At 31.7% G+C, this 226,976-nt stretch overlaps 9 protein-coding genes and 2 long non-coding RNA genes across 19 annotated transcripts; 6 read left to right on the top strand and 5 right to left on the bottom strand.

Annotated features, from left to right (window-relative positions):
• Positions 1-2,041: 2,041 nt before the first annotated feature.
• On the bottom strand, positions 2,042-16,133 carry LOC134714880 (uncharacterized). 4 transcript variants are annotated; one of them, XM_063576536.1, is made up of 3 exons: positions 15,975-16,133; positions 2,988-4,499; positions 2,042-2,621 (listed from the first exon to the last, which is right to left on the bottom strand). In XM_063576536.1, the coding sequence occupies exons 1-3, from the start codon at positions 15,975-15,977 to the stop codon at positions 2,235-2,237; spliced, it is 1,902 nt and encodes a 633-aa protein (XP_063432606.1). In that variant the 5' UTR covers positions 15,978-16,133; the 3' UTR covers positions 2,042-2,234. The 4 variants fall into 4 exon arrangements, with proteins under 4 accessions (XP_063432606.1, XP_063432607.1, XP_063432605.1 ...); XM_063576537.1 differs by lacking the exon at positions 15,975-16,133 and adding an exon at positions 15,380-15,507; XM_063576535.1 differs by lacking the exon at positions 15,975-16,133 and adding an exon at positions 14,714-14,746.
• A 7,756-nt stretch (positions 16,134-23,889) lies between these two features.
• LOC134713804 (M-phase inducer phosphatase-like) lies at positions 23,890-24,839 on the bottom strand. Its single transcript, XM_063575085.1, has one exon. It carries the CDS (start codon positions 24,777-24,779, stop codon positions 24,000-24,002), a length of 780 nt encoding a protein of 259 aa, XP_063431155.1. The 5' UTR covers positions 24,780-24,839; the 3' UTR covers positions 23,890-23,999.
• A 7,484-nt stretch (positions 24,840-32,323) lies between these two features.
• LOC134714876 (schlafen family member 9-like) lies at positions 32,324-45,184 on the bottom strand. Of its 5 annotated transcripts, none has more exons than XM_063576529.1 (9): positions 45,067-45,184; positions 43,760-43,865; positions 41,108-41,171; positions 39,965-40,659; positions 39,300-39,418; positions 38,292-38,442; positions 37,639-37,752; positions 35,262-36,000; positions 32,328-33,977 (listed from the first exon to the last, which is right to left on the bottom strand). In XM_063576529.1, exons 2-9 carry the CDS (start codon positions 43,761-43,763, stop codon positions 33,143-33,145), a joined length of 2,721 nt encoding a protein of 906 aa, XP_063432599.1. In that variant the 5' UTR covers positions 43,764-43,865; positions 45,067-45,184; the 3' UTR covers positions 32,328-33,142. The 5 variants fall into 5 exon arrangements, with proteins under 5 accessions (XP_063432600.1, XP_063432599.1, XP_063432597.1 ...); XM_063576527.1 differs by having other exon boundaries at positions 43,760-43,869; positions 45,086-45,176; XM_063576528.1 differs by having other exon boundaries at positions 45,086-45,170.
• Positions 45,185-59,577: 14,393 nt separating this feature from the next.
• LOC134716490 (sodium-dependent phosphate transport protein 2B-like) lies at positions 59,578-64,539 on the top strand. Its single transcript, XM_063579495.1, has 7 exons — positions 59,578-59,714; positions 60,001-60,172; positions 60,477-60,605; positions 60,872-61,015; positions 61,579-61,889; positions 63,010-63,079; positions 63,575-64,539. Exons 1-7 carry the CDS (start codon positions 59,670-59,672, stop codon positions 64,444-64,446), a joined length of 1,743 nt encoding a protein of 580 aa, XP_063435565.1. The 5' UTR covers positions 59,578-59,669; the 3' UTR covers positions 64,447-64,539.
• An 8,011-nt stretch (positions 64,540-72,550) lies between these two features.
• LOC134713803 (tissue factor pathway inhibitor 2-like) lies at positions 72,551-77,272 on the top strand. Of its 2 annotated transcripts, none has more exons than XR_010106389.1 (3): positions 72,551-73,048; positions 74,785-74,873; positions 77,047-77,272. XR_010106389.1 is itself a non-coding variant. In XM_063575084.1 (3 exons), the coding sequence occupies exons 1-3, from the start codon at positions 73,016-73,018 to the stop codon at positions 77,226-77,228; spliced, it is 243 nt and encodes an 80-aa protein (XP_063431154.1). In that variant the 5' UTR covers positions 72,558-73,015; the 3' UTR covers positions 77,229-77,272. The 2 variants fall into 2 exon arrangements, 1 of the variants encoding a protein (XP_063431154.1); XM_063575084.1 differs by having other exon boundaries at positions 72,558-73,048; positions 74,785-74,812.
• A 10,754-nt stretch (positions 77,273-88,026) lies between these two features.
• Positions 88,027-96,437, top strand: LOC134716489 (low-density lipoprotein receptor-like). The gene is made up of 7 exons (XM_063579494.1): positions 88,027-88,130; positions 90,560-90,660; positions 91,068-91,229; positions 91,498-91,623; positions 93,378-93,497; positions 94,868-94,907; positions 96,434-96,437. Exons 2-7 carry the CDS (start codon positions 90,567-90,569, stop codon positions 96,435-96,437), a joined length of 546 nt encoding a protein of 181 aa, XP_063435564.1. The 5' UTR covers positions 88,027-88,130; positions 90,560-90,566.
• A 1,567-nt stretch (positions 96,438-98,004) lies between these two features.
• LOC134716488 (low-density lipoprotein receptor-like) lies at positions 98,005-103,375 on the top strand. The gene is made up of 5 exons (XM_063579492.1): positions 98,005-98,110; positions 100,282-100,407; positions 101,380-101,505; positions 102,496-102,618; positions 103,113-103,375. Exons 1-5 carry the CDS (start codon positions 98,005-98,007, stop codon positions 103,235-103,237), a joined length of 606 nt encoding a protein of 201 aa, XP_063435562.1. The 3' UTR covers positions 103,238-103,375.
• An 8,527-nt stretch (positions 103,376-111,902) lies between these two features.
• LOC134714875 (low-density lipoprotein receptor-related protein-like) lies at positions 111,903-128,639 on the top strand. The gene is made up of 11 exons (XM_063576525.1): positions 111,903-111,978; positions 112,281-112,331; positions 116,474-116,574; positions 116,971-117,132; positions 117,385-117,510; positions 118,756-118,875; positions 121,174-121,299; positions 123,652-123,777; positions 126,053-126,178; positions 127,725-127,847; positions 128,355-128,639. The coding sequence occupies exons 3-11, from the start codon at positions 116,481-116,483 to the stop codon at positions 128,477-128,479; spliced, it is 1,128 nt and encodes a 375-aa protein (XP_063432595.1). The 5' UTR covers positions 111,903-111,978; positions 112,281-112,331; positions 116,474-116,480; the 3' UTR covers positions 128,480-128,639.
• A 6,691-nt stretch (positions 128,640-135,330) lies between these two features.
• On the top strand, positions 135,331-153,925 carry LOC134714874 (very low-density lipoprotein receptor-like). Its single transcript, XM_063576524.1, has 10 exons — positions 135,331-135,384; positions 137,539-137,642; positions 138,029-138,190; positions 138,461-138,586; positions 139,933-140,052; positions 141,336-141,461; positions 148,319-148,444; positions 150,939-151,064; positions 153,159-153,281; positions 153,687-153,925. Exons 2-10 carry the CDS (start codon positions 137,546-137,548, stop codon positions 153,809-153,811), a joined length of 1,131 nt encoding a protein of 376 aa, XP_063432594.1. The 5' UTR covers positions 135,331-135,384; positions 137,539-137,545; the 3' UTR covers positions 153,812-153,925.
• Positions 153,926-161,001: 7,076 nt separating this feature from the next.
• Positions 161,002-163,368, bottom strand: LOC134713802 (uncharacterized). Its single transcript, XR_010106388.1, has 3 exons — positions 163,282-163,368; positions 161,938-162,012; positions 161,002-161,017 (listed from the first exon to the last, which is right to left on the bottom strand). It is a non-coding gene; the product is annotated as an uncharacterized LOC134713802 (long non-coding RNA).
• A 25,299-nt stretch (positions 163,369-188,667) lies between these two features.
• Positions 188,668-189,837, bottom strand: LOC134713801 (uncharacterized). The gene is made up of 2 exons (XR_010106387.1): positions 189,733-189,837; positions 188,668-189,028 (listed from the first exon to the last, which is right to left on the bottom strand). It is a non-coding gene; the product is annotated as an uncharacterized LOC134713801 (long non-coding RNA).
• Positions 189,838-226,976: the final 37,139 nt, after the last annotated feature.

Raw genomic sequence — 226,976 nt, 5'->3', positions numbered from 1 at the left:
TCTCTTACTGTTAATAGCATCTGTATACAAATCCGTTGGATGTTGGACGTGTAATAATTGATATCTTAGGCTGAGGTACATAGGACTGGCCTACTATTGTATTGGCTTTGAACTAGTTGTCAGTTACTGTGAGTACGGTTCTTTCAGATCTGCATTCCGTTTTTTTTTATATTGTAGTGAGGGTGTGAGCTAGGGATGTATAAATACTTTGTCACGTACTATCTGTGTTTATTGTTATATGTTTTTTTCTGCTTTGTATCCATCTGATAAGCTAAGTCATTTCAAAGGAATTTTACAGTTTGCTTTTATGTTGTACTGTTACACAATTTCCAAAGTTGTAAGTTGGGTTGATACCTTCACACATGCCAAACCACTATGTGTCACATTCTATATGTCAATGTCCCAATTCAGGAGCCTGTAAATGGGTGGTCGTCGTTTTTTTCTTGATTGTTTTTCATATTCTTTTTTTTGGTGCCGTCACATCACTGCCCCTAGGTAGAAAATCGAGGTTGTGTCGCCTTCACTCATTTTAAACCATTTTTAAAAGAAACTCTATGTGTCTGTCCCAGGGACGTACATTAGTTATATAACACGTTATTGTGTATGCCAACTTCAGGAGCCTGTATTTCATTGTTGTCGTTTGTTCATGTCGGTCATATTTGTTTTTTCGTACAATTGTTTTCGTATTTACCATGCCGTATTTTTCATGTTGGGGACTTTGAAAGGTACGACCCTTGTTTTATTCAAAAATCCAATTTGCTTTCACTTTGACAGCCTCTTGTTATATTATGATGTTAAACATATCTTTGGTAAATGCCTTGAAGGTAATCAAACCTCATCTTCTAACTTTCATATTATGCGGTTTTATACTGCACTCGTTCTAAGTTGAGCAGTCAAAATGCGTTGACTGTATAGTTCTATGTCATATAATTACATTAGATGTAAGTTTCATTATAATACGTTATTCTGATTGGCTAACATGTTATTCCGTAAACAATTGCATCAGACAATAACATTTATCATGCATGATGACACGAGGTCCCACAAAAAGGTGCACAGGTGAATTAAATAAAACTGGATAAAAATTCGTGTTTTTATGATTTTAGCTAAAAAAAAATGTAATTATAAGTATTGAATTATACTTCTTTTTGAAACTTTATAGGGTTGTAAAAGCGTTGACCGTGCGTACATTTTTAGAATGAAGCGCTTCCGCGCTTCATACAAAATGTACTTCGGTCAACGCTTTTACCACCCAATAAATTTACAAAAAGAAGCATTCAATTCTTAAATACAGTCACTGACCCGATATCACTTTTCCTCATGAATCTTTAAATAGAAGTTGCCGAAATAATATTTAATTATTCATACGACCTCTTCAATCTGTTTTTGTTTCCATTGCATACAACGATGCGTGGAACGACTTAACCTTGGTTTTTTTTGTTGTAATTATTGAAAAACATATTTCATTGTTAATGTTTTTTGTTTGCAACCTATAAATCATTATGTTTATGCTTATGGTTGATATTTTAGTCCATACTCAAACGATTTCGCTCACCACCGATTGTGGGTATCAACGGGTAAATGTACATTTCATTGTGTTCCATATTTCTCCGCGAGCATGATATGAGGCCTATTTAAAGGGTATTTCCCATAATATTTGAATCAAATAAATAACCTTAACGCATTAGACAACAATTGAAAATGTTTTTTAGATTGCAGAATAAAGACAATAATAGTGCATTGACTTGACATGTCAACGATATAAGGATGAGGCTTAGAAACGGGGAAATGCGAGGCTGTCTATGAATATATTTTTGGTAATTAAGTTATTGGCAATAATACAGCTCCCTTTTTGTTATCTTGTTTTATGCATTTACAACACTGTCAATCCCTCAAAGATTTTTTTTTATCTCGTTTCAGAATGAATGTGAAGTACTAGATGAGATGGTATTGCGTTACTTCAACCACAAATCAACGATTAGATGATTACAACTGGATGTACTTGAAGATGGTGCTTCACTTTCTTCTTATAACAAAAAGATCAGAAAAAACTTTATTGCTGAACAGGTATCATTGTCTAATGACATTAATTGCAGTTGTATATATAACGGAAGACAGAAATAACAAAAAAATAAACAACTGTAAAAAACAACTATTTAAATTTACAGATTGAAAGCTGTTAACCACAAAAAACACTGATCTTAAGTTTTGTTCAGGTAAATGTATGAAAATAACTATTTACTTCTTATTTTACACCATTTAGCAAAATGACTTGATCTGTTTGTGAAGGTGTTGAAGTTTTGTTCACGGAGTCGTGATTTAGCTCTTCTAACTACTTCTTCTGGTGAATAGACATCACATTCGGTATAATCGTGAACGAATATGTTTTGATCTGCAAGTTTGAAAATAAATTCTTCCTCTACTATGGTCCTAGTTCCGAGAATGCCAGCATAGTTGTAATGTACCACCGAACATGTTATGGTTTCTGGATATTCTACCTTGACAACCACAGCTTCGTGAGACAGGCTACAATATGTGAAATCAATAACATCTCCAGGAGAAATATTTGTTATCTCTGTTGTTCTCTTATATGGCAGTGACTTTAGCACAGTTTTCCCCGTCTGAAAAAAAGAACAAAAAACCCATTCTCAGCAAGGGTATTTATTTAGACAACCTTTATATAAAAATCATAAAAATTTCAATAGGAAATTTACGTTTTCTATCGATAAATGTATTCGCCCTTTGATTCCAAAACCTGGTAATTAAAAATATTTCGGGCTTGTATCTTGTAAAGATTTTGATGTACCATTACGCCATTGTTTTTTTTTAAATAAAACCGGGCTTAAAATGCATTTAAAGTATTATTTTATTTACGAATTGTCTTAACTTACTCATTAACAGATTTTAAATTGTTTGTCTTTAATATATATTCTCTACAGTAAACCTTCAATAACTACATTAAAATATTAACATTTTGTGTATCTTACCTTGCAGTGTCTTGACATATGACTAGATCTGTAAGAAAAAGTAGAGAAATTTTGATCCCCACATCTTTCTAAGGCTCTCTTCACTACCTCTTGTGAATGAAAGGGGTTTTCCTGTCTGAAATCGTACACGTAAACATAATCTTTTTTCAAATCAAAGAAAAAATCTTCTTTGACAACAGTGCGAGTGCCAAAGAAACCTGGATAGTTAAAATGTACAAGAGTTAATTTTACTTTGTGCACGTCGTTGGTGTTGTAAGGGGAAACTCTTGCTACAACACCTTCATGGTTTAGACCAATATAAGGAAAGGTAATGACATCTCCATTGTGAACCATATTACACCGTTTCACCACTGGTTTTGGAATCTTTGAGGCTGGTTGTATCAGGGGCATAATTGTGTCCATAACAAATGAAGAAACAAACGGTAATGCAACAGCAATAGCCGAACTTACAGCGAAATAGAACCAGGACACATGGAACATCACTGATATACCGATACTTATCAAACAAAATATAAGTGATATCGTCATTTTTCTGTGTTCTTTTTCGTAGCATTTTAAACACATCAACCCTTTCTGTAACTTGTCCTTTAAAATTGCCATTCTATCAACCATGGAAAGCAAACTAGCTATAACAGCTATATGAGCAAACCCTCTTATAAATGGTTTTATATTTTGGCAAACTTTTATTGCACCTTTAAGCAATAGCTTTAATAACCATGAAATACTAGATTTCACGTAATTCGCAACTGACGATACTTGGTTACTAAATTTTGAACCAACCGCAATTTCATTTGATTTTTCTTCGCAATTATTTCCAAAGAAATTGTATGATTCAGCATGTTTGTCCTGTTCAAATTTGTCGGCCATATTGTTTGCCCTTTCTACGATCTTCTCAGATGTAAATGGACGAGACGGGTACCTTACAACGTCAATCTCTTCCATCTCTATATCAAATTCTTTTGTCTCTCGTACTACCGTAAACTCTCGTTTAATATCTTTCTGAAAATGAATCAACGTAATTTTCCTGACTCTTTGATTCCGCCCAGCCTCCACGTCAGTAACGATGGCATGGTGGTTATACACATTCACACCAACGAATTTTCTATGAAATCTAATGTGATCTCCAGGACGGATCTGTGTTATCCGTCGAACTTTTTCATACGTCAGACATTCTTCACAGGTAGCTCCTAGTGTTTCAATAAACTCGTCTACATCGCTATTACATTGTCCAAGATTTGTAATGTCAGAAATATTGACCTGTTCAAATTCTTGCAAAAGTTCATCATTGTCTAGGACTTCATTCGTTAAACTGTCTAATTCTGATTGAGAAAAATGAATACCATTCCGTATTTGTTCGTCAACAAATAGATTTTGTTGCTCTGTTTGGAGTATACGACGCAACTCGGTGTCTCTGCCTTCGAAATGAGATAGCAAATTTGTAAATGAGGAACTTTCATTTTCATCTTGTGGAAATGTATTTCCTGTTGGCAATACTTGGCGAAGCGATGTCATCTATAAAGAATAAAAGAGGTGTTATAGTGTTACAGTTAAAAAAAACATGGATAGATGAGATCATAGGTAATCATGAACAAAGGGTTTTCTAATTAGAGTTTGGGTTGAATGACAGGTGAAAATAAGACTGAAAAATGTACCCGAATTACATTGTCTGTACAGTAGTATTATTTAGCATAGCATGTTAAAATGTGTAACTGACATTTAAGTTAATGCAGTAATGTAATTCCTTTGAAATTATTTTAAAGTTTTTTTTATTACACAACAAATAACTTTTATAGAAAATACAAGTTATTTGTTATATATTCGTTTTGGTAGATGTCGAAGAAAATCAAAGTACTGAAATACTGAACATCGGATGACCGCAAGTTACATTGTCTGTGCAGTAGTATTATTTAGCATAGCATGTTAAAATGTGCAACTGACATTAAGTTAATGTAATGTAATTCATTTGAAATTATTTTAAAGTTTTTTTATTACACAACAAATAACTTTTATAGAAAATACAAGTTATTTGTTATATATTCGTTTTGGTAGATGTCGAAGAAAATCAAAGTACTGAAATACTGAACATCGGATGACCGCAAGTTATTGTGGATGGTCAAATTAAAAGCACATGTCATAGAATAGGATCACATCTCTATACCGAAACTGGTAGCGTGCATGTGCTTGTAGGTAATGTGTTGACGTTACGTTATGTATCATTTTAGTAACGTCATTGAAATATGTATGGCAACGTAACCATGTGAAAAAACAACGTCTCGGCGCTGAAAGGGTTAATGTACAGAAACATTTTTTTTAGACAAGTTCGTGCGTGGATAATGAATAAATGAAAGTTAATTCAACAGCACCGTTATCACCTTTTTATTGTAGTGATACACATCAGTATACCTGAGATTATTATACTAATACAATTATAGTCCCAGAGTATAAACTGTTTGTTTTTGTTTTAAACGATATTAATATTCATCCATTTGTATATCATTCTAATCTACTATTCTAATAATAATGCAGTGCAAGTGCATGGTGGACACTCTTCTATAAAACAATTGATTTTTCTAAAAGATTGGATATGAGAAGCCATTCATATTTTCCCGCAATAACAACAGAGTTACCGTACCGGTCCTTCCTGGGAGTGTCGCTAAACGTTATCGTAAACGACTTGAGACATTCTTCCGCAAGCTTTAAATCAATTTTTCGGTTCGTCTGCATAGATAGTATCAATGATTTTTTACGTTTATATTCATTAAATAAAATAGTAAAACAAGTTAAAAAGTTAACAGTTCCATTCTATCGATTTCATCCTTCCATTGGGACTCTTCAGGATAACTGATGTAGTGTCGCTATAGGCGACGTCGTCAAAGAGGTTTATGACGTTCCGTCATTGTTCGACGTTATTTTAAATAATTCTCTGGATTTAAGGTGGTACCCAACACTTTCACTAAAATTAATTTGGCTAGTTTAATTTTCATAAAATTTTGACAAAGTATTTACTTTGATCCTTTTACAAAAATATAAAAAAATCAAAAAATTTGAACCAAGCGTTTTATCAGAAAAATTACACTGGTTATATAGCAGTTTGACAAACATTAATTTTGATCATTGAGAAGCTTGATATTCCTTTAACAACACAACGTAATTAAAACGTTTAGCTGATTTTACAGAGTTATCTCCCTTTAGTGTTAGGTACCACCTTAATTTCGATCGGAACGTTGTTATGAAATAACGTTCGATCTCTTTCCTATATGCTTCATCCCGTCTACATTTAAAAATAGGCATTATTTGAAAATGCTTTTTACCACAAGTGTCAAGATGTGCACTTATTGGCGAATTTCTGTATTGTGGGTGTTTTATTTGTTCTTTGTGAACTCGCACCCGTTCACAGAGACTATTCCCGGTCTGTCCAATATAATTTTCGAGACAACCAGGACATGTGACGCAATAAATAAGATTTGTTGTCTTACAAGTCATATTGGCGTTCACATGAAATTTTTTGCCATCTTTAAATGATTTCATTTTACCCGTTTCTAAATATTTTGTATCTTGACCGCAAACACCGCATCTTGAATCTCTGCAAGACTTTATTTCAAAGTTTCTAACCTTCGGTTCGAACCGAGCTCTGGTTAAGTGTTTCTTTAAGTTTTAGAAAAGGGTAAAATGAAATCATTTAAAGATGGCAAAAAATTTCATGTGAACGCCAATATGACTTGTAAGACAACAAATCTTATTTATATATTGGTAGTGTAGAAATGATGTGTGCCCCGATGAGGCTATAATTTTTACATTCTAGCAAATATTGTTTGCTGCTCTCAACTTGCCCACAAATACAGAGGCTGGAAAGAACAATATTTTTCTGGAAGAGGTGTCCATTTAAGCAACTGCAATTCAACCGGAGTCTGGCGAGAAGTATTTTGCCTTTTCTTAGCATCTCGATTTATGTAATTTTTAGGAAAGAATTTTGATAAAAGAGTTCTACAGTTCATATTTTGGACATTAGATGCACTTCTATTATTATAGCTATAGACTTAATATAGTTGTTGAGGTACGAGACTACAAAGATAATTAGGAGCTTGATCATGAAACATTTCGTGAAATTTAATAATGTTATGTCTGGATCTTCTTTCACTCAGAGATACCCAACCAGTATCATTATAAAGATTAGATTTAGAGCAAAGCTAAGTGGCAAATCACAGGTTTGAACGTAGTTTTCAATTTAGACTCGTGTATATTTTTTCTTTTGAACTTGTATCATATTTAACCTCCGGTTGATATGATCCGTTCATCCTATAATGACTCTTAAAATTAAAGAGTCTATCTAAAAATGAGGGTACTTTTTCTAAAAATGAGGGTACTTTTTATATGGCCTTCCAAATACCGTTTCGATCCCTAACACCACTGAAGAGACATTTATTGTCGAAATCCGGATCTGGTGTACTAAAAAAATATTGACACCTTACGTTTGTGGCATAACATCGTGGCCACAAGTATTTTTTTTCTGTTTAGTATTAAATTTATATTAAGATCCATTTTGTTACATCTTGTGATCAATTTTATTTGGCAATCGCCAATGGCAGTCAGCAGGGTTAAAGAACAATAGTTGTTCGACATGTAAGTCAAATGCGTTTTGTTTAAATATACTTTTTCACTTTTTGGTCTTTTGGAAAATGTTGTTTGTGATGTTTTTAGACCCTTCTACAACGAAATTTGTTTTCCATGCACACGTGTAAAAATTGCGGTTTTTATCCAACGCAATCATAGGTTTGAACTTAGTTTTCAATTTAGACTCGTTTATATATATACATAAATTGAGAATGGAAATGGGGAATGTGTCAAAGAGACAACAACCCCACCATTGAAAAAAACAACAGCAGAAGGTAACCAACAGGTCTTCAATGTAGCGAGAAATTCCCGCACCCGGAGGCGTCCTTCAGCTGGCCCCTAAACAAATATATACTAGTTCAGTGATAATGAACGCCATACTAATTTCCAAATTGTACACAAGAAACTAAAATTTAAAAATACAAGACTAACAAAGACCAGAGGCTCCTGACTTGGGACAGGCGCAAAAATGCGGCGGGGTTAAACATGTTTATGAGATCTCAACCATCCCCCTACACATATAGCCAATGTAGAAAAGTAAATGCATAACAATACGCACATTTAAAATTTAATTCAAGAGAAGTCCGAGTCTGATGTCAGAAGATGTATATATATATATCTAACGACAAAACATTTCCATATTATTAATTTCAGTAAAAAATAGTTTTTAGGAGTATCCATTGAAAAAATGAATTTAAAACAAGCGATAAGTAATGTTAGTTTGCACTAGATAATATCCTATCGGTTAAATACTCAAAAAACTAATTTGCATAATGGAAATTTAGGCGATAGCAATACATTGGAATGACCTCAAGGTCATCTCGAAGTAAAACATCATATCTCTGTACCTTAAAGTAAGGCTAAAGAACATATATATAAACAGTGCAGGCGATTTGGTGTCACGATATCACAGTAGCATGGGTTCGAATCCCGGCGAGGGAAGAACCAAAAATTTGCGAAAGCAAATTTACAGATCTAACATTGTTGGGTTGATGTTTAGACGAGTTGTATATATATATATATATATACAACTAGTCTAAACATCAAAGAACCAAAAATTTGCGAAAGCAAATTTACAGATCTAACATTGTTGGGTTGATGTTTAGACGAGTTGTATATATATATATATATATACAACCTGGGCTCTCAAAAAAGAGCTTTCGGTGGCCATATGTTACCTTTCCACGTCAGTTTTAATCTAGCGGCGTACTACAGTACATGATATATAAGGCATGCAGATGTTATTGTTACAGATCAGACTCAGACGTACTTATGTATATATATATATAAGGGAAGAACCAAAAAATTTGCGAAAGCAAATTTACAGATCTAACATTGTTGGGTTGATGTTTAGACGAGTTGTATATATATATATATACATCTTCATGCCTTATATATCATGTACTGTAGTACGCCGCTAGATTAAAACTGACGAGGAAAGGTAACATATGCCCACCGAAAGCTCTTTTTTTGAGAGCCCAGGTGGTCGTGTGGTCTAGCGGGACGGCTGCAGTGCAGGCGATTTGGTGTCACGATATCACAGTAGCATGGGTTCGAATCCCGGCGAGGGAAGAACCAAAAATTTGCGAAAGCAAATTTACAGATCTAACATTGTTGGGTTGATGTTTAGACGAGTTATATATATATATATATATATATATACGAGTCTAAATTGAAAACTACGTTCAAACCTATGACTGCGTTGGATAAAAACCGCAATTTTTATACGTGTGCATGTCAAACAAATTTCGTTGTAGAAGGGTCTAAAAACAGCACAAACAACATTTTCCAAAAGACCAAAAGAGTGAAAAAGTATATTTAAACAAAACGCATTTGACTAACAGGTCGAACAACTGATGTTCTTTAACCCTGCTGACTGCCATTGGCGATTGCCAAATAAAATTGATCACAAGATGTTACAAAATGGATCTCAATATATATATATATATATATATATAAGTACGTCTGAGTCAGTGACAACCCTACAACAGATGTATCCATCGGATCGCCATCAATGATGGTGATACATGGCTGTGTACATAATGTATATACAACTCGTCTAAACATCAACCCAACAATGTTAGATCTGTAAATTTGCTTTCGCAAATTTTTGGTTCTTCCCTCGCCGGGATTCGAACCCATGCTACTGTGATATCGTGACACCAAATCGCCTGCACTGCAGCCGTCCCGCTAGACCACACGACCACCTGAGAGCCCAGGTGGTCGTGTGGTCTAGCGGGACGGCTGCAGTGCAGGCGATTTGGTGTCACGATATCACAGTAGCATGGGTTCGAATCCCGGCGAGGGAAGAACCAAAAATTTGCGAAAGCAAATTTACAGATCTAACATTGTTGGGTTGATGTTTAGACGAGTTGTATATATATATATATATATAGAAAAACAGATGCTCCACAGGGCGCAGCTTTATACGACCGCAGAGGTTGAACCCTGAACAGTTGGGGCAAGTATGGACACAAATTTCAAGCTAGATTCAGCTCTAAGTTTGGATAGTGATTAAATAGTTGACACAGCATAGGTTTCTGACACAGAATGAGTGTGTTCTAATGAACTTAAAAAAAATGCCTTTGAGCAATTCACTATGCTGTTGAATATTAATCCTCTCAAAAAAATGTTTGAAGACATTTTCTTTTTATTTATGAAATCTGAAATGAGAAAAATTAACAAATAATATTTTTTCTGTTGACATCCCCCTTTCACTTTTTCCAAAACTGATCTCAATTCAAATTTCTAATGGAGTTTGCAACAAGCCTATTCGTTTATATACATCATAAAATATTAAAATGTAAAAAAGTGGTTTTAATCACTGAATGGTAAACGCGTAAAGATTGTTTTAATTAGTCAGTTGGTAGTAAAAGTGAATATACATTGTATACTGTAAACGGTTAGCTCTCGCCGCGATATAGCCTTTTTGTGCTAATGCGGCGTAAAGCAACCAACAATCAATCAATCAATATACTGTAAACGGATTCAACTACTATTCTGGATAAAGAAAGATAACTCCAATTTCAAAGAAAATTTCATAAAAACTGCAATTGAAAATTTCTTGCTATTGCGCAAAATTGTACAATTAGATATTTCTTGCTATTGCGCAATACTGTTCAATTGAAGATTTCTTGCTACTGCACACTACTGTGGGTGCTATAAACAGTTTCGTATAAAAAACTAGGGGTTATTCCCCGACTAAAAATAGACTTGAAGGGAAGTCCCTTTTTATCAACATAATTGGTAAAAAAGTATCATGTTTTTTATATTTGATTGTAAAAATAAGTTAATTAGCTTCAATTAAAACAGGTTGAATGATTAAAATAATTTTTAAAAATTAGATTAAATACACATGTTTTAAGGGGAGACAAACTGTAAACATCCTGTTTTTTTGGCAGTGAAAAGTGCAAAACTTATTTGCACCCGCTGTAGCTCTTTTCGGAGCAGGCGAACGTAGCCTGAAGCATAAATTTTTAGAAAGACCAGGTAAAAACCTATGAAATTCATACAGTTTTAAATATGAAAAATGTGCATGTATCATGTCTGCATGGGTGTGCACATGGCCTGATTTCATGTTTTTTATGCATAGATTAGGCAATGTTTTTCCCATTTTCACTGGATAAAACTTTTTGGTACTATTAAAAGTACAATTTATTTTTATTTCATTATAAACTAGAGAAAATTCTGATTCTAATGATATCTAGTTTTATACAAGTATCTCCATTAACATTAACACCACTAAGGGTCAATTATAGATGGTCCCTCAAAATATGACGTCATAGAAAAAAACTGTTGATTGCACCCTTAAAGGGACAAACATATAATATAGTGAGGTTTTCACATAGAAATGTGTTAGTGAATGGACTAAAACAATTCTGAAAAATATTGTATGGCATGTGTACATTAATTCTAAAGCATCAGTTTGGTATATTTAATGCAAATATTACAGATTTGTACATAGCAACCAGATATAAGAAAACCAGACTCTGTTCAAATTTTGAAGTTTTTCAGCTTATTTCGACGTCATGATACTTTTATTAATTCTCTCCTATATATGGAACCAAAAGTTGCACATGCAAAGTGTTGATTTTTTCTTCTTTGGCCTGTACTACTGATTAGTGTAACATGGATTTTTTTTCATTAATTTATATTTTTTGTACTTTTTATAGTTAAAAGGCTCCAAGTATCATATATAAGAAATACACTATTTCAATATTTTTCTCAACTCAGCTACAACTTAGTTCATATAATAATAGGGACAAAATATGTTTAAAGTAACTTTATTTATGCTTATTTTACAGTTTTTATTCTATTTATTCAAAAGAAACCCAATTTTATGTTTTTTCTTTTTAAATAAACTGATGACAATAGGATACAGGAAATGTTTGGAATATGCCAGTTAAACTATTTGCCACTGGCCAAAATACCACAACTATGCGACATATAAAATTAGCTGTAGTTTCACCATTCGGGGTCACAATCCTTAAAGTAAGACATCATTTTAATCGGTATTGTGTACAGATTCATAAAAGCTGAGAAGTTTTTATATATCGCATACAAGGTTTTGCTTAAGGGTGCTATAAACAGTTTCGTATAAAAAACTAGGGGTTATTCCCCGACTAAAAATAGACTTGAAGGGAAGTCCCTTTTTATCAACATAATTGGTAAAAAAGTATCATGTTTTTTATATTTGATTGTAAAAATAAGTTAATTAGCTTCAATTAAAACAGGTTGAATGATTAAAATAATTTTTAAAAATTAGATTAAATACACATGTTTTAAGGGGAGACAAACTGTAAACATCCTGTTTTTTTGGCAGTGAAAAGTGCAAAACTTATTTGCACCCGCTGTAGCTCTTTTCGGAGCAGGCGAACGTAGCCTGAAGCATAAATTTTTAGAAAGACCAGGTAAAAACCTATGAAATTCATACAGTTTTAAATATGAAAAATGTGCATGTATCATGTCTGCATGGGTGTGCACATGGCCTGATTTCATGTTTTTTATGCATAGATTAGGCAATGTTTTTCCCATTTTCACTGGATAAAACTTTTTGGTACTATTAAAAGTACAATTTATTTTTATTTCATTATAAACTAGAGAAAATTCTGATTCTAATGATATCTAGTTTTATACAAGTATCTCCATTAACATTAACACCACTAAGGGTCAATTATAGATGGTCCCTCAAAATATGACGTCATAGAAAAAAACTGTTGATTGCACCCTGTGCAATTGAAGATTTTTTGCTATTGCGCAATACTGTGCAATTGAAAATTATTTGCTATTGCACAATACTGTGCAATTGAAAATTTCTTGCTATTGCACAATACTTATTATAATAATTTTTGACCCCGATTTGCACCAACTTGAAAACTGGGCCCATAATCAAAAATCTAAGTACATGTTTAGATTCAGCAAACAAAAGAACCCCATCATGATTCAATTTTTGTTAAAATCAAGCCGAGTTTAATTTTGGACCCTTTGGACCTTAATGTAGACCAATTTGAAAACAGGACCAAAAATTAAGAATCTGAATACACGGTTAGAATTGGCATATCAAAGAACCCCAATAATTTATTTTTTGATGAAATCAAACAAAGTTTAATTTTGGCCCCTTATTCGTTGGGACCAAAACTCTAAAAATCAATCAAAACCTTCCTTTTGTGGTCATAAACCTTGTGTTAAAATTTCAAAGATTTCTATTAACTTACACTGAAGTTATTGTGCAAAAACCAAGAAAAATGCTTATTTGGGATCTGTTTTGGCCCCTAATTACTTAACTGTTAGAACTACAACTCCCAAAATCAATCTCAACCTTCCTTTTCTGGTCATTGACCTCATGTTAAAATTTCATAGATTCCTGTTTGCTTATACTTAAGCTATTGTGCGAAAACCAAGAAAAATGCTTATTTGGGCCCTTTTTGGTCCCTAGTTCCTAATATGTTGGGAAGAAAAACATCCAAAATCAATCCCAACTTTCCTTTTAAGGTCATAAACCTTGTGTTTAGATTTCATAGATTTCTTTTTACTTCTACTAAAGTTAGGGTGCGAAAACCATGTCTACGGACGACGACGCCGCCAACGTGATACCAATATACGACCAAAAATATTCCCATGTTTGCGGTTGTATAAAAATTTGTGACAAGTTTTGTATGACGTTACTCACGATGTTGCGTCTCAAATGGTAACGCCAAATGTTTCCGTTTTACGGCGATTAATGATTAGTGGAGATATTTTTTGTCTTTCGCTTGCAATTTTTGTTTTGCACATCAATATGGATACTTCTTTTAATGTTTGGTTGTACTGAACACTGTTTTGAAGAACACACACACCCCTGCTAAAGTTAAAACTCGTATAGTCTGTTACGTCTGACACGCATATTTTTGAAGTTTTGTCAATATGTTGTCCTTATTTTAGACTAAATAAATGTTTAACATGATAAAACAATTTGTAGTAATTTTTAATTACAGCTATGAGCTGATAGACCAGTTAGAAAACGTGTTGCATCCAAAATTAAATTGTATAAGTTTGAAAATTGTTATAACCGTTTATCTATTGAGACCAGCATAGGGCTTGGAGTTGTTAGACAGGAAGGTACTGTGTGTGGTGTGCTAAACTGTCGAGAGATAGGTGCTGAATTTCACAATATTGCTCTAACAGAAGTAGAAAGTTTTTCTTAAACCTTACCATGTTAGCCGAGTAATTGTTTTGAAATTCGGCAGTTTATTTGCTCCAACACATATTCGGATATTGAAAAATTAGTGTAAATCAATCCGAACTATACTAGTACATACAGAAATATGTTCTCCGGGTTGGTCATCAATCTCTCATTTTTGTATGTTCTTTATTTTACAAACTTTTCATGAATAGAAAGGCAGTCAGAAAGCCCCATCTTATTTTTTTTTTATTATTCCGCCACCGATAAAAAATCTGAACAAAAATCGTTCGAACCATTTGGTTGAATGATTGAGTATTGTTATGGTTCATCATAACCTGTTGGCTCATAGGGTTGTGTTTACATCACACATTTTACTCGGAGTACAGATACACCTGTGCACCTTTAAAATTGTTTTTACAAAAAAATCAAGAACAGACTTTATATTCAAAAACACCTCGTGCTGACAATCTCCCATGCAGAGTTGTCGGTCCTTGCTCTCTCTCATTCCTTGCTCTCTCTCAATGAGAGAGAGCAAGGACCGACAACTCTGCATGGGAGATTGCTCGTGCTGAGTCACTAAAGTCGAGCACACCACATAAGGTGTACTTGAATTGGTCCATATTAATAAAAAAAAAATACCGATATATTTGCACTGCATGCAATAATTTAGTGAATAATCCTCTGTTTACAAAGCACCGAATTGTCAAATACGGATTTAGGGGGGGATGGGGGCCCGGGCCTCCCCTTTTTGGGAAACAAATTGGTTGCTAATATAAGGAATCACTGAAGCGTGATTGGAGCGGACCCCCTCTTAGGTCAGTCAGTGGGCCCCCACTTATGAAAATTTCTGGATCCGCCACTGAAATAGAGTACAAGGGGAAAGGCTGTGGATTTTCTGTAGAAATTCCATGTTAAGTATTGACACAACAAAAAGGGTACAAAATCCTAACAGTACATTAAGCAAATATTTACATATACTGATAACACTATACACATATACATAATTACTACTGTGTACTAGAACGACAAATGAATCCTTGTTTTAACATGGACGCTCATAATATTCAAGTGTTCGGAAGGACATAGACAATTAAATGAGATACATATAGATATTGTTTACCGGTCAGCAAGTGAATACTTTATCATGTTCCCGAGTCTGTGTCATCTGAGGTCAGAGCACAGGCACTTGTTTCTTCTATTTATATGGATAGTCGACCTTCGTATAGATAGAAACAAGTGCCTGTGGGTCAGAGGGTCATTAGTTGTGTGGGAATTTAAAATTCTATTTTACTCTTTATGTTAGTTGCGTGATGATGTAGTTGTCACTTAATTATAATAATTTAAATGTAAATATGCCTAATTTTACCCTCCGTTAGTGGTAAAAGGGTTTATAATTAACCATGTTAACAAATTTAAACAATAAATATAATTCATTTTTGTTTCGTTTATCCATTCTTTACCTGTTTAATGGACAAACAGTCAACTTTCGTCAAAACACACTCATGCAAATAAATTTAAGGTATGCAGCATTTCTTTTTAACGACATTAGTAACACAGAGCCGGTGTACTTTCAAGAGCTCTGAGAGGCACCAATATTATACGTTGTGTTATAAAAGGTTTCAAGAGAAAACGAAAGTAGATATGTATATATAAATTTTGTTTTCCTCTTTATTTTTAATACTATGTTTTTAGAAAATTGATTCAGAATGACTTACCATTGGATCTCAAGAAATAAATAAAAAAATCCAATGCGTCAAAATGAAATGTTTGCTCTAGAATAACATGTGTACCATCCAACACATCGCAGGAATAATCCAAGTTAACTGTTTAGTTTACTGATGTGTTCCTCCTATATAAGGAGCACTTCCGAAGGATGAGTTTATAAACAATTTGAACCCCACACTGATCTTAAATTGTGTTGTCCTTATCATTATAATAAACTTCGTTTGTTAATTATTATACAATGCTTTTGGTAATAGCTTTTCACAAATATCCTTCACTTATAATTCTCACTTTGATGATCTTTGATATTAATTATGTATTTTCTATATTGATCTTAATATGTGATAGTCCATTAAAGCGTTTGTTTTAGTCACACTCACGGGCACTTGTTTCTATCCATACGAAGGTCGACTATCCATATAAAAAGAAGCACTTGTTTCTATCCATACGAAGGTCGACTATCCATATAAATAGAAGAAGGTGGCTAACGAATTTTTTTTTAGGTCACGACAGTCTCTGCTTGGGACGCTTTTTCTACCCTTCAACTTAATGCTAAAAATCCCTACCTTATATGAATTGATTCAGTGAATATTTTTCTTTAACACTAAACTATTTTCATAATCCCTACAGTGTTTCTCTTCACGGCAATCTACTCTCAATTCACTAAACCATGTCCAAAAGTTCAACTTCCATCTTTCCAATGCTATTGGCAGCAGTCCTTTTGCGCCAATGAGTGTTTTTCAGGGGTATCATTTGCGCCAAATTTTATTTGTTGATGACTCAGGGCTTTGTTCCCACCATGCATATGGGCCTTAATATTATTATCAACTATCATTAACTAAATAAGCTTAGATTATATCTATAAGTTTGCTTTTTGTAACTTTTGTGTAGATATTCGTTTTACCTTTATCATGTTACTTTTGATATTGCTTTGTAATGATGTAGCTGAAAACCCCGGCCCCTATGAAAACGAAATTTCGATATTTCATTTGAATGCCAGAAGTGTCCGAACAAAAGTTGAATACATTGAAACTCTAGCCTTAGGCTCTTCTATAGTTTGTATCACAGAAAGTCATCTTGATGAAAATGTTTCTAGTGAAGATATACATATGGATGGGTACCATAAGGAATTATATAGAAATGATCGAAACTGTTTTGGCGGGGGTGTTTTGGTTTATGTATCTGAAATACTAAAAACTAAGAGACGATTCGATTTAGAATTCGAAAACGGTGAACTTATATGGCTAGAGATTGATTTTCCTCAACACAAAATTTTACTTTGTGCTGTTTATCGATCACCAGGTTCAAGTCATCCCTTCTGGCAAAATTTTAAACATTCAATTGAACAAGCATATAATTATACAACTAAGATTATAATTACAGGTGATTTAAATGTTGACTTATTTACTGAACACAATCATGTTTTAAATGATTTAATGAATATTTTTTGTTTACAAAATATTGTAAAAGAAGCGACCAGATTTGATCACAGATCTGGGAGAGCTACTTTATTAGATCCAATTTTAATTTCTGAAGATTGTTGTGCTACCTTTACTGAAGTTGTTGATATAAATAGACAAATGAGTGACCATAATGCTACAAAAGTATATTTAAGAATTCCGAATTTTAGCGAAAAAAATTTTACACGAACTATTTGGTTGTATAAACATGCAGATTTTACTAGATTTAATCATGATATTCAGAATTTTGATTGGCAAACTACTTTGACTGCTTTTGGAGACGACATAGACGGAATGGCAGTTTTTTTCACAGATAAATATTTAGAAATTGCTAGAAATTCTATACCTACTAAAACTGTCACTATTCGATCATCAGATAAACCGTGGTTTAACTCGGAAATTCGAAAAGAGATTAGACTACGTGATAGACTTCATAAAAAATTACGGAAATTTAGAACCGTACAAAATACTAAAAAATTTAAAGTTCAACGTAACAAAGTAAATAACATGATTATTCATGCAAAAGAACAGTTTTACTTAAACGCTAATGGTCTTTTGGACGAAAAGTCAAACAAAAACCCGAAAGCATTCTGGTCTCTCGTTAAAAAAGTTATGGGTAAATGTCGTTCTACGTCGATTCCTCCGTTGATAAATCCAAATACTAACGAAATTTCTGTTGGTGAAAAAGAAAAAGCAGATTTGCTTAACTCATATTTTTGTAATATTTCTACATCTTCGGATGATGGAGTTACACCTCCAGATTTACCACTTCGCACCCAACATAGCTTAGATATTGATGAAATAACGGAGGATGAGATTAAAGACATACTCAAATCTTTGGAAATTGGTAAAGCATCCGGTGAAGATTGTATTAGTCATCAAATGCTGAAATATACTGCTAATAGTGTGTGTGTACCTTTATCATTTATATTTAATTGTTCAATGAGAACCTCCAAATTTCCAAGTTGCTGGAAAGATGCTAATGTTTTAGCTTTTTTCAAAAAGGGGGATAAATCGATGGTTTCAAACTATCGTCCTATTGCATTGTTAAGTTGTGTGGGTAAAGTTTTTGAAAGAATAGTTTATAAACATATTTTTAATTTCATTTTTGAACACAAGCTATTGTATAAATTCCAGTCAGGTTTCGTTCCTGGTCATTCAACATTTCATCAAATGATTGAGATTTATCACAGAATTTGTTTAGCTATGGAAGATAAAGAAATTATGTGTATGATTTTTTGTGATATATCAAAGGCTTTTGACCGACTTTGGCATAAAGGTCTATTAGAAAAAATCAAAACTTATGGCATAAAAGGCAACTTATTGGGTTGGATTGAAAATTATTTGAGTAATAGGAGACAGAAAGTACTTCTAAAAAAATTCAGAATCTGCATTTGGAACATTAAAAGCAGGTGTGCCCCAAGGCTCAGTACTTGGACCTTTATTATTTCTGATGTTTATAAATGACATAGCAGATGAAATTCAGTGTTTAGTTAGACTTTTTGCCGATGATAGTTCACTCATGTATTCTTCGAATAATGCTTTGGATATAGAAAGGAGATTAAATGAGGATCTACAAACATTAAATGATTGGTCAAAACAATGGCTTGTAGATTTTAATCCTCAGAAAACAGAATATATGGTTTTTAATTTCCGTAAGGATTCACAGCCTATTTATTTGAAATTTAATGGAGAATTGATTAAAAAGGTTGATGACCATAAACATTTGGGTGTTACTTTTTCTTATAATTGTAAGTGGTCAGTACATATAGATAACATTTGCTGTAGTGCCACTAAACAAATTTTTGTTCTGAGAAAATTGAAATATATTCTTAACAGAAACAATCTTAATAAGATATATCTTGCAAACATACTTCCACTTTTAGAATATGCATGTGAGCTATGGGATGGATGTTGTGTTAGAGATTCTGAAAAAATTGAGCGCTTGCAGTTTGAGGCAGCCAGAATTATTACTGGACTTCCGCAATTTGCAAGTATAGAATCCCTACTTTTTGAAACTGGATGGGAAACTTTGAGTTCTAGAAGAAATAGACGTAAATTATGTTTATTTCATAAAATACACAACAATAATGTTCCAGAATATCTTATGGATTGTATCTCGGATTATACAGATGATAATTATTATAATACTAGAAACCGTTCTCACTATAGAGTACCAAGATGTAGATTGGACATATTTTCTAAATCTTTTTTCCCTTCTTCAATTCGAGCATGGAATTTATTACCATTAGATATTAGATCCATACAATCATTTCCAAATTTCAAAAACACGATCCGGAGAAATGATATTTCTTTTTTGGTACCTAAATATTATTTCTTTGGAAACAGGATAGAAAATATACTACATACAAAATTACGACACAGATGTAGTCCTTTAAAAGCTGATTTATACAGAGTTAATTTAGTAAATGACCCCAGTTGTGAATGTGGGTGTCCATTAGAAGATTCGATTCATTTTTTCTTAGAATGTCCACTCTACATAAACTTTAGAAATCAGCACTTTAAAAACATTCAACACTTAGCTGATATATCTATACAACATATTTTATTTGGAACAGACGAAATTACTGTTGAACAAAACACAATCCTTTTCAGAAATGTACATAGTTATATACGCCATACAAAAAGATTCTTTGATTAATATTGCTGTATCTTAAAATGTACTCGTATCCAACTGTTATACTGTTTAAACATAATATAAAATTGTATATATTTTTCATATTGTACTGAAATATTTAATTGCTGTCATCTTGAAATTTTGTATATTGTACTTATATGGAGAGGATTATCTTAAGTTGTTATAACTTGTATCCAATCCTATTGTATATTTAGACAATAAAATATGTTTAAACTAACTATTTTATGGATTTCATCCTTCAATTAATGTTTGTGTTTTTGAACAATAAATAGAAGTAAAAATCTACTACATACATTAAATTGGGAAGTACCCATGCAGTAGCAGTACGAAAAACAAATGTTTTAGAAAAGGAAACATGTGCCGTGTTACACTGCCGGTTCCAGGTCCGAATAAAGTAGTTAGGGAAATATTTTTTTCTTTTAATTGGCGCAATCGTATGTTTTAATTTTTAACTGGCGCAATCGTATGTTTTAATTTTTAACTGGCGCAATCGTATGTTTTGATTTTTGCGCAAATGATACCATCTAATTTAAAAACACATGGCGCAAAAGTAGCATTTGAGAAAAAAAGTTGTGGCGCAAAAGGACGTATTTTTGGCGCAAACGGATCTTTCCCTATCTATTCACCTGTATTTACCTGTAATTTACCTGTAAAAAATCGGCGCAAATGAAAAAAAAATCGGCGCAAATGAAAGAAAAAATCGGCGAAAATGAAATGCAGATCGGCGCAAATGCAAAACGCCGAGTAAATACCAATAACTGTAAAATGAATTAACATACAGAGTTATTGCTGGAGGCATTATTGTAGTTTTTGTTATGTTTTTTGAACTAACAAAATTGCAACATGAAAGCAATGTTCACAAGCAATTTGATTTATTTATTACTTCTAGTATTGGTTTCTGTCAAATGGATGTCTTAGCAACATACATCTGCATGCGTTGCAGGTAAACCAATTGTTTTACATTGGTCAATCTTTGCTTGCTATATATAGATATTTACTTCTGCGTCATTTGGTCTCAAGTTGTTCATAAATATCCCACTGTCAATCATATCACATCTTTTTATTTTTTATGTTTTAAATGTAGATATGTGAAATTTCGGTCACAAATCAGATATGAATTAAAAAAAAATGCTTTGTAGTAGACCGACATTGTGAGCACATTAAAAATCTGACTCGCCATGTCGGTCTTCTACAAAGCAGGGCTTATATTTATATCACATTAATTTGTTCCTCCAGACAGTCCTGATATGGATGTAATTTTTTTTTATCGCTGGCTGTTGAAAACCAACCCATCTTCATATATCAAGATAATTAAAAAGAGTGCACACGATGAAATGTCTCGTCTTCGGTATTATGTTGATAGGCCTAAATATAAAGCCTCAGTACAAATGTCACACAAACTTAACATTCAACCAAGAAAACTAAAACAAACCACGAATGAGGTCAGGGTAAGATTAACCCTGCCAGACAGACAATGACATGTACAACTATCATTTCTTCCATACAACAAATATAGATGACCTTTAGCTTATAGTCTAAGAAAAACAGACACACAGACCAAAACACAAAAACTTAACACTGAGCAATAAACCGTGAACATGAGGTCACGGTCAAATCAAACCCTGCGCGACTGACATATAGATCATAAGATATTTCCATACGCTAAATATAGTTGCATATATAATATAAAATTTAAAAAAAAAATCAAAAACTTAACTTTAATCACTGAACCATGTAAATGAGGTCAGGGTCAGATGACACCTGCTAGCTTGACATGTATACCTTACAATCATTCCATAAACCAACTATAGTAGACCTATTGCATACAGTATAAGAAAAACAGACCAAAACATAAAAATTTAACTGTAACCACTGAACCATAAAAATAAGGTCAAGGTCAGATGACACCTGCTAGTTGAACACGTACAACTTACAGTCCTTCAATACACTGAATATAGTAGACCTATTGCTTATAGTATCTGAACTATGGACTTGCCTACCAAACCTTGTTCACTGATCCATGAAATGAGGTCGAAGTAAAGTGAAAACTATCTGACGGGCATGAGGACCTTGCAAGGTACGCACATACCAATTATAGATATCATATTACTTATAATAAGAGAGAATTTAACATTACAACAAATCTGAATTTTTTTCTCAAGTAGTCAGTATACCATACAAATGAGGTCAATGACATTAAACACGTGACTGACGGAAACCTCGTAACATGAGGCATCTACATACAAAGTATGGAGCATCCAGGTCTTCCACCTTTTAAAATATAAAACTTTTAATAAGTTCGCTAAGGCTGCCGTCGTCGCCGTCGCCGGACCACAATCCCTATGTCGAGCTTTCTGCGTCAATAGTCGTAGGATCGACAAAGATTAAAATAAATGTTGTGAATATATTGAATTTGTACATCACTTTTAATGAGATTGTAAAGAGACAAATCGATATTCTTGCTTGTTATCGTGACTTTTTGTCAGAAGATACCCTTTTATGCAAAAAATCTTTAAAAGAGAGGCATAAGATACCAAAGAAATATTCAACTTCATAAGACAAAGACAAGCTGACAGCTTATCGAAATAACGAGCAAAGGACAACAAGACCACAATAAGAACAAACCCACATAGATATAGACTGAGCAACACGAACCCCATCAAAAATCAAAGGAGATCTCAGATGCTTAGGAAGGATAAGCAGATCGTGCTCCACATATGGTACCGACTTGTCGATCATGTAAGTACATGTTCGATGATTATTCTCATATGAAGATGTTCTATATAGGAGAATGAAATATTCAAGTATAATTTATTATTTTCACATTCTTTCATACTTTTAACGATGTATAACGTTGAATATAAATGTCACGGCATGGTTAGAATCGTCCTTTACGACAGACAAAACGAAGCTGATCTAAAAGGTACACCAACTACTTGTCACTATTCATCATGTACTATGTTACAACCCTAGATATAGCAAAACAGGTCTGGAACTAACAAAAGCTAGGTTATTTATATCCTAGTTGGTCGATTGGTCTAGGTCTCTGGCAACAGTTCAAGCAGTAAAGTCACAAAGCAAGGGCTCGAATCACGCTGATTAAATCGCGCTGAGGGTAGAATACAAATTTCCTGACATTGTTGGGATAAATTTGAAATTAAGTATACATATAAGTTATGATGTTAGCCCTGGTAATCCAAATTGGGCCGTTGGAACGTGTCCGAGGGTTAAGTTGTCTCCATGTTTAGATGTAAAAATCTGGAAAACTTCAAGCTAGACTAACAAATAATGTCAGACAGATTGAACACGTAATGAAACACATAACTACGAATTTCATTCAATAAAAAACTTTAATAAAGAAAACATAAAAACAAAACATTAACAGGAAACAAAAAGAGATCAATAGCTACTATTAACTAAATGATATCACAGCCAGCAATGTATCACAACTAGTTTATATCACAGTTTATCATATATGTCAGGGTTAGTTTATATCACAGTTACTTTATATCACAGCTAATTAATATCACAGCCACTTTATCACAGTAACTTTGTATCACAGTTACTTTGTATCACAGTTACTTTGTATCACAACTACTTTGTATCACAACTACTTTGTATCACAGTTACTTTATATCACAGTTACTTTATATCACAGTTGCTTTATATCACAGTTGCTTTATATCACAGTTACTTTATATCACAGTTGCTTTATATCACAGTTACTTTATATCACAGTTGCTTTATATCACAGTTACTTTATATCACAGTTGCTTTGTATCACAGTTACTTTATATCACAGTTACCTTGTATCACAGTTACTTTATATCACAGTTACCTTGTATCACAGTTACTTTATATCAGAGTAGCACTATTGTTATACAATATGAAAGTTCATATTACAGGCGTATGGATCTTTTTGCATGTCGTCGTTTTTCTCCAGCAGTCCAAGACTTTGATTTTGACCGGAAATGACGTAAATCGGACGAATGTTCAGAATGGATCATCGGTTTATAACTAATAGGATCGCAATACATTGACTTTTCGTTAAAAAAGGATTTATACCCTTCATCCAGTAAATATAATTCTGGGTAGTTTAAAGCAGGATAGTTTTCTTTATTTAATTCCCGATCTTTACTTCTCAAGAAACGCATCATCTTAGGGCCTCGTTCTGATGAAAACTCACAATGAAAAACAAGAATTTGCTTCTCTATCGTTCGCTGTTGAAGAAGTTCCAAGATGGATGCATGTGAATACCTGTTTTCGGCACCTTCGATGTGACCTCCTTCGAATTCATACGGGTATCTGCAGTCAATGATTCGACAACTATTGATGACGTTTTTGTAGCGACCATCAATGACATCAGAAAGTGTCTGTGGTGAGATGCTATTCAGATCTTGATGTTTTCCTGCGACCGTCGGGAGCGAGTAGGTTCTACTGCAATTAGCAATCAAGTTATCATTCAGTGTAAGTTTGTTGACAGCAGTCTTCAAATCTCTACACGGTTTGTTAATTTTTTCGACGGCAGATGCTGATTTGACGAAATCAGTTTGGTGACATTTTCTGAACGACATAACATTGTCTGCATTTGGTTTTGTTGATTCTAATCCAAATGAATCCATACTATCAATCATCTGGATACATTCACCATCGTCCCGAAATAGTTGTTTAGGGAGCATTTTTATTGTTACTTGTTACTTGACAACAGTTGTGGTTGAATTTGACTCGCTGAGGTAAAGCACGAATATTTATGGAGAACGGATATTCTGACAAATCATAATTTTACAGAATCGTGTTCACTTCATTACTCGATCATTTCAGGACTAATCACTCCTTGTCGTTTGACCTTAGCTTTGACTTCTGATTAACCTTGTCAAAGATGAAAGCGTGGCTAATCATAGTTTGTCAAGATCCTTAATTAATGTATAAGACAATTAAGTGAAAGGTTCAACCAAAATGAAAATTTTAAATGAAATGCCTGAAATATGGTCAGTTGATTAACGATTCTTTTGTTAATTGATAAAAGATTTTCCCAGTTGTGATGTAATTAAATAATTCTGGTTTAATAACACTAACAAAATGAATTAAAAAAAAATTAAACAAGTAATCAAAGATAGCATTACAAAAAATAAAGGGGAAAAAATACGCTACTATAAAAATAAAACCGTTTTTAAATTTTTGATTAAATTTTTTTTGTAATCTTGTTTTCCATAACGTTTTTTTTTTAAATATGCATTGCTACATGTGTACTTTAGTAACAACTTTTTAAATAAGTTAACGTTCAACTCCCTCCCATTTACAATATTTTCAACCATTCTAGATTTCAATGATAAAACTTTCGTATATGTAAGAATATTAAGTAAACCCTGGAACTCTTTCATTGTTATACAAAGAAATATTTGTCCTATACTTGAAAAGTGTGAGCTAATATAATAATTAGTTATTTTAATTCTGGTAAAAAAAAAAACTTTGATGAAAAAACTAAGAATCAACGTTATTTTCTTTTATAAAAGTTAACAGTTATGGTTGTGAAGTTCACTTTCTTTCGTTTTTGCGTGTTTGATAATTAATGTTTTTTTTTATATGAAGTCAAAATCTAGTATTCATATACATTGATTTTTTTACTCCATAAATAATGGTCATTGTGTCAGAATTTTGACTTTTTTTAAAATTTCAATTAACCATTTTTAAAGTAATGAGAAAAATAAATGGGACTTTATCTATATAGTTTTTGATAAGATAATTTGAATAGTTTTTGATAAGATAACTTATATATTTTTTGATAAGATATCTTATATATTTTTGATAAGATATCTTATATACTTTATAAGATATATCATATAGTTTGGTTTTTGTATCGCCTTGACGGAGTTGATAAGCGAGACATAGGTATGTTGTTTCCGGCGTCGGTGCCGACGCAGATTAATAAATTTAGATAAATTTATTAATACTTTAGAAGATGAAAGTAAAATTTTGATAAACTGGTTCTCAATAAATAAAATGAAAGCTTATCCAGAAAAATGTCAAGCAATAGCTGTAAGCAAAACAAGATGCTCCGCAGGGCGCAGCTTTATACACATTTTCTTGTTGTAAACAAGATTTACGCCGGACTATCGACGAAATTTACAATACGACTAACACAGTTAAAAAACAAACAAACAATTTTTGTTCAAATGTTTGGTTGAAATGTTTAAGCCCAACAAGGGGAGTGAGGGTTCCAAAATAAACAAAGTCTACTAAAGAGAAAGGACAACGAATTTATGAATGACGGTCGACAAATGGAGACATAAAGGCCACACTCCGAGCAGTCAGGTTGCAGTCGGGCCTCAAAAAAAGTATTCAATATATCAGTTCGGCGAAACAAATATTCTGGTCAGATAAAGGATTATTCATCATGTTCATTTTATGCTAAATAATTTTAAATGTTTGTAATTTTTGTTTCTAATAGCAAATAAGTGGACAAATTATTGTTTTCAATCCAGATATATTCGACCAAAAATTTTGATTAAGCGCCGCCGCCCCTCCCAGTTTGAGAAAAAAAAATGGTTGCGTTAACTTGCTTATATAGGGAATCACTGAAGTGTGAAAAAATCGGGCCCCCTCTTAGGCAGCCAGTGGGTCCCCACTTATGAAAATTTCTAGATCCGCCACTGTTTTCGTAGATAAATAATATTGCTGTGGAACATTCACGAGAGTGTAATAGAGTATTACTTTCTGTTTGGTGGAATTATGAAATAGAAGTCCGTACGTTCATGCTCAATCCTTTGTCGCTTTGAAGGTGTCATGCTTGTCACCCTCAGCATAAGCGAGTGCTACTGTAATCTGAATTTCAAAATTAACTGAATGACGGTTTTTTTTTCGACGCACTGGTTAACTCCGCGATAGCGAATCACATGACTTTGACATAACCAATAATATTTCAGTAAATACGATCAAAACTGATCTTTATCAGCTAAGAATTGTCGCATAAAAACAAAATACACGGGAAATGGCAAAGGAGAAGGTCCGGTAAGGACTGGTTTTGGCCTCAAATTTCAGGTTCATCTGACGAAAGATTTTGACCACTTTTTAAACACTTAAGTGTCTATTTCACTTGATTCAATTAGTTTATGTGAACGATTTTAACTGATTAAGTCATTACAAACCACCCGATTCAAGCTAAAATATGAAAGATCTACCAAATATGCCAAAAAATGTCACTTTATAGATGTTTTTTGTCAAAAATGAAAGTGGCCGCATCCGTGTTCATCCACAACCTTTAGATATGTTATGTTTTATCATAAAATACAACTTACATTTCAATATAAAGGATGAACACGAATGCGGCCACTTTCGTTTTACACGGAAACTGTCTAAAATTTAACTAAAATGCTAGAATTTTGAAGATTTCAGTAATTTAGCATGACTTAATGGTGCTTCAACCCGATATAGTGCATTGTATTGTCAAAAACAGCCCGTTTTTATGTAGCAATTCTTCTATCCAATAAATAACTAAAAATCTATAATTGAACAATTTTGTAAAACTGCTATATTTTGGGGCCAAAAAGGGGTCTTACCAGACCTACTCCACGAAGTCTAAGTCTGATAAATCATTTTTACATAAAAAAAAAAAGACCAAGTAAAAGGGGGAGGGGGCATACGCCCTTTACGAGCCCCTTTGGATCCGCCACTTTAGTATGGACACAAAATTCAAGCTTGATATAGCTCTAAATTTGGATTGTGATTAAATAGTTGAGCCAAGACTTAAAACTAAAAAAACTTTAATTTTTTTAAATTGGACTAATTTTACCCATATAAATATGGTCCAATATCCAAAATCTAAATACATTGTTAGATTCAGCATATCATAGAACCCCAAGAATTACATTTTTGATGTCAAATAAAGTTCAATTTTAGACCCTTTAGACCTCAATGTGGACCAATTTGATAACCAGGCCTAAATATTAAAAATCTAAAAACATTGTTAGATTCAGCATATTGAAGAACCTTAAATATCATTTTTTGTTGAAATCAAACAAAGTTAAATTTTTTTCCCTTTGGACCTTAATGTAGACCAATTTGAAAACTGGACTATACTGTGCAATTGAATATTTCTTGCCATTGCGCAAAACTGTGCAATTGAAAATTCATTGCTATTGCTCAATATTGTGCAATTAGATATTTCTTGCTAACGGCAATACTGTGCAATCGAAGATTCTTGCTTTTGCGGAATACTACAGCAATTGAAAATTTTTGCTATTGCACAATACTTATTATAATAATTTTGGAATCCGATTTGGACCAACATGAAAACTGGGCCCATAATAAAAAATCTAAGACCCCGTTCACACTAGGACATTTTTATCGATTTAAACTAGACCGGTTCTCTTTAGATCGGCTTAAGGGCTTATGTGAACGCATTGAATCGATCTTCAATCGGTCTAAACTAAAACACCAAAAGAGGTAGTTTAGTTTAAATCGATCTAAAGTAAACCGATCTTAAACCGATCTTACTTTAGATGTGAACGCATAGATCGGTTTAAACTAGTACGATTGAATCGAAAATAACGTATGCGCATGTGTAGCGGCAAAACTATCTCAGAGGTTCGTTGTTTAACCCGTATTTATCTGTTAAAAGACCTTTATAACAAACTGAAAATATGTTGTATTCGCCGTAGCATAGATTTGCGAAATCTGTGTCTCCTTTTCTTCTGTTGATTATTTTTCTTTGTAGGAACCGCAGTATTTCCGGCGTCGTGTTGTAACTTCGTTGCTACAGTTATTTTTTTTCAATATTTAACGGAAAACTGCAATAACACCAGTATCAAAATTTTAACTTGTGATTCAAGAGAAACAATAACTGTATCCATTTTTCCCCAAGTATGTGTATCAGTGAATCATCACATGAATTTAACAAATCATTTCTATTCTTTTTGATTGTAGTGTGAACGCAGTGGTTCAGATTAGACCGATAGAGATCGTTATGATTAAATAAGATGTGAACGCTAACTGGCTTTTATTTATATCGATTCAGATTAGATCGATAAAAAAAAATGCTAGTGTGAACGGGGTCTCAGTACATGTTTAGATTCAGCAGATCAAAGAACCCCAAGAATTCTTTTTTGTTAAAATCATTTTAAGTTTAATTTTGGACCCTTTGGACCTATTGAGACCAATTTGAATACAGGACCAAAAATTAAGAATTTGAAATATCAATGAACCCCAATAATTCATTTTTTGATGAAATCAAACAAAGTTTAATTTTGCCCCTAATTCGTTGGGACCAAAACTCCCAACATTCCTTTTGTAGTTATAAACCTTGTGTTAAAATTTCATAGCTTTCTATTAACTTCTACTAAAGTTATTCTGCAATAAACAAGAAAAATGCTTCATTGGGACCTGTTTTTGGCCCCTAATTCCTTAACTGTTGGGACTCAAACTCATAAAATCAATATCAACCTTCCTTTTGTGGTCATATACCTTATGTTAAAATTTCATAGATTTCTGTTTACTTGTACTAAAATAAAAGTTATTGTGCGAAAACCAAGAAAAATGCTTATATTGGCCCTTTTTGGCCCTTAATTCCTAAACTGTTGGGACCAAAACACCCCAAATCAATCCAAACCTTCCTTTAATGGTCATAAACCTTGTGTTTAAATTTCATAGATTTCTATTTACTTTTACTAAAGTTAGAGTGCGAAAAACAAATGTCTTCGGATGTCAACGACGACGACAACGTGATACCAATATACGACCAAATTTTTTTCCAATTTTTGCGGACGTATAAAAACTGAAAAGAAAAACTTAAAATTTAAACTAGAAGGTATGAAATAGAATGTGAAGATAACGATACGAAAGCATATTGGGGACGCAGTAAAAATATAATTGGCAGTGAACTTTTTTCAAGTCGAGATTTGACATCTAAAATCTTTAAATTTCGACTTTACCTCGAAATTTTAACTTTTCTAATCTCGAAATTTTGACTCTCTAAAATCTTGGTTCGACGTTTCCTCGGTATTTATACGTTTGCAATTTTCACATTCACAGTCATTTATATCAGCAAGCGGAAAACCATATACATCATAAACTTGCATGCATATTTTTATCTTCTTAATCATTTTAAAGAGGTAACTTTAGAAAGAAAATCTTGTTTTTGCGGAAGAATAAATGGAAATGTTTCACGTACAAATATACATTTCAAGTCTGAACTTCATATAACGTGCATCAAAGACAACCCTGTTATTCCGCCATACTTTTATTCAACAGTCTAATACATAAAGACAAGGGTTAATAGTAGTGTCATAAGAATATCAACTTTTAGAGTTTAATCAATGTTCCAGAAAAAAAGAACCAACATTTCAAAATTTCAAATCTAGAAAACTGAGCAGCTCATGAATCGTCCTGAATATGTATATTGATATCTATATTTGCCACTTGATTAATCATTGTTTAAACTTCAAACAAGGCAAAGCCAGTGACTTGCTATTGGGAAACCAAATAGGCCTTTGAAATCAATTCATTTTGGCTTTAGATAACTTTTAAAATGTTTATATCATTGAAAAAGCTCCAAATTATCCAAAATTGGTTATCCTATTACTCATAATAAGTGAGAAATCCACATGACAAAAAAATCATTAAAATTTTGTTTCAAGCAGTTGCTAAACCATGAACATGAGGTCAAGGACTGGACATGTGACATCTGGACACTTCTTATCCTAAGTATATAATGTATGTAGCATCTAGGTCTTTTACCTTCTGAAACATAAGTGGTAATCCTCATGTCTTGCATAGTGCAACTATTGTGGCTGGGGAGACCAGACCAAAAAACCAAGCATGCAGAATGAAGAACCTAATATTCTGAACTAAAGCCTCCTTAACATCAAATACCGAGCATACAGAATGAAGAACCTAATATTCTGAACTAAAGCCTCCTTAACATCAAATACCGAGCATGCAGAATGAAGAACCTAATATTCTGAACTAAAGCCTACTTAACATCAAATACCGAGCGTACAGAATGGGATAATAATTTTTTTCTAAGTTCAAGTGAAAGACTGAAAGTCCCTTTAACCCTAACTGTAACATTCTTGACTTACAAATGTTGGATTTGAGTTCTTGAAGATGTTATGTTTAGAAAAGAGACTTGGACCCATGAAATAATAAATTATCATTTTATTTAAGGACATATGTAAGACTAAATATCAACTATTATATAGAGGCATGCAAAATGCAGTATCAAAATATTATACACTCAGGATAAGGATAACACTGAATACCAAGTTTGTAGAAGGAAGGACTTTAATCAGGAAAATAAATGACCAACTACTAAATATTTTACTTTTTGATCTCAAGCATCAGGGAAAATATGTTAATTGTTGAAACATGCATCTGAAGCAGTGAAATTGGCTCTGTTGTTTGTATTCAGATATCGCAGATCAAATTTATTCGTTCATTGTGTAATCATACGTTTTTTTATTGAGTTAAGTCTGCCAATTGATATTTTATCATGTGTTTTTCTATGTTGTGATGTTATGCTATTGTTTCAGAAAAAGGGAGAAGGTTTGGATCCATTAAAACGTTTAATCCCGCTGCAAATGTTTGCACCTGTCCTAAGTCAGGAATCTGATGTACAGTAGTTATCGTTTGTTTATGTAATATATACGTGTTTCTCGTTTCTCGTTTTGTTTATTTTGTTTATATAGATTAGACCGTTGGTTTTCCCGTTTGAATGGTTTTACACTAGTAATTTTGGGGCCCTTTATAGCTTGTTGTTCGGTGTGAGCCAAGGCTCCGTGTTGAAGGCCGTACTTTAACCTATAATGGTTTATTTTTTAAATTGTTATTTGGATGGAGAGTTGTCTCATTGGCACTCACACCACATCTTCCTATATCTATCTGTTATAATTATTAGACAGAACAATACATATTAACAGGGCAAACAATTCGAATGGGTTGCATGCTAATTGCAATTTCATTAAACAATCTGTCTAAATGGAAGAAAAATAGGACAACTATATATTTTTATGTTATCTACAGAGTAATTAAATATGCCATAGCTAAAATTATTAGAGTATATACCTCAAGCATGGGGAAATGGCCTTCCCTTAGAACAAACACATCAGAGTTTTAAATTTTTTTATTGTCAAGTATTGCATAAAAGCATTTTTTTACCATTAAAAGTGTCTCTGCTTATAAAAATATAGCATAAAAAAGGGAGACAAAATGCCAAGAAACAGTTCATTTTTTTTTTTATAAAAACACGATAAAAAGATATTAAAAAAATATATATATATACTGTATAAAAAGATATGGTTGAGCAGAAAAATATATACACATGTGTAAATATGTCTCTTGGTTGAGCAATTAAAAATAAACTACATGTCATTTAAAATGCCAAATTTCTGTTCCTGATTGCAAGACAACTGTAATCAGCTTTATACTGCAAGTACATGTGTTTATTTTATATAGTAACATATAGATATATTTTGTAAAATGTATATTTCATCATGGAACACTTTCTCCACAATCATCTTACAATGTTGTAATGTTTCAAAACATTTTATCAGTCAAATATCACAGGAAAAAGGTGTTTGGTCTTAAACTAGCCAAGACACTGGTTTAAAATCGTATAAATACAGAAATAAAAATTGAAGCAAAAGGACAAGCCACAGCATGACCAACAGATAAAAAAAATTAACAATCAAATTATCCCAGTGTGGACAATTGTTTTTGCATGAGCTTATTTTGTTAATGATATTTGACGGGGTTCTTGTTGCTCAGTCACTAGTTTTCTATGCAATGTTTTGTGGATTTGTTTGTCTTTGTTATTGTTATTTGCTCCTTGCTGTCAAGTTTTTCTTCAATCTAAGAATCATCCAAGAGGTATGAATGTCCCTTTGGTATTTCCTGCTCTTTTTAAAATAGACTTTATTTTCAAAATAATCAAAGAAGGACACCTTTCATATTCAGCTCTGCAGTTAAAATAATTTTAATCCTTTCTGCACCTCAATATGAGCGCAAAACAGAGCAATTCGGTTCATTCTTTGTGACTAGTATGTTAAAACTAAGGTTTTGATTTACCTGTTTCAGATAATTTTAGATCATCTGAGGTGGTTATGATAACTAGATTATCTTTAGCTCTTGTAGCTAGACTGAGTAAGAACTTCTGTAAACTAGCATGTTCCTCATTTACATGGGGATTAACCCCTATAACAGCAAGTTTATCAAGACCACTAAAGCGATGAACCGTGTCAACTAAAACACCCTCCTTCATTTGAGCCTCTTTTTGAATATCTTGCACTGTATGTTCTATTTCTTGCTTGTCTTTATTTTTCCCCACTAATATTGCAACATCTCCAATCTCGGTACCATTCTCCATCAACTGATTCAACACTTTGGATATCGCTTTCTCAATGTTTTCTTGTTTACATTTGATAATTTCTACTTCATGGCCTGATGAATATTCATGAGCTAAGTGAGGCTGGCTGTCAACTTTTTTCAAAGCTAAAGTTTGCTCTTGATCATCAGATGTTTCATCTGTATCTAAAAATTGCTTGGCAAAGTCAAAAATTTCTTTAGAATTTCGTGCCACTTCGCTCAGCATGTAGTTATTTTTGCCAATTACTGATGGTAGTCCTGCTTTAAACTTGTGAACTTTCTGGGAATAGTCCATGAAAACCCAGAAATACCCACAGCAGTTTTCCATTCCATGATTATTTTCATGTCTAGAAACCAGATGTGATGCCAAACCATACCAATCACCATCACGATCCTTGAAATTTTGAGCCTCATCCACTATTACATTTTTGACATTTTGATATGTTTCATTGAATTTCTTTAAATCAAAGTAAAGTTCCAGTATCTTTCTCCTTGTTGTTACCAAGCAAAAATTAAAGGACCTGAAATTAAAATTATGATTCATTTTCAACTGTATATTAAAGCAAAATATAACAAAAACAAGACATATTTGATATATATGGTTGGTTGCATCGACCTGTAAACTACTAAATTCTGAACTTAGTTTACTATAAAAACCATGATTTTTTTTTAAATCATGTAAACAACAATAATAAAATTGTGCTGGAAAGATTATTAGAGGTATGTACACCAAAGCTCATAAATTGTCAAGGAGTAATATGTACCATCTTTGGCCCTTTTAACACTTAAGTTCATTGTTTCAAGTTGATACCTACATTATCAAAATATTTTCTACATAGTTGGATATAAAGATCCATGCAAAGGTACATTTCTTTTTTTTAAATATGTACTACTTTCTTGTATTAGTATGTTCTTTTTGACTGGGTGTTATATTTTACATATATTTGTTATAGACTAACTATTTTCCCTATACATACACTGTACTATATTTCTTGCCAAGTTATCTGACATATATCTTGATGTGCCTTATGTTTGCCTAAATGTTTGTACTTAATTGCAATCCATCTTAAACTTTCAGTGAGGTGATAGTTTATTTGAGGGTGGTAAAAGGGGGCCCTGAACACGGAAACACGTAAAATAAAAATCGTAAAAACGTTGCGTGGAAAATAAAAATTGGATAAAACGAAGCACGAGAAATAAAATCATACATATTAACGGAAAAAGTAAAATAATTCATGCAGCCCTTCTTGGATACCATCTTGTCATTATAAAATGGCATGATGACCCTACAGTCACCTTTTAGCGTCCGCTAGTTGCAACTGATTTGAAAGAAAAATATTATTCATAATAATAATTTTATATCAATTTAATATTCTGGGAACACATAATTCAAAACAATCTCCGGACTGACTTTGAATTAGTTCCGGTTTACTTTTTAATCAAATGCGCAACAAGCACGAGAAATTAACAGTTCTGACACTAAACACAGAAAATAAATAAAGGAGACCACGAGGCAAGCACTTCGAACCAATCACAAGAAAACGAGAAATAAAACCTCATAACATGAAATCATGTAAAAGAAAAAGGCAGAAAACGTTGCACGAAAATAACCCTTCACCACCCCCTTATTTGTTTTTCTTTTTTTTTGCTCTGTGTTGGAGGCCTCAAATTGAAATGCAGTTCCTTTCCTATTTTTATATTTATTTTCTGTGCAAATACTGATTTTGTGTCATGGATAGATAACCCATACATATCCTGCCTTTTCTATTTAAAACATTTGAACACTACAGCTTTTCTATCATTACCTGACATAGGAACACAGTAATTCATTTTCAGCCAGGTACAATACTTCATCTTTCTGACATCCCCTCCTTCTGAGCTCTGATATAAACTGTACAGCTGCCACAGTCTTCCCTGAGCCTGGGGGTCCATGTACCCATAATTCCTTAGTAAACTGTTGTTTACATATCAAATCAAACTGGTCACAAGTCAACAGGAAAAAGTATTTATCTGTGGCCAGAACTTCTCTCATTGACTTAGTTGTGTTTAATGTGGAAAAATCTATTGGTTCATAAGCTGCCATTGTTATGATGAGAGATCGAACTAAACTGTCAAATTTAGTTGGTGTGACGTAAAAATGAGATGGATAATAATTATCTGACAAACTGTTCTCTATTTCATCATCATATTCATCCATACTTGCAACATGACAAACCAGACCGAACTTTTCTATGCATCCTCCATGGCAAACAAGCTTCTCTTTAATGAAGGCTGCTACATATCGACAATGCTCCCAAATCTGATCACTACTAGTATGTGAAATCGTCACCAGGTGGCACCCCTGATGCTCAGTCAGAACCAAAACATCACAGATGACATCACTAGGTTGTAATGCTGTTACCTGCAGCCCCCAACAGTTTACAACAATCATCATATGACGATCAATGTTAAAGATGTTGAGTACAGACCTAATGAAATCTTTGACCTTGAGATCTTTAATGCAGTCCATGTAATGATGAGGTAAAACTAAGTTCTTATTGGCATCTGAAATATAAATCAGGATGAGGCATATATTGAAATGGGTGAAATTTTATTCATAAAATATGCAAACATGAACTGTTCTTATCTATATTAAATGCTGGTTGGACAAGTATATTTGTCAGCCCTTACAAAGGAAGAATGCAAGTTTACATATAATTCAAAACTCATTTTCAAATCAACAAAACTTTTAGTTCTTTATTCTTAATTTTTTTCTCTATTATGCAGATCTTCCACAACACATCACATTATGAACTTCCAATGCAGTGTGGAACCTCTTTGTAATAATTTTTAATAAAACATACACTATGGCAGAGGAGATAAATAAATTAAACACAAGTGTTTTTGCCCCTCCTTAGTCATAAGCACGTAATTCTACTGGCCTTCGTTTGTTGCTGTCTAATTCTAGTCAAATCGGCACCTGGTTAATTTGGCACTTGGTCAAATCGGCACCCAGTATAGTCAAATCGGCACCTGGTTAAATCGGCACTTGATCTAGTCAATTCGGCACCCATGTTTTGTTTAATATATATATATATTGTGTAAAAGATGTAACTTTGTGTAATTATAAATTGTACTGGGTTTTTGTACAAGTTATAAGTTTTTTGACACACATTTTCTTACACCAGGCAAGGATTTGTATAGTATACAAATCCTTGCACCAGGTGATACAAATTTATCTTTAAAAATGTTCTAGTTAAATCTTCAAATTCAAATTAATATACTTTAACCTAACATTTCTAATTTTAATTTTCTCCTGATACCACATATAAATGATATATTCATAAAAAGTCTTTTTGTGGTCTAATAATGTTTTTGTATTAATTCTCACTTGTACACTGTATTATATAATTGTGAAAATATGACAGAAATATGCGAAACAAAAGCCGCTGTTACATGGTGTTTTCACTATCATGACTGTACTTGATTAAAGTTATTAATTAATTAATATAATTGAAAAGAAAATTTATCAAAACATCAGTCACATAATGTTGAGAAATCTTTAAATGATTAACTTTTGTATTTTTACTGCTTGATGCTTTTTAACATCTAATGCATGATAAAATCCAACCCCCAAAATAGATCATGATTGAATTTATACATTTTTAGAATTATTTATATATATCTGGGACTATTATGCTAGTATACTTAAATTACTAAATTAGCATAATAGTCCCAGTCCCATATATTATATCAAATATTATTGGATGCTGAATTGACTTTAAATATGGGCCGATTTGACTTGATGCCGATTTAACCAGGTGCCGATTTGACTTTTTCTATGGGTACCGATTTGACTTGTACACTCGTTTGTTGCTGTCTGTCATATTTGATTTTCATTTAATTTTTACCATTAATCAGGTTTTTTTGTCATGCATTGGCTTTTAAAGTTTACTATATGGTATAGTTACAACTCACTGTTAAAGGCTGTCCAATTACCTTTAGTATTATTTAAATGATCATGCCTTCCTCTCTGATGGATAATTTCCTTACTCCTATATAAAAAGTTATTTTGAAACTTCAACACCAACATATTTTCATCATAAAATTTAAGAAATTTCCTTATTTTACAATTTACTTATTCTGTGTGAGACTTTTTAATACTATTATTTTCAGAAACTTTAGATTCTTAGACTAACAAACCTGATAGCAACCTCTTTTCTATTTTTTCTATACTTTGTTTCAGTGTGAAGATGAGAGGTGACTGAGGAACACTAATGGGGAGCTTGATAAATCTGTTATGTAGGTCTGGCTTGTCTGGAAACAAAATCAATGTACAATAGATATGTCTGTGGTTCTAGCTTGTCTGGAAATTACATAATTGTGCAATAAATCAGTTAAATACAGTCTGTTATGAAGTTCTAGATTGTCTGAAAAAATGAGACATCATTGAATATCCATTATGTAGTTTTGGATTTTTGATGAAAAACACATCATTATTGTTTGTACAATAAATTTGTTTACCTGTTATGGCTTGCCTTAAACATTGACACTGCTTAATATTTTATATAGTTATGGTTTATGTGAAAAAGAGCATTTTAAAAAATTTAAGTATGGTCCTAGCAATGAATGTGCAATCAATCAAAAAAGAAAAAGAAAAAAATAATTTACAATAACTGAGATATAGTTTATGTAGCCTTGTTGGGTTGTTGCCTCAATAGCATATAACTTATCCTCTTCCATCCATAATTCTAGAAATGGATTACTACATGTATACAGCATAGATAATAATATTATAATGGGTTTTAATAGGAAGAATTCACATATTACATATATAATTTACATAGTATTTGTACCTCTCAGTGGATTAAGCATTGACAGTTTCCACTCTGAAAATTTCCAGGTTTCGATATCTCCAAACTCATTTACAAAATAACTGTCAGGTGAAGCTGTAAATACTCCCCCTGGAAACTTACATACTGAAACAACAACTATAACTCTTCTAGCCTAGAAAATAAACAATAATGTGTGTAAATCACTACTTTTACAGGGAGAGCAAAGAAAAACTACAAACTGGTATCCACACCCCTTCTTCAGAGCAAGCTAGCTCTGCTTGCAAAGAAAATAAACATTAACATCAGTTAAGTTCTACTCAGGTATACAGATAAAACTCAAAACTGATTCCCACACCATAACTATAACTCTTCTAGCCTAGAAATAAACTATAGCATGACCTTCTTACAAATTACAAATAAAAAGATATTAAACTAAAAACTGGTATCCACATTACAACTACAACTCTTCTTGCCTAGAAAATAAACAATATTTTTAAAGAAGATAAAACTACATACTACAGCACCCTCACTATAACTGCAACTTTCGACCTAAAAAAATCACATTGATAAGAAAATACTGTATATTCTGTATAAAACCAGATAAGTCATAAGTTTTTTCTATTGATTAGACAACTTGATAATAAAATTCACAAGCAGAAATGATAAAAATGGAGTTATCTACCATTATTTAAAATTATATATTTAGAATTGTATTAAATGGTTATTGTGAATAATAATATAAATACATTGAGAACATTGCTGCAATGACTTCTTTAAGATCTTGCCACTAGATCATAGGTTTTTGTGGATACCTGTCTAAAATTCAAAAGATCTTTTCAATTCTATCAAGAATGCACATGCCAAAATGTATTCCCCTCAGAACTGATAAAAATTGAGTTATCTCCCATAATCTTAACTTTAAAATAAATCTGCAAAATCAAGTACATGTAATATATGAGACTTCCAAAAATTAGAAACATATAAATTAGTAGGAAGGGATTCCTGATTTTATTATTTCATTTTTCTTACCTTTTTCTTTGGAGAGCCAATAACAGGTTTGAAACAGATGTCCCAATGTTTTCCTTGTTCTGGTATAAACTCTTCATCTCCCCAGATCACATTCTCCATACGACTATTTATCAGCTCAACTAAATATTAAAATAAACACTTTTGCATAAGAATATGACAATATTATGTACATTGTTACATGCTTAGTTATATATAATAAATACTGAAATATTACAGTAATACTTTATATCAAAGAAGGTGTTATATACATTTGTAATTTTTCATTCAGTTCTTTTATCAGCAGAAATTAATTCAATTAGAGAAATCACAAAAAAAATGCAATCATCATAGGCATACATCTATGACCATCCTACACTGTGTATATATATATATATATATAAATTCACAATGAAATACTACAACTTAATATCATACTCAGTAACTGAAATCATTATAAAGTGATCTTTAACACCGCCCACACATCTTGTGTCTGTACTAAATCCGGCTATCTGGATCATGCAATGTTTGTTGGTATTTGTATGTCTATATTTTTTTTAGAGGAGTTGTCACTTGTTTACTGGAAAGTTTGTATGTACTTTTTTTTATTTTTAAAAACTATTATTATACTTTTTATGTAATATATTACAATCAATATAAATGTTATAGTTTTCCCTAAGTGTCCAAACCTGTCCTGTCCTGGTCGTCCTCAGATAACAGTTCCCCCATGGCTGACGCCCTCACATCATCAATACCAAATAAAATATGTCCACCTTCATGATTGGCAAATGCTGATATGTATTTAGACACCATTTGCTTGATTTTCTGTGGTATGGATTTAGAATCTTTCGATCCCTCTGATAGATATTTAAACTGTATTTGTTTGGTTTCTTGTTTAATTTTACTGTCAGTTCTAGCATATTGAAAATTCTCTGGAATGAGAGGTAAATCAGATATTGTCCATGGTGCTCCTTTTTGTTGGAGTAATTTCATAACAGAATGGTATGAAACTTCATGTGTTGCTGTGTCAGTTGGCAAGCGACAGTGATAGTCAAGGGAACACAAATGTTCTGCTGATTTAACAAACAGGTATAAATCCGGATCTGAATAATTTCCAACCATGTCGAAATAATTACAAATATCATCACATGACAAAATGTCAGCAAATTTGTTCTCCATACCACTCCACCAGGTATCCAGGTGTTTTGGTTGCACACCAATTTGGACATGATCTAGATTTCTCATGTGTAGAATTCCACCTCCTGAGTTCAGGAGAGCACATACATACTTCAATACAAATTCATTACCACTCTCTCGAATACCTTGTACAATGTGGACATTACAGTTCAATATAGTCTCACCATATCTATAAAGGTTTTGTGTTCTACAAAACAAATCAAACTTTAAATTTAGATTTAAAAATTTATTTCAATGTTTGTAAGTGCACTTTCAGTCCCTACATGTATGACATTGCTATGTTTTTAAAACTTTTATCACATGAAATTTCTACTATTTCGACATTTCTGTGAATACATTAATTTGATATAAGTTTCATAAACAGACGTTACAAATCTCAAATGAACTTCTAGCTATATAAAGTTAGGTCAAACATTTCATTATCAAATAATTGTAAAGCTATTTTTTGCTTATAAAGTTAACATAGTTATCTCCCATTCATAGTAATGTTCTAGTTGATACATTATATGCAAATGATGTAGGATTATTTTTCAAATGGTACAAAAGATGCAGCTTTGCACTGTTATTATGTTACCTTGAATTAATTTCTCAATATAAAATCCAATAAAGTGCAAGAATTGCATTATTTTACTTACATTTCTCTAGCTTCTAAAGCTGATGTCCCACTAGACATTCTTTTTCTTTTTACTGTTGAATCATCTAAAACATATTAATACAGATATAAAGAATATAGTTTGTTTTTATCATATGGATGTATTGGTTGTCTTAGCTTTTATGCAGTAATTTTATCTAGGTAGAATAAAAAAAGATAGTTAAAATGTTTTATCAAATGCTGCTTTCCAATTCTATTCCATTTCTACTAAAATCAAATTATTTGTTAAATAATATTATATTATATGCATGAAAAGATATGTTAAATTAGTGCTTACCCTTCCAGAGCACCCAATATTTGTAATAATTACATTATAGCCTTTTTCTTTAAATGTTCTTTTTTCCTAACATTTTTGCATTTGTAATATTAATATAAACCAGATGCTCCGCAGGGCGTAGCTTTATACGACCGCAGAGGTTGAACCCTGAACAGTTGGGGCAAGTATGGACACAACATTCAAGCTGGATTCCGCTCTAAATTTGGATTGTGATTAAATAGTTGACACAGCATAGGTTTCTGACACAGAATGAATGTATTCAAATGAACTTAAAATTTTTGTTTTCTCTTAGAGCAATTCACTATGCTGTTGAATATTAATCCTCTCAAAAAAATGTTTGAAGAAATTTTCTTTTTATTTATGAAATTTCAAATGAGAAAAATTGAACCCAATTTTTTAATCACATCCCCCTTTCCCTTATTCCAAAACTAATTTCAATTAAAATATTCTAATGGAGTTTGCAATAATTACTACTCATTTAAATACTTCATAAAATATTAAGATGTAAAAAAACTGCTTGTTATCACTGAATGGTAAAGATAATTTAAATTTATCAGTTGGTAGTAAAAAGTGAATATACATTGTATATTGTATATAACAAAGATTTAAGTTGATTCTGGACAAAGAAAGATAACTCCAATTAAAAAAAATTCTTGCAGATATTTCTTGCTTACTTTACTGGACAAAGAAAGATAACTCTTAATTAAAAAAACATTTGCTATTTCACAATATTGTGAAATTAGATATTTCTTGCCATTGCACAATACTGTGCAATTGAAAAGACTTGCTATTGCACAATACTTAATATAATAATTTTAGATCCTGATTTGGACCAACTTGAAAACTGGGCCCATAATCAAAAATCTAAGTACATGTTTAGATTCAGCATATCAAAGAGGCCCAAGAATTTGATTTTTGTTAAAATCAAACTTAGTTTAATTTTGGGCCCTTTGCACTTTAATTTAGACCAATTTTAAAACTGGACCAAAAATTAAGAATCTACATACACAGTTAGATTTGGCATATCAAAGAACCCCAATTATTCAATTTTTGATGAAATCAAACAATGTTTAATTTTGGACCTCGATTTGGGCCAACTTGAAAACTGGGCCAATAATCAAAAATCTAAGTACATTTTTAGATTCAGCATATCAAAGAACCCCAAGGTTTCAATTTTTGTTAAAATCAAACTAAGTTTAATTTTGGACCCTTTGGACCTTAATGTAGACCAATTTGAAAACGGGACCAAAAATTAAGAATCTACATACACAGTTAGATTCGGCATATTAAAGAACCCCAATTATTCAATTTTGATGAAATCAAAACAAAGTTAAATTTTGGACCCTTTGGGCCCTTTTTTCCTTAACTGTTGGGACCAAAACTCCCAAAATCAATACCAACCTTCCTTTTATAGTCATAAACCTTGTGTTTAAATTTCATAGATTTCTATTTACTTATACTAACGCTATGGTGCGAAAACCAAGAAAAATGCTTATTTGGGTCCCTTTTTGGCCCCTAATTCCTAAACTGTTGGGAACGAAACTCCCAAAATCAATACCAACCTTCCTTTTGTGGTCATAAACATTGTGTTTAAATTTCATTGATTTCTATATACTTTAACTAAAGTTATTGTGCGAAAACCAAGAATAATGCTTATTTGGACCCTTTTTTGGCCCCTAATTCCTAAACTGTTGAAACCAAAACTCCCAAAATCAATCCCAACCTTTCTTTTGTGGTCATAAACCTTGTGTCAAAATTTCATAGATTTCTTTTCACTTAAACTAAAGTTATAGTGCGAAAACCAAGAAAATGCTTATTTGGGCCCTTTTTGGCCCCTAATTCCTAAAATATTGGGACCAAAACTCCCAAAATCAATACCAGCCTTCCTTTTATGGTCATAAACCTTGTGTTAAAATTTCATAGATTTCTATTCACTTTTACTAAAGTTAGAGTGCGAAAACTAAAAGTATTCGGACGACGACGACGATGACGACGAGACGACGACGCCAACCTGATAGCAATATACGACGAAATTTTTTTCAAAATTTGCGGTCGTATAAAAAAATGCTTTACCTTTTTATCCCTATCATGCAAATACAAAAGTAGAATGTCAAGATATCAGCCCTGAATGATAACTGTATACCACTACCCAATGAGGGGGGATAGGAGGGGTCCTGATCCCGAAATCCCAGATTTAAAAATACAAAATCCTGAGGTCCCGAAATTTAAAAAAGTAAATCCAAACATCTCGAAATCCGAAAAAAAAGAATTCCTGGATCCCGAGCTTAACAACACCCGATCCCGGAGTCCTAACAAAGGTCCTATCCTCCTCCCCAATGCTAATGCATCCCTGCTTACCCATTTTAATTATTGAACCTCTTCATCCACACTTTCTTGTACCAATTAGTCACCATGTATTTTAGTTGTAATGATCACCTTCCTGTACATGTCTAACTTGTTGTCTCTTTCTAGAAAGAAGCATACATTCCTTTTTAACAATTTCAAATGTGAAGTCAATTTGTGTTAGGCCTTGACTAATTCTGGTGTCTATTTTTTGTGTTGGATTATGTTGGATTTTGTCGGTTTATGTTATGTAAGCGGTTGTTTTCTGTAATTAGTTAATACTTTAGTTTTATCATGTATATCTTTTATATAGTCATTTTATAAAATATACTGTTTGCAAAAGTATGAATTATTCTAAATAATAGGGATGTTCTGGTCCCAATCAAGAAACCCTGAGCGTTTTTTGGCACAACTTTATTTTAAACTTTTGGTCCTCGGTGCTGTTTAGCTTTGTACTTGTTTTGGCTTTTAAACTTTTGTATATGGGGGTCACTAGTAAGTCTTGTGTGAACAAAACGCACTTCTGGCGTAATAAATTTTAAACCTGGTGCCTTTTGTTAGCTACTATTCATGTGTTTCTTAGTCAAATATATTCTCCTTTTTCTTTGTATTGTAGTCCTGTAATGTTGTGTCGTCATTTTAATGTCATATTTAACATGTTTAACATGTCCATTAAAGAGGGAGGTTTGGCATGCCACAAAACCAGGTTCAACCTGCCATTTTTTAATTTATTTTTTTAAATGTCCTGTTCCAAGTCAGGAATATTTTCATTGTTATATTATAGTTTGTTTCTGTGTGTGTTACATTTTAAAGTTGTTGTTGTTTTTGTGTCGTTTGTTTCCTCTTAAGTTGTAGTTGAGTGTGAATTCACATTATTATAAGACGTGCCACAGTAATTTTCTATCCCAAATTCATGTCTTTAGTTTTGATGTTATATTTGTTATTCTCATCAGATTTTGTATAATGCTTAGTTCGTTTCTGTGTGTGTTACATTTTATTGTTGTGTCGTCATTTTCCTCTTATTTTTAATGCGTGCTGTTCATTGTTATATCAAAGGTAAAGCTGCATGTACTGTGATAAGGTAAATAAGCATAAAGCATTAAACATTTATATGAAGTCAGTTATACATATAAAAATACAACAATGCAGTCTGTTGTTATAAATAAACTCTGTGAAGCTTTTATCTGACATATACAAAAATTACAATGATTCACTGTTACAATGTATGAACTTTATCACGTGCAAATGTCAACGTTCCCTTAGTCCTGTAAAGCATAAAGCAACTGGTTAATTCTATAATTAATGGCCTATAATTATCTTACTTAAACTAGAAATATATACTTTGCATTGCCTATGTACAGTTATACGTTCCTATTCTTCTTATTCAAAAAAATGTGTTTTGGGAAATATAAAACCGGACATTTCACAAGCATTGTAATTTCTAACAATGACGGTATTGCTGTTAATAAAATACGGGTTTGTCTGCTACAGAGGGACCTTATACATGATAAAACTACAGAACTGTTATTGTATAATCGTATGCATAGGGAAAATTATATATTAAAGTGCAATCTTTCAAAAATTATCAGAAATTTAAATTTAAAAATGGGGGATCCCAACTGAAGAATCTTTGATAAATCTGTGGTTTATATAATTATACAGGGGCTGATCCAGGATTTCAAGTCAGGGGGGGCGCCAAGTTTATATATTCGCCGAGCGTAGCGAGGCGAAAAATTTTTGGAGGTAAAATTATTGAAATATTTTTCTAAAGAGGGTGCAATGAAGTTAATATCACGAATTATTGTGTGGTTAAACAAGGGAAAAATTAAAGTTTCAAGTTGAGTTGAAACCGCATAAATCGGATCCTCCCCTAACAACAACTTTACAATCGCCATATTTAACAAGAAATCTTTAATGTTCCATTCATTGAGACTACCCCCATATATTTCCCAGGAAACGGGACTGAAGACAATAAGGATAGAGATAGACCTCAGTCTGGAGTACACAAGCTGACCCTTTATATAAAAAATATAGCGATGTTATGTCAATGGTTGCTAGGAAAACTTGTGTTGCATTCATATTAATCAATCGAATATCTTCAGGGGGAAACAATAACGATTTATTAGATTTGTATACGTCCTAATGGTTCCTCCCTACCAAATATCAAGTGACTGGCTGGCGGATGGACGAACAGAGGTAATCAATATGTCCCTGGTCCACGAGAAACCTCCGAGTAGTGATGGCAAGGTCTCGAGCTCCTAATTTGGAAAAATCTGCAACAATCTCCTTAGACACACTAAGGAATTCATATTGCATAATTGAGTTTATTAAGCTACAGTTATAAAGCTGTAGCCCTAAAAACCGAAGCTGAAGATCATATGAACATTTTATTTTGATTCTGTGTTCCTCAGTATGCAAATCAATCTACAACCAATACACCAGAACTTGTTGTAAAATTGTCCATATAGCAATACCGGGTAATATCTTAACAAAACCTTGGAAGACAAAGTGTGGGTAGTTGTAACATAAAGAAATACAGGAACACCACAAATAAAACTGTTGTTTTGCACATCGTCAATGTGTCTACATAAGACTCATCAGTGACGCTCAGATCAAAATAGTTATAAAGCCAAACATTATATTTGTCATAAAACTCCGCGTTTGACACCTTCCATTGAAGTATACAATATTTATAGAACTTAAATAAATTGTAGGTAAGTTGATTCGTAATCACGCTTATCCTGTTAAACTGACTGTTTTATATACTTTGAATGTTAAAAAGATGGAATGGTCTCTTGTGATACTTAAAAAAGTTAAAGACAACCCATGCTTTGCAAATTTTAGGGGGGGGGGGCGCACGCCCGCCACGCCCCCGCCTAAATCCGCCCCTGTTATAAGTATAATACGAAGAGATGGTTCGCCTTTGCTGGGACCTTCTATACAAACTAATTAGTATAGACTGTCACCTGTTCTTGTCATGCTTCAAATATGCTAATATTATCATGGATACTATTTATTCGAATTTTAAGATATCTCCTATAATAGATAAGATATCTTATATAGTTTATAAGATATCTCCTTTAATATATACGATATCTTGTACAATTTAATTTTTATAAGATATCTCATATTTTATATAAGATATCTTTAATATTGTATAAGCTATCTAATAAAGTTTATAAATGATATCTTATAAACTTTATAACATATTTTCTAAAGTTTATAAGATATATTATAAAGTATATGAGATATCTTATAAACAATTTTTATATAAGATATCTTATATAGTTTATAAGATATTTTTTTTTATAGTTTATGAGATGTATTATAAAGACAATTCATGCTATAAGATATCTGATAAATTATATGAGACATCTTCTAAACTATATAAGATATCTTATAAACTTTTGGAGATAACTTATAAACTTTTTGAGATAACTTATAAACTTTTGGAGATAACTTATAAACTATATAAAATATCTATAATATCAGATTATTACATGGCATTTTTCATATCGCATGTATTATCAGCCCTAGGTTTAATATCAGCCCAAGAGCCGCATGGCTCGAGGGCTGATATCGAACGAGGGCTGATAATACATACGATATGAAAAATGCCATGTAATAATCTGATATTATAGATATTTTATATAGTTTATAAGTTATCTCCAAAAGTTTATAAGATATCTTGAAATTTATTTAATTATTTTTATTTTTTTTATTTTTTATTATTTTTATTATTTTACACGATATACTTTCCATTATAATTGTTTTATACACTACTTTGTAATGTTTTCCACTGAATACGTAGCATTGAAGTGTATTTTCCGGAATTGGCCGAGTATCACCGGAATGCCATGTGATAACGTTCCAGGAAAGGCATGTGATAACAATTGAAGCATGTGATAAACTTTTCATATCAGCCCGCTAAGCACCAATTCGAAAAATTTGAAATTTACGTCAATTTAATGCTATTATCATACGGTAAAATTTATTTGTTATTTAGTCTAAGTATATGATAAATTATATAAGATATCTTATATAGTTTATGATATATCTTATAAAGAAAATTATATAAGATATCTGATAAATTATATGAGATATCTTATAAACCATATGAGATATCTGATAAACTATATGATATATCTAATAAACTATATGATATATCTTATAAACTATGTAAGATATCTTATAAACTAAACTATATAAGATATCTTATAAACTAAACTATATAAGATAACTTATACACTAAACTATATAAGATATCTTATAAACTAAACTATATAAGATATCTTATAACGTTTATGAGATATCTTGAAGTAAGAATAAATAGCAAAACGGCTTGCCATAATGATTTGTCATCATTTTTACAATATTCATGACTGATGCCTTTACACGCAATCCATCAAAACTGTTCTGTTTCAAGCGCAAATATGCAAACAATTTACAAAACTTGAAGCATACAGCTAGTATAATATTTATCAGAGTTACTTAGAAATCAACAATATCTGTTATTCGCATTGAACCAATCTGTTTATCACGATTAGAACAGGACTGCATGGGTTAGTGAACAAATATTGTTTGTGACTAACATATAGTAAATACATATTTCTTATTATAGAATGAGGTTTGTTGATCTTATACTTATTTCAACTTTCTTTTATTAATTATATAAGTTATATATACTATTTTTTTTAATCTTTAGTCCGGAACCTGTTGTTGAAGTGGTTGTCGTTTATTGATGTGGTTCATAAGCATGATATGTGTTTCTTGTTCCTTGTTTTGTTTAAATATATTAGAGCGTTGGTTTTCCTGTTTGAACTATTAGCACTACACATTTTGGGGGTCTTTATACTCTGCTGTTCGGTGTGACCAAAGGTTCCGTGTTAAAGGCCATAATTGGACCTATAATGGTTAATTATTTTTTTTACACATTGTGACTTGGATTGGCAAATGCCTCATTGGCACACATTTCACATATTCCTATTTCTACTTAGTTGGCTCAATTTGGGCTATAAAACTTGAAAAAAGTATTCGAGTGTTACATGAAAGTTCTGCACTTCCTTTGATAACACCCCCGTAAATTTAATTTTTCAATGTAAATATGTTTCAATTTTAAGACATGGAATTTATACCCCAGAAGTATAAATTACAGTCATAAATCTTTGCATATATTAATTTGATCATGTGTGTATGATTGTCACTTTGTATATATAACCATGAGTGTTTAGAGTTAGGGTTAGGGTTTGATATTCATTCGTCACTGTAGTAAAAACATATTTTATTGTTCAGAATATAAACAAACAGACGAGACACAACTAAGTAATGTCTTCTCCCGTCATTAAATTTAAGAAACTGAAATTTTCATTTCCCTAATCTATAGTTATGTTTAATCCCGCTGCAAATGTTTGCACCTGTCCTAAGTCAGGAATCTGATGTACAGTAGTTGTCGTTTGTTTATGTAATATATACGTGTTTCTCGTTTCTCGTTTTGTTTATATAGATTAGACCGTTGGTTTTCCCGTTTGAATGGTTTTACACTAGTAATTTTGGGGCCCTTTATAGCTTGTTGTTCGGTGTGAGCCAAGGCTCCGTGTTGAAGGCCGTACTTTAACCTATAATGGTTTACTTTTTAAATTGTTACTTGGATGGAGAGTTGTCTCATTGGCACTCACACCACATCTTCCTATATCTATTATATTATATTTTACAGATTTCCCCAGCATTAATGAAAAAGGCTTAAGTGAACTGATTAATATTTTTTGGCTTAGATACATGATTTTTCATTATTGATATTGGATTTGAAATAGCTGTCAGTTACTGCTATAACTCTTAGATCTAGATCTGCAGTTAAGTGTTAGAAATATATTGCCACGTCCGGTCTGGTTTTTTATGACGAATTTTGCTTTGTTTTGAGTTTGTAGCCATTTGCTGATTTTTACATTAAAAAGAATATGTTGTATAATTTCCAATAGTTTGTTCTTATTCTGTGCTGTAACACCACTGTCCAGATAATAGGGAGTGTTAAGCGCTCACAAACATATTTAACCCCACCACATTCTTTATGCTAGGAGCCTGTAGTTCAGTGGTATACGTAGTCGTTGGTTAATGTCTGTCATGACGGTATTTGTTTTTCAAAAATAAAAAGGTCAAAAGCAGAACATCCTTTTGCATGACTGAAGCAGCTGTTAAATATAATAAGATAATAGGTAGGTTAAAGTAAAAAAAGACAATAAGCCCAAGGTTTGTAGAAACACAGTTGTAACATATTATTACATTCTGGACCCGATGTATACTGTAGGCAATATTTTTAGGTAACTAAAACGTGTTTTTAAACAACCTTAGTGAAACAGATGATTGGTCTATTCAATTAGAAAAACGTCCAGCCGATTCTTATTCTCAGCTTAAAGTTAGATAAAATATATAAAAGGTAGTCGATGCATTTTTTGTTTTATTTTCATATAGACTGACAAGCTGTTGACTTGTACTATTTACCCATAATTACATACATTTTTCTAAATAAGCATTAATATGATAAAGTGCTAGAAAAAATGGCTAATTCGGTAGCGATGTATATAAAAAATTCTGCAAAGCCGGTTTAATACTGTTCAACTGTTTACATTTTCTTTCATAAATTAAAAAGAATAGTCACTGTGGTTTAACATACTGATAGAGACGATAAATCGAGACATCACTAACTATGATGAATTAAATGAACACGAATGTACCGTTATGCCAATTATAAAACAGTCAGAAGCAATATACCAGAGGTTCTAGTCTCTGAACAAAGAATACATATATCAACCTGTATAATAAAATTGAGAATGGAAATGGGGAATGTGTCAACAACAACAACCCGACCAAAGAAAAAAACAACAGCAGAAGGTCACCAACAGGTCTTCAATGTAGCGAGAAATTTCCGCACCCGGAGACGTCCTTCAGCTGGCCCCTATATATATCAACCTGTATAATGTATATATATTAAAAGTATATAGGTACTTTTTTTTTACAGACAAGTGTCTGTGAAATATATTATATGTTGAACTAAAATAACATGCCCACATTTTGATTTAAGAAATTGGAATTTTCACTTTGAATGTATATGAATCTGTTTTATCACCATAATAAAAAAAACTTAAAAAGAACAAAATACAAAGGATCAAAATATTGTGTTTGAAACGAGGCAGATAGTACGATATAACACCCACGTTGTTTACTATTTTACAATAGGGCAATCTAAAACTATAAAAGTGAAAAGGAAGACAACATTAACACCAGGGCCAATAGAAAAATAAAGAAAACAAACAGTATTTCACGAAATAACTGGGCATTGAGGATTTTTTTTAAATTGTTATTCAAGATATCATGGTATGGTGCAGACCTAACTGCATTTGTGGTATCTTTTATTGAAGTTCGATAAGATAGATGCGTTTTATATTTCACTGACAAATGTTAAGAGATATTCCTTTTGAATATTCATGGTGTTTCCTACATCGGGTAGAACTAAATACTCAGAAATTCGACAAAAAACCACGATGACGGTTGAACGAATAAAATAATGTGTTCATTTCTTTTGGTTGACATTGTATATTTAGGGGCCAGCTGGAGAACGCCTCCAGGGGCGGGATTTTCTCGCTGCATTGAAGACCCATTGATGTCTTTCGGCTGTTGTTAGTCCGAGATTAGTCTGACGTCCGACAAGCTGGGGCCTGGCAAAACAGCCGTCGGACGTCAGAGTAATCTCGGACTAGGCTGTTGTCTGCTCTCTGATCGCGTTGTTTTCTCTTTGACACATTCCCCATTTCCATTGTCAATTTTATATGACATTTTAAGAATAATCAAGGAACTATTGTATGATTGACAATAAGACGAATATACACCAGAGGATATAACATCTATGACTAACGTTCTCTTATAGGTTGATTTTTGTATTAAAAGACTTACAAATGCGGTCAACACATACTATCTAATTAATTTCAAACAATGTCCATTTTCTCATTTGTTTTTGATATAGGTCAGGGATAAATATGCATACTAAACTATTTAATACTCCTGCGTCAAGGACGGTGCTCGACATTTTATTTTTGAAATAAGGACCATAAAGTAGAAATTATTTTATTTTTTTCACAGAAACGTGACTCAATTTAAGATTGAATGTCCGGAAAACTAGATCATCTTTATAATTATGTTCTTCCATAATACTTACAATTGACCTACTTGTATAAAGATATCTCGAAAACCATAGGAAATAGACAAATATCCTTACGGAAACTAATTTTCATAGACGACAATTCATCTTAGTGTTGATCTGCTTAGCAAATTAAAATAGATAAATCATCAATATATAAAATTTTGACACATTAATGTAATATGAGGACGCAGGTTAGAATATTAAAAAAGAGTATCGAAGACCTATTCATGTATTGGTGGTCCTGAGATGTTTACGGCTCTTTGATCGACTTGTTGCTTTTTGACACATTTGCCGTTTAATTCTCTTTTAGGATACCTCTTCATCAAGACAACAGTAGTTTGCTGATGTTTCAACAATTATTATCAACCCTTTTCAACTTATGTAGTACATAGTTTGTTCTTATGTTTAGCTGAAAATTTAAAACTGTCACAGGTAACGGAGAGCGTTGAACCCACACGTTGTTTATGTGCACATCTTGATACAGGAGCATGCACTTTTGTACTTTTCGTTGGTTAATGTCTGTCAGGTTCATTTTTTAGAAAATTGTTTTGTTATAATGCGGCCATTAGTACTCTGAATTGAATTGTATTAGATTTTTTTATGTCCGGTCCTTTTATAGCCGACTATACGGTATACATGGGGTTTTCTAGTTGTTGAAAACCCGTACGTTACTTATAGATATAGGAAGATGTGGTGTGAGTGCCAATGAGACAACTCTCCATCCAAATAACAATTTAAAAAGTAAACCATTATAGGTTAAAGTACGGCCTTCAACACGGAGCCTTGGCTCACACCGAACAACAAGCTATAAAGGGCCCCAAAATTACTAGTGTAAAACCATTCAAACGGGAAAACCAACGGTCTAATCTATATAAAAAATAAGTGCTTATATTTCCACTTCATTTGAACCTATAGGTGGATAGTTTCCTAATTTGCAATCATATTGCATCTTCTTCTTTTAATACGATGTGTCATTAAATGGAATAGTAAAGGCTATTCTTCAACTAACGAGGCCTTATGACGGACATATTAGAGTAAAAATACTCTTACCCCAAACATAAAGTGGATTTTTGTTTTAATTTTCTTTTCTTCCATAAATGAAATATTTGTTATATAACACTTTTCAAATAATAAGGTTGAACACATCTTTTGCATGACGGAAGCAGCTGCTCTATATGATAATGTCATAGCTCGTAAGCGCCGTGGTTGTCAGCATTCACAGTTGTTATAACATATAATTACATTATGGCTTCGATGTATACTGGAGGAACATTTTTTGGTAACTAAAACGTCTTTTAAGAACAAACCATGGTGAAAAAGATAAAAGTTAAAATTTAGATAAAATAAAATTAAATATGTAGATGTATTTTTTTGTTTTATTTTCGCATTGACCGGACAACGTTATATAATGTATCTACCCATTTATCAATTAATTCTACCTAAACACGATAATAAAGTGCTTGAAACAAAAATAATAATTCTGGAGCGGTGTATATTTAAAATTCTACACATCCGGTGACTGTGTTAAACTGTTTACAGTTTCTTTTATAAAAAGATAAAGAATGGTAAAATGAAGAGACTATAGATATATGACTCCTTATAGATACATGTACCAATAGCTATGATGAATTAAATGTATTGATCACGAATATGAATTTTTGTCATTGATACAGCAATTAAAAGGAATATATACCAGATACAGTTGTCCTTGAAAAAAGAATGCCTACATGTATATACCTGTATATATATATATATATATATATATAAAATATAAAAAATATATATAAAGAAAGGGGAAAAAATTAGGATGAAAATGCACTATAATCTTTTATTCAATATGAGTATTTATATTCATTAAAAGGTAATAGGTATTTATATCAGATGCAAATGTCTGAACTCAATCTTCATCGTCCACCTTTACCTGTAATATCTATTGTCAATGCATCGGTATATGATCTTATACTGTCTTCTTATTGTATATCACGATTTTGAAAAAAACTAGAACTTTCATTGCGAACGTATGTGAATCTGTGTTATCATATATATAACAAAAGGAATAAATCCATTAAAAGAACTAAGTACAACTAAATCACATCATTGTCTTTAAAGTCAGACAGGTATACGTACGTTAATACCATGACTGATGTTATACTATTTACCAAAAGGCAATCAAAAACAATAAGTAGAAAAGATAGACATCATTAACACAATGGTCATAGCAAAATGACAAAAACAAACAGTGAATCCACAAAATAATTGGGCATCAAGGAATACCGTGCTACCAATATACAAAAAAAATGTTAATCAAGGTATGGTGCAGACCTAACTGTATCTATGGTATCTTTTATTGAAGTTCGATTAGCATGATTAGATATATTTGTTGTGAAAGGTAACATTGGTATGACGGAAGTTAAAGTTAAGGGATATCCCCTTTGAGTATTCGTTGAGTTTCCTACATTGGGTAGCACTAAATTCGACAAAGATACTACTACAACATTGATTTTTTGAAATTTTGAATGGTATTCTCTGTTATTATCTCTTGAGTACGAATACACAAATCAGTAATAACAACTACAATAATCTGTTCATTCCTTGTGGTGTTGAGATTGTATATGACACTTATAAAAATGAGGAACTGTGGTATAAAGTAAAATCACAAAAAAAAACTGAACTCCCTAATCACATGGCAAAATAAAATAATAAAACACATCACTGAACGAATGGACAACGACTATGATTGTAAATACGACGAATATACACAAGAGGATACAACATATTAACATCTATGACTAACGTTCTTTTATACGTTGTTTTTGTGTGTTGCAAGACCTCAAAACGCGGTCAACATATTTATGTAAGGAAGTGAAAATTTTGTTTATTTTCTCGGTTGTTTATGATATAGGTCAGGGATAAATATGCCATATTAATATGTTATACTCCTGCTTCAAGGACGGTCCTCGACATTTTATTTTCTAAATAAGGACCCTAGCGTAGAAATTAATTCATTTTTTCACAGAAACAAATTCGGTGACACAATTTAAGATTAACTGTCCTGAAAACTAGATCAGAGATATTTTCTTCAATGATACTTACATTGACCTACATTTATAGATATCTTGAAAACTATAGGAAATGGATAAATAGTATTATCAGAAACACATGTCTTTTCTGTAAAAGAAAATTCATCTTATTATTCATTATAATAGTTGAATCATACACGTATACAATATTGGACAAATTAATGTAATATTAGCACGCGGTTACAAATAAAAAAGAGTATCGATACTCCATTGACGGCATTTGTCTGTCTCTGTTTCTTGATAAGGTTGTTTTCTCTATTTGATACATTCATCGTTCCATCCTCTTGATCTCTATTAGGATGCCTCTTGATCCCTATTAGGATGCCTCTTGATCTCTATTAGGATGCCTCTTGATCCCTATTAGGATGCCTCTTGATCTCTATTAGAATGCCTCTTGATCTCTATTTGAATTGTTGTAAATACGGCGCGAACACACCGCGGGAACGTCACTTAGGTCTTATATTGTAACGTCAAGACTTTGTGACGTGTCACTTGTATACTTGGGCATTATATAGATCGATTACATTATTAGAACATGCAACGTTTTATTCCTTAATTCACGTATTCCCGACATTTTGATTATACTAATCTCGTTCTGAATAGCTTTGCGTAAATCTGATAAAATCCATGTATTTGATCCGTGATCTCGTACTAGATGTTGCCTTACTTCTCCGGGAAGCTTGCTCAAAATTATTGGAACCAGTAATGTGCCGTAAGTGTCTTGCGATTGGCCTAACGCTTCCAATCCGCGTACTGATGCCTCTATGCGATCATAAAATATGTGTTTTATGAGATGTATGTAGAACTTTTTGCATTATCTGATCTTTTTTGCGTATATGATTCCTTTCCGTAACTGGAAGATTTTGTTTCAGTGAGAAGTAAGGCAACATCTAGTACGAGATCACGGATCAAATACATGGATTTTATCAGATTTACGCAAATCTATTCAGAATGAGATCAATATTATCGAAGCAGGTCAGGATTACGGTATCCGACAAAGCTTTTCCACCACTCCTACATGTACGTTTCTCGTAGAAACACATGAATCTTTCGAAAAAGAACTATATACGCCAAGAAGAGTCGATTATTTAAACAGTAACCAACATGATCTAACCGCGAGACCATGTATATACTGTCAAGAAATTCACGCACCGGTGAACTGTACACGGATTACAGACACAAACGAACGAGTGGAAATCGTAAAACGCAGCAATCTTTGTTTCAATTGTCTCGGTGCGCACCGAGTCAGTGAATGTTACTCTAGACATGTATGCCGTCATTGCAAGAGAAAACATCATACTAGCATATGCTATGAATCAATGGTTGATAACAGAAGTAAAAATGTCCAAAGTGGAACTTACATGAATCAAATCGCAAATCGTACCGAAACCGACGAACATGAACACAAGCATTTTACGGAATCATCACAATCCTTAACCCTCTTGCTGCCGACCGTTTTTCAAGGTTGCATTTCATATGCCGGAAAATACGACAGCTCAACGTCTGTGACGTAACATGCCAAACAACAACGTCATTCGATATATGACGTCACGACAAAATGACCACTACATTTGGGACCAATTGGAGAAAAACATAACCCTGTTTATTCTTCCGTATTTTAATTGAAAGAGATACAGCATTGATAAGAAGCTTGCATAAATTTATCCATGGACATATGTGTCCCTCCGGCACTGCCGGTTTGGACATATGTGTCCCTCCGGCAGCAAGAGGGTTAAATGTTAACATTGTGCATGACAAAGAAAGAAAAACAGAAGACGACACAAAAGTTATTCACCAACGCAAAAGCCACATTCTACCGTATTATTAAAAACAGCAGTTGCACCCGTTTGTTCCGATAGTATAAGTATTGACGCAAATATACTTTTTGATGAAGGTGCGCAACGTTCGTTCATAACAGAAGATCTTGCTATGAAACTAAACCTGAAAGTTGACAACACAGAAACTATACAACTATCATGCTTCGGAGACACTGGCAATACTATACAACAGCTAGGTAAAGGTACATTACTGATCGAGACAGAGACGAAACAGAAAATACCAATTGCTGTACTTGTCGTACCGAAAATAGCCGTTCCGTTCAAAAATCATATCCGTAAATTAGACTTGACTGAAAACAAGTACATGTATTTACAAGGATTAAATCTGGCTCATCCGATCACAGACAAAGGTATATTCGAAATTGACGTTTTGATAGGAGCATATTACTATTGGCAGTTTGTTGGAGATAAAATCATCCGCGGAGATGGACCTACAGCAGTAAAATCAAATCTAGGCTACCTTCTATCCGGTCCGTTAAAGGAAACAAGTATCGAGAAAGCTTATGACAATACAATAAAGAACAAAAAGCAAAGAAGTTTCGTTCGAAGAATTGATAACGAGGGATGTAACAGAAAAACAAAACATTACATACCGCACCACCGAGCTAGAAAAAAAGGAGATACGTAGGAACAAAGTACCGTACAAGTCATTCAACCGTCCAAGATGAATCTACCAGCAAATCGAGATGATAAAGAACAGATGTGAACTGTTAACTACCCCTTTTTATATGAACTGTGTATCGTAATTAAAGTGTTAAAGTGTCAAATTTGAATACCACTATACAAAGACAGTTATTATTTTCTATACATAGAGACTTTAATTTTCAAGCGTAAATATTTTTAATTTGAAATTTCTTATTCACATTTGATATTAATTATATTGTATATAGAATTTTAACTTTTTGCGGCCCCCAGAATGTTGTAAATACGGCGCGAACACACCGCGGGAACGTCACTTAGGTCTTATATTGTAACGTCAAGACTTTGTGACGTGTCACTTGTATACTTGGGCATTATATAGATCGATTACATTATTAGAACATGCAACGTTTTATTCCTTAATTCACGTATTCCCGACAAGAATGCCTCTTGATCTCTATTAGAATGCCTCTTGATCTGTATTAGGATGCCTCTTGATCTCTATTGGGATGCCTCTTGATCTCTATTAGGATGCCTCTTGATCTCTGTTAGGATGCATCTTGATCTCTATTGGGATGCCTCTTGATCCCTATTAGGATACCTCTTGATCTCTAATAGGATGCTTCTTGATCTCTATTGGGATGCCTCTTGATCTCTATTGGGATGCCTCTTGATCCATATTAAGATGCCTCTTGATCTCTAATAGGATGCCTCTTGATCTCTGATAGGTTGCCACTTGATCCCTTTTAGGATGCTTCTTGATCTCTATTAGGACGCCTCTTGATCCATATTCAGATGCCTCTTGATCCATATTAAGATGCCTCTTGATCTCTAATAGGATGCCGCTTGATCTCTGATAGGTTGCCACTTGATCCCTTTTAGGATGCCTCTTGATCTCTATTAGGATGCTTCTTGGTCTCTACTGGGATGCCTCTTGAGCTCTATTGGCATGCCTCTTGATCTCTATTGGGATGCCTCTTGATCTCTATTGGGATGCCTCTTGATCTCTATAAGTATGCCTCTTTATCTCTATTGGGATGCCTCTTGATCCCTATTAGAATGCCTCTTGATCTCTATCAGAATACCTCTTGATCTTTAATAGGATGCTTCTTGATCTCTATTGGGATGCCCCTTGATCTCTATTAGGATGCCTCTTGATCTCTAATATGATGCTTTTTGATCTCTATTAGGATGCCTCTTGATCTCTATTGGGATGCCTCTTGATCTCTATTAGGATGCCTCTTGATCTCTATGGGGATGCCTCTTGATCAAATAAAAGAAAATAGTAGTTTATCTATATTCAAATAATAATTGTTAACCTTCGAAAAGTGCTTATTAATGACTTTATTATACCCCAAACATCATTAACATGTCGTAGGGTACTAAACAATGGTTTTATTGTCATTTGTTCTTACGAACAAAACAACATATTCAGTATTCTTGTATTGATTTTTCAATGCTTATATAAGTTGAACTCTTTATCGAAACAGTATTTTCTGTCATTTTGTGCGATAACGCATTATAAAGTTTTCCCCTACACTATTTACCAAATACCTGTTCCGTTAATGTACGTAGAGAAGACTTGCACGTCACCATAGACATCTATTATACTTCTACTATAAAAGTTAATAATAACACATATAATGATAATTATTATAATGATAATAACAATAATGATAATAAAAATAACGATAATAACAATAATGATAATAACAATAATGAGAATGTGGTGGTATATGATGGATAGATACTTGTTTGCAAAATGTCCAGTAACAATTGTTTCCTGCACATTCTCGACGATGTAGTATTTTGTACTGTTTATAAACAAAGACGTTTGTTTATTGTTATTAATTTCATATCATGAGATTGTTCTTTTCTAGTGACGTAACAGTTTCTTCATAAATTGATATACAACTGACACCAATTTATTAAACCATTTAATTCGGTGCACATTTCTCAATTTACGATATTCATAAATAAAGGGGTCAAGTAGGGTTCATTCGATTTATGTTATTTTAAAAGAGGACAATATTGAAGTATAACCATAAAATGTTTTATAAGTCTTTGTTTTTACTTACTAGTACCATAAACTTTAAAATCATCACTAGTGAAGAAAATGATCAAAGATATCGTATAAAAAGCAGAACTATCATGAATCAAACATCACTTTCCCGATCATGTCATCTTCACAAACATACAGTCTGCCTCCAGTCTCTGAAAAGGTAGGGATATCTAGATTGCATGGGTTCCTAAAACCTAGTACATTTTCTTATAAATGACCGATAAACGATACATTTCTAATTAATACTTTTTGGATTCACTAAAGACAAACTTGATATTCTATCTGATTTTCTCTCTCTCTGTATTACGAAATTAAGTTAATGATCTCTAAAGTCGAAAATTTTTACAAGTACAAAAAAAAGTATAAAAATACGTTCTGATTACCAATTCATATCAACTAATTCTGATATAATTTATATATTAGTTAATTAATTCGGGTTGTTTCAGATTGTGATAAGAAATGGTACAACATTCATACAATTTGATACTTTAAAGAAAGCATTGGAAATCGAGATTCCTGTAACAGATGATATACCAACTAAGGATGACATTTCAAAGGTCGAGGATGATGATCCGTACAAACTACCAGATCTACCTGATAATAACGAAAAATGGGAAGGTATTTATTTCTTGTATTTAGTGCTATTTGGATTTATTTATCAAAATTCACATCATACAATATTAAAGGCCAATAAAATATATCATGATATGAAGTGTTAAAGTAGCATACTTCCAAAGTTTCAGGTTTAATGCATCTGATTAAGGGTTTGTCATTATATATTTTTCATGTAAGCTTAGCTTTTTATTTGAAGTATTTGCCACTGAACGTTGAGCAACCAACAATCAATCAATCCAATCTTTTTATTTGAAAATTCCAGTTTCTGTATTTGTTTTAATTGTGTGTGTGTTTTTTTTCAATTTAGATATGTCAACCAGAGAACGGATAAAATGGTTTATAACATCATTTGGAAAAACAATTGGAATACTGGCTCTGCTTTATACCTTTGTGTGTACCCTGGATTTTCTAAGTTCTGCTTTCTGTCTCCTTGGAGGTAAATATTTGAAAACATAAAGCTGAATATGTTATACACGTCATTTCCTCATTTCTAAAAACTCGATTGAGTTTTTTTTTATTTAGATATTAAGCGCACAATCTTTTATTTATTACAATTATATATACCATTGAAAGTTTCATTCATTTAAACATTTGTGTACTTTGCTACACAATAACTTTTATTTTCATTTTTGCACAACACGTACAGGCCAAAAATAAACGTTTTTTTTAATAATTGTAAATAACTGTATCCTTACTTGACAGGGAAAGCTGTAGGAGAAGCACTAAGCAGCAGTGTTTTAGCTTCTAATCCAATAGCAGGATTAATGATCGGAGTTTTGTCAACAGTCCTTGTTCAGAGCTCATCTACCTCATCTACCGTCGTGGTGTCTATGATCTCAGCAGATAGTAAGTACTAGGTCTTGCTCCACTTATCCATGTGTAAAAGTATTATGAAAATCTTGCACGGTAACGTTACTGATAGAAAGTACTAGGTTCTTGGTCCACTTATACATGTGTACAAGTATTATTTAAAGCTATTACTTTCAGTCACTTTACATATAGTAAGTACTGGGTCTTGATTCACTTAGTTATGTGTACAAGTATCAATAACATAACTTTTTAATGTACTTTAAAATTCAATTGAAGTACACTATTTTCGTAAAGAGGAACATCAATGGAAGAACACTTATATGCCTGTTTTTCGTCTTGATGTAACACGAATGGCGTTTGCGATGGAAACAATACTATTTCGCAACATGTACTGTAATATCAGGTATCTCATTAGTTCAAAAATTTTGGATATACATAATAAATCAAAAAGTAAATGACCTGAATACAGATGGCCAGTTTGAGGAAATTTATTACACATGTTAAAACATTGAATAAATTGTGAATAACAAAAACCCCTTCATTTTTCTTGTTATTCAATGTTATTGTCATTATATTTATGTATATCCATATATCCACAGTTATAACGGTCAAGCTAGCCATCCCAATTATAATGGGAGCGAACATTGGAACAACTGTTACTAACTATATCGTTGCTATGGGACAAACTGGTGACCGGAACCACTTCAGAAGATCGTATGCTGCAGCAACTGTTCACGATATGTTTAATTGGTTGAATGTGTTACTACTACTTCCGATAGAAGTGGCAACTGGGTACTTATACCGCCTTTCAAAAACCATAATAGACAGTCTACCACAAAGTAATGGAACTGTTAATGAACCAGAGTTTTTGAAGGCGATCACAAAACCATTTACGTCTTTTATTATATCAGTAAGTACTATTATATACCCTCTATGACCCTTTTGTTACAGTTATGACATTTAAAATCATAAAAGAACGTTAATTGTTCATCTTTGAAAGAAAAACACTAACAGAGCAATTTCTTTGTTGTTATTTGTCTTTACCTTGCAACGAGTTATTTAACGATGCTTCCGTTCCACTGATATACACAGATGATAGCGGATATGTTGTAACTCCAGTCACGTTCCCTTTTCACGGAATTGACTTACCGAATTAGATTTCTTATTGTGTTTGTACTAATATGAGCGACGAGTGACACTGTCAAGCAGGATCTGCTTACCTTCTGGAGCACCACCATTGGTCACACCAGTTTTTGGTAGAGTTTGTGTTGCTTAGTCTTAGTTTTTCTATGTTGTGTTTTGTGTACTATTGTTTTTTTTTTGTTTTTTTGTTTTTATCTTTTTTAGCCATGGCGTTGTTAGTTTATTTTTGATTTATGGGTTTGAATGTCCCTCTGGTATCTTTCGACCCTCTTTTATATCACATCCTCAGCCCGACTCAATGTGCGTCTGCTTAAAAAAAAACCTTTGTAATTTGTGTTGTTATGGAACAATTCATCAAAGTCTTTTTTCCTATTATATTGTTTTTTAATGTCATAATGTCATAATTATGACAATGTCAATTGTGAAAATGAAAATGAAACTGAATATACTAAATTATGTTTTTATTGGATAACCTTTATCAGTGACACTCAAATTCTAAAATTTAAACACACGGATGTATCTATAGTTAAGGGGCATTATAACCAGAAGTAACGTAAAAAGTAAAGCCATATCCACTCAAGGTCAACATTGCAAGATGCAGTTAAAGTCTTAGTTTCAACGTGGAATATAAGAAAGCAGAGTTCAATCATATATGTATATCAATGGCTAATTAGCTGATGATGCCTATATTTGATTACAGTAACTAAGATAGGATGCACAAACACGACAATGTCATATGGTCTCTGGGGGAATTTTTTCCCCCAACTTTACCGCATCACCTGATTTTAATAGCAACTAAATTAAATTACATTGGATTCGTAGCGATTTTTTTTAAATCAACCATTTCATTTCTTTTTCGAAAACCATTTCTTATTTCTTCTTTACAGATAGACTCGGGAGTAATAGCCAAAATAGAACAGGGTAAAGATGAAAACGTAACAACTATGATGAAAGGAGGTATGGTTTTTCTAGGAATGATAATAAGAAAACATTATGCTAATTTGTCATCAATTTTATACAGTAAAGACATCCCATTTTACTAAGTAAGGTCAACAGTTTAGTTTTAATCCTAAGATGAACCCCTTGTCTGACAACATGAACGTAATCCACAAAAGAACGAATATTTTGGTCATCTAGCTCAGATGTGGATCTGATACATCTTTGGCTTTCATTTATGCGTTCTTGATGAAGGAAAATCTCTTACAGAACAGCGGTTCGGACGAATCACATAAGAATTTTCATTTTTAACAGTTTTTAAACCTTTTCGTCTCGTTATATTTGAAATCGCATTAAATTGCCAATTTAAAATCTTTTGACAAAAAACCTAAATGTTACAGTAATACCTGAAAAAGTGGATGTAAATATAAAAAAATACCAGACTGTCGCACAGATATTGTACGTCATAATATACGTTTTAGATATATGCTAAATACCTTGATTTTTATATTTCAGGAGTGATGAAAGATATAGGATGGAATGACACTAACACTGGAATACTGTTACTGGTATTGTCTTTAATTATTCTGTGTATTTGTTTAGTCCTCATTGTTAAACTCTTACACTCTGTTTTGAGTGGTAAAATTGCGAAGATTATCAGAAGAATCGTCAATGCCAACTCTAAAGGATGTTTAGGGTTTCTGACAGGACTTCTGGCAATACTGATTGGAGCAGGGTTAACCTTCTTGGTGCAAAGCAGTTCTATTTTTACATCTGCATGTACCCCGTTAGTTGGACTAGGGATAATACACATAGACAGAATGTATCCTATGACCCTTGGTGCTAATATTGGAACAACTGGTACTAGTTTATTAGCAGCATTTGCTTCCGCGGGAAGTGGTAATTTTGACAATTCTTTACAGATTGCTTTGTGTCATTTGTTTTTTAATTTGACTGGGGTCTTTGCTTTTTACATTATATATCCAATGCGAAAACTTCCGATCGGTGCAGCTAAGTTTATGGGTAATGTTACTGCAAATTACCGATGGTTTGCCCTTGTTTATCTTATTTCCATGTACTTCCTGTTTCCTGGTATAGTTTTTGGGTTGTCATTAGCTGGGTGGAGAGTTTTGCTTTGTGTTGGAGTGCCCGTAATAATTTTAATACTCTTTATCATTATCATAAACATTATCCAGTGGAAGGCACCTGGAATTCTACCAAGAAAATTACGAACATGGGACTTTCTACCAATTGCTCTCCGTTCACTTGAACCTTACGACGCTTTTTTGGTTTCAATCAGAGACAAATTGCCATGCAAGAAGAAAAATATTGACTCTTATAACGACGAAGATGACAAACCTCCAGTTTATGTTAAGACAATTTCTTGAAACGGTTAATTAGGTTTCAACTTTTCAAATTCAATACTCATTTATCTTAAATAGAAGGTAACTGACGCATTTATCGTAAATAGAAAATAAATATTACATAAAAAACAAAATGAATTCAATGATAATCGATTAAAAAAAAAGAATAATAAAACAAATTGAAAAAAAGAATATTTTAAAAATCAATAAAAATGATATAAGACTATGATTAGATATGCCAAAAAAAAATATTATATTTAGTATAATTTACAAAAGAGATACATTTTTAGAAAAAAAGACAATTATCGACCAATTAATTATATACATTAAACATATTTCAAAAAAAGAAGTTTGACTGTAGCAGAGGCAACCATGACATATTTCGAAACCTAAATTTGAAACGTTATAAAAGAAAATAATTGTGGTTTCTGGATTTTTTGTTACCTTGACAGAAAGCAGACTGAAACTTATTATACGGTTTAAGGAAAATGCAATATAATACCTCTATCATATCTTATGCTGTCCACTACAAAGAAAATAGTGGTAAGACTAAACGATTACTTTTCAGTTTGAAATTTTTACAGGGTATATAAATTTCATGTTTTTATACAAAACATAGAAACAGTTTTAAATATACGGGTCCGTTTTCATGGCTTTATCAAATCTATTTTCAGTGAAAATTTGCCATCCTGAATAAGTGTATATTTAATGTTCGACTATGTATGCACAGTGATATTCGTTGACTGAGTAAAGCAATATAGGAATACAACAATACGGTACTCTATGATTATTGCAGTAATATTTGTGAATAAAATTATTTTGTATTGCACGCACCTGCGAGTGAAACTTTCCCTTTACGTGGGATGTTATTGACACAATCAAAATAAAACAATTATCTTTTAATTGTATAGCAAAGCATGACCAAATTAAAAAAAAAATATATTTGTTCCTGATGCAGTAGCTAATTTGAAGCTATATTTACACTAATGTGAATAGCACACTTAACATTTTTGTTAAATTTTGTGGAAACAATTATGTTGCTATACAAAAAAGGATACGTTTGTTGTTATTGCAATAATAAAGACAAAAATAATAATGATCATGTTATTGTTTTTTGTGTTTTAAGAGCCAGTCTAAATAAAATAGAAAACAGCAAACGCGAAATATTCAGTATTCCATACCTGACTACACGTACAGTCAAAAACAGGTGTGAAAGATTATTGGACGAAAGAATTAAGAGTGAAACGAGATAGGTTGTATTTATTTCGATCATATTTATTTATAGTTTATTGGGAAACAATTTATTACCACTTGTATTAATCCCATTCCACTTTGCTGGTGCGAGTGCTGCCTTGTAGCGGCACTAGCCTGCTCTTTTTCGAAATCTACAATAGTTTTTATTTGTTTAATGCTCTTAATCACTTTAATATTTTTGAAAGTTGCAATGTAACCTTGAATCAAAAACTGATATTTTCTTTTTAACGATGCTTTGGTTCTTTTTCTTTTACTATTCAGTTTTATATATATTTTTTTGGTTTAAACTCTGAGCTAATTAAAGGCAAAAGCAGCATACCGGTGTTCAAAAGTCATAAATCGATTGAGAGAAAACAAATCCGGGTAACAAACCAAATCCTAAGGAAACACATCAGAGTAAACATTGTTAATTTATTATTTGCATGGTTTGTTAGTATATTTGAAATAATGATAATAATTCCCTTAAAATCACATGCAGAATGAGGCACACGATACATGGTACTCATTAGTACCACTTATCTTACTATGAGTTATTAATCTCCAATAAAATGTCCATTATGGACTAAAACAACATCTACATATGTACATGCGTTATTCAATTCACCTTTCAAAGTAGGAGTGATTCGCTGCTACCAACTATCAACAGTTTGTATCATAAGCAAGCATATGATGATTTGTTTGTTAAAAATGAACCATGCCTTTGTATCTGTGGCTCCACATTTTAAGAAGAATTTATTTATCGTAGGGAAGAATCCATACAACGTCATATTTATTTAAAGGGTTTCGTAGTTATATTTTCTTAATGTAACACATCAGACCCGTTGGATCACGCCCTCAATTCAAAGTGACATCCCAAACTAAGTTTACCTTCCACCACTGTTGGTTAATACATTGTCCACTACTTTCCTAACATGTTTCGTTCAAGGCGTGAAATTGGTTCATTAGCGTTTATACATTTTCTTTAAGAAAATATTATGGGGGAAGCGAATATTTCGACCCTCTCTTTTGTTCATTTGAAAATCGTGAAATGAAATTGCCGTGAAGTGGATAATTGTAAACTTAAAAAAACTAGTTCCCAAAATATCATAAAACATCAGAAAGTAAATTCATGAAGATGAAACTGATTGTGTGTTACTATGAAGACGGGACTATCCAATCGATTTAATAGATGAATAACCTAACAACCGAATTATGATTACCTCAGGGAAAGTTGACTTTGGATAGTTTTGGCCATTCCTTTTTTTACCTCATGTCATAAAGCTCCTTTTGCATTTATACACCGCTGGATTTAAAATATGTTTTGATAATTTCTCACAAAGGGACTTTTTAGTTTTGGTAGGGTTCATGTTATTTATTCTTTAGTTTTCTATGTTGTGTCATGTGTACTATTGTTTTTCTGTTTGTCTTTTTCATTTTAAGCCATGGCGTTGTCAGTTTGTTTAAGATTTATGAGTTTGACTGTCCCTTTGGTATCTTTCGTCCCTCTTTTAAAACACTCCTTGGATAACAAAACAAGCTGCTTCAAATGTTAAAAGGTTTTTTGGGATGTATTTACACAAATATATTAAACTAATTTCACTTAATTTTTTCCCGAGTGCAATTGCGTTTCTGACATTTTACATGTATTATTTTGATAAGGTCTTTTTCATTTATTTCAAAGTTTATTCTAAATTTACAAAAGATCGAAAAAAAAACAGTCGTTGAGAAAACTGCATGACTTTTTTGTGCGTGTTTGAGACAGATCGAGAAAGAGAGATTATTTAGTAATTTTCATAAACACAATCTTAGGAGAAACAAACTTGAAATTTCGTTCAAGTAAGCTATATACGAATTGTTGTCAGATGATTTGTAAATGAGGGCGGAGCTATACTACGAATAAAGTCACACACCTATTTTTTAACAATTATATGACATCCAAAACAGATATGTTACACTATGTTTCGGTTGTTTCTTCACTCATGCATATATAGTGGTACTAGAATATGACTGCTTTATAAATTTTATATATGTAATCATTCTTTCAGTTCATATCTTTTATCAAACACCCTTATCAAAATATACCATTTATATCAATGCTACTTAAAATCTTCTTGAGAGTACTTCATATTTATATGAGCATTAAAGTGATGCTTAGAGTAAATACTTCATTTTTAAAAAGCGATTGTTTAAGCCTATTGGCTATCGACAGTGAACAGAATAGAGTGAATCAAGTTTCCATCCATGAACCACTGGGGTCTGTAAGGCCTGATTTTTCCGAGTTTGATTTTTTTAGTATTTTATAAGCCTTTTCATTTTAGAACCTAATCTTTAAAAGTAAAAAAGTTTTAACAAGATTCGTCTGTAAAATATGATTCACCCATAGTTAAAAGCTGTACTGTGACCTATTATGTTTTACCTCTATATCATTTTTATTAATATAGATCATGGAACGTGATGTTGATAACACTAATAGACCTTAATTTGGTAGGTTATCTCTTTTCACATCTTTTATGTCTGTGATTGCACAATTTTATATATCATCAGAATATAATTATAAAATGGTTAATTATGTAACCATCTAATTTGTTAAAAAAAGTAGTTTAGCGATGTTCAAATATCTTATATCGATTTAAAAGGACATTTCAAGGTTATAAACGAAACATGAGAGCATCCCATTTTTCCCTTTTTTGAATTTTCCTTGGAGTTCAGTATTTTTGTGATTTTACTTTTTATAAATTCCTTAAGAAGAGTGACTGGGGCATGTTTAAGCTGTCCAAGGATCTGTTCTAAGTAGATATAAGACGATGTGGTATGAGTGCAAATAAAACAACTCTCTCGGAAGGGGACGATAAATGGCTGACCCGTGTTTAGAGAGAGCCAGATCTCTTGCACGTTAAAGACACCCTTGTAGATTTCGAAAAAGAGTAGGCTAATGCCGCTACAAGGCAGCACTAATTAATATTTAAAATAATCATTAGTGGTATTAATATAAAGATCAAAAATAATTTTACATCAAATCTTACAAAGCAAAAACAAAAACGTTGAACAATGTAAATACAGGAAACCCTAATTTCTCAATGATTATCTTGTTTTAACTTTTTGTATATAATTATATAACATTAATAAGTCGGTTTTATTTTTACCGTTTTGTGCCTGTAAGCATCAAACTATTTCTAAAATGTTTTTTGCTTATTTTCAATGATATATTTATCATGACAAAATTATAAAACATAAATCATTTAAATGCACTACAACTTGAAACTCTTTGATATAAAAACAAAAAAGTGACAAATGAATGCTATATAAATAGATAAAGAAGTGAAACATGGGTTACTTCTGTAAGTACTTGACCACATGTTACATGGCATTGATAAATCTTATATCGATTTAAAAGGACATTTCAAGGTTATAAACGAAACATGAGAGCATCCCATTTTTCCTTTTTTGAATTTTCCTTGGAGTTCAGTATTTTTGTGATTTTACTTTTTATAAATTCCTTAAGAAGAGTGACTGGGGCATGTTTAAGCTGTCCAAGGATCTGTTCTAAGTAGATATAAGACGATGTGGTATGAGTGCAAATAAAACAACTCTCTCGGAAGGGGACGATAAATGGCCGACCCGTGTTTAGAGAGAGCCAGATCTCTTGCACGTTAAAGACACCCTTGTAGATTTCGAAAAAGAGTAGGCTAATGCCGCTACAAGGCAGCACTCGCACCCGCAAAGTGGAAAGGGATTAATATAAGTTGAAAAACTTGTTTCCCAATCCTCTATAAATAAATATGTTTAAACTAAACAACTCTCTATCAAAGTCACAATTTGAAAAAGAAAAGACCTATTTTAGGAATGATATAAGGTAATGTAAGGACGGACTTACTATATGTCGAACCATCCACATAGAAGCTATCTTTGGAATAATTTAGCAAGGATGTCATAATCGCTATCTGAAGTATATGTGTGAAGGAAAATAGGATATTATAAAGTAAAGATATATACAAATGCCTCGAATTTCATAATTATTAAACATTTTAGATTAATATTTAAAATAATCATTAGTGGTATTAATATAAAGATCAAAAATAATTTTACATCAAATCTTACAAAGCAAAAACAAAAACGTTGAACAATGTAAATACAGGAAACCCTAATTTCTCAATGATTATCTTGTTTTAACTTTTTGTATATAATTATATAACATTAATAAGTCGGTTTTATTTTTACCGTTTTGTGCCTGTAAGCATCAAACTATTTCTAAAATGTTTTTTGCTTATTTTCAATGATATATTTATCATGACAAAATTATAAAACATAAATCATTTAAATGCACTACAACTTGAAACTCTTTGATATAAAAACAAAAAAGTGACAAATGAATGCTATATAAATAGATAAAGAAGTGAAACATGGGTTACTTCTGTAAGTACTTGACCACATGTTACATGGCATTGATAAATCAATTAGGTTTCAGAGGGACAAAAACTATTTAAATGCTATTACTTTAGGCAATGCAACGTGTCATATGTTTATCGAAGCTGTCGTGTGATCTGTTTTAGGAACAAATTAAGATAACGTTATGACCGACTTACAACATGTCTTAGCATTTATATCGACGCTATCCAGTAAGGGCTATAGAATGTCCTAACCGCTGTCCTAAGTGTTAGAACTCACAAAATTAGGATTAAAAAAGTTAGATGTCTAAGAAAGCATAGAATTTCACCAGAAGTAAATAATTATATAATATTCAAAATGTGAAATACTATCATAAACATAAAAAAAATATATTTCTTATGATAAAACATAACACATATTACGGCCAAAAGAAAAATAAAAAACCATCAATAGTAATAATATTTTTATATATAATAATTAAAGTCATAAGAAACGAGTGATCGGTGAAAAACAATGTTCTTCCAATTCTTAAACCAATGCATACAAACATCTTAAACTTAGTCTTCTGTGCACGAATTTAATATATTTTTCGTGTAAATTTCGTATAATTGTCATTTTTTTTTCAATCGGTCAGTGTCGTTGTGAAAATATTGGCAGGTAATTAAAGTTTGTGTTTTGAAGCCAAAGTTTAACGATTGTTAACTGTTTGTCAACAATCGACAAAAAAATCACTTAAAGCATGGAGATTGAGCAAGTGTTTGACACGTAAATTCAAATAATAGTTAATTTTAAGGACATCCATGGGTATTGTGATCACCGGATTTTTATACGTGGGTCACACTGAGGTCACTTTGCATACGGAAAATATGTCGGGGAAATTGCTTTCTGCAAGGAAGCATTTAAAATAAAGTAAAGTTTTTTTAAATATGAATAAATTAAAGAATTTAAAAAAAAGGAAGTATATGTACATGGTTTTAAAATGAAAACTATCCATTGAGTTATAAAAAAAAGTATGCATTATTTTTTTTTGATTTGAGGTTTCTTATGACTTTAAGGTGGTACCTAACACTACAGGGAGATAACTCTGTAAATATAAAAAAGTTGATGTGGTATGATTGCCAATGAGACAACTGTCCACAAAAGACCAAAATGACAGAAACATTAACAATTATAGGTCACCGTACGGCCTTCAACAATGAGCAAAGCCCATACCGCATATAGTCAGCTATAAAAGGCCCCGATAAGACAATGTAAAACAATTCAAGCGAGAAAACTAATGGCCTCATTTATGTAAAAAAATGAAAGAAAAAAAAGTCAGCTAAATGTTTTAATTACATTGTGTTGTAAAGGGAATGTTAAGCTTGTCAATGATCAAAATTGGTGTTTGTCAAACTGCTATATAACTTGTGTAATTTTTCTGACAAAACGGTTGGTTCAACATTTTTGAAATTTTTATATTTTTGTTGAAGGGTCAAAGTAATTACAGTGTCAACATTTTATGAAAATTAAACGAGCCAAATTAAATTTAGTAAAAGTGTTGGGTACCACCTTAAACACAGTAATAGTAAAAACTAATGAAAAAATATAATCAATAACAATTATCACATCATCACATATATACTACTGTTTTCGTAATATCTTTTGGATACGTGCAAGATCATAAGTGAAAATAGGTTGAAATATGGAAGAATATTTCTTTAATAGTAAAATTCAAAATACACAAAAGAAACCCTTAAAAAAAACTAAAGCTAAAACAATATAAGAAGAGATGGATCTATTGCAAAAAGCATCTGTCTTACGGACGTTATAGTCTAACTGGCATATGCAATCAATTATGTCACCAAATAGTACAGAGGATTTTTATAGTCCCTATTGTTATAAAGAAAACTTGTCTCTAAATTACATATTCAGGTAGTGGTCGTATTTGATTACAAATGTCGTGAGAGCGCTTCGATAAACAGGCCCCTTGGTTATTGGCTATTTGTTATCATTTTAAATGTAGTTTTTTTAATAAGATACAATGAATGATCTTGAACACCACTTTCCCAAGGAAAAGAATTTTTAACAGTTCTGTCATAATAATCTAAGTTTACAAACCCTAATATGTTTTTTTATTGTAGTGGTTTAAATATATAGTCGAGCGTTTGGTTCTGCCAGGTTAACCGACTTTTCAATTTTGTTTTACACTTTTTTATTGTCTCAAATTATTCATTATGTATGACATCGTTGATTTAATCTATAGATAACAAGATATTAGAATGTAGATAAGCTCATCATAGATACCAGGACTAAATTTGGTATATACGCCAGACGCGCGTTTCGTCTACAAAAGACTCATCAGTGACTTTCGAATCGATTTTATTGTGAATATTGAAGGAAGAAACATATATTTAATAAATATGATTAAAAATATTTTGATTCAAATATTACTATGAATTAAGCTACTCTTGTTTATATGTGAAAAACTCAAAAACTGCTCTGTTAAAGATATGATCAAATCTATGTCATTAGGAGACCAGTTGATTTTTAGTAGGAGAGGGATATTTTACTGATAGAATATCCATTCTTAAGATGAATCCTGATGACACATTTCTTATCATTTTAATCCATGGAATAATGATTTTAAAAGAAAGTATTTATTCCTGAAAACATTCAACGCGTATCATTTTCCCGCCATCTCTGTATTCAAATCAACATATGATGAAAAAATATATTGACCATTACTAACTTTTTGTTATATTATTGGAAGTTAATCATTTATTTTAAAGTCGCACATGTATTATGCTTTAAGGGCTTATGTCAAAGTGATGTATACTTCTATGGCCAACATGTTGTACAGTAATTATAGATTGCTTCAGGAAAAATCGGATGTACTGTGTATTAAAGCAGTTAAAACATCATTGACAATCAGAAGTATCAAAAATGTTTAGAAGCATTACACCGTGCGTGCTGTTTGTTATGATCGGATTGACGTATGCTTGGCCCCCTGCCTTCAGAGTGCCAGTTAGTAAGTAAAATTTTCTTTACTTATATACTAAATATTTTTGAAATAATCAACAAAATTTTTCATTAGTAAAGTTGAAACAATTTTCTAGTTTAAACGATATAAATACATATGAATACATATTATTATTTGCATCTTCAACCTTCATCATCTGTTCATACTAAATATTTATTAAAGGTTTATTAAAGTCACACTCAATGCGAGAACCGTTCGTGTTGTCGTTTTGGGATATGAATCTTTCAATGGCATCAAATCTCAACAAGGAATTGTAAAAAAAACAAATAGTCTAGTCGAACTAAGTTTTAACCTCAAACTAATTGCAACATAAAATGTTTTAGTTCAAATCTATAGCATTAAACCCTAAATAAACACAGAAAAAAGTCCCATTAAATCTAGCTTTAGGAAAACTTAAAATCAGCATTTTTAATTTCCTATGAAAATTTACATTAGAAGGGGAGATAACTACGCAGAAATAAGTCTTATTGTGTCATTTTTGGTTGATTTTCTTAAAAGTTATGTAAAACATGATACTTTAAAGGGGTTATAAATTCGTATTTGACTATTATTATACAATTTTCTGCACATGAAAGGTATAAAACCGAAGTGTTATGGGTGGTTTGTTTTTTGTTTTTTTAATTTTCCATTAAAGAAATTGCAAATTTTGTGGCTTTTTGACCATTTTGAAAAAAATAATGTGAACATTTGATATTGTTTATATCTGTATATTATATTTATTCAGCATCTAACTTCTTTAATGAATCTTCAGACTACATAAAGAAGAATATATGTTTAATTATTTTGTATTATTATTCAAGTAATAATTTAAGGACTCTTTTCTGTGTATATTTCGGGTATAATGCTAAAGATTTAAACTTTAAAATCTTCTGTTGTAATATTTTTAAGGTTAGGGTTAAATTTATGCTAGATTGACTGGACTTAAAGCAAAAACGTTATTATTGCATTTATTCAAATTCAAGTGACAGTTATGCCTTCAAAATTAAATTATTTATTATAGCTCACATGTCAGTACACGTTCATGATAAACGCAACCGCCGGGTGATGTAAATAAACAAAGCTCTATATTTTACGGACAAATAAATCTAATGAATACTGTCATAATTTTAGCAAACAAGCTCTCTATATAATACAGGCGTCAATGCAATGAAAGTCACATCAAAACATGTATTAGATTAGTGGTTGAAATAATTTACGAAAGTCAAAACATATGAATTGACTTGCATATACAGTATTTTAATAAAAAAAACAAAAAAACACGCAAATGAAAATTGAACACCGTTATTCAAATATATATACGCTGTAAATATACAGAACGCATGGTTCAAGCAATCGCGAAAACTCCAAAGAAATTACATCAGCACGAAAGAAATACTCCCTCAATGTTATGTATAAGAAAGTATATAATGTATAACATGACACAAAATCTCTTCACAAATCTCACTAAAATTAGATATACTTGATTAAATGTCTTCACAGATAATCATAAATCCGAAGTTATTTTGTTTGTCTTCATCTTGAAGCAAAAATAAGTCCACATTGTCAGTTTGAGACGGATTCAGACACAGACTTATGATGGCATGCCTTCATTACAAAATTGATTAATATAATAACTTGAATGAATAATCGAATACCCTCTGAAAATATCTAAGCTTTATTAAAACTAAGAAGACCACAGTAACACTGTTTATAGAAATGAAATACATGTCCTTTTTTCTTTTCAGATTCTCGTAAGTATTGAAAGTATAGTAGGTAAGGACTACAAAAAATGAAAAAAATAAATGAAAAAAGGTTAAAAACATTGGAAACTAAGGTAGGTAACTCTTCTGTATTTACATTTAAACGACATTGTCAAATAGTTCCATTATTTTCGTTTCAAAGAACTTTTTAAGGGTTTGAGTTTCTTACTGTTTCCTTTTTTTAATATAAATTATAGGTATTGAATTTATAATTTTTATTTTTAAAATTTATTTATCATAGTCTTTATAGCTCACTTTTCGGTATGGACTTTGCTCATTGTTGAAGGCCATACTGTGACCTATAGTTGTTAATTTTTGTGTCATTTGTGGACAGTTGTCTCATTGGCAATCATACCACATTTAATTTTTTTTTATATTCCTTTGTTTTTTATTCAATACAATCAATTCTCTTTATTATTTGAAATGATAAATCGTAGTGACTTTTTGATATGAAGTTTCATTATGATGGTTCTTGGTTAATCAAACAAAAGAGATGACAGGATATTTTTTTTGTATTTGCAACCATTGAACATTTTGCAATTAACGTCGTACATCAGTCATTATTCATTGTGTTTTCAAACCTGTATGAAACAATCTGTATGGAATGTACACGGAATATAGAAGGAAATTGCTTTCAATTCCTACCAGAAAAGAGTGATATTCCAGTCAGACAGTAGTAGGAATCCACAAGGAAAATAGGCGAAAAATTTAAATTAGCAGGAATTTCTTAGTAGGAATATTGTATATTCCTACCAGGAATATGCAAATTAGCAGGAATAATTTGGTAGGAAAATAAAATGCCTACTAGAAAACCTGGTAGGAATTTTTCAAAATTCCACCCAGAAAAAAATATTTTCTGGTAGGAATCTAAAAATATACAAAATGTAAGTGTATATTCAAAAATACACAACTGGGTCAAAGATAAATTTGAATCTCAACAACAAAGAACAAAGGAAATTCATGGAATCAATTCCTTTTTAAAAAAATAGACTTTTGAAATGTTTAAGGAAACTGCATGCAATATATGCAAGCTATAGAAAGTGTTATACATAAAGAACATGTAAATCTAAATTAGTTTAAAGAACAAATAATGAGTAAGATTATGCACTATAATGAATTATTACTTGATTACTAAATACTTTTGGCAGGCAGATAAAAAAAAATCATCTTGAATGTATAAGAATTACCTTTAGTCTTGATTATCCATATTTTCTTACATTTCTACATTGTTACGTTGTGTGACCCTATAGCTTGCATTATTGTATTCCAACACAACTTTTCAATCTTTCCCCTCCAACTTTTGAATTTGTGAACTGGAACTTGCTGGCATTTACATTGCAAAATGTGTGTCATTTGCAAACAGGAATCCAGTTCAAGATAACTTTCCAGGTAGAAAGATTTTCTGGTAGGAATTTATAAATAAATTCTGGAAGGAATCTTAAACATGTAGTAGGAAAATAAATAATCAACTCAGATTTTCAAATCAGAAAAAAATCTATACAGACTTTAACAATTCCACCTAGGTAGTAGGATTTTTGAAGTAGGAATATTAAAAAATCCAGTCAGACTTTTGTTCATTTTCCATGTCCGTCCACTTTCTATATAGAATCTTTGAATCTAGATGGGTTCCTACTTCATTCCTACTAGTGTCTGGGTGGAATCCTACTACTTATTTCGTACGGGAAAATAGGATAACAAAAATACTGTACGCCGAAGTGAATATCAAACAGAAAGCACCTAATTAAAGTGCAAAACAAAACTATAAAACATATCAAACGAATGGATAACAACTGTCATATTCCTGACTTGGTACAGACGTTTTCTATATAGCTTAATCTCTCACTTGTATGACTTTGGGGTAAATTTCCATTATATTGGCAACGATGTGTGAACATAACAAAGGGACATAACAGGTAAAAATGTCACAATACGGTAATACCAGTCAACATTTTATTATAATCTTAAGCTTCAACACTCGAAAAAAAACCCAAAGAACACATATTAACGAAATATACATAAAGCATTGAAACTGGTGTAATCTTTTATGAAAACAAACGAATTTTAAGGAGTGGAAACCTTTTGCTTAATGAAAAAAGTTATTAGCAAAATATCAATACAATCCATTTATATGTTTAATACTTTTTGCAGTAATGTTTGTTTAGAACCTCCATCAATACTGACGAATAGCTACTTCGAAGGAGAGTTATTACAAAGTTATGCATATGATATGTTATATTTATATTCTAGTTTGTTTAGAACCCCCAGAGATACTGACGAATAGCTGTTTCGAGGGAGAGTTATTACACAGTTATACATTTGATCGTTTCTCCATGTCATGCAAGAGATTTTTCCATCATGGTGGATGTAAAACTACTCCTAATCTATTTAAATCATTGGCGGCATGCGAAGATGCTTGTAAAACTTTGTAACAAAATATCATTCTATATGCTATAAAAATGTTTCCTGTTCCTTATTACTCTATTTGGAGTTTTGAAGTGTCTGTTATCATCAAAACTCTTTTACAAATACAAAACTTCTTAATACTATTTTTATTTTGGAGTGAGTGCACACACATAACTAACACACATTTGAAAAAAATATATCGAGACAATAATCTATATTGATACTACAGCTTCTCAATACTCTTCACCTAAAAATAGCCTACGAAATAATAATTTTAACATTAAATCCCTAATCAAAGGTTGTATACAAATTTAAAGATACTAGTCTTTTGTAGACGAAAAGCGCGTCTGGCGTAAATACAGAATGTAATCCTGGTATCTATCATGAGTTGATATACTATAAAACTATAACCAAAAACTTCAACCCATAAAAGTCAGAAAAAATCCTATTATCCACAACCAAACGCAACAATAAAGACACTATTTATCTATAACTAATAACTTCAATCACCAACTGTAAGAAAAAAAAATCCTTTCATTATCAACTAAAACCAAAACCAAAGATACCATATAACTATAACCAACAACTTCATTCAACAACAGTAGAGAAAAAACCCCAAAAGAACAACATAATGAATAGTAACTTTCTTATTGTCATGAATTTGAAAATAAGAAGATGTGGTATAATTACCAATGAGACAACAGTGACCAAGTGACTATTAAAAAATAATGGAACGAAATACAATCTCTAACCTTGGACAAAGTTATAACAACACTAAAAAGGAACAAACTATTAAAAACTGCTAAAAGGATCAACTAATCAGGTATAAACAAAGCATACAAAAAAGAAATTAGACACACATACTGAACGTGTCAGGGTATTGATGCACCCATGCAATAGAAAGGAAACAAAGTACCGATTGAAGAGTACTTAATTTTACTGACAACTAGTCTAAAGCCAATAAAACTAATACAAACACCATGTATATAAGACTAAAGTATCAAATCAAGGTATGAATTATAAATAGTGTTACTACATTTGTATTAGCATACAATAGTATACAAATCAATCTTAAGAATAATATAAGAGTATTCGCAAAACATTTTGTGTTTGTGACCCACGTACTTGTTATGACGAAAGTTCCTATAATGAAATTATATTTTTCTACTTTCAAGGCCTTGCGCCCCACTGATTTTTGAAATATAAGTAGAAAATCGTATCATTATCAAATATCAGCTTAAAGTCTTCTCTGAACATTTTAAGGTCCATGCCTTTGACAACATAATCAAACAACAGGTTAAACATGTTAAACATAGGCAAAAGATATAAAAAAAACAATGAAAAAATCACTCTTTAAAATAACAGTTCACCAAAAATTACATTGAAAACTGAAGAATTTTAAACAACACTTTTATTCATAAAAAGCATGCGGTAAACTAAGTGACCTCGAAGATAAAGTTGACCCTTTTCCTCTACTGGCACCTGTACTGTCGCTCATGACTGGTAAATTATAGGCTAAGCTTTGCATTCGGTGCCTTTGTATTCGAAAAAACTTTGAAACCTAAATGGGGTTGTGACTTCGAAAACTTAAAATGAGAGACTTCAGATACCAAAGGGATAATCGATTTCATAAATCGAAAACGAACAAACAATACAATGACAAAAAAAAGAAAATTCTCGATGAAAATACAAAGAACAGTTCACAAAACTCATTATAAAAAAAAGAAGATGTGTTATAATTGCCAATAAGACAACTCTCCACGAGAAACCAAACGAAACAGACATTAACAACTATAGGTCATCGTATGGCCGTCAACAACGAGCAAAGCTCATACCACATAGTCAGCTATATAAGGCCCCTAAATGACAATGTGAAACAATTCAAACGAGAAAACAAACGGCCTAATTTATGTACAAAAAATGAACGAAAATCAAATATGTAACACTTAAAGACTGATCAACATATCAAAAGAATAACATTAAGAAAAATTGGCAACATATATGTTAATTTGTCATAAGAAGTCGAGCAGATCATAACTAGAAGACATCATGTCGGAGTGTGAAAAACTTCAGTGAAATCTTCGAAAATTTATATTCTTTTAATCGTGTAGTCTGTTGATGATAATGTTGTGTCAACCTCGTACACTAATCTTCAACTAACTATGCTATAATACATTAGAAAAGCTTAAAATACACATGCAAAGATGTAATAGTTATACACCGAGGGAAAGGTATGTCTGGATAAGAAACCCCGTCGGCCGGAGGCCGTAGGTGTTTCTTATTTAGACATGCCGTATCCCGAGGTGTATAACTAACTTACACCCCATTCTAAACTCTATATTGTTAACATTGATTATAAAATGAAAAAAAACCGATAGCATATATTTAATTGACAATATCAAACCATTATTATTTTTTTTTGTTATTACATGAAAACCCATTAGTAACCTTTTTTGGTTATCTTCGTTTACTCTTTGACAAGTGAGTATGTTTTACCAATGTCAAGGTTGTTTTGCATATTCCAAATAAATCCTTAGGGTGATATGGATCAGCAGGTCAAGGTTGACCGTATCGTGTATTCATATTAAAAACAAAAAAAAACGTCATGCTCCTTGTATGCAGTTGTCAATATGGAAGGGTATGAGACGGACGACATTTCTTAGCAAGCGTTGGATTTGGTAGATGAGACTAATTTAAAAGATGAAGGCAATATTATAACCCAAAGAACTTACCTGTATCAGTTTAATAAAGGTAATCATAACTATATTTTCTATCTTACGGTTTTATGAAGAAAAAGCCCCCCCCCCCTCTTCTCGAGAAAGAATAAACATTTATATTCAGACCTACAAAGGGATGAGTGTGTCTGCAATAGAAACCCGACTTCCAGACACGCTCAGCATACAAAGATACAGATTTAATATTTCGTAACTCTCTCTTTTGCGGAAGAGGGGCTGATCCAGCTGGGGTTCCCAACTGAAAAGAAAGGGGCGGGGGTTCAAATAAGTCAAATACATTGATCTTTTAAATCTGGTCCAACCCGCAGAGCCCCTTCCCCGGATCGGCCACTGGATAACAGGGGGCGAGAGTTAGAATTCCCCCTTTTTATAATAGAAACATATGACTGGGATAAAAAAAAATTACTTTCAGCAAAGGAGTAATTGAAGGATTTTTTTAATTTAAAATAAATGCTTAATTTTTTTTTCGCTATTGGAATTTCCTTAAATGTTTTTTTTTATATCTTGAAACAATTTGTAGTGAACATTGTACGTAATTTCTTGTGGTCATGCTATTTAAAGAATACTCAATTTCTATTGTTACGAATAACAATGGACTTTGTTTGCGGGATGTAGAAGCAGGGGTTTCCAGAAACCCCACTTGTCACAGCCTGTGGTCAAAATCCATTGTTATTCGTAACAATAGATCTATTCAATTTACTCGTGTTTCAAAAATAGAAACTTTGAAGTATAACAATAGAGCTGGGGTGTAAGAATCAGATATTAAAAAAAAAATCTATATGCACGAAAAGAACACAATAAAATCATTATTAATTCAATGTTAAATAATAGGAAAACTGATAAGTCATTTACTTCTCCCTTACTGTTTATCGTTGAACAGAGGAGGTAAGTAAAAGAAAATAACATCGATGATTTTGAGTTCACTAGTCAGAAAGACAGAAGGTTGAGTATATAGATCGAATATTTTATTGTCTTTAACCAAGCTAGATCATTAAAGGTCGTCAAATTATGTATCGAATTTATTTTTTAAAATACACGAAGATAACGCTATAAGACATACAGAAACACAATGTCATAAGGATGAAAGTCAAAGTTCAGATATAACTATCTATATCACACCAGAGCAATATTATAAAAGTCATTTAATCGTAACAAAAGACGAAAAGAGTCAAAAATTATACTAGGAATTATCAAAGATTAAGATATGTTACGTTTAATCATGTTGTTACAGAAACTAAATTTGTCTAAGCAATGTGCTTTTAATGAAAAAATGTATAACCAAAATAATAACGAATTCCCGCCTAATTTAATGTCAACTGTAGATTAAACAGTTAATGAAAGCGCATGTAAGTAAACAAATGCAGACATTTGCGTAACGAATTGTAAGGATCAAACTCCCTTTTAATTAATGAATGGCTGTTATTTATTTTGAATTTATTGAACCATAAAATTAATTTTTGACTCTTCACATTGAATAATCCGTGAAGCGGATTATGTTAAATGTGAAGAGTCAAAAATTAATTTTATGGTTCAATAAATTCAAAATAAATTATTGCCATTCATTATAAATAAATTTCTATCAAAAATAAGGCTCAAAGATATATATTAATATGAATAACAACATACACAGATGTTTGCATATGAATACACAACGTTAGAGTGGGCGTGTTTTCATAAAAAATGATAACATTGAAAATAAAGCTAATTATTTTAACCAATCAGAAGACAGTAAATACACCAAATTTATTTATTAGGTGTTGTTACGTTTTAAACCAATACATTACATGAAAGTATTCGGACTTTTATTCAGTTTTTGAGTTAATCGCCACAGTTTACACATCAATAAACTCTTAAAGAAATATGTGTTATCTTGCATTTTTTGGCCCTTCGTAAAAAGCAAAAAGTATACTTATTCAAGCTTATTTCAAAAAGACATTTTACACACATTTCTAAAAATCTTTACATTTTGAGGCAAACTATGTTTTTAATAAAGGAATAAGGCAGTTGTAATCAAACAGTTCGTTTCATGTGTATTGGCATTTTTTTTGTTGCAATTCGGCGTTTCTGTTGTTCCTTGTTTTCCTGTTATAGTTGAAGTGTTTCCCTCTCTAGGTGTTGGTTTAAACCCGGATTTGTTTTTTCTTAATCGATTTATGACTTTTGAACATCGGTATACTACTAATGCCTTTATTGGTCATGTCCAAATATTAATGATAAAATCTAAAAATTGGTCTAGGTCACCTGCAGTTTTGCAACAAGTAAAAGACGTTTGAAGATTGAATGCAAATATAAAAGAAACAAACCTATCAATACTTATTCATGTTATCGTTATAGTTGATGTGTTTCCCTTAGTTTTAGTTTGTAAACCGGATTTGTTTTCTCTCAATTGAATAACGACTGGTGACAAGCGGTATACTACTGTTGCTTTTATTCGTGTCTTTTGAACATTTGATTATGCTGGATTTCAATTTACAAATAAAACAAATGTCATGCGTATCATTCCATAACATCATTAACGAATTGGTTACTTGCGATATTAAAGTGAAAACGTTTGGTTAAAGAAGAATTTATTATTGTAAAGTTTTCTATTTTATCTTAAGACAAAAAAAAGCAAATGAACCATCAGTTCTTGTCTAAACACCTTTAGTGTTTTTTGATACACATGACCTGTCTCTGTACCTGTTTGTGTATGATTTTCTTTCATGTTTGGTTATTTGCTTTTTCTAAATGCCTTTTTGTGCCTCTTTGGTACATATTTGTTTGTTTTATAGTAATTAAGATAATAACACAACTGCTGTATCCCTATTTTTGACATTTTTACTTATTATGTCTGTTTGTTTTGTTCATAAATAGTTGTCAATATAATAAAATGTTATACTGCCATACAAATAAGAGGTATAAAACTTTAAAACCAGGTTTATTCAAACATTTTATACATCACCCAATGCCAGGATCATGTCAGGAATATGCCAGTTGTTATCCATTCGTTTGATGTGTTTGAGCTTTTGATATTGCAATCAAATTAGGGACTTGCTGTTTTGAATTTTCCGCGGAGATCAGTATTTTTGTGATTTTACTTTTTCAAATGTTTTGTTATCTGAAAGCTTTTTATATCAGTTCTTGTCTTATATATCAAACCATCAAATGGTCAATTATAACTGATTTGTGTCTCTCAGTTTTGGTTACCGACCACGATTTTTTTTCGCATACTAGATTTAGTACTAACAGCGGTACTCTACTATTGCCTTTATTTTTCAGTTTTTTGTGGTATTTATTTTACATTAATTTGTTACATTGAAAGTTTCATATTGCTGTGTTAACATAGTTAATGCTATAAATCCAATTAAACACTTTTATTTAAAGAGTTGATTTCTTGATTAAATAGTTAGTTATCCAATGTAATCTACCATGATAAAAAAAAATGTCACGCAACCCGAAATAACATAATATGTAACATATGTAAAACAGCAAATAAGAGAAAAATATCTATAAACATGAAATGTCAATTGTGAGATAATCATGACTTATTCATTCAAATATAAATATTTTTTATATTTAAATGATATATTCGGTTATATCTTTTCTATGATTTCCCCAAATAACTGATTCGTCTCGCTGTTCTGAACATATTCCTACATTTCCCGTATTCTGACTTATGTCTAAGAAGATGACTGATTTTGCAACAAACAAAAAATAGAGCAGCAAATGTGGCATACACAATTTTTTGTACTACTTTTGATTGATTTATTGCTTGTGTAGTAAATGGCACTGTCAGCGCTGTTGGCTCTATTTCGGTGGAAAGTTTGTATTAGTGGAGAAAGCCGGAGAGAACATCTGATCATTGAATTGAAAACAGGCATTTCTAATGATTTCAGATCGAAGTTGAATGATAGTATAATGAACTTGTCTGCTGTAAGTGCTTCGATGTGCTGTAGAATTTATCACTTACATTTCATTACAAAATCGAATAATTCAATTTTGGATGTAACGCGTCTTCTGATTGGCTGACGTTATTTTGTTATCAGCTCAAAGACATCATTTATTCATGTGACCGTGACGTCATCAACGTTTTTTCCTGGTTTTCTAAGGTTTAAAAAGGAATTTAGAATTAAATTATAAGAAATGACTGTAATATTTTTTCTGTCCATTCGAAATAACATAAAAAATTGGGTGCACACTGTTAAAAAACCCGCTACGCGCGTTATTCAGTGTGCACCAAATTTTTTATGTTATTTCTCCATAGACAGAAAAAGATACCAGTCATTCCTTAAATAACAATAAACAAGATCGATTGAAATGTTTTTCCATATTATGAAATATTCAAACTATAGAAAGAAGGTCTTATATAGAATGTATATATACAATTGACGTGATTTTATGAAAACTGGAATTGGCATAATGTTTTTGCACAATATACAAAAAGGTAAAATTACAAACAAACAAAAACACACCGATGAAAATTCAAAGCAGAAAGTACCTTATCAAAATATTGGTAAATATTATCCATAAACAAGTTAAATGTAGTTATTTTGTAAATATTAGCGAACTTTTGGATTTGCAAGCTAGTCCCTAACCTTTGACCTGATTATATCTGAGCATAACATGGGACTACGACTTATGGGTTGAGATTTATTTCAATTTCTAGTCCTCGGCAAAACTCATTTTGGGGTATTGTCCCTACAAAATTGTCTTTATTTTACTAATACGAATCCGTTTTATCTGATTGTTCCTTTTAATTTTCATTATTTAATAAGGTATCTGTATAACGGTTACGGTGTTTATATACTGACAAATAATTTCGTTTTTTGTCAACTCTCCGTACCGATAATAAAGTCTAACTCACCGCTGTGAGTCTTCTCTTTTCGTGAACCCCCGATTTGAAATTAACACTTTATTTATTTCGTTTGATCTAATGTAACAACATTCTTTGGTAAATTTCCAAACAAAATGCACTCGTAGGTTTTGGTCTACATGTAGAGGTAACGGTGGTATACCACTTTCAATGGTTTTGAGGTTTGTGGCATTTGTCAACAAAATTTAATATACACAGCTGCTTTTCTCTTTTAAAGAACTCCCCTTAATAAAAATGACAGCAATTATTTATTAATTTTATGCGCTCAAAGAGCTTTTCTGAATTAACCCCAGCAGGAACGCTAAAACTCATAAATTTGAAAGTAAAAAATGCACTAGTCCTAACAGCTATATGACCAAAAGGTTTCTAAACTACAAAACCCAAATTCGTCCAAGTTCAACAACCATAGTTGGAACCATAGTTTCTTCATCACTTCTGTAAAATACATTAATTGACCCTATTCATTTCCAAACATTAGGTGACACTTTGAAACAGTTATAAAATATTTTATTTTCTTTGGCCAAAACTGGTCCTTAATGCCACTATTCCTATAAAAATAGTGTGTCACAAATAATATCAATACTGAATTGATGTACGACTAAGTACAATTAAAGTGTTTTGAAAAGAGTATGCACGTCATTCAAAATAGGACCTCAATTGGAATATACTCATGATAAACCATGTTGTTGATTTGATTATTCATTATATATCACTGGTAATAAAGAGATAATGGTAACTGCTATTACGATTATCCCAATGTGGCGACGGTAGATATAGGTAAAATCTTTACACTCGTTTTTCTTAAATGTAGCATGTATTTGTCAATAGTTACTCATCTGCAAGGTTTATCTATACCATTTCATCATATTTGAATCGTAACGGTGCACTGGAATTGTCTAAGCGCTGTGAAAATAGCCGTTGAAAAATTCGGGATGATAATCGTAACTCGGAAAAAAAGATAATCGTAATAATGTATCTAAAAATAAAAAAGATAATCGTAACTGGAAACTGTTTTATTAATATTGTTCCAAAAAATGTAAATCTGATAGCATATTATGAAATTATGGCGATGAATTATTTACGAAACGTACCAACATCTTATGACATTTCTTTTTATGCATATATAATTAATAGTTCTTATGAAAACAGCTACATACTAGTATATCATACAATTGGAAGGGTGAACAAGCTTCAAGATATTTGGAAATGGGAAAACACGAACTTTGTTAATTTACAGAAATTTCCAAACACTAGGTAAGCCACAAAATATGTGAATGAGCGATGGAAATTATGATACATGATAATAATTGTCAGGCGACACGCATGTGTCACCTTATATCAGATTTCTGATTAAGACAGTAAACAAAAATTTTCTGAAGTAAATAGTAAATAAAGTTAATATTGTTTTAATTCATTTATTGCAGGTGGTTATATGTGCTATTTCTGCCCCCGGTGATTTAATTCTAGAACATACCCTATTATGCCATAACGAAGTAGGAAAGACATTTAGTATTCGTCAAAAACCGTTTGACGAGAAATTAGTGGCTACAGTTTTCATGTCACTTCGATCATTTTTCATGGATGATATCATAACTTAAAAGCTATGATGAACAAGGGAAAACTTTGAAAAGTGTTTTACAGTGTCATTTCGGAGTCTTTTATAGCTGACTATGCGGTATGGGCTTTGTTCATTCTTGAAGACCGTACGGTGACCTATATTTGTTAATGATGAGTCCTGGCGGTCTCTTGTGGAAAGTTGTCTCATTGGCAAACATACCACATCTTCTTATTTATATTGGCTACTTCATGACTGTCACTGAAATTTCAGTATCTCAGATATAAACTATAAAAAAATCAAATTTAATTTTGAATTATGATAATATGACATCCTTAAAACATTTAATGCTATATAATTACATTAGATGTATGTTTCATTATAATACGTTATTCTGATTGGCTAATTGCACATCACATGTTATTCCGTAAGCAGTTGCATGAGACAATAATATTTCATTCATGATGACACGAGGTCCCACAATAAAGTGCACAGGTGAATTTAAAAATTTAACTTCATGAAAATCGTGTTTTTATAATCCTAGCTAAAAAATGTAATTATAAGTATTGAATGCTTCTTTTTGTAACTTAATAGGGTTGTAAAAGCGTTGAACGTGCGTACATTTTTAGAATGAAGCGCTTCCGCGCTTCATACAAAATGTACTTTGGTCAACGCTTTTACACCCCAATACATTTACAAAAAGAAGCATTCAATTCTTAAATAAGATTACAGAAAGATTGGCCCTAAATGGGATTCTTTGTGTATTATGAAATTAAGTAACGTGGAGTTCATTGACAAACATGGATTTGTGTTCTTTTATAGTTGTGCCAAAAGCCCGAAAATCAAGAAATAAAATTGATGTGGCTTTGAATTTTCTTACAAGAAATACTTATTCAAAGAATGACTGCAAAATTGAGAATAATTGAATAACCCATATTCCGCAAAATAAGAAACAAACTTATTAAAAATTCATAAATAATCGGTATATGAAAAATATGCTGCATACATATGCATGGAAGATATTGTTGAGAAAAATATTGAAGGTACTAAACAAGGAACATTTTTGTATTTGCATGCTTGCCATATAGTTCGTACTTTTCTATTAAATTACATTTTTAACACACAAAATACCATTGAAATGCTGAAATACACATTTATTATGTTTCAGTTACTATTATCCGATTAAGAAAATTACGATTATCAAAGAAGAAAAATACCATAGAGTTACGAATATCATCCCGAATTTTTCAACGGCTATTTTCACAGCGCTTAGACAATTCCAGTGCACCGTTACGATTCAAATATGATGTAATGGTATAGATAAACCTTGCAGCTGAGTAACTATTGACAAAAGCATGCTACATGTAAGAAAAATGAGTGTAAAGATTTTACCTATATCTACCGTCGCCATATTGGGATAATCGTAATTGCAGTTACCATTATCTCTTTAATACCAGTGAAATATTCTGTTTAGTCAGTTCACACTCTGAAACATATATATGACCTTAAGGCATTTCTTTTCTACAAATGTCTAAATTAATGATTGCCATACTATCAAATTTAAACATACTTAAGTATAATCAATTCCTTTATACAAATGCTAACGTTTTATTTTAATAAATATAAACTGATGTAATATAATATGATTTTGTATTTACTACCGGCAGTTATGAATGTTACTGAAAAAAGATATTAAAATTTAAAGATAATGGTTTTGACATTTTCCTGTCAAAAGGCATATATAGGAATCAGAAAAACACGATTTAGTAGACTACAACCATCAATGGTAAGTTATTGTAACGTTATAAGTCTTACTTTTAAAAGTCATGATTTACCTAGTATATAAAAGAGGAAACAATAAGTATAAGTTTCTATAAATATTTTTGGATCATAGATATCTTCCATTTATATGATCATAAGGATGAAAAATAAATCATGTCAATCTTTTTTAAGTTAAATAAACAATATATAGCTATATAGCATTATTCAAAATGTTCACTGTCTGATGTCTGTCGGACCGCATTCGGTAATTTCTTTTTTACCATGGAATAGATACAAATTGGATAAGAATCGAATTAAGAAAGGGATAACCGATATCAAATAAGATTACAGTTAATATACGTATCTATAAATATTTTGGATAAAAGATAAATTCCATTTGTATGATAATGAAAATGAAAAATGAACCAAACCAATTTATTCTTATTTATAATACTATATTAACTATAGCATTAAACAAATTAAAAATCGAACCATGTGTGTATAACTTTTAGATGTGAGGCAGGTTTTAAAAGTATGCCTAACAGATACTGATAATGTGCGATATGAGCCGGTACAATTCTAAAATATGACGAAAGTTAACTATTAACAAAGATCTTATAACACCAAGGCCAAACATCAAACTATATGCATTTGCGTTTTATAAAAGAGTACAGAAGTTCATAGTTTCACAATATATATATATATATATTTTTTTTTTATCAAAAATAGATCTAGGTATTAACTTTAGAAATGATTTTACTTTATCTCTATTGTTAGAAAAATATTAAGGTGTTTTGTTAAAAATAATGCCTTTGATATTTGGCAAATAATATTAAATATTTGTCAGAATATTACATTGTTGCAAGAAACCCCATTAATTGTATAATTTGGCATAGGTTTGATATGAAAAACAAATTGTAAGTGCTATCAAACCTTTCACTAGCAGTAAATGATCAAATGTGCTCTCAAGACTTGTCAAAGAATTTTTATAAAATATTGAAATGGACTTACAGCTTCCTATGCGGTATTGGCTTTGCTCGTTGTTGAAGGCCATACAGTGACCTATAGCTTTTAACTTCTCTGTCACATGTCTCTTATGGACAGTTGCTTTTAGTGGAAATTATACCACATCTTCTTTTTTTATATTGAACATTTAACAATATATCTATATTTTATCACATAAATGTTCCTAAATCTGTATATATTTCTATATAGAGTAGTTTGAAAAATATTGAAATCAAAATAAGCACACACTATTTATCATCATGTATCAACAAAAAGTGAAACATCCACTGACTGTTCATTAATTAATACTTGAGTACTATTTTGCGTTTCTTGTTGTTGTTTGTAAATTTAAATAGTTATTATTTTGCTAATTTTGATGAAAAACAATTGTTACTAAATGTTTATTTTTATGACATATCGTTTTCCTCAGATACTTACTTTCTTGATTTCGAATGTGAACACTGGTACCGACAAAACTGAAAACAAACAAAAACGATCGTCATTATGTATGCGTTAAGTAAAGTAAGACCTACATGTACGGTGGCCTTCGGCTGTTTTCTGTTCTATGGTCGGGTTGTTGTCGCTTTGACACATTCCCCATTTCCTTTCTCAATTTCAATTTCCATATTTTCCCTTTAAATCTTTTTAATATGGACACAGAATTTAAAGTCATAAGAAACCTCAAATCAAAAAAAAATAATGCATATGATTTTTATAACTCAATTGATAGTTTTCATTATAAAACTTATGTACATATACTTTTTTCTGAAGAAAATTATTTAATTTATTCATATTTAGAAGAAGTTTACTTTATTTGAATAGCTTCCTTCCAGCAAGCTATCCCCCCGACATATTTTCCGTATGCAAGGTGACCTTAGTGCGACCATCTCGTAAAAATCCGGTGACCACAATACGCATGGATGTCCTTAAAATAAACTATTATCTGAATTTACATGTTAAACACGTGCTCAATTTCCATGCTTTTTTGTTTATTTTTCGTCAATTGTTGACAAACAGGTGACAATCGTTAAACTTCGGCATCAAAACACGAACTTTAATTACCTGCCATATTTTCACAACAACACTGACCGATTGAAAAAAAAATTGACAATTATACGAAATTTACACGAAAAAAATGATAAATTCGAGCACAGAAGACAAAGTTTATGATGTTTGTATGCATTGGTTCAAGAATTGGGAGAACATTATTTTTCACCGGTCACTCGTTTCTTATGACTTTAAATAAGAATTTTGAATATCTAAAACATATCAAAACAATTTCACAATTGCTAAACTAATCCCATTTGACCAAAATGACATTGAGCTCGTTTCCGATATATATGTACATTAATGGAACATTAATCTATAAAGGTGCATTTTTGAAGACTCCTAATAATAAGGAAACAAATAAAACTGAATCTAAGCAATCCTTTTTAAACTTTGTTTTAGCTAAAGAATGATCACCATGTATGTACAAATAGTCCTAGGAATATTGTGTTTATTAGTTGTCTCAGCAGGTGCTAATACGAATGGGAGCAGGTCTGTAGAAGGTAACAAATGTGATATAATTATTGTCCAGTTGATATTCATTTGATTAGGAAGAACTAAAAACAATCGATATATTTTTTTGTTTTATTAATTTGACGTGAAGCAAACAATATTACATTCGAATTTATTTTGTAACATTGCTTTCTGATATAAAACATACCGTATAACAATTGCAAACGGAAATAGTTAAAATTCTAACACGTTTTTTTTTCAAAATTAGTTTCATGTGATTCAGATTATTTTCTCTTTATCTTAGTTGTTTACAAACGTGAATACGTGTGACTTCAATGGAAGTAGCTAGATGGATTTTTTGTATTAACTCATTTTGTGTATATATCTTATCATTTTAAATTGTCCTGTGTTGTAATAATGAAAGTGCTTGCTATCGGTTTGTACATTGTTACTACAGATTGCATTCTATGGCTAACAGACGACACGTATTCCGACTGTTATCTATGTTTGCCGTGTTCTGATGGTTCAGGAATCCAAGGTCACATTTGCCGTTTATCACTATGTGATGGAAAGAATGATTGCGACAATGGTGAAGATGAGGAAGAACCCATATGTCGGAGTAGGTAAATAAGTATGACATATGCCAATGTTAAAACAAAATAAAGCATTAAACAAGCTGATTGATTTTGTAAGGTTTAAAGGACTTTCCCCGTTTACAATTTACTTTGAAGTTTTGTATTCTTGTTGAGACTGCATTGTTAGTGCATTTTTATCATATATAATATCAGGACGTAAATAAACAAAACCTCCCCAAAAACTCAAAACCATTCAATATTTAATAGAATAAATAACAACAATAGTCACACTTATTGAATATCTTTAATTAGCGGAACCTTGTTCGAAGGACCAGTGGCGTTGTACAGATGATAAACAATGTATTTGCAATGACGGACAGTGTGACGGAAATGTAGATTGTTTAGACGGATCAGATGAGGATCCTGACACATGTATAGGTAAGTAATCAAGTTATTTCTTTTAAAAGAAATATTCATTAATGTTTTGTTATTTCAAAATATAGAAAAGATAATAAAAAGCGAAAAAATATTTAAAATTATATTAGCCAACGGGAGGGTACTTTTAAAAACGCCAATAAAATAAACGAAAGTGAGATGTTTTTTTTTAAATTGTGGGAAAACATGCCACCTGCTGATTGAGGGCAAATTGTAAACTTACTTCATTGTTAATAATCCTTTCAGTTTGAACAATAAAACAAAATAAAAAAAGATATCATATATAATACGTAACTATTACCAAGATGTGCTCGTCCTTTCAGTTATATCATTTTATCCAATTGAGGACAAGGTACGTATTTATTCCTAGACCAGCTATCTTATAGTTTATTTTTGTGTGTGTTACATTGTCGTTTGGTTTTTGTTGCACTTTAAAGTTAACGTTTCTGTTTTTGTTGTTTGCCTCCTATAATTGATGTGTTTCCCCTAGGCTTAAGTTTATATTCCGGATTTGTTTTCTTTCAATCGATTTATGAAAGAGTGGCTCAAAATACCAGAAGGGCTGTCAAACTCATAGATTGAAAATAAACTGACAACGCCATGACTAAAAAATAAAAAAAACCAGACATAAAATAGTACAACATAGAAAACTAAATACTAGCAACACGAACCCAACCACAAACTGGGGGTGATCTCAGATGCTCCGGATTCGGAAGGGTAATCAGATCCTACTCTACATGTGGCATCCGTTGTGTTGCGTATGTTATTTCGAACAGCGGTTTACGACTGCCTTTAATTAACTACAATGTCCTCAATTTAACCAAAGAATTTTGTTATGACAAATCCATAATCAATTTCCCAAAATAAAGGTTCGCAGTACAACCATCCTGTTTATATGAGTAATGCGTAATATCTAAAAAAAAACTTGATGTTCAATACTGATTTATCACTATCCTCTTCATAGTAAAAGTTGCAATTATAAATAGGTATCTCTTTTTAGAAACTATTTCAAACTTAAAACATCACCTAAAATTCATTCAGTTGTCTTCCCAATAACACGAAGCGTACAAACTGATAACCACCAAAAACAAATATATTTCCATTGTCTTATCAACGAAATAAAAAACAGAAACGCACAAAAATTTACATACTTATATATTCAGCAGCTACTATTCTTCTTCGTAATTTGTAATATTTGTCTATCATGTCTACCCGCTGATAATAACAGTAGCAGTTGATTGGTCGTGATAAAACAATTATTATGTCAGTTAACAGTTGACATGTGTGGGTTCACCTTATGCTGATGTGAATTCGTAGAGGAAGCCAAAAAAAACAATTTCATGAACTATTTACTACCCGTTGCGTCCATGGACTGTTAAGATTACTTTCCAACATCAAAGTCGTTAAAAATTATCATCTAGGCATGATTTGTTTCAGATAGTGAGCCCGATGTGATTCTGCTGTAATTCTTTTTTTTAGACAGTCGGCACTTTTAATGAAAATCGACGTCCTTCGGCAGAATGGATCCATTTTTTTGTCGCTTCGTCAATTTTATCTTTAATTGAGTGTTTTTTTTTAAATATGGGCGATAATTCCAATTCCATGAAACCGATTCCACGAATGTAATTGAACAAGATATAGTATGAGCTATATTTAAAAGAGTAGAACGTACAATTAAGATGTAAACATAATTGACTAGATCAAAACTCCACTATGTTGAAGTGACACCTCCTAAAATTGTGATGCTTGTATTAAAGGAAAACCATGTTCTAAAGAAGAGATAAAATGTGATGATAAAATGCAGTGTTTCCATGAGATGAATCGTTGTGATGGTCATCCTACATGTAGTGATAAGTCAGACGAGGCCAATTGTACAGGTATTACTTTTATCTATGAGTTGTTCTAATATTTTTATGAAAAGTTAAGCAACGTTGAATAAGACACGTAATCGAACAACAGAAAACTGAGCACAAGAAGCCATGATCCCCTCAAAAACAAATAGCTTGAACGTATAAAGGAAAGTTTTTCATTTTAGTTTACCTGGTTGATAAAAATAGAAAACGTTTTATTTGATTCAATATTTGACCATGCAGCCATTCAGCATCAAGGATACATAAATTACAGTTGAATCTGCTTCAGATCTTGAATTATAACAATAAATTGACAATATGGTCCGTTCAAATCGACATAAAAAAAGATGATTTCAGCTTCCCGAATGTAAAGTTTTTGTTGTATGTAGCAACATTCCAGCATCGCCAGAATAAGAAGTATTTGAAATATCTGTTCCACAGGTGACGACAGAAATGATCCAATTATTGTACCTTTACTCTCGTTCTCTTTTTCTTTAATGTGACCTACCTAATTAGACTCATTCCTGGGTTTGTAATTACATAAGCAACACGTCGGGTGCCACATGGAGCTGCTTACCATTATTGATTAACTGAGCTCATCTTAGATTTTTGTAGAAAATGTCTTGTGCGTCTCCCGTTTTCCATGCTGTGTTTTGTGTACTGCTATTACGTGTTTGACTATGGCGTTGCTAGTTTGTTTTTCCGACTTATCAATTCGAATGTCTTACGGTATCTTGCGTCTCTTTTTTATATGTATATCTTTTCTCACAGTTGTATGTTCATCCTTTGGTATATACCACTGAATTAATTGTATAACTTATCCAAGATTTCAAATATAGTAAAATATCTAACGAGTGACCGAACCACACAATACATCATGAATGAGAGTAAATCGAGAGTTAATTTTAAGTTTGCTCGGTCTTGAGTTGATTTTTTTTTAATATTTGGATTGGTTGTTATTTTCATTACATAAATCATAGACTATTCAATGAAAATAAAGTCGAAAAAAAAATATTAACCTGTTTGTAATGCTACTGTTCAATTCAATTTTAAAATTATTAATACGCAACACCAGTTTTAAAAACTACTTTAGATAAACTTGATTTTAAATGGATTTGGTTATACTTACTTATCGACCCACTTTAATCTTATAGTCCTTCGTGTGTTTATGTTGTTATACATTTATGGCTCCTAGTTGGCTATTAGGTATACACATGTCATCAAGCGCCTCGGATAATTTAAAAATGGGGGGACCACAATTATATATTTTGACAGCAGAACTCAATACATTTATCATATTCTGCACTTAAATATATGTTTACAATTTCTTAGAATACCAATAAGTTTGAATGATAAAGGAGTGGTTTAACATGTATACATCAAATTCTTTGCTTCAGAATTTCAGTGTTCTGCGTACATGTGCACGGGTGTCATTCGGTTTATCGAGAGAAGTGGGCGTGAAAGAATATCTAACGGCGGTCACGTATTGAGAGACGATCGTGAAAGTTCTGGTAACGGATCGTGAAAGACATTTAATCGAGAAGACATATGAAAGATCAGTAAATATTTTAATTTAATTAATTACACAGACACATTTACGACAAAATAAAACTGTCTGTCAAAATGGTTCAACATTATGATCAGCTTGTCAGAATATCCAGTTTCAAAAGTACACAGTTATTACAAAACGACAAAAGGCAGATTGCTTCTCGACATTTCAATGACATAAAAAATGTAAACAAACACGATTTTTTCACAAATTCGACTAAATAAACTACGTTTATCAAAAGAAGGGCATTGTATTTGAATTAATTGAACGGTTCTCATAGTTATTTTGTATAAATATAATCTGAAACTTGGTAAATAAAGAACTATTCACACAAAATTGATTTTTTGGATCGTGAAAGATCACGTACCGCATTTTTGAAGATCGTGAAAAGGATCGTGAAAGATTTGATGCTACGAAGACGTTCATGTTGCTGACAGTGCGTGTTTCAGAATGAAGCGCGAAATATAAATGAAAGGTTTAATATTTTTTTATGGCTAGCATTATTCCATACAATAGTTTATTTTCTTATCTAAAGACCATCCGAATTGGCTCAATTTTATATTTTGAAATGATAGAATTATAAAAATAAATCTTACCTGTAATGTTGATTTGGTGCCACACAACTTCATATGTCACTGTAGGACGTAGTGCAGTCGCCAAAAAAGTTAATTTTATAATCTCCACCAATATATGTTAGTGTATACTGCAAGTTGTTACACCCGGCACTTGAAACTCTTGTTTAGATCTCAAAGAGGAGCTAAAATGAACTGCTGCGCATAACAGGTAACAGCGGGGTAACAGGAAATTTTTATTTGTACAAGTACATATAGTTATCAAAGGTACCAGGATTATAATTCAGTACGCCAGACGTACGTTTCATCTACACAAGACTCATCAGTGACGCTCATATCAAAATATTTATTAAGACAAACAAGTAAAAAGTTGAAGAGCATGGAGGATCCAAAATTCCTAAAAGTTGTACCAAATACGACTATTGCAATCCTTACTTTTTCGAAAAATTCAAAGTTTTTTATCAAGAAATTTGTATCAAATGACCACATTATTGATATTCATGTCATCACTGAAGTGTTGAATACGGGGCTGGTGATACCCTCGGGGTCGAAACGTTCACCACCAATGGTTTCGACCTAGTGGCGTAAATAGTTATTAAAGGTACTAGAATTATAATTTAGTACGCAAGACGCGCAAATACATTAAAATTATTATTTGGGCATTCGTGAACATGTTGTTTGTAAAATAGTTGGATGATTTTAGGATGAAGTTTTTTTTATCGTCATGTGAAGTACTCACTTATCATGAGTTATATGATACCCATATTTTGTATATTGGATCATATAAACTAAATGTCCGTCAAACAGGATTCACCTGACTCTGAATTTGCCTCATTTCATAGATGAAGATTCATATTAGTGGTCAAGTCCGTATCGAGGATTCGTTAAGCTTTAGGATAACTGTCTGTTGATATGATTGTAAGGTGTATATTTTCAACTTGTGCAAGGTTTCAACTACCATTGAACTCATTATCATGCATCATTCGGCAATGTTTGTTTTATGTTGTTTGGCCTTTTGAATATATACATGTATGCAATAGCGACAAGGTGTTTCGTGTATGGTGTACATGTCTGTCTGCATGTTTCTTATATGACCATGATGACTTCAATTGTGTTTGATTTATTAAATGATAGAAAGATGTCTTTGTCTGGCTGTCGGTCAGGGTTCATATACTTTTGACCTTATGTTTCGAATTAATTGGTCAAGCATAACTTTTACATTTGTCAGTTTCTAAGGCACTGTAAGGATCGGAACACATTTATTTGGTGTACGGGATATTTGTAGAGATCTGTATGGCATGGGTCATCTGACCATGGCCTTTTTTTTATGAAACATTGATGATCTTAAGCGCATTTGACACTTCTAGTACATTCCTTGATATTATAGACGTTCAACACATATACTATCATAAGTAAAGCAAACAAGACATTACAGCATTTGCGCTTTGTTATTCTATAATATGTACTATATAGTTAAATCAATCCTTATCTGCGTTGTTTATAAAGAACTTAAAAAGTTCTGTAGCACACAATGTTGGTTATCGTTCAATCCAAAACTACACATGAAATGTGCTGTTTTTGCTATGATTTTTTGTTTGATGGATAACATTTTGGTTTAAACGTTGCATACTATCTATATTATTGGCTAACTAGTGTCGGTGTGCCTGAAGTGCACTAGACTGATTCACAGAGCTGAATCTTTCACAGTTATTTAGACACGTTATTAGTTGGGTTTTTTTAACTTTTGAGGTAAAGTGTGGAATAGAATAAAAAAGATAATAGCTTTAATGTTCATCCTTATCAAAATAGTTACAGGCTTCAACCACTTGCAGATTTATCAAATGGTAATAGAAAAACTGATTTCTGATTACTAGTATCAAGTCTGGTCACGCATTTTCTTTCACGATCAAAAAAATACGTTGCCTGATCTTTCACGATCAAGTTTGATGGAAATTCAACAAATTCAAGGTTTTCATAAACAAATTAGCGCTTTTAATGAAAGAACATACTTTAATTTTACTGTACTATCAGATACACCAAAGATTGAGTTTCAAATATATCATGATATTCTGAAATATGACCATTATAGGTACACAAAGCGTGTTATTTTTAATAAATTTCATAGACACGCATTGCGCCTTTTGTGTTTTTTCAAAAAGTACTTCATATTTTCTTTATCTTCTTTCACAGTTATGTTGAGGAAGTTAAACCATTTTGACAGACATATTTTTTTGTTCGGATTTATTCCGCGTTTTGAAAATTAAGCGATTTTTTCAAAGATTCTGAACTAGAATGTACATTAAATGCCTTTCACGATCCGTTACCAGAACTTTCACGATCGTCTCTCAATACTTGACCGCCGTTAGATATTCTTTCACGCCCATTTCTCTCGATAAACCGAATTACACCCGTGATGTGGAAGTGTGACGACAAGCAACAGTGTATTAATAGACTAAGAGTTTGTGATGGTGGAGTCAATTGCATGGATGGCTCCGACGAGAACCCGGAAACATGTCAAGGTAAATAATCAATTTCTTGAAATCATTCTTTCTTTGACATTCTTTTTTTTTCAATTTTTTCAAATTATTCAAAATTGTACGCGTAAATAGCTCCGAAAAAAATGGTTGCAGCATAAAACTTTTCTTAAGATGATATAATTGTGTGAACTCCGTGTATCCCATAAGAAACATTACTTGTGATAATATAACTGCTAAGATATTAGACTGAAATCTGACTGGTGTGAAGTTGCTAAAGTCATTAATATAGAAACATTACCTTTTACTAGCAGCTGGAAATTATATATTGCAAAACAAATGCTGAACACAGCCTTTACCTTCATGAACTGATTAACTGTTTAACAAAGTTGGTATATAAATAAAAAAAAAAATTTTGATCCAACTTAAAATATCAGATCCGACCAATGCGAAAATTCAAAACATTTCCTTGAAGTTTGATATTTGTGTTATTTTTTTTTATGAGAAATCTTAAAATCAAATTAATTACATTTATACGCTCTCTTTTATATACTAATAGGAACTTTGTATATGATGAATTAAGTTCGAAAAATTGGAGACTTTTTATGACTTACCAGTTGATCAAATGATTGAAAAATAAGTAAAAAATAATAGAAATCTTTGAGACAATGACACAACAACAAAAACAAACAAATGAACACAAGGGTTGACCAAAATCTTTATTTTTAAAATAACTGTAAGTTATTTATGCAATGTTTTGAAATCAAAATTGATATGAGTAAACAAAATGGAGTGACTTATTCTGTCCAGTTTGGTGTTCTGTCGTTTCGCTTTTTTTATTTTGGTTTTCACTTCAAGAATACTGAATTACAAAATCTTCAATAACAATTAGATGTAATTAGATATAGGAAGATGTGGTGTGAGTGCCAATGAGACAACTCTCCATCCAAATAAAAATTTAAAAAGTAAACCATTATAGGTTAAAGTACGGCCTTCAACACGGAGCCTTGGCTCACACCGAACAACAAGCTATAAAGGGCCCCAAAATTACTAGTGTAAAACCATTCAAACGGGAAAACCAACGGTCTGATCTATATAAACAAAACGAGAAACGAGAAACACGTATATATTACATAAACAAACGACAACTACTGTACATCAGATTCCTGACTTAGGACAGGTGCAAACATTTGCAGCGGGATTAAACGTTTTAATGGGCCCAAACCTTCTCCCTTTTTCTGAAACAATAGCATAACATCACAACATATAAAAACATACGTTAAAATATCAATTGGCAGACTTAACTCAATCAAAAAACGTATGATTACACAATGAACGAATAAATTTGATCTGCGATATCTGAATACAAATGCACAGTTAATTAAATATTAGAGACAAACATTCATGACCAAAAGGCTTACAAACAAATTCAAACACACTGAGAAATATTTAACCAATCAATGTTCACTTTAGAAAAAAACCGGTTTTTTATAATCTTGAAGTTTATACAAATGTTGTAAGAATAAGTGAAAAATTGAAGATATTACAAATAATCAAAGCTGGTATACAAGAAAGATCCATATAAATAAAAAATGACAAAAAAAGCATTATAAACAGTATCTACAGGTCGAATTAACAAGAAAATACGATTTGAGAGTAATGCACATTCTGTAAGGACTTCGATAAAAGTGTCGTACACCTGTAAAGAACATGAAGGTAAACAAATCTAAGCTTTCGGATAAGAAACAGCAACTACATTTATCAGTTCCCTGAAGTTCCCTTTCCAGTTAATGGGGTGTTGAAATCTGTATTATAGGACCTAGGCTAACAACTCTCTTAGTTGTTAATTGGAAAGGATGACAAAGTTGCCAGAAATAACATAACCAGCTAGACATAATTGTATTTCGAAGATATACATGAGCAATCCGGAGGTTTTTTAAGATAATAGGCAATATCTCGAGCTTGCTTATATACGACCTTGATAGCCATACCATTCGCCTAGGACGGGAGTTTTTTTAAATCCCTCATTCCGCATATTAGAGTTTCCTCACATTTTTTTCATATCAGAGTTTCCTCTAGATAACTCCCTTTCATTTGACCTTCTCTAAAATCTATCGATGAAATATCGTACATTAAGTTATGAATGTCGACCTATTTAGTGAGAGAAGCCTTATCATCCAATGGAAGGATAAGCTACTGTTTTGTTTATATCTTAGATTACGCGTGTCATCCTGGAAGTATGCAGTGTTCAAACGGAATCGGCTGTGTCCAAGAATACTTCTTATGTGATGGTGATTTCGATTGTAAGGATAAATCAGACGAATCGACACATATTTGCAAAGGTAAAGTATATCATTGATAATTAAGAAACTAAATTGCCGGACATACACATTTCCCCATTTGAAATACTAAGGCTTTTCTACCTCAGGAGAAGATTACGTTAGCTGTCTTTGGAAAAACGTTAGGAACTTTTGGTCCTCAATGCTCTTCAACTTCGAAATTTATTTGGACTTTTAACAATTTTTAATTGAGCGTCACTGATGAGTCTTTTGTAGACGAAACGCGCGTCTGGCGTTAATATAATATTATAATCCAGGTATCTATGATGAGTTTATTTAGATTATGTCCATATCATGAATTACACCTAAAACTGAGGTGGTAATTGACATATAAAACACTGCATACTTACGATGTCATAAAATGGGTTCATACTTGCACACACTTTTAGTTAGAGTGAATAAAACTCATGCAAAAGCCTTTATATACAAAATTGGAAGACCCCGTTTAAGGTTTTCACAAATTAGTTGATCGATACAATGTGTTCGTGTCGCAACTCACTAGCAACACGTTTCGTCACCAGATGTCAAGATACGTGTAGAGTCGTCGGACCTTCAATTTTACAGATTTTGTTCTATTTCCAATTGTGAGATTTTAGCTGAGTGTGGATTTGCTTTGTTTTGACGCATGTGTAGTAAAAGATAAGTTTACTGTAGATGAAACAAGTGTCTCCTTTTAAGGGTTCATGAAATTCCCTCAAGTTTTATTTGTTATCATGAAGATCTGAACATCGACCCTCTTTAAGTCGTTGATAACAATCGTATAAAAAGGAGCTACTACAAAGGAAAATGCCATAAAACTTCCAAAGGGGGGGGGGGGGTATTTTTTCCTAGTTTAATTTGATAAAAAAATATATTCTGGTCAAGCAGAGGACAAAATAAGTGTTGAATTTTGAAAACAATAACATAGTTTATTACAACCATCTTAATATTTACAATATATTTGTGTCCGGGATGATGTAATATCATTTTTTTCAGATTACCCCTGTCCACCAGGAAAATGGAAATGTAAAGACAATAGACTGTGGATAAATGAAGAATTTGTTTGTGACGGTCATAGCCATTGCGCGGACGAGTCCGATGAAAATGAAGCTCATTGCAGAGGTATTTTCCCACTGTTTGTTTGACTAAAAGCTGGTGTTTTTATCGCATTATTTTTTTTCCGATTTACGGATGTTTTATAAGCTAAACGTGCAAAATTTAATTAAAAATGCTTTAAAATGTCATCCACCACCTTGATAATACTATTTCTATTTCTATATCAATGAAAATCTACTATAATATCAAAAATAGTTGAAATTCATCAATGTAAGTTAAGTTGGCAGTGCAGAGAAATATTCACTTCTGTATTCGAGTTATATTAATATCATAGCGTTGTCAGTATCTAAGAAATATCAGTACTGTGTTTAGGTGTCAACAAATTTGCAATTTCATATCGAAGTTAAAGGCACAAAATTTGAGTAATTCTTTCTTAAATGACTTTCTTTTTTTTGAATAAAGATCCGGACTTTCTAATAAAATGAGATAGATGATATGCTTAAAACAAGGGAAGCAACGAAGTACAAATAAAAACCCCAAAACGACAATACAACATACATTAAAACAAATTATAAGATAACGACTGCAATATTTTGGACTTTGTACAGACATTTAAAGAAAAAAATGATGGATTGAACCTGGATTTGTGGCTGGCCAATCCTTGCATTACATGGCAATGTTAAAAATATCACTAAAATGACATGAACATGATGAAAGGAAAACAGTGCAAAGAAATGCAAGAACACTCGGGACAGATACAAATTATATAACAACTTTGACAAAATTACGCGCAATGACATCATATACCTGCGATAACTTAAATTCTTATAAACGAGATTAATGAATCCTAGTTTGATTATTTAATTGCGAGATGAAAAAAATAAATTTAAAATACCATATGCCTCGATAGAATAAAAAATGCACCAATATGTCAACAAATATTACAAGGAAGGATAGCTAGTGCACAAGGATTGTTTAAACATCCCTGAGTGGCACGTTGAATGTTTTAGTAATATGATTGTTTCTAATAATGATTGAATATTACTATTTTGTAAGAGTACCAATGTTACGGAAACAGAACTAAATGTACCGATGGATTACAATGTGTTTCACAAGAATATGCATGTAGTTGTTGGACGCCCGGATGTAAAGATGGCAGTGGATGCAGTGGCTTACCATGTGAGTATACAAATAACATTAAGAGGGAAAAATGCAAAATAGATTATCTTACACAAAAATAACGAACCAAGATAGGTATGGCTGAAAGAAATTAGAACAAAAAGAGCGAAAATAAAAGATAGTTGATACAGGTGAGCACAACGAAGTGCTTCTTTATAAAAACCAATTTACTTTGACATTAAGGTTTGATTCTAGCTAGATTCTAGAGTCTTTCATCATAATACCTTGAATAACCTGAGGGTGCTATCAACATACATATGAATGTATTTAAAACGAAACACTCATTTCATCAGTACTACACTTTGCTTTGCGCGACTTTTGATTACACGCATCTATTAAAAGTAGCATAATATATTGATTGTCCATTAAAAATGGTACAGTACCACGAAACATGTGTTATTTTCTTGCTATACGTAAAAAAACGTGTTTTTAGGTTTTTAATTTCAGTATAAACTTTAGAGTTGCATATAAAGAAAACATTTCTGTATTTATAGATCCTTGTGCTCATCGAGATTGTTATTCAATTGGGCCTCCATGGTTTGGATTGAGTCCTGGACAAGGTCCACCGAAGCTTAGTTCTGTTGGTTATCCAGGATTTCGACCATTACATTGCCCTTGACTTCAAACTTAAACATTATATTCAAAGAATAGTTTGACAGAAAATTATATCACTTAGCTGAAAGTAACTTTATCTCTCTTACATACTAAATTAAGTAATATTATTGATTAAAAGCAAACACGTGATAACAGTGTTTCATACAAATTAAGTTGGTGTCATATCATAAATACACAGTCATTGGGCTTGTTTTTCTCGTTTGAATTGTTTTCCATTTGTGATTTCGGTGTCTAACATACATATTTTAGCTATGTTATATTGGCCGTACAGTGACCTATAGTTGTAATTTTCTGTGTCATTTGATCTCGTGTGAAAAGTTGTCACAACTGCAATCATAACTTCTTTTTTATATTGTTTTATTTCACTATATTTAGTAGGAGTGTGAAGCAGAATTACGTTTTTTATACCCAACATTGTGTTGCTCACAGATTTACATACATTTCAAACATGCGTCTCGCTTTTTTGAGCTTTTTTTTAACAAGAAACATTACTTCGAGACACTGGCTTTTACTCAAATTGATTATTTTAACAACAACTGAATCATAAATTAATCTTCTCGCTCTGGCCCACTTAGAGTTAAATGACCACGTGTACATCGTGTAGGGTCACAGTCACATTGTTTAACATATCTGTTGTCATTTCAAATGTGTAATTATTTTTCGACTGGATAATATGTTTCAACAAACTAGGAAATGATAGAACAACTGCATACCATCAATATTTCCTCTCAGTTTTGTTAAATTTGCACATATAATTACGTCAGTACAGAAAAAATAATAATATGTAGAATTAGAATTGCAATGGTATAGTAATGGATGATGCTTTCAAGAATTGCAATGAACAATTATATGGTATTGAACGATCTTGAATAGCCATGAGAAGTGGTATTGTACTGTACAATGTTATCTGGTAGTACCATGAGAAGTGGTATAGTACTGTTCAAAGTTATGTAGTATTACCATGAGCAGTGATATTCTTCTGTAGAATGTTATCTGGTATTACCATGAGAAGTGGTATTGTACTGTACAATGTTATCTGGTAGTACCATGAGAAGTGGTATAGTACTGTTCAAAGTTATCTAGTTTTACCATGTGAAGTGGTATTCTACTGTACAATGTTGTCTGGTAAACGCGCGTCTGGCGTATAAAATTATAATCCTGGTACTTTTGATAACTAATTACCATGAGAAGTGATATTGAACTAGCTAATATGATCTACATTGCAATGAACATTTGTATGATAAAGAAAACATGGTAAATGACTGGACGATACAATTTACTATTACTAGTAGTTTTACGTGTTCTTCTGTTAAAAAGAGACAAGTTTTTTTACGTTGGTTAAACCTTGTGATGTGGCTAGCGAAACCTCCAGGTTCCAGTTTCACAAAAAAAGGACAAATATTGTGCTGCATTGTTCATGACTTGCGATTAATTTAATTCGTAAGTTTTGTTTTGTAAAACCGATTACATGCTTGATAGCAAACCATAAAACGCTTTCACTAATATATAACCTTTTAATAACATTTGTATACTGACCGACTTTAGAAACTTAACACTAGATAATTGTTTTGTCATTTTGGAATGAATGTGTCACCGTCAAAAGCAATGACTTCCTGTTACAAACGCTTAAATGATTGCAAGAAGGGTCAACAAATTATGTCTGACATGATTCGGGTTCTGTATTGTACCTTCTGATTTTGCATGTTTTCAACCCAAAAATTGATTTTGGCAATTATGCGGTTTGACCTTCATAGCTTTAAAGGTTTTCCTTCAGTCGATTTTTTGGCAATTCTGATGGTAAACATTTATGGAACGCATCTGTACGCAATGGCAATCGGCAATTTAATAAGCAGTTGACGTTGCGGTCGTTAACATGTCTGGCAAATGACGTTATGTAATCAAATTCTGTTGGCGTTTCATTGTCACTACACGTTGATCTGTTCATTGATGGCCAGCAACAAATCTTGTCTGCTTGTATCGTTGTCGGAAGGACAGTAAGACGAGTTTTTGAAGTCACAGTATGGTTGCAGCACTTTTGGGTTATCCTTTTTGCAGTTTTCTTAAGGGTTGATTTTTTTTCAATCTTAGCAATATGGAGATGCATAATTTTTTAACTGATTTAAGTGTGGCAGAGGATTAAAAGAACTGTTTCACAAAGCGATAAAGACTAAAACAATCTTTCATTGGTCCCAAATTTCGCTTTAAAAAATTCGTGCGACTTCAAAAATTGGGTATGTTCAATAACCACTGGGTAGTAAGATTTTTAATTTTTTGGAAAGAGAAAGAGGAATGGTAAGCATGAAAAAGCATTTGTAAAAGAATCAAACAACATTTGTTAAAAAAATCAACAAAATGAGTGTTGCGTTTTTAAAAACGTTCAGTATACATCAAATTGAGTTCAAAGACATAAGTGACACACATTAGGAAAAAAAAGATCGAGACAGTAATCCTTAACGATACTACAGCTACGTACCGATTATCAGGTTATCTGCATGTTGATATCGTAAAATATCAGCTGCGAGACATAATATGAAGCTTTTTGTCGAGTGATCGTAGGGAACGAGATCAAAAGCCTTCATATAATGTCAAGCAGCTGATATTTTACAATATCAATATTCAGATATTCTGATAATCGATTTATCGGGCTATATTTGTGTGTTTCAGAAGTGTTTTCTTTATTTCACCAGCACACAAAAGATGACTTGATAAGTTGGGGTCAAAGTTATTAATGTCGGTTCAAACATTATGATGTCGCTGATATGTCCGTGTCAAAGTTATTTAGGCCGGGTCAACGTATTTGACGTTACAAAGACCTGATACGGAATGATATTAAGAGCTGAACAGAGTGATATAGACAGTGGGACGACCGATAAAACAAAATACACCTTACTTAACAAAAGCCTACGAGATCACTATTTAAACCAAAAATCCTCAATCAATGGTGGTATACAAAGATACTGTAAAACATATAATAATAACTTCAACCAAAAACAGTTTAGAAAAACCCTTATATAATAAACCAAAGGCAACAACAAAGATACCAAATAACTGTAACCAACAACTTCATCCAACAACAGTAAAATAACAAAACCGTAATGCATAGTATGAATATATATTTTCAAACTCTTTTAGGTCATTTCTTAGTAGCAATAAACAAAAAAACTATGTCAATTGGACATGCTTTGATACTATATATGCCCTTTAATTCTTATTAGATAACATTTTTGTTCGCTTTGGGGATTCCATATATTGTCAGGTTATCGAAATTCCAATGGAAACTAACTGTGCACCATTTATTGCGGACCTGTTTTTGTATTGCTATGAGTTACAATTTATGTAAAAATAAGCAGAGACCGATCGAAACAACATCTGATAAACAAATTTAATAATAATTTTAGATATTTGGATGATATTTTGGCTCTCAATAATGACGACTTTAGGGTGTTAACTAAAGAAATTTATCCTTTTGAACTTACTTTAAATAAAGCTAAAACTAACGATGACCACTGCCATTTCCTCGGTCTTGATATCTATATCACTAATCGAAAGCTGAATACCAAAATTTATGATAAAAAAGATGATTTTTCATTTTCTATCGTTAATTATCCATTTTTAGATGGTGACGTTCCCTTGTCACCATCTAACGGTGTTTATATATCTCAAATTGTACGATTTGCTCGTGTATGTAACAATGTTTTAGATTTTAACGAGAGAAATGTATGTATTACTGAAAAGTAACAAACTAGTCAAAACATTTACTAAATTTTATCATCGGTATGAGACATCATTCGTAACTATAGCTCAACATGCAGACTTCTTATACGTTCAAGTATTTCACATCCATTTTTTTTTATAGAAATATTCTTTATAAAGCACAAAGGTGTAAGTATTCACACCAGAAGCTAACAAAACCTTTGAATAGACTTATTAAGAAGGGATATAGTTACGATACTGTTGTCAGGTCATTAAAGATTGCATAGTTTGGCGTTAATATATTGATTTACTTATGAATGTCTTTGCATCGGAACTAAACACATTTATTCAAAAACCAGGTGTTGGCATGATACGGGTTATGTTCTTCTCATATATTTTATGATGGTATGATACTAAACCCCTAACGGGAAGGATTGTGCCTGATGTTTATATGATGAAATTAAAATCTTTCAGTCAGTTTAATTGACGTCTGGAGCTGGCATGTCAGTTAACTGCTAGTAGTCTGTTGTTATTTATGTATTGTTGTCAATTTGTTTATTTTCTTCGGTTACATCTTCTGACATCAGACTCGGACTTCTCTTGAACTGAATTTTAATGTGCGTATTGTTATGCGTTTACTTTTCTACATTGGCTAGATGTATAGGGGGAGAGTTGAGATTTCACAAACATGTTTAACCCCGCCGCATTATTGCGCCTGTCCTTAGTCAGGAGCCTCTGGTCTTTGTTAGTCTTGTATTATTTTATTATTTTAATTTTAGTTTCTTGTGTACAATTTGGAAATTAGTATGGCGTTCATTATCACTGAACTAGTATATATTTGTTAAGGGGCCAGCGGGAATTTCTAGCTACATTGAAGAGCTGTTGGTGACCTTCTGCTGTTGTTCTTTCTATGGTCGTGTTGTTGTCTCTTTGACACATCCCCCATTTCCATTCTCAATTTTATAGTAAACGTCACGAATATGTTAATAGGAAAATGTGGTATAATTACTAAATTAAACAACTGTCTTACAAAGACAAAGTGACATATAAAATCACAGCTGTTATCGTCCGACCTTCAAGAATAAGCAACATCCATATCGTGGAGTCGGCTATATTAGGCTTGAACAGTGTTGTAATAAGAATAAACTATAAAAATTAGTCGAAAACAGATTCACTTATTATATCGAAACAAAGCAGAAATACAAGTATCAAAAACACAGACTTGACGTGGCAGAGTATTGATTCACCCATGCAGCAAAATGAATACTTAGTACCGATCTAAGAGTACTCACACTTACTGACACCTGGTTCAAAGACAATAAAAACGTATACAAAAAAAAATATATAAGACTAAGGTATCAAATTAGAGTATGAGTTATGAATAGTGTTGCTAGAATGAAGTTTAAAAAAGACCTACTAACTAGCCCGGGCGATCCACGGAGATTTGAAGTAATAGGAGACATTCGTATCATTACCTATCAGCTTAATGTATTTTTAATACACTTGAAAGTCCTTGACTTTGTATTGGCAACATAAAAATATATGTTGAAAATAGGCAGAACATACCAAGGACATACTAAAAAAAATCCGAAGGTGTACCCACTAAGAAGTAAACATTGAAATGAAAAGAACACGTTATGAAATTCATGCGTTCAGAGCACATTTGCTGGATGTATCTTCACCAGATAGTGGAATACTAAAGGCAAAATGTTTGATAATCTAAAGAGTGTAGAGCTACAATAATCTAGGGGCACATGTGATGTTGCTCATAGCAGGTAAACATTCAAATAAAGTTTGCATTCAATGCTTTCTATTCAAGAAAAACAGAACAGATTTGTGACTACGAAAAATACATAAAGAGAGGCACAAGGTACCATAAGGATATACAAACTCATCAATCGAAAACAAAATGACAATACAATGGCAACAAAAAAATGAAAAAGCAAACCACAATACAAAACAACGAAAGACTGAGCAACATATCGAAATAATGAATTAAGGAAACATTCAGACATTTCCCAGTCAGAGAAGAGAATAACTAAAAAAAGACACCATGTCATTGTGTGAAATACTTCAGTGAAATCTTAAAAATATTATATTATTTTGACCGTGTATTCACCTCTGTTGATAATTATCTTGTGTCAACCTTAGGGGCATCGGTGGCCGAGTTGTCTAAGTAGTTACTACTGTAATCACTAGCTAGTCAAGACTGAGGTTATGAGTTCGAACCCCGCTTGTGAGGGTGCACTCGAATCCAATCTTAATTGACTAGGATTTTCAGTTTTCCTGTTAAAGGTCGATGGTTTTCACCGGGCACTCCGGCTTCCCCAACCTATAAAAACGAACCGCCACGAAATAGCTTAAATGCGGTACTTTAAAGTGACGTTAAAACACCAAAAATCAAATTAAATGTGTTGGAGAATGCCTTTGCCCAATCTAGATCTTAAAAAAACGTAGTTATGTTTCGACTTGATTTTTAAAATTACACAAAAAGAACTCAATACAATATACAAAAACTAAATGCCCTAAAGATAAAATTCAAAGATCAAGTAGAATCATTTATATCAGAACAGAGCCATATCCGAATATTTTCTTTTCGTAACAAAAGACGAAAAGAGCTAGAGTTAAAATTACACTTTGAATTTGATTTTTTGTTTGTTTTGTTGCACTTCGGTGTTCCTATTGTTTCTGTGTTTTTCCTTATAGTTGTCGTGTTTCCCTCGGTTTCAGTCTGTAACCAGAATTGTTTTTTTCTAGTACCGTTGCCTCTTTTTGTGCTGTGCTAACATAGATATAGCAATAAAATCCACTTTAAAAAAGTCTTCCAATGTTAATTATCATGATGAAAATAAAATGTCACGAAATAACATACTATTAGAAATTATGTAAAGTAGCAATAAGATAAAAATATCTCCAAACGTGAAATGTCATTTGTGAGATGATCATGACTTATTCAAATCAAGTATATTATTATTTGTTATATCTAAAATGATTAAATCTGATCATATCTTTGTAAAATGTCCCCAAATAACTGATTCGTCTCGCTGTTCTGAACATATACTTACATTTCTCATATAATGTTCTATGTCTATGCCATGTATGAAGATGACTGATTTTGCAACGAACAAAATACAACAGCACATTTGACATAAAAAAGTTGTTGTACTACTTTTGATTGATTAATGGTTTGTGTGTTGTTTTGGATAAATCTCCAGCAGAAACCCTAAAACTCAAACATTTTAGAGCCAAAAATACACAAATATAAACACATGAAAAGCTCTATGACCAAAAAGTTTCTAAAAAGAATAACCAAAGTGATACATGACCGACTACCAGAGGGAGATGGAATTATAGTTTCTTCATATTTCCTTATTTCATTAATTGAGAGTTTAAAAATAGTTTGTTAAAAAAATGTCAGTACTGAATCGATGAAATTGAGTCGTTAAATCGAACACGTACTAGTTAAGAGTTTTAAAGAAGGGTATATAGATATAAGAAGATGAAGTATAAGTGCCAATGAGACAACTCTCCATCCAAGTCACAATGTATAAAAGCAAACTATCATAGGCCAAGGTTCGTCATTGAAAAAAGGAGCTTAATTAGAATTAAGGAATAACAGTACTGTAGTTGAAGAGTTGTCAACTTCAATTGTAGATTTGACGGTCGCAAATGCAAATCAAAATTGACGGTGGCAATTTATCAACTACAGTACTGTTATTCCGATTCTAATGCATTACAAAAAGAAAAATACGATAAAACTTGCAAAAATGTCTAAATTTGTTAAATAAAAAAAAATACGCGAAACTTCATGAATGATTTTGGCACAAAGACGTCATGGCTAAACGTGACGTCATACAAATGAAAACTTACAAACTGGAGGTTATTACGTGACCTGTACGCCTCAAATTACGGCGAATTTGAGGTAGTTGTTCTTTTATTTTCAATTATATAGTAGTAATCGAACATTTGTTGATTCATCAATTCAAAATGACGGGTCCCTCCTTAGTTACGCCTGGTCAACTGTGGATTTGACGGCAACTTTTAGCCAATGAAAAAAATTGTTACATCCAAATTGCATTAGAATATATTTATTATAAACCATATACAGTTAACTCTCGTTGTTTCGAACTCAGTTGAATCGAAATTTCGGATGAGTCAAAGTTTTCACGTGGTCCCCAACTTTGTTCCATATAAATGTATGTAGTTCGACTCCTGATGAGTCGAAATTGGATGTGTCGAAATTTCGCTTGAGTCGAAGTAAATTTACGATCCCAAATGAGGTTAACAACAGCATAAAAGAAATCATTATTTATCTCGAACTAATACACATATGTCAAAACATGACTTCCGGCATTTAAATGGATTGAAGAGTTAATCCGACAATACACGTGTAATGAAATATCCAGTCACTGACCATTGTATTGATTTATGACATTTTATTTCCACGAGTTAACCTAAGATTATCTTTTATATAATTTTATAAGTAATTAGTGATACATTGTTAATGTTCATGAAAAAGTATTTAAAATGTTTACAAAACAATTAATTGTGATTTACACTTATGAGCTTGGGTGTGTATAAAGTAAGGATTATGACTTCTGTTGATGATCACTAAAAACAACTCAATCGGCGTCTTTAACCTTGTTGTGTTTTCTTTTTTTAAAAGAAAGAGTGAGATAAAACAAAATGAAGAGGAATCTAAATTTTATAAAGACTTTTGTATCCGAGAATAAACAATTTTGTCAACTTTTAACGACCTGAATAACAAAACTATCGATTGGAAATTACTCACTCGGATAAAAGCCATAGAAAACAATTGTAACTGAAACAATTGAAAAAGTAAAACAATGTTATCATAATAACGAAAGACATACCAATACATCGATCTGATACCAGAATATCGCCCCCTTCCCATATTCACCAGGATTTATTTTAGCTTTACCATGCTAAGCAAGAGTTGTGTCCCTTGTTCAGTCAAACTTCCGGGTTTCGTTTGAATCGAACTATGTGTATCTCGAAATATTTCTCCGGTCCGGCTGACTTCGATATAACGTGAGTCGACTGTAGTTTATTTGATTATGCATCATACATTCTGTTTGATCAAACCACACTCTGAAACATATACATGACCTTTATGCATTGCTTTTATATAAATGTCTAAATTAAGTATTGCAATTCTCTCAAATTTGAACATACTTAAGTATGATAAATTTTGTTATACAAATGCTAACGTTTTATTTTAATAAATACAAACTGATGTAATATGATAGGATTTTGTATTATCTACTGGTACTTATGGATGTTTACTAAAAAAGTAATTTGAAGTTAATGGTTTTGACATTTTCCTTTCAAAGGCATATATAGGAACCAGAAAAACACGATTTAGTAGACTGCAACCATCAATGGTAAGTTATTGTAACTATATAAGTTTAATCATGTATTTTTCAATGATTTTCATATGAGCGTCACTGGTTAGTCTTGTGTGGACGAAACACACGTCTAGCGTATCAGATTTTAAACCTGAAACCTTTTGTAAGCTATAATGTGTGTTATTCTGTCCTATATTTTCTCCCATTCATTTGTATTGTAGTCCTGTCATTATAAGTTATATGGTTCGCTACTGATCCCGTACGGACCCATATAGGGTTAGTAAAATCCGAGGCCGAGTCCCCTATGAATTTTATTCACCCTCTATGGATCCGCAGGGGGTCAGTAGTTAACCGTATAACGAATTTATCGGACGCTGGACTTTTTCTGCGGCGTTTTGTTGAAAAATAAACAATGAAGCACAACAACATTAAAAGATGATGCGCCATTCACGCGTCATGAACCCCATATGAAACTTATTAACCCCATACGGTCTCATAGGGGGTCACCACGTGACGGCGTTTAACCAATCACAACGTGATAATTCATCTGTGGTCCAATAAGTAATGTTGTCATGTTTATGTTATATTTAACCTTGCCATTGAAGCGGAAGATATGGCATGCCAAAAAACTAGGTTCGACCCACTATTTTCTTCTTAAAAATCCTGTACCAAGTCAGGAAAATGGCCATTGTTATATAATAGTACGTTTTTGTTGTAGTTTTCCTTTTAAATTTGATACGTTTCCCGCAATTTAAGTTTTTAACCCGGATTTGTGTTTTTTCCCAGTCAATTTATGAATTTCGAATAGCGGTATACTACTGTTGCCTTTATGTACCCTCAAACAGTCATGATTTACTAATATGAAATAAAAAGAAACAGTAAATATAAGTATCTATAAATATTTTGGATTAAAGATATCTTCCTTTTGAAGAAAAAATGAATCATGCCAATCTGTTTGTATTTAACTAAACAATCTTGAGCATTATACAAAATAGTCACTGTCTGATATCTGTCGGACCACATTCGGCAGAATTCGGGACTGATTCGTCATTTTTTTTTTACCATAAGATAGAAACAAATCGGATAAAAATCGGATTGAGAAAGGAATAATCTTGATGATAACAGCATGATTAACCGATATTAAAAAATGAAACAGTAAATACATGTATAAATATCTATAAATATTTTGAATAAACGATATATTCCATTTGTATGATCATGAAAACGAAAAATGAATTATGCCAATCTGTTTTTATTAAACTAAACTAACTATAGCATTAAACAAATTAAAAGCGAACCGTGAGTGTATAACTTTTGAGGCAGGTTAAGCATTTACAACAGATACTGATAATGTGCGATATGAGCTGGTACAATTCTAAAATGTGACGAAAGTTAATTTAACAAAAAAACTTCCAAAATAAACAGCTCTGTCAGATTTTATCTAGTATAAATTTCAAATTTAAAACAAGTCGAAAGTTAAGGTATTGCAACGAAGGCTTCGTATTTGTACATTCAAAATGAATGGCACTGGTATTAAAATAAGTCTTGTACCTTTGATGACTATTTACAAAGATCTTTTATAGCGAACCAACTGAATGTTTTCCAGACAGTCGTCTGCTGTTGACCAAGGTATTTAAACTTTTGCAAGTTTACCTGTCCCATTGAATCAATACAATAGCTATTGTTCTCTGTGTAGTTTATTGACTTAGATATTTAAATTTCTACTAGGAGAAATCTATCAAACATTGATTAATTTGCCTGACCAAAAAATTTCTTCTTTGTTGATTGAACTACATGTATAAACTCACATAAACTGCATGTGATACAGTATTTATTCAATATCAATAATATATTTTCAATCTATTCAATATCAATAATATATTTTCAATCTGTTCAATATAAGCACTTATTTAATTATAAAAAGTTTATTTCTGATTTTTTTTAACTACTGCATGCATTTATGTCTCAAAGAATCTGCATGTTTTTCGTGGTTCTTCAGTTATAAAGAAAACATTTATGAAGACTTTTATTTAAACATTATAATATCAAGTTTTTATTTGTGAACAGACTAAAGAATAGCAAATTTTAATAGGTTAAATGTTAAAGTTTTATCTGAAAACAACTTTTAATTTTTAAATCAGTGTTTATATAAAACAATTTGAAAATGTGTTATTGATTGAATACATACAACATCACATGCAGTTTTATAATTACTTATTTGAACATGTATTACCATCATTGACAGTTCAATTTTTTGTTGAGGTAAATCTATCAGTGAGTGAGTGTTTTCTCTTGCAAGAAATTCAAAGGTTCCATTGAATAAACTAAACAGAGAACAATACCTGTTGTATTTGTTAGATTGGACAATAGAACTTACAAAAGCTAAAATGGACAGGTAAGTTGCAGGTGAACCTGTGGAAAACTATGATAGGGCTCGCTATAACACCGAAGAATAAATGCACCATATGCATTTGCGTTTAATAAAAAAAGTAGTTCATTGTTTCACAATATATTTATCATTTAAAAATATATCTAGTGCATAATACCAGTATTTGCTTTAGGTTGAATTTCTGTAAACATTTACAATGCAATCTCCCAGAGGAACTCTTTTTACGGCTGAAACTGTACCACCTTTACTATGACGTTTTGAAAAAAATCATATCCTAGAATCGAAAGTTCATTTGCACCACAATATTTTCAAAGGTCAATTTATAGGGCTGTTCGGCATATTTTCAACGTTTATATGCTTTGAACTTTTCAAATTTAAACTACCACTAATTTTCTTAACTACCCCTACCTCGAATGAAGGGTTACCACATATTTTAAGATTCAAGATTATATAATATTCACATGTATATTTACTAGTAACATTCCCAAGTTATGTCTCTTTGAGATGGAACACAGAGAGCATAACGGGGAACCAGAATGTAAACAAAATCAATTTTCTATGAAAATTCTGAATCTCCCCAGAAGAGGCGTGGTTTGAAAAACAGCTGTATTTACAAAATGCAACCTTTAGAAATAAATTAACCTTACCTCTATTGGTAGCAAAATATAAGGGTGTTTTATTGAAATATTGCCTTTGGTATTTGGTAAAGGATTTATAATATTTAGATATTTGTCAGAATAAAACATAATTTCAAAAACCCCATCATTTGCATAATTATGCATTATTATAATACAAATAAAAATTATCACTGCCATCAAAACTTTCACTAACAGTAAACGATCATATGTGCTTTCAAGACTTGTCAAAGAAGTTTACGTCTGGCGTACTAAACTATAATCCTGGTACATTTGATAACTATTATAAGATAATGAAATGAATTAAAAAACAATATTGTATGATTGCCAATGAGACAACCGTTTACAAGAGACCAAAATGACACAGAAATTAACAATTATAGGTCACCGTACGGCCATTCATAATGTGCAAAGCCCATACCGCATATGCAGCTTAATATGTGGGATGGGCTTTTCTTATTGTTGAAGGCCGTACGGTGACCAATAGTTGTTAATATCTGTGTCACAGGTTTCTTGTGGAGAATTGTTTCATTGGACATCATCCCACTTCTTCTCTTTGTATATTGAACATTTACCAATATATCGATATTTTATCACATAAATATTTCGAAATCTAAATATGCATAATTTTTATAGAGTGCTTTTAAAAAGATTAAAAATCAAAATAGGTACATACTATTAATCATCATCTATCAACAAAAGTCAAACATCCACAGAGTGTTCATTTATTAATACTAGCGTACTATTTTGCATTTTTTTTTTATTGTTGGTTATATATAAGATAAATTTTAAATTGTTATTATTTTGCTAGTTTTTGATGAAGAACAATGTATATATTGTACCTAAATGTTTACTTTTATGACATCGTTTTGATTAGAAACTTACTTTCTCAATTTCGAATTTGAACACTGATACCGACAAAAAAAAAAACGATCTTTTTTCTGTATTCATTAAGTTAAGTAAGAAAAAACATCTTTTTCCCCATAAAATCTTTTCAATATTCACACAGAGTTTGAATTAGAATTTCAAATTCGCAAAAAATATTAAAATAATTGCACAATTGCTTATTTGATTCCATTTGACCACATTGACATTGAGACCGTTTCCGATATGTATATTACTTGAACCTTAATTCAAAAAGATCTTTGTTTTAGCTAAAGAATGATCACCTTGTATGTACACATAGTTCTAGGAATATTGTGTTTATCAGTTGTCTCAGAAGGTGCTAATAACAACGGAAGCAGGTCTATAGAAGGTAACCAATGTTATATTTAATTGTTGTCCAATTGATATCCATTTGATTAAGAAAAAAATAAATCGATATAAAATTTTTTATTAATTTGAAATGAAGCAAACAGTATAACATTTTAGTTTCTTTTGTAACATTGTTAACTCATATAATAAAAAAAAAACGTATATAAAATAGTTAAAAAACTTTCATGTTTTTTTTCAAGTTTAAGTTCATGTGATTCAGATGATTTTTGCTCTATTTTATTTGTTTATTAACTTGAATCATCACTTCATTGGAAAAAGTGATTTTTTGTGTGCAATTAACTCATTTATATTTATCTTATATTTTTTAAATTTTTTAAATTGTCCTTTTTCGTAATGATGAAAGTGTTTTCTAGCGGTTTGTACATTTTGATTACAGACTGCATCCTATGGAAAGCAGACGACATGTTTTCCGTCTGTCATCTATGTTTGCCGTGTTCTGATGGTTCTGGTATCCAAGGCCACATCTGCCGCGAGTCACTATGTGACGGAAAGAATGATTGCGACAATGGTGAAGATGAGGAAGAACCCTTATGTCGGGGTACGTAACAAGTATGAAATATGCAAATGTTAAAACAAAATAAGGTATTAAACAACCTGATTGATTTTGTACGATGTTATGCATCTCCGTCTTTTTGAATTTACCTTGGAGCTTGTTTGTTTTGTTAAGACTGTTTTATTATTTATTTATATCCTATATAGTATCTGAAAATACATTTCAAAACAGATCAAGAAGATTCAATATTTTATCAAACAAATAACAATAACAGTCACACTAAATGTCTTTTATTAGCGGAACCTTGTTCGAAGGGGCAGTTGCGTTGTAGCGATGACAAACAATGTATTTACAAGCAAGGACTGTGTGATGGAGACTTCGATTGTTTGGACGGATCGGATGAGGATCCTGACACATGTATAGGTAAGTAAACAAGTACTTTCTTTAAAAAGAGTTTTCGATGTTTTGTTATATAAAACGAAAATAAACCCGAAAAAAACCTAGTAATGGAAAACACATTGTTGAAGATTATGCAAATCAGGTGGTGGTGGTGATTTTTTTTGGGAAAGGGGGGGGGGGGGGGTCATAATACTGATGAAAAGAAAATTCTTTGAAGAAATATATATACTGCTGATTGAAGGCAATTGTATGCACAATGTTTATATGGGCAATGTGTGAAATTTGAAAAAAAACCTTAAGTTTGAATACTGATTTAGAAGTGTCCTCTTCTTAGTAAAAGTTTCAATTATATATAGTACATGTAAGTAGTTAACAAAGGTACCAGGTTTATAATGTCATACGCCAGGCGCGCATGTCGTTTAAATAAGGCATATCAGATCAAAATAGTTATAAAGCCAAACAATAGAAGAGTTACTTCTTAAAAATTTAAACATCATCAAACACGCGTCAAATGTTCTTTCATCCCGATTCCACGAAGCATATAAAATGTTGCTCACTAAAACAAATATACGTGTATTTCCATTGTCTTATCAAATAAATAAAATATATTTCTAAAATCATTAAACCAAAAAAGTATACATAATCAGATATTCAGCAGACAGTATTGCACATCGTCAAAACTAACAATTACTTATCAAATGATATTAAAATATATATTATAATAACACTAGCAGTGGATTGGTAGTGTCAAAATAATTAGGTAATTTACAGTTTATAGTTGACACGCGTGAATTCATCGCGTGCTGGTGTGAATTTTTAGAGGACCTCCCACCAAAAAGCACCCAAACCCCCCCCCCCCCCCCAAAAAAAAAAAAAAACAACCTGCTAGTATTACATAAAATATTTCTAGCCGTCGGGTTGTTGGGCTATAAAGCTTACCATCCAACATCAAGGTCGTTAAAAATTAAAATGAGGGCATGATTTTATTCTGCTATACATCCTTTCTTGAGATGCTCGACGTCCTTTGTCATAGAGAATTAATGTCCGCGTCGTTTAGGTGTTTTTTTATTCTTTTAATAGCGTTTATTTTTATATGGGTGGTAGTTCTTATTCAATGAAACCGATCCCACGAAGTAATTGAACATGATGCAGTACGAGAAATAGCTCAAATGGTACAAAGTACAATTGAGATGTAAAGATAATTTACTAGATCAAACATCCCTATCTGGAAGTAAAACCTTCTAATACTGTGATTTTTGTATTTAAAAGCTAAACCATGTTCGGAAAAAGAAATAAAATGTGCTGATAAATTGAAGTGTTTCCATGAGTCGTTTCGTTGTGATGGTGTTCCTACATGTAGCGATAAATCAGACGAGGATAATTGTACAGGTAAGACTTTTGCTATCATATATGATTTGTTCTAATATTTTCATGAAATGTTACGTATTGCTGAATAAGGCACGTAATCGAACAAAAAAAACCTGAGCAGCAAAAGCCATGATCCCTTCAAAAACAAATCAAAATAGCTTGAACTTTAAAGGCAAGTTTTACATTTTAATTTACCTGGTTGATAGAAATAGGAACGTTTTATTTGATTCAATATTTGATTTTTCAACAATACAGCCGTCCAACTTGAAATCAAGGATACAGTAGATACAGTCAAGTCTACCTCATATCATCAACCATAACTACAAATTGTTTATATGGTCGAAACTTTACGACAAAAAAAAAATTTGATTCAAGCTTCCAAATTGTGAAGTTTCCGTTCTATATAGCAATATTCCAGCATCGCTAGAATCAGAAGAATATATCTCTCAGCTTAAAGAATATTCCAGGTCTTGCATTGGCTATTATGATCACCTGGTAGAAGGTTACTGGTTTGAAGGAAGTTATCATACCAAGTGTTTTAATAGTGATGCCAAAAATGATTAATTCGAATGTTTAACAGGTGCCATCAGTTTTCTTTTCACTTCGAAGCGTGAAATTTCGTTACAATCTATTGTAATAATGATGAATACTTCTATTTGTGTAGATGGTATGAATGAAATAGTGGATGTATGTATTGGGTCCTTAATTATTAATTATATAGAATAAGAATAAGAATAAGAATACTTTATTAATCCAATTATGGACCCTTGCGAGTTTTAATTTTATATAATGGTTACAATGATTTGTGTTATAACAATGAAATAATAAAATGAAATACATGACAATAGAACACTGAACAGTTATTGCATGCACATGGAATAGAAAGTAATATGGGAGACAATCAATGTTTGTAAGTATTATTTCCCTTTAAACAGATATGGTGTTTTGAGCTGCATAAAAATGAAATACAGCCGGAACGTATAAGATATAAGGGTATTTTTCTTCCATGTACACACAGCAGCCAATTACTAGATATTTATGTATATAATTATATTTCTTTCACAATTGCAAGAATATGATAAGGACTTTAGAGATTTGACTGCAGTTTATCAATGCATATATAAGCATTTACATATTAATAGATGAAATATGCATACACATAGATAAAAAAATGTGCACTTAAATTTAAATTTTGAATTTAAAATATATATATATGGATAAACTAAAAGAGATTTAGCCATTAACAGAATTTTTGAATCTCAATTTAAAACTCTGGATAAGAAAAATACTTAACTTTTTGAGTATATGTTGATCTTCAGTGGTCATTTACCATAAACATTTTGATTTGCAGTCTAAGTTATTGAAATTTTGACAGTACTCATGAGCTTGTGCAAACAATGATTCCTGACTTTTATTATACAATGGACAGTTAATTAAAAAATGAAACTTATCTTGAATATCATTACGAGAACAAAAATTACAAGTCCTCTGTGACCTTCTATAGGTTTGTTGTTATGTCGCTCTTTTTCTACTCGTAATGTGGGCATTTATGCAAAATTTACATAAAATTTGTCTTGATTGAAAACTTTGAATATCAAGATATTTTTCCATTTGGAAATAACTTTTATGAGAAAAATATACATCTAGTTTTCCATTAACATTATCTTTATCATTAAACCATGCTTTTAAAAATAATGTCTTTAACTTTTTCATAACATTATCTACATTATTTAAAGATGTAAATTTGTTTTAATACTAGCATTTGAGTCAGATAAACATCTTTTAAGTTTATATGAAGCTTTTAAAGATTTATATAATAAGTCATGTTTTGCATAATTAAATAGGCCACTTGACTGGACTGTAACTCCAAGGTACTTATATTTGAAAACAGTTTCAATTAATATCGGTTACAGTGTTTAACCGATGTTCAAAGTTAATGATATATAAAAAAGAAGATGTGGAATGATTGCCAATGAGACAACTATCCACAAAAGACCAAAGTGACACAAACATTAATAACTATAGGTCACCGTACGGCCTTCAACAATGAGTAAAGCCCATACCGCAAAGTCCAGATTAAGAAGACAGTAAACAGAACCAGAAACAAAAACATGAGAAATCGAATGAACTCAAAACATATAAGCGATACAGAATGGATTAAAATGTCATTTGTCTCCTGTTTTTCATAGCATGCATTTTATTTGTAAGATATAAATGGACGAACATGCAGAACCATAAATCTATGAAAACAGTACAACATCATTGCCATAAAAAAAACAAATACAAAGAGATAAACATATATCAAGTTCTATTTTTCAGAATTTCAGTGTCCTGCGTACATGTGGAAGTGCGACAACAAGCAACAGTGTATTTATAGTCAAGGTGTTTGTGATGGTGGAGTCAATTGCTTGGATGGCTCAGATGAGAACCCAGAAACATGTCAAGGTAAATAATCAATTTATTGAAATTATATTTTCTTTGACTTTCCCTTTCAATAATAACTGCGAAAAAATGGTTGCAGCATAAACCTCTTCATTAGATTAAATAATTATGTAATCTATGTGTATCATATAACATTATAAGAAACATAACTTTAAATAGTAAAATTAATTTTGATTGAAATCTGACTGGCTAGATGGTTTCGTAAGTCATTGATGTACTATCATCACCATCGTAGCTCAAAGTACGTTGATTTTGTTGAACAAGGAATACTGCTTTCTCAAAAGTTGCTGAGACAGGGCTATAAATTAATCAAATAAAGGTCATCACTCAAGAAATTTTAAGGTCGTCATCATGAGCTGATTGACCATTATGACAAAAGTGTGTCAGAAATCATATCTGACATTCTTCCTAGTCATAATAACCTTCCACCATTACCTAGCTGAACAAAGAAATAACACGACGGGTACCGTATACGGTCCAGGAATTGCTTACCCTTACCCTAAATGAGGTTCGTGTTGTTTCTTAATTATTATGTATAACTGTTGATGTAAATGTCCTTTGGTTTTGTGAGTCTTTGTTTACTCCTTGGTTTAGATTGTTATTGTCTCATATTTGATTTTATCTTTAACTCATGAATGCTTTTCCAAAATTTTTCTACCAATCGGCAAGAAATATAAAAAAAAGATGTTATAATCTTCTTCTTTGTTACATACATTACATAGACAGTGATTCTTCTGTTGCCATTTACACCATTAATGTTGTGTTGGTAATATGCATTGCAAAAGTTTCAATCTATATATTTGTAATTTATTCTTTTTTAAATAATGAAACATGAAATATAGAATTGGTTAAAACTAAGGTTCTCAATAATTTGTAAATACGCATCAAGTTGCTGACACAAATTGATGGTTCAGTTTTATATTTAAAAAATGGATTATGTAATATATTTGTTAAAAAGCTTGAAGCCTAATTGTAATAACCTTTCCAGATCACTTTCTGTCTAGGAATATTTACCATACTTTTAATAGAACTTTAAGAACTTAGCATCTGAAACCAGTCTTTTGTGATGTGTTGTTTTTTTTTAAATATTCCTTTCTGCAATCCAATTATTATTGCAGTCTAAATTTTGCAGAATAAAATGTAAATCTTAATAAAATTTTCAAAAAAAATGGTTTTATTTTATAAAAATTAGTAAGTTTGTTCCACAAAATTACCTTGTTTTCTTATTTCTGTAAAGTAGGTAGGTGTTTTCGTCTGTCCATCGCCTGATATTACCCAACATTTAAATACTTCTCTATGATATTAAGGGATGTGTTTGATATATTTTAGAATTTTTTCTTTTCAAAATTCATCTTAAAAATCAACAAATTAATGCCAACCACACTGAGATACTTTAATGGAATCAACTTCCAGTTTGAGATATCACTACTTAAAAGTTTACTCACCCTATTTGCTTTTAGAGACATAAAATAATATGACGATTATTTGTTACACCCTCACTCGTATGACTTTATCGTGATGTTTATTTTAACCTTATCTGGTTAACCATCCCCGATGTTTAGATCCATAACATTTACTATATACATCTTTCCTAAGTTTCTCTGGAACTGTACAGGCATTTGCCTTATATGTAAAAAGGGATAAAACTAATGTGTTTTATGATAGGAATTTTCCCGATTAAAGTTTAATTACGTTTCCCCCATAAATGAATTAATTTATCCATTTTCTCAATTTTATTCTCCCAGTTTAATTCTTCATATTTTTCTCTGTTGTGACCAACATATATTCTTAATGATTTGACTGGTTTATTTGTCGAATTAATCCTTTACCATTTTGAAAATATCTTATCCGTATATCCTATATTTTATCTTTTTCTAAGTTAACCCAGAAAATAATAAAAAAATTCTATTTAATTCATAGCAGTTTTTATTTTTTTACCTATAACTGAGAAATAAAGTCATATTATCAGCTAATTGAGAAATCTCTTAGTTGTTCGTTGCTAAGGATGTCAAAGTCGCCAGTAAGAACATGAATAGCTGGACATGATTGTATTTTGACAATATACATGAGCAATCCGGAGGTTTGAATTTCACATCTTTGAGGTTTAAGACAAAAAAAAATCGCAATTGCTTATATAAGACTTTGATAGCCATACCATCAATGAAGGACAAGAGTACTTCTTATGTCCCTCATTTCTCATGTTTGAGTTTCCCCTAGATAACCCACCTTTCATTTGACCTAATCTATAATCTATCCGAGAAATATCGAACATAAACTTATGGATATCGACCTATTATGAAAGAGAAGCCTTATCATACAATGGAGTAATAATCTGTTGCTTTGTTTTTATCTAAGATTACGAGTGTCTCCCTGGAGGTATGAAGTGTTCTGACGGACAAGGGTGTTTCTTCGAAAAATTCTTATGTGATGGTGATTTCGATTGTAAGGACCAATCAGACGAATCAACACAAATTTGCAAAGGTAAAGTATATCTATGACAATAATTTGCCGGACTTTCAGGAAAATACGTGGTTCCAACTGAAAGACAAGGTTAAATATACACATTTGTTCTCGCCTAATCATTTAAAACTATTGCTGTGTTCAACGTTTTTCATTAAATCATTCACTGCATTTTGTTTTTTGTATGTGTTCCGGACCATATGAGTATTTGGACTATACGCGTATGGTCATGACCATATGGGTATATACTCATATGGTCCGACCATACGCGTATGGTCCGACCGTACGCGTATGGTCGGGGTAATTAACACTATGTTACAGTTTACTTTAAATACGGCTCAACTCTTCATATGATATGACTGTTCATTAAAAAGACGCTATCATATAGGTAATTTTATATAAATTTATATAATCGTAACAAAAAGATTAGCTAAAAAAATTAGAAGTTTCAAATAGTTAATTTTATTTAAACTATAATAAACACATTTATACCAATGATCATTGCTGATTGTCATTATCGAGGGTTATTACCCATTTGTTATAACGAGTGAATGGCAATATGTCGACTCAAAAAAATATTTCAAAAAATTTCTTAATGAACTGTTACACAAGAAGTCAATTGAAAGTAACATATTTTATTTAAGTTGTCTTGTGAATATGGTGTATTGCAGTCGTGTTACGATATTTGAGATCTTGAGCTTCTTAAAACATCGTAGATTATATATCGGAATGGCCAAAGACCTCGGTATCACTGTACGCAGTTGCAAAAAAGATAACTTTTCACTCGCAAACAAAAGATGTAAATGAAAAGGATCGTGCAGTACAGCACAACAAGGACTAGTAAATGCAAAAAAGCTATGATACCGTGTTGAAGTAACTGTCACCTCAAGTCTACATGCAAGAATGTAATAAGCGATGAAAACTAACTAGGGTATCAATATTTAATTTTTACGTAGTCTTTGAATTATAAAATTAATACATTTCATGCAACCATCATTGGTTTTTTAGATAGTTTTTAAGGTGATACGTTTATAATGTAATTTGAAAAAAATACCTATATGGTCCAAATACTCATATGGTCCGGCCCGTTAATAACCAAACGAGTATAATACTCATATGGTCCGACCATACGCGTACGGTCGGACCATACGCGTATGGTCGGACCATATGAGTATACGCATATGGTCATGACCATACGCGTATGGTCCAAATACTCATATGGTCCGGAACATATGCACTTTTTATACGTCCTTCTAACAATATAATGATCTAGAATCTGCTTGATGCCACAAATACTCATAACTCATACAAGATACTTAGTTGTATCCAGTTCTGTATACGTTGTTTATTCTTACAACTTCATCTATCTGGATCAGTCCAAGCTGCTGCATTCGTCCTGTTTCTTATCACAAGTTGTTGTGAAAATGGTCGAAAAACTTGCATTATGATACAATGTATGTGTGTTAAATAAAAAAAAATATCCTTTATCTTCCAATCATGTTTGATCTCTTTTGCTTAGTTTATGATAGTTTTTGTAAGAGTGCATTATCATGATTAAAACCAGTAACTGAGGTAGTAATTTTCATGTATAACACTGAATACATATGTCATAAATTGGGTACATACATGTACACATTTTTAGTCAGAGTGATTAGGAACCTTTTGCATAAGTTATTTTTTGGCAGTGAATATATAGTATGCAAAATATTTTTATACAACATTAGAAGAAGCCCGTTTAAGATTTTCACAAATTGGTTGACTGAAAAAATGTGTTTGTGTCGCAACTCACTAGTGACACGTTTCGTCACCGGATGTAAACATGTATAGGCGTATGATCTTTAATTTTACAGATTGTGTCCTATTCTGATTTTGTGATTTTTGCTATGTGTGGATTTGTTTTTTTATGCATGCGTAATAAAAGATAAGTTTACTGTTGATGACCCCAGTGTTTCATTTACAACCGTTGGGTTTAGGGCACTGCTGGTGAAGTTGTCATTCCCTGAGGATATCACAAGCCCAGTAGCAGAAGTGCTGACATGAATTATCATTGATATGGTCATATTGATAAAAAAAATCAGAATGTTTGAAATACTAAGGCTTTTCTTCCTCAGGAATAGATTACCTAATCTATATTTGGCAAAACTTTTATGAATTGAGGTCATCAATGTCTGACCAAAATTGTATTGTCACTCTAAATAATACAGCATATACATATTTCTTATAATAAGTCAGGATATTCTACCATGTCTAGTGCTTAAATCAAGATTGCAAAGTGGTGTAATACCATTTGTTTCAGATTACCCCTGTCCACCAGGGAAATGGAAATGTAAAGACAATAGACTGTGGATAAACAAGGAACTGGTTTGTGACGGTTATAGCGACTGTGCAGACGAATCAGATGAAAATGACGCCAATTGCAGAGGTATTTTTCAACAGTTTTTTTACTGAAAAATCGCACTTTTTTGCTTTCCGATTATAACCTACAAACTTTCTTTCTAAACTAAACGTGAAATAATAAAAATTTTGGCATGAAAATATTTTCCACCGCCATGAAAATATTTTCCACGGCCTTTATGATATTTTATTCTATGTTTATATCAATCATAATTTACTATAATATAAAAGATAGCGAAAACTAATCGAGGTAGGTTTAGTTGGCAAATCATATGCAGAATAATATTCACTTCTGTATTCGAGTTATATAAACGTCACAATGTTGTCAGTATCTATGAAATATCAATCCTGTTTTTAAATTCGCAATTTCATATCCCAGTTAATGGAAAGAAATTAGAGTTATACTTTCATAAATTACTTTTATTTAAATATAAATCCGGACTAATATAAAAGATATATAATTAGTAACGGTAATTTCGCCATTATATTCATCTATGGATTCTGATGTATATGTGAGACTAAACTTCTGTTCCAAATAAAGACAGTAGTATATCTCTGTTAAACAGTCATAAATTGATTCAGATAAAACAGACCCGGGTAACTAACTACAATCATAGAGCAAATCAATAATAAGAGGAAACAACGAAGTACAACAAAAAACAAACGGCAACGCAACATACATATGGAGTAACTATTAGATAACAAATGCCATAATTCTGACTTTGTACAGGAAATTTTAAGAAAAATGTTTGTTGAACATTGTTTGTAAGCTAGCCAAATGACACTTCGCAGTATATGTCAGTGTTAAGGATGTCTGCTGGTCATGTTTTTGAATTCTTGTCATATTTTCGATTTTCTCAGGTTTTATCCTTCTAAATGTATTAAAAAAAAATTTACACGACACCCCACTTTTGTCTTCATAAATCTGTTCAATAGATCATTTAAGATTTAGTGATCCGGCGGCATGAAATCCTTGTTATTTTTTCTTGGTTTAAAGGGTAAAAAACAATTCCAATGTTAACAAATAGTAAAGTCTGAAGAAAACCCTTTTCCCGCCATTTTCTAAATGTCTCGTATTTTGAAAACTACACACGAGACTAATGATTTTATTACTTTATTTTGTTTGAATATCAAAGTTGTTTTCATTTTAAGCAACCACATGAAATCCTTGTTATTTTAAATTAGAGCAGCAGACATCCTTAAATATACTATTTAAATGACAAAATAAAAGTAAACAGTAAAAATAAATACAAGAACACCCAGAACAGAAACATGCATTGATAAATAATATGATAATATAGTTGCCAAATTCCTCACAATGGCCTCATATATCTGCGATCATTTATTTCAACTATATAAATGAACCCTAGTTTGATTCTTCAATTGCATGGTGTAATCATTTAAATATTTGAAATGTCGTATGCTTTGATAGTATAAAAAATGCGCCAATATGTAGACAAATCTTACAAAAAAAGTAAAGCTTGTACACAGGGACTGTTAAAAATCATGAGTTGATTGTTTTGTTAATATGATTATTTCTAAGGAATAATGAATGAATGTAACTATTTTATAAGAGTACCAATGTCACGGAGACACAACTAAATGTAGCGATGGATTACAATGCGTCTCACAAAATGATGCATGTAGTTGTGAAGCTCCCGGATGTAAAGATGGTAGTGGATGTATTGGCTTACCATGTGAGTATACAATTAAAACTAAAAGGGAAAAGACTAAAACAGATTAAATAACGAAAGCTAGCGAAACATATATGGATGAATAGAAATAAGAACAAAACGTGCGTAGATACAAGTCAACACAATGAAATGCTTCTTTATAAACAACAATTTACTTTGAACATTAAGGCATGTGATGATAAGATTTGATTTTAGATAGATTCTGGATTCTTAAATCATAATGATTTGAGGATGTTATCAACATAATACGAATGAAAAAAACGAAACGAACATTTCACTAGTACTGCATTTTTGTTTGTGTGACTTTTTATTATACACTTTTAAATTAAAGTAGCATACTATACTGTCTTCTTATCTGTAGAACATCAACATGAAACGTATAAGAAGAATACATTTTCGGGGTCAGGAGATATTATACGAACACCATTCAGTAGAATTTAGATTTTAAGGTTTATTATTTAATTAGTAATTTTAGTATTGAATTTAAAGACAATATTTCTCTTTTTATAGATCCGTGTGCCCATCGACAGTGTACCATTTATAGGCCTCCGTGGATTGCAACGAGTGCTGGACAAGGTCCACCGAAGCTTAGTTATGTTGGTTATCCAGGATTTAAACCATCATATTGCCCTTGACTTCAAACTTAATTATTCTATTCATAGAACTCCTTGACAGAAAATCATATTACTTTGCTGTATATAATTTTATCTTTCTTACATCCTAAATTATGAAGTATTAATGATTAAAAGCAAACACGTGATAACAGTGTTTTTCTTATACACATTAAGTACATGTAATATCATAAATACACGGTCATTAGGCTTGTTTTCTCGTTAAAATTGTTTTCTATTTGTGATTTCGGTGTCTAATTTACATATTATAGCTATACATTGACCAATAGTTGTTATTTTCTCTTTATTTTGGTCTAGTGTAAAGAGTTGTCACAATTGCTATCATAACTTCTTATTTATATTGTTTTATTTCAATTTATGTTCGGTTGGAGTGTGAAGAGGAGTTATGTTTATTTATAAACAACATTGTGTTGCTCACAACTTTACATACATCTCAAACATACTTTTTGTTAAGGTTTTATGAACAAGAAACATGACTTAGAGACACTGACTTTTACTCAGTGTGATAACATTAGAAGCAACTCAAACATATATTTATTTGCTCGCTCTCGCCTAGTGTTTACTGACCACATGTACATCGTGTAAGGCCACATTGTTAACATATGATATCTGTTCGACTGTATTATACGTTTTAACAAACTAGGAACGTCTACACATCATCAATATTCCACCTCAGTTTTGATGAATTTGAACATATAATGACGTCCGTACTGAAAAAAAAACAATTTTTAGAACTAGAATTGCGATTGTATAGTACTAGACGATACTTTCAAGAATTGGAATGAACAATGATATGGTATTGAACAATCTAATCTTGAATTGCCATGAGAAGTAGTAAGGTACTGGGTATTGTTATCGGGTATTACTATGTCCAGTGCGGTACAGAAAACATGGTAAAGTACAATTTACTATCACCAGTAGTTTCACGTGTTCTTTTGTTAACAAGAGACATGTTTGTTTACATTGGTTTAACTTGGTGTTGTGGCTAGCGAAACCTCCACGTGCCAGTTTCACCAAACAAAAAGTACAAAATTTATATTGGTTCTGAATTGGTCATGACTTAAGATAAATCTTAGTTGTAAGTTTTTTTGTGAAACCTACTACATGCTGTATAGCAAACTATACAACTCTTTTGTTTAATAGATAACCTTTTATTAACATTTGTATATAAAAGTGAGTTCAAAGAAATAAGTGACACACATGAGGAAAAAATATACCAAGACAATAATCCTTAACGATACTACAGCTACAACAAAATACTCCGTACTCAAAAAAAGCCTACGAGATTACTATTGAAACCAAAAATTCTCAATCCAGGGTGGTATACAATGATACTGTAAAACATTAAATAGTAACCTCAACGAAAAACAGTTTAGAAAAACCCTTATATAATCAACCAAAGGCAACAACAAAGATACCAAATAACTGTTACCAACAACGTAATCCTACAACAGTCAAATAACAAAAGCGTAATGCATTGTAACTCTTTCTCATTGTCACGAAAATGTAAATAGGAAAATGTGGTCTAATTGTTAAATGAGTTAACTGTCCAACAGAGACCAAGTGATATAGAAGTTAAGAACTGTTATCGTTAGGCCTTCAACAATGAGCAAAATCAATACTGTGAAGGCGGCTATATCGGGCCCCTAAATAACAAATAATAAATGTGAAAAAAATCACGAGAGAAAACTAACGCTCTAGCATAAACGAAATAAAAGTATAATATAAAGCAAAACAAGGACGACCACTGAATAGCAAGCCCCTGGCTCGGAATAAGCTTAAACAGTGTGCAGCGGAATTAAACATTTTAGCGATACCATACCATCTAACCTAGGATAGTGCTACAATAAAAATAAACTATTAAAAATAGTCGGAAAGGAATTAACTATGCATATCGAAACAAAGCAGAAAAACAAGAAAAAAAACCTCAGACTGGACGTTGCAGTGTTAATTCACCCATGCATCAAAATGAATGTTAAGTACCGATCTAAGAGTACTCACAGTAACTGGCACTGGCAGTCAGTTTAAAGCCAATAATAAAAAAAACAAAGAATAAAAAGTATATAAGACAAATGTCTCAAATCAGTATATGAGTTATGAATAGTGTTTCTAGAATGAAGTTGAAAAAAAACAACCTACTATCTAGGCCATGCGATCCACGGGGATTTGAATTAATAGAAGTCATTCTTGTCATTAACTATCAGCTTAATGTCTCAATACACTTGAAAGTCCTATGACTTTGTATTGGCAACATATTATAAATGCTGAAAAAAGGCAGAAAATATCAAGGACAAACTAAAAAATAATAAGCTATAAATTAACATAAAAATGAAAATAACACGTAATGAACTTCGTGCGATCGAAGAACTTTTTTGGATTTATCTTCACCAGAAACGCTCAAAGCGGAATATTAAAAGCAAAAATTGTTTGATAACCTAAACAGTGTAGAGCTACAACAATCAAGCGGCACATGTGATGTTTCTCATAGCAGGTTAACATTCAGATAAAGTTTGCATTCGATGCTATTCTATTTGAGGAAAATAGAACAGAGTTGTTACTATGATTTTTTTTAAATAGAGACACAAGGTAACACAAGGATATCCAAACTCATCAATCGAAAACAAATGACAATACAATGGGGGAAACAAATGAAAAAGCGAACAACAGAACAACAATAAGAAGTCGAGAAGTTCATAACTAAAATAATACATCATGTCATAATTGTGAAAAACTTTATTGATATCTTAAAAATGTTGTATTCTTTTGACCGTGTATTCAACTCTGTTGATAATTATCTTGTGTCAACCTTAGGAGCATTGGTGGCCGAGTGGTCTAAGTAGTGACTACTGTAATCACTAGCCAGTCAAGACTGAGTTCGAACCCCGCTCGTGTGGTTGCAGTCGACTCCAATCTTAATTGACTAGGATGTCAGTTTTCCTATATCCGTGACCTCTGGCTTTCTCAACCAATAAAAACGGGCCGCAATGAAAAAGCCTATATGCGGTGGCTAAAAGTGGCGTTAAAACACCAAACATAAAATTAAATTTGCCAACCTTATACACTACTTTTCAACTGAGTATGATTTTAATACACTTGATTATCTATTTGAAAGAATTGTAGTTAAACCAGGCATTGTTTAAATGGAAATACCCGAAAAGAACGCAAGAAAAAAATCCAAAAACAAAATGTCATTTAGGAAATCCAAAGAGATATTTATCGTAAGCTTACTAAGTAAAAAATAGATAAGAGGAAAACTATTAACTCATTACCTGATCCCTTGATGCTTATCTTTGAACAGAGAAGCAATGTAAAAGAAAACCATGGTTGATTTTGAGTTCACTAGTCGAGAAGATAAAAAACTTGAGTGGGGGAAGATCGAACAGTTCATTATCTTTGACCACTCTAATTTTCGAAAGGCGTAACGTAATGTATCGAATTGAAGTTTTAAAACACATGAAAAGAGCTCAATACGATATAGAAAGCAAACATTCCATAAAGATGAAATTCAAAGATCACGTAGAACCGAATAAATCACTCTATAGCCATATCCGAAATGATTACGTATCGTAACAAAAAAGCTTTGTGCTTTTAATGCAAAGTATTAAACTAAAATAAAAACATATTCACAAGCATTCACCGTTTACTTATTCAAAAATGAATATATATTATACACATATTTCAAGTATTTTTTTATATTACATTTTTAGGCAAAAAATATTTTTGGGTAAAGGAATATGGCAGTTGTTAACAAATAGTTCGTTTCTATGTGTGTTGGAGTTTGTTTTGTTGCACTTCGGTGTTCCTATTGTTCCTATTGTTTCTTTGTTTTTCTTCTAGTTGTTGACGTGTTTACTCGGTTTTAGTTTGTACCCTACACTGGTTTTTTTTCTAAATCGATTTTTAATTTAAACATCGGTATACTATTGTTACCTTCATTGGTCATGTCCAAATATTAAAGATAAAATCTAGATCTTAGTGTAGTTCACCGTCAAATTTACAGCAAGTTAAAGAAGTTCGAAGTCTGAATGCGAAAACAAACAATAAAAAAAACCCTAATTAATACTGATTCATGTTATCATTATAGTTGATTTTCCCCTTGGTTTTACATTGTAACCCGGATTTATTTTTTCTCAATAGCGTCAGGAATTTTGAACAGCGGTATTCTACTGTTGCTTTTATTCATGTCTACTGAACATTTTAGTTTACTTCATTTCAATTTACAAATAAAACAAATGTCATAAGTGTCATTTCATACATTATTGACGAATTGGCTACTGGAAATTTTAGTAATACCATTGGTTTAAAAGAATTTATTGTAAACCTTTTATTTTTGCTTGAGACAGGAATTAACAAATAAACCAACAGGTTTTCATTTTGTTTTCTGAAAGCTTTTAATATCAGTTATCCCGTCATATAGCAAACGATGATAGGATCAATTCTCAGCATTTCTGGAAATATGTTTACTTCTACTGGTTATATCAATTAAAAGTTTCCTTTTGCTGTGTTAACAAAGATAATGCAATGAAATTCAACTTAAATAAAAGTTAATTTCTTTATTAAAGTTTTTCAAAGTAATTTATCACGATGAAAATAAAATGTCACGAAATAACATACTATTATGAATTATGTAAAATAGCAACCAAGATAAAAATATCTCTAAACGTGAAATGTCATTTGTGAGATGATCACGACTTATTCAAATGAAGTATACTATTATTTGTTATATCTAAAATGATTAAATCCGATCATATCTTTGTAAAATGTCCCCAAATAACTGATACGTCTCGCTGTTCTAAACATATACTTACATTTCCCATATAATGTCCTATGTTTATGACATGTAAGAAAATGACTAACTTTGCAACGAACAAAAAAAGAACAGCACATTAGACATATAACATTTGTTGTACTACTTTCGATTGATTTATTGTTTGTGTTGTAAATAACACTGTCAGCGCTGTTAGTTATATCGCGGCGGCAAGTTTTTTTTAGTGGAGAAAGCGGAGAGAACCAACTATAATAAGCTTACAAACTGGCAATCCTAGTTATATCAAATCGAGGTCGTATTAACCTGCCACGTACGAGGATTTTACTTATAACCTGAATATTTATAATCCAGTTAGACCATTCGGTCATTGATGCCCCTTACTACATGTTTAAATAGTGAGTCTATTATACCAGCACTGCTAATAGAATTTCGTATACCCTCGTTTCCTTATTAGTTCATGAAATGTGATAGTTTGAGTTTGTGAGGTGTTAGTGCTTTGGTGCGCTCCAGAATTTATCATAAATATTTCAGTAAAAATACGAATAAAAGTTTCAAAAACTACGACTTCGACGTTTTTACTTTAATCAAATAGTTAAACTGTGAAAGGTAAGATTTTTAGCGTGCACAATTCAAGAGATTTTTTATGAAAATTGAATTTGGCTTGTTTGCACACTATACGTAGAATAACAAGTGAAACTGCGAGTTACTGCTCACTGATGATACCCCCGCCGCAAGTGGATAATATTAATAGTGTAAAAATATGCAAGTGTTCGGTAAACAGGAAGTTGTTGAGTGATGAATCTGAAAACGCATCACACGGTATAGCTGACTTATATAAATCCTGAAACCAAATTTCAGAAATCCTTGTATTGTAGTTCCTGAGAAAAATGTGACGAAAATTTTCAACTTGGCTATCATGTGTAAAATCCTTCACGTGTTCGGTTAACAAGAAGTTGTCAAGTGATCAATCTGAAAACGCATCACACGGTAAAGCTGACTTAGATAAACCCTGAAACCAAATTTCAGAAATCCTTGTATTGTAGTTCCTGAGAAAAATGCGACGAAAAATATTCATGGGACGGACGGACTGACTGACGGACTGACGGACTGACGGAAGGACAGACAGAGGTAAAACAGTATACCCCCTTTTTTAAGCGGGGGTAAAATTAGTAAACACGATCAACAGTTCTCATTTTGTTAATTAAAGCGAACAATCGGTTTTGCGAGCGTGTCCTTGAACTTGTCCTTATATGTTACATCTGAAGACAGCATGAGTCTACAACGTATATTAACCTCTTGTTTTCAGCAATACACATTGTTTGGTTATGTCCCTAGGAATTGTTGGGTTTTTTTAAATTTAGAAACAGCTTTATTTTACTGGCCTCAAGATTTTCTTTATTTACTTTTTTTCTGTATATATCACACATAATTTATACGATAACGGTGCTTATATATTAAAAAGGATGTTAGGTTTTAGGCAACCATCCCCGTACCGAAAAAAACTTCAAACTCACCGCTGTGATTTTCTCGACTAAGAGTTTAAAAATAGTTTGTTAAAAATGTTATCCGTACTGAATCGATTACAATTGAGTCGTTAATACGGACTTTTAAAGTATTTTAAAGAAAGACATTTATATATGAGAATATAAGGTATAAGTGCCAATGAGACGACTATCCATCTAAGTCACAATCTTTTAAAAGAAAGCCTTTAAAGGTCAAATACGTCATTAAAACTAGGAGCTAAATTGGAATATGTATTTATTATAAACCATGTTATCTATTTGATTTTGTAGTATATATTCTGTTGTGTCAGTCCACACTCTAAAACATATACAATGCCTTTAAGCATTGCCCATATTAATGTCTGAAATAAGTATTCCTACAAATGTAAAAATACGTAAGTATAATAAATTCCTTTATACATATGAAAACGTTTAGTTTTAATGGTAAACTTCCTTTATACATATGAAAACGTTTAATTTTAATGAATATGAACTGATTTAATCTAATATCGACTGGTACTTATGGATGTTTACTAAAAAAAAGTTTAAATTTGAAATTAATGGTTTTGACATGTTCCTACTAAAAAGCATATATAGGAACAAGAAAAACATGATTAAGAACACTGCAGACATCAGTGGTAAGTTATTGTAACTTTATAAATCTTACTTTTAAATGTCATTATTCACCAATAACTAAAAAAGTAAACAGTTCATACAAGAATCTATAAATATTTTTGATAAAAGTGTCTTTCATTTGTATGATCATGAGGATGAAAAATGGATCATGCCAATCTATTGTTATTTAACTAAACAATGGATACATGTAGCATTTAACAAAAGTGTCACTGTCTTATGTATGTCGGACCGCAGATCCAAAGGCTGAATATCTAACCATAGACTAGTTCATTGCTTCAAAATACTATCGAAATTTTCTACTTATTCGGATGCTTAACACATAGAACCAATGCACAAAGTCAGAGAAAAGTATACAAAATGAAAAGAAAATAAAATTCCGCGAAAATTTAATAATTCTTAGTCATTTAGCCATTTCGAAACATGACTTAGTTTTTTTATGCTGGAAAATGTATATATTGTAACTAAATGTTAACTTAAGGTGGTATGGGTGTCTTTCGCCATCTTGGATTGTAAAAAACAGAGAATCTAAGGTCCTTATTTTCTATCAAGTTAGCAAAATTTGATGCAGGAATGCAGATATTTAATGTGAATTTTCATTTGAAAGAACCAATTTATAAGAATATAACTTAGAAATATTAATATTTTTACAAGTGTAGATTATTTGTGGTTGTTTTTGAATATTTTCAAATTGGCAATTTAAGGGGAGGTAACTCTAAAACAGTGCATTTTCTGAAGGACTCTACATGAAATTTTCCTATGTTGTCTAATAGCTGAAAAAAACGTACGGTGACCCTATCTTTTATTTTGATATTCTCAAAGCATTGTCTGAAAGCAATCTTTTCCTAATTTATTTTACAATTCTATCATTTTGTTTAGTTTCTATTCACAAAATGTTGTTTTTTCCTGTATAATCCATACAAAATTTGTCATTTTGTCACAACCTGTAGCTTGAGAAAATGCACGGTGACCTATCGTTTTTATAATATTTTTGAACATGTATCAATAGATACTACATTTTGACAAAGTATGAACACATTCTATCATTTTTATTTTAGACTCCCATACCACCTTAAGTGATCTATTTTTGCTAAAATAATTACTTTACGAATTTGAATGTGAAAAGTAAAATCACAAAAATACTGAACTCAGAGGAAAATCAATTTGGAAAGTCCATAATCACATGGCAAAATCAAAAACAAAACGCATCAAAAACGAATGGACACGAACTGTCATATTCCTGACTTGGTACAGGCATTTTCAAATGTAGAAAATGGTGGATTAAACCTGAACAATTGTACTGACAAAACATACACAAACGATCTTCATTCTGTTTTCATTTACAGATGTAAGATAAACACTTTCCATTAATTTTCCCTGTAAAATCTTTTCAATATTGACACAGAATAAAAATTTTAATTTTGAATATGCAAAATAATATTTAAACAATTGCTTAACTAATCCTATTTGACCAAAATGACATCGAGATCATTTCCGATTTGTATATTAACTGAACACCAATCTTTAAAAAGGGACGAAAAATACCAGAGGGACAGTCAATCTCATCAATCAAAAACAAACTGACAACGCCATGGCTAAAAATGAAAAAGATAACAGACAAACATTAGTACACATGACACAACATAGAAACAGAAAGAATAAGCAACACGAACCCAAACAAAAACTAGGGGTGATCTAAGGTGCTTCTGAAGGGTTAGCAGATTCTGTGACATCCGTTGTGTTACTTATGTTATAAAAAATCCGGTAAATAGACTAAGTCGGTAGGTCATAATCATGAAAGGGAAGGGGATTGTAGTAACGACGTAAGGAAAATATCTGATATCATTTGTGAAACGGTTCTTCCATAACGGTCAACCAACTCGTGATGGCGTCCGTAAAATTTACAAAAGGATGAATTTAACTTCACCATTCGGAACAGTTTAATAGCTTCCTTGTTAGCAGCAACTCTCTATCAAGAAAATCATGATAGGAAATACAAGCACGGAAGTATCGTATCAATTGATAGATATATACCCCGTATGCAGGTGCTGCTGGAATGTTGCTATTTAGAAATGGAAATTTCCATAAAGGAGCATATAAAGACTACTAAGGAAAGAAAAAAAATGAACCGAAGCAATGCTTATTTTACTTTGTTTTAGCTAAAGAATGATGATCAACATGTATATCCTAATAGTCCTAGGAATATTGTGTTTATCAGTTGTCTCAGCACGTGCTAACAAGAATGGGAGCAGGTCTATAGAAGGTAACCAATGTTATATATAATTGTTGTCCAATCGATATCCATTTGATTAAGAAATACTACAAAACACCATATTACCATTGTTATTAATTCAACGTAAAGCAAACAGTATTGCATTCTAGTTTCTTTTGAAACATTGTTATCTTATATAATTAAAAAAGTTCCTAATCAATTGAAAACTGAAATAGTTTCAGTTCTTACACGGATTTTGATTCATGTCATTGAGTTGATTTTATCTTATGTGTTTATTAACCTCAACTCATCACTTGATTGGAAAAAGTGATGTTTTTTTGGTGCACTTAACTCATTTCTGTATAAATATCTTATAACTTTTATATTGTCCTATGTTGTAAAAATAAAAAGCGGTTTGTACAACATTTTGACTACAGATTGCATCCTGTGGCAAACAGACGACATTTATTCCGTGTGTCACCTATGTTTGTCGTGTTCAGATGGTTCAGGTATCCAAGGCCACATTTGTCGCGAATCACTATGTGACGGAAAGAAAGATTGCGACAATGGTGAAGATGAGGAAGATTCCTTATGTCGGGGTACGTAAACAAGTATGACATATGCAAATGTTATAACAAAATAAGGTATTAAACAACCTGATTGATTATGTGAGCTTGTATGGACCTCCCCCTTTTAGAATTTACCATGGAGCTTGGTATTTTTGTCGAGGCTGTTTTGTTATTGCATTTATATCCTATATAGCATCAGAAAATAAATTTTCAAAACCTCAAATAAAAAATCAAGAAGATTCAATATATATATAAAAGAAATAACAACAATAGTCACACTTATTGAATGTCTTTTATTAGCGGAGCCTTGTTCGACGGACCTTTGGCATTGTAGCGATGACAAACAATGTATTGACAATGATTCACAGTGTGATGGATACGTAAATTGTGTGGACGGATCGGATGAGGATCCTGACACATGTATAGGTAAGTAAACAAGAACTCTCTTTTTAAAAGAGTATTTAATGTTTTGTTATATAAAACGAAAAAAAGATAATATAGTAATGGACAACACATTGCTTAAAGATTATATTAACCAAGTGGTGGGTGGTGGTGGTTTAGGGGGGGGGATGACTTTCATAATACTGATAAAAACAAAATTCTTTGAAGAAATAAATGCTTGCCATCTGCTGATTAAAGGTAATCTTATACACTAACGTTATTTCATCTTTCAAGTTTGAACAAGACCTAAAAAAAATCTAAGATAAGAAGTTATTATTGCCTAGATGTGCACGTTTTCGTCAGTTTTTTGTTTTCATTTAATCCGAGTAAGGACAATGTACTTTATTAATTATCATAAATCTATAATTAATTTCACAAACACTTTCTTAGAACAACCATCCTGTTTATATGGGTAATGTGAAAAATTTAAAATGGATTTATAAGTATACTCTCCTAATTAAAATTTTTATTAAAAATCTTTTTCAGAAAATTCTTTAAAATGTTTATCATCATCAAACACTCATCTAGTGTTCTTTCGTCCCGATACCACGAAGCGTATAAACTGTTGCTCACCAGAAAAAATATACTTGTATTTCCATTGTCTTATCAAATAAACAATATATATTTCTAAAATCACAAAACAAAAAAAAGAATACATAATTATAAATTCAGTAGACAGTATTCTACATCGTAAAAACTAACCATTACTTATCAAAATATATAGGGAATTTTATTTAATGTGTTTTCGGTAATTTGTATATGTCTTATATGTCTACTCGCTGATAATAATAGTACAAGTAGATTGGTCATGATAAAATAAGTAGGTCAGTTTAAAGTTTACAGTTGATACGCGTGAATTCATCGCGTGCTGATGTGAAATTTTATAGAACCCCCTCCCCCAACCCCCCTAACTCTATTAATATTACTTGAAATATTTACAAGCCGTCGGGTCGTTGGGTTTTTCAGCTTTCCATCCAACATCAAGCTAGTTAAAAACCACCATGAAGACATGATTTGTTTATGAAAGATAGTGGGCATGATTTGATTCTGTTATACCTGGGTTTTTTTAGAAACTCGACGCCCCTTTGTCAGAGAGAATCAAATTTCTCGTCGTTTAGATGTTTTCATCTTTAAGTGATGTGTTTTTTTATATGGGCGGTAATGTTAATTTCATGGTGCCGATTCCACGAAATAATTGAACAGGATGCAGTATGAGAGATAGTTTAAATAGGATAAAGTACAATTAAGATGTAAACATAATTGATAAGATCAAACCTCCCTATGTTGAAGTGAAACTTTCTAATTCTGTACATGTGATGTTTGCATTAAAGGAAAACCATGTTTGGAAGGAGAAATAAAATGTGCTGATAAAATGCAGTGTTTTGGTGAGATGAGTCGTTGTGATGGTCTATTTCAATGTAGCGATAAATCAGACGAGGATAATTGTACAGGTATAACTTTTGCCGTTATCTATGATTCGTTCAATCCAAATCTGCCTCATATCATAAATCATAACTATAAATTGACAATATGGTTGGTTAAATACAGACTTTACGACAAAATAAAGATGACATCAGCTTTCAAATTGTGAAGTTTCGCTCTATGTAGCAACTTTCCAGACTCCCTAGAATAAGAAGTATATATCTCCCATCTTGTCTTTATCCCTACTCCAATCTAACCGTCACTAATGAGTGTTATGTAAACGGAACGCGCGCCTGGTGTTTTAAATGATAATCTTGGTGTAACTATTTACACCACTGGGTCGATGCCACTACTGGTGGACGTTTCGTCTCCGAGGGTATCACCAGCCCAGGAGTCAGCACTTCACTGTTGACATGTATATCAATTATATGGTTATTTTTATAAATTTTCTGTTGACAAAACTTTGAATTTTAGAAAAAACTAAGGATTTTCTTTTTCCAGGAATAGATTACCTTAGCTGCATTTGGCAGACATTTTTAGAATTTTTTATCCTCAATTACCATTAACTTTGTACTTGTTAGCTTTTATAACTATTTCGACCTGAGCGTCACTGATGAGTCTTATGTAGACGAAACGCGCGTCTGACGTATTAAATTATAATCCTGGTACCTTTGATAACCACATAACAGGGCATGCATTTCCTATCACGATCACCTGATTGACGATTTTTTGGTTTCAAGGCAGTTATCAAACCAATCGTTTAAATTGTGATATTAAAAATCATTAATTCGAACGATTAACGGGTGCCTTTGTTTCACTGCGACTGTCATACAAGAGAGGGGATTACCGCTATAAAACCAGATTAAATTTACCTACATCTGAAAATTTGAAAATACCTCAACCAAGTCAAGAAATGACAATTTTTGTCCATTCGTTTGATGTGTTTTATCATTTTATTAGGAACTTTCCGTTCTATAGGTTACCGATATAGGTTATAATGTTTTACCGATGTTCAAATCTAATAAGTCAATTTAGAAGAAATTAAACAAAAACCTATATAATCGAATGAACTCAAAACATACAGCAGTACAGAATGGATTAAATTGTTATTGGTCTCCTGTTTTTCCCAGCATGCATATTATTTGTAGATTTAGGTAAAAATGTTTAAACACGATGAATTATAAATCTATGAAAACATGACAACATCATTGCCATACAGCAAAACTACAAAGAGACAAACATGACAAATGACATTAAACAAAACATGACAAGGAAGAAGTAACTGCTTTAGATATCAAGTTCTATGTTTCAGAATTTCAATGTCCTAAGTACAGGTGGAAGTGTGACGACAAACAACAGTGTATTAATATACTAGGTATATGTAATGGAGGACCCAATTGTCATGATAGTTCAGACGAGAACCCGGAAACATGTAAAGGTAAATATTCAATTTATTGAAATTATTTTTTCTCTGACTTTCATTTTCAATAATAACTGCGAAATAGGTAGCAGCATAAATTTCTTCTTTAAATTTTATAATTGTGTAACTACGTGTATCATATAAGGAACATAATTAATGATAGTAAAATATATTTGACTGAAATCTTACTGGCTAGATGGTTTTGTAAGACATTGATGTAGAATTATTACCATTAATAGCAGCTGGAAAAGTATATTTGGTAAAACAAATACCCAACACAGCCGGAACCTTCACGAACCAATCAAATGTTTATTATTTTTTATTTTATATAAATACAAATTAAATCAATTTTATTCCAACTTAAAAGACTAGACCAATGCGAACATTTCTGAATTTTCCCTGAAGTTTGGTATTTCTGTTATGTTTTTATTAAGGGAAATCTTAAATTAAAATCGATTACAACTATATGTTCTCTGTGTTTATACTATTGGAAATTTTTATATGATGCATTTAGTTCGAAAAAATGGAGACTTTTGAATACTTACCAGTTGATCAAATGAATGAAAAATAAGTAAAGATAATAGAAATCTTTGAGACAGTAACACAACAACTAATACAAACAAATGAACATAAGGGCTGACCTATATTTTTTAAATTACTATAAGTTGGTATGCAATGTTTAGAAAACAAAAAACGATTGAGTAAACAAAAGGTAGTGACTTATATTGTTCAGTTCGGTGCTTTCAGATTTTCCTGTTCGACTTTCTGTCGTTTCTTACCATATAATGAACATATCAGGAACATTTTGATTTCTATTTAATGTAATTGATATTTCACAATTTCTGTTTTCATGGCTAAAATATTATTTAAAAAAAATCTTTAATAAACAACTAAGTGTTGTGTACAGTCTATAGGGACTTACAAGAAAAGTATCATTCACCTAAAAAAATATTTAATATTGTATTGTAAATTAAAAAAGTTTTGGATTCTCATAAATTCTATGTATAACTTTTGGACTAGTTCGATTTCTGTAATTTATTCTTACATACTTTTGATTTTTTAACCCTGTCTGCGCTCATTGCCTATGTAAAATTTAAAATTGTTTATAATCCAGGTACTTTTGATAACTATTGTATGCACATTGAACGACAAATTTATGTGACGTATATAATTTTTCTGACGTCAGACACTCAAATCAATCCATGTGTTCGTAGATAGTAGATGTTGTTGTGTCCTGTTAAATTGTTATACGATGATGACTGATGTTCCCATATTTTGACTATTTTATTGATTGTGACTGTTTATTTAACGCATCATGTAAATGTAACGGAATTTGATGAGACTGTTATTAAAGTGAGAGGGTTAGCGCTATAGAACCAGGTTTAATCCACCATTTTGTACATTTGAAAATGCCTGTACCAAGTCAGGAATATGACAGTTCTTGTCCATTCGTTTTTGATGCGTTTTGTTTTTTGATTTTGCCATGTGATTATGGACTTTCCAAATTGATTTTCCTCTGAGTTCAGTATTTTTGTGATTTTACTTTTTACAGTCATTCGGAGCGGACTTCATAAGTATGGCTTACTTGTGTCCAATCCATTTTACTTTGAGTAAATAAAATATGTTTAAACTAAACTAAAAAAATAAAAAACGTAAACTATTCTAACCTTACGGATAAGAGACAGCAAACACATCCATTAGTTACCAGAAATTCTTATTACAGTTGATGTGGTGTGTAACTATGTATTCTTGGACCTAGGCTAACAATTCCCCTATTTTGTTTTAACGACATTACACATGTATTCACCAAATATGCTTGTAACATAGTTACATTATTTATCTTATTACTACCACTATTTGATATTAATAAGTATATTAATTTTAATTATTATTAATAAATGTAATATAAGAATAACAATTCTAATCTTGTATCAATCCTTATTCTATCTTATTTTATGGAAATATTTTCATAAATTCAGATTTGACGTCACGTTGTGTGTTTATTTAGAATTTCAAATGTGACGTCACTTTAGTGCGTTAAGCCTTTGGCTAACTCGGCTGTGTGTTTTTATTCTGGATTAAGTTGTTTTATGTAATATATCCATTTTTATTCTGTAGTTAGTCACCACTTCTGTTTTATTATGTATATCTGTTATATAGTCATTTTATAAAATTTACTGTTTGCAAAAGTATAAATAATTCTACATAATAAGGATGTTCTAATCCCAGACAGAACCCTAGCCGTAGGCGTACTGGGCATAACTTTTTGAAACTTTTGGTCCTCAGTGCTCTAACTTTGTACTTGTTTTGGCTTTTAAACTTTTTTCGTCTGAGCGTCTTGTATGGACGAAACGCACGTCTAGCGTATTAAATATTTAACCTGGTACCTTTTCTTAGCTATTATTTGTGTGCTTTTCTGTCCTATATGTTTTCCCATTTATTTGTATTGTAGTTTTGTCATGTAATATTGTCATTTTATTGTTTTATATTTAACATTGCCATAAAAGCGGGAGGTTTGGCATGTCACAAAACAAGGTACAACCCACTATTTTTTTTTCTAAAAATTTCCTGTACCAAGTCAGGAAAATAGCCATTGTTATATTATAATTCGTTCCGGTGTGTGATACATATTAATGATGTGTTTCTGTTGGGTCTTTGTTTCCTCTTATATTTGATGTGGTTTCCTCAGTTTTAGTTTGTAATCCAAATTTGTTTTTTGCTCTATCGATTTGAAGTTTCGAACAACAGTATGCCTGTATATACAACAAGAAACAAGCTTTTCTTGATATTTCCTGTTATATTTCACTGATTACCCAGGTATATATGTATAAATTATTATAAAATGTATAAATCTCTTGAAATACAGTTGTACAAAATTGTAATGTATTATGTTTTATTCTATTCGATCGTCCATATTTCGTTTGAGTGACTACAGTAATGGATTTAATTTCATTGTTCTGTTTTCAATAAATATTTTAATATATTCTTGAACAAAAATTTGATAATCATTTACATTTGTTAATTTCTGATTAGATACAAAATATGATTTGTATATCGAAAAACTTAAAATTGGAAGGAAATAATTCAGACCAAAATATTTTTTTCAAATGTTTTATATCCGAAGACTAATAACTTTTACGATACTTTAAAATCTAAATTTTATGTTATCATTAACTCATAAAAGAGGGACGAATGATACCAGAGGGACAGTCGAACTCATAAATCGAAAATAAACTGACAACGCCATCGCTAAAAATGAAATATGTCCAAAGGACAAACAATAGTGCACATGACACAACATAGAAAACTAAAGAATAAGCAACACGAACCCCACAAAAAACTAGGGTGATCTAAGGTACTAAGGGTAATGTTTTTTCATTGTTTTTCTTTTAAAAATCGACAAGAACTAAAAAAAGAGGCTCCCAAGAGCCTGAATCGTTCATCAGTATTTCAGAGAAGAAGATTTTTAAATGTTAAGCCCTGGCCACAAGAAAACCACGACACATCAATGCAGTGCCACGACATGAGATTTTGTCAAAGGGCGATCATCTGTGATCGTCTTTACGACATTCGCACGACAGCACCACGATTTATTTAGCATCGTGGCGCTGTCGTGTTTCGTGGAACGAAAAATGAATATGTACCTTTTTCGTTTTTACGATTTTTTGTCATGTCACTGTCTTATGGATGTTGCAAGACACTCTTGATACAGTCACACGAGTGTCTCACAATTACCAAATTTAACAAGATTGTAAGACAGTAGTACGTTTAATAATCGTGCACCATATTTTTGTTTTATTTACAAGAATACAATTCGACGGAAATGGATGTTTGGAAGACCTACATGTCGTTTAAAGAGGAAGGCTATTCCACCAGCACGATAACGCTTGCCTTACATAATATATTTGTTGAAAAGCTTGAGGCCTAAATGTAATAACCTTTCTAGATCACTTTCTGTCTAGGAATATTTACAATACTTTTATACAACTTTCATGCCTTAAAACATCTGACACCAGTCTTTTGTGATGGCTTTTTTTGAATATTTATATCTGCAATCCAATTATTTTGCAGTCTAATTTTTGCAGAATAAAATGTTGAGATATGTAACCAGTGTCGTCTTATAATATCGTTTACGAATATCAAGTAACTAATAATGCAATTTTCAAAAATAATGTTTTTTTTTTTAAATTAATCAGTGTTTTCCCCCAAATTGCGTTTTTTTTTCTATTTCTGTGAAGTAGGTAGTTGTTTTCGTCTGTCTACCGCCTGATATTACCCAACATTTAAATATACTGAGCGACAAAAGAAACGATACACTTATTTATTATCAAATGTTCAAGAAATAGGTTTTACAATATAATTAACAATAACAAATGTATGAATGACTTACAATGAATAAGGCATACTAAAAAAATAAAGTACAGCGGAGTAACAGTTTTGGCACAGTCTCAAAAACAACAGATGAGATAAAAAATCTCGAATAACAGTACGCTTCATCAGATGTTTACAGTTTAAAAAGCCAATATCTCGTGTGTCCACTATTGGCATTAATAACTGCTTGGAGCCTACGTCGCATAGACAAGACAATTTTGGAAATTTTAGCCTGAGGCATGTTGTTCCACTCCTGTTGTAATGCTTGGGACAATTCTTGCAGTGTAACAGGTTGGCGTTGCCTTGCACGAACTCTGCGGTTCAGTTCATCCAATATGTGCTCGAAGGGATTCATGTCTGGAGATTTCGATGGCCATGGCAATACATCGATGTTTTGTTGCTGCAAGTAGGCATTTGAAACACGAGCAGTGTGGGGACGGGCATTGTCATGCTGAAATGTTATTCCAGGTCCATATCTGTTAATGAAATTAACCACTTCCGTTGACAGAATTTCATCTCTATAGCGTTGGGCAGTTAGTGTTCCATTGACTACCACGAGATTAGTCCGATTGCGCGTAGATATGCCACCCAAACCATGACACTACCACCACTAAATCTGTCATGCTGTTGGACGCAACAATCTGCAAATCGTTCACCTGATCGTCTATAGACTCTTGCTCGACCATCTGAATGTTGAAGAGTGAATCTGGACTCGTCAGAAAACAAAATGTTGCTCCATTCATTATTGAGTCTCCATCGTAAACGAGCTTGACATCATCTTAACCGCTCTTGTCTGTGTCGTTGTGTCAGTGTCGGTCCTCTATAAGCACGTCTAGGACGAAGATTAAAAGACCGAAGTCTTCTACGGACTGTTTGTGCACTGATACGTCTGCCCTGAACAACACCAGTTGATGCCCTAGGAGGCATAAACCTATCCCTCAAATGTCGTATACGGATGAATCTGTCGTCAGCAATTGTTGTTACCCGTGGCCGCCCAGACCGAGGTCGATCCGCCGTAGATCCAGTTCCTTGGAATCTCTGATGTAGCCGATATAATGTCAAACGTTTACAGCCAATTGCTCTTGACACAGCAGTCATACCCATGCCTGCTTGAATCATGCCAATTGCACGTTCCCGTAGTGCGGGCGTAAGTCGGGTCATTTTGAATTTTTTTCTTGAAATTTTGTGAACTTACGACTGGATACAGTAACAGGTGTTGAACAACATCAAATTAAGTCGAATTTTACCAACAGATTTCTCTGCACGTGCAAATTTTCCAAATTTAGAATTTAAAAACTGTGAAGAACTCACCTGTTGTACAGGTGAAAAATCAATATGTATGGGACGTAGTTTTACCTAATTAACGCGTGTATTAAGTTTTATTTTTATATCTTTACTTTTTAAAAAATTATAAAAAAAATAAAAGTGTATCCTTTCTTTTGTCGCTCAGTATACTTCTATATAAAATTCACTGATGTGTTTGATATATTCTAGAATTGTCTTCTTTTCAAAATTCATCTTAAAAATCAGCCACTTAATACCAACCACACTGTGAGTTTTTAATGGAATCAACTTCCAGTTTCAAAGATCATGACTAATGAGTTCAATACTTTCCCAGACATAAAATAACTTTGTATGTCGATGATTTGTTACCTCCCCTCCCCTTCTTCGTATGACTTTGTCATGGTATTCATTTTAACCTTATCTGGTCCACCATCCCAGATGTATTTATAACATTTTCTATATCCATCTTTTCCAAATTTCTATGAAACTGTACAGGCATTTGCTTATAATGTAAAAATTGGTAAAACTTTTGTTTTTATTATAAGAATTTTGACGATTAATGTTAAATTACGTTTTCCCCATAAATGACATAATTTATCCATTTTCACAATTTTATTTTCCCAGTTTTATTCTTCACATTCTTCTCTGTAATGACCAAAATATATTCCTAATGCTTTGACTGGTTTATTTGTCCAATTAATATTTTACCATTTTTATTTTTTTCTATCCATATACCCTCAATCTTTTCAAAGATGACTCAGAAAATTATCAAAAATGTCTTTTTCATTCATGGCAGCTTTAATTTCTTTCTTATTACTGAGAAATAAAGTCGTCTTATCAGTTAATTGAGAACTATCTTAGTTGTTCATTGGTAAAGATGCTAAAGTCACCAGGAATAAAATGACCTGCTGGACATAATTGTATTTTGACGATATACATGAGCAATCCGGAGGTTTGGATTTCACATCTTTGGGGTTTAATGCAAGAACTCGCGCTTGCTAATATACGACATTGATAGCTATACCATTAATGGAGCACTAGAGTTATTCTTAAGTCCCTCATTCCTCATGTTAGAGTTTACCCTAGATAACCTTCTTTCATTTGACCTTATCTAAAATCTATCCGTGAAATATCGAACATAAACTTATGAATGTCGACTCATAGAGGGAAGCCTTATCATCCAATGGATTTAATACTCTGCTGCTTTGTTTATCTTATAGACTACGAGTGTATCTTTGGAGGTATGAAGTGTTCAAATGGACTAGGGTGTGTCTTCGAAGATTACTTATGTAATGGTTATGCCAATTGTAACGACAATTCAGACGAATCTTTACAAATTTGCAAAGGTAAAGTAAAACTATGATAATAAGAAACTAATTTGCCGGACTTTCAGAAAAAAACACGTGGTTCCAACTGTAAAACATTTAGTCACCGGATGTTAAGATACTTGTAGAGTCGTTGGATCTTTGATTTTACAGAATATGTCCTATTCCCGATTGTGAGATTTTAGCATAGTGTGGATTTGTTTGGGTTTGATGCATGCGTAGTAAAAGATAAGTTTAATGTTGATTACCCCAGTGTCTCATTTATGGGTTATTCCTTGAATGCCAACATCCTTTGATATAACAATAATTTACCTCTACAATTATGTTGGCATTAGAAATAGGTGCAAGTAGTTATCACAACAAAAGTTCAAGCGTATAAAAACAATAATACTAATTAAACAGATATGTAAATTCCAGGAATCCTAAATTAAATTCATGTTTGTGAGGTGTTGAAAATCAACCAATATGATCTTCTCTTGAACATTAACTTTGAAAAATGTTGCATCACAAAGTCAATACGTGCATATTGTCAGGCATTCAAGTTTGAACAAATTCAACAATAGATTCTTTGGACTATGAGGCTTTCTTTTTCTGTATTTCTATAGTTGCTTGTGCTGTTATATCCTCCAATATTACTTCATGAAATTTCACAAAACATTCTATCTCGTTTTTGTTAACATTGTTTTATTTTGTTCACTTGTTCAAGTTATTTTAATTGGTTATAATATTACACCCTTTTTTTCTTATTGTAATTGATTCATAATATATTGCCCATGTGTTGGCAATTCGTTAGACGTTTATTTCATGAATTTTTTTGAAATTTTGTAGAGTTGTGGAGTAGACAATTTTTAATAATCATTATTTGTTTGTAGACAAAGCACACAGAAAAAACACATATAACATAAGGACGTATATTAGCAGATTGACAAAAAGCACTGCATTTTTGATCTGATAACATTTGTTAAATAGTTTATAATTAAACTCATTATAGATCCCAGGACTTAAATTTTACACTTACGCCAGACTTTGGTCTACAAAAGACTCATCGGTGACGCTTGAATCATAAAAAATGTTTAAAAGGCCAAATAAAGTACGAAGAAAAAGCAATTTTCACATTTAACAGCCTATTGCAAGTGCATAGTTTTAATATTTAGTTGAAAAGGTCATTACGTTCATATGACCTAATAAAATATTTAAAATGATATGGAATTAGATAAACCTCAAATATCCTTTTCTTATATGAAATAATTGTATTTGAAAAGAATTTCTTTGATATTTCTATTATGTCTTATGTAAATAAATATTTCAATTCCCAAAATATTTTTTTGGATAAAAAGTAATCAAAATGCCCTAATTTTCTTTTTTTTTTTAAATTGTAATGATTTTAACCCCTAAATCCTTTTTTTTAAAGTGATAAATTTTGGCAAATTTTATCAAGTTCACTAATTATTTTTAAAAATCTAAATGCATAAAGAATCATTTAAATAGTTAACAAACACATATTGTTCCTATATAAAAATCTATTGAAATAATTTTGTTGGCGTTCAAGGAATAGATAACATATAAAATGTTGGCATTCGAGGAAGACACCTCTTTTACAACTGCTAGTTTCATAGCACTGCTGGTGGCGTTTCAATTCCCCGAGGGTATCACCAGGTCAGTAAGTAGCACTTTTGTGCTGACATGAATTACCATTGGTATGGTCATGATTATACAATTTAGAATATCTTAAATGCTTAGGTTTTTCTACCTCAGGAATACCTTAGATGTATTTGCTAAAACAGCTGTATTTGCCCGAACTTTTAGGAATTTTGGCCATCAATGCTCTTCAACTTTAATGGATTTGAGCGTCACTGGTGAGTATTTAGAAGACGAAACACGCGTCTGGCGTAAATACACAATTTAATTCTGGTATCCAAGATGAGTTTATTTACGGAATCATGCAATTTCTACAGCTATTGCTTGTTATTTCGATATATATAGACTCATCATAGATAATAGGACTAAATTTATTATATACGCCAGACGCAAGTTTCGTCTACAAAAGATTCATCAGTGACGCTCGAATCCAAAAGAATAAAAAAATGACAAATAAAGTACGAAGTTGATCTTCATTGAGAACCAAAATTCCTATTGCTTGATATTTCGATATATTCATATGAAGATACTTTGATTTAACTAAAAAGTATAAACTAGTAAAGGAACGACCATTAAACTTCAAGTGGGCGGGGGAAATGGTTTTTATAAAAACATATATTATAATCCCCAATTTGATGGAGAAAAAAATACTGGTCAGGCAGATGAAATGACAAAATTATTCTGAATCCAGATTTCACGCTATATTAAATTGTCCTCCCCCCTTGACGTTTAATGGTTGTTTCCTGAGAAGTCTGATCAATTGGGCTGTCACTCTAAATAATACAAGATATAGTTATTTCTTACAAATAATTCAGGACATTCTACCATGTTTAGTTCATGAATCAAGATTGAGGAGTGGTGTAAAATCATTTTTCAGATTACCCCTGTCCACCAGAAAAATGGAAATGTAAAGACAATAGACTGTGGATAAATGAAGAATTTGTTTGTGACGGTCATAGCCACTGCGCAGACGAGTCCGATGAAAATGAGGCTCATTGCAGAGGTATTTTTCAACAGTTTATTTGACTAAAAAATCGAGTTTTTATTGCATTATTTGTTATCCGATTTTCGAGATTTTTGTAAGCTAAACGTGAAATAATGAATATTCTTAGCTTGGAAATATATTCCATATGTTGATCATATTTTTTCTCTGTTTATATTCAAGAAAATCGGCTATATTATCAAAGATAGTGGAAACTTAATAAATGCAGGGTTAATTGGCAGGTAAATCAAATGCAGAGAAATATTCACTTCTGTATTCGAATAATATAAACATCATAACGTTGTCAGTATCTATGAAATATCAGAACTGTGTGTAGACGTCAATAAATTTGCAGATTCATTCGCAGTTAAAATGACTCTTTCCTTTTTAACTAAAACTCCGGACCGTGTTGAAAAGATAGATAATAAGTAACAATTAGTTTGTCATTATATTCAACTATGGCTTATGATGTATATGTTAGACAAAATTTCTGTTCCAAATAAATACAACAGTAATATATATATATACCGCTGTTGAAAAGTCATGCATCGATTGGGAGAAAACACATCAAGGTTACAAACTAAAACCGGATGGAAGCATATCGACAGTAAGAGAAAAACAACGAAGTTTAACAAAAAAACAACCGACAACGCAACATGCATAAACATCTACTAAAAGAAAACAAATGAAAAATTTCCGACTTGGTACAGGACATTTTAAGAACAAAATGATTGTTTGAACCTGGCTTTATGGTTAGCCAATTGACACTGATGTGAATACATCACAAATAAATGCAAGAACACTCAGGACTGAGAAATACACAAATAAATAATATGATAGTACATTTGTCAAAATAACTCACAATGACCTCTTAAATCTGCGATAATTATGCTAACTTGATAAATGAACCCAAGTTTGATTGTTTAATTGCGAGGTGTAAACATTGTAATATTTGAAAAAAACACGTATGTCTTGATAGTATAAAAAATGCATCAATATGTCACCAAATCTTATAAGGAAGGATAGCTAGTGCACCCGGACTATTAAAAAAAAAACATAAGTTGATTGTTTTTTAATACGATTATTTCTAAGGATTATTAACCAACTTACTACAATATGTATAGAAATGCCCATGCTTTATAAAAGGAAAATTTCGACATCTGGTCATTATGAACAGAGAAATTGCTACAGCCAGTCATTACGAGATCTCAGTCATGCATTACGAAATCTCAGGCATGCATTACGAAATCACACCCGTGCATTACGAAATCACAGTCATGCATTATGAACAGATGAAACGGGACATCGATTAAATCAAAATGTCGTTTATTTCTTTAAATAAGTGTGACATTTTTTTAATTCTTTTTTAAACTTAATATCATAAAAACAAGTTTAAATGATGTTCATTGACATTGTTTTGTAACGACTTGAAACGGAAATATTTCACAGCCTTTTTCGAGTACGACTTTCGATTATTATCACTGTTTCATTTTCGTTGTTCAATCCTCAGAATGCAGACTTTGGAATAGTTAAACTGTCTGATTTATTCTTCCCAGCTACTTTTTATTTGCTAGAGGAAATGAATTTTAATAGCATAAAATTAAGTACTTGGATGAGAAATCAGAAATTACATCTGACAGTCACAATGTTGACTAAAATTCCATGCGAAATTGAATGCGAAAAGACAAGTTGAAGTTCAGCTATGAAATTCCTGTATCTTCTTCACGGTAAGTTTCTTACTCTTTGTTTAATCGAAGAATTAAAATCATTTTTAAAATAGAAATGTTATGAAACGGGCTTTTCTGTATTGGTCCTGTTGTAGTTTGTGGATAGCTGTATAATTTTGGATCCGAGACTCGAAGACTGTTCTTGAATGAAGTTGCCTTTATAGTTGGTTAATAAAAGTATCAATATATGGACTTTTTCATATTGGCCCTGTAACATGCCCTTGATATTAATAATGGCCTCGGACAGTTGTAATGGCCCTCGGCGTTGCCTCAGGGCCATTACAACCATCCTTGGCCATTATTAACACCTCGGGCATGTTACAGGGCCAATATGAAAAAGTCCATATATTGATACTATAATAATGAATGATTATTACTATTTTATAAGAGTACCAATGTCACGGAGACACAACTAAATGTAGCGATGGATTACAATGCGTTTCACAAAATGATGCATGTAGTTGTAAAGCGCCCGGATGTAAAGATGGCAGTGGATGTAATGGCTTACCATGTGAGTATACAAATAAAACTAAGAGGGAAAAGATAAAAGCAAATTAAATAATGAGAGCAAGACACTTATGATGATAAGGTTTGATTTTAGCCAGATTTTAGATTCTTAAATCATAAGTAGCTGAGGATGTCATAAACATTGATATAAATGTACTTGAAACGAAACGATCATTTCACCAGTACTTAATTTTTGTATAAAAAATAACATTATATATTGATTGTTTATATGTTAAATGGTACATTAACACGAAACTGGTGCTATTTTCTGCTTATACTCATAAATAAGAAAAATATATTTTAGGGGTCCAGTGGTATTATACGAACATCATTTAGTAGAACTTTGAAGGTATTTAATTCAATGATTAACTTTAGAATTGCATATTAAAAACATATTTTTCTTTTATAGATCCGTGTGCTCATAAAGATTGTCATATATATATGCCTACATGGTTTGCAATGAGTCCTGGAATAGAACCACCAAAGCTTAGTTCTGTTGGTTATCCAGGATTTAGGCCATCATATTGCCCCTGACTTCAAACTTAAATATTATATTCATATAATAACTGGACAGAAAATGATATTACTTAAAACTGTTAATAACTTCTTACATCCTAAATTAAGGAATATCATTTATTAAAAGCGAGCACGTGATTACAGTGTCATTCTTATACACATGAAGTGGGTGTTTTATTGTAAATGCACGGCCAGTCGGCTTGTTTTCGTGTTTAATATGATTTCCATATGTGATTTAGGTGTCATATATATAGAATATAGCTAACTATCTGGTATGGGCTTTGATCATTGTTGAAGACTCTAAAATGATATGTTGTTGGTTTTGTCTGTGTAATATGGTTTATTGTAAAAAGTTGTCTCAATTGCAAAGGTAGCTTCTTTTTGTATCGTTTTATTTCAATATACGTTAAGTAGTATTAAGTCAATTAAAATTTCTCTTTGATTTACATATTTGAAACTTGAGAACAATAATTTGTTAAGCTTTTATGAACAAGAAACATGACTTAGAGACACTGGTGTTCACTAAAATTGATTACGTTAGCAACAACTGAAACACATATTAATTTGCTCGCTCTCGCCCACAGGGAACTTACTGAACACGTGCACATCATGTCAGGTCAGAATCACATTGTAAAAATTATAATATTTGTTATAATTTTTAAATGGTTCAGAAAAGTATGCATTCCAAAAAGGCTTATTGTCATCCTCTTAAGTTTGTAGAACATTTTATAAGTGATATGTTCCTATTTAAAACCGAGGCAACAATGATCATTTAAACTCAGGTCGAAAACAAACTGACAACGTCATTAAAAAAAGAAAAGAATCAACAGTACATAAAACAAAACATAGAAAAATCAACAGTACATAAAACAAAACATAGAAAAACCTACGACTGAAAACAACGAATCCCACCAAATCTGGTGTAGATGTCAGGTTCTACGCAAAAGAAAGCAAGCCCTTTTCAACATGTGACACACATCCTGTGAAACATATTTGTTTCCATTTACTCTCTAGAAAAAGAGAAGGGAAGTAAAGCAGACGGAGGGTTTAAGATACAATGCACAAACAAAAGTGTATTACGGTTGAGTATTTCCATTGTATTTGACTTCATATGATCAAAGACAGGAGTGTCTAGAAAGAAAAAAAATGTTTTAGATGCATATCGTGGCTATTCAACTTCCCGGTAGTAGCTCCATTAGTTAGGTTTTTTTTTAACAAAAATTATTTATAATGTCATTCTTAGTTTCGTTTCAACTTTTAGAACTGAAAAGTGTAAGCTGAAAAAAGAAATAATTTTATATATTTAATTAGGTTGTGTAATTATTTGTCAAAACTTCGGCTGTATACTTTGATTTAACCAACTAGGAAATGATAGAACATCTGCATTACATCAATATATCCTCTCGGTTTTGTTAAATTTGCACATAGAATGACCTCATTACAGAAAAAAATATTGTCATTCTATTTATCGATTGTTTACACTTTCCTTTACTTTGAGCGCATTCGAAGTCTAAAATTATTTTCTTCCAAATCACGATGATAATGTCCTTTTTTCTTTGTTGTGTTTTAAGACACAAGTAGAAGCAATCAAATGATTTGAATAACGTTTCTTTAGCCTAAGGGTTAAATGTGACCATGTTTTCCACACTTGACCTCATACTAGTAAGATGGTATAATATATAAAGAAACACATATTTATAAAAATAGTTAATATAATGAGTATGGCCTTTCAACTGATTTGATTGAACTCCGCTAATGGATTGAACATGCATCTGATATACCCAAATCATACGTCTAAAACCTTTGATTATTTTTTAAAACTAGAAACGCAATGTTATTGTACTGGACGATACTATCAAGAATTGCAATGAAGAATGATATGGTATTGAACTATCTTATTTTGAATTATCATGAGAAGTGGTAAAGTACTGAACAATGTTATCTTGTTTTATAATCAGAAGGGGTATTGTGCTGGACATTGTTATTTGATATTACCACAAAGAGTGATATTGTACTAGACATTAAATATTGTTATATTGTATTACCATGAAAAGTGGTATTGTACAGTACAATATTATCTAGTATTACCATGAGAAGTGAATTGTACTGTACAATGTTATCTGGTATTACCATGAGAAGTGGTATTGTACTGTACAATGTTATCTGGTAGTACCATGATAAGTGGTATTGTACTGTACAATGTTATCTAGTATTACCATGAGAAGTGATATTGTACTGTAGAATGTTATCTGATATTACCATGCGAGTTGGTATTGTACAGTACAATGTAATCTGGTATTACCTTGAGAAGTGGTATTGTACTGTACAATGTAACAGGTATTACCATAAGAGATGGTATTGCACTAGAAAATTTAATCTTCAATTCAGGGGTTGAAATTATAGCTGGTCTGGTGGTCTGAGACATTTGTATGGTACAGGGAAAAAAAAGAGTAATGGATGATACAATTTACCATTACCGATAGCTTCGCTCATTCTTCTGTTAAAAAAAGACATATTTGTTTTACGTTTCTGGACACTTCTATGATGATTACTTCCGTGAATTTCTTATCTGAAATTCATTCCAACACGTCACTTATCGTTTCCTGTAGGCTTATAGAACATTTTCTTATATTGATATATTTTTTTAAATATTTTCTGGACTACAGTTGAAAAAAAATGATTTCAATTGTTATTTAACCAAACATGTATGTAAATAATATATATGATTATTTTTGTGATGTAAAAAACTATTTGAATTGCCTATCTCCAAACCAATATATTGTCCATGCAGATGAAGCCCCAAACAACACCGTTTTAGTGTGTAAATCTTATTACATAAACTACTTGATAAATGAATTAGGTATTAAAAATTCACTTAGAAACTCAACATATACCCTCACGATACCTAATGAAGATGAAATTCTGGATGATCATCGGTCTGTTCTCTGTTCCTTTTGGAATTTTAACCAAATATGAAGATCTAACCTTCCATCAATTTTATGATATTTAAACTACATAAGTGTTCTAAAAAAACAACGGTATATTGATTGGTCTTTGAAAAGCTCCACGAAACCTCTTTCTAGAATATTATTATCTATTTTGGCCGCAATCAAAGCCGAGGTTCAAAGTGATTGTGAATCTGCCTTTTCTAGAGGGGTATTGAATCAGATGTGGATACTAAAAAAATTAAAAGATCACATAGAGTACATACAATATAAGACTCTTTCATCTTGCAATAGTATTAAAACCTTTGACTTTTCTTTTACACAGTATTCCACAATCCAAACTTAACGATACATTTAAAAGAGTTAGTATTGCTTTTCTTCTTATCGCGAAATATCGACTTCGTCAGTGAATGCTTTAAATGCTTTTATTAGTTGTATGCCGATTTGTACATAATCGGGGGGGGGGGGGGGGGGGCTTGTTCATGTAAATGGTTAATCAATAAAGATCTAGGTTATATCAATCATAATTTCGTACATCAAGGTAATGAACAACCTGATTTACTTAAGAGAAAAATACATATTGTTTGGATACCGTTTGTTAATGTCAGATTGTAGTTTATTTTTGGGGAGTTGTTGTATACATAAACTCTCCGCTTATTCAAATTATGTGCAATGTATTTTGTATTGAATCATATATAGCTGATTGATGGACACTTAATATCAAATAGCATATATTATTTGCATATTCATGACGATAGCATAATAATGAATGTTAAATGAATATGTTTTACACCAGATATTATACCTGGATTATCTGCCATTGCTGTGATTTTCTTTGAGTTAACAAAGCATTCCGCGATTGGTATCTGATAAGTTAGCAATCAATATCAAATTTATGATGAATTCGGAAAAGATGTGCAAAGTGTAGTGTCTTTTTTCACTCTGTATTCAATCATCTAATTAGTTCACTGACCATAGTGAAAATTTAGTGCAAAAATTGGAATATTTGTTTACGATACAGTTTAGATGCATACATTATATAGCATTAATGCCATGTTATGTTTACAATGTTATTCAACCAGAGTTTACCAAGTTTATCTCGTTAACATTTAAACTTACTTAACTTTATAGTTCTGCAGTGAGGGTGATGAAGATCATAATAGAAAACGGTAAGCGTATAGCGGTCATTATTTCTTCCCGATCAAAAACAAAATGGAGAATGTTAAGCAAACACATTGTTTTTTTTTCTCTCTCCAATCGTTTTTTGATTTGGCAAGTAGTCATATTTCAAAAAATCAGGCCAATGTAGGTGACTTTCTTCTGCAATGTGACACCAATAACTCGCTACGGTAATGCAAATTAGCTGTTAAAGATCTGAAGAAACATAACAATGTAAAATCATTTTTTTATTTATGCATAATATTTATTTCGTTGGATTTGACAGCCTCTACAGCATAAATCTTCATCCTTTGGTTCACATCCATTGCAAGGAACATCAGTATACGGATTGTTGATAGAACAATCCTTTGGAACGTTACAACCCATAGCTTTTAATAAAAATTGAAATAAATGTATAGCAAAAACATTATAAAACAGCGCTACAAGTAAACATAGAAAAACATGTTAAAACGTCTAATCTGGCGCAATTGGAACATTAAGGCAGCCATATCCTGCTAATAAAACATGCAGTACCTTACCACATTAGGCAGAATAACTAAAAAATAAATAAACAAAGTTTTCTTGGGCTAATCTGGGTCCAATATAAGGGGACGCAGGTGTCAAGTTGCTTCTTATTACAGAACCGATCAGCAAGTTGTTATTTGAATGTTTTTAACAGCAAATATATGTTTCTCGATCATATTCTGATTTTCACATAATTATGTGATCCAACAATCCATGCAATACCTCATCACATAAGAACACAAAGAACAAGTAAAAATGCAAATTGTAAGTAGCTGACATGAGTATGTAATATATGTGTAAGACTTTTGATGTAAATATAGAAAATTATGTGTTTTATCACAATTACGGTTTTAAGAAAAACATCATATTTGTGTTTGATTTTTAAAAAACCCAACTTTGCCAAATAAGGGCAGGTAACTAAGATGAAGTAATTTGTATAATAGAAAGTGTTGTGAATTTACCTATCTTAAAATGTAGAAATAAACATGTTGGGTAATCCCATTTTTTTTTATTTTTTCTTATCTGAAAGCATGTAATAAGAGCTATCATCGCACGTTTTATCTATAAATTCTATCATGTAGTTGTCTATTTATCACACACATTTGATTTTTCATGCTTAATCTATACAATTTCTGACAATTTGCTCAACCTTTAGCGTGAAAAATAGTCCGGTAACCTATACTTTCAATTACATTTATAAAAAAAACATGATAAAAACTTCATTTTGACAAATTATTATAAAATTATATCAATTTTAATTCAGACACCCTAGCCACTTTAAGACTATTCCAAAGTTAAACCGACAGTAGTTTACCAATGATTTCTTTTTGTAAATCGACAATCAAGGTAACAAACACACACAGAGGGAATAGCACAAACTAAAAAAAAAACAAAAAAGCGAGACCAGAATCACCGACAATTATTTTAGTAACAAGGAGATGTGGTTTGATTGGTGATGAGACACTTATCGACAAGAGTTAATAAGTCATGCATGCACCTATGTCCGTAAAAATGTCACAGTTACACAAACATAACATGCAAAAGTTAGCTTATTTGCATGCTGATTCTGTATTCTGAAATAACAGAACTTAAAATAACTTTTTTTAAATTGTAAATTGTCATCGGATTAATTACTTACGTGGCACTTTTGCTGCAAACAAATCAGACAAAATGTTGATATTATTTACAATCTATATTATAATTATTTTTTCGACAAGTTTTTATTTAATGATACGTGTTTAGGGGGCACGGTAGTATTTTCTGGCCCTTAAGGAATATTGATAGCCTTTTTAAAATTTTCAACACTTTCTACAGATTCTAACACTGCAAAAAAATATACAATCACTGTTAACCGAAGTACTTTCATTTGACTATTTAGAAATGAATTTGTTTGTTTATCATGACTGTTTACTTATTTTGCTATTTTTAATATCCTAAGGCCACTAGTGTTTTAAGGTCTTTTATCATGCAGTGAAAACACAATTAAAACAAATCTCAAAAATTCATTTTCATCTGTTTGTAAAATTATCTTATATTTTTCGAAACCTGAATCATCCCTCAGTTTGGGAAAGTGTGTTCAGTTGATACTGTATTGTTTGTCTAATCAAACTGTTCAGATACATTGACCTAGGTAGGGTACACAAAAGAACAACCAAAATTCTGGAATGGAAATACTACCGTGCCACCTTTACCACCTTCTTCTTTCTCTATGCTATGGAAATATATATCCAATGTATAAAGCGAGAAATATGATACACACATTACAGTAAGTATGTAATAATTGTTCAAAATCAAACGGCGGATAATTAAAATTCTATTTGAATATTTGTGTTCGACTTCAAATTGTCTGGTGGATTACGCTATAGTTTTATTATAATTACTTGTATATGGCTACTGATCATTCAGGACTCACATCAGTGTAGTTAAAAGGAAGAAGAAAAAACGGCGGATGTCAATAATGAAACAGACACTTTAACTTCCGTGAAGAACATGAGTTTACTTTCGGTTGTTGTTGTGTTCATGTTGCTACTGTTCTGTTTTTGATGTTTGTTTTTACTTCATTTTCCGTTTTGGTCATGCTATTCTCTGCTTGAATGTGAATTAATTGTTTTCCCTTTTATCTTCTCCTAGGTTTGTGTACTGGGTTAAAAACTAAATAATATGAACTCTTTCCTATCTTCACTCTATTTCAATACATTAATACATTATGCCATACCTCTTTGTGCTCTTTTTCCTACAATAATGTAATGAACATCACTATCATATATACAAATAAGTAATAGGTGTGATTATATAAACAGATTCAATGATAATATTTTAGTCATTTTATAATAATTAATAAAAAATGTTAAATCTAATGATTTGGAAAATTAATATCTTGGTTTAAGATCGTTACACTAGCATTTTTTGTATTTGATCTATTTCTGTTTGTTTGTCAATCCTCTTCGTGTGAATGAATTACACATGTATAAATTAAATTGAGATCAAAGATAAGTTCTTTTAAATTTGAAGAAAATACCATCAAATTTATAGTTGAAAACAACTAATATTACAAGAAACTGTAGGGCATTTCGTTACTCACTTGAAATGCCTTGTGCTGTAAAAAGAAAGAAATGTCAGATTTTACAATATGATTTTGATTAACCTTCATAACCTAACGACACACTTAACAATTAATGAAGCTGGCGTCTGCCTACTAATGTTTACAAATTCTGACGCTGACGCTAGAAACTTCACATCACAGTCTCGTTTTTACAACTAGTGCCGACGACTTGAAACAACATATTAAAATGCGGTGACCTATACCAGTTTACATCATTTAGAGTGTTCTGTTTCCAATTTATATTATCTTGCTTCTAAGTGATTGACGTTGGAAGCTTTCATCGAAATAGGGAATAATAAACATTTGCAAAAAAAAATTATAAAGCAGTTGTTTGCAGTCGTTTGGACTGATGCAATTAACAGAAATTAGAGTCATAATTGCTGTTGGTTTTTTATTTTGTTATTTATCACAAGACTGACCAAATGACAATTGTTATGTTTTTTCTATTCCTACAAGTACACATCATAACCGAGACTTGAACAACATCCTACAAAACAATGTTTACCTTCTTTCAAACAAATCGTAAGTTGACCCCAGCGCTAAATATTATTATTTACTGAATACACTCTCCTAAAGCAGTTTGGTTGTTGTACAAACCAGCTGTTTTTTTGTTTTGTTTTTTTAAATTTTGTCACAGTATAAAAAAAAATGTGGTATGATTGCGAATGAGACAACTCTTCGGAAGTAACTAAAGGACAGATAAAAAAGCAGTTTTATGTCACCATGGCTTTATGTAAGTTAAACATCAAATATGTACTTTGTTTGCAGTCTCATAATGATGTTTTGTAGAGTGTTGACAATACAAAGATCTGCCTTTTTTCTACCTGTTTTTTAAAAAGATTAGCGGTCGGGAGCAACATACACTTACCTGCAAATAAGCTACTGACCAGCGGTCTAGAGCACCATACACTTACCTGCAACTATAGATACTGACCAGCGGTCTGGAGCACCACATACTTCACATAATGTAGGTGTCTTGTAATAAGTTCCTGAATTATAGTTACAAAAAAGTGAATGTCTTTTTTTTTACGAAATATTGAAGAAAAAAACAGAAGTTAGATTTTTTTCGACTGCTATTTAATTGTCTATTTCTTTAGGCATAATCAAAACATGTACATGCATATGACACAAAAACATCTATCTATCTATCTTATTTACTTAATGCATGGTTATGAAATATAACAGAGGTGTATTTGTTCATTCTATTTCTGTATCTCATTCGATTTATTTTGAAAACAACTAACTGTCTCGTTGTAAGTTAAAAGTTCACTACTATTTATATGTGGTTAACGTGTCAAAATTGAATCAAAAGTAATAAATATTCTGGTCCCTTGGCCACTACTGCATGGAAAGTTATCCCACCGGCAATCTTACCATACTCTATTCAACTGCATACTGGGATGGGATATTTTTGCCAAAAGCAGTTGTGATGACATTTGACTCTTTTATCAAAAATGTCCTCATTCAAAAATACAATCATCCTGATGGTACTCGTGTTTAACAGATGTTGAAAACTAATCTATATAGGCATTTGGACGGACAAATGTTGCTCGTTGTTTGTCTAGTCTTGCCTAGTCCATGTAGTCGGTCATCAGAGGTTGATTGGGTTTGTTTTATTGGCTAAATATTTCTGTTTTCTTAGTTGTTGAATTACGATGTATCAGTATAAAAACGAAGATTTTTACCAGTCAAAATAAAACATAAATCAACTTGAGACAATAAATTTTAAATGCTGAAATGACAAATTTCTTAAACAGTGTATCTAACCCTTTATATTGTGATGTGAGTAATATCTTTTTATTGTTTAAAGGTTTGTTTGCCATTGTATGAATCAACCTTGACAATAATAAGTTCTTTCGTTGGACACCAATTATGTTGTACAGATATATACTTTTTATATACTTTTATATGTAATTTCAAAGTCAGTTAAAGTTTTATGTCTGTGAATGTTCGAACCTTGCTAATTAAGTTTATTAAAGTATTGATAATACTACGGATTTTCTTATCCAAGGCAGATATAACCGTATTTGGCATAACTTTCTGGAATTTTAGGTCATAAATGCTCCTAAACTTTGTATTTGATTGACTTTCTAACTATTTTGATCTGAGCCTCACTGATGAGTCTTATGAAGAAAACAATAAGCCTGGTATCTTTGATAACCAATTTGAGTTATCAAAGACGGAAGATTTACCATTTTATTTAGGTCTAAGTTTCCGGAGTACTTATATTTTAATAATACTTGTCACAAAATACTTACTAAAGGGTTTTGCATAGAAAACAGCCATTTTGCCTGATGGATCAAATGCCATATTTTTAACACATCTAAACTTATTTCCCTGGAAACTAAAAGCAGACAAATGCAAAAATAAATCAAATATAAGACCTAGGAATCACGTGACTTCCAACGAGATTAGACCGGGAAAGTTATAGGTATACTGCTTGGTATGCCACACCGAGCATGCGAATCCATACTACGTCTGTCATTTACATCTTAAAGCTGAATCACAAGAAAAGTTGAATTTCCTCGAATTTATTTAATATCACAATCAAATCAATAAACCCTTTCCATATTACCTACTTTTGACTCCGGGGTTACAATTTTTTCAACAAGCTACATACTCTGTGAAAGACAAATCTAATACATTATCTGTGCAATTTTTTGGGAAAGTTTACAGATTTTCAATGATTTAGTCATGTTAAGAACGCATTAAACAGTTGACTCTCCCTAAAAATTGCATCAGTTAAAATCTTGAATTTTCTTATTTAAGTTATTCTTGCTTGACCCAATAACATGAAGTCCTACCACAAGGTAGGTAATCTGTCGGAGAAAAAAAAATCCCGAGTTAAAAGTCGGTAATTTTAAAAAATGATATTGATTCGTTACCTCATTCGTATGATTCTTCAGCTGAAGTTCTAGAATATTGAAATGTTACATCATGATTGTTTATTTAAAGTCAAACAAATTATGTTTCTTCAGAGATAAACATGAATAACATCAAGTTTAAATTCAAACTACATTCACTGAACTTCAATGTCATGGTAAGATATAACATATCTCGGATGATTAGGTAAGTGATGATATGACAGGAAACAATACCGGTGTATGTTAAAATCAATTATAAGTCTACATACTTGTACATGAAAGTTGTAAACACATTGGCTCTAAAATGATGATTAAATGGCGGAAAAAACACGTTTTTGGGGCCAATATTCTATTCCATCCGTTTCAGAAAATGTAAATGTTGTAAGTTGGGGTATCTCATTTTTTTCATTTTCATAAGTATAGCCAGTCTAATAATTGTAATTATAAATTACCGTTGAACTCTGAACGGTCCATTCTGTGTGAAACACTCCCTCGCTTCGCCCCTTTCAGGTGTGACTACCACAGAAGGATGTTTGCAGTTGAACTGAGAAATTCTATTCTTTCCAGGATTGTTAACTTTGTAATATATACCGACCTCCAGTCTGTTACAAGGGTAAAAACACAGACTTTGAACTACAAAACAACATTTTTTAAATTTCACAAATAAAAGTATCTTAATCTATTTAGCTATACTTTTTGGAACTTTTGGATTATAGCACTTCATCTTTTATATAAGCTTTGGATTTTTCATATTTTGGCCACGAACATCACTGAAGAGACATGTATTGTCGAAATGCGCATCTGGTGCAGCAAAAATGGTACCGTTAATGTTATTAATCATTATGTATGTAACTAAGAACAGTTACATAGAATACAGCACATGATCTATAGGATATTTGAAATTGAGAAAAAAAATTATGAGGAAACCAAGTAATTAAGTGTAACTTTATTTAAATTTGAAATGTTTCCTATGGAAATATTTTGAGACGAACATACAAAATCTTAACAATTTAGATAGTCGCCATCATTTCTCGAGACAAAATGCAATGGGGGTCTAAGTCCTACTGGTAATTCTCATTTGTCATTCTTACTATTGAGGTGCTATGCAATTCTGCTATAAGTGTTACTTTTGTTGTTACTTTTGTTCTTGCTTTGAACGGTGCTCCCACTTTTGTGGCAGTAAAATTGTGTATAATTAATACACGATTTGCCGTTTCGACTTTAAAGGCAGTGGAATTGTGTATAATCATTACACGATTTGAAGTTTCCATTTTAAAGGCAGTTATATTGTGTATAATTGAAACACGATTTGCTGTTTCCACTTTAAAAGCATTGAAATTGTGTATAATTCAAAATCAAATACACGATTTGCCTCCAAAGATTAATAGCATGCCGCTTTGCTTTTTGAGTTATATTCCGATTATTGTTTAACCTTTACAACAAATTTTGCTGCATTGAATTATAAAATATCACATAATACAAAAAAATACAAAAAAACCCGTAAAAATGTAATAACAATCTTTTGAAAAAGGTGGTCTTATTTTCGATATTCTGTTAACGATGTTCAAATCTAAATTATAAAATGTACATATAAATGGACCTGCTAAAACTAAATTCATGGCAATAATTAAAACGTTCATCAACATGCTGGTGAAATAAACTTCAGTTCCTTTTGGTCGTAGAATGAAAAACTGGTGTTAGAAGAATATGTTATAATGTGATAAATGTACAGTAATTCAGGAACACACATATATATATATATAATTGATAATCTAAATTCAAATTATTTTAAAGATTTTAAGACTATTGAAGATTTATAGATTGACACGTTTTAACAGGATTGTTTTTGTTATATCTTATAAACTAAGACTCTCATTTTGATTACATGATAAAAACTAGAATCTGTCGTTTTGAACATTTATAACAAAAATTGTTGTACAGTCGTTTACAAATGATTGATATAGAAATTTAAATCAATTGTAAGAAAAACGAAATTTTATTATTAATGTCATCGTCCTCGTCATACAAATGAAAAACTTGGTTCATAATGCAAATATTTTATATTTTAAACTTCATAAGTAGTGTTAACCAGATGTGAATTCTCAAAAGTTATAAAGATCTGCTACTTAATCTTCGATGAGCAATTTGCAATTTTAAAGCAACATAAAGTCCTATGATTTTCCCACGCTTTACATTTCTTTTCCCCATGCTCAGTTGAAAGATCGAAATAGAGCTTTTTCTTTAAAATGGGAATAGTAGATACGCATTTCTTGTTTTTGATTATAATACTTCATATTTTGTGAAGAACCACACTGAATCTACCAGAAACTATACTGAAGTTGATGTTATCAAAATGCTGGACTTTTTGATCTATTTGTTGAGTCTTGGGGCTTTATATTTCAACAGACAGTCGGTATTCTAATGGGCACTTATTGTGCACCCTACTGGTCGATTGGTTTTTGTACTCGTATGAAGTAGAACTCTTTAGAACCTTCTAAAAGACATAAAGAAAAAGCACCTTGCGAAATTCTTTATTTTCCGAAAATGACGAGGTCCTATCATTGAATAACCCATATTTCAGTATATATCCCAGTGAACTTGAAATTAAGGATACTGCTGATACTTGAAGGACTGCTTCATACCTTGATATTTTCCTCAATATTGACACAGATGGACGACTTCACACTACAATCTATGATAAACGTGACGATTACAACTTCCCAGTAATCAATTTTCCATTTCTCAGCAGTAACATACCTTCTGCACTTTCGTATGGTGTCTCTTCATATCTCAATTGATACGTTATGCTCGTTTATGTTCACACTATACGAACTTCATATACAGGAGTGTGCTCCGAACGGAGAAACTGCTCCAACAAAGTTATGAGGAGGACAGATAAAAAATGACATTCCGTAAATTTTACGGACACCATCATTTATTTGATCCATACAATGTGTCTATTTCCAAACTAACTAAGGAAATTTTTACCACGTGTTAGATTGTGGTTTTTCGTTACGTCGTCTGTTCTTTTAATTACCGAACGTGACTTATTTCCGATTGTGACTGTTTTGCTGAGTATGAATTCGCGTTGCTATAAGACGTGTCAAGGTACTTTTCTATCCGAAATTCATGTATTTAGTTTTGATGCTATGTGTGTTATTCACATCAGATTTTTTCTAATATCTTATCGTTTGTAGTTGTAAATCTTTATTTTGCCTGTTGTATTCGTGTGTTATGGTAAAAATAATTAAACATCCAGATCATTTATTAGATTTTAGTTTTGGTTCAACTAAATTTATACGATATATTTGGTTTACAGTTTTCTTTAGAAGAAATATCGACATCGCTAGAAAATAAATTAATTATCTAATTACTACCACAATTTGATATTAATTAGTATTGTAATTTTTATTGTTATTAATAAATTTTATATCAGCATTACAAACTTTATCTTGAACTCTATTCTAATTCTATCCTATTTTGGGGAAATTTTTAGTAATTCAAATGTGACGTCACTTTGTGCGTTTATCGATTTTGCTGTGAATCTTAATGCGGTGGTTTAGTATGTTTTATCTATCCGTTTTTATTCTGTAGTTGGTCGCCGGTTTTATCCTTTATATCTATTATATAGTCATTTTATAAAAAAAAATACTGTTTGCAAAAGTATAAATAATTCTAGATAATAATAATGATGTTCTTATCTCAGGCAGATAACCTAAGCCGTATTGGGCACAACTTTTTAGAAATTTTGGTTCTCAATGCTTTGAACTTGTTTTGGCTTTCGATTTTTTTTCATCAGAGCGTCATATGCAAGAACCTCAAAATTGACCGGGCAAAAAAGAGTATATTGATATTGTGCCCTAATTCCAAATGACGTCGACGTGACGTCATTGCGTACTAAACTACAATTTTTAACAGTTTTGTGGTAAGAAATTTAAGATTTTACCAGTTATGTTTCATTAGATTGTTATAATTGATTTGTTTTGCACACCAATCTGCAAACCTTTAAAAATATGTGATAAATAGATTATAACATTTCTTTTCCATATTGGCCCTGGTATCATCAATCGACCCATATCGGACCTGGGCTAAAGCCTCGAGGCCGATATGGGAGTCTCGGGATGATACCAGGGCATGTTACAATCTATATTTATCACATATTTTGAACTGATTTGTACGTTTTTGCATTGCAAATAATAGCCGGAAGGCAGGGTTGGTTATCAACTCTCGGGGCCAATATCGATATCAGCTCTCAAAATTCACATCGAGTCCCCGAGTTTAACTTCAGGTAACCTGTCAGTCAAAAACTATTTGTAAAACAAGTTGTCATTCAAAGCAGCAAGACGATCAGAAGAGGTTTCTCACAGATCAAATGACGATGCGTGTTATAAATTCATACACAAAATGAAAAATGAGTATACAATGAAAAGAAATTTAGAAACTTAAAAGAATCTGCTGTAGTAGAAAAATAAAGTAAAAATCAACAGTGGAAATCACAAAAGTTCCCTTACAATTTTAACGTCATAAAGAATTAAAAAATATATATGACGCCACAATGGAAAAGTGGTTGTTAAATGACATCAAAAGTTCAAGCAGAACATATTTCTAAATCACAGTAGCAACATGAAAGTATTCTATATCAGCATTAATTGGAAATGTAACTCATAAAGTCGTTTGTTTTAATCACTCTAAGATTAATTTTGTTTCTCGTTCAAGTTGAGATTAGGGCTTTATATCTCAATACTAAAAAAAAGATGTTCAAATCATAAATGAATTTGCGTTAAAATGGCCTTACCTGCATATACAAAAGTTATTATCAAAATTAAAACTTTCGTCAACATGATGATGCATTAACCTGATTAGTTGCTTTTGGTGGTAGAATGGAGAATAACTGATGTTAAATAACAAATTGTCCTGAATAAGATTAATGCTATTCATGCATGCATATTATTGTTGATAAATTACACTCTTTATAAAAATAGGGAAGATTGATACTACTCTAGCTAGACATACAGTACTGTAACCTTTCTTATGTTGAAATATCAACATAAGAGATTAAGATTTATTTATATGCACAAACTAGAATTTATTGTTTCCTAATTGATAATGATAATCAATAAGAGTATTATGACAGTCGTCTATACAGTTGCTATCTAAATCAACATTTAGTACATATCTCGTAATATATTTTAACATTTTTACCAATTGTGTATGTTTGTATTGTTCACACATCCTTGTCATTGTAATAGATTCTGATGTGACTGTCTTACAAGTGAGATATTTAGCTAGCTATAAAATCAGATTATATCCACAACTTTCTACGTAAGAAAATGGCTGTTGTTATCCATTAGTTGGAAGTGTACGAGCTTTTGGTTTTGCCATTTGATTAAGGAGATCAGTATTTTGGGGAATTTACCTTGTTTTTTTACACATTAAACATATTTAATGTATGGTGTATTGCAGGTTTACGATGTTTGAAACAATACTATAATGTTTAAATATAAACTTCAGCTTTTTACAGAGCTGGCGTTTTTGTATTTTATTATTTCCTTGATTTTCAAAGCAGCTACTGAATCAAGGATTCCTGATTAGACTTAGACTTGTTCTATGGTCGGGTTGTTGCCTCTTTGACACATTCCCCATTTCCATTCTCAATGTTATTTGACTGATTACCGGTTTGTCCTAAAATGAGCAATACGACGGATACCATATGTGGAGGAGGATCTGCTTATTCTTCAGGAGCACCTAAGACCACCTGAAGGTTTTGATTGGTTCGTGTTGATTACTCTTTAGTTTTCTATGATGTGTTGTATGCACTATTGTTTGTCGTTTTTCTTTTTTACCCATGGCGATAAATATCACTATAGTATCTTTTGTCTACCTTTTAACAGTAATTTGTCAATCTCTGAACACATTTATTTAATGACATCATGATTTGGATTCGTCTATCATATCTTTTATCTTTTCAGAGATGGAAGGAAGCAAAGCGGGTTTTAAGAGTCAAATGTTAAAAAATGAATGCTTTGTTGGTTTTATAAAAGACAACAGCATGTCTGCCCCGAGATCTTTTACAAAAATAAAAAATAAACACATGTTTGAGGGATCATCGTTTGTCACAACTAGTGGAAGCATTTCCATCTTAAAATAAAAAAAAATTGACGCTTGTGAAATTAGGAGCCATTGATATCATAACAGGTAAATGCTCTTTTTGTAAATTATATGATACGACTATACATTGTAATGCGCTGACATGAATTATCATTGATATGGTCATATTTATAAATTAACTGGTAACCAAACTTTTGAATGTTTGAAATACTAAGGCTTTTCTACCTCACGAATAGATTAATTAGAAGCTTTATTTGGCAAAACTTTTAGGAATTTTCGGCCTCAACGCTCTTCAACTTCGTACTTTATTTGATCTTTTTAACTTTTTTGGATTCGAGCGTCACTGATCATGCTGATGAGTCTTTTGTAGACGAAACGCGTCGATGGCGTAAATACAAAAAAAAAATATTCTGGTATCTATGATGAGTTTTCTGTACATTCCTTGTACAATTCTAACAAAAAAGTTGTATACATTAGTTGATATTCGTGACTATATTCTGTTAAGTTTCTTTAATCATGATGATGACAAAATTGTACAGTCGCTTCATGGAAGTATGAATCATGTAATCTCTAAATGCTGATTTATAGTGTTACACGCATGGTAGATTATATGTTTTAAATATATCGAAATAAAATAATAATCTTTATAGTCACACATTTGATATCAATTATAAAATTGAGAAAGGAAATGGGGAATGTGTCAAAGCGACGACAACCCGACCATAGAGCAGACAATGGGTCTTCAATGTAGCGAGAAACTCCCGCACCCGTAGGCGTCCTTCAGCTGACCCTTTAAAAAATATGTATACAAGAACAGTGATATTGGACATCATACCAAACTCCAAATTATTCCCAAGAAACTAAAATTAAAAATCACGTTAGTCTTTTGAGAAAATTGGTGAAGAATAGACTTTTTTCTCTATCTATTTCCAAAAATCGATTTACAATTATTATATTTATATTTTTTTTATAGTTGTTTTACTTAGATGCTGCTGAGCATTTATAAATATGCTTGTGTAATATTTTTTATGTTGTTCGTAAAATACAAAAAGTAAAATTGTAAAATAGACAATCGATGAGTGTATAATATCATCGTACTTTAAAAGAAAAATATAAAATTCCTTACTCGAAGAAAGTTTCTAAAAAATATGTAAGCTCATTTCTAAACAGTTCTTCAATGCATACCTGCCTACAGAATACCCGCAGCCACGATGTTTATGGATAGCCGCCATGTTTAGATATTTACCCATAGAATAAAAATTACACAGCTGAAATTATGTTGAAAGTAAAGCTATGTATTATTTTTCGAACGCAAATAAAAATCATTTCATTTTCATAGCAAATTTAGACAAAATGCTTTTTACAACAGCATGTATCGTTCAATAACCTTTTGATTTTATGGTCACTTGTAAAATTATTGAACATTATTTTTTAGTCTATGGTTTAATATATTATATTAAATTTTGAACTTATACAGCACAGAAAAAATAGATTCTACAACTTTTATTTTTTTCTTCTATGTATACAGATTTTGTTTTATATGAATTTAAAGGCTTAAATATACTTACCACAATCCATAAATTCAGGTTTTTGTTCACATATTTGAAATTATTCAATTTAACTTCAAATTAAAACTAAGCTTACAGTATCTTACACGGTTAAATTATGACGTAGGTGATCACACAGTATAGATGTTATTTTTAATCACCTAGTTAATTGCTATAAGAACATGTTGTGAAAGCGTACATATTCCAGGCTGAGTTTTTTTACAACCACATGATTAAATTCCTCCTCGAGGGTATCCTCAGCCCAATAGTCTGTGTTGACCTGCAATATCATTGATATATTGTTTTTGTTTTGAAATTTTACGGATATTTTATCCGTTTTCGATAACGTTATCTGTATTTGGCTCGGAATGTTGGGTCCCCAATGTTCTTTAACTCAGTTCTTGATTTGGCCTTTTGTATTTTATATTTGAATCTTTAGTAGACGAAACGTCCTTCTGGCATATTCAGGTATAGTTGATGATTTTTTCCCAACATATACACTTTTGTCTTTAAAACCACTTTATCATTTACATTACATAACTAGATTTGTACATAGAAAAAAAGTGTTGTCTCCCTTTTGTCGTTTTGTCCAGTATCAAATTTAATAATGACTTCCCTTTCACTTCATGTGACAAAATTTATTATATCCTTTTATGTTAAAAGTCACATTATGTAATTGTTCAAAATAGTGTTTTGAAACAGGGGCGAAAGATACCAGAGAGACATTCAAACTTTATAGTCAAACTCACAGTTAAATGATCTGTCGAATTTAACGAATCAGATTCTATGTGCTGAACTTTTAATCACAGGCAATGACATGTGTACAGGTTAAATGCAGTACACTTTGTACGATTTTAAGCCGGATTAGATCAAAACACAACAAACATTGTTATAATCCGTTTTGTGATGACTGAAATCTAGATCGAAAAACACTTTAAAGACGTTGATATTATCATTACAACATCGTTTAATGTAATGACATATCTGAATTTGGAATAATCATTATTGAGCACATCATTTGCACGTTTTTTTACGTATTACATGTCTAACTTATTGAATTGTTATTATCTACACTGCCAATAAAAATTGTACTGTAGAATAATGCACATGTTTAATATTCGTCAGAAACGAACTCAGGTAGAAATATTTGACAATGACAAATGATTTAAATGAAAGTTTTATTTCACATATTGTAGCGACTATGATCTTATTTATTCGTGCATTTCTGTGTTATGAGTGTTCGTATGTGTGTTTGTGCTGTTTTTTTGTCAGGTAGTGTTGTGTTTTTTCTCAAAAAGTCCTGTACCAAGTCAAGAATATTGCAGCTGTTATCAAATAGTTCGTTTCTATGTACGTTGGCGTTTGTTTTTGTTGAACTTTAGTGTTTCTGTTCTTAAGATGTCTTTTTTAAATAGTTGATGTATTTATCTCGGTTGTAAAGTGTAACATGAATTTGTTTTCTCTCAATCGATTAATGACTTTTTAACAACGGTATACTAAAAGACGGACGAAAGATACCAAAGAGACAGTCAATCTCATAAATCAAAAATTAAACTGACAACGCCATGGCCAAAAATTAAAAAGACAAATAGACAAACAATAATACACATGACACAACATAGAAAACTAAAGAATAAACAACACGAATCCCACCAAAAACTAGGGGTGATCACAGATGCTCCGGAAGGGTGAGTAGATCCTGCTCCACATGTGACACTCGTCGTGTTGCTTATGTGATAACTAATCCGGTAAATAATCTAATTTGGTAGGTCACATTCATAAAAGGGAAGATAATTTTAGTTACGACTTAAGGAACATATCCAATGTCATTTGTGAAACAGTTTTTCCATTACGGCCAAACAACTCGTGATGGCGTCCGTAAAAGTTACGAAGGGATGATTTCAACTTCACCATTTGGAACTCTTGGTTTAATGGCTTCCTTGTGAGCAGCAACCATCTATCAATAAAATTCATGATAGGAAATGCAAGCAAACGAATAACGTATCAATTGGGAGATATGTACCCCGTATGAAAGTGCTGCTGGAATGTTGCTACTTAGAAATGGAAAGTTCACAATTGGAAAACTGAAATCATCTGTTTTGTCGTAAAGTGTTGTTTTCAACCGACTAGTATACTACATGTACTACTGTTGCCTTTCTTTATGAGTTGCTTTGAGGACATCCACGTCACGTACTTGAAAAATAACAAACATTTAGATTATAATATACTGGAACGCATGTTCTTACATGTAACCAGTGTTACAACGACAGTAATCGATAATGATATAAAATCGAAAACATGATATTATAGAATTCGTTCATATTTCATCTTAATGATGGATTGCTATGTTAACCGAAAGATAAATTCGGTCTTAACACAACATTTATTTATCAATCACTTCGAAGTGTTATTCTTTAATTTTCCTTTGGGGCTTCTCTATGTAACCGAATTCCTAATCATTTTTCTGTTTCCAATATCCCTCGAGGAAGAAATTTCCAGTATATATATACACTTTGTGTTCCTTATCATTCTTAGTGTTAATAACTTCGAGTTAAAAAGTTTCTTTTATAAAAGCTCGACGGCGCTTTTTAAACGAAAATATAAAATTTTATGTTCTAAATTGATTGAGGTAATTGTAGGGAGGGTCAATCTTATTTTCGAATAGTTGACTTTAATCTTTGAATTATGGCTAATAAATAGATAGCAGGTCAGAATAATAAGTGAAAGAATGCTTAATCAATATCTTTTTACATTAGATACGTGTAAGGCATTTGGTTAAGTTGAAGTAATTTCCAAAAATTTCTCCGCCCTTACTCTTTTTTGATAAAAAAAAGGGCAAAAATTACTAAAGGGATATTTAAACTCTTAAGCAAAACATAAAACATACCATGGCAAAAAAAGACAAATGACAGTAACCAACAATTTAGAAAAATACAAAGGACTACCATGGGTACTTAAGAGGGGTCACCAGATCCTGTTCCACAAGTTGCACCCGTCGTGTTGCTCTTTCATGTACAAACACGATGATAAGTCTACTTCGGTTGTTCCTTTTTGAGGAGAAGAGGACAGAAAAATCGTTAAGACAATAAAATTGAGAATGAAATAGGGAAGGTGTCAAAGAGACAACAACCCGACAAAATAAAAAAACAACAGCAGAAGGTCGCAACAGGTCTTCAATGTAGCGAGACATTCCCGCACCCGGAGGCGTCCTTCAGCTGGCCCTTAAACAAATATATATATATATTCTAGTTCAGTGATAATGAACGCCATAATAATTTCCAAATTGTACACAAGAAACTAAAATTAAAATAATAAAATAATACAAGACTAACAAAGGCCAGAGGCTCCTGACTTGGGACAGGCGCAAAAATGCGGCGGGGTTAAACATGTTTGTGAGATCTCAACCCTCCCCCTATACCTCTAACCAATGTAGAAAAGTAAAAGCATAACAATACGCACATTAAAATTCATTTCAAGAGGAGTCCGAGTCTGATGTCAGAAGATGTAACCAAAGAAAATAAACAAAATGACAATAATACATAAATAACAACAGACTACTAGCAGTTAACTGACATGCCAGCTCCAGACTTCAATTAAACTGACTGAAAGATTATGATTTCATCATATGAACATAAGGCACAATCCTTCCCGTTAGGGGTTTAGTATCATACCATCATAACATATATGAGAAGAACATAACCCGTGTCATGCCAACAACTGTTTTTAGAATAAATGTGTTTAGTTCCGACGCAAAGACCTTATCAGTGACTCAATATGAACGCCAAAATATGCAATATTTAATGACTTGACAACAGTATCGTAATTATATCCCTTCTTAATAAGTCTATTCAAAGGTTTTGTAAGTTTATGAGGTGAATACTGACACCTTTGTGCTTTATAAAGAATATTTTCATAAAAAATTGGAATAGATTTGTCTTAATCTGTAAAATAGAGATACAGAATGATAAATATGACAAAAAAGTAATTTATATAAAAAAATTGTTGAATTTTACAAAGATGTACAAACTAGGTTTTTCTGATTCCCTATTCACGATCAAAGGTAAGGGCCAAAGAGGAAACATGGTTTTTATGATGGATCTTTATGCATTAAATTATTATATGTTGTAAGGCGTCTAGGTTAATTTTCATATCATATAATGCGCTGTTATATAAAAATAGATTATAATAGTTACATTTGAACCATCACATATACAATAGAATCAGATCTAGAAAAAAAACAAGTTATTATTTAGTGTGACCTTAAATAGTTATCCCTTTATAAACATGATTATATATTTTACTTACTTACTCATTTTAGATACGTCAAAGATTTGAATAATAGAATCCTAAATTACAAGATATTGCAGCTATGTTTCCAATCCAATTGAAATAGAAAAAGAAATATTATAAAGGAAAAATATATATAAAGATATAGAAAGATGTGGTATGAAAATAAACTCATCATAGATACCAGGACTAAATTTTGTATATATGCCAGACGCGCGTTTCGTCTACAAAAGACTCATCAGTGACGCTCGTATCTAAAAAGTTAAAAAGGCCAAATAAAGTACGAAGTTGAAGAGCATTGAGGACCCATATTCCTAAAAGTGTTGCCAAGTACAGGTAAGGTAATCTATGCCTGAGGTAGATACGTGCAAATGAGACAACTGTTCATCCAATGATACTTATTTCTGCAACTATTCATGAATTTACTTCGTTGTCTAACAAATAAGACTGAAACAGGTGATGTGACTACATTATAATAACAATGGCTCACATTGGAAATTTACATAAGCCTAACAAGGTATGTAGAACATTATAACAACAGATACTTAGCTTTAAATATTTTTTTTATTACGCAAAATAATTATTGCCGTTTTTCTGGCATCCTCTACAACACAGGCCATCTCCCTCAGTTGGTTCACATCCAGTACAAGGAACATCTTTGTACGGATTATTGATTGGACAATTCTTTGGAACGTTACAACCTATAGCTGTTATGAAAAATGAAATCTTTTAATAGCAGTGACAATTGTAAAAATACACAGTGGACAGAAATGTGTTCAACAAATAATATGTTCTAACTTGAATACTAGGCGAGTAAGGCAAATTGACGCAAATTTGATTTATGGGAGATAATAAGTTTCAAAATGCAAGGAGGAAAACGTTGCTTAGCATATGTTCTCCAGTCTATTGGAGATATCAGACAGTTCAAAAAGTTTAAGAACTCTGATACATTTATTTTTCATGTCAATTTGACATTGTGATTTAATATATCAACTCTTTTCAACAACTTAAACTTTTGTGTACTAAAATACATTCAGTTTAAACAAACAATCAAACCGTTCTCATACTTCACAGTGTACAAAATGTATACACTTATAAAACACTACCAAATCACAATGGAATTTTTTTTAACAAAAGTTTATGCATAATAAAACATACAGGATTTAAAAAAATGTCTTTTATATATTTTTTCGAAGCAATACCAAATGTTTAACTTCTCTCTTTTACCAAAGTACATGTTGTAAGTATAAATCCGACTATCAAAGAGTCCGTTTTAAAAACTATTCTTTACTTATCTTTTACTTTCCTCGAATAAGTCGTTTTTAAATATGTATATATCATTGTTTTAATTTTGCATATGGAAAACGGATACGAAAAACAATGACATAAACAGAAACCAAAGGAATCGTATGAACTAAAAAAAAAGTGTGATACCGGATGCATTGTCAGTAATGCATGCATTACCTACAGTTTTAATTCACATTCAGTAAACATATTTAAATCGGTAACATGAAGCACAACATTAGAAATTTAATGTATTTACACGTTAAATCTGAAATCTGATATAAACGAGCTGAAAACTTTTGTTTTATCAAATAACTTTAATGGTACTTACGAGGAACGTTTACTACAAACAAATCAAACAAAACGTTATTTATATTCACAATATGTAATAATCAAAGTTGTACAAAATCAAACATGTAAAATGTTGTTTATTTATAGTTAACACGTGTTTGGTTAATTATAGTAAGGTCGGTTCGATTTGAATATTGAGTTTGTGCACGACTGACCTCGGGTGGTTTAAGATCATTCCAGCCATTGCAGTCAAAGTGTACAGTAGCATTTTGCCAAATAAATAAAATTATTAATCATATTATTTATTTTCAGATTTGTGGACCACAAGTATGGGGAAACCAGTACAAGCTGCTTAATATATGTGTATCTTTATGAACTTTCAACAATATTATACTCATATTTTCATAAAATGTGCGCTTGTCTCTGCAAGTGGCGTCTCCCATGTGAGAGTTTGTGGTTATTTGATAAATATTTTATGTTCGTTTGCGTTTACGTATTAAAATGATTCTTTTTACTTTAAAAGTTGATAACTACTGTTTAGCTAGCGAAGGATCTAGGTTCAATCCACCAATTTCAACATGAGAAAATGCCTATACCAAGTTAGGAATATGACATTTGTCATCCATTCTTTTGATGTGTTTTAGCTTTTGATTTTTCCATTTGATTTCCCTCAGAGTTCAGTATTTATGTGATTTTACTCTTTACGGATTTTGATTTTTTTTCACCATACTAATGTCTACTATAATATGAATAATATATACAATTTTTCATTATAATCTCTCTCTGTATGTGTTTTTCAAAGCAATTCCCATCTAAATAAAATGGCATTATTTCATATTTTACTTTTACAGATAATTGATACATTCATGACATACCTTTCATAGCTGTTTGTCCTGAAAAAACATCAAAAATATATCAAACAATTTCTAGTTATAAGTAAGAATCAGTGTACATTTCATATCAAAATATGTATGACAATCCACTCTTAGAAGTAAATTTTAATCTAGTTATATGAAAAGGAAAAATAAATTGCTTGCTCTGTGATTATTCCACTAACGGTTTTGTTTATTTTATCGAAGATCCATTACATTTTGTGGAAAAAAAACCTTTGGAGTGAAATTATAATTAATAAAGAATAGAAGAAGTAAAGAGCAACTTCTTAAACTCACTTGACACGCCATGGGCTGAAAAAAAAAGAGATGTTAGATTATAAGATGTTATTTTGATGCTTTACCCGTTGAAATACATTTAGTATTGAACAGTTACAATTGACTACGCTGGCGTCCATGTCGCGTCATTTGAAGCCAACGCTAACACATGAGACAAAATGCAAACGTCCCGCTTTTAAAACTATCGCCGCGGGAAGCAAAACGATGATATTAGTTAAAGAAATAAAAGAAAAAAACATCAAGAGTATACTTTTATTATTCTAATTGATAATTGAATATATAGTTGCAGCTATACTCGAATAGAAAATCATAACCAGCTGTAGATAAAAACTAAAATACAAACAATTGTCAATCTCTAATTTTAAATTAAAGTTTTATCTTCTGCCATCTTTGATACCTGCATATGTAATTTGATACCCTGACTACAAGAAACAAATAGTTACCAGCGTTGTTGGATTTTTTCTTTGAAAGTATCACAATGACAAATTTCTACCAAACATTTCTAACCTACTTTCAAACAAACAAAATTACTAACGTTTTTTGAATTTTATTCTTATAAACAAACTATCTTACACATTGAGATATAGTACAAACTGGATCGTTTGATGTATTGTTTTACAATACATAATTTATCCATTCCACAATTCCATTTTCTGACTAGTTATTGAATTGTACCCTTTCAATTTCACAGGTCTTCAACATTGCAAATACATAGTCTTCTGTGTAAATTTGGTAAAACCCCAAAACAATTATGTAAATGATTATTAGAGTTGTTCGTCTCGAGCTCACAACGTTTTTTTTCTTTTCTGAAACATGATTCATATGCAATGCTTTCGATATAATTCACTCATATTACTTTTACTTGGTGGATGGATGGTACCGTGAACCAACAAGGTTGTATTCAACCACTAGCTAGAAAATCTCAGATTATGTGCCACTATGAATCTGCTGACAGACTAACATTCGGAACAACTCATCTACATGTAGATCTTCAGACCATTATTCTTGATTGGATTATTTATTTCGTTAAAAAACAAACTTACCTGCAAACATATCTAATGACCAGCTGTCTGGAGCACCACACACTTCACACAATGAGGGGATACGCATATAACTTCCTGAAATTATAATTCGTCTACGAGATTTCAAAAATAGTCATTAAGATATTTTTGTAACTATTATTATATTCAGAAAAAAGCATGTAAAAATGTTTTTACTGATTTCTATTTCATAGTTACAATGGATTTAATGATTGCTTTAAGTTTTGACGAATACAAATATTTCGATATACCATACTATATCATAAAATGTAAAATAACAAAGATACTGAATTTCAAGGACTACATTTGTTAGGATTTATATATGGTATTGATATTAAGTTTTCTACACTTTTTTTTTGTATTACATTTTCGCAGGCAGGTATTTTTAGAATAAATGTGTCTTTGTTAATTGAAAATTCAATACTGTGTGCTGTCGTCGTGCACAATCAACTATTATCAACCTGTCTTTTGGAACCAATAGTTCTTATATTTGTATCTGGTGTATACTGACCTCAACGCAAAAAACATCGTATTATAAATGTTTATTGAAAATTGCATAGCACCCTTTTTCAAATTCGCCGTTTCAGAACCTAATGCATTCTGAATTCAAAAGCGTTCACAAAACGTTGTAATTGATTAAAAGCGTTCTAAACAATTGAAATTTGTCCAATGACGTAACGTTACTTTTATTTTTGGTGAACAAACAATGAAATTATTCATGATTCTTTAGATTCTGAAACGGTCAATTACTTTCTCATTTCTGGTATTTCTTTGGTCAAGGTAATGTTTATCTTGTTTCTTGTTTATACCATGTGTTTCTCGTTGATTTTTATTTGTCTTTTTTTCAATGAGTCGTTTGCTAAAGTTTGGCGACTCTAATTTTTTTCTGTCTAATATTATTGGTTACTTTTTCATTGTATGTATTATGTTATATAATACATAATTATATAAATATATGAATATATTATTTGTACTTATGTATTTATTATTAGTCATAGATTACTTACTAAAGGGTTTTGTATACAGAACCACATTCTGACCTGATAGATCAACAGCCATCTCTTTTAGACATCTGAACCTGAATCCTGAACTGCAATCAAATCAAATCAAAATACAAAAAGATCGAGTGAATTACGTGATCTTCAAACGAATTTACAACGTTGACGTTAAGACACCCGCTGAATATGTGTCACCACCATGCGAATTCATACTACGTTAGTTTTTTTTCATATTTTGGAGCTATATCGCATGAAAAGCTGAATATGCCAAATAAGAATGTAAACGGTGAATATTTATTTCTGCGTTATTAAAACGACACAGTCAGTTGGTTCATGACCTTTAGAGTCCCCCACAAGCAGCTAGTGTTTGAGTTCCGGCATATTGAGAAATGTACATTACACCAATAATTAGATGAAATAAAATAATTAGCTATTCAATTGCAATGATAGTATGATCACATCTAGATAACAAATTTGGATAATTAACATGTATGTGTTAACAATACAAGCAGGACAAGAAACACTTAATGTTATAGCTAATGACACTTAACTGTTATTCCTTATTCTTGTACATATCAAATTATATTCAGAACAGAAACATCTCGACTCTTGAATGATAAAAAATAAAATAACGAACTATTTTCCTTTTCCAAAAATATTTTAAAAAAAATTCAAGAAATCTTGACTTGAAATTTGATGAACAAAGTCTTATTCCTTATCATTAATAACATAATTTAGATGATCATGATAATAGATTACCGTTGAACGATAAACGGTCCATTCTCTTCAAAACACTCTTTCGTTGCGCCTGTTCCAGGTGAAATTACCAAAGTAGGATGTTTGCAATTGAATTGAAAAATTACATTTTCTCCTGGATTGTTAATTTTAGTATATTTCCCAACTTCCTGCCTTCGACATGGATAATTGCATAGACCTTCAGCTACAAATGAAGAAAGAGTTTAAGCATTTTTTGGATATTTTAAGATAGAATTCGTAAAAGTATATACCAACATGCAAATATTATACGTTCAACTATTCTGGATAATTATATGTTATGCTTAGTTTCTGTACAAAGCTAAAACAATGTTGTCATTTACCTCAAAAGCTACCCAAACCTTTGAACAGACAGTCACTGAAGATTGAATTGTTTGGAAATGTTTTTGTTTCAACCATATTTGTTTTTTGTAATATATATTTTATTATTTTTATATCATTTTCAAATCTCATCTACAAATAAAGATGCACAAACAAATTATTCTGCTATAAATCCTAAACATATAGTTAACCATACTTGACTGTTACAAATTATAAAATACAAAGTCAGTAAGAGATTACAGAGTACATCTGCATTGAGCTCTATTTCTTAATAATATTATCAATGCTTGACCATTTTTCTTTTAATCTTATTGCTTTACTGGTAGAGCACAAATTCATAGAGACCATGTCAATCCTATAATAACATTTAAGCCTTGCAATTGCTTCAGCAACAGATGGGACTGTAAATCTAACTCTACATAAATAAACATATCTTTTCAATATCAGAATACATGTATTAAGAATATCTTTAAATAGATGATGTTTAACACCCAAGATTATACTTGATAAGGTTGGGAGAAAGCTTACATTACATACATCTTCTAACTTTTGAAAAAAATTAAGCCAGAATGTTCGAATATAACTACATTCAAAAAAGAGGTGTATGTATGTTTCTTTAGTTTCGGTACAAAAAGTGCACAGTTCTGTTTCACTATATTTACACTTCATAAGTAAAGTATTTGTTCCTAGAATTATATGGAGTAATCTGTATTGAAATGCCCTTAAAGTGGGATCTTCAGTTATAAGTAAAGGAAGACTAAAAAAATAATTCCATTCTTCGGCCACAATATCTATTCCCAATTTCATTTTCCATTTCTCTTGTATGCGTGATGGGGTTTCCTTTATTTTATCTAGAAAAAATTTATAAAAATGTTTGATACTTTATCAACTGTTTTTATGGCGGTAACAATTTTGTGACTGACAGTATTTAGTTTGATAAATACTTGAGAAGGAATAACATTCTTCCATTCCCTTGGCAGTGCCAAGATTAGTCCATAGAAATCTAAGAAAGCTGTTTTTATATTATAATTTCTAATAAATTCATCATAATTGTAAAATTCTCCATTTTCCTTCATGAGATCATTTATGAAAAATACATTATTCTGTATCCATTTTTTATAAAAAGCTGTTTTTCCATCAATCATAATATTTTCATTTAAAAACAATGGTTGAGACAAGATATCACTTGGGGCTGTGGTCAGAGGTTCACACAATGAGGTCCATGATGAAATTACATTTTGCGAAAAAGGGTTAAATTCTTTTTTAATTTCATTGAGTGCTGATTTTGATAAATGCCACATATTTTCACCACCATTTATTTCAAGGTGATCTGCCAATAGAACTTTCCATGAGGAATAATTTGTGGGGTCTAAAACTTTTTAACCCAGGATAACTTAAGTGATTTTATAAATGATTCAATATGTGGCATTTTTACACCACCATCCTCGTAATTTGAGATAAGTATATTTCTTTTAATTTTGTCCCCTTTACCATCCCACACAAAGCTGTATAGCATAGATTGTAACTGCTTTAATATATCTGGGGATGGATCTGGTAAAACAGTAAAACATTGAATTAGAATTGGTAGGGCGAGAGTTTTCACAACTACAATTTTCCCATATATAGTAATATTTCTAAATGACCAGTCACTTAAAAGATTTTTAACTTTTTGATTTTTTTCTACACATATATCAACTTTTGACAAACAATATTGAATGCCTAGAAGTTTGAAATTTCCTGAATGGTTCCATATTATTGTTTTATTTGTGTTTAGCTCCTCACCACAGCCCCTTTTTGCCCCAATCCATATTACTTGTTTTTTTTTCAAAATTAGCCTTCAAACCAGAGCATGAGTAAAACAAGTCTATCTTCGAATCATCAGCATACTGACTGAGTAAAAATTCAGAATTCTTAATCTTTATACCATTTTTGTTGTTGTCATATTTTATTGATGCACTAAGCAGTTCTAAACATAAAATAAAAAGATGGATCCCCTTGTCGTATCCCCTCTCTATTACAAAAAAATCTGATAGATAGCCATTATTTTGAATGCAGCTTTTTGAATTGTAGTAAAGGGTTGTGAACCATTTCATTATTGTGTCCCCAAAACCTAGAAATTTCAAGGTTTCACATATAAAGTTCCACTCAAGAGAGTCGAAGGCTTTTTCAAAGTCCAACAAGACAAGCAAGCCAGGAATATCTTCGTCATCTACTTTTTTTAAGAGGTCATATATAAGTCTTGTACACTCACCAATATATCTGCCTTTCATAAAGCCAGTTTGAGTTTCACTAATCAGATGATCAAGGACTTTTTTTAATTCTATTTGCAATACATGTTGATACTATTTTATAGTCTACATTAAGCAGTGAAATAGGTCGCCAATTTTTTAGAAAATGTTTTGGTTTACCATCTTTGGGTAGACAGGTGATAACACCTTGTGTTTGTGAAATTGATAATTTACCTTCTTGAAATGCTTCTTTGAAAGAACGCAGTAGGAAAGGATTAATGTAGTGCCAATTTTTTTTTATAAAACTCAGTTGTAAAACCATCCAGACCAGGAGATTTTCCGTTTTTCATATTTTTTTAATGCATTATGAATTTCTGAGCTTTTTAGTTCCCCCTCTTAATTTATATTTTGTTCATCAGAGAGAGTTTTGATAAATGGGTTTTCAAGAGAAAAGAAATTAGCTCTGTGTGTATTATTCATAAGTGTTTTCTTAGATGAAGATAGATTCTCATAATATAACTTTTGTTCCGCACGAATTTTTGCTTGATCAGTGATACATTCACCATAATCTAAAGTTAATTTTTGTATTACTTTGTCAATATAATTTCTTTTCTCTAGATTACAGAAATATTTTGTACTTCTCTCCCCTTCAATTTGCCATTTAGCTTTTGCTCTCATTATTGCCCCTTTTATTCTAGATTCTCTTAACGACCTTAACTGAAGTTCAATACGTGTAATTTCTTCCCTTTTATCATTGATATTTTCATTATTGTTCAAATTTTTCAATTGACTTTCTAGTTCTTGTTCTTCCCTACTGCGTTCTTTTTTTTTAAAAGATGAATAAGAAATTGTTTTTCCTCGTATCATCAGTTTTAAAGTTTCCCAAAACAGTTGGTCGGAAATGGAAAATTCTATTTCTTCCCTATTTTCAGAATCAACTATTTTATATTGATCAATACAATCAGCAATACAAGTTTTAGTATTAGTAATAAATTCTTTGTCGTATAATAAAGCATTGTTAAATTTCCGCGTCCCTTTGCCTTTTTCATTTGTATTAAATTGAATGGACAGAGATACGGGTGAGTGATCAGACCTATATGCTACACCAATATCACACGAGGTTATCAGTGGTTGAAAATCAGATAAGACAAGGAAATAGTCCAGTCTTGCCTGCTTCTTGTTAGGTCCTCTCCAGGAAAACCTCTTTTTCTCTGGGTATAATTCCCTATAAACATCAACCAGATCTATTTCTGACATCATTTCATTAAACTTTTTTCGAGCTTTAGGATTATTTTTATGCAAATAGTTTAAAGTATCCATATCATAATTTTGTGGTAAATTCCAATCACCCCCCACTATTACTGAAGTATTACCAAAATTTTCAATATCTCTTTGGAGTATTTCATAAAAAACTGGTTTGTCCTCATTGGGTCCATATACCACTGCTATTGTCATTCTATTATTGAAAATTTTTATATCTAGAATTGCATAGTTCCCGTTTTGATCCACTTTCTGTCCAAAAATTTCAAAAGAAAAAGTGCTTCTAAACAAGATAGCCACGCCTCGTCTGCTCGTGGTATGCGACCCAAATATTATTTTATAACCCCATTCTGCCTGCCAATACTTTTCAAGTTCTTTTTTACAGTGAGTATCTACCAAGAAGACCATATCATAATTTTCTCTACATTTACTAAATATATCTATTCTTTTAATTTTATCAGAAGACAGGCCTCTACAATTTATGCAACCAATTTTCAAACTACCCATATTTTATATCACTTACAGTTGTAACAGATGAATGATCTAAAATTATACAGTCAATAAACATATTCAGAGCAATACAAAAAAATAAAGTACAAATAAGTAAAGAGAAATGAAAGTGACATAATCAAAAAAATTCGAACAGTTTAACCCACAACAACCTGAGGTCTCCCGTTTCATGGTAATACAATTCTAATTAAGTAAATTAATTAACTAAAATACAGTGGGGGTCTCTCTTCCCCAGCCCTTTATATATAAAAACAAAATATAGTTTTTATAACAAAAACAAAAACAAAAATAACTGTTTTCCCCTTTTTTTATACCTCTAAAAAAAAGATTATGGTGCAAATCTCTGTAAGTCTTTTCCCATTTCAAGTTTTGTAATGTTTTTAATTTTGAGGATCAGAAGTTCAACTGTTTATTATTGTTGTCCGGGGTGCCCCCTTTTTGCTGAAAGCAGATAATTCTGCTTTTATTTGAGAATGACATGTCTCTCAGATTGTTTAGTTGTTTGTTAAAAATGATACAGTTTTGAACAACTGTTAAGTGACATTCTATTTATATGTGGGGTTCTTTACATAAAAGTAGACAGTATGAGGAATTATAGCCATGTGCGTTTTATATGATGGACCGCTAGTAATTAAGTCTGACCACGTTTAAAACTTAATAAAAACTATTAAAAACCTACTAGACGAGTTCAATAAGGGTGTATATTTGGAATAAAGTTTACCTAAGTACTCTTGAAAGGCACATATTATGTATTTCTTTAGTTTAGAGAGGGTTTTATTATTCTCCGTGTTTTTGTCTGTATCATTTGCCAAAACATCCGGTTTAGGTTGCGCATGCCCACCTGAGCAATCTAATATGCAAATTAGCCATGTGCGGATGAGCCGGGACATACAATTTAATCAACATAGAAAAAAAAAGAACAATTAGAGAGAGTTTTAGAATACACAATGTAAAATAAAAACAACCCAAAAAACCGGAACGGAGTAATAAAATACAATAATAATAAACAGACAGTGGGATTTCCAGTGACACCAGAACAATAGAAAAGTCACTCTTCTTGTGAAAGAGATAGAAAAGGTCTAAGGGTGCTATAAACAGTTTCGTATAAAAAACTAGGGGTTATTCCCCAACTAAAAATAGACTTGGAGGGAAGTCCCTTTTTATCAACATAATTGGTAAAAAAGTATCATGTTTTTTATATTTGATTGTAAAAATAAGTTAATTAGCTTCAATTAAAACAGGTTGAATGATTAAAATAATTTTTAAAAATTAGATTAAATACACATGTTTTAAGGGGAGACAAACTGTAAACATCCTGTTTTTTTGGCAGTGAAAAGTGCAAAACTTATTTGCACCCAATGTAGCTCTTTTCGGAGCAGGCGAACGTAGCCTGAAGCATAAATTTTTAGAAAGACCAGGTAAAAACCTATGAAATTCATACAGTTTTGAATATGAAAAATGTGCATGTATCATGTCTGCATGGGTGTGCACATGGCCTGATTTCAGGTTTTTTATGCATAGATTAGGCAATGTTTTCCCCATTTTCTCTGGATAAAACTTTTTGGTACTATTAAAAGTACAATTTATTTTTATTTCATTCTAAACTAGAGAAAATTCTGATTCTAATGATATCTAGTGTTATACAAGTATCTTCATTAACATTAACACCACTAAGGGTCAATTATAGATGGTCCCTCAAAATATGACGTCATAGAAAAAAACTGTTGATTGCACCCTAAAAACAGGAGAGACAATTTACGCATAAAACCCGATATGCATAGGGATGAATATCTCTTAAAACACAAAACCATTATATAACTTTTATACAACCAATATAAATAAAGTATATGTTAAAGCTAAATTTGTTACTATATGATTTTTTAATTACCACACATGCTGTTAATTGAACAACCTATTGTTCAACATAGGGGTGTGTAAAAAACTGCCACATTTGACTGCATATTTTTCTTTTTTTTTGAAAAAAATATATATCAAACCGTATAATTAATAATGTTGCTCTCTGGCTATCCAATTTTTAACGTGTTCCGAAATGTAGTTTCGTCACAAGAATTTTTCAAAGTTGTGTCATTTTGTCTATATGAATGTCGGTAAATTCGTATGATCGAGCACACCGACAAGTATATCGTTTGGACAACTCGATATAATGTAATCAATATACGATTACCTAATGTGAAGTTTATCAAAACCATCATAACATAATTGATCAACTTACACATTATGTTTGAACAACATGAGTCCTACAATATAAGATTTTAAAGGTGCAAATCATTTACATTCAACGTTTTTATTGGATTTTTTTTACTACAAAGTTACCTCGAGGTTCAACGTTGATAGTAAAAAAAAATCCCAGAAATTTTTTGAATGATATTAACCTTCAAATTCTTATAATATCGGAATAGAAAATATGTGATCCGAATTAACCATGCACGTGTGTTACAGAAGATTATGAACTTTTATGATGAACAGGGGGTAAGGGTTTTTCTTAAACAATATTATTATCCCAAATTTAATGAATTTTGTTTGGCAATATTTTAATATAAACACTACATATAGCAAAGTATATATTAAATCTCAATGTATTACTATTAGGAAAAATGTTTGACTCGGTAGCAAAAATCTCCCCCCTCAAAATTAATGATTCAAGACTGGAGCGGACCCCTTTTAGGCAGTTAGTGCGAATTCTTTATTGCATGTAAAGGTTGAAACCTAAAGAATTCGCACTAACTGCCTAAAAGGGGTCCGCTCCAGTCTTGAATCATTAATTTTGTTTGTCATAAACAAAATATTGTCTCACACTGAAAGGGGCAGCCGGGCAACCTGTACAGCCAAGCTTGTCAAAACAACTAAGATTTACAAAACATTACAAACAAAAACCATCAGTTGAACAATCTTACTGGAATCTGATTATCTCTACTGATAAATAATGCAACACTTATGACACATTTAAGTTTTGGAATGATTTTATTCACAAAGAATGTTTCTCATTGGTATACATTTCTATGCTCTTGTCTTTTCGGAGTTTATATTGGAAATTAAAAATTGCTGCATGAAAGACACTAGCTCCACATTCCTATGCATATGATTGTCATATGTATGAGAATCATTCTATAAAATATCCGTTTGATATCCTTTCAATGCATAACACTGTCTAGTGGTTTTTCTGCCACAATTACAAGGAAAACCTGGCTAAACTTGTGCTAAATCAACCACTTGAAGGCATCGCTATTGATGTTAAGCAATTATTTAAAGGGCCTTCCGGAACTGTTGGGTTTTATGACAGTCTTCCTTCCATACAGACCATCGCTGCAAAATAATTTGAACATTTAATTAGATGATTATAATATTATTTGGCAATCCAAAGAGAACCTGAAAATATCAGACCACAATTAACAGACCCCCCAAAAAAGCCAATTTTACTTTACAATGAAATTGAAAAAGTAGTTAGTTGCATGTCAAATCATCTTTTGGCTATCGACAACAAATAAATAAAATCTAAATTTCGTAGCATTTACCCCTCCCCCCCCCCTTTTTTTATTACTGAATTTGTTCAAGGTATGATGGTTTTACCCATTTTCAAATTTCAGTATGTCATGTTGTATATATTTTATAAATTAGATGAATTTCTAGCAAGTTTCTACGATATTCTTTATCATTTGACAAAATACTATGCATCTGAATAAAATTGTTTACTATTTGAAAAAGCCCGCCTTCTTTTACTTTAATTTACTTCCCTTTATTTCACATAGCAACAAATATTAAAAACTGCCACATTTGACTGCATATCAATTTTTTTCCCAAAAAAAAATATATGTCAAGCAGCATAATTAACTTTACAAATTGGGAGAAAATCAAGATGTTCCGACTATAGGTTAGTATTAAAAAAACATAATGAAAGGATGGTAAGATTACAGGTTTGAGCCCTGACGACACTTAAAATCGAAAATTCACTTATTTTCCTATCATATGAAGATACGATGATGTGATAAACTTAACAATTAATAATTTACCTGGTGCATTATCATATTCACATTACGTTGACACGTCTTAGTTTGTCTGTGTTAGCTCATTTCAAGCTCGTAAACAATGTACAACATTTTCCGCTGATCTTTACCCATATCTCTAGTCATAAGAGCGCACTGTTTACAGGGGAGGTAATATTTTGTCACCAGTTCACGCACTGCAGAATGTTACTGTGAGTGTTCCAATGCAATTTGTTTAAATATTTTTTTGTTTAAATCAGTTAAAAAATATTTATTTTACATGAGAAGGTCTGCTGAAGGGTCTATGATGATCTCTTCTTTCTTAGCATGACAAACGGATACTCTTTAATGTATACAAGATGGACTTTCCTCTGTTCAGATGAAGACAGTGACTGGAACAGCATTTTTTTGATGCGCTCCTTGGGTATTTCTAAAGTTTTTTCAAAGAAGTGTCGGACATACAAATCAGTTGCTTTAGGCATCTCGGCCAAGGGAGTTCCTTTCACACCACTTACCACCAGGTTCCATTTTCTGCCCCAATACTCTAGCTTTAGTCTTTCTTTTTCTTCTGTTGATATTTTTTCCTCAATATCAGGAAGGAGTGTGTTATGTATGTCTTTAATACTGTCATCCATGAGTTTAGCATGAGATTCAAGGTATCTACATTGTCCCTTAGTACCTTGACCTCTGTTTTCAGAAATTCAACATCCCCCTCTAATTTGAGGTACAAACTTGCAAAGCATTCGGACACAGATTTAGATTCGTACATTTTTTTTTAATGTCTCATACCTTTCTTGTTCCCTGGGGTCCATGGTTATCAGTTGTCTCCGTATATTTCCGTCAAAATGTACTTTAAGTAACGATTATCGATTCTGACTCCGACCACTGATCTGACCTCTGTTTACACGAATAACGTTCGGTCCACTCGAATAATATTTCCAAGATAATGTTTGTAACAATTAAAGACTTTTGTATCAGGTTTATGTCATTAAAAACCATCATGTTTCAACCATAGTTAGTTGCATTGGAAATAAATTCATTTATCATATACTTAGAATAAATAACATAGGATTTTTACTGTATGATAATAGCATTAAATTGACGTAAATTCCATATTTTTTGAATTGGTGCTTAGAGGGCTGATATGAATAGTTAATCACATGCTTCGATTATCATCAAATGCCTTTCCGTAACGTAATCGCATGGCAAACAAACAAACAAACAAATTAATTAAAAGAATATGGAAGTTACTTAAAAAAAGTTGACTTTTCCTTATAGTGTTCATTATGTATATCTTTGTCGATTCGTCCATATTAAGTTATATTTGTTCTGCTCTGTTGAGTCATCTGATAGAAAGTTTTAATATCGAATGTGCTAAATTCAGGGTCCGACGGCCGTGAACCTTCCACTCTTTGAACTTCAATTTGGGAACCACGTAAAAGGTTCTTGCGGCTTTTCGGCTGATTTCGAACCTAGGGCTGATAAAACAATCGATATGAAAGATGCCATGTAATAATCTGATATTATTTTTTCACAAGTTGTTAGCATTATACGGATTTTTGTCATCTCTTTTGAATTATTAGTACATGATACTTAATCCGTAACGGGGGAGATTGCAGTGGATTTTCGATGATGAAGATAAAATTGAGAATGGAAATGGGGAATGTTTCAAAGAGACAACAACCCGACCATAAAAAAAAAAACAACAGCAGAAGGTCACCAACAGGTCTTCAATGTAGCGAGAAATTCCCGCACCCGGAGGCGTCCTTCAGCTTGCCCTTAACAAATATATACTAGTTCAGTGATAATGACCGCCATATTAATTTCCAAATTGTACACAAGAAACTTAAATTTAAATAATACAAGACTAAACTAGGCCAGAGGCTCATGACTTGGGACAGGCGCAAACATGCGGCGGGGTTAAACATGTTTGTGAGATCTCAACCCTCCCCCAATACCTCTAGTCAATGTAGAAAGGTAAACGAATAACAATACATGCATTAAAATACATTTTTCAACTGATAAACTAAATTGAGGGATGGAACTGGCAATTTCAATAACAACTTGTATTAAAAAGAAGATGTGGTATGATTTCCAATTAGACAACTATCCACAAATGAGCAAAATGACACAGACATTAACAACTAAAGGTAACCGTATGGCCTTCAACAATGCTCAAAACCCATACAGCATAGTCAGCTATAAAAGCCCCCTATAAGACAATGTAAAACAATTCAAACGAGTAAACTAACGGTTTTATTTATGTAAAAAGATGAACAAAAACAAAAATGTAACACATAAACAAACGACAACCACAATAAAACAATATTCTATGATCTTATTACAGTGTTGAATAGGTAACCTTGTAGAATAAGTTTATTTGAAGGAGCGACATGTTAACACGGATCATTTCTAAATTTCCGGGCACGGTTAACAACATTTCCGTAAAAATGAGAATGTGCTATCCCGTTTAAAATAAGTTTGCTACAGGTACAATTAAACTGCAAAACCAAATCTTTATATCTATAGAAAATTTAGTATAGGTTTTATTTAATTTATGGTAACGACATCCCTGGTTTAATAATTTACCAGTTATACATAGGTTGCGTTCGTTAAAATCAAAAACGTAACAAAAGACACGGGCATAGTGAACAAGTTGTGAAATATAAACACCGTAAGATGGTGTCAAAGGAACATCACCATATAAAAATTGAAAATTAACAATAGAGAACAAAATATCGTCTCTTTTGTCGTAAACTTTAGTGTGGAGTTTCCCGTTTAAAACCAAATATCTAAATCCAAGAAAGGAAAGTTATTACTGATTATATTTGATTTATTTAAAGTTAGTTCCTTGGGGTAAATTTCAGCAGTATATTGAGAAAATTCTTGATTATTTAACGAAAATAAATCAGCAATATAACGGTAAGATTTGATGAATTTATCAATTAAATGCAATTTCGACGGGTCTTTACTGAGTTTAGTCATACACTGTTATTCGTAACAGTACAAAAACAAGTCTGCTATTGAAGGGATACAATAAGTGCCCATGGGGATACCTACAATCTGTCGATAAACTTTGTTGCCGAAACGTACATTAATATTATGAAGGCGAAAATTATCAGTTTCAATCATCTCATCACACCTCTAGTAAGTATATCTAGCATATTTATCTTCTCATTAGAGAAGAAGGCTTTAAATAAGTTGCAGCAAATATATCTGCATTCAACTTTACCAAACGACCATTTAATTAAATAGGAACACTTTTGTTTAATAAGACAGTGTGGAAGTGTAATGTAAAGAATAGTTCAAAACATTGTTTTGTAGGTGTATATTTAATAGTTTTGTCTTCTAAGATGAAGTTATTGTGAAATTGTGATTTGAATAATATTTTCTATACAAATTACTGATCTGCTGGCATTAAAGGGAAATAATTTTTATTGAGTTCAAATGTACACAAAAAATTTAATCAATGATACAGGCTTATTATTTTGCCTACAAAAGATTCATCAATACGACTTGAATACAAAAAATTGAAATGCAAAATTAGTATGAAGTTGAAGGGCATGTAGGACACAAATTAGAAAGGTTTTGTAAAACACTGCTTATAAGTTATCTTGTGCTTATCAGATAGGACAAAATTTTACTGATTATCAGTAATGTAAATTATTTCCCTTTAATGCCAGCAGATCAGTAATTTGTATAGAAAGTATTATTCAAATCACAAATGTGATTTGATCTTATCTACCACATTCATACAATATTTATTTAAATAAGAATCAAGAGATTTTTCATCAGATTTTCCCGTGTACACCATTTTTTACAAAACGAGGAAAGAGCATCTTTGGTGACTTGACGACACTCTTTCCAATCTAGCTTAGATGGAGGACTATATGTTGGTCCTTTTTTCAAAAAGTTTTTAACCTCCCTGTCCTGGACGATATTGAGCTCTCCTGTAATAACATGGCCATAGGGAACATATCTAAACTTCGACGATTCACAGTTTCAAGTTAAGGGAGTATTTCTATTTATGTTCACGTCTAATGTAACCGACGCAATATTAAAAATTAAACTTCTGCTGTTTTTTTTTTGTATGTGTATGAAATTATAGGTGGTTCTATATTACCAAAATAGGGAAGTATAAAGTCTTGGACGGTAGTCATTAAATATACTAGATAAGTTGATAAAATCAATACCTCTGCTAATATATTTAATGTTAAAAAAATGACGTTTATGATCTTCAGGTTTGTCGATACGCGGGAACAGCCTATGGTGGCAAAAAGCTGTAATTATACGAGAATATTCATACAGTGGACTGAAGAATGAGATGGTGTCACACTCTTTGAAAATATCGTGTAATATACTAATGGGTATTTGACCCAGTTTACATAATAATTGATGCCTACCATTATTTTTAAATATAGATAGGAGATTATTAAGTGTATAATTAATACGATGTTTAACTCGTTGATTTCGATTGATACGTTTACCATGAAACCTATTATTTCGTTGATTTTTATCGATAATATTCATGATATCAAAAAAGGAAGTAATAGATATGTTCCCTTGTCAAAGTATATTGTCATTAGGACCCAGGGATTTAGCTGTTTGAAGTCGTTTAATCCAAAACAGTTCGATAATTTTACAGGAATCTTCAAATTGTTTATGCGACTGCCCTTGTTGTTTCTGGACCGTTTCGAGCGGTTGAAATCTAATGAATTTAATATTGTGGTTGTGTTTACCTAAAGGTTAGACTATTTACCGGATTTGTAATCACATAAGCAACACGACGGGTGCCGCATGTGGAGCAGGATCTGCTTACCCTTTCGGAGCACCTGAGATCACCCCTAGTTTTTGGTGGGGTTCGTGTTGTTTATTCTTTAGTTTTCTATGTTGTGTCATGTGAACTATTGTTTTTCTGTTTGTCTTTTTCATTTTTAGCCATGGCGTTGTCAGTTTGTGTTAGATTTATAAGTTTGACTGTCCCTTTGGTATCTTTCGTCTCTCTTTTGATAAATTATGCTTTTCAATTTCTGAGGTTTTCGGCAGCGGTATATATGTTCCTGTGTTCGTTTAAAAAATTCCCGTTCTGTTTGTCATACTAGTATATATTGTATACCACACTTGGGCTTAATTCATGTAACCAGATAAATGAGGCTTTGGGTTTTTCATGTCATGTCACAGAAAAAGGAGAGCGAAAAAGCTGTCCCGTTCACTGTTGACCTTACAGTATTATCAGAAGATACATGTAATCTAGAACAGGTTTGTCATTTTTTGGCATTGCACAGAAATGTTTGTGGATATCCACGTGCATTTTTATAGTATTTTTGAATGATAGTACATGGTTAATTAATTTATGTTTATCCTTTTGCTTAGTTTCTTCTGTCACATATTAAAACATGAGAATAGGACTTTTTTTATAACTGAAGTTTACTGTCCATCTTTCTGTAGTAACATCTCATTGATGCAGACATATATATCTTCCTGTAAATACAATATTATAGAACTGGTGCTTCTAATCAGGATTTCCTTAATAGAGGGGCTCTGTTTACAATGCAGATATCAAGCCAACACGACATGGTTAGACCGTTCGTCATACGGTCGTTAAATGGCTTTTAAAGAATCTATCTAGTTTTAGTTTTTTTATTCTTTGACAAAATTATGTATGAATTCGGGTTCGAATGAATCCCCACAAAATCAGATCGAACAGTAGGGCTTCACAACTAGTGTTTGTCAGTGTAACAATTATCTCTTGAACTCTAAACTCAACAAATATTTTGTCAATCAAAAGGTTCAGCACTTTGATGATATGTATTTTAGTAGGAAGTAGTGTGATTCATTGCAAAGAAGCATATACATTACCTTAAGCGATAAATGTGGGATTACGATTCCAATTTTCTGGAAAAAGCAACGTTTAACTCGATCTATCAAAAAGCAAATCCAATGTAGAAATACCTAATTTACGTATGTAAAAGTTTTAAAGTTAAACTTTAGAATGTATATAATCCATATCTAATTGATACTACGGTTGAATATGCTAATCAGAAAGATTTTAATGCAATCTAATGACTATTTTGATTTTAAAAGCCACTGATAGGAAGACGAAATACGCGTCCAGTGTACCAATTTATCAGCATGGTGTCTTTGATTTATTAAAGAATAAAGAGGTCAACGTGAGAAAGATGTTCAATAAAACATTCTAATGACCCATCTTTCGGAAGACCTTCGACGGCCAAGTAAGGATATAAACATACATATAGATATAAATACATTAAGCGAACTCGTGCTATTGGAATTTTTAGGTCTATTAATATGATAGATTTATTACATATGTTAATCATCGTTTTAACTTGTATAAGAATGATTTTTTGTTGATGGAACCAGTCAATAAATAAAGGCAACAGTAGTATACCGCTGTTCAAAACTCATAAATCCATGGACAAAAAACAAAATCGGGGTAACAAAACAAAACCGATGGAAACGCATTAAATATAACAGGAGAACAATGACACAACACCGAAACGCAACACACACAGAAACGGACCAAGCATCAGACAAAATCCCACGAGAAAAACACATATAACATCTAAACCAAATACATGAATTTGGGATTAACAAGTACCGTGCCACGGTAAATTAAAGGATTAACTTTTGTTTTACTTTCAATGTTGACATTATTTTCCTTTAAATGTCTGATCACGCACGATATTGCGTTATCCATCTCTATCTAAGGGGCAAAATTGAAGTTCAAATGAATACAGATTCAACAGTGTCGAGTTATCCACTTGCATGTGAATAATTCATACCCAATATTTCTTACCTTATTGTGACAAAATTGAACCATACTTGCGCCTAAAAGGGAATTGTTATTTCAATATTTCACTTTCATTAATATATAATGGTTGATCAATTAAATATAATATATCTGTTAGCTATTGCCCCTTTGAATTATAGTTTCCAACTACAAATTTCGTACGACTAATTTTATACGATCTTCCCAAATGTACATGGTGTTTATGAAACTGTGTTTTATCAGATTAGCTTTATAACATTCTAACTTTGAAAATTTAGTTAACAACTCTTACTCAAAATTTCCCCTATAAATATTTTGAGAGTAACATCAAACAGCCTTACTTTGCAATTTCTTTGGTTGCCGTCATTTCTCGTTACAATATACATCATGTACCTTAATCCTGTTGGTAATCCTTATCGGGAATTGATCCTGTTCAAGGATATTGTATTTCTGTTAAAACAAATAAAATTGAAAATGGAAATGGGGAATGTGTCAAAGAGACAACAACCCGACCAAATAACAAAACAACATCAGAAGGTCACCAACAGGTCTTCAATGTAGCGAGAAATTCCCGCACCCGGAGGCGTCCTTCAGCTGGCCCCTAAACAAATATATACTAGTTCAGTGATAATGAACGCCATACTAATTTCCAAATTGTACACAAGAAACTAAAATTTAAATAATACAAGACTAACAAAGGCCAGAGGATCCTGACTTGAGACAGGCGCAAAAATGCGGCGGGGTTAAACATGTTTGTGAGATCTCAACCCTCCCCCTATACCTCTAACCAATGTAGAAAAGTAAAAGCATAACAATACGCACATTAAAATTCAGTTCAAGAGAAGTCCGAGTCTGATGTCAGAAGATGTAACCAAAGAAAATAAACAAAATGACAATAATACATAAATAACAACAGACTACTAGCAGTTAACTGACATGTCAGCTCCAGACTTCAATTAAACTGACTGAAAGATTATGATTTCATCATATGAACATCAGGCACAATCCTTCCCGTAATACCGTTTCTTACATTGTTTTTATTATTTCTTCCAGATTGAAGATATCAGAATGGTGTATAAGTATAAAAGGATATGCTAACCATGTAGCAATGACTGACCTTTTTCCATTTGAAATTTATTTGATACATTTACGATGTATTTTGATGCATTTTATTATATGTATTATTATTTATTTAGAAATAAAAGAGACGACAATTTAAACATTTTATTTAAAATCACTCTAAAATTATTTTTGTTTCTCTTTTTAGTTGATATTTAGTGGGCTCATTTCTCAACACTCAGATAAAGATGTTAAAAATGATAAAATAAATATGCATTAAATTTGCCTTACCTGCATATACAAACGTTATGATTAAAATTAAAACGTTAATCAACATGATGATAAAATAATTTTATCAGTTCCTTTTGATGGTAGACTGGAAAATAACTGATGTTAAATAATGATGAGTGTCAGTATGCATGATTAATGATATTCATACAGGGATATTTTTTGTTGATAAATTATACCTTTTATAAGAATGATCATTCTAGCTTGACATACTGTTTTGTCACCTTTCTTTTGTTGAAGTATCAGAGTAACTGATTTAGATTTATTTATACGTACAATTTTCTTAATTGATCATGATCATTAATAAAAGGTTATTATCGCTATTTTGTGCATTTTTCCTTTGATCTTTTTTTTGTGATAATTTTTATATCATACTTCTCGCTTGAGATGGAAAAAATATCGCTAGAAACTAAGGAGGCCACGTGGCGTTGCTAACAAAATTGACATGAAATTTATTTTGTTTTAAAGTTTTGTTTTCAACCTACCCTCATTTGTCAATTTCTATATGTAAGTAAAGATATGAGACCTCAAATGTATCTGTTATATCCTTTATTCATTGTAATCTATAGTTCGATAGGATAAATGCGTTCATCCTAGTCACCAAATTTTGAATTATTTAGTGAAAGAACGTCATCTATATAGCAAAAATTAGAGTTAAAGGATATTGCTAACTTTTATCCTTCTACCTAAGAATAGATTACCTTATCTGTATTTTGCAAAACATTTATGAATTTTGGTCCTCAATGCTCTAAACTTCATACTTTATTTGGCCTTTTTAACGTTTTTGGATTCGAGCGTCACTGATGAGTCTTTTGTAAACGAAAAGCGCGTCTGGCGTAAATACAAAATTTAATCCTGGTATCTATGATGAGTTTTCTGTACATTCATTTTACAATTCTAACAAAAATGATCTACACATAAGTTAATTTTCATGACTTGATTCCTTAATCATGATAATGACGAAATTGTGAGTCGTTTCATGGAAGTATTAACCATACCATGCAAGCTGCTGTATAGAGCCTCGTAATGTGCCACATTGTAGATTATCTGTCTTAGAAAGATCGACCTGATTATAATTCTAATTATAAATACATATATAATCTTTAAAGTCACATATTTGATATGAATTAGTGTTATTCTTGTTTGAAAATTGGTGAAGAATATACTTATATCTTTATAATATTTCCAAAAATCGATAAACTATATTTATATCTATTTTTGATTATTGTTTTACTTAGATTTTGCTGAGCATATGTAAATATGTTTGTGTAATGTTTTGGATGTTGTTAGTATAATATAAAAAGTAAAATTGTTAAATAGGCAATGAAGAAAATGAACAGTCCAATGAATGTATTGTATAAACGTGTTTTAAAAGTAAAATAGCAAAATAACTCCAAGAAAAGGTTCTTATAATATGGAGGCTCATTTCTAAACAATTTTTCAAATCATACCTGCCTACAGAATACCGGTACCTGCAGCCATTTTTTTTTTATTTCCGCCATGTTTAGATATTTACCCATAGAATGATTAAGAATTACAAAACTAAAATAAGTAAGCTATATATTGTTTTTCGAACGCAAATATAAATAAAGGCAAAAGTAGTATACCGCTGTTCAAAACTCATAAATCCATGGACAAAAAACAAAATCGGGGTATCAAACTAAAACCGGGGGAAACGCATTAAATATAAAAGAAGAACCACGACACAACCGTAAAATGTAACACGCACAGAAACGAACCAAGCATCAGACAAAATCCCACGAGAAAAACAAATATAACATCAAAACCAAATACATGAATTTGGAATAGACAAGTACCGTGACACGTCTTATCGCAATGTGAATATACACTAAACAATAAGAGAAAACAAACGACGCAACGTGAACATGTAACATATAAACCATTTCATTTTCATGGCACATTTAGACAAAATGCTCTCAACACCATGTATCGCTGAACAGCTTTTTGATCTTTTAGTCACTTATTATGAATTGATATATTATTTTAAATTTTGAACTGATACAATACAGTAAAATAGATTCTACAACTTTCATAAAAAGTTTTAAACTCAAGAGTTTTTTTACAAGCACATGATTAATACAACTGCTGGTTAAAGGTTTCAACTCGAGTGTATCCCCAGTCCAGTAGGCTGTGTTGATTGCATTATCATTTATAGTTTGCATACATTGACTGTTTACAAAACTTTCTTTCAAAGTTTTAATGACATTTTACCCCTTTTCGATTACCTAAGCTGTATTTGGAAAAACTGCTAGGAATGTTGGATCCCCAATGTTTTTTAACTCAGTACTTCATTTTGCCTTTTGCCTTTTTTTATTTGAATCTTCAGTAGACGAAACGCGCTTTTGGCATATTCAGCTAAAGTTGATAATTATTTCCACCTTCATATACACTTTTGTAAACAACTTTATCATTTACATTACATAACTGGATTTGTACATAGAAAAATAGTGTTATCTCCCTTTTGTTGTTTTGTTCAGTATCAAATTTTGAAATGGCTTCCCTTTCACTTCATGTTACTTAATGTATTATATCCTTTTATGAAAAAGTAACATAATGTAACTGTTCAAAATAGTTTTCGAAAGAGGGGCGAAAGATACCAGAGAGACATTCAAACTCATAGTCAATCTCACAGTAAAATGAGATCTGTATAATTTAGTTGAAATGAATTTAACGATTCAGATTATATGTGCTGAACTTTTAATCACAGTTAATATGTACAGGTTTAACGCAGTACACTCTGTACGATTTTATCCCAGGTTTAATCGAAACACAACAAACATCGTTATAATCCGTTTTGTGATGACTGAAATCTAGATCGAAATAGTTATCAAAAGTACCAGGATTATAATTTTATACGCCAGACGCGCGTTTCGTCTACATAAGACTCATCAGTGACGCTCAGATCAAAATAGTTAAAGAGCCAAATAAATACAAAGTTGAAGAGCATTGAGGATCCAAAATTCCAAAAAGTTGTGCCAAAAACGGCTAAGGTAATCTACTCCTGGGGTAAGAAAATCCTTAGTTTTTCGAAAAATTCAAAGTTTGGTAAACAGAAAATTTATAAAAATGACCATATAATTGATATTCATGTCAACACCGAAGTGCTGACTACTGGGCTGGTGATACCCTCGGGGACGAAACGTCCACCAGCAGTGGCATCGACCCAGTGGTGTAAATAGTTATCAAAAGTACCAGGATTATAATTTTATACGCCAGACGCGCGTTTCGTCTACATAAGACTCATCAGTGACGCTCAGATCAAAATAGTTAAAGAGCCAAATAAATACAAAGTTGAAGAGCATTGAGGATCCAAAATTCCAAAAAGTTGTGCCAAATACGGCTAAGGTAATCTACTCCTGGGGTAAGAAAATCCTTAGTTTTTCGAAAAATTCAAAGTTTGGTAAACAGAAAATTTATAAAAATGACCATATAATTGATATTCATGTCAACACCGAAGTGCTGACTACTGGGCTGGTGATACCCTCGGGGACGAAACGTCCACCAGCAGTGGCATCGACCCAGTGGTGTAAATAATTATCAAAAGTACCAGGATTATAATTTTATACGCCAGACGCGCGTTTCGTCTACATAAGACTCATCAGTGACGCTCAGATCAAAATAGTTAAAGAGCCAAATAAATACAAAGTTGAAGAGCATTGAGGATCCAAAATTCCAAAAAGTTGTGCCAAATACGGCTAAGGTAATCTACTCCTGGGGTAAGAAAATCCTTAGTTTTTCGAAAAATTCAAAGTTTGGTAAACAGAAAATTTATAAAAATGACCATATAATTGATATTCATGTCAACACCGAAGTGCTGACTACTGGGCTGGTGATACCCTCGGGGACGAAACGTCCACCAGCAGTGGCATCGACCCAGTGGTGTAAATAGTTATCAAAAGAACCAGGATTATAATTTTATACGCCAGACGCGCGTTTCGTCTACATAAGACTCATCAGTGACGCTCAGATCAAAATAGTTAAAGAGCCAAATAAATACAAAGTTGAAGAGCATTGAGGATCCAAAATTCCAAAAAGTTGTGCCAAATACGGCTAAGGTAATCTACTCCTGGGGTAAGAAAATCCTTAGTTTTTCGAAAAATTCAAAGTTTGGTAAACAGAAAATTTATAAAAATGACCATATAATTGATATTCATGTCAACACCGAAGTGCTGACTACTGGGCTGGTGATACCCTCGGGGACGAAACGTCCACCAGCAGTGGCATCGACCCAGTGGTGTAAATAGTTATCAAAAGTACCAGGATTATAATTTTATACGCCAGACGCGCGTTTCGTCTACATAAGACTCACCAGTGACGCTCAGATCAAAATAGTTAAAGAGCCAAATAAATACAAAGTTGAAGAGCATTGAGGATCCAAAATTCCAAAAAGTTGTGCCAAATACGGCTAAGGTAATCTACTCCTGGGGTAAGAAAATCCTTAGTTTTTCGAAAAATTCAAAGTTTGGTAAACAGAAAATTTATAAAAATGACCATATAATTGATATTCATGTCAACACCGAAGTGCTGACTACTGGGCTGGTGATACCCTCGGGGACGAAACGTCCACCAGCAGTGGCATCGACCCAGTGGTGTAAATAGTTATCAAAAGTACCAGGATTATAATTTTATACGCCAGACGCGCGTTTCGTCTACATAAGACTCATCAGTGACGCTCAGATCAAAATAGTTAAAGAGCCAAATAAATACAAAGTTGAAGAGCATTGAGGATCCAAAATTCCAAAAAGTTGTGCCAAATACGGCTAAGGTAATCTACTCCTGGGGTAAGAAAATCCTTAGTTTTTCGAAAAATTCAAAGTTTGGTAAACAGAAAATTTATAAAAATGACCATATAATTGATATTCATGTCAACACCGAAGTGCTGACTACTGGGCTGGTGATACCCTCGGGGACGAAACGTCCACCAGCAGGGCAAAAACACTTCAAAGACGTTGATATTAACATTACAACATCGTTTAATGTAATGATAAGCCTGAACCTGGAATAAATCATTGCTGAGTACATCATTCGTAGGGTTTTTAACGTATAACATGTTTAAAGTATTGCATTGCTATTATCTTCACTGCCAATTAAAATTATACTGCATAATAATGCACATTAGGTTGAATCATCGTCAGAAACTAACTGAGGTAGAAATATTTGAGAAAAGACAAAAAAAAGAGGGACGAACGATACCAAAGGGACAGTCAAACTCATTAATCTTAAACAAACTGACAACGCCAAGGCTAAAAATGAAAAAGAAAAACAGAAAAACAATAGTACACACGACACAACATAGAAAACTAAAGAATAAACAACACGAACCCCACCAAAAACTAGGGGTGATCTCAGGTGCTCCGGAAGGGTAAGCAGATCCTGCTCCACATGTGGCACCCGTCGTGTTGCTTATGTTATTACAAATCCGGTAAATAGTCTAATTCGGTAGGTCACATTCATGAAAGGGAATGGGATTGTAGTTACGACGTAAGGAACATATCCGATATCATTTGTGAAACGGTTATTCCATAACGGTCAACCAACTCGTGATGGCGTCCGTAAAATTTACGAAGGGATGATTTCAACTTCACCATTTGGAACTCTTAGTTTAATAGCTTCCTTGCGAGCAGTAACCCTCTATCAAGAAAATCATGATAGGAAATGCAAGCACGGGAATATCGTATCAATTGGGAGATATTTAAATAATTGGAATGAAAGTTTTGATTTACAAGTTGCAACGACTATCATATTATTTATTCTTGCATTTCTTTGTAATGTTTGTTCATATGTGTGTTTGTGATGTATTTCTGTCATGTTGTGTTGTCCGTTTCTATGTAAGTTGGCGTTTGTTTTAGTTGCACCACAGTGTTTCTGCCCTTTTATTTCCTTCTAATAGTTGATGTATTTACCTCGGTTGTAGTTTGTAACATGGATTTGTTTTCACTCAATCGATTTATGACTTTGAACAACGGTTTACTTCATGTACTACTGTTGAATTTATTTATGAGTTTCCTTTGATGACATCCAAGTCATGTATTTGAAAAGTTACAAACATTTAGATGATAGTATACTGGAAAACAGGTTCTTAACCAGTGTTACAACGACAGTAATCGATAATGATATAAAATCGAGAACATGATATTATAAAATTCGTTCCTATATCATCTTAATGATGGATTGCTATGTAAATCGAAAGATAAATTATGTCTTAACACAACATTTATTTATCAATCTCCAATAAGTTTTATTGTTTAATTTTCCTTGGAGGCTAATCTATGTAAACGAATTCCTACACATTTGTTTTTCATTTCCAATAACCTTCGAGGAAGACATTTCCAGTATATAAATAAACTTTGTGTTCCTTATTATTCTAAGTCTTATTTACTTCGCGTTAAAAAGTTGATACTTTATTTTATTGAAAACTCGCACCGGTGCTTGAAATTTACAACAGCCATCTTGGAATCATCAACAGCAATATTGGAAAGATCAACAGCAAGCTTGGAATTACCAACTTTGAGATTGATAATTTCAATAAAAAAGTTGTTAATTCCAAGATTAAAATTAATAGTTCCAAGATTAAAGTTGGGAATTTCAAGACTAAAGTTTATAATTCAAAATAAATGTTAATAGTTTAAAGTGTATGTATATATTTCCTTGGTTAAAGTCGGCAATTTGAAACTATTTAACTTTTAAATTTTAAGAATCAATTATTTTCAAATATCATAATGTCGTATGGATTTTGTAAATATTTCACATTAATAAACTCATTTAAGATACGTAACCAGGCTTATAATTTTAAACGCCAGACATACGTCTGCAAACGACCAAATATAGAACAAGGATGAAGAGCATATAGGAGTCTCAATTCGGAAACGTGGAGCCATATAACACCACAAGAGGTTATTTATTTTTTTAAGAAGTAGAAAATCCTTATATCGAAAAAAAAAATTTAAATACTGTATACGGTTAAACATATCAATTTTAGTTCTTGTCAACACAGATGTGCTGAAAAGATGTACTAGTAGAGGATTATTTTAAACAGTTTGTATATAATATTTATATGCACTCCTTTCTTTTGAATCAATCTATCAAATAATAGCACGTTTGCATATCCAATGCCAAATGTCGGGTTTTTTAAAAACATTCCAAAAATTGATATACGATACATGCAGTTCATATGCATGTCAAATGTCAAAAGTTGATGCACAAAGACGAACATGCAGATAACACAAGTCAAAACACGAGACAATTACAAACTATTTCTGACAAAATGGGTCAACTAGGTACTAGTATAGCATGTCATCTTATGCTGATAGATACTACCTGTATAGCGATTAGAAAAGACTATCATTAATAGGTGATATGGACACAATAATGACCAAACTGATAATGTGACATTGACCAAACAATTAATGTTCTCAAAATATTGACTTTTAGTTCATGGAATCCTTTTTGGAACAAAAAAACTAACAATTAAAACAACCCATTATGTTTTACCTTTATATGTCATATATATTTAATAATAATTTATTCTGAAAAGAACTATTTACCAACATTTTAGTGATAACTGACGGAGATTCTAAACACTATGTGGATGGATAAATTCCGACCATCTTTCAATGACATTGAATTTACAAAGGCATGAAAAAATTATGCTAATGAGAGCTGACTTCAGGTACGATTTTCAACATAATCATTATTACAAGGCATATACAACATCGCGTTGAGCAATGATATATATTAGTCCTTACCTTGATTTTAGATTTAAATCAGAATTAACAAGATTTAGTCAGTTTTCAATATTCAGATCGAAACAGCTGTGGAATTTAAGATGCTATTTATTGAAACAAAATAATTTGGAAATGTGTTATAAGGCTACTCATCAAAGATAAAAGGGTTGAATAAAATATTTCGAATCTGTGGATTGATCTTTAACAAGAATGCTAAAACATGAAAATATACTTTGAGTAATGCAAAAAAAATATCCAATAAACTGCATTTGACCCAAGTTTGAAAATAGTTCTGTTACGTATTTGTTCTGCAGAAATTTGATAAAAAGATTTAACTTCTAACTGAGAACCACTAAAAAGGATCCATATATTAAACTGTTATTGCTCTCCATTTTGAAATATCAGATAAAAGCATTATAACATTTGATTTTTTCTTATCTTTTATCAGCCCTTGCTTGGTTAACCTTTGGCTGATAATACATTTGATATGGAAAATACCATGTAATATTTTCATATGGTCCTTACATCTACACAGATCCTTCTTCAGGTATTTTTAATTATTTTATACAGAGTTAGGACATGACACTATTCTAGCAGTAATTTGTCATGACGAAAATAAGAAACTTGCACAAACAGATTTAATGATGAAAACTTACACCCAATCGTGTCAACATAGGTTTATCTGGAAGTTGTATTTCCCTTATCTATTGACAAGTCATGTTACTACCGAAATACGATTTACGGATTGTACAAATACCTTTAACTTCATTTCCGACGTCTGGTTACAATAATCAATGGAAGTGAATCATGGTAAATTTGTCAAATGTCATTTTACTTTGCCTGTTACAACGCCTGTCCAGATTTGTCACGTTTCCTTTTACGAAACTACAAACAGATATAACTTTATCAACAATAGAACGTTGGACAGACTCTTCAGGAAGGAAGCGGAATTATAAAGACATCATTCACAATAATTATCCTTCTGCGGAAAACATTCAATTTACTTCTTATCTAAAGACCAACCAATACGTTTATACTAAATGCGGGAAATAAAAATTGTTCTCAACTCCAAGGCAATAACAAGAGTCCTGGTCAAGATGATTGATATTTTTCTTATTTATTTCAGATAATCAGTTATGGTATTAAATCAATGCCCAGAGAGGACAGATTAAAAAGTTGATAATAAAAGTAAGAGATTGTAATATGACCTCACAAAAACGGATGGTCTTTTTTCCTCTTTTTCGCTTTTGACATCCGTTCAAAGCATTTATAACTAATGTTACATGTTAGCGTTGATTTGTGTTTTTGTAAAATGAATTAAACGTTTAAAAACACACAAAATGTTAACCGTAAGTATCGGTAATAAAGTCAAGACTGACTTATGAAGCTTTTTGTGCAGTTTAATCTCAAGATTCCATGTTTTGCAAGTAAAACATTGCCAATGTTAACTAGTAAAAACAATAACACATGGTTAAATGTGACATGTTCTTGTCTATGATTGACCTGATTGTCAACATTGCATTGTGCACACTTTTTGTATTGTTAACACTCAAATTCAACATTTAATACAATCACTTTATTTTAAATTCAGATATACTTCGCTTTATTCAAACATTTTAAAAAGTAAACTCACAAAAATACCGAATTAAGAGGAATATTATATGCTTTAATGTTTCTTGTGAAATATCCAAGTAAACCAGACGGGAAAGAGTAATGTTAAGTCATTGGATACTGTTACTATAGTTTGTCGAAGAGAATCGACGTTTACAGAAATCGTGAAGTTAGTTTTACACTAACAACTTGAATATTTAGAGAATGACGTATGTTTTCAATACCGATAAAAAAATAATGGTATTTCTTTAACCTCTTTTTTGTAATACTTCTCTATATTGTATTAGAGTGATAAGGAATGGAAAATTACACTATTAGGTACCAATTCAATGCGAAGAATTATGTGTTTTTAGAGCAGTTCTACATAGAAATAGTTGTGTATAGGTGAATGCGTTGGGAGCAATATGACCAAATGATGGGTTAAACCTGGGGTATAGCTAGCCAAATCTCTCACTAGTATGACAGTCGCATAAAAGTTCATTATGTTGACAACAATTTGTGAAAAAAACAAACAGACATGATGGTAAAATATTTCAAATAAGTGGTACATCACTCAACATTGTGTTATAATTGTAATCCTTCTAAAAACAAACAAATATGTCAATAAAGTAAAACAAAACGGCTGTTGAAGAGCCACAAAAGAAACATTAAAGACCAGAAAACAAAAAATGAGCACAGCACAACACATTGGCGGGATGCTGAATTCTTACGCAACATTACAGTAAATTACCATAAATGTACCAAACAGCAAAGGTTCATAATTTTTCACAAAGACAAATACAAGAAGACTTTATAACTTTCAAAGTTGTTGTCTATTCGTTTGATGTGTTTGATCTTCTGATTTTGCCATTTGATTAGAGACTTTCTGTTTTGAATTTTCCATGGAGTTCAGTAATTTTAAATTTTACACATCAGTTATAAAGATTACAAACAATGGCAGTACCAAGAATCTATACTTCAAGACCATTATGTACTATCTGTGAAGTTGATATTGAATATTTATCAACAAGGATTTTGTATTTTCTGATGAACTGTTTTAGAGAAAGGACGAGCCATTTTATAACGTAACATATATTACCCTCATTCATCAAATTTCTGATCAGTTCTGAAATGCCGAATAAAATGGTAAATGTATATCCCATATGCATGTGAAATTTGTATATTGATACTAAGTATTAGAGAAAATTGATAATTTCAAAATAAAAATGTCTAGTTATGGAGGGTACATTAATGGAACTCAATCAGAAAAGATAAGATGTTTAAGAAAAAGAACATCGTTAATATATCTGATTTAAATGATCTAGCTTCTATGATCTTCTTGTGTTTGACAAATTTCTGCAAGGAACTCCAAATCATGTGAAAATAGGAAGAGGTCGATGTGGAGAGTCGCACAGTTTGTTCCGATAGGAATGTTGATTATTTGTTAAAATTCAGTACCTCCAATTACCAAAAAAATGTTGTCAGCATACTGATCAATTGTTTCTCAGTGTTGCATGTTTTACCTTTTTGTCCACTATTAACAAATATGCCGTATAGTATCTCAAAATAATTGACTTTTTTTTTTTGGAAGATTTTTCGATTTTACATGGGAAATAGTGGTATACAATACTCAACAGCTTTTATAGAACTAATATCAGTGGCAGATCGGGTTTCTGAAGACCCTTTCCTCTGTGGACATAATCCACTGCAGACGATTCAGATGAGCCGGAAATGTACCGTTGTTTGTGCGGATGTTTGTTAAGCTTTGGTATCCAATATAAATAAGATGAGTCATCATAATTGCTGTTCAATGTAATGTTTTTTAAATCCATGAAGTACTTGTGATCCGCCAAAATCTCATCCCTGTCAAACAATATATTTTTGTATATGGGATTACATGGCTCCTCATGTATTCATAAATTTTTTACAAGTCTCTCGTACGTAGAAAAGACCATATTAGTTGGTCATTGTCCGCAGAAACAAACTAATTTTTAGATAGTTTTCATTATCAATAAACATCATGTTTACGTTCTTTCCAACATTTAAAGGTATACTTCTCACTTAAAGTCTTCTTAATTAATATTGTTATTCAGAATAGCATTTGTCATAAACATCTCTTAAAAGATACTTTTTCGAAATGTGTATCTAGTGCAGTATAAAGGATAACGGTCATTGTAATGATAACATGTGTTAAAGTTTTTCGTTTGACTCAGCAAAGAATTGCACTCTATATGAATAAGCTGTAACTAAAGCATCGAGACGGCTCTTTTGGTATTGTTCTTAAGCGTATGTAGTAAAAGTATTCACAAAAAACATTTGTCGTCCGCTTTATGATTGCAATCTTATTTCTGCATGTACCTGAGTTGTGTATAGATGTCATCAGAAAAACCTGAGAGGTTATAAAAAATATTATTTTGCAGTATGTTGAAGTACAGAGTGAAAGAGATTATTTTTGAACGCAGCTTTAAAAAATTGACAAATTACATGATTTGAATAATAACGAATATCCTTTGAAAACTGTTTAACTTTATGTAAAGTGTCTTAAATAAAGCATGTTAATTTGATATAATTTAAACATTACTTAAACAATTTAGTTTTATTGGTATGTTTACAACCCTTGGATGAACTTTACTTGCCATTCTGATATACTTAATTGGATGGATATCCACGAGGCAATTAATGTCTACTGTAATACAATAAACAGTGAATGATGTGTTTCCTGTGCACACTACATGGGTTTCTGAAATAACCTTCATCAACAGTTATATCGATAAAAAGGAAATCTTACATTTAATTGATTTTGGGAACCAGTTAGGTTTCAATCTTTGGTCACCTCTGATAAATCAGGACTATTTATCTACTTTTATCGAAAAAAATGCGATGTTCCTTTAACACTACTTTATGATGATAAGAGCAATCTTACATGGAAGGAACATATGAAGCATGAACAAAATTCCTGTTTTGACACTATTATAGACTGACAAAATGTGTATGATGATTGATTGTCGCCTTTTGGTGAGATCGTTTTCTTTCTAATTTTTTTTTTACAGCTTCTCTCGTTGATCTGGGTTTTAACTGATTCAAAGTGCCTTATGAAAACAAAACTGTGATTAATCACTAAATACAGTTTACAGAATCGACTTGTACTTTTAAACGGTGTTTAGTATTTTAGTAGATTGTGTGTTGCTTAATGTTTAGTTATCTAGCTTGTTTGTTGTAGATTGCTATCTATCTTTTCGTCATGACGTTGTCATTATAAAAAAGAAGATGTGTTATGATTGCCAATGAGACAACTATCACCGTACGGCCTTCAACAATGAGCAAAGCCCAGACTGTATAGTCAGCTCAGTTTGTTTTCGACTTGTGAGTTTAAATTTGTCTTTAGATGAATTCCGACTCCCTTAATAATTATTATGGTTTGGAACTATTTTTCAGTAACTGCCATAACAGTCAGATTAGTATTGTTTGTCGATTATCTTTTTGTAAGTTGTTTTATGTGTTTCGTGTTAGTATGATATTTACAGTGTTCTAATGTTTTTGGCAATGCGGCTGAGTTCAAACACGTTCAAGGTCAAATTTCGTTAAGGAGGCTCGCGGGTTCAAAATTGTCAGCATAAATTATGCATTTCCTATATTTTATTACAAATTTTATTTATTACACCATAAGGTATTACTTTATGATATGGTACAAAAACCAACCAAAGAATATTGATTCGGTTTGGCCCCGATGACTTTTAAAATGTTTATATCATTGAAAAAGCTCCAAATTATCTCCCTTTGGTCCAAAAATGCAATTTTTAGGTTTTGGCATTTAACATGAAATATCTTTTTTAACACATAGGTGACCTATATTTTCTATTATTGTTTTCAAATAAGCTGTAAATAAATTAAATTATTAGCGATATCTGTAATAAGGTTTTTTTTTTTTTAATTTCGATATTACCTCTAATTCTCCTATTGGTTAACAACGGACATTAAGAAACATGTACGATTCTTTCGGAGACAGATTGTGAGCTGAAATGAACGGCGACCCCCTCTTTTTATTTCATTTTTCAAGTAAGTATATGATAAAGTTCATATATAAAAAAATATAACGAACTCCCTATATTGAAATATATATATATACCCGCGAGCCCCACATTAAGATTATCAAATAAACATGTAAGTTTCCACATAAAGTAAAAAAAAACAGCGAGCGGTATGTATCGTCAGTTAGGTGACTTCTACTAAGCATGCATCACCTGTCATTTGCACTCAATCGAGTGTCACAGTCGATATTACAGGTTATACTACTTCAATGGTATCTAACGGACAAATAGATGTTTGAGAGTGAACAATACTTTCCTATTCTGAGACAGTGAGTGGTTCGACATAACTATATATTATTAACAAATTGTCAAAATTATCTGGTAAACAATTCTACTCATCAGATCGGCAAGATAAAAACTAAAAAATTATAAAAGACTCAACATATAAATAGCAATAAATGTATAGCTATTGAAAGTCATTGAACAAATTTGGTCGACGAATTTACAATAACGCTACAAACAGTTTTCAAAGGATATACGTTATAATTAAAAAAAGACTTGCAGATAAAAAGTAAAATTCACTTATCAAACGATTCAATTCATTTACTTTTCGCACATTTCTTTCCTTATTCAGCCATGCTCTTAAATTTTCTTTGAATCATCATTAAAATTGATCAACTATTAATTTTGCAAGATAACTCAAAATGTGTATTTTTTCTATGATCGAATACGTCATATACAGTTGTTTGTTAAGCTTTTTATAATCAATAATGTATGTAAAATAAAATTTACAGTACACGGTGCAATATAAAAATAATATACAATGAACTTCAATTTCAATTATTTATAAATGATTTATAAAGTATTATTCTTCTTATTTTTCAGGCTTTAAAACCAAGACCTATATTTTCTCGAAAGTTTTATTTATTACACTGCTAAATAAATATTAGCTAAAGTCGAAATATTTTTCGAACTGGATGTTTTTACTTATCTTGAAAAAACAATACCTCGCCAATAAAGATAAGCGTGATTGTAGTTAATACATGACACCAATGATTTCCTATGATTTGATAACGAATTCCATATTGTTTGTGGTGAATTTTACCATTTTAATTAGAATTTTATAAATTGCTTAGATTTATTTTTAAAATACGCCATTAATTTATCATACACTTTTGTATGATATATGACTGTTTAATCTTTCTAGAGGTTTTCTTCATTTTGATGTATTATTATATGTAAGATTAATGACATCTAGAAAAATGAGAAATTCTTGATCTGTGACCTTTGTTCGACAAATACTATGCTGTATATATTTCTAATAGATGAACCCCCCAAAAATACACAATTAGGACTCTCCAAGATCATTTAATAACTTTTTTTATTTAAGTCTTATATTTAAACAACCATCGGTGTATATAAAGTGCGAATCCAGCTAGCGCATTTTGCGAGTATGTCTATTGTAGAATAAAGTATCATGAGAAAACTGTATTTGTTTACGTTTCGAATATACCAAAATAATTGATTTGAAGGAACATTTCAACATATTTTCATTGTGATATGCCTTTTTAATGTACAAAAACAGCATGCAAGTTTAAATAAGTGTTATAAAAGCAACACAATATAGCATATCAATTATTGAAAGCGATCCATTTTAACCATAGATGCGATGATTTTTCGAAGATGCGAATCATTTTTATTGTAGATTTATGTGAAAATGGATTAGCAAATTGTGACGAACTTCATTATGTGACTTTTATCTTTTATTAATTATTTGCTTATTATTCATAAACTGTAACTCATGAAAGGCAGCTCATTATCTTATTTTTATGGTTTATAAAGGTATGTATTAATTGCACCCTGATTGACACCCCAATCATTCATTTACGCGGCAGGTAAAATCAGGTGACAAGTAGCACATGGTTTTTCATACAAGTAAAGTGGTTAGGCAGAACTCACCTAGATTTTGATGTGAACAGACGTTTTTTCTTCTGTAGTTCACTTATTTTTTGTGATACCTCAGAATTGTCTATTTAGGACATGGAGATTCACAAGACAATATAATGAATTTGCTCAGGTAAGAACATTTATTTATATTTTTGAAGGTGTTATCATTTAGTTGTCATTTTGACGTATCAAACAGACCCGTAGACTATTCATTCACGTGGCGGTCGATTTATGGTTTAAAATCCTGTTTTCATTTGATTATAAATTTATTTTAGGTTCAATTGTTTGTTTCAGGAGTTGGTCCATGCAATTTTAATGCTCAGTTTTGGAGTGGCAACGTTTAAATGGTCGGACAATGTACGTCTCATTTATTGACACAGATCTTCTCAAGTACCAGCTGTGAGGTTTACTTTAACGTATCAAACAAATTACGTATTTGCGTTTATATAAGCTGTGGTTAGATTCACCGGAAGTTGGTGTTAGTTTAACCGGAAGTCCGTGTTTGATTTACCGGAAGTGGCATATCAAAATTAAAGCTATGCAATTAGTGAATATATAGTGAGCCATACATCTTATTGATGTTAAAAGTGTATACAAGTCAATATTAAATAGTGAAAGTTTAGAATAATTCAATTTAAAGTATTTGATGTTCCAAACAACGTCCTAGATCTTGACCACAAACAGAGTGTACGGTAGCAGATGGGATGAGACATTTTTCTAATTAGTTTCAATTTATACTAACTTAAATTTCAGTTGTTTATTTTGTTTATTTGTATTCATTTGCATGTTATTATTATGTTTAGTTTTGTTTGGTTTGGTTTAGTTTTGTTTTAGTAAAATATTATTTTTACTTGTGTTTCGATGAATGTTGGCCAACTGACAATCCGGTTATCCTACGTCTTTACACAAATAGTGAAACAACTTAGTTAATGAATTTAGTATTTATGATATTTTCAAATTAAAATAATTGGTATGGACAAGAAAATGCAAAAAAGTAAAACATTCCAAATGAGGTATACTGTCAATTTGTCAAAAAGAGATCTACAGTGAAAATGAAAGTTTAGTATCATTATTCGACAGTAAACATGACTCGCATAAAGATAGCATCATAGTGGAAATTAGTTCAATATGAAGAAACTGAATGACAAAACCTATTCTACGTTATACATTTTAAACCTGATGCTTTTTGTTATCTATTAATCATGCTTTTCTTTGTCTAATATGTTCTCCTTTTTATTTGTATTGTAGTCCTGTAATATTTTGTTTTCATTTCAATGTTATATTTAACTCTGCCATTAAATTGCGAGGTTTGGCATGCCATAAAACCAGGTTCAACCCACCACTTTTATTCCCCTTTAAAAGTGTCCTGTAACAAGTCAGGAAGATGGCCATTGTTATAATATTGTTCGTTTCTGTGTGTATGTTGCATTTTAACGTTGAGTCTTTTGTGTTTTCTCTTATTTTTGAGATCAGACGTGGCACGGTACTTGTCTATCCCAAGTTCATATATTTGGTTTTTATGTTATATTTGTTATTCTCGTAGTGTTTTGTCTGTTGCTTGGTCCATTTCTGTGTGCTGTTGCGTTTCGGTGTTGTGTCGTTGTTCTCCTCTTATATTTAATGCGTTTCCCTCGGTTTTAGTTTGTTACCTCGATTTTGTTTTTGTCCATGGATTTATGAGTTTTGAACAGCGGTATACTACTGTTGCCTTTATTTATACAACTTTAATAAATGTGTTGTAATGAATATTTTTCTGCAACAACATCTTACCTGCTAGGTTTTTATCACTTGCATGATATGTTCGTGAAATCACTGGTGGTAAGCGGATTGTCGTAACTAAAAGTTACGACCATCCCGATATGGTAGACAACTTTAGGGATAAGATTTTCTTATCCGATTTTCACTCAGTAAAAGGTGTATTTGAGCTAAACCATTTCTCCCATACATACTGTTCGGCAGTTCGGTGATATTGAAACCAAATTTGATGCATTAAAACATTCCAATTTTCGTAAAATAGTCATTCAAAAATTCGAGCATGATGGTCGTAACTAAAAAACAAAAATGTTAAGGATGGTCGTAACGTAAAATTGTGATGGTCGTCACTCTGTTTTTAAATAAGACCGAATAAGGCAAGTCAAGAGTTTTAAACGTGTCTTTTCTTATATGCACTACATTATACGATGCATTTCTGAAGATTGATATTTTTACATACAACGTATAATAAAGCAATTTCAATCCGGGTCACAATTTAATAAAGTTTTCAAATATTAGTTTGGGGGAAATTTTGATTTAAAATTCTATTTTTTTTTAAATGTTATGGACCGAACAAGTCAAGTGAAGAGTTTTAAACATTTCTTTTGTTATATGAATATATTATATTAAATATTTGAGAAGTTGTTTTCATCAAATAATACAAAGTAAAAGGGGCGACGAGAGGGATATCTGTAAAGTGCGAACCGGAAGAAAATTGGAACGAATGGAACGAAACAATACAAAATGAAATGAAATGAACAGCATATATACTGAGAATATAAACTATATTATTAAATTTAACCAAGAGGCAAATAGTTGAATTAATGAAAGCGGTTGAATTCATTAACAATGTAAATTTCTCAAAAGTGGAATATTCATTTTAAAACAAGAACACAGCTCTCTCTGGTTGTGATAATTCTTAGTTAAAAATAAAAAGCGCGAAATGTATCAAATCATTTTTTAGTTACAAAATAAATGATTTTTAGAAAAGGCTTTTTTTTTTAATTAAAATTGGACATCACATGAAATAACAGTATCCTGTTTTTTCTTCTTTATATTTTGCATTTATTGAAAAGATAAACTTTTTGAGGATGTACCTACAATTCAAAATTGATACATTGAGTCAAAAATTCATTACTAAGGAGTCAAAATAAGCCAAAAACATTGATAGGTTATGACGGTCGTTATCGAGACTAGACCATACCCGCAAATTCGGAGGTCCGTACCTGATCTAAAGAACATACGCTTTATCTTAAGCCTGGACTGTGATACGAATGATTGTTTCTCAATTTTATTATTGTTGTTTGGTTAAATCAAGCTGATAATAAGGTGCACATTTATTTCCAATGACGAAGTCCATGAATAGCTTGTAGCCATTCATACAATATCAACATATAACATACACATACTTTTCAACCTGCATACCGGGGTATGTATGTGATAGTTGCCGCAGTACATTTAGTTCTACCTAAGTCCTTGTAACATGATCCTAGCTACAAGCTTAAGCCTTGCTACAAACAAGTATTTTGTTTTACTCTAAAATTCTAAGCGTGTAACAGTGTAAAATATATATCAACAATATTCCTACTTTCGAGGTTAATACAATGTTCATTGCGTCACGATGGATTCAGTGTTCATACCGAACCAATACTTAGAACTAATATTAATGATATACTGCTATATAATCGTCATGTAATCAATGGAAAATAAAGACAACACATTAAAAAATCCAGGACTCCGAAGTGCATTTGTGGATTTAATTTCCTCATGAATGACCAAAAGCCGAATATTTGAAGGCCAATGGTATATATAAGAACTGCAATAGCTGATTAAAAGATAAAGATTATTGTTTAGAATTATACGTTTCATTATTTCATCTGCCGACATGATTGCAGGTAATGAAAAACAAGAACTATCTTTAAAAAAGATATCCGACGTATTTAAATTTGAGTATATTTTAAAACTATCATTTCGATAATCGTCAGAAGCACAATGACTTAATGATGCAGGACCTCTTTAATAAAATCTCCATCTGAATGTTACTACAAGAAATACTTTACTAAGTCTACTAGTTATATTAAGGCAATAATATATAAGAATATTGTGATGACACCTAAAAAATTTATTTGTCAAAAAATCTAGTGCAAATAAAAAGAAACAAATATACATTTACTACTGTTTACATTAAACTTAATTCATGGTTAACAAAGCTAGAAACTATTGGAAGTATAAGTAGTTTCTTTCTGTTTACATTCACCAAAACCCCGCGGAAATCTCACATGCGAAGGTGCGTTCTAAAAGTCATGTACGTTCGTACAACAAAGTTTACATTAAAAATTATATAATTATATAATTGTCCCGAATAAACAGCTGTCATGGATGCAAAGGGCTATTGGAGAAACAATTATTTTAATAAAAATATAAATCTTTGTAAGATCTAGTTCAAATATTTATAGTTTTTCACTTGCTTTCCATCACGATATAATTTTCGAGACGTTTTTTCAAACACAACCAAAACACCCTGCATGACATCATTTTTTCCAATCACAGAAAGGATTTTCGAGCATGCGTAGTCTGTTGCCATAGTGAAGCGCCCTTAAGTTCAAAATGCACAAATCGAAACTATACCGACTACGTCGGAAAAAACTAAAAACAAATATGAAGGAATACATGTGCATTTATCATTTTACGCTTTAACATACAGTAAAAACTATATATTTAAACTCAACCTTAACATACTTTTTGGCTTAATGCGAGTTGATTAGTTTTCACTGTTGCTCTTTAATGATGAGCGTTTGGAATACATCAGAACTGTCTATCTTTAATTATTCTTAAGCTTAATTTCTGCATACCATTATCAGAGTAAAAATAAAATTGTTTGTAGCAAATCGTATATGACATCTGAGTATATTACTTTCAAAATACATAAATAAAAATTTGTCTAAATACTAGAGTTACGGTCATCTGTCAAAATTACGACCATCTTGTGTCGGTTACGACCATTATCCAAAATACTATAGTTGAATTTACGACCATCACACATTTTAAGTTACGACCATCATGCTCGAATTTTTGTACGACTGTTTTACGAAAATCAGAATGATTTTATCTTACAAATTTGATTTCAATATCAACGCACTCAAGATAAGTGTTTATAAGACAAGCGGTTTTGCTCAAATGAACCTTTTACTGAACGAAAATCGGAAAAGAAAAACTTATCACTAGAGTTGTCTCCCATCTCCAGATGGTCGTAACTTTTAGTTACGACCATCCGATTACCACCAGTGTGAAATGTCCCAAATATTCACCTATTTCGGTATATGGCTGGATGGCTTTAGTCGCGATAAAACCCAGGAGCATCTCTTACATTGTTTTACTAGTATTATTTATTTGTAAAAATATACATTTGAAGTCATTTTCTTCATTTTCTTCAAAAATAAAAAAAATAATCGTCTGTTTATTTATCATTCTACATCAGAAATTTATGGCATATACAGTAAAAATAATATTTTAGGATCCACACTTTACATACACTGACCATTCGTATTTGGAAAAAGCCTTGATCAAATCATAAGTATGACAATTAGAAGTTCATATAATAAGGCTATGATTTGGAGACTTACTCAACATAAAGTCAGTTTTGGACGTCGATCAGAGACCAAACTTCGCTATGAGTATGAAATATATTTTACTAATAAAAACACCATAAGGTTTATTTAAACTACTTGCTTCCATGCTTTACGCAATAGTTAATGTTTGTTTCTACACATCCTATGAAGAACATCATTTCCGATGGATTCCTGTTATATCAAATTACTGAATGACACAATTTTATTCTAATCATATTTCATGTATAATATTCTGCGAGCAATACAATTATTTTAATATTGCAATCAGCCTGTAAAATTTATGCTACAACGTCAAGTGAACCTTAGTTTAATGAACGTTCAATTACCCCTATTCAATATTTTCACACACATGATGAATAGTAAGTCAATCAATCGAAAATAATGAAGATGAACAACTACTAATTGTGTCTTTAAAATATTCATCAATAAAACTCATCACAATTTTAACGTATTAATGAAGATTATTCATCCTAAAAGGACTAAAGTGTCGTTGCGAACTATGTTATATTTAGAAAAAAATTATATAAAATTAATTTAAAAGAGTGGTGAAAGATACCAGAGGGACATTCAAACTCATAAATTGAAAATAAACTGATAAAGCAATGGCTTAAATGAAACAGACACACAGAAAAACAATAGTAAACAAAACACAACATAGAAAATTGAATACTTAGCAACACAGATCTAACAAAAATCTGATCTAATTCATGCTAAAAATAAATATGAAAAAAGTCGTTTGATATTCAAAAGTATAGAGAAAAATCCTGATATACTTTTTCACCAAAAACCATGATATACTTCTTCACCACAAACCATGATATACTTCTTCACAAAAAATCTTGATATACTTCTTCACCAAAAACCATAATATACTTTTTCACCAAAAACCATGATATACTTTTTTCACCAAAAACCATGATATACTTCTTCACAAAAAACCATGATAGACTTCTTCACAAAAAATCATCACCAGATGGTTGTAAATAATCAACATAAATAATTTGCTTCTAATTTTTTACGTAAGGCTCTATGTTTACCTCTACTTTAAAGGTTACTTTGGTCAGTAGAACGCAACGTATGTGTATATGTATTTTAAAGCTTCCACATAACAATAAAGAATGACATATCGCAAAAATGTTTCAGACCAACTTGATACAGTGTACCAGTAATATGATAAAGGACCCAACAATCAATACGGAAAAAAAGCATATCGGAACTTGTTTAAAATTCCTAAAAGAATCGTTTCATTTATCAATGAAATTTAAGAAAATGATAATTCTAATTGAATTTAAATGTAAAACAACAGGAACTTGTAGTGCAGGGGTAAAGATGCCAAAGTTTGTTTTCAAACTCATTCAATCAGAATCAAGTGGTAATGCCATTAACAAAAAACAGGATGCGACAAAAAGACAAACAGTACAAAAAACACATCATAGAAAAAAAGACGAGAAACAAAAACACTACCAAAAACCTGGTTTGACTCAGTTGTTACGGAGGGGTCTGCAGATCCAATTACACTTGTTCCACTCGTCATGTTGCTCATGCAATAACGACCCCGGTGATAAGTCTTATTAGTTAGGTCACATTGAGGGAAAAAGAGATCTAGTTTGTGGTTACGATAATTGGAACGTTACATAATTAATCTATATATATTTGTGCAAAAAAGGTAGACATGAGTAATCTGTATTATTTTATACAAACTTTCTGGTAATTGGCTTAAATTTTTACTTTTTCGATTAAAATGAATTTTAAGTCACAGTTACTCGTTTGAACATCATCATAGAATAAGTATTGATAAAATTAAACTTGCGACATCTACTTTTGTAACCGACATACTTGTTCACCTTGTCTGATAACAATTAAACAAAACACTGAAGACATTAAGGCGACAAAGTCTCTGTAAAAAACAGTAATTTTGTACAGAACAAATATGATGTCTTAGATAAACGAACGTTAGATTAAAATAAAAAGATTAAATCAGAGTTCATAATTTGAGGAACGCGTTTTCTAAAAGAGAGGTTCAAGATACAAAAGGGACACTCACACTCATATGTCGAAAATAAGTTGACGCCATGTCTAAAATAAAACCAAAACAAACAGATGAACAATAGTCAGAAAACAGACAAATATCGGATGATGATCTTATGTGATCTTGTAGAGTTTACAGCTACTGTTCTACATGTAGTGCCCATGTTAGTGCTCATGTTAGTGCACATCAGGTAATAAGTCTTAATCAGTAAGTCACATTCGGTGAAATTGGAACAGGATTATATAAATGATGAGAGAAAAAACAAGCCCTTGGAATAACGTATCAACTAGCAGTAATACACTTCGTATGCAGGCGCTGATGGCATGTAGCCACATATAAATGTAAAGCTAACAATTTGGAAACTGCAATCATCTCGGTTTGTGTTGTTTTAAACCGATTATCATTTTTAATTTATAGTTGTGTGTCAAGATATAAGGCAGAACTTTATCTGTTGTTTCTTTTTATCTCAATTTTGATTGGACAGATGCATTAAACATAGTCATCAAAATTTTGAAATATAAAGTAATAGAACATTATCTATACACATGGAAAAAAGTATTGCAACACCAATTGAAATTAAAAAAACACTCTTTATTTTTTTGTGGTTAATTTGGTAAAATAGAATTAGTGAAACATTATTAAAATATCATCTGAGTTTAATCAAAAAAATATCGACTTGATTAGTTCGTATCTGCACATGCAGCTACTGTACCCATAAACAGCAAAACAGATGTTTGTATCCTCATTGTTTTCAACACTTTAAATAACCAAGTTTTTACAGTTATGTGAATTACACCTTGTAATTGGTCCTCGACAACTCTTAACTGCAGCAATATGGCAGATAATCAGCATAAGAGAAGCAGGGATGTAACTGTAAAAACTGCATGTATTGTTTGTCATCACCATTCCACTATAAGTCGTTTTGGAAATAAAAATCAGGCAATAAACGATGTTAAAGACCTTCCGAGATAAAGCAGACCCCTTATACCATTTGCTAGGAAAAAATCAAGAATAATAAAGGTTGGTCAGAAGGAAACCCATTGCATACAAGACAATCCTAAAAAAAAGAGTGGTGGGTATACAGGAGCCTTTTAACAAGAACTGTTCGAGATCGACTCATCGCTACTGGTTATCGTGCGAAAAGACCATTTCGAAGACCTTTTCTTACGAACAGACACACAGTTTTCCGTATTCAATGTAGTGCAGAGCTCGCCAAAGTTGAAAATTAGCATCGTGGAGGAAGATCCATTGTTTCAATAAAATTCGTTCATCTTTCTTGGCCAGATCGTAGCCCGGATTTGAACCATATGAGCGTAAATGGTACACTTTTGGGCGGAAATTTTGCGAAAGGACACCCCAGTTCAAACACATCATGAAATACACAATGCCCTTCATCAGAAATGGTTGCAACTTCCTTAGCAACAACTTAGTCGATTTATGGCAGAAATCAGAAGACGTTTTGATGAGGTTATCCGTTTGAATGGAGGCTGCGCACAAAGTAATAATTCATTGGCCTATAACGATCACCCATGATGTGAACAAACATCTGAAGATTAATTTTAAAATGTCTGACATTGTAAAGTTCGACTACAGTTAAAGTTGTGAAATGCATTTTTTGGTACAAAAAACACTTCATTATGTTATTAAAATTGTGGTTATATAAATCATATTTTTTTTCAAACATTTTTTGTTCGTTTAAATGCAAATGTTATCAGAAACTATGTTTCAATAATATTATACAAATATTTTATTATATTTCATCCAAAAAAAGAGGCTGATTTTTCAAGTTTTAAAAAATCAAGGTGTTGCAATACTTTTTTCCATGTGTATATTTAACGAGATGTGACATTCAAGGATACTGTAAACATCATGTCTTTCTTCCTTGGAAGTTCCTGTATAAAGTCATCCTTATATGAATCAAGAAACACGTCGGAAATAACAGAGGCCCATTTAGCAGAGGATATAAATACAATAATCGGGAATTAAAACAGTACACACATTGATAATAGAAGAGAAGAAGGACGAGTTACGTAGACAAGTTTTCTGATATCATGCTTCAATGCTCACAAATACAAATTATCATCCAATGGTATGAATCAAGGCCTCTAACATTTCCAAAACGGTAATTTTAGAAACTGTTTATTAATGAGCATTCTGTAACTTTTCTTAGCAATATTGAAATACATGTAATGATAATACGTATATAAACGCAAATGAGAAGCAGCCACAAGTCACACTGTGGTTGATGTTACTTTAAAAAAAAAATGAGACATTTCAAAAATAAAAAGAACAAACTTGATTGATAGAGTTTTTAAAGACTTATATATTTGACCAGTATTCAGCACCTTTGTGTTCATAAGAATTGTCCTTGATATTATCATTAAAATCATTTTTTAATTTTCTTAAGAATTTCGACCCCAGGAACATATGAGATAAACTGTATTTGGCAACACTTTATGTCCTTAATGGTCTTTCACTTCGTACTTTATTTGACCATTTCATTTTTGTTTAATTCGAGCATCACAGAGACGAGTCTTTTAAAAAAAAAAGGCAAATTCAACTTCTGGAGTAACAAATGTCAATCCTGGTTTCTATTATGAATTTATCTACTTGCTTTATGTGTAATCATATCTAAAGCATTTTACAGTACCCTTTGGGGGAAAAAGATTCACATCAGTGTTTATAGCATTTCTAAATTGCAAAAATCCTTAAATTTGGTGTTATCCTAGGCATGCTATATATACTTGGTATGGTTGTTGGTCTTGTGACATAGAATATTGAATATTTTTCTACCCATAGTTTGGGCACATTTCTCAAGTTGTTTTTTCCTTTGCTGAATAAATCGACAATAAAATTTTCGTTTCATAAATATGCATACCTCGTTGACTAACAGAAATGAGATGTAAGCACGGTGAAGTTAAGCGTACTTTTACATAGGTCAATAAGTTAGTCATTGCCTATTTAAGAATTCATGCTATAAAAATGAATAAAGGAGCATTTCGATATACGCTGATAAGGTCAATTTGCCATCTGTATAATATAAGTCTTATATGCAAGTGTCCGTCCCACATGTCAGATTTATATCTCCTTGTCTATACAAGTTGTGAATTAATTCAACAGCGAATATGAAAGAAATTTTACTGCATTGTGATTGTAGCTGTACAAATAAAAGGATTGAGGGCTATTTGACTTTCTTGATCTTACTTTTCCTGGATACAATAACATATGACAACCAATTTCTGTTACATTATACATATTTACAATGATGGTTAATAGATTTTTATATTGATGTTATCGTTGTTCTAAGCATAACTTTTGCCAAAATGATTGAAGAGAAACTCTGAGTACTACATCCAACGATTCTGAGGCTTTATGTATGCAAAATGCTATATTTGTATGAATTCGAAATTTTTGAAGAATCTTTTTAAAACCACTATTTCGAAGAAAGCTATGGCTGACATGTCCTTCCATACGGCATCACTAATATAACAGTCAGCTAAGCATTTCTGTGTTGACATGAAATATCATAGATCTAATCATTAGTATGAATTTAATTTTTTACCTATTATGTCTGTTTATCTTGCTCACACATTGTTATAAATATATTGGAATTCTCTATGACTGACATGCAAGCAAGCGATTTGGCTAGCTTTAAAACTAGGCTCTATCCAGAAGTTTTTACATGAGAGAATGCCTCCATTAAGTCAGGGATAAGACCGTATTTTCCATTTGTCTTCAATTAGGTTTTGAGCTTTGAAATTATCATTCGAAATGGACTTTTCGTTTTTAATTTACCTTAGTTTGAGATATGACATTTTACTATGTGATTTTTTAACTCTAATTTAATTTCTATAGATTGCCCAACCTAGGAATTAAAACAAAAATATATGTATTTAGCACAATTTTCAAAATTGTGGGTCCTTTATGCTTTCCAACTTCGTACTTCCTTTTGCCTTTTATGGTTTTCAATTCGGGCGTCACTGGTGAGTTTTTATGAGACGAAACGCGCGTCTGGCGTACACAATTTTAATCCTAGAATCCTTGGCATTTATGCAAATTCCTTGATACGTGATCTTGGAATTTCCTTCATTTCACAAGAATAAAACGATAAAATTTATAAAAGCTTTACAAAAGTTACTTCACTAGATAGAAATGAAAAATTAATGAATTTTTATCAGAGAATCTTTATCATAATCGGAGATTTAAAAAAAAAAACGATTACGTACATCCAAAGTTAAAAAAACGAATTCTTGATAATTCATTCTACACATTTTGTCTATTTGAAATAGAGGGACGAAATATAACAGAGGAACAGTCAAACTCATAAATTGACAACGCCATGGTTTAAATGAAACAGACAAACAATAGTAAATATGACACAACAATAGAAAACTTAAGACTAAACAACTTGACTTGACAGTGTTACGTGTTTAATGTTGGCGTAACAATCAAAATATGTCTATTACACATCTATGTTCTTGTTAAATTATATACTTTTCTGATCCCTTTTTTCGTTTGCGTATTTATTATTATAATGATTTGGCCTTGTTTTTATGGTTCTTTTCTTAACCAAATCACAATAGAAATTTAATGACAGACGGACATATATACAAAACCTAATAAAAATTGAAATCATGATGATTGCGTCATGACACAAAGGTTTGCGCTACACCGCAAAAAAGTGTGTTATACTGCAACATAGGAAGAAAATTATAAAAAAAAATGTGTGGCGCTTATACGCTTCTGTACATCTCTATTTGTGAGTAGAAACATAGTTGAGGTGCCTGCATATCATGTTTAGTAGTTGTCGTTTGTTTATGTAATATATACGTGTTTCTCGTTTCTCGTTTTGTTTATAAAGATTAGAATGGTTTTACACTAGTAATTTTGGGGCCCTTTATAGCTTGTTGTTCGGTGTGAGCCAAGGCTCCGTGTTGAAGGCCGTACTTTAACCTATAATGGTTTACTTTTTAAATTGTTATTTGGATGGAGAGTTGTCTCATTGGCACTCACAGCACATTTTCCTATATCTATTAATAAAGGTTTTGTTTGTCGGTGTTTAAACCTTTTGTGTTGTGATTTGTAGATTAATTTAATTTAATTTAATTTCTTTTTTTTCTTCTCAATTTTAGTTTTTCTTTATGTAGATTTTCATTTGACTGTTGAGTTTTGGTTATCAGTTTGGTATCTTTAACCTTTATGAAGAGCAAGATTAGTTCTGGTGCTAATTAGATTCAGGAAAAGAGCTTTTCATAAGGTAAATGTATTTGTTTCATTAATTGTTTTTATATATATTTTTTGTTTTGAGTATGAATATCAAGTCACCGAAAGGACAGATCTGGATATCATTAACACAACTCTTTTTTTTCGAAATTATATGCATGACAATTGCAAAAGCTTGTTCAATAAATAGTTTTCAGAAGTTATGATATTACTCTGGACTAAATAACATATTAATTTATTTGATCTAACATTCTCCTGATTTTCGTTACACATGATAATTGCGCGGCATCTATCAAGATACATCACATGTGATGAATGGTTAGTCTGGTAAAATCAGTAATCAAAGACGTTTTCTCAAGTATTGTCAACAATCATTAATCTTCCAACTCAGCTTGCTACATTTTTGACACTATAGGCCTTCATCATATGCAATCAATAAAAATAATTTTTCATATGAATCTTACTGTGAACACGCACTGTAAAGGACAAACAATGTAATCAAAACCAATAATAGTATATATTGGATGTTAAAAATGAGTTAATCTAAATTTTAGATTTGAACTGTGTGTGACCTTTCATGCTGTTAATTCTCATTCTTTGCACAGTGGACAATAACATAGTTTATGCATTATATAAAGTTATAAGTTGGCTTATATAAACAATTAAACCAAGGTCGATTTCATTTTTTTTTTATCTATCTTTTGATTATCTACCCAAATTTCTTATTATGACATCTTTTTGGCTATGAGCTCCCTTAATAAAAATCATCCGCAAATCAATAAAGGAAATAGTAAAATGTAATTTTGTACGAGTTTGGCTCATGAATTATGGCCTTTATTTTTCCTAAATTTTTCCACATAATTTGGACTCTAGGAATACATTGTAGTCGTCTCTTTCATCATCATAGAATATATCCTTATTTTTATTGATATACGTGTAGATATGTTAGACCTTGCAAACAAATCACTCAATACTCGCATTGTTATACGACGTGTCTTGGTTTTGATACACCCAATATGCATGTATTTAGTATGATGTTTCTCTTGCAATACGGTTAGACACTTTTTATCATTTGTGGTTTGCATTCTGTTTGTATTTACGAATATCTTTTTTGTCAAAATAATCGAGTTCATTTCCTTGCTACATAGATTAAGGTTTGTATTACTATAAATGATTATGACGTCGTCACAG

This window comes from Mytilus trossulus, chromosome 4 (assembly GCF_036588685.1).
Source record: "Mytilus trossulus isolate FHL-02 chromosome 4, PNRI_Mtr1.1.1.hap1, whole genome shotgun sequence".
Classification (NCBI taxonomy): domain Eukaryota; kingdom Metazoa; phylum Mollusca; class Bivalvia; order Mytilida; family Mytilidae; genus Mytilus; species Mytilus trossulus.
The sequence above is the reverse complement of the archived record's forward strand: the minus strand, read 5'-3'. Positions and strand labels throughout refer to the sequence as shown.

Excerpts from the sequence above, each read along its gene's own strand:
- LOC134714880 (XM_063576535.1), bottom strand. The coding sequence starts at position 14,734 with ATGGGAGATTGTCAGCACGAG. Across the intron at positions 4,500-14,713 it reads TGGGAGATTGTCAGCACGAG|ATGACATCGCTTCGCCAAGT; the intron begins GTGTTTTTGAAT and ends TATTCTTTATAG. Across the intron at positions 2,622-2,987 it reads ATATGTCAAGACACTGCAAG|ACGGGGAAAACTGTGCTAAA; the intron begins GTAAGATACACA and ends TCTTTTTTTCAG.
- LOC134713804 (XM_063575085.1), bottom strand. The coding sequence starts at position 24,779 with ATGCTCCCTAAACAACTATTTCGGGACGATGGTGAATGTATCCAGATG.
- LOC134714876 (XM_063576529.1), bottom strand. Across the intron at positions 39,419-39,964 it reads GGACGACCAGGACAGGACAG|TTGAGCTGATAAATAGTCGT; the intron begins GTTTGGACACTT and ends TTTAATATTTAG. Across the intron at positions 38,443-39,299 it reads TTGGCTCTCCAAAGAAAAAG|GCTAGAAGAGTTATAGTTGT; the intron begins GTAAGAAAAATG and ends TTTATTTTCTAG.
- LOC134716490 (XM_063579495.1), top strand. The coding sequence starts at position 59,670 with ATGTCATCTTCACAAACATACAGTCTGCCTCCAGTCTCTGAAAAG. Across the intron at positions 59,715-60,000 it reads TGCCTCCAGTCTCTGAAAAG|ATTGTGATAAGAAATGGTAC; the intron begins GTAGGGATATCT and ends GGGTTGTTTCAG. Across the intron at positions 60,173-60,476 it reads TAATAACGAAAAATGGGAAG|ATATGTCAACCAGAGAACGG; the intron begins GTATTTATTTCT and ends TTTTCAATTTAG.
- LOC134713803 (XM_063575084.1), top strand. The coding sequence starts at position 73,016 with ATGCTTGGCCCCCTGCCTTCAGAGTGCCAGTTA. Across the intron at positions 73,049-74,784 it reads TGCCTTCAGAGTGCCAGTTA|ATTCTCGTAAGTATTGAAAG; the intron begins GTAAGTAAAATT and ends TTTTCTTTTCAG. Across the intron at positions 74,813-77,046 it reads AAGTATTGAAAGTATAGTAG|TTTGTTTAGAACCCCCAGAG; the intron begins GTAAGGACTACA and ends TTTATATTCTAG.
- LOC134716489 (XM_063579494.1), top strand. The coding sequence starts at position 90,567 with ATGATCACCATGTATGTACAAATAGTCCTAGGAATATTGTGTTTATTA. Across the intron at positions 90,661-91,067 it reads TGGGAGCAGGTCTGTAGAAG|ATTGCATTCTATGGCTAACA; the intron begins GTAACAAATGTG and ends TTGTTACTACAG. Across the intron at positions 91,624-93,377 it reads GGATCCTGACACATGTATAG|GAAAACCATGTTCTAAAGAA; the intron begins GTAAGTAATCAA and ends CTTGTATTAAAG.
- LOC134716488 (XM_063579492.1), top strand. The coding sequence starts at position 98,005 with ATGTGGAAGTGTGACGACAAGCAACAGTGTATTAATAGACTAAGAGTT. Across the intron at positions 98,111-100,281 it reads GAACCCGGAAACATGTCAAG|ATTACGCGTGTCATCCTGGA; the intron begins GTAAATAATCAA and ends TTTATATCTTAG. Across the intron at positions 102,619-103,112 it reads TGGATGCAGTGGCTTACCAT|ATCCTTGTGCTCATCGAGAT; the intron begins GTGAGTATACAA and ends CTGTATTTATAG.
- LOC134714875 (XM_063576525.1), top strand. The coding sequence starts at position 116,481 with ATGATCACCTTGTATGTACACATAGTTCTAGGAATATTGTGTTTATCA. Across the intron at positions 126,179-127,724 it reads AAATGACGCCAATTGCAGAG|AGTACCAATGTCACGGAGAC; the intron begins GTATTTTTCAAC and ends CTATTTTATAAG. Across the intron at positions 127,848-128,354 it reads TGGATGTATTGGCTTACCAT|ATCCGTGTGCCCATCGACAG; the intron begins GTGAGTATACAA and ends CTCTTTTTATAG.
- LOC134714874 (XM_063576524.1), top strand. The coding sequence starts at position 137,546 with ATGATGATCAACATGTATATCCTAATAGTCCTAGGAATATTGTGTTTA. Across the intron at positions 140,053-141,335 it reads AGACGAGGATAATTGTACAG|AATTTCAATGTCCTAAGTAC; the intron begins GTATAACTTTTG and ends TCTATGTTTCAG. Across the intron at positions 151,065-153,158 it reads AAATGAGGCTCATTGCAGAG|AGTACCAATGTCACGGAGAC; the intron begins GTATTTTTCAAC and ends CTATTTTATAAG.